The 288358-nt window shown below is 45.9% G+C and overlaps 1 protein-coding gene across 1 annotated transcript; it reads right to left on the minus strand.

Annotated features, from left to right (window-relative positions):
- Nucleotides 1–17312: 17312 nt before the first annotated feature.
- Nucleotides 17313–240984, minus strand: LOC8039230 (metabotropic glutamate receptor 6). Its single transcript, XM_029972728.3, has 8 exons — nucleotides 240555–240984; nucleotides 149064–149221; nucleotides 64352–64522; nucleotides 48026–48170; nucleotides 37388–37661; nucleotides 26972–27237; nucleotides 18932–20179; nucleotides 17313–17838 (listed from the first exon to the last, which is right to left on the minus strand). The coding sequence occupies exons 1-8, from the start codon at nucleotides 240943–240945 to the stop codon at nucleotides 17711–17713; spliced, it is 2781 nt and encodes a 926-aa protein (XP_029828588.2). The 5' UTR covers nucleotides 240946–240984; the 3' UTR covers nucleotides 17313–17710.
- Nucleotides 240985–288358: the final 47374 nt, after the last annotated feature.

Here is a 288358-nt window from a genome sequence, read left to right on the forward strand (position 1 = left end):
CGGGATCCACCTGCATTTCCTGCCCGAGAAGTGGAGCACGGGACAACGCATCTGCAACGTGGTTAGCCACTCCACGCTTGTACTCGATTGTGTATTTGTAGCGCTGGAGCGAAAGGGCCCATCGAGCGAGTCGTCCTGCAGGGTTTTGAAGCCATTTGAGCCACGAGAGAGCCATGTGGTCAGTTTGAATGCTAAACGAAGCGCCGTCAAGGTACATGTCAAACTTCTTAAGCGCAAAAATAATTGCCAGGCACTCTTTTTCGGTTGTTGAGTAGTTTCGCTCCGCTCCGGTTAACGTATGACTGGCGATAGCTACGGGACGAAGAACGCTGTCATGTTCCTGCAGAAGGACTGCTCCTAATCCGTAATCGCTTGCGTCGGTCTGCAAGACGAACGGACGATTCAAGTCGGGCAGGTTTAAACACGCGTTTTCAGTCACAGCCCTTGAAAGACACGCGAATGCGGTTTGCTGCTCTTGCCCCCAGCACCATTTCGTTTTTTTGCGGAGCAATCGGTTCAGAGGTTCAGTTATCTCAGCGCATTGCGGAATAAAATCTCTATAAAACGCAATCATCCCGAGATATCTCTGTAGGCTTTTGACGTCATAAGGGGGTGGGTACTCCGTTATTGCGCGCAGCTTATCTTCATTCGGCCGCAGCGTTCCGTTATCCACAACAAATCCGAGAAGGTTGATTACAGGCGATGCCAACTGGACTTTATCTGGATGAATCGTAAGGCCGGCTTGACGCATTCGTTCGAGTATGATCTGAAGGTGCACGAGATGCTCCTCGAATGTTCGTGAAAAGACCACTACGTCATCCATGTACGCCATCGCAAACTCGTACTTCGCGTCACCGAGGACAACGTCCATTAGGCGTTGAAAGCTGGCGGGAGAGTTGGACAAACCAAAGGGAAGGCGAGTGAATTCGAACAACCCCCTATGGCAAATGAATGCAGTCTTCTTTACATCAGCCGGATGAACTTCGATTTGAAGAAATCCGCGGCTGCAATCGAGGGTTGTGAAAACAGTCGCGTTTCCAAGGGCATACATTACTGAGGAAATACTAGGAAACGGGTAACTGTCTCTGACTGACACTTCATTTAGGCGCCTGTAATCAACACAAAGCCTTGCTGTGCCGTCCTTCTTTGGAGCAAGGACTACCGGGGAAGCCCACGGGCTTTTTGACTGACGTACTGCGCCTGTGTCGATCATTTCTAATAGCGCCGCATCAAGAAGTTCGCGCTTGTGAGCACTTATGGGTCTCGGATTGCACCTCCGGGGAGGTGCATCCTTGGTTTCGATGCGGTGCTGTAGGAGATCGGTTTTCCCAGGTCTTTCCGTGAACATCGGCGAGAAGGGTTCCAGCAGTTGCTGGAGCTGCTTCTGTTTGTCTTCACCGGAACACTTTTGCACGGCTTTGAGCACGCTGTCTGGAAGTAAAGGCACCTGCCCGGCAAAGTTTAACGGGAACGCTTGGCCGCGAATACAATCCTGCCGTCTGGTAAACGGCGTTAATTTCGTTTCGCCACCCAACCAATATCCCGCTTGGGCAAAGTGGAGCAAAACCCGCTCCGCTGCAATAAAATCTCTACCCAGGATCATAGGCACCGGCAGTTCTGGGAGGTATACGAACCGTTGTCTTCGTTTTCTACCATGAAAGGAAATTCGTAACCTGACTGCGCCGGCAGCAGGCAGTACGGACCCCGATGCTACTTGCAATTTCACGTTTGCTGACCGAAGATGTATCTTTCTCTTGTTACATTCCGCAAATACAGCATCCCCAATAAGCGATATGTTTGCTCCAGTATCTAAAAGAGCGGCTACTGGTATACCTAGTACATCCACAGTCATACGAGGTTCAAGAGACTTGGGTGTAGATTCGATTCTACTCACAGCTGGGATGAGCACTGTCGGTTCCTCGTTTAGTGAGGTTGTTCCTACCCCCGTCGACTGGTGCGAGTCCATTAGCGGCCGGCCATCCAGAGCGACCATCCTTGGTGTTGAGAACTTCAAAGCGGCTCTGACGCTGGGGATCGGGCCGGCCTTTGGCTGAAAGGGAATCGCATTAGGGTCCAACTCAAATGCAGTTGCTTCGGGTAGCGTAGGACCGCGAACGGTGGAAGCTGTTCGCCCGGGGATCAGTGCAAAGGCAGAAGCGCCGGGAGTCTCATGAGCGAGAATGTTGTTTGCTGGCCGCACGGGTGTCACTGCAACAGCAGGCACGCCGGGAGTCTCAAGACCGCGAACGGTGTGAGCTGGGCGCCCGGGTGTCGGTGTGAAAGCCGACACGCCGGGAGTCTCATGACGGGGAGTATTGTGAGCTGGCCGCCCGGGTGTCACTGCAACAGCAGGCACGCCGGGAGTTTCAAGACCGCGAATGGTGCGAGCTGGGCGCCCGGGTGTCGGTGTGAAAGCCGACACGCCGGGAGTCTCACGGCGAAGAGTGTTATGAGCTAGCCGCCCGGGTGTCTGTGCAAAAGGAGACACGCCGGGAGTCTCAAGACCGCGAACGGTGTGAGCTGGGCGCCCGGGTGTCGGTGTGAAAGCCGACACGCCGGGAGTCTCATGACGGGGAGTGTTGTGAGCTGGCCGCCCGGGTGTCACTGCAACAGCAGGCACGCCGGGAGTCTCAAGACCGCGAACGGTGTGAGCTGGGCGCCCGGGTGTCGGTGTAAAAGCCGACACGCTGGGAGTCTCACGGCAAAGAGTGTTATAAGCTAGCCGCCCGGGTGTCACTGCAACAGCAGGCACGCCGGGAGTCTCAAGACCGCGAACGGTGTGAGCTGGGCGCCCGGGTGTCGGTGTAAAAGCCGACACGCTGGGAGTCTCACGGCAAAGAGTGTTATAAGCTAGCCGCCCGGGTGTCACTGCAACAGCAGGCACGCCGGGAGTCTCAAGACCGCGAACGGTGTGAGCTGGGCGCCCGGGTGTCGGTGTGAAAGCCGACACGCCGGGAGTCTCATGACGGAGAGTGTTGTGAGCTGGCCGCCCGGGTGTCACTGCAACAGCAGGCACGCCGGGAGTCTCAAGACCGCGAACGGTGTGAGCTGGGCGCCCGGGTGTCGGTGTGAAAGCCGACACGCCGGGAGTCTCACGGCGAAGAGTGTTATGAGCTAGCCGCCCGGGTGTCACTGCAACAGCAGGCACGCCGGGAGTCTCAAGACCGCGAACGGTGTGAGCTGGGCGCCCGGGTGTCGGTGTGAAAGCCGACACGCCGGGAGTCTCATGACGGAGAGTGTTGTGAGCTGGCCGCCCGGGTGTCACTGCAACAGCAGGCACGCCGGGAGTTTCAAGACCGCGAACGGTGTGAGCTGGGCGCCCGGGTGTCGGTGTAAAAGCCGACACGCCGGGAGTCTCACGGCAAAGAGTGTTATAAGCTAGCCGCCCGGGTGTCACTGCAACAGCAGGCACGCCGGGAGTCTCAAGACCGCGAACGGTGTGAGCTGGGCGCCCGGGTGTAGGTGTGAAAGCCGACACGCCGGGAGTCTCATGACGGGGAGTGTTGTGAGCTGGCCGCCCGGGTGTCACTGCAACAGCAGGCACGCCGGGAGTCTCAAGACCGCGAACGGTGTGAGCTGGGCGCCCGGGTGTCGGTGTGAAAGCCGACACGCCGGGAGTCTCATGACGGGGAGTGTTGTGAGCTGGCCGCCCGGGTGTCACTGCAACAGCAGGCACGCCGGGAGTCTCAAGACCGCGAACGGTGTGAGCTGGGCGCCCGGGTGTCGGTGTAAAAGCCGACACGCCGGGAGTCTCACGGCAAAGAGTGTTATAAGCTAGCCGCCCGGGTGTCACTGCAACAGCAGGCACGCCGGGAGTCTCAAGACCGCGAACGGTGTGAGCTGGGCGCCCGGGTGTCGGTGTGAAAGCCGACACGCCGGGAGTCTCATGACGGGGAGTGTTGTGAGCTGGCCGCCCGGGTGTCACTGCAACAGCAGGCACGCCGGGAGTCTCAAGACCGCGAACGGTGTGAGCTGGGCGCCCGGGTGTCGGTGTGAAAGCCGACACGCCGGGAGTCTCATGACGGGGAGTGTTGTGAGCTGGCCGCCCGGGTGTCACTGCAACAGCAGGCACGCCGGGAGTCTCAAGACCGCGAACGGTGTGAGCTGGGCGCCCGGGTGTCGGTGTGAAAGCCGACACGCCGGGAGTCTCATGACGGGGTGTGTTATGAGCTAGCCGCCCGGGTGTCACTGCAACAGCAGGCACGCCGGGAGTCTCAAGACCGCGAACGGTGTGAGCTGGGCGCCCGGGTGTCGGTGTGAAAGCCGACACGCCGGGAGTCTCATGACGGGGAGTGTTGTGAGCTGGCCGCCCGGGTGTCACTGCAACAGCAGGCACGCCGGGAGTCTCAAGACCGCGAACGGTGTGAGCTGGGCGCCCGGGTGTCGGTGTAAAAGCCGACACGCCGGGAGTCTCACGGCAAAGAGTGTTATAAGCTAGCCGCCCGGGTGTCACTGCAACAGCAGGCACGCCGGGAGTCTCAAGACCGCGAACGGTGTGAGCTGGGCGCCCAGGTGTCGGTGTGAAAGCCGACACGCCGGGAGTCTCATGACGGGGAGTGTTGTGAGCTGGCCGCCCGGGTGTCACTGCAACAGCAGGCACGCCGGGAGTCTCAAGACCGCGAACGGTGTGAGCTGGGCGCCCGGGTGTCGGTGTAAAAGCCGACACGCCGGGAGTCTCACGGCAAAGAGTGTTATAAGCTAGCCGCCCGGGTGTCACTGCAACAGCAGGCACGCCGGGAGTCTCAAGACCGCGAACGGTGTGAGCTGGGCGCCCGGGTGTCGGTGTGAAAGCCGACACGCCGGGAGTCTCATGACGGAGAGTGTTGTGAGCTGGCCGCCCGGGTGTCACTGCAACAGCAGGCACGCCGGGAGTTTCAAGACCGCGAATGGTGTGAGCTGGGCGCCCGGGTGTCGGTGTGAAAGCCGACACGCCGGGAGTCTCACGGCGAAGAGTGTTATGAGCTAGCCGCCCGGGTGTCTGTGCAAAAGGAGACACGCCGGGAGTCTCAAGACCGCGAACGGTGTGAGCTGGGCGCCCGGGTGTCGGTGTGAAAGCCGACACGCCGGGAGTCTCATGACGGGGAGTGTTGTGAGCTGGCCGCCCGGGTGTCACTGCAACAGCAGGCACGCCGGGAGTCTCAAGACCGCGAACGGTGTGAGCTGGGCGCCCGGGTGTCGGTGTAAAAGCCGACACGCCGGGAGTCTCACGGCAAAGAGTGTTATAAGCTAGCCGCCCGGGTGTCACTGCAACAGCAGGCACGCCGGGAGTCTCAAGACCGCGAACGGTGTGAGCTGGGCGCCCGGGTGTCGGTGTGAAAGCCGACACGCCGGGAGTCTCATGACGGAGAGTGTTGTGAGCTGGCCGCCCGGGTGTCACTGCAACAGCAGGCACGCCGGGAGTCTCAAGACCGCGAACGGTGTGAGCTGGGCGCCCGGGTGTCGGTGTGAAAGCCGACACGCCGGGAGTCTCATGACGGAGAGTGTTGTGAGCTGGCACCCCGGGTGTCACTGCAACAGCAGGCACGTCGGGAGTCTCAAGACCGCGAACGGTGTGAGCTGGGCGCCCGGGTGTCGGTGTGAAAGCCGACACGCCGGGAGTCTCACGACGAAGAGTGAAAGTGTTATGAGCTGGCCGCCCGGTTGTCGATGCGAGAGCAGACATGCCGGGAGTCTCAAGACCGCGAACGGTGTGAGCTGAGCGCCCGGTTGTCGACGCGAACGCGGACACGCCAGGAGTCTCATGACGGAAAGTGTTGTGAGCTGGCCGCCCGGTTGTCGATGCACGAGCAGACACGCCGGGAGTCTCAACCCCGCGAACGGGGTGAGCTGGGCGCCCGGGTGTCCATGGAAAATCGGACACGTCGGGAGTCTCACAACGAGGAGTGTTATGAGGAAGAAAAAGTGATGGAGGGCCACCGAGGGTCGATAGAAAAGAGTCTGTCCCCGGAGCCCGTGTGAGCCTCCGGGAGGCCCGGAGGCGGCTGCGGCGACTCGATCTCGTGGATTGTGTTTTTGACGCGGCCGGCGGAGAGTAGAAATTTCTTACCACCGCCGGCCGTAGCCGTTTCCCTGTGTCTGAGGCGGCCGCTGCCGTTCGCTGCAGTCCCGGTGTATGTGTCCTGGCTGGTCGCATCGAAAACAACGGGGTGTGACCCGCTCGTCGGCTTCGTGCGGTGTCCCGCTCTCTTTTGCCTCTCCCAAGCTCCGCGTTACCGGTCCAGAGGACAAGAAGTCATCTTGACCAATGGAGGGGCTGTAGCGTTGTGATTGCGTGCCTTCGTAACCGCTGCACCTCCGTGATTCGTATGCACGAGGATCTAGGGTTCGTGATTCGTATGCACAAGGATCTGGGGTTCGGGGGACGGGCGTCTGATTGGAATCGTCTTGTTCTCTCTCGACTCTATGTGCACTTGCGTTTCCAGACCACGCAAATGATGGTACCAGAGTCATGTTCTGCGGTGGAGGGGGTCGGTATCTTAGTTCCGCGAGGATGTCGGCCTGGATGGTGATCGCGTCCCGTGCCATCTCGTCTAAATTCGTAAAGGTACGTCCCCTGAGATGGGGATGGAAACGCGGGTGGCTTTGGCAGATGGCGCGTTGTACTTTCTCCGCGTCCGGTGCCGCGGCGTCGGCGATATCGTACAGGCCCTGGAGAGCCCTTGCAAACTCAATAAGTGACTCTTCCGGGTGCTGTGTGCGCGCGCGCAGCTCGTCCTTAATCCGCACGCTGTAATCCGGAGGCAGGAACTCCATCCTAAATCGTGCCTCAAAATCTGACATACTTGTGAATTTAGTTTGTCTTTGCCTCCACAGTGCTGCACTGTCTGTCAGTGCAACCGGCAAAAGGCGGGTGAGGATGGTTTCGCCGTCAATTCCCGACGCAGCTTGGTAGTCCCGCAGTTCCGAGACGAACATCGCGACTGACTTTCTATCTGCGTACCCCGAAAAAACCGGAACGCTAAGCGAGAGTCTTAGGAAGTCCCTGGGGGGCGTACTTCCAGCAGGAGTGGGTCTTGAGCGCATCATCTGCTCTCGTTGTATATTAAGAAGCATGGTCATGGCCACTCTTAGTTCTGCTAGACCACACTCTAATGATGCGCCTACCGGGTCTGAGACTGCAGGCTTAGAGTCTGGTTTTATGTCTCTGGCGGCGTTATCCGCGAGTGCACCGAGCGTCAAAAGGTCGTCCTCACTCACGTTCCTGTCGGCGTCCTCTGTAGACGGCATCGTGTTGTAGTGGAGACTTCCGCAGGTAGATGAACTTAGGCTTGCGAAGAAACGCCCCCTCAACTGTGGGCAAACTCGGGAACGCAAAATTGACTATGTAAAACGTAAGAACGAACCCAGTTTGCTGCCATCCTCCCAGACGAGCAGCATATCACGTCTGGGCGCCAGTGTGGGATTTCCCTTGCTGCTACCCGTCTCGGAGAATGACACAGCACACCGGTTCAACAACACGTAAACATTTAATGACAGCTATCGCCTGCTCCGCGATCCCAACCGCCCCCGCGCATCCGCTGCGACGGCCTTTTATCAGCGGCGGAGCGCCGCTCGCGTGGCCAGTTGCCCTTGGCCCCCTCGTGGTCAAGATGACCACTTATGATTGTCGGAGGGGCAGCCTGGGCCAACCGCTTGGAATCGCCAGGTTGCCCACAACGTATAAGGCAGAAGCCGTCCAGAGCCGACAACTTCACAATGTCGTCACATGCCGCGCGCGTTCGGTACCACGGGGCGCCCCCGTCGGGGGAGGAGGCTTCTGCGTTGTCCGCTTAAAACATGACGAACTCATATTTCGTTACTCCCTCCGTGTCCGCTGGGTTGCCCGAACCACAAGACACGTGAAAACCTCTAAAGAAGGTATACATGCTCAGATAGGATCGCAGGGCCCCGTTAAGCCCTGTCCGGTCTGTTGTATTGGGTCGAAAAGTACTAAACTATTTTTGTCCGACCTCAGAGGAGTGTCGGAGTCGAGCAGGCGGCGGCGCAGAGCCAGCGGAGCGCCACGTTAGGACTCGCGCTGTGATTTCTTTTCGGAGCGGAAGCGCAGTGTGTCGTCTGCATCTGTTGGCTCTTGTTTCTCCACGCCACGTCATATGCTACATTTAAGTATTTGCAATTTTATCAGACCATTCGCATTTCCTTATAGCGAGTTCGTTTCACGGCACTCGTGCTCACGCGTGCCCACTCGCAGCGTGGAACGGGTTCGTTTCGGCCGGCGCTCCACGAGTGGTTGCACTCTCCGAGTTCGTTTCAGCGCTGACACCCCACGCGTGCATGCACTCGCTGCACCGAGAAAATCGGGAGTGCGCTAAATGCAATCCCGTCATGCCTCGCTCCGGCGGGGCCGGCGAGGAGCGGGAGCAGACGACGAGAGTTCGTCTGCTACGATGTGTCGCGGAACCGAACGGGAAAAAAAGTAGATTTTTTGATAGAAATCGCGTCCCGCGGGAAACGAAATCAAACGCGAGCTTGAATTGTGAGCGCCTGCTATTTCACGGAGGAAGCAATTGACAACCCGTGATTTATTTGCAGGTTTTAAATCGCTCTGTTGCCGTACAAACGCTGTAATATACCAGTGTGTAAGGAAATGCTCAGAACAAACGCAACAGCGGCCCCCGAGATGTCGATCACCATCCGTGCGCGGGTGAAAAATTTAACATTTATCGATAAAACTCCCCCAGCAGAAACCTCTGACTGCCCAATAAGCATCAGAGAAAACTAAAGATGGTGACTTTACCTGAGGATTGGGCAACATCGTCATGTTTAACATTTACCTACGCAGCTAACTTGCCCCGTCGTATTTTGTTCGAGAAAGCTCTCGTTCTCGACGCCCTCACCAAGGCTAATATCTAATCCACCTATAATGACGATCCAAATCGAAAGTCCCAGTTTCCAACAGGCTAGTTTTAAGCCGTACCCTTTCAGTGGTTCACGCATAATACCATGCTCAAACGGATCAAGCTTTTGCTCGGACAGCATCATCAGTTTTCTTCAATGTAAACGGTTATAATGATTGAAAGATCGCAACCAGCTGCTTTGTAGACAGCTGGTTGCGGAAATTTACGCCGTCTGTAACTATCTCTACGGCAGTCGAGCTGCTTGAAGACATCGCAACTATAAACTACAGGTTGCGGTTGCCAATATTTGTAAATAAACGTTGGTAGCGACTGCATTCTCGCATTCCCACGCATCTCGGAACAGAAAGGCGCTAGTTTCGGTTGGAAGTCGGTACCTTTTCTACAACATAGATGGCGGCAGCATCAGTCTTCTGCACGCGGTGCATTTGGCGAGTTCGTTTGAGTCCAGTTTTCCGTGCAACACTCTGTGAGTGCGATGCATTCTGGGAGAGAACTCGAACGGTGCCAGTGCGTGTGAAACGAACTCGCTATTAGTTTCAAAGTATAGAAACGAAATCTTCTCGGTGAATGTCTCTCTCTTCCAGTGTACTCAAAAGGTTTTCTGCACGAAATCCGTTTGTGTCTAAATTGTTTACGGCCGTCCGCTTCTCATCGTTTCCGTAAGGGTTCGTCCCCTTCACATTCGTTAAGCGGATTTATTCCAAGTCCCTCGAGTTTCGCATTTTGACGATAGCTTCGCGGAATCAGGATGATTTTGCCTTGAGAGTTACTGGCGGCAGCGCGCGGTCGGTAGCGGTCCCTCCGAAGACGAAGGCCTGACGAGGGTATTTTGGACAAAACAGTTATCGGCCATCACTATGGCGTCATTCTAATTCTCAAGTAAGCTCCGCGTGTAACTACCAAGTCAAAGCCGATTCTCGGCGTTCTTCGAGGCCCGTTAGTGGACGTCCCCATTCTAGCAGAGAAAGTGCGTAGTATTTTCAGCTTCGGTGCATGCGAGTGCCAATGCACTAAATCCTAGGCAATGAATCCAGATCACCACCCTGCATCCAAGAGATACTAAAGGCGGGGGCTATCTAGAGTGTGATACTTTTCCTGTGTTTTTTTAAGAAGAAAATAAATTCAGTACCGCGTATCATCAAAATGAAATATTTTACGTGAGCCAATGTTTTAACGCTTACCACAGGGAGCCAAACCTGTGCGAGCAGGCGCGTAAAACTCTTTCAAAGAATCATACTAAAAACAAATCTTAACTTCGGTTAGGATCTCGATTCCGCGTCCACCACAGGTACGTTATTTTCACAAATGACAGGAAATGTAACCTCCGTTTCGGCGTTATTGTTAAACATCGCAGGCAAATGAGCAAGAGTTGCGAGAAATGGCACCGCGAGCAGAGACGGACGAGGAGTGTCGTCTGCTTCTGAACGGACGCTGAACTGACTCCGGAGCCGTTGCAAGATTTTAAGGAACTGGGTCCGAACTCGTTCAGAACTGGTATGAATCGAACGCGCCAGTGCCGCGGCCGTGCAACTTCCGGTTGAATCGATTGCGCCAGTTTCTGCACGGCTGAACGAGTTCAGCCAGTTCAGGCGAATCGAACAGACCTACACTGTAAGAAATGCCTGGGCGCCTATTTACCTGCAAAACACTCAAACAGCCAATCATTGCAATCTAGGAAATCAGTTTAGCGAATAAAGAGGCAGAACATCCGTTTAGACCTAAAAATGAAGTCTGCGCTGTGGCATTACGCAATGCGAAGCGTAAGTCATGCTTGCATTGCGCAATCCCACTGCGCAGTCATATTTTGAAGGTCTAAACGGATGTTCCGCCTCATCGTTCGCTGAGCTGATTTCCTAGGTCACAATGATGGGATCTTTGAGTGTTTAGTAGAGACGCAGGCATTCGTTAGTATGTAACGAGGCTTGGAAGACTGACGTAGCCATTTCAATCATGGCGTCACTACCTCGGCAGCGTGTCCCTGGTGCTTGCGCCGACAACCCAACAAAAAAAAAAAAACGCGGCCAAAAAAAAAAAAACAACAAAAAACGTTTAGCCTTTTTACTTTCGTGAAGAAGGAAGACCAGCGGAGCTGTACTCGATACACTGGGGCAACGCGCACGCGCCCGTTTCCCGCTTCTTCTCGATCGACACGCCGCCGATCGTTGATACGTCTCCGACGACCCAGAGTCGGTCGCACACGGCGCGCGTGACGACAAATGGGTTCTCCACAAACTCCCTCCGGAACATCGCCGTCACGCCCGGGAACTGTTCAACCGGCGTGGAGTGCAGTAGTCGCCGGGCCTCGCGCTTGCGCTTGGCCTCCGTGGCACGATCGTCGTACGTGGCGTTGGCCCGCCGGCGACCTTTACATCGCTGGTTCTGTTCTTGGCGGCGGCTTTCCGGGCGACCGATGTGCTCTTTTTGGACAAGGGAATCTGAAGCGCTCGATGCAGTGGAAGTCGAGGCGACAGCGGCTTTGCGGCGGTTACGGACCCACTCGCGCTGCTACTTATGTCGCCACTCCTTCCGCAGCCAGTCTTCTTTTCCCGAAAGCGCACGCGGCTGACCCATCCTGAGTCAAAACCGAAACTGATAAGAGCGTGGGAAACCGCGCCAAACAGAGGAGAGCGAAGAAACACACGTGACGAGCGCTGCGCTCGTTACGTGTGCTTCTTCTTTGTCGTCGTCTGTTTTTCGCGCCTGTTTCCTACGATTAATTCCAACCAAAGCGCCTCCCAACAATCCATTCTTCTATGATAGCTGGAAAGGTTAGCGCCATCTACAAGCGACGTCGGCGACCATACCGGTTGTGTGCTTGCCGCCGTCGCTTATAGATGGCGGTAGTTGCCAAGAGGCGTTTTCGTCGACAAGTATTTTGTACCGGACGCGATCCTTGGGAACCTAGCCCTTAACAGCTCCGCTGTAAAAAAGCAAAGATAAGGTTAGACGTGTTCGTTTGGTCGTGACGAGTTGAAGGTGTTTGAATGCTTGCCAACTTTATTTCGTTTTGTAGAATGACCGATGGGGGGGGGGGAGCAGTGCTTTCGTGCGAAATAAAGCTTGAAAACAACCCGGTAGAGGCAGACCTTGCAAGTGATGTTTTTACAGTTAGCTGTTAAGGGCTAGGTTCCCGCGGATCGTGTCCGGTACAAAACACTTGTCGACAAAAACGCCTCTGGACAGCTACCGCCATCTATAAGCGACGGCGGGAAGCACACAACCAGTATGGTTGCCGCCGTCGCTGGTAGATGGTGCCAACCTTTTCAGCTATCATAGAAGAATAGATAGTTGGTGGGAATTCATCTTAGGAAACAGCGCGAAAAACAGACGACGACAAAGAAGCACACGTAACGAGCACAGCGCTCGTCACGTGTTTCTTCGTCCTCCTCTGTTTTGCGCACTGTTTCCTACGCTCTTATCAGTTTCGGTTTGGACTCAGGATGGGTCGGCCGCGTGTCCTTTCGGGGAAAGAAGACTAGCTGCGGAAGGAGCAGCGACGTACGCAGCAGCGCGAGTGGGTCCGTAACCGCCGCAAAGCCGCTGTCGCCTCGACTTCCACTGCGTCGAGCGCCTCCGATTCCCTTGCCAAAGAAGAGCACATCGCTCGCCTGGAAAGCCGCCGCCGAGAACAGAACCAGCGACGTAAAGGGCGCCGGCGTGCCAACGCCACGGACGACGATCGTGCCACGGAGGCCAAGAGCAAGCGCGAGGATCGGCGACGACTGCACCCCTTGCCGGCTGAACAGCTCCCGGGCACGACGGCGATGTTCCGGAGGGAGTTCGTGGATTACCCGTTTGGAGTCACGTGCGCCGTGTGCGTCCGACTCTGGGTCGCCGGAGACGTATCCACGACCGGCGACGTGTTGGACGAGAAGAAGCGGGAAACGGGCGCGTGCGCGTTGCGGCAGTATGTCGAGTACAGCTCCGCTGGTCTTCCTTTTTCACGAGAGTGAAAAGGATGGAACTTTTTTTTTCCTTTATCGAGCTTAGCGAGTGATGTCGAACGTCAATGGCCGTGCAGTCACGTTGGCCAAGAGGGCCGGGAAACTCGTTTTCGCGACTGCGTGCCTGCGTCACCGGTGCAGTGCGATGTCTTTGGACCTCGTTGCTGTTTGTGCCACTTAAATTAAAACAATAGAGCTAAGAATTCGAGCAGGGTAGAAAAGAAGCTGAAAAGGAACCAACGTCAGCGGAGACGTTTTCTCGAGGTCAGCTTCTGACTGAACCATTTTCCCAGCGTCTGGCCTTGAATCGAACAGAGCGTTATTCTTTTGTATGTGTTTAAATGGCGCTGAGAACGTTGGCTTATCTTCCCGAAAGTATTTCGCCGCGGAAACGATCTATTGCAATCTAGAATGGAATTTTATACCCCGTGTTAAGTTTTCATTATCAGTATACCATACCGGTAGGGTCACGTGGAAATATTGCATGGAAATGCCGCTTGAGAAGCTTCCGAATTGTTCGAGCTGCCGGCCCCTTTTTATGCGGACCTGAACCAACACCACCTGTTTACAGGATGAGGGTAAGGTCGAAGGTAGTACAGCGAACGCTGGAGGGGAGGCAACCTGCTTTCCAGCGCTCGCTCTGCTCAAGTGGATAGAGGTGGGAAAAGATAGCACTTTAGCCTTAACCTGTCACCGCCAATAGGTGGCGTAGCCCGAGCTGTGTAATTCGTATTTGAGCTCGGGGATCTAGATAACATCTCTCTCAAAGGTTGCCATGTCGATCCTTAACCAGCTCGCCTGCCTACTTGCTTTAACTTCGCCAACAACTACGTAATGGCTGGGAAACTTTCGCCGTTTGAAGCGGGCCCAAGACACTCGAAGAAGGGCCAAGATGTCTTTAAACGAGACGTCGTTTTCTCATCATACGAATTAATAGAAGACCAGCGATTTTGTTTCTAGTGTGAGTCCGGAAAAGGTTATTTTTGTTCCGGATCGCGTGAAAGAGCGTCTCACGGCACATGGTTCTGGCATTAGGGAGTTTTAGAATACGGGGCTCCAAGACTTGGGGTTCCCCCCGGCGGCTTGGGGTGTCGCACAGTGCATAAGGAGTCCTTCTGCGCAAGCGCGGTTCAGCGCCCCAAACTGCTTGGGGGGGGGGGGGGGGGGGCTCCAGGCACGTAGCCAGGGGGGAGGCCCATGGGGCCTGCCCCCCCCCCCCCAAAAAAAAAAAAAATCTTCCGTTTTGCTGGGACCTCCACTCCCCCTCCCCCTCATACAGCATTCTGTCATGGGCGGCCCCCCCACCCCCCCCCCTCCCCCCCACCCCGAAACAAAATTCTGGCTACGTGCCTGGGGGGCTCCTATATTAAAACTCTCTATTGACTGTGCTATGACGGCAGCTTCTTACCTGCTATTCTTGGTATTTTTTTTCATGAACGCGTGCTGTCGGCATTGGGTACTAGAAATAATGGTATCACCCTAAAAAGAAGGACATTGAGACGCCCTAACCCAAGCGACCCTGTGTGAGGTCGTCATTGGCGTCTCTAGTGACATAAATGCAGTGTTGTAGGCGTTATCGAAAAAAAAGTAAAGAATTACATTACTCGTTACTTGCCAATTAAAAGAACGCTTTACTGACCTACGTTAACTAAGAAGAAAAGGAGTACGCGTTACCGATACCGATCAAAAGTAACGCACGTTACTTTCGCCTTACTTTTCTAAATTATGAGTTAACACGTTTTACTATTTTCGGCGTTACAGGTATGCAGAAGCGCCATATTCCAAGAAACATTAAGTTCAAGCTGAAACCGAACATAATTACTTTATCTTCCTTACAATTTCACCTAAATACTCACGAGAAAAAAACTCAAAAAGAAACGGAAAGAACTCGAAAATTCATAATTCATAAAACACGAAAAAAACTTCTGTGCAATATCTTTAAGTCTTGGGAAGAAAAAGTAAGGAGCAACGTAACTGCGTTACCCGTTACTTCAAATAAGTAAGTTAAGTTCGTCACGCGTTACTGTTTATAAAAAAAACAAGTACGTTACTACGTTTCCAAGAAAACCAACGCGTTACCGGTAATGCCGTTACTTATAACGCTTTACAGCCAACACTGCATGAATGACTAGGCGTAGAAGACTCTACGAGCTAATGAGACCAATCAAACAGCGTCAAAAGGGGAAAGCACTGGGCCTTTACTGTTTATGATTGGTTAAGCAATTCTAAAACACGCACAGAAACATGAGCAAATGCATGATAGTGCGCTCTTGATGCTGTCTGATTGGTCACATCAGCTCGTAGCGTCGGCTGCATCTGGAGTTAGGGTGAAACGAAGTATAACTAAAAGCACCATCCTAATGAACTGGCAGTTGCTGGTCTAGGCTTCTTCGGCTGCTCACATAAACAAGTAATTCTTCTTCTCACTTTTCTTTTTCTTGAACAAAACGTATTTCGCTTAGAAATTACAGAAAAGATGCAAGCGAGCTGATGAACTTTCAACACTGTAAAACCCGAGACGTAGGACAAAAGGAGAAGAAAAAAGGGGGAAACACAGACACAGGTCTCAACCTGTGTCTGTGTCGTCCCCTGTTGTGTTGTCCCCTTTTTTATTCTCCTTTTGTCCTACGTCTCCGGTTTTACAATGTTGTATTTAGCTTTGTCACTATGCAACAATGACACGAAATCTCGAAAGAAGAAAATTACATATGCTCAAAAACACTATGGTTATTGTGGTAAGATATGTAGCAGAGCACTGCATGGCCCGGCCGGCCCAGCCCGAAGGCCCGAACCCGGCCCGGCCCGCGGGCTGGGCTCGGGCCGGGTAACACGCATTTTCTGAGGCTCGCGCCGGGCTCGGGCTTAAACAAAATATTTTTAGGGCCGTGTCGGCCCGCGCCGGCCCGGGCCATGGTTGGGCAGTCGTGCGCCGCAAATTCTAGATAGTTGATAATAAAAAGTGTACTCAGTGATAGTTTAGGTTCAATGAAAACAAACAAGCAAAATGAAAAATCACCACGATGTCGTTAAGAAAAAAAATCAAATAAGTCCTTTTGCACTTGGAAAGCCTTCACGTGAATAAAAGGGAACGTACGGTTAGTGGTCGTACTGCACTCGCTAAATTTTTCATCTACGGCTAAGAGACCGATCACCGGTTGAGGCTTACTACCATCAAGGCTGTATAGACATACAATGCAAGGCATTTTTTTTCCACCAGCATAGTGGGAATGTACGGTCAGGAAAACGAGGGCACTCCAGTCGCAGGGTACTGCATGAATGTCTTTTTCTTCTGCTTTTCAAACTTAAACAAAAAAAAAACAAAAAAAACGTGAGCTTGATTTTTCACTTTGTGGAGGGGGCCTTACTATGCCACCAAAGATAAGCTAACTACCATAGATAATTTTATGCTTATACAGCCTTTTGAAGATGCACTAGCGGGATTGTGATTGTTTTTTTCACAAAACACGTAGAGGAAAGTTCTCTGTAAAACGAATTGAACAACGAAAAGTCCAATATCTCTTCAAGAAATGCATACAGTAAATAAAATATTGCCCACTTCTTTTTTCTGAGAAGTAATTATGACGTGCATATTTCACCCATATTCTCAAAAATGCATCGTCAAAATAAAAATACTTACTGTGTAAAAAAATAGATTGAACTTTAAAATAAATTTAAAGCAAATATACTCGCTTTATGCTTACAAAGTTTATAGGTTATCGTCTGTGAACTTCGGGCTTATGTGTAATATCTGTCGGGCTGAGGCGGAGCTCAGGCTTATATTTAAAAAAAAAGCCGTTTAAACTCTGTAACGCCGAATTAGAGCGCAGCTCTTGAGGAGGAGGATGGAAGGGTACTGAGGGGAGGGTATACGCCTCCTTCCTTCTCCTCACCTCGTCATCCTGCCTGTTACTCCTCCCCTCCTCCTCCTCCTCTCCCCCCCCCCCGTGAGGTCACGTGAACCCCGTGAGGTCACGTGGCCCCCGCGGCGTCACGAAAGTCACGTGACCTGACGGTTACGCCGACGCCGGCGGCGCCCAAGCCGGAAACGAAGCTGCGCTCTAAAACAACTTGCCAGGCTCGGGCCGGGCTCAAGCTTCGGTCTAAAATTCTGCCAGGCCCGGGGCGGGCCCGGGCAGTGTCTCTTCTGGGACGGGTCCGGGCCAGGCCTACAAAAATAAATATTCTATCCGGCTCGGGCCGGGCCCAGGCCGTGCCCCTATCGGGGCGGTCAGGCTAGGCCTAGAAATTCTGACCCGTGCAGTGCTCTAACATGTAGTACTATTCCGATTTTCTCCTGTTGAGCCAGACCACTTGGGCGCATTAATATATCGTCAGATTAACAACCGCAGTATATCCATCCAGGAGGCACAAGTTCTTGAAAGGTAGGCTCGAAATAGCGAAGACGGAGTAAACACAGTCACGCGCACCACGCCGTTTCTGAACGACAAATAGCGAGCGAGCAAATGGCACGCGCCATCTGCGCACGTGTACACTCACGGGCCGCGTGTGGCAAAAAAAGAGAGCTCTCCTTTATTCACAAGGTTTCGGTGTATAAGCGCACCAACGATCCAAGAGACGATATGACGGCGCAGTGTGAGTACGGCAGACGCTTGTATACGCTCGTGTGTATATAGATTGATGTAGAAATAGAGAAAAGAATATCTGCGCGGCAGTGATCACAGAGCGTGCCGGGAGTCCCACGTCGGGGGCGCTCGGCGTCGGCGTTCTCGTCCGTTTGTTTGGGCAAAGGGCGGCCAACACACTTGGTCCGCTGGGGTTGGGACCCCGGAACGGGGTTCCGGGACCCTTTGGGTCTTGGCTCAATGGTCCACTCGAAGCAGGAAGAGGCGCCCGCTAGTCGTCGCCGATGCTGCTGTCTCTCGTGCGTGTCGATGCTGACCCCCCCGGTCAGAGCTGAACGTCCTTGTCCCACAGGGCGGAGTCCTGGTCGTCGGTTTGCGTGGCACAGCTGGCTCGGCTGTTTGTGGACACTAACGAACAGGCGGACCGCTGCTTGTCACTCATCTCGTAGTCCACTGCGAAGACAAAAGAACGGAAGAAGCCACTTGTCAATCCACCCTCCTGCTCCAGCGCTGTTCGCGTGCGGCCCGATCGGGGTGAAGATGGCTGGTTCATGCTACGAATATTTCGCGACTTAAATTACTTTATTTTTACGCGGTGATGGTCTTGACGCAAACAACGTAGCATTAAATGGTGTATGTTCAAATGTGAGGGCACACCTTGAGGTGTCTTTCAACGTTCCGATCCACCCTCTTTCGAAAGTGAGTTGCTTTCTTCTAAAACGATTAGTAATTCGATTACCTTTCAAACCATTGTTAAAGCAATTAGCTTTTGAAACGACTATTAAAGTGACTATTAAAAAGATTAGCTTTCAAAATGTTTATTGAAGCCAATAGTTTTTCTATGATCTTTAAGCAACTCTTCCTGGCCGTTCATTTTCCCCGTTAACTTAAGCGGGGAAAATGATGTCACGACTTTATGTCAGGTGACATATAAACAAATTCTGTTTCGCCACTGGATTTAGCGGAAAATTTACGTCACATTACCTCAACACCAATTCAGTTTCCCCGCTATATTTAGCGGGGAAATGACGTTATATAACTTCATGTCAAGTGAGGTATACACAAATTTAATTTCCCCGTTAAGTTTAGCGAAAAATTGACATCACTGTGATACGATGTCACGAGACCTATATATAAATTCAAATTCCCCTCAAAACGTCAGCAGAAAAACAATTTTTTTTGACGTTACGTGAAGTTGAGGTTAATCCGATTTCCCAGCTAAACGTAGCGGTGAAAATTGCGTCACATGATGTCACGTTACCTACACACAAATTCAGTTCATCGGCTAAATTTAGCGGGTAAACTTACATGTGACCGGCCGCGGTTCTTTCATTTGTGTTTGCAGCTAATCGCTTATTTAGACAACAACATAGCTTGTTCTGTCCAAAGTCTTTTTTTCTACATCGATTAGCCATTAAAACGTCGTAACGGGTAAAGTCACATGGAGTCATCGTGGTCTTGCTGATACACTTCTATGGTAGGTAAAACTATGCCGGTGTAAACTTTGTACGCGATGCCCGCCAGTAAGACAAGAGGAAGCACGCACCGTCCGACTGCGTGGCGGACTCGACGCGGTGCTGCTGCTGATTCTTGAGCGTGCCGTACTTGGCCATGATGGATTGCCGCACGTTCTTCTCCGGATGAAGGAGAATGATGTACAACTTGGGCACGAAGAGGCAGGCCAGCGTCACGCTGGCGCTCAGGCTCACGGCCACGGCCATGCTGGTCAGGTTGAGGTTCACGTGGCGCCAGGTGGTCAGGTAGATGGGCAGGAAGGCCAGCCAGATGACGCAGGTCGTGTACATCGCGAATCCGATGTACTTAGACTCGTTGAAGGCCTCCGGAATCTTGCGCGTGAGCACGGCGTACACCGTGCACACGGCCACCAGGCAGAGCGGGTAGGCGAGCGCCAGCGCGTAGCCAGCTCGCTGCACGGACGCCAGGCAGACGAGCTGGTTGTCCTCGCGCGTCGGGTGGTGGTGCACAGCGCGGGGCGGCCTCAGCGCCAGCCAGAGCGCGGCCACGAGCCCCTGCACGGACACCAGGGCCCCGCAGAGCGCCAGCTGGGATCGCGGCGAGATGCAGCCTGGTCGCTGGGCGCTGCGGCGCCCCGCCCGGAAGATGCGCGCGATCCTGTCCGTCTTGGCCAGGATGGCCGAGTACACCACGGCGAAGCAGAGGCCCAGCGCGGCCCGCTGCGCACCGCACACAGCGGCGCTGGGCCTCTGAACCAGCAGCAGCGCCGTGCCGTGGCAGAGCAAGATGCCCGCCAGCAGCACGCAGCTTAGTTCGCGGCCTGAGGCCCTGACCACGGGCGTGTCCCTGTAGGCCAGGAACACAGCGAGCACGGCCAGGGCCGCCAGCGCGCCCAGCGACGCCAGGGCGAGGGCGGCGGCGGCCCAGGGAGAGCCAGGGCTCATGTGCGACTCCGGGACCGGCAAGCAGCGCTCGTGGAACGGGTCCGGCAACGTGCCCGGAGCACACTCGGCGCAGCCGCCGGACACCAGGAACTGGTAGTCGGTGCAGCGCAGGCAGTGCCAGCAGCAGGACTCGCCCTCGACAAGTCGCGTCGCCCAGCCGCGGGGGCAGGGCTCGCTGCACACGGAGCGCGGCATGGCGGGGTCGTCTAGACGGAACTGGAGCTGGCTCATGTCCAGTCGCAGGGAGCCGTCTCTGTAGTCGCCCACCGGCACCCACCGGTAGTCGCCCCGCCGCACCTGCTTGAAGTGCAGGATGTTGTAGCGCGCGGGGCCATCGCCGTGCTCCGAGAAGCGGAACGTCTCGCCGCTCAGCCCTGCGTTGGTGGAGTCCACACGTGGACCTCAGGAGGATGCACCTTGCCATATACAGTACACTATCGAATGTCTTGCGTTACTCCACGTATGACTTAAAGGGACGGACGCCCCTGGGTAATGATTTGGTTGAAACATATGAAATTACTAGTCTATAATTCATTATTTCTTTCCCATGTGAACTATTGCCGTCTATTTTGAGAAAATAGAACAAATGCACATCTCACTAAAATGCATGTCCTTCAAAAAAAGAAAAAAAAAGAAATGTTGCGAAAACATTTGTACTGTCTTATTTGACGATCCTAGTGCGTCTTTTTTTAGAGCCTGTGTCACATGCCTGTGTATTGCCTGTATCAATACCAACTTGGTGTAACTTATAAATCACATGCAGAAAAAAAATGCTCATATATTTATGGAACTCGCATCCCTAACATCAAGAGTGACCGCAGATTTCACCCGGAACACGGAATACTGGATGCTCCAAATTTATGTAAAAAAACAAAAGAACTATGGCGAGCAAATGATATAAACTACAGTACCTAAGCTACTCAACTTACTTCGCACCGAAAACATCCACCTCCGTACCTCGTCATTTAAAAACCTTGGAGCATTTTGTTTTAAGTAAGACTGTGTAGCAAATGTACAATATTTACATTTGAAACAATGTTACCGTAAATGTGTTGCCTTACTTCGTTGTATTGAACTGTGTTTTGCCTGTATGTACTATTTTTCTGTGAATATTCGTTTACGCGAATATTTGTCTTTTTGTTCTGTTTTCTGTGCCACCGCTGCCAAATGTAAAGATGGGGGATCGAGAGCTAGTCAAGTTGCATCATGCAGCTTTTTTCCTAGGTTTCCCTCCGCCATACACTTCTTTTTACCATTTTTGACCACCTGAGACTGGGTGGAAGAAATACGACGACGTCTCAAAAGGGAACGAAGATGCACAAGAAAAGGGAACTATTGAGACGTCGTCGTGTTTCTTCCACCCAGTCTCAGGTGGTCAAAAATGGTAAACTTACACCAGTTCGCCTGCGCCCTAATTGTTTTTTTTATACACTTCTTGACAGAAAATAAAACAGATCAATATTCTTATTATTATTGTTACACGACTAACAGAAAATTAGATGAGATACAAAAAAGGCACTAAGAACCGATGCTAAGATTACCAGACGGCTCTTGACGAACAAGCTAAATTAGATTCAATAAGAGTATTCTGTCTTCTGACAGACGTAAACACGAAAGCCATTAAAGTCTGGTTTGTTCAGACCTGCCTACAGAAGAATGTGCCAGCACGCACCTTGTAGTACATGGCCGCGGCCCCGCAGCGTTTCGTCACGCTATGATTTCGAGGCGCTGCATAAAGTTTTCTTGTTGTTGATTTTGTTTCCCAGGGTAAACGCATACCAATCGAAGTCGCGCAATGCGCGGCGGCTTTATCTGGCCCTGACCTGCTCTCCTCGGGGGCCTCACAGCATCGGTGATCGCGTGGCAGGTTCGTCACTAGAGTCGCCGGCTGCCGGCACAGTGGCTATTTATGGGTGATCTGAGAACGCGCCTTTTTTCGACGATGGTACAAGTGCAGTGGGAGCTAAAACAACGCCCTTGCGCTTTCGTGTCTGAGAAACGCGCTCTTTCGATTTATGAGAGCGATGCGCCCTACTACGTGCTACTGCTACTGTAGCCTGCTGGCGCCACGTTACGGTAGGTGTTCCCGAGAAACAGGCATTACCAGCAGGTCGGTGCGCCGTGCGGACCGTGCGCGAGACAGTCTGCAGGTGAACGCAGAAAAGCCTTCACTGACGCCCCCACGGCGACGCGGCGCACATCACCAGCGACAGCGTCTTTCATAGGGAGCCATTCTCTCGGTAGGTCGGGATTACAGCAGGGCGCGGTTCAGACACGCAAAGCGCGCGTAGATTCTCTCACTTTGAAAGAGTTGTTTGCCTACGTATCCAGCTGCGCTGAGGAGAAGCAAAAAATAGCGGTCAGTAGCAAAAGGTATGCCGACTCGCGAATTTCCAGTTCCACTAATGAGAATGTGTTCCAGTTGCCTTAAAAATTCCCATTACGAAGCCCTCTTTCTACTTCAGCGCTCTCGTCTTCGACGTCATTTGTGATAGTGATAAAAGGGTAACTCCGGTCAAAAGTCTAAGCAAGATAAATTACTTTTATCGATTTCTGGAGACTAAATACGCGCCCTGTCAAAGCATTACACTAATGAGACACCGGGAACCACTTTATAACCGTCATTAAAATTGCTACCGTCAGCTTAAAAAGCAGGCATTCATCAGGTTGACTGTTTGTCACGCAACATTGCGTTCGACGTCATTTTCGTACTCAAGGAGAATACTTGCTCGTACGGCCCCTTCTCTCCCCGTGTTTTTCTGCTGCGTTTTCAGCCATCCCAGCGGACGATTTCTGCTTGTTATGTTTTGTTTCAGCGGCAGTATAGTTTGCAAGAGTTCCTAGCCATCGCTTACGAAGAGTTAAAGGAGCGATGCAACAATTTTTGTACTTTGCGCAAATACCGCTTAAAACGGATCCCTAACGTTAATGACCTATGAAACAGGCGTTCGTTTTTCACCCCACGCAATAGAAGTCCCAGAAAAAAATTAAAGAAAAACGAGCAGCGTTCACCCCCTCAACTCGCACCCAGAACAAGCGGCCACGTGATCTGGAGCCGATTATATGCCGCCAGTGTTGATCATAGCCACGCGCTGGGGTTGGCAAAGCGCAGGACACGCGCTGAGTTCCAGACGTTGTTATGGCTCGGCTGTTGTCATCGTTGCAGCGATTGGACACGGCTCACAACCCGAATGCTCCTCGAGCTAGCAATTGTCACGAACCCCAGTCGAGTGCCCACGCAATGCTCGGGTCCAATCTATGAACCGCATTCAAATATCGTCACTTGGGTGTACTGCGATCCCCGAGTTACGTCATCAAATTTTGCAAAGGAGAGATTGAATGAAAATGATCGCTTTTGTCCATGAAATTACACCGCAACAAAGGAGTTTCTTTGACAATGGCGTTGCGTGTGAGTATCCTTGAGTCCCAGGTGTGCCATTAAGCTCGTGTAGAGAGAAAAACATTCCAATTGAATATCGTTGCACAGCTCCTTTAAAGGAGCTGTGCAACGATATTCAATTGGAATGTTTTTCTCTATACACGAGCTTACTGGCACACCTGGGACTCAAGGATACTCACACGCAACGCCACTGGCCAAGAAACGTCTTTGTTGCGGTGTAATTTCAAGGACAAAAGCGATCATTTTCATTCAATCTCTCCTTCGCAAAATTCGATGACGTAACTCGGGGATCGCAGTACACCCAAGTGACGATATTTGAATGCGGCTCATAGATTGGACCCGAGCATTGCGTGGGCACTCGACTTGGGCTCGTGACAATTGCTATCTCGAGGAGCATTCGGGTTGTAACCCGTGTCCAATCGCTGCAGCGACGACAATAGCCGAGCCATAACAATGTCTGGAACTCAGCGCGTGTCCTGCGCTTTGCCAACCCCAGCGCGTGGCTGTGATCAACATTGGCGGCATATAATCGGCTCCAGATCACGTGGCCGCTTGTTCTGGCTGCGAGTTGAGGGGGTGAATGCTGCTCGTTTTTCTTAAATTTTTTTCTGGGACTTCTATTGCGTGAGGTGAAAAACGAACGCGTGTTTCATAGGTCATTAACGTTAGGGATCTGTTTTACGCGGTATTTGTGCAAAGTACAAAAATTGTTGCATTGCTCCTTTAAGGACATTTAGTAGATCGTGCGCTAGAGCTTCGGTTTGCTTGTTGGAGCTCGCGCCGTCAGATCGAAGCATGAATTGAGCACGCGCCCAATGAGCCCGCTTTCCGCAGCGCCAGGTCAGGAAACATAAAGCACACATATTGCGTAAAAACGCAAAGCACATATAAGCGTGCTTGGCCATATTTATAGCATACTTGTTCATAGTCAGTGAGGTTTACCAAGTGGGGCAGCACGGGAATCGAACCCCGGACCGTGCGATCCGCAACCCGACGCCTTTGCTCGGCGTAACTAGAACGATTTTTTTTCTTATTGGGCTCCACTAGGACGAGACAAAACCCTTTACACTAAAAGAGGTGCTCTTTTTTTAACATTCCATATTGTTGGAATTTAGGAGAAGACATTTTGCGCCCACCATCTTGACGTATCGAATTTCGGATCCACTTTGAATTAGGGACGCCAAGAATGCGTCGGCGAGTCATCATATTGAAAGGATTCCCGTTAAAAGCGTCTTTGGCGCTGTAAACGCAATCAACTGCTGAAACTTAGCTGCTACACTATTTTAAAATTATAGTGCCTGGCGCCTTTTTGTTTGAGAAAGAATTGTTTAAAACCAATCAATAAAGCTTACTTCTAGGCCCCTTCCTTTGGAAGACCAAAAAAGGATGACCGGTGCTTTGATACAGTGATCAATTGCAGGCGCATAGATTTTCCTTGTAGATGAAATTGTGTGTATAATATAAGTTCTGACCGCAGATGTGGATTAGCGCAGGCAAAGTGGAGCGGCCCAAAGCAAATATCTCCATCTTGTGGCTTCGCGGAGACCACTCGTTTTAGCGTTCGGCAAGATCCCGCCCCTTGGCTAAACTCTTTCTAAGGGGTTCTGGAAAGAGACAAACGGGAACGCCAGCAGCTAAGCAAAGTATGACTCGACAGAGCCTGAGGCGACTGACGGCGCCAGCAGCTGTCTTCGAAATGACGAAGCATAGCTCTGTCACAGGTTTCCAATAAACTTAATCTTATCTTGATCATTCTGATAAACACAGGGAGCTCATTGATGTTTCCGTGCATGCGTGCAACGGATCTGAAACCACCCGAAGCAATTTATAGCGAACCATATATAATTATAACACAATCACACTACGCATGAGCAAACACGATACATCATGTGCATCACATCAAGAAACCACATCATATAACTTATCAAAATAAAAAAAAAAACATAAAAATTGAGGAAGGGAGAGGGAGGGGGAGAGGGTGTTTTTTACAGATGCGGCAGGGCTAGATTTGCTTTTACGTGTGGCTACGACCGTATCCTACTACGCCCAGGGTGATGTAACACCCGGTTTACGGATTCATTAATGCAGGTACCGAACGCTCAACGGGGAGTCTCACAGTTGATAGCACGTCTCGCGAGTCGATCGATACCGGCGGAATCGTAATGGTCTCGCCAGGCATTTATTGCATAAAGAGGCACCGGCAGACACGGATGCCATCATCATTAGTCTTCGGAAGAAAGTCTGGACCGATGGTCCTGTTCTCGGACACGGCCGTCCCAAGCGCTCTCGTCGAACAAACATTCTTTTTCTTTTTTTTTTTTTTTTTGCGGATGGTTTCGGACATTTGAAAGCGCGCTCGATCAGAATTATTAAACAGCTGCGGTCTCGGAGATGTTCGCATGTTGAGTACGATATCCTGTCCCTGTCCTTGCGTGTTTTGTCCAGGCTCGAAGACATGTTCGCAAGGAGACTTCGCTAAAATTCACCAGGAAAAAAAAAAACGAACGAAAGCAAATTTGAATTTAATTGTTTATACGGCGCGATATACGTACGTCCTCGAGATAGGGTGGCGCTGGTTCGCGGTGTATACGACGAATTTATCAAGCGCCTGAGTATCAGATGAACGAGATGTGATAGTGGACTTGTACTTATTGTATTAAGAAATTTTTTTTTGGTATTTCAGTACCTGGGACTTACATCTGAATTAGAGTATCTTGAACTTATGTTAAAGGATCCTGCAACGTATTGCTAATGATAGTGTTTCAAAGCATGCGTGTCCGATGACCGTGCGACTATGTGAAGTTGCGATAATAACATGAAAAAAATGTAATCTTTTCAATATTATATCAAATAAACTTCACTTTTAAGGACGTTTTGTCGCATTACTTTAACGGACCAAGAAATTGTTAGATACCGGAACCCAAACTAAGCTCAAATGTATGCAAGCTCGCGACTTCTACAGGAGAAATAGTCATATTTCTTGCATAAAACGTTAAAAAAATAAAAAAAAACACCATAAAAATTTTTTTGAAGATGTTGTTCGTTGATCAAGGTTTATAACTCAACAAATGGCAAAAGCAGCCATATAAACTCAAAAGGAATCTGCTATTATGTTTGTTTTATTTCCGACAGACTTAAATTAAAACTGAGCAATAGTTTACTAAAATCAGAAGTTGCAAATTTGTATATACGTAATAATCTCTCTTGTTTGCACTAACATTATTTATCAGACAATAAAAACTATGTGAAAACTAACTTTTTGTACCTAATTCTTTTTTGTAATTTAACAATTTTAGAAAACAACTATGCGCGAAATTCTGAAATAAAAAAGTAACGATTTTCAACCAACTCTAAGTGTTCTTATCAGCTTAATATCTGATACGGGCACTATTTGGGACCAAGATATTAATATATGTGCTTGTCTGGCAAAAGTTTGGATCCATTGCGTTGGCAACCAAAGGCGGTGCATTCGTTCCACAAAAAGATGTTCGTGCATTTTCGCTATTTTTGTTAATTTTAATGCGAGTCTGGTAACAAACGTTTAACATCGATCTTCATGAAATTCACCACACATATTTCAGCTGTATCAATAACTGTTACAACTTGCAGACGTAAACGCTGAGCAGTTCCTATGAAACTTTAACGTTTATTTCCTCATTCCAAGTCTATTTCCCGAAAATTAAAACTCCTGAAACAAAATAAAAACGAAAAAAAAGTGTTAGGCTAAGGGAGAGCAGACGCCCGAGCACCACGCGTCTCCCTGTACCTGTAAATTCGACGTCCTGCAGGAACCCGAGCAGCTCGGTGCCGTCCACGGGGTCCATCCGATCGCAGAGGCCGACGTAGTTGGCGCCGCACAGCGAGCGGTGCATGTCGCGCAGCGCGTAGGCGAACGCCAGCACGGCGTCGCCCACGAACTGCAGCTGTCGCTCGGGCTCGTAGCCCTGGGAGCGGCTCAGCCTCTCGCGGCCCGTGCACCGCCGTGCGTAGTCCTGGTTGTAGGGCGTCACCAGGCTGCCGGGCCACTTGCACCTGCGGAACACGAATGAGCATTAAACAGCGCGCAAGACAGAAAAGGACACGAACAGGTAGATGGTACTAGTGAAGAAAAAGAAAATGAAAAGGAATTAGCCGTTTCTTGTTTAGACAGCGGGAGTTAGGTCCACCAGGGTATGATGATATTGTTACCCACTGTCGATCAGGAATTTAGCTAATGCAGTACGACTGCTAGCCTGCAGTCTTGCACCACGAATTGCAGTAATGCAGGGCCGCGCGCAGGTACGATGCTCATCCAGATCGAAGCGGGAAGGGGTACGGACTGAAACCAGGATCCCTGGTTCATGCTGCACGCGCTTTTCACTCCACGCACTCCGAGCTATAGTGAGCTAACACACTAGGCCGCCGATCCCCCGACTGGACTAGTGACACTCCTATCCACAGTTGGGAGCACGACGGTGCTCACGCCTGTCGGGCTCCACCTGGAAGAAAAGAAAGAAGTGATAGTCTTTATAATGAAAAGACGGTCTTTGGCCCCTCCCCTTCTTGGATATGCGCCAGTGACTCGAGAACAACAGCACAAACAACAAAAGACGAAAAACACGAAAGAAAAAGACTAAATAAAAGGAATGGGATAGACCAAAGACAACGCAGTATTAAACAATAGTATTAATAAAATTACAGGAAGAAATAAAAAGAAAACACATTTGCCTATCCTTCGGGCTGTTCTTTGTTCATGTAATGATTGTCTAAGCAGCCTATATCAATATCTTAATGCGAATTAGTTAATTCGCATAGCCTATTCCATTAGTCACCGTTTGCGCGTTGCCATCATTGTCTAATGGGCTGTGGAGCGCGTTCTGGGCATGCGGGTTTAATAATACGTGACATTAACGGTTCTATGTTTGTGAAAACAAGGACTTATAAGGTCTACACCAAAAACAAAGTTAAAATTAATAGATTACGTTATACGTAATTTATTTATGCAAACTCGGTACGTTATACGTGCCGAGTTTGCATAAAGGTCAAAATGACGCGTCGATAATTATCGACGCGCATACCGAAAGGAAAAAAATCGGGCCATACCCACTAAGAATCGGAAAGTAACGTCAAGGTTCCATAGGCACTAGAAAAAAAAAATACTATGCAAAATGCTTTAATGCTGCATTCGCACTGGCGTTCGAATTGCAACCGGAAAGCGGATCTGCTCTTTTACCTCTTCAAACGCGCAGTGAAGCTGCACTTATTCACACTGGTGGTTGAACCGCAACCGCTTTGCGATTGCGGTTCAACCGCAAGTGTGAATGAGGCGTAATCACTGGCGGATTCAGAGGGTAGGTCCGGATGTCCTGACACCTTTTCCCCTCCTTTTTAATTACCCCTGTTTGAAATGTTAGGACGAGGGGAAAAAACGGGGGGTGGGGGGGGGGGGGGTTTCTCAACATCTGATACGCTGACCCTTTCCCCCCTCTCTGGTAACACCTGCGTCCGCCCCTGGGTTTAACGGAATGTGCTGTGCAGCCGCGGTATTGAGTGATGGCATCAGATATGTCAGCTCTTCGTGTCTTCTCTTCGTTGACAGCCACGATCTGCCCCGTGACATGTCAACGTAACCATCACCGAGGGGTGGTAGGACTCGCCGCAGAAGTAGCATCTGGCTCCTTTTTGCGTGTGTGTGGTCTGTATTGCAATCGATTGCGGCAGTCGCACTGAGTTGCCGTTGGTGAACGCGGCAAACGGAAGGTGCGTCATGCGCTACTGAGGTAGTCGCCGGTTTCTAACATTATCACGTGACCTTGATCTATATATACGGTGTCGTCAACAAAGTAACAGATATCAATTCTTCTCATACGTTGGAAAACGATCCGCATCAGAACTGCGCTCTAATTAGTACCCAGTTCAGAATAAGGAGACAGATTACAAAAATGGCTCGCGGGCGCATAATTCACCCATTTTTACGATCGTAGTGTCGTGACTGAGTTTTATATATTTTTAAGCACATTTTAGAGGATTGAAGGGATCATCTGTAGCACATGCACATGCTTCACCTTCACTCGTCCTGCTGATAATATCTGTCAAAATCATGATTTGCCACCCTAGTATCAACGGCACAACAGACCTACATGGTATCGAATGTACCTTTCAGCCGCATCGTTTTCACACAGTGTCCTTTTGACCTTTCTTGTGTCTCGTGACTTTCCCGAGCTTCAATAAATATTATTATCATTCAATGTTTTTGTTAAGCTTCCCGAGTTGGCCCGTGGAACTACACGAAAATGCCTGTTTTATTTGCATTGTTGACCATGCAGTGCGCGAGTTGTATAATTGCACTTTAAAAAAAAAAAAAACTTTTCCTGGAACTTGTATGTTAAAACTTGAGTTTAAATGCCCCCCAAAATGGCAACAAAGATGACGTCATAATCTAAATCCTAAGACACAGAAAAAGGTTTCATTTTTTCATTGTGCCTCACGCGGTTTAGATTATGATGTTCCCTAACCAGCTTGACTGCACACTTTCACTTCTTGCAACAAAAAAGGTATTTTGAAATTTTAGCGGCTCTAGCTTGTTGTTAAGTATAATTACATAAATATGGCACTTCATTTTGTGTAGAGACAACGATAGTGGCGTTCATTTACAATGAGTATTTGATTTGAAGCACATTCTGACTGAGGAAGGACAGCACAGATGCTTCTATAAAAGGCATTTTTAGGCATTTACATAAGAAAAGGACTACCATTTAACTGGCATGTTAGAGCAAAGTTTCAGAATTAAAGCACAATATGTGTATGATACACAGGTTAAAAATAAAGTAAATTTAATGTAAGTTAGAAACTAAGCTTTTCTAATTTTTGGGGGGCACTTCACAGTTTTGTGTTTAAACATATCTAAATGGTGATACAAATAGAGAACCTCTGTTTTTATACACCGTTATAACTTACAATTACAACGGAAAGGTTATTGCAAGCCTAAAAAAACGTATCACCATATTTGTCAGCTTTATATGCATTTTTATAATAACATTTCTTTATTTGAGGACTCAGCTCTTAGTCAAATCTTCACAGGAGGAGGGAGAAATAAAAGTGTGGCACCCAAATTTAAGATCTAGTGGCATAACAGCGTCAGCAGCGCAAACAGGACAAACACAAAAAAGGAGGAGACAGAGAAGGACAGCAACTGGCCCAAGCTTTCATTTAACTCTCAGCATAGCTGAGGCGTATGTAGCCAACGGCACATAGAACGCTCTTCTCTATGTCGAAACGCGAGTTCCTAGGACCCAGGTGTCGCACTCCTTGACAAGCGACGTTAACCCGGATACTGCAGCGCATCATATCTATGTGAACAGACGTGAACTGCTTCGCATCTGAATGCACGTTACAGTTGCCACATAAACAAAACATCGGTGCTCTTTTGTGTGTGTGTGTTCACACGCAACGCACACACCAACAGCACCTCGCTGAACGAGTCGCTTCTCCTACGTGATCCACTCTACTGCGGGAAAGCTCTAGAGTGAACAACCGCCTTCAGAAAAAGGCATACCACGTAGCGGTGCGAGACTTATGATAGTACTATTGATACTATCGATAGTCGAATTCAAATTTAACTACTGATAGTGAAAAAAAAAAGCAAGTATCCATTGTACTATCGAAAGTCGACTATTGGAAAATTATCGATATAAGCATCAATTGTATACTACCGATAATATACTATCCATAGTGGACTATCGCAAAATTATCGAGGATATACAATTGATACCGACTATCGTGAAACTTGATAGCTTACTAATGATAGTCGACTATCGTGAAATGGTTTATAGTCGAATATCGAACAACTATCGATAGCCAACTAGCGTAAAGCTATCCATAGTGTTTTACTGTGTGATGCAGAACGTCATCTGTTCATTTAGGAAATGTCGTGTAGCTCGGATAAAAATGCAACTGCAACTAGGGACTTCTGTAAAATTATCGAGGGTCAATGTAAAAGCTATTGCAAAAAAATAAGAAACTAGAAATCATCCTTAAACACTATTGACAATAAATTATTATAATGATATCCATTGTAGAGTATTGAAAAACTATAAATAAAATTTATCAACTTGACAGGTTGTCATAGTTATTTTGCTGGTTTGGGCTGATTTCAGGTGTGTGCCCTAAACTTCTTATATGATGAGCCCAATAAAAAAAAATGAAAAACTCTCGCCCTGACAAGTAAACGATGTGTTGCATAAATACGGCAACATTTTGAATATGATGATAGCGACGGTGATCGAATTGGCAATATGAGAACATGACTTTACAGGATGAAAATATAAGCGTGGCCTTTTTTCTAACTAAGCAGGTTGCGAGTTTGGAAGGAAACACTATTGCCTTTCGGATTCGCAAGCTTTTTTCAATGAAATAATGCCTCATTGCCAACAATATTGTTATTTGGATCACGGAAACTTTTAATTTATATCTTTCATTTTTCTATATAGTTAACGTTATGTTCCCTACTTACTGCATTTGAAGAATTGAAAAAAAAAAAAACATCAGTAACTAACCATGTTGGTTTGGTAAAAGCCTTTTATCTGATAATGTTCAATTTGAGGTGTCAGCAAGAAAACATATGCTACATTTATTGATTCGAAAATATTCGTTTATAAATCATGTGACGGGATCCGTATTTGGAAGTTGTATTTTATATAGTAGGTGAATCTATTCTCAGCCACCGTTATTTTGCTCTGCCAAATTAGAACCAAACAATAAGTGGCAACATATTGCGGCATATAACCCTAACTTCTTTTGACAACAGCTGATACCCGATTTTTAGGGGAATTCGCTATGAGTGGTTTTCAACAGGAAAAATAAAATTGTGATCCCCAGCAGAGTGCTCATTTTCACTTATTTGTGTTCCAAACTATAACAAAGTACTATGTGACAATTGAATAATAAAGGAAACAAAAGCGTGAAACAAAACTTGTGAAAATAATGATGTTAAACGTCATCAGCAAACGTTTTCCTTAACTTCGTCTAGACAAAACAAAAAAGTACTTTATAGCTTCACATATGCGGGCATATAAAAGTGTAAAGCCTGATATTGAAACACCATGAATATATAAAATATCTGCGCAAGATAATTAGAAAAACACCATTTGAGTTCTACCTACAAATTCATTGCACGAGAATGCAACTTTATGTTTTGTTTCTTTGCAATTTCATGCTTTAACCACAACTGCACTTTGCCTGCCTGTAGATATCCGTCGTCAGTTTCTTCTTGGCTAGTGATTTTATTTTCCTAATACTCGATAGCCTTCTGAATGCTGATTTTCGATAGTATCGATAGTCGACGAAATGCCAACTATCGATAGTACTATCAATAGTACTATCGATAGTCAGCTGTCGATAATAAGCTATCAACGATACTATCGATGACCAACTATAGATATTCCACTATCGATAGTTTTCGACACTATCGATAGTTTTGGGGAAAAAAAACTATCCATAGTGTCGATAGTCAATTTTTTAATGGTTTCGCAAAACTAATGTTGCGTCGTATCAGCTTATCAATACTGATAATGTGGTTCCAGCAATAGTACACTCTACATTATTCAGACGGTTCCGTTCCCTTTTCAGCGCGATATAACTTGTTCTGGGTTGTATTTTGACATTAAGAAGTTCTTACTTTGTATTTTTTTAGTCGTGACTCGGTGCTCTCGGATAGGCAAGTATACGTCGTATTTTCATGTTCGACGGATAGTGTTATCTAAATGTGTTAGGTTTCGTAGCGTAGCCCGGAATGCCCAAATCTTGATTTCCGCAGAGACGTCCACTCCGCGTATTGTTCCTTCTGCGCAGTGCACTCGTGCCACACTCTAAAAAAAGACCGTGCGTCTACTTTTCCGCACAACTCTCGGAGAGCCAATCACCGCAACTTGCAGAGGCGGCTTAGCGAAGGACGATGCTGAAACATATGTTTCAGCATCGTCTTTCCCAAACAGACTAGGAGCAGTAAGAAACGTTAAGCCATTTCCGAGTGCCTGCACTCGCTGCAAGGGTTCAATGGAAATTATATGTATTTTTACAGCGGAGCTGTAAAGGGCTAGTTTCCCCAGGATTGTGTCCCCCGCAAAGAAATGAAGACACCGCACTCTGGACACCTACCGCCATCTATGAGAGACGGCGGCAAGCCACGTATCTGGTTGCCGCCGTCGCTCATAGATGGCAGCAGCCTTTCTACTCTGGCTTGCCGACTTGCGGCCGGCCATTACTTTCATTGTACAGCTCCGTTGGTCGTCCTTCTTCACCAAAGGGGAAAGGCTGAAAGTTTTTTTTTAATTTTAATATGCTGCACATTGTAGAGTAAAACAACAAAAAATATTAAAGCTGCCCCCCCCCCTAAAAAAAAAAAAAAAAAAAAAACAACGTTCTCTTTTTTGATAAGAACGCGTATACGCATCGTGTCAGGCCTTACATAATATTGCGACCTAAAGTGTTTCGTATAAAATATTCCGTCAAAAGCAGCTCAAATTTCCTACCGCGTGAACGAAGTATCACGCAACAGACTAAAAGATAAGCTTAATGGAGCCAGCTTCGGTAAGGTGGGGTTCCACCCAAACATACTTGTGTAATAACATTACACATAAAAGCCACCGGTTAACTCTTGAAATTTAAGGGGCAAAGTACAATATAATAAAAAAAAAAACATTCTAGTTTTTTTGTTTTTTTTTCTGGTTGTTATCCTAAAGTTTTCAATAACCTTACACGTCTGTCAAGTGAACCCTGCTACGTAGTGCTGCCTGAGTAACCGTACTCGGTGTCTGTTATCCTAAAGTTTTCAATAACCTTACACGTCTGTCAAGTGAACCCTGCTACGTAGTGCTGCCTGAGTAACCATACTCGGCAGTGTTGTACACGTTCCTCAAAAAAAGGAACGAAAGCTCGTTCCTCGTTCCTTCTGATTTTTGGAACGCGTTCCCGTTACAAGTTCCATTTGTGAAAAAGGAACTCGTTACCGTTACAGTTAAAAAAATGGAACGTATCGTTACATATACGTTACATTTGTATTTTTTGCTAATTACCATATTTAGTTAAATCAAGCAGAGTTTTTTTTCCTATCTATCCCATTAATAGTCCACATACGAGTTTTTATGTCGTGATGGAAGGGCACCAGGAGTAGAAAACACGCGGAAGTAGGATTTCATTTGTTGATATATTCATGTTATAAATCTCAGCTATTAACCATGTCCATGTTTGTAGTGGACAATTCAGACGAGCCAAATGTACTTTTACCCAAGATTGCACGAGCGTTTTTCAATAACCTCGCACGCTTCAATTTAACGGAGTCCTGTGTAAGAACTTAACAGTTGCTTCTCGATGTTGCTGTCCGCAAAACGAGCAAGTGAAGGATAGGGTAGGGCTTTTGGAAAGTCAGTTTTGAAAGCTACAAATACTTCGTTGTGAAGGTTGGATTTGCTGTTCAGTTTGAAGGTAGGGGACAAGAGAAGAAATAAAGGTGTTTTTTTTTTTGTGTGTGTATCTTTTAAGTGAATAATGTTCGGGATACAAGGATGAGTCCGATATCTGGCGATTTGTGATCTTGTTGTAATTGTAGGTCTCGTTATTGAAGTTCGAAAATGGCTGTAGTCGGGAATAAGATTTCTAGGTGTATGAGGATTTGTGGAACCAAAGAAAGGTAGATGAGTTTGAAACAACCGTCTTTCTTTGTCTTTTCCTACGACTAAAAGTTTTGCTTTTCGTACCGCAGTTCCGGGCACTCAAAAAAGTATCATTGCCCACCAGCTCTCCTGCACCCGAAACTGTTAGCAAGCGAGGACCACACAAAATAATCCATAATATTAGTAGCCAAAAAGTTAAAGAGATCCTGCACGTCATAAAGATATTGTTTTTGTACTTTGTGGGAGCGAGGTCCGGCCACCACCACCAGAGGCCGCTACTGACCACCCTGAGTGAAAAACATCTGGGCCGCGCAAACGTCCGGCCGCGCAAGTGTATAAAAGAGGGGGACACGCCCACAGGGAAGGAAGACGGACCGTGGCCACGGAGGCGTGCAGTTCGAACGCTCCGGCAATGTTTTACGTTGATACTAACAATCCATTCCTGTTACTTTAATGAATGTAGTTTCTCGTTTAAGAAACCCCGGCTTCGTGTTGTTCCTCCCGGATGGGCATGCAGCAAGGCAACCCTACCACAACTTTCATACTTTCCCTGTGAGAAATAAAATAAAAATTACCCCACTGGACGAAAAAAGGAACGCCGTTACTTCTTCCGTTCCAGTAAAAATGTAACGCGTTCCCGTTCCAGTTTCAGCGATGCAAAATGGAACGGCGGCGTTCCTTCGTTCCTCCTAAAAGGAACGCGTTCCAGGAACGCCGTTCTTTGGAACGCCGTTCCGTACAACACTGGTACTCGGTGTCAACTCCTGTGCTGCACTGTCAAGGCTAGCGTGCGTTTCCCATTGTGTCTAGGAAAAGAAATACCTGTCTCTGTCAAAGCCCCTTCACACGAAAGCGTGTTCGAATGATACACGCCACTGTGAATCCAAATCATTTATTATTATTATTATTTATTATTGCTCTCGATGCGGGGCTATAGTGCGCTGTGAACGCTAAGCTAGTCTTGACAACGTCGGACAAAAATAAAAATGTTGACGCCGAGTACTTTTCTTAAACTCATATATATTTTTGGGTACCAAACGAGGTCGCTCATTACCAAAATTGTTTTCACAATGGCAGATGGGAAAGAAGTGGGTGCCGTTTAAGCTGCGGTCAAATTGCTAATATTCGTATAATACAAAAAGACAGACTGGGGACACTGTCTGGGGCGTATCTCTTGTTCCTATTAGTCCTATTGGTCACGAAAAAACTGTCTTGCAGACAAGTTCAAAGCATACATACGTATAAAGCGAACATGCTTCAAAATATACTTGAGGCGCGGCGCCCCTGCAGATAACGTTGACATCATGTCCGCAGCGGACACACTATTTTTTGTATGCTGTGTGAGCAGAGTGACGGCAGGTGTAGAGAGCTAAAGGGCCACTGATAACCCCAGCATTGGCACATTTTATCTTGCGACCGATTAGAAATTATTTTCATGGGTTGTCTTAAAACTTTTAATCGTGTGAACGGCATATTTGGATAAAAAGCGATATTTAAAAAAAAATGCATATACATATTTGGAATTTCCAGTCGAAGCTAAGACGTGAATGGCAAAATGGTGCGCTCCTCACATTTCTAGATGACTTCGAACCAAAAATGTCGTTTAAAGTTTACGAAAATGATCCCTGGAGAAGGGAAACAAGGGGGACAGAAGAGAAACACGTATATCTCCAAGCACAACTAGGTATTTGTTCCTCTGTTCCTATTGTTGCCCTTCTCCACAGATTATTTTCGACATTCTTGTCCACCATGCTTGCATCTTTGCATAAATTGCATTTCCAACGTTTAAGTCTATCTTTCTACCTCTCATCGATCACGGCAATCACAAAAAGTGCTCGAGTATTACAAGCGATCAGTCGAGGGCCTGTTTTGATGTGCGCTTGCCGTGTCCTTCCTTCGCGTGCATAAGACGCGTCATTTTTATCATAATGTAACACCTGAAACTGTGGTGTGGCTCGCCGGCACACTCGCCTGCACGCTCACAGTTAGTTCACATTTATGCGAGTTTTTTTTTTCTTAGCTGTTTCTTTATTTGGTGGGTCCTTCTCAAACGCATTTTAAGTATGTGTAGAGGAAAATTACCGCATACCACACATATCCCAAACTCCTGATCTCCAGGCTGTCACTCTCTCTAAGTCGAAGAACTTATCCGGCATTAAAACTCATCCGAGCCTTCACCGACTTCACCATCGGTTTAGTCCCTCTCAGTGCCCAAGTGTTAATTTTATCACCGGGTGCTTAGAAACATATTTCATTAATGTCTTAAGTAGTTCTTACTGACACGCCACTTCCTACATATATATGATTTTCTGAAATAGGCCTTCGGCTACTACGTCGTTGAAAAGAGAAGCGAGGACACTTCTCAGCCAAACGGGGCGTTTGGCTGAGAAGAACCGGACTTTCAAGAGGCTCTTTCGTACGCTAAAAACACTTTTCTCGATGAAATTATTTTTATGTCACGTGTAATTAAAGCTATTAAAACAAGAACAAAAGTAATTGACGCGACAAAAAAAAAGAAAGAGAGCGTAATTTACTTGAAGAAATGTTCCCAGAACTCGGTGAACCAGGGATTCCGTCGGTTGTTGTCGACCGTGAGGCTGAGGAAGTAGTCGTCGAAGCCCTCTACCTTCCTCGCCTGCGGCTGGACGGACAGCGTGCCCTCCACTTGCGCCTCGTGGTCCTCGAAGACCACAGCGCGGGCGCTCCAGCCGTCGCTGCCAATCCACGAGAAGTGGCCCGTGGCATTGTTGCGCCGCACGGCGCGCATCACGCCGGCCACTTCTTGGTCCGAGCCGAACACGATGACGCCTGCGCGGGGGAATTGCAAGCGCTTATTTTCACAAATACCCTCGGCGAGGAATCCAGTGCATGATCGTTAAAATATTACACGTTTCGTGCATCCTTTCGTCGACGCTGTCAAAGTCCCTGGTGGGAAGCGTGTCACTTGCTCGAGCGTTTAATGATTCGATGCGATTATGGGTGCAAGGAATGTCAAAGAGACCCTTTTTTTAAGAGCATATCGAGGAATTTTGGCGGTCAGCATTTCTTGAATACATGAAGCGTTACTGAATCCGAGCCCACGTCAAATGCTGACGTAAGCACCCGTTTTCAATGTCCGAGCTCAGCCGAATTCGAGCCGAACGCTGACGTAGCTCTTGAGTCTAATACGTGATCAGAGTACTATCGCGGACAATATGAGCTGAAACAGTGCTTTGGCCTGTGCACGTTACTACCTGCGCCGCCTATCGTATCGCTTCGCAAACACTGGGCACCCTGAACTCGAGGTAAATTCTGACTTGAGCTCACTGCGCCGCTGCGCATTTCCGGCCGTCTGCTAGCGAAAATATTCGCCGACGGAACCACCATCATAATGCGTGTGCCGTGCAACCCAATGTTCACGTTTTCAGCTAACATGCATTTCAGTGCATTTCAAAAAAGCACCGAAGTGTAAAGTGCGTTGTCACGTTCCACTTCGGAACGTAACAACGCACTTTCCACTTCGGAAAGTGCGTTGTCACGAGCGCTGCCTGACGGAGCTGCCGTGGCCCCCAAAAGGGACCGGTCTGAATATCATCGAACACGTTTAGAGGCGCATCAAGGTAGCCATGTCACGGCGTCCCCTCTACCACGTCACTGACGACGAATTGTGCGAAGCGGTGAGACGTGAATGGGAGAGGCTTCGAGCCGAGGCAGACTCCGTCGCCGCGCTCCATGATTCCTTTTCAAAGAGGATGAGAGCCGTAGTCGCGGGTTAGGGGAGAAGGGCGCGGTATTAACTTCTTTCGTAAGTTTTACTGCACCTTAGAACCCCCTGAACCGGACTTCTGCCGATTGGAACAAAGCTTGTAGCCACGGTTGCGACACACTGGTCGACACCGTTAACCAGCGCATACTTTTTGTGTGGTGCAGCCATGATCCTAATCTTCTTGTATAGTGCAGTTGAACTTCCACGCCGACTATTAATCTTTTGTGTCTGATGTTGTCCTTTGCGGATATTCTGTCGATGACGTTTTAAGCTCCTTCTCCTGACAAATATATGACTGTTTGTCGCACTCTATTAAGACAAGGAATTCGTAGATAAAACGCCGGTGTCTTTTCAGCAACTTGTTTTGTTTGAAACCAGCACGGTGGGCACAGTAATAAAGAAATAATATTTTTGAACTTTTTATACCCCTCAAGGTTACAAAACCTTCGCAGTAACATGTAGGGTTACTGTTTTTTTAAGCAACTGTGCTCAATGAAAAAAAAAAAGAGAGTAAATACCTGCGAGCCGGCCTAAATCTGTTATATAGATTTTAGCCCACATTTTACAATGTTCTACTTGGTGCATGCACTTAATCAAAACTTAATCAAACAAAAACGATCTGCAACGTCATTTGGTGTGACTTTCAAAAACGATAGTCGCAGCTACAATTTAAGATACCTCAACATTTTGTCTTCACCAGTAAGCGTTTTTTCTACGTGATTCTACATGGTAGAATGAAGTGAAACAATTGCAAAATAGGGACGACAACTGTATTATTCTGCCCCCCCCCCCCTCCCCCTCCCCGCCCCTCCTTGCTGTCTCGCCAGCAGATGGCCGGAAGAGCGCAGTGGCGCAGCGAGCGCAAGTGTTAATTTATCTCATCCTCAAGGTGCGCCGTGTGTGCGGGGGAAGGCGACAGGCGGCGCAGGTAGTACTGTGCGCCGGCCGGAGCGCTGTTTCAGTTCATATTGTCCGCGATAGTACGTGCTCAAAGAATGTTCGACTCGGTTATTTTGGCGCAGCAGCTACTAGGCGGCGCGCACTTTTGAAAAAGGCTTATTCACTTGGCAAGAAAGGCTAAAGCGAGTTCTAATTCAATGGGCAGTGCAACAAGTTTGTCACTTTGCGCAAATACCGCTGAGAACGAATTCCTGGCGTTTATAACCCATGAGACGCGAGTTCGTTTTTCACCCCATGCAAAAGGAGTTATCGAAAACAAAATTGAAAAAAGAGCAGAGTTCATGTTCTCTCTCTCTCTCTCCCCCCTTTCCCCACAAAACTCGCAGCGAGAACAACGTTCTTCCATTTTAGCTGCAGCCGATTATATGCCGCCAATGTTGATCATAGCCAAGCGCTGGGTTCGGCAAAGCACAGGACACGCGCTGAGTTCTAGACATTATTAGGAGATTGTTATGGTTTGTTTATTGTCGTCATTGCAGCGATTGGGTACGAGCACAATCTGAATGTTTGCCGAGCTATTGATTATCACGAGCCCATATGGAGTGCTCACGCAACGACTGGGTCGAATCTATGAGCCGAATTCAAATATCGTGTCACTGGGGGACTGCGCCGACATTGCGGCCTCCAAGCTAGGTCATCAAGTTTTCCGGAGGAGAGATAGGAAGAAAAAGCTCGCCTTTACTCTGGAAAGAGTACACCGAAAAAAAAGAAGAAAAGAAAAAAGCCGTTCTTGGTTAGTGGCGTTGTGAGCGAGTATAGTTGGGTCCAACTAGTGCCGCAAAGCTCGTGTAAAGTAAAAAAAAAAAAAAAAGCATTTTATGTGAATATTTTTGCACTGCCCTTGAATGCACCAACATATGTTCACCGGCCCCTTCACCCCTTACCCAGCCTACTCCTCCCCTCTAGGTTCTTGTACTCTAAACTGCTTATTTGAGGCATTAGAGATTGGTGCAAGTGGGATGATATTTTAATTGGGCAGCCAAAATATTCATTAATGTTTTATTAGAATGGACAATCAGGGTCGGAAGGAATTAGCGAGGGGGAAAGAAAACAGAATGTCAAAATAGTGGGGTAAGCTTAAGGAAATCAACTATGACACAAGTAAGGCCTTGAATCACTGCAAATATTGTTAGTGACCGAATTCCTAACGAGTTAAAACCAGTGATGGTAGAAATCAAAGCGGTTCCACTTATCAACACAGCAAACAAACAGATTTTTCGCGTTACTTCTATGAGTAAAATTATCAGTAATTTTTAACAGCAGAGCCTGTTGCGCCAAAAAAGCGATTACGTATGTGTAATTTTTGAGGTCGGATGTACGGAGCAAGGATGTAAGAGAACTACAGAAAACAGCTGCTCACAAACCTCTGTGGTGAGGAGAGGTGCACCTCAAAGGGTGCTAAACCTTTTATGAGGTAGGGGCGGGGAAATAATTTAGGGCCTCTTTGCCGGCCGATTGATGGATCCCACGGGCATCATTAGACTTGCTGGCTACCACATTTACCCCTCCCCCCACCCCCAGTCAATGCTACATAGAAGAGAAAAGCGCTCCCTTCCGCTAGGTTTAATAGCGTTGAGTACCAGGAAATAATATATATATATATATTTACACCGAAAGAAACTGAGGGAGAGAAGATGAAAGAGCGAGGGCACGTCAGTGCACCGGGATCCGATTGATGGATTAGTGGGTAGTCGAAAAGGCTACCTATTTTTATGTGTACCCACTCTTTCCCTTCAATAAAAGTGATCAAGCGCCCTTAGTCTGCTTAAACATGAAATCCCCAGACTAGGCATACCTTAGTAATTCCTACACATAACACAGCAAGAGCACCAGTTTCAAGATGGCGGTTACCTCGACTGGCGCAGCAAGGGCGGCGCGGTGTTCGCGAAGTTCAGTGTTACGTGAACTTGCGTGGTGTTCAACTTGGCAATTATTTCTGGTACCTACACAACGGTCGAGTCAGGTCTCCTTGCAGCTGAAGGAGTGCTCAGTGAAAATGTTCATTGCTCGCCATGTGCGTGAACGCTGCGATCTGCTCAACGCTAAGCCTTTTCGCGCAGGTGATCGTAGACGAACGAACGACTCTTAAAAAAATCGTTTTCGCTGTGCACTGGATCTCACTAGGTCATACATTTCTTCCCGCGATAGCGTTGATAGAGGGTGCCCTTTCCACGGGACGGCTGACAGAAGCTCCATGGTCGAATTTGGCTACTCACTCGTGCTCGTATCCTCCGTACCTTCCAGAAAAGTGCGTTTAAACAGGCAGCCGTGGCTGGCTTTAACTTAAAATAAAACGACTGGAAACATTTTAATTTTTTTAATATTTCTTTTGAGGAGTATGCTGGCGCCATAGGTACGTGGAATTCGACGGCTCTGGCATATTGAATCGACAATAGCATGGGCGATATTCACTCAGTAACGTAGCACACAATTAAAATTGATACGAGCTGGTCGTTTTTAGCGTAGGCTATACTACTGCTTATAGCGTACATAAGAGCCAGCAACGCTCTACTCAAGGTGTAGAGTGACCTATGAAAGATGAGTTCATTTTGTACCATAAACAAAAAAAGACGCAGAAAAAAAATACGAGCAGCATTTAGCTCTTCATCTCGCAGGCAGAACAAGCGGGAAAGTGATCTGGAGCCGTTTACAAACCACCAATGTTTATCATAGTTTGTGTTGGCGCTGGGGTTGGCGAAGCTTTGGACACGTGCTGAGTTTCGATATTGTTATGGTTCGGCTATTGTCGTCATTGCAGCAGTTGGAGGTGAGCTACTACACGAATGTTCGTCGAGCTATTGATTACGAGCACAAATCAAGCGCTCAGGCAATGCTGGCGTTCAATCTTTGAGCCCTCTTTAGATATGGTGACTGGGGTGTTCTGCAGCCCCTCAGCTATGTCACCAAGTTTTACGAAGGAGAGATTGAATGAAAACGCTCGCTTTTGTCCTTGAAATTACACCGCAACAAAGTTGGTAAGTGCCGTTTTGTGCGATTATACTTGGGTCCCACTAGTACCAGTAAGCTCATGTAAAGTGCAATATATACTGACTGAATATCGTTGCACGGCCCCTTTAAGCTGAGACTATAGCCAATGCTTCAACTGACACGCTCTCCTGGCAATAAAACGTGTTTTCTAGCGCGCCGCTGATTCTGCGGGAAAACGTCGCGACTTCGTGCTCCCGCACTTGTCGCATCGGCTGCAACGTGTAGCACGAACGTAAAGGCATATTTGGCAGGCTTGCAATCGCTCGTGCTTTTTAACCGTTTTTACCCGTTTGTCTCTTCGTATGCACAGACAGCATAAGAAACGTGGGGCGTGGCTTGTCCCGAGCATCTTATTATCACTCCTCAGCCAATGAGATGGCCGAATTTCCCGATAAGAGCGCCGACGAGCAAATCACAAAGCAGGAAGATGCTAAGCCTCGCCCTGAATTTCTTACGATGCGGGTGACTACGGTGAGATTCGGGTGTCTAGCGAAAGCCTCAAGTCTAACAAAGCAGACAAAGTCCAAGCGCGTACAAAACGGTACTTTCCCCGATACATCTCCAACGGCCGACGCAGAGGCCCGTCTTCTTTTCGATCCACCGGCCGTCGCTGTTCCCTTAGGACAATGCAGAAGAGAAGAAGCACCCGTGGCCCATCCATCAGCCACGTTCGATGGAGTAGACCCGCGTGTTCGATGGAAAGCGAGGTGTCCAACTCCGCCAAAATATGGTTCTGTTGCTGTGTATGTAGTACGGTACACGGAGAGGAGAGCGACCTGCGACGCGCGTCGCTCATTCAGCAGGCTGCCGCCGCGTCCCATCGATCTGGCCGGGGCCTCGACGCGGTAACGCGGACCGACCCGGCCGGAAGGGCCGTCAGCATCAAACGCGTTCCTCGGGGGTAAAGACCTTCCGCCATAAGCGAAGCGTCAGCGAACCCTTAAATTGACGATCGCAAAGACATCTACTCGGCGAGCGCCGGAAGAGAATTTGGGAACTTCTCCAAAGTGGTAATCTTTCTCGCAGACGTGAAACGGGTGGAAATGTGGAAAGCTAAAATTGTGTTTTTTTTTTTCTTGTATAAATTGGGGTGAAGTTGTTCAATTGAAATTCGCAGTATCGACGCGGTCAATACGTGACTTGCACGGGACGCAATGGCACCGTACCAACGGTCATTTTTTCTTGCCCAGGTAAACAACTTCGGTAGTATGAAGTATGTGCTGAAGAAGGTGCGCCCGCAGCAGTGGCCGCTGGTGTCGCATCGACGCAAGTAATTTATTTCAGACACTGAGAGCCTCAATCATCTCGTCATCGATGGACATCCAATGAAAAAATCGTAGCATCGGCGTTTAAAAGGGCGACGAAACGATATTGGGCGCGAATTTTAACCGACTGGATGTCCCGTGGTGCGATAAAAAAGAACTCGCGAGGGCAAGGCCCTAGGGACGTTAATTTTGCTGGAAAACTGCGGAAGTAATGATAAGATTCTCTCTCACGTTTTTGTACCGCTAACCTTGCAACTGTTGCACTAGTGGTAACTCTGAAGGCTCACTCACACTGCCACATTTTCTTACGTTAAGTTACGTTACAAAATATTAAGTTGAAGTCACCGGGACCTCTGTGCTTCATATTAAGCGAGGCTACCAGTTCAAGGAGAAAGCATTATACGCAACATTTGAGACACGGATTTTTCGGTGACTTATACGTAACGTAACTTAACGTAAAAAGAAGGGGCAGTGTGAATGAGCCTCAACCCAACCCTGCGCTTCCCACGGGCTTCAAGTCCTCATGAAATGCTTTGATATTCTGGTTTTCGATAAGGCTCAGCATGTTTCTAACTGGAACCCAATGTTTACTTCCAATACTAAAAGTTAATGAACTAACTCCAGTTAATTATCCGCTTGTTATCGTGATGATTATATTTCCATATTATGCCGCCTTGACCGTATAGCTCACGTGCACAAATCACGTTAGTGTACTTTGCACGGCCTTTTTTTTCAAATTAATATGGTTCAAGTCACCAGGCTCAATCTAAAATGGACCGTAAAAATCGACGCCTGCACGTAACAATCTACACTTTTCGTCAAAGGTGGAATTCACAGGTCGGTTCCTTCTTGTAAAATTATTAGGTGTAGCTCTCTTTCTGTAAAAAATAAGGCGCAGAACATTGCCAGGGTCTACGGCGGGCAGCAACGCAGATGACAGGGGACCAGTAGCGGGGTGTGTTTGGCGTTCGAATTGATAGATGGCGCTACCTCCTTATCGCGACGGCTCGCGACCACCGTGGTTTAAAAAAATGAATACAATCGTTTTGAAATGTACCCTCGGTTAAAAAATAAATGCGAACAATAAAAGTAAAACTTAAAGTAAAAAAAAATCGTCTGCATAACGGCGGCGCTTTTGCTACCAACGATTTCGTCTGCGTGTCGTCTGCTATCTTTCGCTGTTCGGCTGCGCCTTCAGACGCTGCTCCCGACGCCATCTTTCATTACGAACGCCAAACACACCCCGCTACTGGACCCTGTCGTCTAAGTCGCCTCCCGCCGTAGACCCTGGCAAGTTTCTTGGCCGTATTTTCGACTGAAAGAGATCTACGCTTTGTAATTTTACAAGAAAAAAACGACCTGTGAAATACACCTTTGACGAAAAGTTTAGATGGCTACGTGCAGGCGTCGATTTTTACAGTCCATTTTAGATCAAGCCTGGTGACTTGGACCACCCTATAGAACACGCATTATTCTTTTCTACATGTGTGTGTGTGTGGGGGGGGGGGGGGGGAGGGTTGTTACAAGTAAATAAATATTAAACAGCAGCATAAATTAAAAGTACTTATTTTTCAAATAGGAAAGCATCATCTAGCAATTCCTTTAACTTATCGACCGCTGAATCCAATCCCTTGATGCACTTCCCCAAAAATCTACATTGTTACAAGTCGAAAGAGGTACATATTTAAACCCTTGTCTTGTTCATTTTTTTTTTGTGCACTTGATGTCATAAGCATTATCTCTAATCGATTCAAACTTCTTTTGTTTGTTTTTTACTTACGCTGTTTGTGGTGCGAGACGCCAACATGCGTTCACGTACGTTTTGCCACTCATTCAGAGGAGTGATTGGACGTGAAGGCCACGTGCGCCTGGATTAGCAATGCTCACAGCGCCTACCGAGTTCCGGACATTGTTATGGTTCAGCGATATCTGTCACCGCACTGACTGAGCGACTCTATACGCCTCGCAAGTGGGCTCATTTTCGTGTTCTGCGCATGAGAAAGGAAGTAGCGGTGACGTCAGAACGCCGATCCCTGATTGGCTGATCGCGACCCCCTATCTGAGCGTCGTCTGCTCCTTTGCAACGTCGTCTGCGTCTGTCTTACCTTTCCTGCGACTTTCGGAAGTGCAGGTCTTTACGAGCGAGCTCGACTTCGCCTTTCAGAGAGGGCAGACGAAATAACTCGAGCGGTACGTTGTTTTTGTCTAACAACTAGCAGACGTGCATCAAGGAGAGAAGTCAAGGGACTCACTGGCAAGCTGTCCCGAGGCGCCGAGGTTTGTTTGCTAAGAACTGAGAGTGAGGGTGGTGAGAGTCCGCAAGTTCCCTCCCAAATACTTTTTCCCTCCTTTCGTGTGCGGCGAGACTCCTCACTCTTTAACGGCGTCGGCGGGTTGGCGCAGTTGACGTCGTCTGCTTTACGTCTGCTTGTCGAAGCGATGGCTGCTTTACCTTTTCTGCGTTTGTTGGAGATTCACCGCTTTTTTACCGCCGAGAGTCACCGTTGCCTCGGGAAACAAGGAGATGACAATAGGAAGAGATTGACCTCTTAATCTAAAATTGAGGTCAGCGATCAAAGTATAAGACGGGAAGGGTTGACAAGGGTCGCGCTGGCATATTCCATTCAGCACGCCAGTCGGTCGTGGGCAGACGGTCGCCGAGTCGGAGTGCCTGCTAGGCCTATCTGCCGTGCTCGCTTGGTCGTTGTCGGTGGAATCGTGGCCGTTGGAGCTTTTCCCGGGTGTTTGTGCATCCAGCGTTCTTGTTCGTCGTGGTCTGTTTCAAGTACTTTTTACTTTTTTCTTGCTGCTTGAAGTCGGGACGCGTGAGAAGCGCACGTAGAAAAATAAACGTCCGTTGGTCGTCGCGACCGCGACGCTGTCGGCCATGCTGTTTTGATCGTAAGAAGTGCGTAAGACAGCTTCGGAGCTGTCGTAGGATTTCGTCGTAACCTGCGCAAAACTTACGAAAATTTCGTTTCGTGAATACAAATTTGTTCTCAAGTTTTGTCTCACGCATATTTTTGGCGTAAGATCGTTTCGTGAACCCTCTGAACTTTCGAAAGTCGCAGGAAAGGTAAGACAGACGCAGACGACGTTGCGAGCAGACGCTGTTGCAAAAGAGCAGACGACGCTCAGATAGGGGGTCGCAATCAGCCAATCAGGGCTCGGCGTTCTGACGTCACCGCTACCCCCTGCGCAAGGAGCAGACGAACTTGCCCTCCGCATACCTGAGTGCAAACCCGGCGATACAAGCTGGAAGTTCGCTCGGTGCGTTTTGGCTTTGCAGTTGAACTCCCCGAAGCAGTGTGCGCTACTGGCCGTCATCATTTGGCACAGCGGAGTTGTCGCGATCATGTTGCCAGGTGTTTCGGCATAGAGAAAAGAAAAATAAGTTCCTATCTGTTTACAATTACACGACACAAACCGCGCGCTCTGCCTGATCACCTTTTTGTAGTTTGACCGTGCTGTCGCACACTATAACCTTGCGACGCTAGACGGGAAAGAGAAACCCTTATCATCTATACATGACACAAAGCCCTCTGCTGGCCGTGATTTAATTTATCATCCTCTCTGCTTGCCTCCTCTCCAGAGCTCGCTCTGCTGAATTTCCAACAGTGCAAGGCTTTCTGGGAGGAGCCCGTCCGGCCATTTTATTTATATAAAACCAACTATTCTCAATATCATTTTTTTTAATGCGACCCAGGGTCATTGCAGGGGTCGTTCCCAGATTTAAAAAAAAGAAACATTTCATTTGCGATTTGTCTAATAAACGTATCAAAACTTACATAAATTGGCACTTTAGAGTATAAAAATTACGTTGCTTGTTACTTTATACGGCGGGAAGTTGGTCAGCTCCAATGGGCGTCTGGTGTCTCAGTTGTAGATGGACAATTAAATTTAACCAGTGCAGTACACCCGCTAGCCCAGGGTCTTTAACGTGAATCACGCAGTAGTGATGCACGACCGCGCGTCCGTTCGAAGCTCATTGAGATCGAAACGGGCAGGGGTGGGGATTGAACCCAGGAGCCCTGGGTACTGCAGCACCAGCTTTCGCTCCACGGGCTCCCAGCTGCGGAGTGTTTGTGCAATGAACCACCGATACCCGAGCTCGTATGCGTAAGTGATTATATCATCTTATATGTTCTGATTTGTTTAGTCGACCCACTCATATAACTTTTGTCACTAGCTTAAAAGTCGTGGTTGAAACGTACCTCGTGCCCTCTGTTTCGAAAGCAGATTTCGGATGATGTTGTCGTACGAGTCTTCGGCCGCGACACCAGAGTCTTTGGTGAGCTTCTGCTTGATCGCAATGCAGATGTTCTCACTCTTGAGCTGCTCCTCCAGCTCGTTGAATGCCTGCGTAGACACGTGCATTCAATCATCAGCTGACACCTCTTTAAAAAATATAATGGACGGAAGCAGTACGCTGAAATTCAAACGCTTTTCAATATAGAGAGTTTAGTGAATCGTACGCTGTGGAAAGCAGGCCCAGCGGGCGTGTGCTCAATTCACGCTTCGATATGACGGCACGATCTCCCTCTAGCAAAGCGGACCTCTAGAGCACGATCTACTAAAGTGTCCTATAGTGCCACTGAATAAGCTACGCTTCAGAGTAACGACACTTTCCTATATTGTGGCGTAAATTCATGATTGCTAGTTATCTGAAGCTTTATCTCCAATCACAGGTAACGCTTTTCCGCCCCCCTAAAAAAATGTTTAAGCAGTTCACGACAGAGAAAAGCAATATTACATGAGCTTTCTAACCCCGGTATCTAATGCTGAGGAAGTCGTACTTTTGAATCATGAGGATCGGCAGTTGCGTCTGGTCTGGAGAAGCACCAAAATGGCGGCGCCCATAACAATGTCGGGGAACAAAGTGGCGATACTCTAAGTGCAGCTCATTTAGTGCCTTTAGGGTCCTTAATAGAGAGTGTTTGTAGTTCGTATTCTAGAGCTACGCTTGGCTAGCGGGAGTTCATGCCGCCATGAAGCATTTTTTCAGCACGCGCCGGTGGGGCCCGCTTCCGTAGAATATCCTCATTTATTCTTAAAAGCCTGTCCATAGACCGATCTCACTATTTGTTCGGCGTATGCGTGAAGCTGCCATAAATTTACATCACAAAAGGCAGACGGCAGTGCCCGAGACGGCTAGTGCCGTCTTGGGCTCTGCACGCGCAGATCTCCAGCATGGTTGTCTCACATGCAAAAAGACTAGTTCCCTCGATGCATTGCGGCAGAGGTGGCCTAAACAAATTCGCTGGTGAGGTTGGCCTATTCTCCGACGGACTTATGGAGTGCCCGGCCACCGGAAAAAGGCGAGAAGCAGCAGCGAATGGTTACCGATATAGTTACGCAGAGCCGCCTATAGGGTGTCCCCTCATCCAGCGCCACGTGGCGGCCCGCAGCTTCTCCGCGAAACACATGTGCGTTCAGATGTTTTCATTTCCCTCTGAATCATGTGCGCGAATGGCGGCGGAGCACCCGCTGGTGGCACGTGTCTTGCGCGTTTCCACAGCAATTGTTGGCGGCCCTTGCAAAAACTCCTTCATCGAGGGACTTACGGCACCCTTCTGGGACACCCCTGCCTAGGCGGTGTTGCCACTGCGCGCTTTCTCTTCTGCGTTCCTCCTTTACTCTTTACAACGGTCAGATTTTTTCGCGATTTGACTGGCTGTGAAGAATGAAGGAACCTATGATAAAATCTACTAATACCCTCTTCTAAATCTGATGTTATTGTGCTAATCATACCATTGAAATAAACAAACCGAATTCACATTACCAATAATACTTCAACTACATTTATTGCGATCGTTACTATAATTCGTACTATTATGATTAATAATATTACCGCATGATCCGCAGGGGCAAATCTTGGCTGAACATGAAGCGTGTTGGTTTATATATTTCTCACCTGGTGCTCAGTCCGCACCAATTGCCTAGTCTGAGCGCAAAAAAAAAAAAAAAAAAAAAAAAAAAAAAATTTCATGCATAGCACATTTTCACAGACCGAAATCCTGGTCAGTCGAATCGGCTCGGCCCAATACTTGAGAGCACCGTTAGGATTCGGGTCGGATTCGGGTCGGATACGGGCCGATTTATCCCGAACTGCTTCGGGCTGGGATCGGGCCTAGTTTCACTCTAAAAAAGAGCCCGTGCGTCTACTTTCCCGCACAACACTCGGAGAGCCAATCACCGCAACTGACGGAGGCAGCTCAGCGAATGACGATGCCTAAACATATGTTTAGACCAAAAAACGTAGTCTGAGTTGTGACATTAAGCAATGCAAGCGTGACATTTTGCATTGCTTAATGTCGCAACTCAGCCTCCGTTTTTTTTTAAATCTAAACATGTTTCGGCATTGTCATTCGCTGAGCTGCTCCCGTAAGTTGCGCTGATTGGCTCTCCAAGTGTTGTGCGGGAAAGTAAACGCACGGGCATTTCTTTTTTTTTTTTTGTTTTTTTTTATAGTTTGTCATTGGGACTTGACGACTGGGGCTTGCCAGATATTTCTGAATAGGGGAAAATATTTGTTTGTTTTAACACAAAAAGCGCCAATCTGGATATTGGGCCGGGGGTCATAAGGTTCTATACAAAGCCCGCTAGACTATGACCTAGATCTGTGGTTTTCAAATTGGTGGCAGCGGCCCCTTCAAAGGCCTTTCTAGGATCCGGGAAGCCTTGCTCATAAGTGAACCTGGCATTACACTTAATATTTTTTAGAGCCCAGCCCTTGAGGCCTGTTCACACATGCAGCGGAGCGCTACAAGCATAGCGCTGACTTTGCGCTAAGCGCGTGTTAACGGGAGCACTCACCAGCTTTCTATCGCACCGTCATAATTCCTGTTGCCCATGGTTGACGATAAGTAGATGACGGCACGTGAGCAGCGCTACATCAGCGCTTCGCTGCATGTGAGAACCGGCTTTTAGGCGCACGTTTCCGGCTTGAGCGGCGCGACGGCGGCGTCGGCGTCGCCATTGGCGTAAGAGCGCGCGTTGCAATATGGGAATAATGCAACCGGGCGTGACCGCGCGTTGCATTACGGAAAAATTTACCTGCAAAATTTAGCGGGAAATTTAGCGAGAATTTTTCGCTAAATGGGAGGGGAGCAGAAGGGGAGGAGGGGGGCAAAACCTCCCCTCCATACCCTCCCATCCTCCTCCTCAAGAGCGGCGCTCTAATTCGGCATTACAGATAATTGTATACGTCTTTAATTATTTTCGTATAGAGAACAGCTCTTGGGTGATTTTTGTTCGTATACGTCAATAAGAGAAGTGCAGTTTATACAAGCACTTAGCTGTATAATATTTTTTTTCCTTCATAAACTTAATTACTACAAATCTTTCCCTTTCCCCACCATCGCGGATTCACCACTTCTCCCGATCCAGAAGCGGTCCCTGAAACCTCAATGATTTAGGACCACTGCTGTAGACACAGTTTATAAAATAAATGACACCACTCCGCCAGACATCGCGAGTGTGTTGAGAAAACCCGGTGGGCACATGTCCTGCAAAGCACGCAGGAGTCAAGGTTTGCGAACTGCGAAAGGGCCATAACGAAGGGCGAAGCTCAGGATGGAGTTAAACCTGAAAATGGAACGTGCTCATTGCGCTGATAAAATGAGCATAACGTTTATTGATATTTTCTTTTATGAACATGTCGTATACTTCAAGCATAATCATATTCTCCGCTCCATCCTACCCCATCTTTCTTCGATGGGGGCTAAGTTCGACATTGGCGAGTTGATCCAAGAAGTGTTGGGTGGTCGCAGCGGGTTTGCCGCCCGCCGCGATTTTTCAGCAGAGCGCCTGACGTATTCGCGAATGCTCGGGAAACTCGCAAATAGATCGGTCGCATCATGAGGTAGATCGTCATAATTTTGATAGCATCTGCAATCGCATGAGGCGTGGCGCTGACCGATTGCAGCAGGAGCAAACTCGCCTGCCAACAAGCCGTCGTGGAACTTGGACCCCGTAGACGCGTTTCGCTGGAAAGTGCGTACAATTTTGTTTCCGTGTGTTATTTATTAAATTATTCATGCGCCGTTCCAACGTGTCTAGGGCTCAACGAGAACTAAAAAAATTAACCTGGTTATTCACTAAAGATTAACCGAATACTTAATAAATTAATCGATTGCTTTGACCTTTAGTCATAATATTCGATACTGTAAAAGGGCCGAAACATCACATTTTCTGCCTATTTCTTATTTCGCATCAATGGCGAAACAAAACAAAATCATTTGAAACACTCATCATCGCTCTAGAAACAGCCTGAGCAAATAAAATGTCTGTACAGACCTTTGAAAAAAATATGTTTAACTTCCGAGATTGGAAATTGTAGTTCAATAGAAACGGTATCACGTAAAACAAACGTAGAGCTAAGTGAAAACTCAGTCGGGCTCAGGCCGGGTTCGGGTTGGATTTACACTGAAAACAGCAGTCGGGTTCGGGCCGGGCTCGGGCCAAATTTGGTTTTGATCGGGTCGGGCTCGGGCTTACGTTTAGAAAGCCCGCTCAAGCTCGGGCCGGGTTCGGGCCCAGGCTTTATCGGGCAGGGTCGGGTCAGGCACGAATTCCACACCAATTGTTTTCTACTTCACACTACCAAAATTGTAGGACTTCTTCTAAGATAGCCGGGGATACGCTCTTAGAATGCGTTTTGATGAAACATATGAGCAGATTTCACGTATCGTGATCCCAGCTTCCTTTGACACACAACAATGCATCAATATTTAAACTCTGATCGCCCAGTAGTAACGATGGAAAAATATAGGTAGTAATTTGCACAACAAACATAGATACGCTGTTGGTTTTCTACACACACACACACACAAAAAGGCTTAGAACGAATCTACATAGCAGGAGAAAGGAGCAGCAGAATTTTGTTTCCGGATCATGGCTTATACCAATAAAGTTTGCATATCAAAGATAGTCTCTTGACAAACATCGACTGTAGAAGACGACAATGAGTTAGGTAGATCGACGACGAAAAATAAGGGATGATGGCGGGTACGGCGCTCCTTCAGCAAACGGAACTATCATGTAAATAATCTATATCAAACCTTTTCTTGATCAAACTACCTCGCAACAATTGTTCCCCTAATGTAACGCATATACATGGTGCCGAAACCCCGGAATAACTGAGCCATGGACAAACAAGAAGACTTCAAACATCCATCGTGAGGCCTGACGATTGTCCAAGGTACTTACAGCAACAAAAATGGATCCCCTAACGCCAGCAGCCCTCGATCAACTCAAAAGAAAAGCTGTGGTTTGGTCATCGGCTACCAGAATCATAATTGAAACCGTCGCTCCTCTAGCCATAGAACCAAACCCCATCGGTGAATTGAAAGGAAAACTTAATATCTTAACAATAAAAGAAGCTGCACTGAAGGAAATTAACGACCGGGTTGAGAGAGCCATCACTGATAACACGCTCGATCAGGAGATGGAAACCGCTGAAAGCTAGATCGAAAGAATTAGCGCAACGAAAAAAAACGTCCTTCAGAGACTCGGAGAGCAAGAACGAACGAACAGCAGAACGTTGGAGACCTCAGCACAAGTTGATAGATCAGGACAACAGCTCCATGCAAGTCAGACACACGCAACAGTGAAGCTTCCGAAATTGGAAATTGCCAAATATTCCTGTGATATTCGGTCATAGTAGGGAATCTGAAACCAGTTTGACGCTACGATCCACAAAAATGTATCTTTCTCGGCAGTCCACAAGTTCAAATACTTGAAGAACTAACTTACAATCAAAGCTACTGCGGCAATGTACGGTTTTCAACGAACATCTAAGTTGCACTGGACAGTTGCACTGGACATTAACGCAGTTGCACTGGAAATTAAGAAAACAAGATTTGGGAAAAAAGAACTCATCATAGACGAGTACCCGGCACGGATGCTGGCAGTAAGAACAATAAGGAACTATCCGAACATCGAGAAGCTCAGGTTATTATACGACGACGTTGAGTCTGGAGTCCGAAGTCTTGAGGCACTTGGTGAATGTTCAACCACATATCCTTCTAACGGTTCTGCGTAAAGCCGTGCTATCAGATCTTGAACTGGAATATCATCGGAAAACAACAGAAGCAGTAACAAAAAAAGGCAACGAGCTAGAACAATCCTTGGACTTCCTGAAAATTGAAATTGAAAGCCGAGAGCGGACTCAGCATGGAAACCAAAGAAAACCAACTGCCAATTTGGATAGAGTTACTCTTGGGAGAAAAGACCGACAGACACAATACCCGCCTTCGACAACTATGTTTGCAACAGGAACTCAAAAGAGAAGAAAAACAGTGCCTGTTCCGTGGATCCCATGACTACCTCGCTGCCAACTGTTCTATACCAATCCCCATGGAAGAAAAAAACAAATGCTTAAAAAGAGCAATCGATGCTTTCGATAAACGAAGCAAAAGCACCGTGCAAAGGATTGCAGACGCGCAAGGTGGCTAAAGTGTGCACAATAATTTAAAAGGCATGCCATGGCAATGTGCGACGCAAGTTACATTGCTGTAGGAAACAAAAGTCCGCACAAAAAATCCAGTACAAATAAGGAGGAAGCCCCTAACGAAACAGGGCTGCAGTTCTTTCCAAAAGGCAACGAATAGCAAGAACAAAGGGCCGTGCCAAGTCCTTCTACAAACGACAAAAGAATCAGCAGAAGGCGAACAAAACCGTGTGCTTGTCCGGCTCCTCATTGATGGGGGAAGCCAACGCACCGTGAGACGAGGCATCTCAGAGAAACTTCACCTGGACGTTTTTGGACGAGAGGACTTAACGATCTTCACCTTGAGAGAAGGCACTGAAAAAGCCTCAACGAAGTGTCGAAGAGTGGAGCAATAGCTGCGCAACCTATAAAACCGAAAAGACGTAAGAATTGAAGCCCTAAAAGTCCCACAGATTTGTGCTAACATCATTCACACACCACCAGACGTTACGCGAGACATACCAGAAGACATGCTGATCGCTGATTGCTCAACGACAACAAATGTCAAAACGGAATCAGCCTGCTAATCGAAGGCGACCACTACTAGGACGTAATATGTGGAAGCGTGAGACGTCTAAAAACAAGATTGATGGCCGTCGACACCATCCTCGGTTGGACTCTACAAGGGCCCATGTCCTCAAGATTATCTACTGCTGTCTACTCATCGATTGCTGGAGTGATGAAGGTTACAACAGCTGATGCATCTGATATATCACCACAACTGCGATCGTTTTGGGAACTGGAGCACATCGCAATCCAGGAACAACAAGCGTCTACCAACGAAATTGCTCCATTTGAAGACTTTAAAATGAGAGTAAAATATGAAGACGGACGATGCGAAATTTTCCTACCATGGAATGATAAAGTAGAGATGCTCAAGGACGACAAAGAGAACGCAGAACGAAGAGTCCAATCACTGAATGGACGCCTCATAAAAAACAAAGCGCTCATAAGAGACTACGACTGAGATATACGGACACAGATATACGGGTACACAGATATACATTACGTCTTACTTCACCAGTGTTCAAGCAGAATGAGTTCATACAAAAATACAGTTCACTAGAAAGTTTTACTATATGCCACGCATTCTTAGTTGCAAAAGCGCGCGTGGGCAACCAGGATCATCTGTTAAATCCGCAAATGAAAACCAGTGAACCCATGAACAGCGTTGCAGCATGGGAAAGTTCGAAAGTTTCGACATGTGTGAACCAACCAGAGCGACGAAGCGAAGCACGCAGCAGATCTCCACATGAGAAGCTCTCTTTGCATGTGCGACTGGCTCACTTTGCGTCCTTTATCAAATTATAAGCTTGCTGCGTTTAAAATGGTCATTAAACGATTTGTCTACTTCGCCTAAACACTGCTTAGAATCACTTCCTAACGTTAATATCTAAATAAACTTGCCTTAGTGTTTCTTGCTAGGCAATGGCAGTCGCCGAAAAAAATCAATAAATATGAGCATCGTTCATCCCTTCAACTCAGAAACAGAACAAGCGGCCGCGTGGCGTGGTGCCTATCCTGTGCGTCCAACGTTAATCATACCCACGAGCTGGGCTTGGTAAAATAGAAAACGCGTGCTGAGCTCCAGACATTGCTAGAGTTCGGCTAAGCTCATCACCACAGCGGTTAGAGACGAGCCACCACCCAAGTGTCCGCCGAGGCATTGATTGTTACGCGTCGAAGTCGAGTGCTCACGCACTCCTCGTGTCCGATCCCTGATCCGCGTTCGACTGCCGTCAGGCGGGTGGTTTTTATCCCACAATTATGCCATCAAGCTTTGCGAACGCAAGACTGAACGAAGTAGTCCCCTTTTATCCTCGCGATTTCACCGCAACCAAACAGCTTCTAAATAGTGGCGGTCTGTGCAAGTGTACTTAGCCCAGACTAGGATCAGTACGCCTCTGCAAAGTCATGAGCATTCCAACCCGATATTGTTTCATGACCCCTTTAGGCATAAATTGACAAAGGGTGACAGCTACTGCGCGGTGACACGCGGAGGACTTCGCATCGAAGTCGCCGAACAGGATGCCGCCCATAAACTCCTGAAAATGAAAACGCTGTGCGGCTTTCAAGTGTCCATGCCTACCGTTTACCGTCAGAATTACGGTCTCATCAAGGGCGTTCATCGGTCGTACTCTGACATTCAATTCTCGGATTACCTTGCACCAGAGTGAGCCATCGCGGTCCGACGTCTCAACCAGAGACGTGATCAACCAGGAGCCCCAGCTACACCGTCAGGTAAGGTTTGTCTAACCTTTCGTCTGAGCAACGGGAGACCAGCCCAAATAAATCTGGGTTTTACAAGACACAACGTAACTGAAGACGTGATAACACTATCAGGCTTCTTCAAGTGCCAAGTCATAGGCCAGGTTGCGAAATACTGCAAAAGGAGAAACCAAGTGTAAGAACTGTGGAGGTCAACACCGCATAACTTGCTCAAAAGAGACCGACGCCAAATAGGCCAACTGCGGGGGTCCACACCCCGCAGACTGTGTAAACTGCAAGGTACAACTCTCAGCACTATTATGTACAAAGACATTCCTTCGATGCCTACAACTAAGGAAGGAAAGCAGCACATTTCACAACAGTTCCAAGTGACTTTCCAGCCCTCATTTCAAATTATGACGCGTCATCTCAGGATTCGCCCCAGGTACCGCCACCTCCAGAGCCCGCGAAACCAAAGGAGATAATGAAAAAGTCGAAGTCTGCGTCTCAGGGCTCTGCTTCCACTATATCAGATGAGACTATTAATGTGAATAACCAACACGCTGGATCATCACAGTCAAATACGACATCCGGAGGCCTGCGGAGCTTCAGCAGCGTCCTGGCGAGTAATCCAGCTCAGGAATCAAAGATGATGAAAGATATTTCAACTCGTCCACCCCTTCCACAAAAAAGTGAAAGCACTGACAGTTCCAGGAACAGAATTGTAAGGATTATCTTTACAACTATTAGACAACTAATGGAAAGTCTGCCAGAAGGACAAGTCAAAACTGCCCTTAAATGCCAATTGTGTTTAAAAGCCCTTCTTGCGCTGCGGTCAAGAAAATGGCTTCTATCAATGTTGATAAACAAAACCACCCGACAGTGTATCAAGGCCCCACAGATTACGTTGTACCCACGATCCTACAATGAAGCTGCAAAGGACTGCAATCAAAAATTTCTGAATTATTTTTATATCTAAAGCGGGTTCCCATTGAAATATTAGTTTTTTCGGAGGCAGGGCTTCCAGATGACCGTTCAGTATCAAGATACAATGACTATTGCAATCCTTCAATCACAATATTTCCATGATAGTGCTGCATTTTATATTCGCCAACAGTTAGGCTCAGTGTCAAATTGCAACTGACTCTTTGAATAGTGCTGATGCTGAATTCGTTGCCGTAAAAATATCATTTAATAAATCTACCAACACATTTATGTCTATCCACGTCAGACCAGGCAGAGACTCCGGCATGATGAGCGCTTTGCAGGATTGATGCACGCACCATAAACCTGCTTTGACAGTATGTGGTGATTTTAACGGACACCATGTGCTTTGGGGAAGCGAATCAATAGACAACTGAGGTCAAAGACAGCAACAATTATTTTGTGGTAAGTAAACTTTCGGTAGCCAACACAGGTGCGCCAACTTTCTACAGGCCACCCTCTATTTTTTCTGGTCTAGATGTGACATCTAATAATTCCACCCTTAAGCTTTCTTAGAAAATTGCCCCGGACACCATCGAAGCTCTTCGACGACTCGTCGAAGAGAGAGCTTAGTGTCGTCTGAGACGTCACCCAGGTTCGTCCAACCGAACGGAATTTAATCGTATCCCCGCTACACTTTGAAGCTATGCCAATCACTTACGGCGGTCAAAGAGGTGGTCCTTCTGTGAAGAATTTAGCACACACACACCTAGAACCAAAAACTTTAAGGTTATCCGACCCCCGGAGATAGGCGTCCCATTCGACCTTTTGAAACTCTCGCACTCGCTCAGGCTAAACCATTTAAAGAACTCGCAGACAAGTTTGCTTATACGTACGAGGGCGAACGTACCGTATTACCGGTAGCACCCACCACAAATACAGCCCGCAATGCCATGGACGATGCTTTCACTAAATAAGAATTGACAACAGCATTGCACCGATGTCGACGACACAGTGCTACAGGACGACAGGGCATATCCTACCAGGCTCTTCAAAATGTAACCATTGTATGCTTGATTAGAGTGTTGCAATTGCTTTGCTTCCTCTCAAAAACGGGAAAGGTCCCCGAAGAGTGGAAACTGTCCATTATCATACAAATCCTGAAGCCTGGGAAGCCATTATATGACCCATGCTCATATAGATCCGTGGCTTTGATCTCATCCGTTGTCAAATTAATGGAACGCATGATCGAAAAAAAAGGTTGATATGGTTTCTGGATAAACATAACTTGCGACCAAACAAGATGAGAGTTTTACAGCGCAGCTGTTAAGGGCTAGGTTCCCGAGGATCGTGTCCGGTACAAAACACTTGTCGACAAAAACGCCCTTGGACAGCTACCGCCATCTTTAAGCGACGGCGGCAAGCACACAACCAGTATGGTTGCCGCCGTCGCTGGTAGACGGCGCCAACCTTTCCAAATATCATAAAAGAATGGATAGTTGGGCGGTGCGTTGGTGGGAATTCATCGTAGGAAACTGCGCGAAAAACAGACAACGACAAAGAAGAAGCACACGTAACGAGCGCAGCGCTCGTCAAGTGTGTTTCTTCGTCCTCGTCTGTTTTGCGCGCTGTTTCCTACGCTCTTATCAGTTTCGGTTTGGACTCAGGATGGATCAGCCGCGTGCCCTTTCGGGGAAAGAAGACTGGCTGCGGAAGGAGCGGCGACGTACGCAGCAGCGCGAATGGGTCTGTAACCGCCGCAAAGCGCTGTCGCCTCGACTTCCACTGCATCGAGCGCTTCAGATTCCCTTGCCAAAGAAGAGCACATCGCTCGCCTGGAAAGCCGCCTCCAAGAACAGAACCAGCGATGTAAAGGGCGCCGGCGGACCAACGCCACAGACGACAATCGTCTAAGCGCAAGCGGGAGGACCGGCGACGACTGCACTCCACGCCGGCTGAACAGTCCCCGGGCGCGACGGCGATGTTTCGGAGGGAGTTCGTAGATTTCCCGTTTGGCGTCACGTGAGCTGTGTGCGACCTGACTCTGGGTCGCCGGAGACGTATCCACGATCGGCGGCGTGTCGGACGAGAAGAAGCGGGAAACGGGCGCGTGCGCGTTGCGGCAGTGTACCGAGTACAGCTCCGCTGGTCTTCGTTCTTCACGAGGGTGGAAAGGCTGAACGTTTTTTTGTTAGGCTCTCTCTGCGACAGACAATTTTCTTGACCTAGTCAGCAGCGTAGGAGATACTAGAGTTCAGCGGCAAACTACACTTGCGGTATTTTTCGACGTCAAGAAAGCTCTCGTCACTAAATAATGCAGGTATACTTCAGCGGCTTAGTACTATAGGAATCACGGGCTGCATTTAGACCTTTCTGGCCAATTAAACAATACGCCCTGTACTATTCACGCCATGGCTTAACTGCCAAAAGCAATAACACGTGGACCGCTAGCAATCAACGTTTCCATCTACGCGGATGATGTCTTCCTATACGCCGGCCAGTTGAGACGCGATGTGCTTCATCCATCATTGCAACCAGCCATGACGTCTGTTCAACTGTATCTGGCTACAGTCGGATTTCAAGTTTCGGTAAGAAAGACAGCCTACGTGTTTTTTGCACGTGTTCGAAAGCGATCATACCCGGATATTGATATATATTTAAATACTACAAATATTCGTCGGGTCAGGACATATCGTTTTCTGGGAGCAACTCTCGACGCGAGGCTTCAAGGAAAACCACAAGAAGATGCCATTGCCACAATGTTAAGTAAATTTACAAGCGCAGTCTGTCACATCGGCGGTCATCCATGGGAGAATTTCACCATCTTCAATTCTACGTTTACATGAAACTGTTGTGATGGGACGTACGCGGTACTCGATTTCATACACTCGACTTTCGAATACCCAAATGTTACGTCTTGAACGCATTTAACGATAAGACATCAGTAAGGCACTGGGCGTCCCTCGAGCAGCATAAAAAGTAAAAGTGTACGCCGAGCAGAGGTGACCAAATTACTCATTTATTGTAATTAAATTACATTACTAATTACTTTTTCTCGAAATGACTGAAATGTAATTAAATTACTTTACAAGTTACCACTACATGAAAGTAACGAATTACAACTACAAATTACCGCATAAAAGCAATGAAATTACTTTCAAATTACCGTTTCATGTATTTTAAAGAAGGAATTAAACAAAAAGAAAGAACGCACTCTGCTCTGCATTTGCGAAGTCACAACCATCGAATCCCAAAGAAAAGATCACCGGAGAAAAGCGTGGATGCGAAGCTTATCTCCGTATCAGCCGGTTTTGCGCAGAGCTTTTCTGCGGTGAGCTTTTCTCCGGTGAGCTTTTCTGCGCCGCCCCAACTGTGAACCCTACACCAAGCCAAGGTGCAAAACCAGACAGGTAAGGCGAACCAACACGCCTTCCCAAACCGAACCGACTGACCTTGCGTCTGTCTGTGTTGTGGGTTCACGTTTTTCTGAAATACCTACTGCGCACTTTGTCGATTCCCGGATGCGTCTGAGTTAGGATTACCTTCTTATTGATTATTCTTGTGGGTTGTGTCTTCTTTGTGCGAACTTTGGGGCAAGATAATCTTCAGCGGGGAAAAAAGCCATGTTTGGGAAAGCCTATTCTTGGTCACAGCAACAAAAAACCCAAGAAGATTTAGGTGGCACGACCCTCTAGTCAGTGCTGGGGAGCACTTTAAATACATTGTACTTGGAGTACTACTTCAAACAGACTTCAAGTAGATTTGGGAAACTTGTACTTTACTTGAAGTACATTCTCTGGGTATGTACTTGTACTTTACTTAAAGTATTCTTTTCCGGTACTTTCCGAGGAAGGTACAATTCCCGACTTCAAAGTACATTCTTCAAATTTGGTGTTGTTAAATTTGTATCATGAAATGATGCTTTGTCAACTCCGAACAAATACCTGGAGGGATATTCTACTCTATCCAGAAACGTGAGCAGACGAAGCATCGCTCCGTTTGTTCTGGGGGCGGCTTTCCCGTAGCTTTTTGAGCTCTCGCTACTTTTTGGACGGTCAGTGCGAGCAAGGAGGTCTAAAATATTAGGAGAGTAATTTTAATTAAAATGTATAACCTGAGACTGTGGTGCGGAAAAATTAAACTTTCAAGTCGAAGAAAAAGACAGCAGAGGGGAACATACATCGCAATGTTTTGAGACATTCTCTTTTGTCTTTTCGTTCGACTTGAAAGTTTCTTAATTTTTTCGCACCCCAATCTCAGGAGTCACGTTATGATTAATTATCACCAGGTCGCTTGCACACTCACTGTTTTTTTTTGTTTTTTTTTTGAGGAGCGGACATTCTTTTATGAGAAAATTGTTTACTGAAGCTACGAGGCTGACGTCATGCTCTCTGCTAGTAAATTTAACCCCTTTGGGTGCAACAACCCAGTGCAAGCGCGCCAAGTTCAGAAGAGGGACTTCTGAATTTGGCTACATTCCTGAAAATAACTATTTTGTGGCCACTTAACTTTATTGAATATTCGGTTCTTTTTTTGAAAATGGGTAATGCACCCCTAATTACCTCTGGGAACGTATACCATTTAAAAATCACTGTATAGGAGAATGAATGAGCATCATGAAAGATTGTGTTAAAATGCTTGTACTTTACTTTGAAAGTACATTGTATTTATCGTACTTTACTTCAAGTACATTGCACCCAGTGTACTTACTACATTACTTGAAGTACATCACATATCATTTACTTTGTACTTTACTTGAAGTACTTTTTAGATGTACTTTACCCAACACTGCCTCTAGTCCGACCGAGAGTGCCTTCAAGCAACGCCCACATAAAGGCACCCAGTCCGACCGTCACACGAGTCAGCGGCCACAAACGAAAACCACATTTGTCGTCTCTTTTGCGTAATTTTTTTTAGAGACGCTTTTTTTTTTTTGGCAAATGCAAGAACTGATTTGTTTTTGTTCATTACCGGGCAAATCAAATAAACATGACTGAAATATCCAAGAAGTAATTACGATTTTAATTACAATTACCGCCACTAAGAAAATTGAGTACATTACTAAATTACCTGCATCAAAAGGTCATGAGATACATTACATATTACTCTAAAAAGTAATTTAATTACTGTAATTCAATTACAGTAATTTCATTACTTCCATCTCCGACGCCGAGGGCAATACTTTGCCTCTACTTCTCCGTATTACAAAAACCCTTATGCAACAGTTCATACGACGGCATAAGTAAAAAAACAGGAACTGCCCTTTTACCTCGCTCAGAAGCGAGAATTGAGTTTAGATACAACCACCTTTTACGAACATTATTGGCGACGTCCGCGATCGAAAGCGTCGCTGTGGTCGGCTTTCCACGATCGGCCGAATTTTGACTATGATGTCAGCAAAGGATTTCTTATCGGCGGAAATAAGAAGAATACGAGAACTTTAATTTTGACGGTGTTGGCAGTGCCGCTTTGAGAGCGCAATGATTTCAAGCTTCCACCATGCAAGTTACAAACACCATCGAGCTTGTTCTTTGCAAGGTAATGACGTCACGAAAGGGAACCATAGGAGGGCGCCACAAACATCTCGCCGCTATTACTTTAGGCTCATCTCTTCGTAGCACGAAACTACCAGAATACATGAAAAATTCCCCCTGGCGCCAGTACCCGTTTGAGTATCAGGAAGATTTATCTACCAGGCATTCGAAAAAAAAAAGGACACCACAAACATCGTTTTTCGAAGAATCGCTGAACAATCTCTCGATCTGCGGTGCACAAGAGCTCTTCGACTTTACACCGACGCCTCACTGCACCAAGCCCAACAAAGCGCAACAGCCGGTTTTGTCATCCTAGCCATGAAAATTGAATTGAGTGGTCGATCTGATAAATTGGTGTCGTCAACATCCGCTGAAATAGAGGCCATCAAGAGTGTTCTGTCTATACTTCCTGAAACCAACGCAGACTGGAATAAATAACTAGCTGTTGTTAGAACCGATTCCAGCACATCCCTCAGAAGGCTTGCGTCACCAGGATTACGTGACTAACAAGTTAGAAAATTTTTAAATCTACTAAAACCCCACTCAGGAAAAAACCTCCGAGTGCGGTTTCAATAAGTACCTTCACATGTTGGAGTTCCAGGGAACACCGAAGCTGACCAACTAGTGGGAGATGCACATAATCAAGTCACATCAATACAAAGTCCTGTTAATTTTAAGGACTCGCTTTGCCTGGTGAAGGCACACATCGAAGACCTCGCTCCTACTAGCCGAACGGCAAACCAGCCCTGCATCACCAAGGGATTTCCTCGTGCAAACACCCTTCTAATGCGTTTACGCACCAATAGTGCATTTACTAAATATTTTCTACATAAAATTGGTGTGGCGGACAGCCCATTGTGTACAACGTGCAATGAAGAAGAAACGATTCAGCATCTGCTGCTTCATTGTGAAGATTGTGAGGATATCACAGCGCCGTAAACAGCAGATAATATATTTCCTACTGGATGTGTACGCCGACGCCGTAAATTTGACCGACTACTCCACTTCCTGACCTCTACCGGCCTATCCGACAGACTGTAACGGTCCTTCCCGGTTATGTGTCCTGCTATGAGCAGAAGACCCTGCCGCATTCGAGTCAAGCAGGCGCATCTGTGTGTGTGTATCTGTGCTCGTGTTCTATACATTGGTCACAATCATCCTAACTGCCATTTCTTTTACACTTTTCGTCCTCCTGTTTCTTCTTTTTACTCTCTTGTAATTTCTTTATTCCCTTTTTAGTAGAAACAGTTTGCAACCCCTGCAAGAACAACACCTCCCTCACCTCCACGACATACCCCCCCCCCCCCTCCCCCAGGGGATGAAAGGAATAGAGCTCTCCAGTTCTGCGTGTTTCGAGAGTGGCATATGGTGCAGGTCCTCACCTTGAGGCCATAATTGGACTCCTCGTACAAGATGGACACGTAGGTCCACTTGAGCAGCTTGACGATTTCCACCATGGCGTGCGCTTGGTTCGTGTCCGACGGTACAGTGCGCAGGAAGTACTCGAAGCGCTGCTTGTTGCTCAGCTCGGGACTCGTTGAGAAGAAGCTCACCTGCGCAAGAAATTTTTGTTTTAACCTCGCCGACTAATGTTAGTTTTCATCTCTACGTCACCAGGTACGCTTATCCATAAGAAACAGTCGATGCGAAGCTTGTCCAAGAATATTAAAGGCAAGAATTTATGACACAAAAAAGAAAGGAAAAGACATAAATATCTTATTTGCTTACTTCTCACGTACACTGCGCAACAGAGTTAGTGCAAACACGACATATGCGCCTTTTCGCTGTTTGTACAAGTGGAGTTGCCCCTAATTGCGAGCACCAAATTTAATCGCCTAAGGTCTTTTGCCAAAATAATAAAATTGCACAACACGGACAGTGTACGTTGATGACAATCTTACAGTTGCAAAAGAAAAAAAAACCTGACAATTGCTTGCTTTTTCTAGCCCTGTCACGTTCTGTAGCTATACCTACAATCATACGGACTGCATTTATTATGTTAAGGTTATATGTCTCACTCATTGAGACTCTGGGCCGTTGGTCATATGCCTTAGTGACTCGGCAAATTAACGTAAAGCGCCAATGTTTCTATTCGATGTAATTAAACTGAATATAATGTTTCATACATTTCTTCGACTGATTTGGTTTATGTGTATATATATTTCATCGGTAGACTCTCTTTTACATAAATATTGCTAAGGGCGTGCAGTCAAATTAATCTGACAATAGGAGATTTGAAGCTCTGCGTGGTCCCAGTTCGGTATTACTGGGCATCGTTCAAACTAGCTTCAGCGCCTGATGTGAAGGTCCTTTATATTTCAGCGTAACATGTAGAAATAATTTTTTTTTTTTTTTTTCGTTTAGAGTGCACCTTTTAGGCGGTCGTTTCCTTCTTGAGCGGCGTCGCCATCGGCGTCGGCATAACCGCGCGCGTAGCGTCATGGGAATAATGCAAGCGGGCGTAACCGCATGTTGGATTATGGGAACATTTACCCGCTAGATTTGGCGGGAAACTTTTCCCGGTAGGTCTAGCGGAAAACTTTTTCCGCTCAATTTAGCGGGGAACTGTTACCGATAAAGTTTGCCGGAAAGTTTTCTACTAAATTTAACAAAAAACCTTTGTCTCTAAGTTTAGCGAAGATTTCCCGCTAAATGGGAGGGCAGCGAGCAAGGAGGAGTGGAGGTTGCGGAAGGGGAGAAGGAGCATACCCTCCCCTCCGTACTTTCTCCTCCTTCTACTCAAGAGCTGCGCCCTGATTCGGCATTACAGAGAGTTGTAAACGTCTGTCATTTTTTGCTTCAACGACATTGTCGAGTTTTCATACACTTATAAATTGATTAACACCATCTTCATCTAAATGTTTATCAAATGGCTTCCACACTGTTACGGAGTATTACAGGAACAATTTCCGGGACCTTCAAGAACACCGTTGGAGAATAACAAAATAAGTGGTGCGTTTAACGTCAACCTCGACCGAAAACATGTTGCAGTTGTTTTTTTATGTTAATACGTCTTAAGACTTGGCTGAAACCCAAGTTTAGTCGCCTCCCCTTAAGATTTCTTGCTCTTAAGCAGGTAACGAAAATGACAGGAAGATTTATTGGTGGATTCTTAGAGAATGAGTTTGCTTGACCCTTGGAAACGCCACTAACGTCCCCCTTCGGGAAACGCTAACTCTCACCCCTTAACTTTTCCCGTTAAAATTTCTCTCTAGCTTTTACTTTTTTTTTTTGCTTCCTCTATTTTTGCTGTCTTTTTTGGTCTCGTTACGGGGTCGGTGTAAGCGTTTTCAAAGGGGGACATGTGCGGCGCTTCCCAAGGGTTATGCAAACGGATTCCTTAAAATCCACCAATGAATCTTCCTGTAACTTTTTTTAACCCTTTTTTTTTTGTACTCTGCCTGTCAGATTACGTCAAAACCCTTGAATGCGGTCCTCCATATTCCTCGTAGAAAGAACCACATCTATACCACTCGTGGAGGTAACCGCATCCATATCACTCGTGGAGGGAACCGCATCCATCGTTTTAAGTGTACACACACATCATACCCCACGCACCGCTACTACGGGGACCCAGAGCGAAGAACAATCGGCGACGGCAGAGGGACAACTGAGCACGCCCGCATTCCACCGCGCCGTGGCGCAACACCTACTAGAAAACAAAGCTGCAGTGCTGACTGAGATGGCGTCATCAGCAAAGGCCAACGCTGCGCAAAGATTAGACAAAACGATTGCATCAACGTTTGACTCAAACTTTACTCGAAGCAGAGTGTTGACGCAGCACTCGTTTCCAATCTGTGTTCAGCGTTGGTCTTCTCTGATGACGCTATCTCATTCATCACTACGGCTTTATCATCTAGGAGATGTTCCGCGCCTCCTGCCTGGCTCCGCGCCAGCTGTGTGCGTGACTTGACGAAAGCGAAAGGGCTCGTTTTCACGAAAACCCGGCGGTGTCTATAAGTTTGTCAGCGCCGGAAAAAAAGGGAGAGGTTGACGCGTGCCTACGTCAGCGCTTTGGACCAATGGGAGCGTCGCACGCATTACCCTCTGCCCTTCCTTCTTCCCCTCTTCCTGGCGCTGGCAAACGAGACACATTGCCGGGTTTTCGTCAAAACGAGCCTTCTAACGTTAATGCATTACAACATTTTACTAAGCCACGATGTGTTCGCAAGCAGGCTAGCTGGCAGAAGTTTCCCAAAGAGAGGATGAATTTCGCTCATGGAAAATCTAGAAGTCAATATTTGTGTTTCTTTGAGATTGAGGCGACGCGTAATGGTGGCACTTAAAATATGTCGCATACATGCACCTGATACTGCACGTCCCAAGACAGCACGTGGAAAATCAATCGTACAAAGTTAGACCTAGCATATTGACCACTCGCACGGATAGTTTTGCATTCATAGCCCATTGCTCAATTGATCTTGCCTTTCGTTTCCTAATATGACGGTGACGCTTCCAGCCTGACTTCGCGCTGCCTGATAAAGGCTTCGAGAATATACAGGCCTTGTCTTTTTTTAACTTGAAACTTTTTTTTTCATGTGAAAGGTACACTAACGCGGTTTCGTGACCACTGGCCGTAACGATCGGTGGGCTAATTAAATAGAATATGTTAATCAACGTTTTCATTTTTGAAAATTAACATACGGTTATAATTAGAAACTTGATGAACGTCATCAAAATCACTAAATCAACCAATATTAGAAAGACATGGAGCACGTTGGAAGCACGTTGGAGATCTAAAATTACCCTTCGTGCATCGGGAGCAAGGCTACCGGTACGATAACGCGCCCGCGCGTTTTTTCCGTCTTTTATCATCCGCGTTTTCTAACCCCAGCCTTGCGCCCGTGGCGCGAGTGGCAACTTTAGCGCACAACTGCACTTCCCACATGCTCAGTTCTTCTAAATATCACTGATCAAGTTGTTTTCGAATACGGCAAGTTCCTCATTTAAACGAGATGTAAATTAACATATTTACGTAATTATTCGATTAGCTCCCTAGGCTATGTCCCCACTACACTTAGCGCATTAGTATATCTTTCACTCTATTTTTTTAAACCGATTTGTAATGTATGAGAATAAACACCCTGTATAATCTTGTCTGTTTACCATATCTGAACGGTAATTAGGAATACCGGAGTTCGAATCCCGACGCCACCTTAGATATTGCCCTTCGGCGGCTTCGCAGCAGTTGTTTCGTTCGATCAGTACGGTTCATTCATCTGCCTATTTCGGATTAATCCAGTGTTTGATACGCCGTGTTCGACAACCGAAACGCGGTTTACTATCCCGCATAAGTAAACTAGGCATTGCAGTAAGCTGAATCTCAGCCAGAATATGACGATGGTTAAGTGAAGAAGATACGAAATTTTGATAAAATGATGTTATCTATACCAAAAGATAAAAAGGAATGACGAATTGTCTGAATAAGCTGACGTCCACCTACGTTTAGTCAGAAGAAGAAATACCACAGTGGACGGATGTGGCATTTATTTCAGTAAAACAAACTTGTAAGCAAGATAGGCAATATTGTTTCCTTTCTCGCTGACAAGTTTGTTTCACTGAGGTTGTGGAAGTGGGGAGGGGGGAAGATGGGGGGGATCTGTCTTATTCTATCACTGCCAAGGACAAAGGAGTAGCTGCATGGATAAAGGGCGACCCGGGACTAATCATATGATATTCTCAACTCCGGTAAGAGAGCGCTTGTATAAAATGGACGACTTATTTGAAGTGCGTCTTTGCAGTTCAATATGCCGCCGTCCTTGAATTGGTAAAATGATCGACAGTACATTTGCAGTCATGACAACTCTATTCTTTTTGTAATGATCGAATCATTACTCGGCAATGAACGAAGCTACGCTTTCAAAAAAACAAAACAAAACAAAAAAAAAAACACGATCTAACCATCATATAACCATTGTGTAGAACTTCTTTGCTTAAGGCATCCTTCTTCCCTAACGCAATAACCGAATGGAACAAACCAGCTAAAAGTGTTATCAGTTCAGTAGCACTAACCCTTTTTAACGACGAGCTACCTAAGCATTTCGCAGTCGAGTAGTTGCCTGCATTGCACTGTTAAGATCTGTTTCGTCTATTTTCTGTTGTATGTACCTCGTGCCTTGGCGTTTAGGTATATAAAATACTGGAACTATAAACAAATCAAGAAATATGTAAATAACTGATTTTCTTTGAATTAGACTAAACTTGTCGGGGTCGGCGTGACGTCCTTTGATTTTTTAGAAATATGTATATGTGGTAGTTCAAATCCTAAAATGAACGAAACTGCGCTTTAGAAAAATTACAAGTCGAACGTTTTATGTGAAACACTTCCAAAGTGTCACCTGTTGGAAAAGGCAAAAAATATTTTCTTTCTCATAATTTCGGTTGTTGTTTAAAAATTGTTCACTTTTTTTAAATTCCTAGTTTTTGTTCAACTTCAAGATACAATTATAAAATAATTTTATTAGAAAATATTATTTTGGCTTGACTTATTTATGTTTTACAAAAATCGCAAACTTGATACTCCAAGACATTTCGTCTCAATTTCAGATTGTCGTCAAAACTGAACCGGTGCGAATTAACAATGACATAAAACAATCACCCACCTCTTGCTTCAAACACCAGCTATTTCAAGATGAAATGTTTCGAGTAGTTGAGTATAATGTAATTAATTATGTCTTGCTCTAAACTCGGTGAAATTATAATATTTTTTTAAATATATTTAGACCAATTACTGTTTTAAAAGAGTAATTTTTATTTTATACTAATTTTTGTCTCGGTGGTCCACGATGTTAAAATTTACCGTTCATATCAATTGGTTGACGTTTTATGGTTGAATATGAAGACAGCCATTTAAATAAGATTTTTTTTCTTGCTCTTAACTTGTACAGAGACTAAATATTTGAGTTATTTTAGATCGATGTTTTCAGAACGTTCAATAACTATTTTCTTCTAGCTTTCTTGTGGATTCTCCATAAGATACAGAATCATTGCACATAAATACTGATTTACCGCGTATTTTGCTCTCGGGACAAACAGGTAAATAAGTCGCTTTTTGACTTGACTCGCCATCGTCGCTCGGGAACGCTGGTTTCAGCGCAACGTTCTCGAGAATAACAAACGTATATGAAAAAAAAAAAAGACTACGTCACCATAACAAATTATTTATTATATTTTTCTCGCAATATCACGTGTCACCTTAAAACAGCATCCCTAGCTTGAATAAAGCACCTCGTCCACTTAGATCACCCGAAATCACATACCGTGGCGAGTCAGTGTTCATTCTGGTAGAGGATTGTATTATTTATTATAATGATCACCGAAATATTATGCGAAGACGAGAATTGCACGAAACAAACAAGAAAAAACTCTAACGAAACACCCATGTAGCAAGTAACCAGGCGCATCATTGTGGTGCGGCATTAACGTGATGTATATGCTAACACGTGTCTGAGATATAAATGACATCATATCTAAATATAATTAGGCACGGCGTTATAAAAAAAACAAAAAAACAAGTGTCCTTTTTTGCGTACGTCAAACTCGCTTGCATCCCAGGTCAAGACTGCATTAAATTTGACTGGTACGTAAGCTATCGGATAAGCCTTATGACGTGAAACACACGCTAACCGTATACCGATGCGCATGAATAATAATGGCCATCGTGAGCGTAGTTAAACAGGGTCAATTAAGTTAAGTACTGCTTAGAATCTAAAAAATACATATAGCTTAAAAATACATTTTCTTATCTATTTTTCATGAATAAAAATATATCATTAACCTTTTCCTATTTACTGCCACCGTCGTCGTTAACAAAGAGGCATAAATATTTTTTTTTTACTTTTTTGTAGTATTCGTTTTAACAGACATTTAAATAGCTCTACAGTGTCGTATGTGAGGCTCAGGCTCCAGCTTAATAGCTTCAAGGCAGGGTTAAAAACGATCTAAAAAAAAGTTAACCCCAAAGGCACAAAAAGCTAGTTTTAGTACATCGTGTCGTTTCCATTAGATTGACTTTTTATATTGGTTCGAAGGAGTTCGGCCAGTGATGAAAGTGCTTTGATGCGCCATTAGCGCCAAATTGCGTCATTAACGAAGGTCTGTAGCAGACGTTCGTTAAGCGCAAGATATAGCATCTTAGCCAAAGCGCCATTTTTTTTTTCTTTAAGTATTGCGCCCCACTAGCGCCGAGGTGAGCTTGAACAAACCAAAAAATAAGAATATTTCATTATTGGTCGATCCTATAATTCAGAGTACTAGCAAAGGAAAATTATACAAATATTTATTCCACAGAGTTTCTACCCGCTGTAGAGTTCATTTCATCTAAAGTCAGAGCACAGTCGAAGGCTTTAACACATGCTGTAAACGACTTATTTTTCGCGGGCTCAATATTTCGCGATCTATGCCAAAGGTGAAGTTTTGGAAAAATTCGCGGGTTTTAATCTTCGCGACGCGGTGGGATCTCACTATAGATTCCAATGTGTTTGCATTTTCCCAGAATTCTTCGCGGGACCTGTTTTACGCGAATGGTAGGCGATCCGCGAAATTCGCAAAAACTAGGTCCTCGCAAAAATTAAGTCGTTTACAGTAGTCATACAAACTGAAAGCGCAGGTCTAGGTAGGGGAATTCGCAAAGCTTGACTGGTGTAGCCAATGAAGGAGCACGTACTGATAGATGACGAATGTCGTCATGTCGCACTTTGGAGGCTGCTTAATTGGTCCGATCGACTCGTAGCATCACCTGTGTTTATACGTTAGATAAAACTAAGTGTAGATATTGTTCTTCAACCCCGCTGGCCCCGTTATTGTTTGAATTTCCAGACGATGTCGGCAATGTCGGCAGCTAAAAGTCGCCAGAGAAATTCGCGAAATAGAGGGATGGCGGCTATTACAATAAGACAGACCCTGGGTCTCTTACTCCTGATGATATCACTTTATCATCGTGTCTGTCACATGCTTGCATAACGTGGCTATTGTGTACTGTGGCGCTTGCGCCGCTCCCGTCAACCTTCCCGGCTTCACACCAGCGCGCGCGAGACTAACTTCACCGCTTTGTACCGGAGTGCTGGGAAAAGCGACTGACATGGGAGAGCGCAGGGGTTAGCGCGATTGACTCGGAATTTGTACCCAGTCCCAGGCAGCACGCCGACACTGGGCCAGCGTCAGGGGAATATTGCTCACAACATTGACCCAGTTTCATCTTTTGCACCACGGCCCAGTATTGGGCCCATATCGGTTAACACTTTCTTTAAAAATGGGCCAGAATCGGCAATATCACTCCTGTTCTGGGCAGAGATGGGCGAATATCGTTTAACACGGCCGCGGCCGCTGCGGTGTCAGCGGACTTGAGCCAAGCCAACGTTACTAGAACCGACCAATCAGTTGGGAAACTGCCGAAGAGCCTGCTCTGAAAAAGTGGCACCGATCCGTACTCGAGAACCGAGCTAATAGCGATCGCAACTCCGCCATTTCCCCCCAATGGCCACTCGAGGAACTGGACGCGACTTCTATTTTGGCTTTAATCGGCCATTTTGGCCGCGAAAGAGATACGGTGGAATGGCTCAAAGGGTGCCACTCCCGACTCCCAAGCGGACGCGCCGCGAATGAATGCCGAAGTTAGGATGTGCCTAGGTCGGGACGCGCTACCTGAAATCACCGCTGACACATGGTCGTATAAAAACAATATTATTTGTGTCGCAAACCTTGTAAACTAAAGCTTTTAGAAAACATCACGCGCCCTCGTTTTGTACTAATCTCCAATAAAGGTTACTACAAAAAGCTCCTTTTTCCGTTTGTGCGTACTGAAAAGCCCAATTCCAGCCGCTGATTGCCCGACGCGCACTCGGCGCGGCCCGTGGCAACAGCGGTGGCCGCCGCGATTGGCCGGCGCGATTGACCGATTCAGTATCGTTTTAGAAACGGTCAAGAATTCCTAATACCAGCCGATACAGCCGGTTTAGACCCGACAAATAATCGAAAAACGGCGCTTGATACTCTATATCAGCGTGGCGTTGGCCGACCCCTGTTATATTCCGCCGATATCGGCCACATCACTGTAATACTGGTCCGAACTTTACGATCCAGCGCCAATATTGGCAGTATCAGAATGCTATTGGCCCGATTTCTCCGATCCGACGTCAATATTGGCGCAATACTGTGTGCTGCCTGGGGTAGTGGTACAGATTTACTTTTTCTGGCCTTGACTGTAGGTTGACTGTAGGCCTCTAATTCGAAAAACAAAAGTCTGCGTCGAGAAAGGGTGAAAAATTAACGGAAGATACGGTGGCGGATTCTTAGGAAATGTGTTGGCATGATCCGTGAAAACGTCACACACGTACCCCTTTGGGAAAGGGAAACGCTGACCCCTTCCCTTTCATTTTTAGAGCGCAGCTCTTCGGCGCCCGTTTCCGGCTTGAGCGGCGTCGGCGTCGGCGTAACCGCGCGGTGCATTATGGGAAATGTCCCATAATGCACCGCGCGAGCCCCCCCCCCCCCACTGAGGTCACGTGACTCCCCCCCGAGGTCACGTGACTCCCCTGAGGTCACGTGACCCCCAAGGTCACGTGACCCTCCCCCCGATGACGTCATCATCACTGATGACGTCACCGGCATCCGCATCGTCATCATCACTGATGACGTCATCAGTGACGTCACTGATGACGTCACCGGCATCCGCGTCGTCATCATCACTGATGACGTCATCAGTGACGTCACTGATGACGTCACCGACATCCGCATCATCATCATCATCACTGGTGGCGTCATAAGTGACGTCACTGATGTCGTCACTGGCATCCGCATCGTCATCGTCACCATCACTGATAACGTAATCAGTGACGTCACTGATGACGTCACCGACATCCGCATCGTCATCGTCATCATCACTGGTGACGTCATCAGTGACGTCACTAATGACGTCATCGGTATCGGCATTGTCGTCACTGATGACGTCACCAGTGACGTCACTGATGACATCATCGGCATTGTCATCGTCACGTGACCCCAGGTCACGTGAACCCCAAGGTCACGTGACCCCCCGGTCAGTTGACCCCCCCAATACCCCTCCCTCCTCCTCCTCAAGAGCTGCGCTCTAATTCGGCGTTACAGGGAGTTGTAAACGGCTTTCACTTTTTTGGCTTTCTCTTTTGCCTCCTCTTTTTCTTGCTGCCTCTTTTTGGCCTCATTACGTGAACATCGTTAGCGTTTCCCAAAGGGGGACGTGTGTTGCGTTTCCCAAGGGTCATGTTAACGGATCCCCTAAAGAATCCACCAATGGTATTTCCTGTAATTTTTTCACCCCTTTTCAGTTATCTGTCTGTCAGAGTACGTCGACGTCCTTGGGTACGGCGATCCATATCATTCGTGGAATGAACCACAATCATACCACTCGTGGAGGAAACCACACCCATATCACTCGTGGAGGGATACGCATCTATCGTTTTAACTACGCATACATATCACAGCCCACACAGCGCTAGTACGGAAACCAACAGAGAAGCACAACCGGCGACGGCAGAGCGGCCAGTCAGCACGCCCGCATTCCACCACAAAGCTCCGCAAAACGGCGCCGCCTTCACACTAGCTCAAAATCAGCTCTGCGCGTGACTGAAGTAAACAAAAGGGCTCGTTTTGACGAAAACCTCGTGGTGTCCATCAGTTTGTCAGCGCCTGGGAGCAAGGGGAAGGTTGACGCGTGCTGACGTCACTGCTTCGGATCAATGGGAGCGTCGCACGCGTCACCCTTTCCGTCTCCTTCTCTCTCTCTCCCTGACGCTGACAAACGAAAGACGCCGTCGGGATTTCGTCAAAACGATCGTTCCAAAGACTTGTTCACGAAGTCGCGTTCGAGTACGACTGCAACCACTTGCGCCTCGCTATGACTGCTTGCGTCAAGCTGGCGACACTTACGCCGAGCCAATGGGGAGGCGCTTTGCTGCACGACGCAACGCAGCGCAACTCGGTCTACGCAAATGTGTGAACCAGCCTTAATGCTGAGGCATTAAAACGCGGGTGTCTATTTGAATAAATATGGTACTCAATCTAGTTCCCGTGCAGCAGCCAACCGAAAGGGCACGGCACTTCGTCTGAGCTCTGATTCAAACGATTCAAAGCACACATGAAGGTTGTTGTAATAATTGTGTGCGGTGGTTTTTTGAGATATATGATATTAGAATCTTGAGTTCGGAGTACATAAAACTTGGGGGAACGCATTTTTGTTTTATAGATGTTTTGGCGGATATGCAGATTTTTTTTCCAGCATTTTACATGAATTATAATTGCAGGCTAAAATACCTATTGACTGTAAAATGGGGAACAAAAGAGTGGCTTTAGCTCAACTGAAGTGTTGAGCTATGCTTCTTATTCAACTAGTCTTGATACCCTTGTAAATGGAACCTATACTGACCTCAGCCATAATTCTAAAAAAAAAAAAACTGTGTATTCCCTTTTGCGTCTTACCTATTATTACTCCAAAATATTATGGGTAATACGGTTCAGCATCAAAGAAGAACCCTCAATCTATTTCAGATATTATATAATTTAGCGATGCAATCACATTTTCGTTGATGCCATGGTAACAGATTTTGTCATATTTCGTAAAAGCGCCCAGTGGCTGCTCCAAAACAATATTTCCTCTGCTTCAAAAGCTCCCCCAAAGGGTACAGGGCCACTTCCATCACTGAGTTCCGCAAAAACTCTTTCTGCGTGCGGTTTACGCAAAGCCTGGTAGACCTCGTAAGGAAAACAATCTGTTCTCCTGTGTACCCACCCTCCGTCTTTCAATCCTCATACGGTCCTAAAGAACGAGTTTCAGCTAAAGCTCCACCAGTTGTTTTATCCTTTATGTGTAATATCCTTTATGACAGAATTGTTGAAACATATATATTCCAGTATAAAGAAAACTCTAAGGAAACTCATCCCGAGGATCCTTCAGCACACTAAAAAATAACACAGGGCCTCCTAGTCCGAGCAGACATGGCCCGTGAGAAAATATTGTTTTTGGTAAGAACTTTGCGTGAAGCGCGCACAGGAAATGGTAGGAAGGTACTCCTCCGCACTGATTTTATAAATCACACTAATTTTAAAATCACGATGCTTCAATTGGTTCTTTTTTATTTTTTTATTGTTTGCAACGTTGCGGTGAAGGTATTATGCTGAAGCTTAAGGCACAAGGATGATACAGTAAGAGCTGTATATATTAAAGCAAAATACAACAAAAAGAAAAAACAATACTTATAGCCCGAGGTTTATAACAAAGAGGCCAAAGTAGGTACGTTTTCACGGCGGTCAACACAAACATTTGGCAAGATCTCTCGAGGTGCACATAAGCACTTCTTATGAGTTGTAATCGCGAAAGCATGCACGCCGCTCTTCCGCTCCCCTCTGTCGTCTGCTTCGTACTTGAGTCGACGTCCGAGCGCGCGCGCTGACCTTGCGCGTGGAGCCGCTGCCTCGCGGACACGCAGCGCCATAAGGTGGCGGTCATTGAAAACGGAGCGCAGCGGCCAATCGGAGCCTCGTCGACGGCCAATCGGAGCCTCTACTCCGCTCCTTTGGGATCGGGAAACTAGGTGCCGTTGTTTAGGCTTTTCGCGTGGTTCCATATCTAGGAGCTCGCTTCACAGCTTCACATGGAGAAAGGATTTAAGGTGCCGTTTGGCGCGACTCATACTGATGACGTCGGCTCGCTCCAGGGGACAGTTAATGCTTTCGCATTTAAAACATAAATACGGTGACAAAAGCATCCTCCGAAGTCGACTATTCTGGACCCAAAGCGGATCCACACTCAACAACCTGATCTCAGTCGTTTCCTACTGACCGCGCTCTGGTTTTGAGTGATATTGTCTATAATCCAGGCAGTATGTTGTCCATCATGTTCGTGCTTCTTGCTTCGTGATTGGTGTCTCAGTGTTCGTATCGACTAACCTTATAGACTCCACACAAAAAAGAAAAAGGTTTGCGCATTATTTATGCGCTGCGCGAAATAGTGCTGAAAAGGGTTTGGTTGTCGAAGAAAGAAACGAAGCGTTTGGCTTTTGAAACGTGTGCGTCTTGATAAAATAAGATAAGGCTAATCTAAGATGCACCTACATATATCTCAATTACACACAGGAAGGGAGAAATTAATAACTTTGCGCGAGGGGCCGGACCTCTTTTACTACGTCTTTTTCTTTAAGTGAGTACCAGTATAATGCCGCAATCTCGCTGGCTGGAAACCGATATTAAGTTGGTCGGGACCCGTCACAGCCAGCATTTCTTCAGCTTTAGTGAATGAAACATTCAGCAAGAAACAAGTCCATTCCAATCGAGTCTATAGAAACGTATCTGCAGCCCACGTGGTTGTGAAAGGAGGCTTCGTTCCCAACATTTTTTGTGTGCGAAAAGTAATCAGTGTCGCGAATAGCATGAGATGACATATTTAACGTCCCGGTACTAACGGGAGCAAAGAAAAACCAAGCATTGGTTTCGCTCAAATTAGTCAACGGGCGTACATACTGCAGAAATGAATGCCTCCGTCCAAAGTTCCAAACAGTCATATCGTCCGCACAAAAAGGAGACTTCTTTCTTTTGTTGTATTTTTGTTATAGCGCTAATAAACGGAGCGAACACGCGAATCAAAGTAAAGTAAGCTGGCGGCGCAGCTTATTAACGTTGGCGGCATTGTCGTAATTTGTGGACCGTGTACAGAGGGCGCTCCAATCCCCTCCTCCACCCCCGCCCCCTTCCCCGCAACGTGAGCAGCAAGTTGGCTTTACCTCGTGATTAGCCTTCTTTTATTTCTTCATTGAACTACATTATATAAGTCTTCATGCTCTTTTTCTCTCACTATATTTCTTTGTGTGTGTGAGTGTGTGTGCCAACAACCAGGTAGGCGGGAACTTAAAATAAGGAGTAACCATACACCGGAAGAAAAGCAAAGCTTCTGCAAACTTGGACGACATTTAAGCGTCCAAGCGAATCTCGCTCATAATTGGATCTCCCCCAAAAGAATGATTATCATTAAAAAAAAAAAAATGACCCACAAGTTCAGCGTTCAAGCAACCTGACCCCGTCTGATGAAGCATGAAAGAAGAAAATTACATCGAGGGTTAGCTCGCTGTTTCTAACAAGATTAGCCGATTTTAATAACCCTTCCCGGATGCGGCCATTATGCGTAATACAAAGCGAGGCACTCCACTTATTCTAACTCTGTGGAACATACGACGGCATGCCTGCGCGCGCGCCGAGGTTATAGTGGGGGAGACGAGAATAGGTTGAATGGAGGATGGAATTTTGTGCGAGTAGCTCATTATGAGGCGCTGGAATGATGGCTTGATGCAAGATTCTGAACCTTGCTATATCTGGGAACGATGGCGTCGGGCACCAGAGCCGTGTTTTCTTTTTAAGCTAAACAAAATAAAAATACTTTCGACGCAGAATGCGTTAATAAGGAGCCTCATATAGCTTAAAGGGACTATGAAATTAATGTTGGGCTGGAATAAATTGGAATCTTACTAATCGCCTATCCTTTAGTGCGCCAGAAGACGACTAGCACACGGGGGCGGAAAGCCAGAAGTCTGTTTCTCGGTACTAAAATATAAAAGCAAAGCAGACTATCTCTTACCTCCTCTCCTTCCGAAGCTCTCCGCTTTTTCCCTGTGATATACGACTGCGACGCCCAAGCCCTTCAGCCGAACCCAGCTGAGGCATTGGCGCGAGCATCGCTTCGCTCGGACGCATGATCCCGTCAATAATCAATTCGCCAATGAATAATTAAATTCGCGTTCGTGGCCAATGTGTGCCGTGACGGTACTTGTCATCCCTTGAGAATGGCAAGTTTTATGGTGTGCTTCAAAAGCACGGACTCATTGCCTCTCGTGCTCAAACAGGTTACAGCCCCGTGATTTCTCATTTCGTTTTTGAGTTGAGGATTAAGGACAAGGAGGAAGGAGTTGAAAAATCATTTCATGGTCTCTTTAGGTTTCTAGATTACGGTATGCGCAAGGGTGCCGGACTATCGCCTCTGAAATCTCAAGAGATGAAAGACGTGACTCATAGAGTTCACACGTCTTGCCTTATGATGAGTTCTTCGGCGTTGTGATCGGCTAATGCCGCAAGATAAAGGGCCGCGGGACAACAAGAGTTTACTGATTTCTCACGTCCGGCGTTTCTCAAAGGGATACTGACAGGGTATTTATGCTCGCCGAAGTTTTTTATTTGAACATAAGTCATGAGTGCCCAACTACCCAGAACCAAATAGGTAGCCAAAATAATTTTTCATTCCGCCCGAAAACCTCCGGTGGCAAATTGACCGGACTGAGGCGCGCTCACTCTTTTCTCTATGCTCATGCGCCGTTCAAAGTGGCGTACCGAATATATTGAAAGTCGCGGTTCATCTTACGCACACATTCGCTATTAAACACAGAAAAAAAAAAGTATGAAACCCACATTTTTTTTTTATGGTTTCCAAAAAAACTTCAAATACGTTGATTGGAAACAAAAATGTTGCAGAAGTGACAGGAAGTACATGTGCTGCATCATTCTCAATACGACGACGTACCGCGGGCTAAACGACGGAATGGCGGCGCACGACAAACCAACGTTGCGACGGACTCGGAACGGCTACTTTGGAACTGTCGTACACGGTACCGTCCTATTGATACTCAAGCGCAGAACAGCGAGCGGAACAGATATAAGTACGAAACAATCGCACGACAGACGGAGCACGCAATGTCGTCGTCGTCGACATCGCTTCTTCAAAAAAGAGTTGCATTGAAAATAAATTAAAAAAAAATAAAAAATCTGGGTAGGAAGCGATGGACACATGACTTCCGGCGACTCGCTTAATCGCGAATCCAGCTGTCTATAGGTGGCGCCACTCGTTTTCCAAAATGACGGTTATAGGGAGGGTCGGAGGTGCGTGCTGGTATACCAGCTGCTGTGCGTGTCTAGTGTGCTGGCTTCACTGAGTGACACAAATTATCCCCGCTTATACGAGGAAACTAAAGTGTTAGGCCCGCAGGTCACTTCTTTTCCATAAAAACAAAAACGGTGTTTAGCGTAATACTTACGCCAGGAGGCTCGTTTTAATTCAGGAACAAAACCGAAACCTACTTATATTTTGGATTGACTTTCTCGATGTAGGTTTAAATTTTGGTTTTTCCTCTAACGCACGATGTGTCTCACAGTGTAATTATTAAGCTAAAGAAATGATTCGTGGAAACTTTGTGACATACGTGTCCGATCCAGGCACTTCAAAATATTTTGCAGAGTTCAGTTTAGTTTTTAAGAGGGTCTTCATACACCTTAGAGGCATCAGAATATTGTATTTGTTGAAAAAACAAGCCCTGACTCATTTCTGCGTTCTCGCTGCTTTTTCTCACTCAGGTAATTTTATGTAAAATAATGAACTGCGGACCCTTTAATGGTATTTTTGGGGCATTTAGATGATTAACTGCTTTAGTTTTTATTCTAAGCACAAGTATAACAGAACCAATCCAAATTTTACAAAATATCGCCACGAATAATGAGTTTTAAATATGTTCACATAACGTATTAATTAAGAAAGGCTGTTCTCACTAAAAACACCCCAAAAAAACGGAATCCGAGTTTGACAACAAAAGGGTGTGTGTGTTTTTAAGACAAGTGACGCAAAACGCTATATAATTCCAGTGTTTATGTCTATCTTGATAACGATGTCAGAGTTTTTCATATGCCAAAAATAAAACAGTGAGACCTTTCTGTAAAAATTATTATGGTTAAATGGCGTATTATTGTGATTGTCGTGTGGCCTACATTACCGCAATTTGTATTAATTGTAATGCAATTAAAATATTTCAAACGCGCAATCAACTATGGCAATCCAAATTTGTAAAAGTATATCACTGGAGCCAATTGCAGCATTTTAATCAACAAGCTATAAAATGAAAAAAAAAATCTCAAATAAATGAAAGCATTCTAGCCAGTCTCAGAAATCCGTTTAAAATGACAATAATCGTGAGTAAAGAATATGGGTTTATCAAAGTCGCGACTTTTGACAATCGGCACAACTTCCAAATTCGCCCCCAATCCTTCCGGACCAAATGCTCAGAAACACAAAGGAGTGATTCCGTTTGCTTTTTTAATTACAAAGCTTCTCAGAACATTTATTTTCACTAATTTTTACACACTGTCGTTTTGCCAATTTCAGCCTTTTCAATTCAAAGGAACATCTAACCGCTTTCACGTCTGCTCACTGCAGCACGTTTCGTTGGCGCTGGAAGGCCGGTGAAACAGTAGTGAGTCTTATTGCTGCGTCTATGAGCGAACGTCAGCACTGTGCGTTTACGTCAGACATGTACAAGTTACTCAAAAAAAGTAGTTAAGTTAAGTTACTGAGTACTGACGTAAAAAGGAATTTGAGTAGAGTAGAAATTACTCAGATAGAAAGTAATTGAGAAAATTACTAATTACCGTAGAAAAGTAGCGAATTACATTTGAAGTTATTTGATATGTTTTATGGTAAAAAGAAAGTACAGAGGTTTTGATTCGTAAACGAAATTGTGCCAGCCAAATATGAATCGGCTTATTTTTTTTGTTTTTTTGTTTTCACAGAAATGCTTTAATAGCTGGTTCTGCTTCTCGTGCCTAATTGTTTTGTACTTTCTTGTTTGTTTGGTCAATGATGTACTGCGAATGTGTCATTTTTACTTTGAGGTTTAGCACTGTCTGAGCTTGATTTTTAGACAGTGTTTGCTTGCTTACAGTGTTACGTAAAGTACATCTGAAATGTACTTGAAGTAAAGTAGAAAGTAAATGAGAGGTTTTGTACTTCAAGTAAAGTAGTAAGTGCTACACCGGGTGTAATGTACTTGAAGTAACGTATATAAATGCAATATATTTCAAGGTAAAGTACCATCACTTTTAACAGAATCTTTCATGATGCCCTTTCATTTCCTATACGGTGTTTATTTTAACTAGTATGCATTGTTCCATGGGTAATCGGAGGTGCATCAGGTTTTTCGGAAACGGCAGAAAATATTGTATAAGTTGAAGTCTCCAAGGAGTAGTTGTTTTACTGTCGCTGACGAGCTATTTGACACAATCAACTTATAAGGCACTTACTTGTGTCGTTCTTATAGCCGCCATTACTTCACTCTGAGAAATGACCAGAAGACGTATCGAAAGAGCGCGTCTTCACAAGACGATACCGCCATTTTATTACTTACTTTATTACTTACTTTATTACTTACAAGACGATACCGCCATTACTTCACTCTGAGAAATGACCAGACGACGTATCGAAAGAGCGCGTCTTCACAAGACGATACCGCCATTTTATGTTTTCAAATTCGGGGAATGTTCATTGAAGTCGCGAGTTTTACTTTTCTTTAGAAAATACAGATACATGTTCAGAGAATTTACTTCAATTAAAGAACAATTTTCCTAAACAGTAGTACATTAAGTGCCATGTACATAGAGTAGTTCCCAACACTGTTTGTTTATTATTTTTTATATCAAAACGTCGGGGGAATTACTACAAGTTTCTCGAACGATCTCTGAATCTTTGAAGATTTGCATATTCTGAGTTTTGGGAGGAAAGGCAACGTAAAAAGGTAACCTTTGAGTTGCCCTTTAGCACGCGATTCTTCGAGTACAGCACAAACTACGGCAGCACCAGATGAGCTTAGAGCAGATGCTGCATTTTGTTGCCTCCTTTGAGTTAAGATGCAGTGTGTGCACCTCCTGTAGTGGGTGAGAGTTTCCACGTTGGGGAGAAGCGGGGACCAGCCCTTTATTCAAATGGGTCATGTCAGATCTCCTTGAGCTTCGGGACACAGAGAAACGCCAGTCTTCGGCGCCAATCCCGCAATCACTCGGCCTCTCTTGCGTCGTGTCTGTCCGCTCCCCGCGCCTCGTAGCAGTGTTGTTGCAGTGAGGGGGGGGGGGGGGGGGGGGGGGGCTCGTAAGAATTTTGGGGGGTTTCGGACTCTCCAAACCATCTTCTCCCCCCCCCCCCCAAACCTTCCTACGCCACATGCTTCCCCTCTTTGCAAATATCAGCTGATCTTCCAGCATATTATTTCCTTTGTGCAGGAATGTTTGTTGATAGGCCAACCAACAAACTAAAATTCGAAAGTAATTTGTAACTTGAGTAGAAGTTACTCAAAAAAGTAATTAAAGTAAACTACTCATTACCGAAATAAAAATGCAATTGAAAGTTACTAAAGTACTCAGAAAAGTAGTTAAACTACAGCAACTTGAGTAGAGTGGTTGAACTACGTACAAGACTGGTTTACGTTAACGTTGCGTGCTTCACACTGCCCGTGCGCGGAGCCCAAAATTGCGGTCTTTGAGTGGCGCAAGGCGACGGCGCGCATGCGCAGCGGGGAGCACTCAACTCTAACGCAAACGCATGGCCCTTGCGCTTGCTTTTAAATGCAATACTAAAACTCTCTAGGTAGTAAGGCACGATCCCATACCGGCTACAGCACTACATTGGGCATTGGAGGGTGTTGTTTGCATTCAGAAATGTTATTTTGCGAGCCATGATTGCGAGCAGTTCCGCCGTGCCCGCTAAGCAGGAGAATGGGGGATCTTCACTAAAGCGGTTCCCGTTTCCGCCGTGAGAGGGCAAGCAACGAGCTGGTGACGCAAATAGCGAGTTCGTTTCATTGCACTCGTGTCCATGCGTGCCCGCTCGGAGCGGGTTCATTCCACACGGGCATGCTCTCACTTCACCGAGGCTATGTTCCAAGTCTTACCCGAGTAACCTGTCTTCTACGTCAGCGGGTAATACCACGTGGCATCGCGAGTAAACGATCCGCGACTCGATTATGGAATGGCCGGGATAATCACCTGGCTACTACGCAGATTAGTTTCGTCTTGGGCTACGGCAAAAAGACAACATAGCAGAGAGGGCGGAAAATGGCGAACCATCTTTTTTGATCACGGAGAAAGCACTCAAAGGAACGATAATGTCAACAGCTTTGGTCTTTTTTTTTTTTTTTTTTTTTTTTTTGTGAGTGTGACGAAGCTGCCACTGACGACGCGGTGTTTTCTGAGGTTTCTCCATTAGCTCGTTTTGCTCACCTTTCTATCGGGCTGTACATTGAGATCAAAAATACTTACTCGTTTCAGTTAGACATCCAAAATTTGTTTTTATTAACCAGCGCGATCGCTGTAAAGTCTAGTCCAGGTGCCCTAAACCCATATGTTCCACGCATAGTAATTTGCACCGATTACATTTTGCAAAAACTGCTCTCACACGGTGTATAGCGGTAAAGCGCATGGAGCTTTTTCAACAGTGACATGTAACCTATGTTTGATTTGACGTGACTATGATTACAAAATCACTAAGAGAACTTCGAAACCGCTATAGGCAATTTCGTGGGGAGGGAGATGTGTTGGGGTTGTTGACTGATCATGCACATGAAATCTTCGATGCCTTTACTGCTTTACAAGCGTTATCCTTGAAAAAAAAAACACCTTTAGATCATCTACATCGTTCGAACATTTTCATCCTTTAACGTATGAATGCGAAGTTCCCTCCTACACCGAGAACAAGGATGCGGAGAAGTACCTGTTTACGCTCGCACTCTGACAAAAAAACAACAGCAAAAAAACAATTATACCTTCCTGGGGAATGTGCACGGTCGGATGCGGTGCAATCAACTCCTGCAATGAAAACAGCAAATCGCAATAACCACGCCTAAAAGACTGCACCTTATTCTTTGTTATTTCGAACGCCTGCCGCCCTCGTCAACGGAGCAAACGAGCTTTGATGGCTGTCGGCACAGAAAACAGACGACGAACAGATTACGTGACGTATATACTGGATTTGATCCGGCGTTACCCCTCGATCGAGAAGGATAGCGGGAGTAATTACTCCGGAGTAGACCACTCGCTTCTGGAACGCAAGTTCTGACGTCATCGAGTAAACGCGAGCAAGTTTTGAAACGCCAAGGTACCAAACCTTAATTTACTCCGGAGTCGGATCGAGTAAATTTTGGAACGCAGCCCGAGAGAATTGAATGTGTGCCAGAATGCAATCCCATCATGAGTCGCTCAGTCCAGGTGCGAGACCTGGCGAATGCAGACGACGGGGTTCTGCTTCTGGTCTGCTACGAGATGCCATTCACATAAAGCGGAACCGAAAAAAAAAAAGTGGATTTTTTGCTAAATATCGCATTTCGCGATTTCTAGCAGTTGCTGAAATCTACCGACGAGTAAAGAAAGGCTCGGGACAAACGCATATGGGTATACGGATGAGAAGTCATTGCCAATATATGGCCAACTGTCAACTCACGAATGGACGAAATTTTTCGATACCATTCGCGCAACAGAACCTAGATGCGCAGCCAAGAAAGCTAAACGAGGTCATTTTAACCGAGACTCGCATGGGTAAAATCACCATGTTTAACATTTAGCTACACCAGTTAAGGCAGGACTCCATGGGACGAATATGCTGCGAAAAATCAACGAATTTCGCCCAGCGGTTTTTGCTCTGCGCGTGGCATCAGCAAAGTGAGTGCCACGTCGCGCGCTAAGCGAGCGTGCGATCGGGCGGCGTTCGTCAGTTATTCGTTGCATAATTCGCTCCACGGAGTCCAGCCTTTATTTGGCACGCTCGTTTTTTGTTTGAGAACGCTCGTGATCTCACCGAATTGGGAATAAAAGCTAACCCAGTTGTATGCGACCAAGGATCGAAATCGAAGATGCCGCAAAACTTATTGCTAGTGGTTCCAACGGACTAGTTTGAAACCGTATCCCTTCAGTGGTTTAGGCTTCAAGCTGATCAAGCTTCCGGCCGAATAGTAACAACTGTGTTTTCTGCAGTGTGAAAGCTTTGATAAGACTCAAAATATTGCCGGTATTCTGTTATTTCTTATAAGTTGTTTTGTCGTCAGCTTATCGAGGAAAACGTAAGTAAGTCATCTGTAAGTATCTCTACGACAATCGAGCTGTTAAAGTCAACATAAATACAAACATTCCAACTACCGCACTGTCTCGCATTCCCGCCTGTCATGTCGAATAGGAGGACACTAGTTTCGTTTTGAGGTCAGTACTCTTGCTACAACATAGACAGTATCAGATTGCACTCTGCAAGTTCGTTCGGGTCCGGTTCTGCGTGCGAAACTCCGCGAGTATGATGCACGATGCATTCTAGGAGAGAACTTGCATGGTGCCGGTGCGTGTGAAACGAACTCACTATTTTTCTCCACATTTCTCCCTCCTTTACGGGACGCTAGTCGGCCATGAATCTCCGTGCTCATGCTTCGGCTTTGGAGCAGTTGAGCTGTTTGGCTTTATTAAAAAGATAATTTACTCTGCAGAAAAAAATATGGATTAGGTAATGCCGTGAAACGCGTTCGACGAGTGCAGTGCAGGCAAATGCAGCTAACTTTAGGTGTACCCACTAATCAGTCCAATCACAGCTCGGCGTTCTGACGCCCGCGCACGCTCTCGTCTCCTCCTCTCCGTTCGCCCACACCATGTCTGGTCGCTGTGCTTGCGCAGAAACATGATATGCGAGAAGTGAAGGCTCTGCGAATTAGCCGTGACGAAAGCAACGCCACTATAGTGGTGTGACGTCGGCGCCGTGTGTTGGCGTGCGACTCTAAATAGAATGATTGACTTTGACATTTCCTTAGTTCTCCCCGTAGATCGCAGTGACGGGCTCACCGATCTCTCCGTGCCGAAATAGACAGATGGGAATTTCTTCGAGTTTATCGTATCGTAGTGTAGAGTTATTAGAGAGTTTTAGTGTGATCGTTCCGATTACTCCGATAAAAATAGTCGATACTCCGTCGCCGCCTTCGCGCATGCATCGAATCGGTATCAGCTATCGCAATTGGAAGTACCGGAAGGACTTGCTAAAACTTTCTATTGTCACTGACATCTTGAAAAATGCAGCGCCTGGCTTAGTGTCCTTTCGCTCCTCGCTTTATGGTTCGTTATTTGAGATTTTTGTCAGTACTATAAACGTCTGAATCGCTTATCGCCCAGGGCGAAAAATTTCAAATCACTGAGCTGTGGGCGCACGCGCAGCGTCCAATATACCGCACAGCAGATCAACCGCGCATGCTCAGAAGGCGTTCCAGAGCCTAGCAGACAAAGATGGCAGCGCGCGGAAGGCGATTTTCGCAAAGGCCTATACTATAGACTCATTTTGATATACTTCCCTGTGTTGGCGGTTTTGGAATCCCTGCATAATGGTGGACTGAACCGCAACATCACGGCACACTTTATGCGTTGGGTTGGATTATAAGGGAAAACACACCCACAGAAAAAGGTGATGAGCGCTGTGATGTTGTACTTTCGACGCTGTTTGATTGGCTCGTCGGCTCCTAGTGCTGACCGCGCTACGACGTTCGCTATATTATGACAGGGCTGGCACTTTCCTTGATGCAGTTCCGGTATTGCGCAGTGGTTTCGACCTTCCAATACTTGGCACGTAACTTTCGAAAGGAGTCTATACTCGTTGGATGACACTGAACACCAAACAACGACATTTCTCCTGTAAATAACTTCTAGCAAACCCTTTGTCGTAAACCGGATACCGGTCAGGGATTGCAGTTTGAATCATATGCTTTGAAATGGCGGCACGAACTTCCGATGCCAGTATAATGTTATTGCATACAAAAACAAGACAAATCTACAACTCCCCACTGTTAAAAGCAGCTTAATTTCCGACACACGTCAGTTCTATTTAAGAGGCCAATAATTTCTTCTTCAATTGTAAAAAAAAAAAAAAAATGCCCTGAAAAATAAGCAAATCAGGAAAGAAAATAGCTAATCTGTGCGGAGACCTCGAGAGCCAGAGGGTGTGATTAATCGGAAGCCGGGGGTCGTTAACTACCTCTAGACACGAAGCTCATCAACGGCCTCCAAACTACGTTTTGAGTTATTTTTTTCTTGTCATTATTTTTGTCCCCGAAATTGGACCGTAGGTCGCTAGAACCGAACGAGGTTTCAGCGACACGTGTACTGATAATGGAGGGGCTGCCTGCACCAGGACCCGTGAACATGTGCTTAATGTATCGAGGTGGAGAAATGTCATTTTGGGGGGGGCCGACATTTCAGCCTAATTCTCGTGTCAAGTAAAGTGATTGCCCTTTCGCTGGCTTAAATCGATTACCCCTCTTTATCTTTATTTTGTGACGCGTTTCGGTACGAGGAGTTCAACAATTATTCCCTAACACAAATTAAGCGTTTACCCGGACTTTTTTTTAAATAAATTAGTACGGGAGACATTAGAGCTCCCTAAAAAGAGTCATGTCCCGCAAACCCGCCCGCCCACCCATTACAAAATGACAGCGCGCTTTTCAGGATGTCGTACCATCACCACCGAGCACCGATCGCGCTCAAGTGTCGCATCATCATTCGCTTGACACTGACGCGTTATTGGGAATTGAAGCAAATACCGATTGCTATTTCGTTGCGGTAAAGAGGAGCGTGCTGGGGACCTTACCTTATCCCTGTTACATCAGAACTGCACGAGAGGCACCGCGCCGAAACGCGGATAATCAGATCATTCGCGTTCCATTTGGGGTTTTAACCGCCAGCACTGCGCCTGGGGCACGAACGGTAAAGTTAGCGTACCCTGCGCTTCCCATGCACTCCAAATATTTCTATCCTTTACAGATTCAGTGGTTTTCGATGACGCTAAGCAAATGTTAATTGGATCCAGATCATCACCATCCTTTGTTTTTCCTTGGGCACCCAAAATGGGTATTAAACGAGGGATTGGTTGTACAGGATAAAAACAGTCAACCCAAGTAAACAGAATACTAAAACACTGGAATTTAATTAGAGGGGTTAGAGTGGAAGAGTCTAGTGGCTGCTGCAAATATATTTTATTGTTATTTATAAAAACAATGTACTCTGCTAATTCATTAATCTTTTAATGCTCATGGCAATGTAGACTTTTGATAAGAGACCATTGGCGATGAAATTTCACGTACTTAGAAAAATGGTTAATGATTATCTTTATTTTATTTGTATGCTTATTTTGACCAATAAAGATATAATTAACAAGCTTTAGGCAATTATCCGACTAATCGTGAGCATTAGCCCCCCATATGTCCCCCTGGCCGCATTGCTCACCAGCACAAACCGCATTAGTGTAACTTTGATGGTATTTTTTTTTTATACTTTTCAATGCCTAAAAAAGAACACTGCGTGTATGTGGCTAAAAGGTAATAAAGTTTATAAAAAAAAAATATCGGTATTTCTCGAGTATAAGTCGCAGCGTACTGCTTTTAAGCGTTCATTACTCGAGGCCAAGGGCGTACCTTTTTGGTTGGCGCACGTCCGCGTGTAAGTCGTAGAAGGTGGCAATACGGAACCCAGTCATCCGAATGTTTGGCTGCTGCAGCATGTGGAATGCCTACAATCGTTTACGTGTTAAGAATTCAGGAGGTGCTCCGCACCCAGCGCGGGCTTCCTGCCTTTGATAGCACTTCGTAGCACGCGCAGACAGAATTCGGTGCCAGGCAACGGTCGCTCGCTGGGGGTGAGGCGTCCACTGAATTCTTAACCTTTCAACTTTCCACTTCATTGCTTCCCTCCAGTGGAGATGAGGAGGAAGGAAAAAAAAAAGGAGCCTGATGTCGCTTGACTAGGTTTTTCCTCCTCACCCGCAGCAGAGACGAAAAAAAGATATACAGAGTGCTAGAACTCAAAAGAACACTCACACAGAGATTGGAAGCGCACTGGCTAACATGACATGAAAACCCCGGCACAGAGCACTCGCCACGGTAGCGGTCTGGCGAACGTAATATTAAAAAAAATCGACACAGGGTACACAAAATGTCACTTGCACGGTGGATCATCTCAAGCAAAGTTAACCTAGGCTAAAACTAGAAAAAGAGAAACTTAATTTTTTTTTTCTGGGCGTACTCATAACATATATATGTCATACATTTTTATGCTCGGCGAGTGTTGAATTTTGCGAGGGAAACACCCGCTTCTAAGGCGAAAGCATGAACTGTCTCAAGGAGCAAGCTGACGTCATCAGTTTGAAGTGCGAAAACGGCTCCCAGTTTTTGTGATCCCAATAGGAGCGATTCGCCTTCGGCTCTATTGGCTGGCGCGCGTCGACGGGGCACTCATTGGCCGCTGCGCCATGGCCTCCAAGATCCCGAGGCGCGCGCGCGCAAGTACGCAACAGACGACGACGGAAGCGGACGAGCGGCTTGCATGCTTTCGCATTCACAACTCATAAAAAATGCTTAGGTGTGCCTCGAGCTTTTTCTGCACGGGACCCCTCCCTCTCCGACGAAGACCAGCTTGTGTCCATTGTAGTCGATCTCTCTCTCGATTAGGTGACGCCGTCGCTCCGGATCCTCCCTCTGAACTCCGCTGGGTGCGGCATCCGTCGACAATATAGGGTCAGGCTAGTTGATCTCATGCGTCGATTGAGGCCCGCCACGGGCCATACGTAAAAGTAGGGGGACACCTTCGGTTTCACATCAGCAATGAATAAAACAACGAGTTGATTTTTTTTGACAGACGCTTGGTATGTAAGGAATTTATGAGCGGAAGCGGCGTGCTGCGAGAATGCTGATTTATTTAATGATGCGTCGTGCCCCCCGCTATAGTGCCCGAGATGCGCTGGGGGTTTCTCTCGAATAAATAATAAAGTCATTGCGCTAATTCCCGTCGACGAAAGAAAAAGAAAAATCCAGAAAAAGACACCACTGTGAGCGTTTTCCCGATCGCGAATAGCGACCACAGCGACGATTTTGGTTGCATTCATCGATAGAGTTATGCTCACAAGGCGTCCGTGCGCTTCATTTTAGGAAGCGGTAACGCGACTCAACGCGCAGGCTTTACGACGAAGGCAATTTCGTGTGTTTCCGATCAGAGAAAATCTCGCAACTCCAGTCTTACGTTGACGTTGCTGTGGTATGTTTGTGTTGCCACGGGGCAAAAGTCACGCGAATCTTTTTTGTCCGGTTGGTAAAACGAATTGAGAAAAACTATCTTTATATTTATTTATTTATTTCAGATACCCTCAGGGCCAAAGGCATTAGAGAGGGGAGTGGGTACAATGTATAAGTATAAAGTTAAAAAATGCAGTGGTTATTAGTACAGTAAATTGACTCTTATTTATACAATGTTAGCTATGGCGTTCTTGAACTGCTGGGGATCTTTGATTGTTGCTGTCGGGGCGGGAAGGCCATTCCACTCCACTGATGTGCGAGGAAAGAATGACTGAAAAAAAGCATTAGTTCAACACGATGGAATCCCGACTTTATGAACATGATCTAATCTAGATGAGATGTATTGGGGGGGTAAAATATGTTCGGCGCGCAAGGAGGGATGAAGAAACAGTTTGTGAAAGAGACAAAGACGAGAGATTTTGCGGCGGGATGTTAGGGATGGCAGATCAAGGTTAGATTTCATTGTACTGATGCTTGCAGTTCTATTATAGTTAGACAATATGAAACAAACAGAATTATTTTGAACCATTTCAAGTGAGTGTATCAAGTTTTCAAGTGAGTGTATCAAGATAAACATCTTTAGAAGTCGCTTTCCTTTCAAACAGACTCTTCCGGAAATATGTGGCGTCCCTTCCACCGTTTTCTTGGTGGGTTATGACGATCAGATGTACGCAGTGTTGCCGGTAACACTTTACAAGTAACGGTGTAGCCGATAATGCGATACTTCTTTCCGTAACGTAGTAGCGTGCTCGTTACTTATCGAAAATAGTAACGATTAACTTAGTTGCGTTGCTCCTTTCACCTCCTTCCCAAGACCTGAAAAAAGTACACTTAACTTTTTTCGTGCTCCCATACTTCGTTTTACCTTAAAGGGATGCTGAAGCGGTACTGTACTTGAGTAAAAACACTTCAACCGTCTTTATGTGGCCTCCAGGATCACAATTATTGGGATTATTTTACAATTCGGTTTACGGACGCTGCAGAAAATCATTTTCAAGGTACCCCCGAGATCCCTCCTTCATGGAGCGTTAAGCGCCGGCCACACACTTACAACCAAGTAGGAGCCGGAGAGACAAGACCGGTATTTAAGACACTTGCCACGGCGTAGGACCGGATGTGCTGCTTCGGAGCAGGTCCTACGCCGTCGCAAGACGCTTAAAAACCGATCTTGTCACTATCGGCCCTACTCGGTTGCCAGTGTGCGAACGGCGCTTTAAGTCAGAAAAGGAGTTTTCTAAATCTCCGCTCTCGCGAACCTTAGCAGCGCCTGTCAAATCTATGCACGCGCTCTCCGGCTATTTTCAAAGTTCAAAAAAAAGACGCCACGGCTGGTGTCAGTAGGGTGGAATACTCTAGGCAAGCTTGCAATCGCTCGCGCTGCCCACAAGAGCAACACGCGCTTGGCCGCCGAAATATTTTTTCCTGAAGTCGCGACTGAAGTTTCCTGAAGTAGCGAACCTACGACTTAGCGTCAAAAGGGCACCATCACGACGTTCGTTATGCGCTCTACCATAGCTGCGCCAATGATAAACAGAAAGGGCCCAGTGACTTCCGCTTTTCACGCTGCTTGCAAGGATATCGGGTAGAATATTCATGACTTTGCAGAGGCGTACTTGTCCTAGCCTGGCCCAAGATTACTTGCACAGACCACCACTGATTCAAAAGCTTCTTGGTCGCGGCGAAACTGCAAAGATAGAAGGGGACTATTTCTTTCAGTCTTTCCTTCGCAAAGCTGGACGACGTAATTCTGTAATAATAATAATAGAGGTTGTGTGGATATTTAGACAGCGTGTAATTGGTCCGCCATTTCAAAGTTGCGAGGAGTCGCTCGCTGTAGATGAGAATTTTAGCCATTGCAGTACAACCGCTAGCCTGGGGTCTTTAACGTGCACCACGCAGTAGTGGTACACGCACGCCGGTACGATGCTTATCCAGATTGAAACGGGCGGGGAAGGGGATTAAACCCAGGATCTCTGGGTTCTGCAGCGCGAGCTTTCGCTCCACGTTCTCTGAGCTGGTGTGCACTGGCCCACTCGGCCACCGATCCCCCTAACAGACCATCTGCTATATTACCCAAGCATCAAGGAGAATGGAGGGATTGGTGTTCCACGCGTCAGACGCCCAAGCCTTCCCTGCACAAAATATTCGAAGAAAATAACCAAAATAAGGCGTTGACGAACGCGCGTGCAATACGCCATTTGTTTTAGATATTTGCTTTAGAAAATTTACTACTGCTGAGGCCAGCACGTGCGGCGCGTGGAACACCAATCTTTGCATTCCCCTTGGTGCTTGGGTATTATAGCAAAAGGCCTATTGCGGGATTTAAACCATCTGCCTGACGACAGTCGAGCGCGGCTCATGGATTGGACGCGAGAACTGCGCTTGAGCACTCGACTTCGGCTCGTAACAATCAGTGCCTCGGTGCACACTCGGATAGTGGCTCGCGTCCAATTACTGCGGTCATGAGAATAGCCTAACTCTAACAATGCCTGGAGCTCAGCACGTGTTTTCTATTTTTCCGACCCCAGCGCGTGGCTATGATTAAAGGCTGGTTCACACAGACCCGTTTTTTTAGGTTACGTTCACGGTGTAAGATAATAGTCTTCAGGTAAGGACAGCGCGCTCCTCGCGCAGTGCCGATAAAGTTCGCTTTTCACTCTCTCTCTTCATCTCTCTCACTATGGCTTCAAGCGGCGCAGGCAGATGACTCGTCGACCCGTGGGCACGGCGAAGACTGCTCGTGCCGCCTCATGCTCTGCGCGCGCAGAGCTCAGCGAGGTTGTCGCTCGTGAAGAAAGACCACGTTGTACCGGGGTCTCACGGCAACGAGATAATTTTTTTGGCTCTCACACAGCTTCGCTGTTTGGCCGCTGGTGACACTGTCAGCCGCGGGCACGGTGGCCGCGGAATAATGCCGCCTTTCGGATGCCCGTCGAACGAACACTATCTGATTCCTCGCGCCGCGCGTTCAGCCCCGCCGTGTCCTCACCTAAAGAGTGTATCTTACACCGAGGTTACGTTACGAAAAGTCACCGGAAAATCTGTGCTTCGTATTAAGCGTGGCTACCAATTCAAGGAGATAGCTTGGCACACGACATTCGAACTTTGCCTGCAGATCCGGAGATCTGCACGCAAAGCTAGCGGCGCACATGCGCAGTAGCGGCATTTTCGTTACGGAGAGCGCAGCTGATTGGAAAAATACGGTCTACGGAAACTCCCCAATAGGGAGTGTTCGTAGGTCGTTTACGCCGTCCGCAACGCTCTCCGTAACCCGCTACCAGATTTGGGTTTCCTCAGTCAAGGCTAGCGGCGCGCAGACGCAGTAGCGGTCTCTTCGATGCGGATAGCCTAGCGGAGGGAGGGAAGCGGTTTACAAAAACTCCCTAACAGGGAATTTTCGTACGCTGCAACGGAGACACCGCTACTGCGCCTGCGCGCCGCTAGCCTTGAATGAAGAAACTCGGATGTCGTGGCGGGTTGCAGAGAGCGTTGCAGGATGACAGAAACGGTCTACGAAAACTTCCTGATGACGCTTCTGTCGGTACGTGCTTCGACGGCGACGGTTTCGAAGGCAACACAGAATACTTCCCAGCAGATGACACGCTCTGTCTCACATCAACTTGGAAAACGGCGAAGGCAAGCGCCCCAGTGAGCCAATCAGCGTGCCGACGAGAGACACGCGACTATACTTTATTTTACTAATGGCGCGCCATGGGGGGGGGGGGGGGGGGGGGGGGGGCTGTCGAAGCAACGGACGGGAAAGAGAGGAAAGGCACTGTTTTCACGAATTTTGAGTGGCGGATTTATCATCTGGGAGGAAAAACGCGACGTCTGGGAGTCACAAAAAAAGGTCTTTCTAAGAGTAGTATAGCTCCCTCCTCTCTTGTCCGACTACATGGGCTACTGATCGCCAATCTACACCCTTTTACTGAACGAGGGTGAGAGAGAAGAGGAGAAAGGGCTACCGGCCCTTTCTCCCTTGTTGGTGCGTTGGAAAGAGGGAAAGTCCGGGATGAGAGGCTTTGTCAGTTTTGGGTGTATGAACTGCCCGAACTTCGTTCGCGCTTTCTTCTGTTTTAAACACCCAAACTTAGAGCAACGGGCTTCGATGGCGACAGTCCTCTGGTCATCGGGATACCATTGCATGGTTATCGGGTGCAGGAATAGCGAAAGAAAGCGTCGAATACTCTCCGAGGACCTACCTATAGCTTGCATATAATCCGGCAAGGCGAGTGCGGCTGCAATGTCTTTTTTAGCTTGATCGCTTTCCGCATTACCCCGATCTCCGACGGCAGTGGGTTGCGTCCATAAACCGAAGATTTTCCCCAACGCCATCCTCTCGACGGTGTTCGGGACGTTTAGTGAATGGAGCGCGCACCGAACGTTGTAGCGCCGATGAATGCATGGGGCACGCTCGCTAGGAGCGTGCAAGGTTTCACCTGATAATTGCTGTTTCAACTTGTAACTTTTTGTAACTGAATTTCTCTTAATATTGATATATTGAAGTGGTTACACTTACTTGATTCTATATCATCTACAACACTTAGTCGAAGGCTCATTTCCGCCGCCGGGTGTTGCAGGAAATTGTCGACAGGTTAGTTCTATCGATCTTCCTCAATCTCGATCTCCTGGGCGATACCAGAGAGCCGTGAACATATGTTGACCTTCACAGCGCGACTACATTCTTCTTTTTCGAAATTAGTACAGAATTTTGCTGGAAAGAAACCTTCAATTTCTGTTGCTGAAATTTGATTCACGCTCATGCATCGATTTCAAATCATTGAATCATTTCATTTTCATTTCTTTTTATTTATTTATTTGAGGACCCATGTCCGGGTATTACACAAGGGAGGGTAAGAAGAGACTCGTTTAAATACAAAAAGTAAAAATAAAAGAAATAAAAAACATGGTACAAATGTTAATGGCATAACAAGTTAACAAATCACTATACAAAATGTATAGCTCATTCCTTTGATCCAAGAAAACACGGACAGGTTCACTAAACGTAGATGTGTTAATTTCTAGTACAGTGTCGTTGGGTAATGAATTCCAATCATCAATAGCAAGAGGTAGCATGGAATTTGCGAAAAACAAAGATAAAGTGTGGATCTGATTTTACACACATTGTCAACCCTGGCGGAAATTCGATCTGGGACGCAGAAAAGGACCATTTGCATCTGCGGATTGTGATAATATATTTTATGAAGAAGGCAAGTCCGGAGAGCCTTCGAAGAAAAGAAAGTGTTGGGAGATCTGCCCAATTACGAAGTGAAGTGATACTGATATGGCAGCCGGATTGGATGAGCAGCCGGAGTGAATGTACCTTAGCGCTCTGTTTGGAATTTTTTTCTAGTTCGCTAGAGAGAGAATTTTAAAATGGTGACCAAATCGATGATGCGTTTTCTAGCTGTGAACGAACAAGGGTTGTGTAGGCTATCCTTTTGATTTCGGACGAACAGAGTCTGAGGTTACGTTTTAAGTATCCAAGTTTGCGGTTAGCTTTTAGGGCAACTTCTTTAATGGTTGTTCCTTGAGAAATCACTGGTGAGGTGAAGTACTTGTACGATGTGAAGTGGCAAATGTTATTGATGCTTAGTTGGTAAGATAAAATTAGACGAGGTGGTTCAAAGCGTGAATGTTAGTAACTTGCACTTTTCCATGTTTAGGCTCATCTGCCAATCGTTTCACCACTGTTCAATTATATTGAGGTCATTTTAAAGTATTCTATAATGATGTGGTGTTTTGATGACTCTTTAAAGGGCACAGTCGTCTGCGAAGAGACGCACGGAGGATGATAGAAGCTTTGTTAAGTCATTGAAGTACGTTAAGAATAATAATGGGCTTAGTTCGGTTTTCTGTGGGACGCCTGAGGTGACAGAGGACCTGCTTGACATTTTGTTATTGATGACTGTATAATCCGTGCGATTTATGAGGAATTCTCTGATCCAGTCAATTATGTTTGGAGAAAGTTTAAGGGAATATAGATTTTTAATGAGGTGTTGATGATGTACCCTATCAAATGCTTTTGAGAAATTGATGAATATAGTGGCAGTCTGGAGTTTGTTATCTAGGTTAGAAACAAGGTCATGTGTAAAGTGTAACAGCTGGATTTCACAGGAAAAAGTTTTGCGGAACCCACGCTGGTTCGAACATAGCAAGTTATTAGGTTCCAAATAGTTAATTATGTTCGAATATATGATGTGCTCGATGCAAGGAACACTGGTGGTCGATATGGGGCGATAGTTGGCAATTTAGTGCCGGTCCTCCGTTTTGTGAATGGGCAGTATTTTTTCTACATTCCAGTCGTCCGGTAGTCTCCCCGAATTGAATGATTGACTAAATATTTTGAGCAAGTAAAGAGCCACTGTTTGCTTGGTAATTTTTTTTTTTTAATATTTGAGTTCATCAAATCCTCACCAGCGCTAGAAGAAATGTTTAGATTTTCAATTGCTTTAACAATTGATCGGCTCGCTCCGGTTATAGGCCCGTCTCGACTTTGCTGTTTTCAGTTCTCGTCAAAATACACACTCGACAACACAGGATCTCAAATAAAACGTTTGTAAATACCTTCAAGCCGGCGTCAGCTGCCTTCGCCATCTAGCGAGCGTCAGGTTCCGCTGCCACGCTAAGTGGTTCGAAACGTCAGCGAAAGTGCTCTTCTTGGCGCCGCTGCCGCGTTGGGTGTGGTTGTTGGGGGCTCCAAAGTGCTAAGTATCTCACTCAGTGCGCGTCTTGTGTTCTTGTGTGCCGCGGATGGCGTTTTTCAACTAATTGAGAACGTTTGTTGCCCCGCATTATGGCATCCGCCAGTGCGGCGACACCAGAAGTGCGGCACTGAACGCGCCAGCGATGAAGTCGGAGGCGAGTACTCAAAATATTGTATTATTAGACAGCGATTAAATTTCCCTTCAGGTTTTTTGTAATTTTTGATGCAGTACACCGATAATGTTTTTTGGCGTCTCGTGTTATCCACAACAATGAAATATATAAACAAGGACGCACAAAATAAGAATATTTCAGGGAACGATCGAAGGCAGCTCACTCCGTCTTGAAGGTGTTTATAAACGTTTTATTTGAGGATCCCGTGCCGACGAGTGTGTCTTTTGTCGAGAACTGAAAGCAGCAAAGTCGAGGTGGGCCTATGGCCGGAGCGAGTAGATCAATGATTCAACGATTCGAAATTCCGTTACAAAAAGTTACAAGTTGAAACAGCAATTATCACGAGAAAACTCGGAAGCATCTTGCGAGCGTACCCCATATTCATCGCCGGTACAGCATTTGGTGCGCGTTCCATTCTCAAAATTTTTCCACCACAGTCGAGAGGATGGCGTTGGGAAAAGTTTTTTTCGGTTTACGGACGCAACTCACTGCCGCCAGAGATCGAGGTCACGTGGAAAGCGATGGAGCTCAAAAACACTGCAGCCGCACTCGCCTTGCCGGATTCCGTGCAAGCTACATAGGTCCGCGGACAGTAATCGACGCATTCTGTCGTTGTTCGTGCACCAGGCTACAACCGATAATGGTTTCCCGATGACGGGGGGACAGTCGCCATCCTTGCCCTTGGTTGTAATTAAGTTTGGTAGTTTAAAACAGTGAAGAAAGCGCGAACGAAGTTCGGATAATGCATACACCCAACACCGGCGAAGACCCTCCAATCCGAAACTTTCACTATTTCTAACGCACCAGCAAGGGGAAAGAGCCGGTAGCCCTTTCCCCTCTTCTCTCTCGCCCTCAAAATGGCGCTACCCACGATAAAACGGTCTATACCTTTGGCAAGTGCTGTCGCGTGCTTTGCCTTTGTCGTTCTGATTGGCTAGAAGGGGACGCAGCGTTCGCTCTTTTCCAAATTACATATGGGAAAACTAAGTATATAAGATTTCTGTTTCCTGTCGTTCTTAGTCACGTAAGTTCCGTATCTGGTATGCGGAACAAAAACCAAAACATTTTAACCTTGAATACGCGAGAAAATATAGCTGAGCCTAAATAAGAATGTGTGACAATCACGTCTTTTTTGTAAACACCTTCCAGCGGCGTGGAGAAATCAAAACGACGTTTTACCGCATACCAGAAGTGACGACATTCAATATGGCTGCATCCTTGTGGAAAAGGTGTATAGTAACGGCGACGAGAAGAAGCGAGACGCGCAGACGACGTTCTCCGAGCCGCGACCGAGCTCGCGAGTGGGCGCGGAATGCGCTCGGTCGACGACTCGCGGCCCACGCCCGGTGCCCCGGGCCCATGGAACCCAGGGCGACGGCGGCGGCGGCAGCACGAGTGCGCCGATCCGCACTGCGGCTGTCCCCGCGGCGAGGAAGCGGCATCCCCGCCGTCGACGGGCCTCGGGCGCAGCCCGATAATGGGATTAGTCTCGACCATCGCGTCCAGTCGGCTTCCGAGTGGTCCGGGATATTGAGTGACTCGGCTGCTCTGGACAAGTGGGGCTCGAGTGAGCGCGCGCCTCCAGCGAGGATTACCGGACGCGTGTCAATATTGGCGGCTCATATCTCGGGCTCCGCGGCGGGCCCGGCGCTGGGACCGAGCAGACCGTGCCTCCGTGGGACCGCCGCCCAAGCAGTGCCATTAGCAGCGAAAAGCTGGCAAAGAGGCGCGCGACAACGCGCCGGGCTCCTCGTCGTGGTACGTCGGCGTCGTCCCTGGGGCACGCTCGGCAGGGTCTCGTCGAGCCCTCCTCCATGCTCCGACGGGCTTGTCGTATGCCGGTACGCGTATTCGGAAAAGCTTGTCGAGAAATTATTAGACCCCTCGCGAAAGTGTGAAATGATGCATAGATCATGCGCAGCCGCCATTATTTGGTCTCATCGCCTTCGGCGTGAAGCCCGTGATTGGTTCCGAGTTCGCGCCGATCACTGACGCAGCACTCGTGTGGACTGCGTTTAGATCTGAGTACAGTCCGAATGCTGACGAAGCGCTCGTATTCAATACGTGCTCACAGTCCATGACCAACTAATGGCGGCCCCACATAATCTATTCATCATTTCAAAATTTCGAAAAGGGTGTTTTCAATATTCTGATTGGAGCGGTGGAGAACACGCAGGGCCGGCTTTTGGTGTGGGCGAGCTGTGCAGCCGCACAGGGCGCCATTCATAGGGGGGCGCCGAAAGGGCCGCCGACTGAAAATAATATTATGGGTGTGAGCGACCAGCGAAGCCTCCGGACTCGCAATGCCGATCAGTGTTGCCAACTCAAAATTCAGAAACCCGCCGGAAGAATCCCGAAAACCGCCAAATGTATAGTGTTGCGCAAGAATTACTTTATGAAGCATTTTATTCTTTTAAATATTTTAGAACAAGTATAAATATAAAAAATGATTGTTAAAAATACTCTTTTTTTACTCTACTTCTTTTACTTGTTTGACTTAAAACTGGCGACAACAGGTGGTATTAAAAACAAAAAAGATGTCAGCGGGAAAACTGCACGAAAATTGCTAAATTGGCCACACTGATTCCGATCTATTTCATTGATGTTTTCTGTTGGTGAGAGACTGGCCGTCTCATTGATCACGGTAAGACATTGCATAATTGATTTCGAGTTATTTGCACGGATATCTTGAAGTGCATTTGTTCCATTTCTAGTGAACTGATCACTGCGTAACCCCTATGACTGTGCGTACACACCTGAGTAGCTGAAACTCAATTGTCGTGACCAGAACATATGATTACGTAACGACTGCTAGCTTCTAGAGTCTAATTGTTAATGCTCAGTGTGCACGTGTTGCTGGATGTAAAATGGGTGAACTTTCATCGGTTCGGCCACTGTTATTTGCGTTGACTTTGACCTTGGGGGTCCGTATCACGTAATCTGGTGCTATGCCTATACGGTACTGCATACACAGGTGCCACGAGCTGCTCAAAAAATATTGTGGGATCTACCGAAGTCACATAAAGAGCGCCTTCGGCTTCTTTTAGACTGTAATTTTTGTGTTGATGAGTCTCGGTTTTTTAATACTATAAATCACGACCATCTAGCTTGTTTTTTTTTTAAAGTATTGTTACAATACGCATTAGGGGTAAAGTATTGTTACAATACGCACTGGTATAAAATTTATATTTAGTCTGTTGGTTAAAATTTCAGTGCTATGCCACTTCCTCGAAAGAAACCATCAGGAGCGCAGTACAGAAAACGAAAATTTGAACAAGATTGCGGGTCCTGGAAGAGCGCAGACGCCCTGAAAAAGTATGTGAAAGTACGGTGCCTGGAACGCGTCTCCGACTGGTGTGTTTACCGCCTCCAAAAAAGTGGTCCCTCGATTTCCGCCTGATGACGTCATGGAAGCGTCATGCTGTCGCCGGTCCCGATCCTGGCGGCGTCGCAGCGGTGCTGTAAGTGGCAGATGCCTGATCTGCTCCAAGTCGCTCTCAAGTGTGTTGGTCCAGGGAACTTTCGGCAGCCAGAAGTTGGGACGCCATGACGACAGCGACACTCGTGTTCGGTAGTGCTACTCGCAGCCTTCTCGTTGGCATTTCTACAACCAACGGCCAGGATCGCGACATGCAACAGCATGACACTTCGGCTTCTTTGACGTCATTTGTTGCCACTTTGGGACCACTTTTGAAGCATGGGCGGGATAGGACGCTAAACACGCTAGTCGGAGACGCGCTCCAGGCGCCATAGTGAAAGTACACGAGGGCCCCTCAAGTTCAGGTGAACCAGCAGAGGGAGAAACATAGCAGGAAAAAAGCTCGACAAGCGAAGATTATTCCCAAACAAAGGAAATTGAGACATCGCAGCAATATACCGACGACGCCGAGGGCTCCACTGCAGTCTGTGACACTAAACGAGATAGTGATGACACATCGAATGAGATAAAGGCCGCCAGCGACGAACTGTCAAATCCTGCATTATGACCTAAGCTGACACCACAAATCCGGGACGCCATAGTCAGCCAAGGGCCTGCGAATATAGAGAGCAGCGCCGTTTCTTTTTAGGAAGGGGTTCTCGATTGACAACGACAAAATCGCGACTATTCGCGCTGGGTCACTCTGGCATGTTTACTACCAACGTGACGCTGGGTGCGAAAATAGGGGGGCGGGGGGGGGCGCCACGACCGCAGTTTGCCCAGGGCGCTTGCTGCTCTAAGGCCGGCCCTGAGAACACGCCTCAAAGCGTATTCAAACAGCTCATCGTGCAGAAAAGACGGCGTCGATGTCGGCGTCGAGCATGCTCATCCCGTGGGTCGGGACAGCCAATCACACGCTCTGTTTGCTGTCGGTCAATCACTCAAGGACTCCGCTGCTGTTCAAATCTCAAAAAAAAAAAATGAAAGACAGGAGGGCGAGGAGACAAAGGCACTTCGCGCAAGCCGCAGCAGAACAGATAGACAGACAACAGGCACACCATTGGCAGGTGGCCTGTGACATCGAGTCTGACGAGCACCAAGGCCACCGAAGAGCGGAAGGGGTCAGGAGTAGTGTCGTGATGTTTGCCAAATGGTGTAAAAACAGAAATCGGACTGCCCTACTTCAGCTTCCACGGCTTTCGAAGGAGTTGTGCCGCTCCACGACTTCTGAAGTGTCTTGTTTGGACAACCATTCAGTGATTCACGAGCTACCCTTAAGGGGGCGACTCTGCCAGGGTATTTATGCTCGCCACAGTTTTTTTTTTTTTTTTTTTACATGAGATATGAGAGCCCAACTACCTAGGACAGAATTTGCGGCTCGAAATTTGTTTTCTTTCCGCACGAAAGCTGCCGTTTGAGAACCGGCCGGTTTGAGTCGCGCTCACTCTCTTCTCCGTGGTCACGTGCCCTTTTATATGGTTTAGACAGAATCACCAAATATATCGAAGACGTGGGTCATCGAAGGCGCACACTAAATATTAAAATATGAAAAAAAAAAAGATATGCTACAAATTTTTGGTGGCTACTAAAAAACTGCAAATACGTTGACTGAGAAAAAGAAAAAGCTGCCCAGCCACGTGATTTTCGGCAACTTTCCTCTCATCTATATTTTTTCCTCCGCAGTTCAGTTTCGGTTTCCAGCGGTCGCGTTTTCTGACTTTATTAAAAATACGCACGACGCTGTAGCAAACTATTGACAGCGTAGTCTTCTCGCAACATAAAAAGTCGCCTAACAAAAAATAGTTTCTTTGAGTATTACTGTTGTTTTCCTTTTTTTTTTTTTTTATTTAACCAGGGACTTAAACCGTAACCGTTTAGCAACAAAATATTTTTCAGTAACCGTAACCGGAAGGAAACCTTTATTTGAAATTGATGAAAACCGGAACCGTAACTTTAACCCTACATTATTTACTGGTAACCGATATCAACATAAAAATATAAAAAAAAATAAAGGTTTTTCTTAAGAATGACCTGGAGAAGGGATCTCGAAATGTTGTGGCCACTGATTTCTATGACAATTTGATGGATCGCGCATCCCGCTCGGTCGCTGCAGTTGCAAGTGCGGCCACTGGACGGCAATGTTGCATTTCGAAAAATCGCCTTTTTGGAGCGTCGTGGACTCTGGAGGCAGCGAGCTGAAGACACGGTTTCTATTCGCTCGTCGACATTCGCCGAAGAAGTTTCTTGTTAAAACCTTGTGTAAACGGTGAGACTTTCCTTTGAGAACATGTGAAAGTTTTTAGGAAAGTGCAGTGGCAGGAAAAAGTCACAACCCGTTAAAAGCAAGTTTCGCCGGTCTCGCAGCGTGATCAAGGCTTCCCTGGCACGCCGAAGTGCTGCGTCTCCGTGCCTTCGCATGCTTGGATACCGATCAGGAATCAACAACGTGTGTATGTGTCTTGCGAGTGCAATGCGCTGAAGACGTATGGGCCTCGAGAACAGCGTTTTACATTACTGCGACGAATATATATGTAACTTGCGGCACTCGCGGTCCAGAAACGAGCTTGATCCAGTGGCGACGGAAGAGGGGGATGGGAATACGGCGGCGGTAATCGCGACAAATGCGCACGATCATATGGGTCGCGTTTCAAGAAATTTTCTATCTCGCCGTTTCATACTTTTGTGTTCGAAACCTTACCTTGATCCGCATCGGTGCTCTATTTGTGCTGCCATGTGATCCATTTCAGTGGATTTGGAACATAGCCATGGTTAATAGTGCATAAAAGCAAACCACAGATTTTTTTCCCTTTATTGGTAGCAACTCGCCAGAACGGCTGGACTATCCAGGATATAATTCGTGGCCGATATGTGATGCAAAGACATCTGCGCGTGACACACCTTAAAAACTTTGCCGCGGCGTCTATTCTTGATCGGTACCCAAATGTGCAAAGGCACAGAGACGCACAACTTCGGTGTGCCAATGAAGATTTAATCACGCCGCGAGACCGGCGAAACTTTCTTTCGACGAGTTTGGCCATTCTACTGCCGCGCTGCGCATTTGTAAAATTTTCAACGTGTCCTCAAAGGCAAGTCTCACGGTTTAGACAAGGTTTCAAATAAAAGCTTCTTCGGCGAGTGAGAACGAACGAGCAGAAACCGTGTCTTCAGCTCGATGATGCCAGCCTCTGGAAGGCTCCAAAAAGACGATTTTCCGACATGCAAGATGGCCGTCCGGTGGCCGCACTCGCGGACTGGGGTTGACAGAGTTAGCGTCAGCGAGTGGTGCATCTGATAGTACATTTTCGTTCAATCTAAATTTAGGATTAAGAACTCTTAGTAGGAATAACTGTTCGAGCTTAAAATGAGAAGTTTATATTTGTAAATCTGCTACACTCCTACAATCGCAACAAACTATACATGGTATTCCAAGGTAAATATACACAAGTAATGGCGGAACTTCCTGTGGCCGAGATAACTTCCGGTTGACCAGCTTCTTGCGTATGTTTTAATGAGCAAGAATGAGAACGTGTGTCTGTTAAGTTTTTCTCGGCAGAAAATCAAAGAACGTGCGTCGAAAACCGGACGTAAGATAGAGTGATCTTTGCTTCTGCACCATACGCGCCAAGAAAAAGCACCGCACCTCGTTTTATTTCACAACTCTGGCGAAAGTTACTTGACCCTACCTGAAGTCCCGGTGGAAGCTTGAGTACATGTCTGAGATTCTACGAAGTTAGACGCCCACAAATCAGCCGACACGGGTAACTGGTTCGCGTTTTTCGTGCATGGGAGAGCATGTGCTAGCACACATTGCTTCGTCAAATGCGCGTCGTCGCCGTTAGTGTTCGAGCTGGCTAAAGCGAAACTCCGCTACGCCTGTATCCCAAGGAATCCCAAGTAAGGGGTTAGGTCACCTGCAACCAACCCTTCCTTGGGATTGCGGGGGTATTGACGGCTAGATGTTTCGGCGGCGTACTTGTGACTACTCGTGACAACATGACTAGGATTATCGAATGCGAAAAAGCTCGATGGTATGTGTGACTACCACGGCGCAAACTTCAAGCCATTGCCTTCCTAAAACCACAACCGTCAACACTGACAGTATGACGTTACTTTATGTTTTTTTCCGTCACTGAAGGGAACATAATACGACCAAAGGACTTGGGTTCTACTAAAACATTATTGACGACGAGATGTTTCGGTGGCGCCCTTTAACCTTTCCCCTCCCTGACTTTACTACCAGGATTATTAATAGCGAACGACAAGTTTAATAGTCCGTAAAAAGCTGGAATGAAGCCTAGTCATCACGTTTCTAAACCGACACCGTTACAGTTGAGAGTCCGTAATTGCTCTTATTACCGTCGATGAGAGCAGAAACAATCCTACTCAAGACGTCATATTCAACATTTGGCCAATCGCGGTGGCCAATCGACGCCCGCAACGCTTTTGCTTTATAATTCCAGGGTTGCTCCTGTCTGGAAAAAGAAAGGGGGTCACGCACCCCCCCCCCCTCTCCCCCTCAAAAAAAAGGAAAGTAGTCCTGCGCACGGCCATGCCCATAGAGCTATGAGAGTTCATTAGTGTGATCTTAGTGGGGAGTCGGATTTTCATCCTCCAGAGCCAGGTTGATCCAAACCATTAATTCCAGTCAATGCTAATACGCTATGGAGAAGGCTCGAATGATCACCTTCCGTAGATCTGAGGCGCACATATGCTGTTCGCTGTGCAGCAGAACAGTCCTGCCTCTTGGCCAAAACTACCGTTCTTTGATATGACGTGACATAGAAAGTATAGAGCCACAGATTGCAACTTTGGAATTGTAATGCACGAAAAAAAAAACGTGGATTTCGCCATTCGCGTCTTTGCGGAGCCAACCTTATGCCTGTTTCACGAGCTGTAACTTTGGCGTACCGCTTTTCGGCTCTCTAAACAAAAAAATTATTAAGTGATTTAGTTGATATAGATGACACACTCAACGAGTTTCTAAATGGGACCAGGCGTATATTTCTTTAATTAGAAAATAAGTTAACAAATTTTGTTTAATTATCCGACCTATCGCGAAGATTAGCTTCCTATATTACGTCCCACTGGCCGTATAACTGACCCGTACAGACTCCAAAGAGTACACATCCAGGGTTTTTTTCTTCAGTAGAACTATCGTAATTAAAATTAAGCACCCTGTGTATGGCTAGCACTGGCGTCAGATTAGTGGCAATTGCGGTGACCTTGGTGGTGAGCACGCCCTTTCTGCATGCGTACACCCGCAGGCGATATGAAGGTAAACGGCGGACCTTTGACCGGTGCGTGCTATCAACGCCATGACGCCGCTGCCGTGGCGGCTGGCTTCGCCGAAATTAAGCGCTTAGATTGAGCGCTCTTCTCAGCTCTGATGCTCCTCCCCGCAGAAAGCGTGGAAGTGGGTTTCGATTTCGGCATCGCTTTATGTGGGCGCTGTGCCCCCGTCATGGCCGGCAAATGATTTGCACATTGCACGTGAACTACAGCGGACGTTCTTCGGCAGGGTTTATCAGTGACTCAACCGCTTTTTTCATTCATGAGTGAACGTTATACTTCGTTTCAGCTTAGGTCCAAGCGCGGCCTTTTTTATGAGCCGAAGGGCCAATCATACAGCGCAAAAAGCGCAGCGTCATGGCGTGCTCTCTGCGCATTATAGAACCAGCCGGCAGAGGAGCACGCACAGAGAAACGGCGAATACCGGCTGGTCCTATCAACTGCAGAAAGCACGCCATGACGTTGTGCCTCTTTCGCTGTTTGATTGGCCCTTCAGCTCATAATATCGGCCGCGCTCGGGCCTAAGCTGCAACGAAGTATAATAATTGCGAATGCTAATAACTGTTTTCTTTTTAAGAAACGGAAAGGATAAGTTACTATTTTATTTGTTCCGCAGTTTTTCCGTTTAGCACATATCACAACAACAAAAAAAATTACTAAATCACATTGTCTACCGATAGCATCTGAAAGGCTATCGGTAGACAATCATCCCGCTTTCTGCGGGGAGTAGCAGCAGAGCTGAGAACAGCGCTGGATCCAAGCGCCTAATATCGGCGAAGAGCACCACCGCCACGGCAGCCGCGTCATGGCGCCGATAGCACCGACCGGTCGATGGTCCGGCGTTCACCTTCATATCGCCTGCGGGTGTACATTTTTCACCACAGAATGTATTTTTTCTGGACACAAACGAGCAAGAAAGACTATAACAGCATGACCAAAACACACGGAAGCCATGTGTAGTGACGGCTCCGTTGCGGGCACTATATTCACCAGAAATAACTTCTGAATCGACGTCTTTCAACTGGATACGCATATGTTCGGCGCCGAAAAACACACACACACACACAAAAAAAAAAAGAATTTCATTTACCGTGGCAACTGAGAATTGGAGCTTATCGGTAACTCTCAAATAAAAGATTACATATATTTTTCTTCAGGCGCGGCCCCCGCGGTTTCGTGGTGCCGTAATTTAAAAAGTGGTTTCTCCATTTCGGTCTGATTATCATAGAATTGAGACAAGTTTCTCGCAGGCCGCGATCCTGGCGATATCAAAGCAGCGGTGGCAGATGTGGCAGGCACATGTTCTGCTGCGGGTTGCTCTTCAGTTTCTTCAGCACTCAAGTGACGAGACGACACCAAGACAACGAGACGACAGCGGCACTAACGTTTGCTGGTTCTTTCTGGACATACTTCTACTTCCAACAGCCCGGATCGCTGCACACGACAAAATAACACGACGGCTTTTGTGACGTCATCTGTTGTCGCTTTGAAAACACTTCTGGTGTATGGGCAGGATAGAATGCTCGACACACCAGTCCAACACCAGACACCGTAATATAAGCTAATTTTTGAGTTATGCACATCTACCGCACATAAAAATGCCGTAGATAGCACTGAACGCAGGGGTGCTCGCAGATAAAGTAATGTCCTGCCTGCGTACCTGTCACTCGCTTGGAGTTATTTCCATTAATATGAGCTTGATTCGTCATAGCGGCAGCCGACAAGTACCGGCTGCTCACAGCAGAAATAACTGATGGAGCCTGCGGTGCGTGCGGAAGCTGCTTCGACGGAATCATTCGATTTGCCCAAACATATATCGCTCGGGCCGAGCTCCGCGCGTAAGTCGATGCGCATGCCTTATTTACAAGAGGAGCCGCGGCCGTACGTTGCCTGCTTTATCGACTGAATAACATATCGATAGGGTCAGTGCTGAAAACTACTGAGGTAATATAGTTCAGATCGTTACTCTAGTGGGGTCCGATAGCCGCCGAGAGCCTAAGAAATAGAGGGTGTGGCGAGTCTCGCACATCTCATTGTCTGTCGGCAGCCAATGAGAGTGCACCATTAGCCCATAAAAACGCCGAAGAACGAGTAATGTACTCCGTTTCTTAATTTGTCAGCGACTATCTGTAGTTGAGTATTCCTTCAACCAATTTATTACACTCCTCGCTATAAATATATTCACGTAAATTTCCTCGCACTCTTGTGCTTAAGCGAGCTGATTTCCCTTACAAAAACAGGTCTCAACATTCTTTTTTTTTTTATTTTTTTAGACTTCTGATTGATTTTCCGGGATCCTACTGAATTCCTTTATCAACGCACTTTGTATTGATTATTGTCAAAAAACTTTCAAAGGAAAAAAATACTGCATTTTTTTTGTAGACTTATTTATAAAAAAAATTGAAAAGAAGATGTAACAACGTTTTTTGTGAGTTATTTTCTAAAATAAATAAAAAAAAGCTTATTGACATTATTTCTTTATATTATTTTATAAAAATATATGTTTTTATTATTATTTTATATGGCCTGCGGTCGTGTGCGGGGACCGGCATGACGGCGATGGGTATGGTTCTACAAACCCCTATAAAGATTTTTTTTTTTTTTACTTTCTATTGAAAATGTGTTGACTTGTTGTTCACCCTGATTACTTTTTGTTGACTTTGACTTCCTGTTGACATGGTCAACAGAAACTTTGTTGATTTTGCGTTTAAACTTTTCTGATGATTTTCTTCTTCCTGAGTCAAAGGAAAAGCTGTTGACTTTCTATTAACTCTACGTTTATCTTTTTCTGCTAACTTCCTGTTTAAGGTGACATCAGAAATACTGCAGACGTTCTGTTTACTTCGTGTTTAAGATATTCAGTTGACTTTCTGTAGCCAACGTCAATAGAAACGCTACAGACTTCCTGTTCACTTTTTATTGAACATGGTACATCTGGACTAAATGTCAAAAGTCACTAAGTTTCTCAATAGTCCCTGACAAGTTGAGAACCGTAGGGAGGAGCTTCAGTTCTTCTGCCTCCAGCGCGAGCCTTCTATCCTTGACAACGCTTCCACGTCTCGCGCCCCTCGAGCGCGCAGTCAAAGCACGACGGCCGGCATGGGGCCCGTGCTGGAGGCCAGGCGTTCGAAAAACACGCCCTGCTGGTCTCACTTTTTAAGTGACTATCGTGACATTATTGACCCCATTCAACTAATTAACTAGTAAAGAAAAGGAAAATAACTATTTTAAGGTGAAGTTACCACCTTGACTGGTTTCGTCCTGAGCGGTGCTATGCAGAAAAACGATAACATTTGTACTATGAGCCGTTTTTGCGGATGTTGTTTTAGCGACTACGCGGAATTATTATTAGTTGCATCAATGCTTTTTAGTAAGAGAAAGAGTCCGTGAACTTCGAAACACTGTCTTCCCTTTGACAGACTTTCGAGAAGGCGATCGGACACCTGGAACCTTAGTAAGTGCTGAAGTGGTCACCGGCCAAATGATTACCTTCAATATGTAGGCTATATAAGGCTATGGAGCAGTTAACGGGACTGTGATTCTGGTGTTGATTGCTTCATGGTGTTTGTGCGTGTTTCCAGTGCTTATTTATGGGATGTGTTGTACCAAAGGGACACAATTTCCTAACATTGAGACGTTGCCTCCTCTTTTACTACCTTTTGTTGTGTTCTCTTCCTGCCCCAGTCTCAGGTTTACAATCATGTTCTAAATATATATTTTAAAAAATTGAGTGTTTTTTAAACGTTAATCTGCGGTTCCGTCAAATGGCATTCAACAAAATTTATATAAGAAGGAATTCTAAAAGAAATGTATGTAAGAATGAATTCTAAAAAATTAAGTGGCCAATTTTAACTAAGAGTTAAAAAAGTTCTCAGAATAAAGTCTAAAAAAACACCAAAAAAGTTTAAAAAGAAATTCAATGCGATTCCAGAAAATTTTCAACAGAAATTAAAAAAGATTCTTGTAAGGGTTACCTCGGATGTGTACCACTATCTACAGCCTAGCCAAGACGCAAATAGCCAGCGCCATTTCTGGGCCTGGTATCTACACACACAATGGGTCGCCTCCAGAACCTCTCTATTCTGGCGAAGTGTCCGTTATTCCCTTACGGTGCATACACCGACCTCACGGGACAGCGCGACGCTTGACAACCCGTAGGGAACGCCACTCCATAACTATTCGTTTTCTCCAACTATTTACTACTTTTGTTTATTGATGATACTGTCAGCCATTACCTTACCACTATACAAGGGTGGAAAGCTGTTTACACAAACAAGAGGTATATGTCTTGCCCAGTGTACAACCTTTCTTTGAGCTCGCCTGCTAGAAAGAGAAAAGTCGCATCATCGTAATCATCTTCATCATTTAGCTCGTTACTTGCCCTCAACCGACGGAAACGGAAAGTGTTCTATAGTATGTTGGAGGTTTAGAATAGCTTGGCATGTCCCTCCCACAAAGCTCTCAGCTTGCCATGATTGGTAGTTTCCGCCTCTCTACTTGCCTCCACTCTAGCGTTTTCTCTGCTGAAGTGTAGAAAGCGGAGGGCTTTGTGGGAGGAGCTTGTCCTGCTATTCTTAACCTGGAACAGACTATGCACGAACTCATGTTTTTAAACAAACCGGAACGCCCCTAGTGGCACGCCACCGGCACAGCGAATGTGCGATGGAGTGTGGGCAAGAAGCTCGCCGTCGCCCATAAACAAACCATTGAAATGCGATGTTCTCGATGTCGGTGTGAGTCCCTGTGCTCTTTTTCATGTTGGAATTGTTGATTCTGTTTTCCCATAGCAGTGTCTGACTACTTTAAGTGATTTCAGCAAAATTAACATGATTTGCGACAATGCAGAGCTTCCTGTGAAAACTTTGATATGTGGTGATCCATTCCGCATGGACGCTGCAGAACGGACGCTAAACCATGTTCACATCATGAGATTCTGCAGCTATTTTCAAACGCGACGTTGTTCGGGGTACAAATAGGCATGGACGGTAACTGCGGTGCTCGACGCCGATACCGAAAATCGCAAGCATAATCGGACCATGTGAATAAGGCATAACATGTCAGTGATCGCCACCGGTAACAATGACCAACATACTATTGTATCCACTGTTTACACAGAGCCTATTTATCCCAAACAACCTTCAAATTTAGAAATCTTTCAAAGTCTGCAGTTAAATCTACACCAGTTACCACGTCAATGTGTGATCTACAGGCCGCTTTCACTTGAACGCGTAGAAGACAGTTTGAGAAAACAGGTCAAAGTTTGCAAAATTAGACGGTGACAGTTTAAACGATAACACGGCTGTTTGAACGTGAAGACGCACCGAGCATATGTCCGCGGGTCGTCCAGGCAACTTCACGACTTTCTCCGCGTTCATGTTGGAGCAAAACAAACAAATCTCATGACCACAAGTCACCGTGAATTCAACCTAGATTGCAACGGACACAAGCAATCGTTGTCCGACGACGCCTGGCATTTTTCCTTTTCACTGCACCTATCCACGTTCTCAAATAAACGGGGCAGGCAGAAAAGAAGAAAAAAAAAAAAAGAAACGTTAAAACTATTTTGACAGTTTTCCCGGTTCTTTTGTTGTGCCCCTGTCACGAAGTTTTGATGATAAGGCACCTTTTTGTCCGGTTTCTTCCAAAACAGCAACGCCCGGCCCGCATGGCGACTTGCACTGATACCAAATATCGGAACTGGGCCTGAAGCGCCAGCACCGTAGCGGGGCGTTTAATTCCGTCCCCCTGTTCGGTATGGGTGAGGAAAGATAATAAAACATTTCAACCTGCAAATAGTAAAAATATAAAAGGGAGACAAAACGAGAACGGGTGAGAGCTACAACAAGGGACATCGAATATTCGTTTACTCTCCTCCCCAGCCACCTAATGGACGTATCCGGTATGGGCGAAAAAAAAAATAAAACATTTCAAATTCTATATAGTAAAAATATTAGAGTGGAAGCAAAACAAGAATGCGTGACGGTTACGCTTATATCCTAAATGTATTCTATTGAAGTGGCGGCGGCAAAACAATGCTTTCGCTGATCCTGGAAGTGACGAAATTCAAGATGGCGACGCCCTTGCGAAAAAGGTCTATGCGGAGAGCAAGTCGTCTGCTTCTTGCGCAGCAGTTGCAGGGATGCCATAACAAGGCCGAGCTCTGATTGGCTTTGGTTGAAAGGATAGTGGGTAGACCTCAATGCTCCATGCCTTGAGGTCTACCCACTATTTTTTTTTTTTCAACGAGCCAATAAGAGATCGCCGTTCTGACATCATCGCAACCCCTGTGCAAGAAGCAGACGAACTTGCGCTTCGTATACCGAATGTCCCACCATTTACCTGCTCAGCGGCCATGGTAGAAGTGTTCGTGATCCTGGCTCGCGGACATTAATTTCTTAATCTGAAGAGAATATGTGGAGAGTTTTATAATTTCTCGAGGAGGAGGACGGACGTTCCCGCGCAGAAAACAAATACATGTGGTAATTTGTAGTAAAAATAAGAAACTACACACCTCCCGACGCTCGATCTCCGCTTAAAGCGCCACTGGCAGTCCGGACTAGATGTCAAAGTTCCAGGACAAATCGTTATCTGATTCAAGAGTAACAAGCGATTTTCGGAAATTTTCAATGGAAAAATGGTAGCCGAATGAGGCCACGAGTACAAAGTGTTCCCGAGAAAAGAGTACCGTGTTTTTGGGCCCAAGAAAATCATTTCTACATCGCATAAAGCTCAAACTTTCTGAGAATGTAACGCTAGCAGTTGAGATGGAACGCGAAAGTCTGAAAACATGACGTTACCTGGATCAAAATATAATTGAGGAAAAACGAAATTTTATCTATGACCTGACGTCCCCGTAAGCTAAATATCGTCAAAACAAGACATGACGTTGTTGGCGCCTGTAATGTCTATTTCAGTGTTAAAACAATCTTGTCAGCAAGATGGAAAACAATACCCTTTTTCTGGCTAACAGGTGTTTCTAACTCATATAAATCCCACAAGCGTTCAGACAATATTACGTTCAGATGGTCATTGGGTTATAGAAAAAGTTTGTTTTTCTTCACTTAAATTATTCAGTCAAGTGACATCATGTTCTCAAACTTTCATTTTCTACCCCAACCGCTAGCGTCAAAAATTCAAAAAATAAAAGCTTGCTGCAATGCATTTTTTTTTTTTTTTTTGCCTGAAAAACACGTTTTTTTCGACTCGGGAACTCCCCGCAGACATAGGGCTGAATGGCACAAACCACTAGGAACGGGCCCTATTTTCCTATTTAAGGTTTCAATATATAAAAATTGTGAATTGATGAAAACTTTTAATTGACATAATCGTTTGTCCTGAAAACTCTGCCATGCGGTCCGAACCGCTAGCACTTCATTTGGCGGAGTGTGAGCGTTCAGCAACGCGTATAATTTAGCGTTTGCAATACAGAAGAATTAAAAAAAGACACCTAAGCACTTCTTACGAATCGTAAATGCGAAAGAATGAATGTCGTTCTTTCGCCCCCTTAGTTCGTCTGCGTTGGCGTGGACGGCCAGGTTTGGCTCCTGCCGAGGTTGCAGCCGGCGGACGAGCGCCCGCTCTGGTGAAGCACCCCCCCCCCCCCCCCTTTCCCCAACTCACACACACACACCCTCTGGCAAAGCTTGACACCAGAGGGGCGGCCGCCAATGGCTATCCGGGAGCTGTTTTGCTCAGCCAATGGGAAAAAAAGAATTTCTTTCGCGTTTTTTTTTGTTTTTTTTGTTTTTTTGCGGTTACAAGCGCCGCCCGCTCCGCTCTATGGGATACTTAATGATCTAAAAAAAAAAGCTGCTAAAACGTGGAAGCTTAGTTACCTAAACTTGATTCCTTACTTAGTGGAAATAAATATCTGGTTTCAATTATAGACTTAAGCGTCAATGAAAACCCTTAAATCCCTCAATGTTAGGACTACCTCACGCACCTGTGGAGCGTGGGGGTGCGCTTAAACCACTTGTGCATCTCTCGCGCTTCCCAGGGGCTTCGGGTAGTCCTAAAATTGAGTGATGTAAGGGTTTTTTGGTGACGCTTAGAAAGTTTCTAATTCAAACCAGATGTTCATCTGGTTTCAATTACAAACCAGATTAATATCTGGTTTCTAATTGTAAAGAAGTAAAGAGTAAAATTTAGGTAACTCTTTTGCTAATTAGTATGGCAGTTTACAATCAGTGACGTCGGCAATCCCTATGTGGGGAGCGGTGTCACTTTCTGTCCCTCTCTGGAACTATCAGGAAAAAGGGGGGGGGGGGGGGGGGGGGAGGCAGGGGCGTAGTCGGAGTCTATGGGAACAATACTATTTAGTGTACTAATTCACTACTGTATAGAGCACACCGGTTTCTTAAACGCCAGCGAAACACTTCTTAGTGGATCACCCTGTGCTTAGGGTTATGACCTACAGGACAATCTGTGCAACAGTTGAATGGACCTTTTCCGAGAAGCGTTCTGCGCACGCGCGAGCGCCCGATGCCAAGCGGTGGAAGTCGGCACGAAAAATCGAGGAAATTCGGAATGAGGCTGTGGATGAGCGAGTAGAACACGTAATTGCAGCATATATATAATTGTGTTACACAAAAAAAGAAAGCGGTCGGAAGGAAAATAACGACGTTTGGGTGTACGCCACGGATTCCCCTCTTTAAAGTCGCGTTGGGCACGCGACGCAGCTCAGAGCGTGAAGAAACTGATAGCGTAGCTGCCATTATCGATTGGAAGTGCAGGTAGGTCACTTCCTCGATTTTTAGTTCGTGCAGTCACCGCCTAGTGCCGTCGGTATTTGGAAAAGGTCCATTACGTATGTTTTGGACGAATTTTGTGATTACTTAATAGCAACTTAGACATCTATCGATTTTTTGTTTCTGAAATAGTTTTTAAGGTATTTCGTCGAAAAAGGCCGGGAGGCGGGGGCGGGCTGGGGGGGGGGGGGGGTGTACACGTGTATTTGACGCAGTTTGGCCAAACGACAAGGGTGCGAATTTTGGAGCTTCCCCAGATGAAAACATTATCCTCAAGTAATATCATTTTGTCGTGGCTTTCAATGCTATCTACACTTGGTTCCACTGTAGTACCCCATTCACAGGGCCAGCATAAAGGTACCTTTAACACTGGTCCCTTTCAGACTTGTGCTCCTTACTTGAAAAATGCAATGAATTACAATTACAAATTAGCAAGCCTCAAATGTAATAGATTACGGTTACAAATTACGTTCGCTGAAAAGTAATGGATTAATTTACTCGTTACGTTACAAATTACTTTCATGGTACTTTTTCCGTACACTTATCCAGAAAACAATAGAAACAATTCTGATATTTTTCAGACATGTTCTGCAAGACTACTTTATATTTCTCAAACGCCCGCATTATGATAGTCCTTGTAAAAATAAAATATTGTATTTAAGAGAAAGTGTGTAGGTGTACTCCGTTCACCTGTAACCTGACAAGCCATCAAACGCGGCAACCACACCGGCCATCCCGCTAGCTTACGGCCTCTGGAAATGATCCCTGGAATTGTGCGGACAAAGCTAGCGATGCGCATGCTCAGTAGCAGCGTCTAGCTCCGCTACGAAATTCGGAGCTAAAGAAGCGATCTACGAAAGCTTCCTTTTGACTCGAATGTTTCGCTTGTTATTCGCAAGAAAGGGAAAACTTGATTCTAACGTTACAATGTACAGCCCAATGCAGAATGCAGGTGTCCCAGCTTACCTTGATGTGTTTCCATAGATTAGAGTTTGTTGTTCTTGCTGGTGACATTCTGTGTTTTTTTGGCAAACAAAGTGTGCACTGAAACTCTAGGTTTCCGTAACCGAAAACTCCATAACCGAAAACTCGACCAGTCAGAGAAAAAGTGGCAGTTACGAGTTATCGATCGTTCATCGGTTCTCACTTTTATACCAATATTCGTGGATGTCCAGGGAGGGTAGGGTGTAGAGAGCGAGAGGAGCGGTAGCCATCGGTCTCACAAAACAATAGAGGATCAGACCACTTTAACGCGTTCTCTCTTTCTCCCTGTGAGCACTCCTTAAAAGGCCTAACCGCCCCCCTCCCCCCCCCCCCCCCCCAATCCCCTTTTATGTTGACAGTTGACTGTAAAGTGAGGAGTGGACTCAACCACCATGTCCGGACAGGTAAACCAAAAGATTCCGTGCCCTCGAAGACGATGCTCTTAGCCTCGCGCCGGGCGCTTTCAAGCCGTGCCACAAGAGCGTGCTAGAATACAGTAGCGCATATCAAAGGCAAAGAGAATTCGACCCCCTCGCGCGAGGCTACATCGTCTGCTACGCGAGTTGTGAACCCGCGAATTAAGGGGTTACGAACCCGTGTTTGATGTCTGCGCACGTGGCGGGAGACGTTGAAAAAGTTGGAAAGGGTGAAATGGTGTAAAAGAAAACAAATAAACACGAACAGCTTTCTTCAGCCCGGGAGAAGAAGGAAAAATGAAAGCTGTTAACAATTCCCTGTAACGCTGATTAGAGCGCAGCTCTTGAGGAGGAGGATGGAGGCGTACCGAGGATAGGTGAATCCTTGAGGTCACCTGACCTTAGGGGGGTCGTGTGACGTCAGGGGGTCACGTGATCTCGGGAGAAGGGGTCACGTGACTGCAGAAGGCTCCCGTGACCTCGGGGGGGTCACGTGACCTCATGGGGGTCACGTGGCCTCAGGCGGTCAGTTGACTTCAGGGGGGCCACGTGACCTTAGGGAAGTCACGTGGCCCCAGGGGGGTCACGTGACCTCGGGGGGTCACGTGACCTGGGGGCCACATGACCTGGGGGCCACGTGACCTCGGGGGTTCACATGACCTCGGGGGGTCCGTGACCGCGCGGTTACGCCGACGCCGACGCCGCTCAGGCCGGAAACGGGCCCCTAAGAGCTGCGCTCTTAAACACGATGAAAGGCGACGGAGAGCCTACTCGGGTTTGTCTTACTTGATCTTCGTTTTTCGTATATTTGTACATGCCTTGCCCGCTTTTCTAGTGGTTCTAGTGACTGGTCATACAAAAAATTGTGTTTTCTTTTCGGCTATTCTCTTCTTCCTGATGATTTCTATCTTGTTGAACTTGCTCTCCTTAGGCTGCTGATTTTTCTGCTCGTATTGCTCCAGTTACTGTATTATGCTCATATTTTTAAAAAGTAACGAGTAATTAAAGGGGCACTGACACCCCAAAGGTCGTATTTATTTTTATTGTCTAAAACGATGCAAGTTGCAGTCATAGACACGCAAAAAAAAAACGCATCGCGAAAAAAAATTTTCCCGCGCGCGCGCGCGCCTTTTTATTTTTGGCGTTTGATTTTCCCGCCTCTCGCCCCCTCGCTTCTTTTGATCGGTGACGTCAAGAATCATGAAATTTAGAAGCTTTGTAGGCGACATCTCTATGACATTTAATTACGGCAATCCTAAAACATGTTTTTTAACGCAATTGCGAACGCACTACGGCCCTACTTTTTGAAATACCAAAAATCGGGAGTTCGTTGTGGTGCCGCCTCCTGGATTTGTATCCTCCAACGGAAAACAGGCGACACCGCTCAAAACCGGTCCGCCGCAACGCCGGCGCTCGCTCCTTTCCTCCTCGCTTTGGGTCGCCATGGCAACAGCAGGGAGTGGTGAAAGGAAGTCGACTCTCAGGAATCCGCAATATTTGACGTCAAGGCACCGGTGCCGATCGCGCGGGAACTTCGAATTCGGCATTTGGAAATTGTTTTTTTACTTCACGAATACTGAATTCCCACATTTCAAATTTTGAGGGTAATGTCCCGGCATCGTTTTCAATCGTTTCGGACAATAAAAAAAATATGACTTTGATGTGTCAGTGCCCCTTTAAAGTAATCCATTACCAATATTTTGTAACGAAATTACATTACAAATTACTTCCGAAAAAGATAACGTGGCAATAAAAAATTACTTGAAAAAGTAACGGATTACAAGTAATCCGTTACTTGTAAAGGATTACTTCCTAAGTCTGGTCCCTTTGCAACCGGTGAATCAGCCAGCGCTCTTGGATCGCGAGCATATGCCACGCGCGGAGGATCGCAAACTGATTCGCCACTGACCATCAAGGTTCCTTAGCTAAAGGGACCTTTATGATCGTGTGAATGGGGTATAAGTACGACTGCGGTGGAAGGCGCCACTAAAGCATGTGCTGGATAGGCTGTATGAAGCGGGCCGCCAGGGCGGCTCGCATTGCATTTGATGCGCGATTAAACACTAATTCGGCATGGCCACAAACGACACCAAATATGGGGTAAAGATCAGTTAGAACGGGAGCCACTTCGCGCTGCCATACCGCCAAACCTGCTCGCCGAAGCAGCCAAAGGCCTTCGGAACGCTCGGAACCGGTCTGATCCTCGACCGCAACGGCGCCGCGTACACCCGGGACGTTTTTACGCTCGCCACACGTCGGTGCCTGATTTCACTACACCTTTCTAATATGCGCCGTCTTTATGTCGACGGGTCATTTCTTGTTTCCGTACTTTATAAACTGCATTCGTTTCCTTTCTGATCTAAAATACTGAACAAAAACTACTTTAAAAAAAGATTGAAACGGTTCGCGCCACTTATATTTTGTATTTCGACTAAAAAAAAAAGCTTTTAGCGGTTCTGACCACTAAGGCTGGGACCAAAAACGTCACATATCGCGTGCTTTCGGCACCGCGGGTCGCCCCCGTACGTGGAGGAGGTTTCCGCGTCGTCCGGTTAAAATATGACGCACTGATATTTAGCTACTCTCTATGTGCCCGCTGGCTTGCCCGAACCCCAAGAGACGTGGAAACCGCAAAAATGGTAGACGCTTAAATAGGATTGCAGGGCCCCTTTAAGGACATGGAAACACCGACAGACATACTAAAAGCGCAAGTCAAGAGTTGATTCGTTATGCAGATGATAGAACGGGTAGAGAAAGGTAATGAACGAAATGACGTTGCGCCTTAGACGTGGTTTGATTGGTACCATCGGCTCAAAGGTCGGCTATTATGGAACATAGAAACGAACTATAGCGCGCTTTTATTTATTTTATGGCCTGTGTATTTGATAACATGTTAATAAGAAATGCCGGCACACTTAGCAGTAGTGGCAATACTTTCCCAACTTTTGACTATCATAGATGTTCCCGTGTTGAAAAATAAAAGCCCCAAAACAGCAGACCGTTCAAAATCCTGAATACAAAACATATTAAAAAAATAACCAAATTTTATTACTTCGGTAAAATATCGGTAGTAGTATAAAACCGAACACTAAAGATATGCGTAGAAAAACTCAATATCTATTAAAAGGTGTTCCTATTTAATACAGGAGAATGGAGATCTCTTAGGTGGTTCTACAAAGCTACCCATAAAAATTAGATGTGATATAATATTTTAGGCGTAACACCCTTAACTTCAAAGTATTTTATGCCTATTCCTGGTCGAGTTTACGAAGAATTAAAAACAAATAGTGCAGTATAAAATTGACCTCTGTTCAATTTTATTAACAGCGTGCTTACACCGTCGGAGCACGCTTTAATAATTAATATATTCTAAACTTCGCATCCGTTACAATTGTTTTCGGAGATCTCTTTTTATATTTTTTTTTTGCCTGTTTTGTAGTTGCGTTTAAAATATTGCATAAGTGATGCATTAACTTTAAACGCTAAAAAGACCCATTAAGGACACAGAAGACTTTATTTTTCATAAAAATTCGCTTAGTGAGATTAGGCAATTAAACGAACGATGGAACAAAGAAGCAATCATTTCAACGTCGATTTGCTCAAATGTACCGTATTTTAGATTGCGTTTTTTAAAGCATGAATTTTTTGTAAGGAACTTGAAGCGATTTTTTTTTTTTTTTACTTTCGCGAAATACTAGTTTTAAGCACTCCCTAACGTTAATGACCAAATAAACTGCATCAGACTTTTTTTTTTCGAGTCTATGGCAGTTTTTTCTTTCCTCCTTCTGGCTAAGTTATCCGCATCGAAGAGACCGCTACTGCGCCTGAGCGCCGCTAGCCTTGATTAAAGAAACCCCGAACTCATAGCGGGTTGGGGAGAGCGTTGCGGGACGGTGGAAAAGATCTACGAACACTCCCTATTGGGGAGTTTCCGTAGAGCGTGTTTTTCCGATCAGCTGCGCTCTTCGTAACGAAGACGCCGCTACTGCGCATGTGCGACGCTAACCTTGCCTGTAGATCTCTGAATCTCGTAGCTGGTTGCGGAGCGCACTGCGGGACGCCGGAAACAACCTACGAAAAACTCCCCCTTTAGTATTTGCCCACCACGCAGGTTTATTGACACATGAGTGTTTGCTTTTTTAATACAGGAGTGATTCTAAATTCTAAAACAGTTCTAAAATCTAAAGTCTAAAACTAAATTCTATAAATTAGTACAGGAGTGATTCTATATTCTAAAACGAAGTGATTCTAAATGTCGGATCTCTCCCGAAACTAGTCGTCAGAGAATGCGAGCTTGACCCACTTCGGTTTTTGTGCTGAGCTGGGCACGTTGCATGCTGCAGTTTTGCTACGTTATGTCACGAGCCAGCGTGCCAAGTATGTCGCGTGCAAACCGACTCCTCGAATGTTGCAACACTTCAAACGGATCACGAATGCCCCGATGACTCTCGGTGTGGGCAAACGTAAGCTCTCGTGTCATCAAGCAACGCAAGAAAATGGTACAGTACGAGTGAGCCTTCAGACTTGGTATCAACTATTTTTTGCTGGTCACATTAATGTAAGGGGTTTTGCCGTTCACGCATGGGTTCGAAAGTACTTCGACTGCGTGGACACAACACACGTGCGGGCGAGGCATTATTTCCCTTCAAATGTTCTCTCGCAACCTACACGATGTTGCGAATTTACACCTAAGGCCATAATGGCCCAACGTCTTTCGTGGCAAACGATACCCCCAGCCAATATTCCATATTCAAAATTGTTCGAACGTCTGGCAGCACTCTGTACGTTGCAACTTTTGTTACGTCGAGATTCCTCTGCTGCTTGTCAATTTCGTAGCGTTGTCGGTATTGGAGGAGATTGGACCGGTGATAGTTCGATCTCCTCGGCAATAGTGCTCAAAGTCATCAATCCTCACCAGCACCAGCGAGCTAAGGTTTAGTGTTGTTTTACGCTTTTCTTGACCATATCTACTATCGGGTTAAAATGAAATACAAACAGCAGAGCGCGTCGCCGTCGACACATGCTGCGCCTTCTAAAGGGCTCTTGGAACTAATAAAACTCCGGGGTGAAGGGTAGGGCGCTGCGAGGATGTGGGACCTACTCCGATGTGTTTGACCCTCGAACAGCACAGCCCAAGCTTCGACACCGTACTGGTGGAGCGCTGTGTGTTCCATCACAACCACATTTGTTGGCACGAGCCACGCGAGGAAACTCGCCCCTCGTAGCAGGAGCAACTTTCTTTCGCGCGCGTCTGTGTAGCATGACCGCAGCGTCATGCTCCTTCCTAACTTGCGCAGTTTCTTCTTTTTAGTTGGAGGGGGGGGGGGGGGGGGGGCTGTGACGAAACTTCCTGCAAATCACCGGGGCAGCGTCGAAGCTTGGGTTGTGCTGGGCGAGGGTCAAAAACATCGAAGTAGGACGCACACCCTCACCATGCAATACTCTGCAACCCGCAGTTTTAGCATTTTCCAGACGCCTCCAGGAGGCGCAGCATTTGTCGATGGCCCCGCCAACCCGCGGTCACAGTCCTAGTTTCGCAGCGTTGACATTAGCGTCGCCACCATCGGCGGAAGTCTGAGTTTCGTGGCGTTGACCTTAGCGTCGCCACCATCGGCGGCGCTGTGAATAGCGTCGCCACCGGCAGCAGCCCTTCGGTGGTGGGGGTCTTTTATTAATATAAAAACCAAAAAATATGGAACTATGTTTGCTAACAATAATTTTAACAAAACGTCTTCACCCCACAATGAAAATAAAATGTAATGTACTTTATATATCCATTTCTGTGTCTTTATTTTTCGGTCTGAAACCAAAACTCTAAACCGACCGGGCTCAGGTTCCGTGAGCAGTCACCGACGACGACGCCATGCGCAGGCCTTGTCTTCTAGGTGGTATTTCCACGGCTCGTGCTCATGACCACAGACAAGGGACGTCGGCAGGAGACCTGACGGTTATCGCACATCGCCCTGCGACGCGAAAGGTATTGTGAGCCTGCTCGGTGTGTTGCGCTCGGGTCGACTCGAATGATTAGCGTATCCTGAAAGCGGCACGCGTTCCGTTCTCGATTATCATTGGGAGCTCGGGACGCGACAAAAATATAACGAAAAAAAAAAAAGAAATAAATTATCACGTCCCCTGTTTTGCTTTCCATCGGCAGTCTTTGCGCTCGGAAATCGCGAAAGGTAATCTTTCACCTGTCGTACATATTACTGAAAAAAAGTAACGAAATACGTTACTCCTTAGTTGCAAAATAAAGGAATGTGTTACCGAATTATGTTACCTCAATATAAAAGAAACGCGTTACCACCACCGATAAAAAGTAACGCACGTTACTTTGGCGTTTATTTTGGATTTATAAAGTCTCGGTAACAGCTTTTCTTTTCTTTTTTTTTTGTTTTTGTTTTCGCAACAGCGGTTTTTTTTTGTGACACGGGGACAAGGGACGTGGGCGTTGATTCTTTTATAAAGTTGGACTTTCTGCGCGGGAAAATGACAGGCAACACTTTGAAGGTATGTGGAATGAGTGCAATAATTAATGACTTGGCGCCTATGTCTTGTTTCAGCTTAAAATATACATAAAACGATTTTCCTACTTTCGCTAAAAACAACTTAGATTCACTCCTTAACGTTAATGACCAAAAAACTTGCCTTCGATTTTTTTTTCTAAGCAATGGAAGTCGGCAAATAAATTCGAGAAATAAAAGCATCGCCCATCCCCTCAACAACTTTAAAAAAGTAATTAAATTACACTACTAATTACGTTTCTTGAAAACTGCAAAAATGTAATCAAATTACAATACAAATTACCGCAGAATAAATGTAATGACATTACACTACAATAACTTTCCAAAAGTAATGAAATTACTTTGAAATTACTTTCACATTACTTCGGAATACCTTGAGGCAGTAATTCATGCTTATTTATTTGCCGTATACAGCAACACAATGTTTACAAAATAAGCCCACTTTTACCCACACAGCGCGTGTGCAGCAACCAGATCCGGGAGAAGCGAGGCGCTGTGCATGCGCAGTGCCGACAGCAGCGCCACCGCAGTGCTGTGACGTCAAACAGCTGAGTGGGTCTATATGTACCAATACTCAGATCTTTCTGTTTGCACCGCAACAACCTTTTGTGCCTCAAAAGGAACCATACTGAACAGTGTTTTATCTAGCGCACACAACCTAAGTGTTAAACATGATGAATAGCTTCTTTAGATGTGACTCAGAAATACAGTGGATTCACCGGTTTCGCTGTTCATTCAACGGTGAAGGTTATTACTAAAAGGGTGATTCCGTCTTGCCGATTTAGAAGTTGTAGTTCGTGCTAGCTCGTTCTTTTCAAGGAGTCGTCAAGTGAAGCGTTTCCCTTGCGCCTGAGACGACCTGTTCTCGGTCATTCCTTTCAAGGAGCATTTTTCCCAAACACCCGAAGATTCCAAGTTTTTGCGCATTGTCACACAAAGGGCCTGGATAATTGCTAAGCAGGAGCGTCGCCAGTTGAGGAATGGCGCGAGCTTCATAAAATGTGTACTTTCCCAACAGACGGGGGGCGATATCTGCTTGTAGGCTTATTCCCGAATGCACTTCCCAAGGGAAGGCAGCAAGGCATACCGCGAGCGGCACCTGGTTTGCTTGAGGACACACGAAACGTTCTGGGGCTTTGACAAGGCATTTTGAATTAACCATTTATTCTGGTCGTTTGTCGTTCGCAATGGTCGAAGCTTACTTACGATTCGACCTTGCTTGACGAAAGTACAAAGCTGGGGATTTGTTTGTCCTGTCCTCTCGGTTCGACGCGCGCCCCCAATGGCCTTCCTTTACGACGTCATGGGAAGAGCGCTACGCCTTTATTTCTAGGAACTGTTGCACTAATTCAGCCTCCCCGCTAAGTTTGGTAGGGAAATTGATGGCATGTGAACTGACGTCATGGGAACAATACACCAATTTAGTTTTTCCACGAAATTTAGCGGGAAATTGACGTCACGTGATCTATAAACCAATTCAGTTTTTCCGCTAAATATGGTGGGAAAAGGGATGTCACATGACCTGACGTCACATGACCTACACACAAATTCAGTTTCCCCGCTAAATTTGGCGGACAAATTGATGTCACGTGACCCGACGTCACCTGACCTAAACTTTTACAAATATATCTTGCTACGGTGCTACTCAGAGGAGGACCACAGAAACTCACGCCTGCGAAGGCCCGCCGACTCGACCGAGCTTGCGCCGTTGCGCGCCCCGGTCACTGGCGAGGCGCGCTCTCCGTCTTCTTCGCAGTAACATTACCGCCCCCCCCCCCCTCTCCCCTCTCATTTTTTCTTCTTTTTTTTTAGGTGGGAAGATGGGAAGTTTGTGGATGTATACGGTTTCATACGGGTGACGTGGACGATGTCGGAGGTGACTCGGCGTTGGTCAGTGGTCTGCTGCTCTAACTTCACGCGATACATGAGGTCAGACAATTTATGCGCAATTCGGAAGGGACCGACGTAGCGGCGCTGGAGCTTAGGAGCTTCGCCTTGATGGCGGTGAGGGGTCCAAAGCCGAACAAGACGTTCCAGTTGGTGTGCGACAGAACGAAGTGCCGTGTCATAACGCCGACGTCGGCGTTGCTGGGACGTCCGCGTGCGGAGGGAGACGGGCAAGTTGACGCGCTCTTCGTCGCCTTGACACTAACAATATATTGATGCCACGTGGCCTATACTGGAGTGCATATAGTTTTGTGACCAGATTAAAACGATCACTTCTTAAATAATGCATCTCATGCTTTAAGGGGCTTTGAAGGCAGACGTCGCTGACAATTTTTTATATGAAACGTCTAGTTCGTATGTTTAACAACGTCGCAAGAATTACGTGGAGTATATAGACCTCACTTAGGTCCGCGCAATAGCTGTAGGACGTTGCGCAAACGTCCTCTCGTCGCCGTGTTTAGGCTGCGGGCAGAGCGCTGCTATGGCTTGAAAGTGCTGCCACACAGTACTGCTCTGTCTTGTTGTGCACCGCATGTGTACAAGGTACTAAAAGGTGTACCCAAGTTAGTGAGTACCGGCGTCAGAGATAATGTGAGTAAAGTGGAAATCATAGATTTGCAAAGTAATTTAGTAAACTACTAACTATACCGTTAAAACAAATAGCCAGTTACATTAGAACATTTTTCTTTTCTGGTAGCAAGAAAGGGCGCCAGTTTTGTTCCGTTGAAATATTTGGTTTCGGTTTTTTTTTTGTTTTTTTTTTCTGCTGGTCCACCTGCTGAATGTGGAGGACAGGGGGCTGTCAAACTCCATTATTGGATTGCAATCTTTTCCCCTCTCTTCATGCCCCATTTTGTACTTCGGTTGGAAAATAAAGATTGAAATTGAATCGAAATTGAAATCTTTCGGCCTGATAAAAAGACAGCCAATATAGAGACGGCATTAAAAGTTGCATTCGTTATACATTGAACTGATTCCCTGGCTCTAGGGTCACCGTGAACATGTATACAGCCTACATTTTCAACGCAACCTGCAAATGTATACCGAGACAGAGCTAACTACACCATCGCGTTCGTTCATCAGCTTGATGATCGATACATGTCTGCCGGGATGATGCCGCGACCTCATCAGCCGGCCACCGATGCGTGACAATCGTCGCGTGACGATAGCGGACGACGCGGCTTCGCGCTTGACGATGGCCGACGACGTGGACGACGAGGCGTCAACTGGAACGCTCTAAAATGTCATTTGCCCACTCCCGAACCTTTTCCCCCAATTCTGGTCAAACGAAACGCCACGACGGACCGCAGACACGGTACGAACCAACGAAGCCATTTGCAACACAGCGTGATTGTCACGTGACCTTCGAGAGAAGCGCAGTGACGTGCGGAATTCGCAGTCACGTGATACGTTTTCGCAGCACCGGATTGGCTGAAATGGCTCGTAGCGTCCATTGCAGTACATGATGAAGTGGGGAAAAAAGAAAGGACAATGAGAAGGCAGTCGCGCGGGTGTCCCTAACGATCGGGCAGATTGACCGGCGTTGTCCCCTCGCCGCCCCTCCGGGACAAAGCTTTCTCCCCCCGAACCGAGTCCTCGCAATCAGTCACAAGCCGTGATTGAGCAACGCACGGCCGCGCACTCCGTGCCTCCGTCCGTATACGCGTACATGAGCATACAACGATGAGTCGATACTGTGAGAACCGCGCACGCTACCACGCTGCCTGGACAGCCGGCGCTCGCTCAGTTAGAAATTGTTGTTTTGGGGGGCTTTACGGGCCAAACCTGTCACTATGTGCAGACTGACAGACTGGCGCTTATCAGCTCGTGGCCACTCGATAAGCGCTCGGGGCGCGGGGTTCGTGGGAAAAGGAACGTCGGGCTCCGATTTGATGAAACTGATTTTACCAGTGGTTTCCTGTTCACAGAAGCGTTGTAACAAAACTGGCGAATGGCATCTGGTACGTCCTAGCGGAGGACTAAGGATGCGTTTCGAAAACCTGGGGATTTTTTTTACGTCGAAACGAAAGCTCGGTTACAACTTACACGGCGCCTTCTCGGATATTCTCCTGCATTCTAACTCGGCACCTGTGGACGCGTAGGCCAGCGCTTTGCCCTGGAGCCACCTTTAAAGTGACCTAGGCGACTCGGCGCTTGCTCCAAATCTCCGAGTCCAGTTCGACGTTACAAAGAGATGATGTCGTCGGCACGTTTTCACGCACCTTTTTTTTTGCGTTTCTTACCGGAATGTTTCGCTATAAACCGACACACACGGCCCTGACGTCAAACCGCAGCGGCGGCGCTTCTACATTGGTAGGGCGCATGTGCAGACGATTCACGCGAATCTGGGTCCTGCGCACGCGCAGTGCGCACTCATCGTGTGTGCTTGTTTTTACAAGAAGATATACTGCGCAGTGCGTGAAGCCCTTCCTCAAGGATCACGCACGACCAAAAGTGTTGCATTAAAGTAATTCAAGAACAGTGTCAATGGACCCTTTAAGAAATTTAGTGCCGTCTATTGTGGCTCAAATGTTACTCTAAACTGGCGTATGCTCGGTAAGAATCAGCGCCTGTTCGTCAACGGCAGACATAGAAAGGTTACGGCGTTCTTCGCTGTACTGTTAAGGCCTGTTCACACACGCAGCGGAGCGCTACAAGCATAGCGCTGACCTCGCGCTAAGCGCGTTCTGATGGAAGCGTTCACCAGCAATGTATCGCACTGCCAAAACGGTTGTTCATGGCAAACGATAAGTAGCTGACTGCACGTGAGAAGCGCTACATTAGCGCTTCGCTGCATGTGTGAACCGGCCTTTACTTTTAAGGGGGATCGGTGGCCGAGTGGGCTAGCGCACACCAGCTTGGAGCACGTGGAGCGAAAGCTCGCGCTGCAGAACCCAGGGATTTTGGGTTCAATCCCCACCCCTGCCCCTTTCGATCTGGATGAGCATCGTACAGGCGTGCGGTCGTGTATCACTACTGCGTGGTGCACGTTAAAGACCCCAGGCTACCGGTTGTACTGCACTGGCTAAATTGCTCATCTACACCGAGTGACTCGTCGCAACTTTAAATGACTGACCTACTACACGCTGTATAAATATCCCCACAACCCAATTTTACTTTTATATTTGTTTCAGTTTCGATGGCGTCAAGGAACTACCACTTTCTGCGAGGCGCTTAGTTGAGTAAAACTCACGATAAAATTTACCATATTTTATTGCGATGCGCTGTCTGGGGCGTGCCAAAGACCAGCAGTCTAAGGTTTACACGACACGCTCAAATGCGTATAGTTCATAGATATTTATAGGCATCGTCACGGTGACATCGGACAAAAATACAGTGAACTAGCGTCTAGAATGCCCAGACACAGCATTCGTTGCAGTCTTCAAATTCTTCCCTTATCAGCCATAAAAAGACCGCCATTAGCATGTACAAATTATATACACTTAGGCGATGATAGTTATTGTAGTGACCAGACTAAATTTCTGAGAGGATATATTCCCGTTTATCTAGCAGTTTCAAAATAGACTTCTTTCAAAAGGGGGCGATATCGGCGGCCGAGTGGGCTAGCACCTCGCCCTGGTGGTGGAGAGGAGCTCCGCCATTAGGCACGTGGAGCGAAAACTCGCGCTGCAGAACCCAGGGATCCTGGGTTCAATGAACACCCCTGCCCGTTTCGGTCTAAAGACATCACGTTTAGCGGTTGTACCCATCCCGCATCGCATTCTTTTTTTTTTTTTTTTTTGTAAGCTGTGCTGACAGCCTTTTTTTTTTTTTGTTTCCCAAATACATCGCTTTAATTTTAAGGCTCATTACGACAGATTAGAGCCAACCGCGCTGCTTATCCACCGTGGTTTCGTAACTATGGCCAGCATTAAATATAATAAAAGCGCACGTCAGTTGTACCCGCTTAAAGGCCGACGTACCACCTCGGTTTTCTGCAGGGAAGATAATCCTCTTGTCGCTCCCCTCTCCTAGGCTGCGAGAGGAGCCGAGTTGGGGCAAGGTAAAAGGTGGAGAGGATACAGAAAAGGAGAAAGGCGGGCAAAATTGGAAAGCGCGAAGTGTACGTCGGCCCTTAATGAATAGTTGACGGCGTGAGGCCCGCGTGAAGCATGCATACTTGTTTCGGTAGAATGGATCGATTGAAAGTGTTTTTATCTTACGGGTTTTCTATCCATAGTTGTATCCAGTGTTGTATACGGAACGGCGTTCCCGGAACGCGTTTCTTTTAAAAGGAACGAATGAACACTGCAGTTATATTTTGCATCGGTGGAACTGGAACGAGAACTCGTTGCATTTTGACTGGAAGGGAAGAAGGAACGGCGTTTCTTTTTTTTTTTTTTTTTTTGCCATGCTGAGTGATTTTTATTTTATTTCTAAGAGGGAAATTCTAAAAGTATAAAAACAAGAACTTTACGGAGATCAGCATCTCGTTAATTTTTTGGTTACTTATCTTAGGGTTTATTTTGTGTAGTGCGGGAGTGCTAGTGGGACATTGATTTTTTTTTCTTTTCAAAACCCGAGACTGTGGTACAAAATGCAAAACTTTTAGTCGAAGGAAAAGACACAAAAATGAGGGACGTTCCAAACTCAGCTACTTCCTTTGCTTCCACGAATCTTCATACAGCAAGAAAGCTAAGGCCGACTACAGCCATCACTGAACTTCCGCAAAGAGACCTACAGTTACAACAAAATAACAGGTGAACAGATATTGAACGCACCCTTATATCCGGAACATTGGTCACTTAAAAGATACACAAAAATTAACCTTTATTCCTTCTCCCCTTGCCTGCACCCCCCCCCCCCCCCCCCCCCCCCCATTTTTTTTAAGTGAACAACGAATCCAACCTTAACGAAGCAGGACTTGTAGTTCTGAAGACTGACCTTCCAAAAGTCACACCCTCTCTTTCACTTGCTCGTCTTGCGGACAGCAACATCAAGAAGAGACTGTTCCCAAGTTTGAACAAGGCACTTTGTGAGATTGAAACGTGTGAGGGTGTTTGAAAACGCTCATGCAATATGGGGTAGCAGCACATTTGGCTCGTCTGAATTGTCCACCACAAACATGAATAAGGTTATAAGCTGAGATTTGTAAACTTGAATATATCAAAAAATGAAAACCTGCTTCCGCTTGTTCTCTGTTCCCTGCGGCCTTCCATTACGGCAATTATTATAGTATATTCGCATTTGATGGTATAGATAAAAAACGAAGAAGAAAACTTTGCTCGATCCAACTAGATATGCTCATTAGCAAAATACAAAAGTAACGTATATGTAACTACACGTTCCACATTTTTAACTCTAACGGGAACGAGTTCCTTTCTCACAGGTGGAACTTGTAACGGAAACGCATTCCAAAAGTCAGAAGCAACGAGGAACGAGCTTTCGTTCCTCTCTTTGAGGAACGTGTACAACACTGGGTGTATCCTTCTGCGGCACAATCAATAAACCCCTTTCAAAACCACGTCAAAAAAAACTTTGGTGGTTTCTATTTTGTGGTTACCAAGCGTGTAACTGGATCCGAGACCTTATCCGGGTCCTTGTCGAACGCTGTCAAATAGATGTTTAAAGTATCATAACCCTAAGCAATGGCGGACTCCAATGATTGGCACAACAGCTACGAGATAGCTTACCCTTTTGGAAAATTTTAGTATTTTGTAATGTTGCGTTCACACATTCAGAAGTTATTCGGCCCTAATGGGCGTCGGGTGTCTCGGCTGAATAAAAGAGGAATTTAGCCAGTGCAGTGCAACCAACGTTACTGGATCGGATGGTTAATGGACCTATTATATTTAATTCTGGTCACAGTTATGAAACTACGGTGGATAAGCAGCGCGGTTGGCTTTAATCTGTCGTAATGAGCCTTAAAATCAAAGCGATGTATTTGGGAAACAATAAAAAAAAGGTTGTCAGCACAGTTTACAAAAAAAAAGTATACGATGCGGGAGGCGTCATCTTGACCTCCCTTTATCCCGAAACTCTAAGTTGAAGGTTTAGTGTGAGGTGTTATCACAATGTCCAGAAAATAATTTTGTATGAAAAAAAAAAAAAAAAAAAAAAAAAAAAAGATGGGGCAGTTTACGGTTTGGCGCGCGCTGTATAGTCCAAAGCAAGGGCCTTTGTATGTCATTATGCAAAAGGGCATCGCGCTCTGTGAGTATTAAGAGCTGCGCTACACGTATTTTTGAGACCACGTGCTGGAATACAATGGCAATTTAGGGTGGACTACAAACCAGAATGACAGCGAACACCTATATACTGCGTCGAACTCGGCCAATTTGGAAGAGAATTTTGACATGATTCGGCGCACTTATGGCGAAAAAGCAGCGAGTCGTGCGAGGTGTTTTTGTTTTCTTAAAGTGCACTCGCCTTTTCGAGTATAGTAGAACATCACTGGAAAATGAAGAGAGGCATGACGACTTTTCCCGACCTCTCTTCGTCTTGCACTGTTGTTCGGCAATTCTAGAGACGCGAGTGACTCTCAAAACACCTCGCACGACCCACTTCTTTTTCGCCATAAAGGCCTGTTCACACATGCAGCGGAGCACTACAAGCATAGCGTTGACCTCACGCTAAGCGCGTGCTGACAGGCGCGTTCATCAGCTTTGTATCGCACCGTCAAACCTGTTGCTCATGGCAGACGATAAGTAGTTGACGACGCGTGAGCAGCGCAACATCGGAGGACGACGAAGCGATTGATCTGCAAGACCTGTTTCTCTGACTTCTGAGCTATTCACAGCGCCGAAATTAAGGGGCCCTCGCGCCCTAAAGGGCCTCATGAACGAAGGGGGATCTCCCGTCACCCTCCGACCGCCAATGTTTGATCAGAAAGAGACGAATTCAGTGATTTTCGCACCGCACTAAGCCTATCAGCTGAAGTGGGTGGCCCAAACACTCAAGCTGCCAATACAGGGACCGTCGCGGCCACAGCGGGCCCAATAACGGAAGGCGTCCAGAGCATGCTGAACCAAGAAACCCTCGGCAAAATGGGCCATATAGAAGTTGACAACGAAGAAGGCACAGGTCAGCTGCAGAGTCCCGGCCCTTCCACCTCCAGACCCACCAAAGATTACCACCGCCGGAGGTGAGACAATTTTTTACAGTACTGGCAGGCGTGATTGAACGCCAACAGGCGATCCTGGAAGCTCTGAAAAATTTTTTGCGCAATTTGTGCCGCTACAACAAGAATCCCTGAATGACCCGCCTCAGCATAAACAGAGACACCCAAGACAATACCCCCGGTCTAGACGCAATAACGATAGGTTCCGGTCGCCCAGGGGCTCAACCACTGGGGACCACGAAGCAGAGTCTTATCAAGAAGTTCAACAAACGGAAGATGATATCCGCTTTACATCGGCACACCCCAAGCCACAAGATGACGGCCGGGCTTCTCAAGCTGGGGCGCCGACGTACAGCACATCCCAAGGACCCACGCCGGGTCAGTTCGTACCACCTGCACCGCTAACCGCGACGTCGGTCTCCCAGACAGACAACGATCAAGAATGGCCGCTCCCAGGCGCTTCCTCGCGGAAAATAAGACGGAGCCCACAAGCAACGGAGAAATACCACGAATCTACGCCGGGGTCACTCCCGGTACAAACTGTGGTGCTTCGCTTCGTGGGAAAGAAAGAAGTTGGTGCATTCACTGGGAAAGAAATCCACGATGCTGTCGAACATGCCGGCATCCACGCTCAATCAGACCACACCGCCCACCGGAATGAGAAAACGAATACCCTATCCATCACCACCAGGGAACCTACCATCACAGAAAAGTTCATGATAATCACGGAAATCCGCAAGGGGGACGAAGACATTCCCACCATACAAGGCCCTCGCTGGAAACGAGTGCCACGGAGTTGCGTACCTACGCGATCAGGGTAATGAGGTGTCTTCTGCACAACCCCTGCAGGATATCGTGTGCAGAACTCAGAAGGTGTTAGCAGCGACCCCTTGGTGAAGAAGGGCGACGTGATACTCGTGACATTTCAGGGCAAGACTCGCCCTAAACGGGTGGCGTACATGCACGAGGTCTTTGCCGTTCGTGAGTACAGCCCGAGACAACTAGTCTGCTTTCAATGCCATGCGATTGGTCACAAAATGGACGTGTGCCGAAGGAAAAATCCGCGCTGTGGAACGTGCCGCTCCGAGCACGATGGCATGGAGGAGTGCACGAAAGATCCAAAGTGCGCAAGCTGTGATGAGGCCCACGTGACTACAAGCAATGATTGTCCAAAGCGCGCAATCTCACAGCGGCGCACCACGAAGTAAAAAACGAGAACGGCGGAGAGAAACAAGCTGCGTTCGTCAACATACGTGTGTCGCCGCTTCTGTAGAATCACCTCGGGCCTTTTACCCACCACAGGAACCTCGGGGATTCTCCCAGCGCAAGCGCAGATAGTGCACTTTGAGCCAAGATGAGCGGCGGGTTTCCAAGCGGCGATCCTTTTGCGGCAGCGGCAGCACCCTGCGAGCATCGCTAACCACGTTCCTCGCCTATTACAGGTCGGTAAAAACTATATATCATTACATTGGCCTAATTCGATCGCGCTGCTGCTGAAGCTGTTGCCACTCTTACTGTGCTAGTGTCTAAACTTGTGTTTTTGTAAACTATCAAGAAGTGGCTAACACATATCCCTCGTGTCAGTTCCTAGCTTTCGAAGGGGGTGCGTTCGTAGAAGGCTCCGAGTGTGATTGCGAGTACCATTTCGGTAAATGTGGTGGAGTAACCAAGGAATCTTTCGCTGGAAAAAACCGAGGCCGCTAAAAAAGGTTGGTGGCGCCCACCTTGCAGGAGCGGTGGGTTGCAAGCAAGTGGTAGTGAGGAACATCCGCCTGAACTCGATATGAGAAATCTTCTCGCATTTATCAACCACAAGTTGGAAAGACACCCCCCCCCCCCCCCCCTTTTCTAAAACAGAAGGTACACAGCATGGAGGTGTCCGTTCAGTTTATGTCTAAACGCTTTGGTGAATTTAAACAGAAGTTCAAATCTCAAAAGCCCGAAATCAAAGAACTTAGAAAGAGAGTAACCGAAGTGGGAGAGAAGGATGACCCGCACAGGATCAGCTCCTGCAGGAGGTCAATGAACACGAATTTCAGAGCAGGCGTCTAAACCTAGATGTTCATGGGATCCCTGCGCCGCAGGACGAGAATCTGATTGTTTCGTTGAAGTTGCAAACAAACTAGGAGTGCCTCACCTCACCGTGTCTGACATTGTATCGGTTCCTAGGCCACCCGCTACACAAGGAAATGTGCCTGGAGTGATTATTGATTTAGCGAGGCACCAGACTAGGGATGCGTGGCTTAATAAAAAAAAAAGTAGGCTAAAGAACAGTGCCCCGCGACTGTTCATTCAAGAGAGCCTGACTCAGCGTGATCGGGAACTTCTTCGGGCATCTAAATAAAGCGCTAATGCGAAGAGCAATGCTTATGTATGGCATACAAACGGAAAGATTCTTGTCCGAAAAACTGAAGCAGCACGCGTTGTTCGCATCAAGTGACCTTGACAACTTGTAGATAACTCAGCGGCCAGCCAAATTTTGACAAAAATGATTGTGTCACCCTCAGTAGATTGTAGATATTACGACGATTCATTTTTCAATCAAACGTATCGATAGTATAGCTCACGCTTTTCCTGGATGCATTTTAGTTCCAGGAGCATAAACAATAAACAAGACAATCTTAATTTGTTTTTTGAATCAGTATCCATAAATTTTGATGCTTTGCTTTGTACGGAAACGTGGATCCCTGAAAAATCTGAGCTCCCTCATTTCAGTGTCTATAAATGCGACATTCTGGCCAGGACAAATAAAAGCAGAGGCGGCGTGGCGATTTATTTAAGAGAAGACACCTCATGCTATGTATTAGATGAGTTTTCCGCTATGTTTATGGACGTCGAGTTTCTTGTTGTGGACGCCGGAAGTGTTGTTATTGGTGTCGTTTATAGCCCATTGACTGGAGACAAATCTGTGTTTATATCTTTCCGTGAGGACTTGCTTGGGTTTCTTGGCTCAACAGCAAAGCCATTCTTTATATTGGGTGATAAAATATTGATTTACATAAAGAAGAAAAGCACGTGTTTGAATTACAGAATGTCTTGTGTACTTATAGATGTATTAATACAGTGACACTGCCCACTAGGGTGACCTCAGTTACCGCTACCTGTCTCGACGTATGTATAACTACTTAAAAGACTCACAAGGTTTCTTCTGTCATTTTAACACACACGACATAATTGACCAATTACCTATTTTCTGTTTTGCGCCATTCCTTAAAAAAAGCTAACTCAACGTAGCGGTTACAGCTACAAAAAAATAGACGAAGATTCTTTGAAAACGTTTCGTTACCTAATCACTGCCATCGATTGGAAGAGTAAATTTGTTGAACACGACCCAAATATCGCGTACGCTAGCTTTTCTAAAAAGACTTCCAATATGTTATAACACTGCCTTCCCACTTAAACTTATAAACAAACAAAAAAAAACTAGATTGCGCAAAACTTGGATGACCGATGAGTTATACACACAGGCTAAAGAAAAAACAAAAAAATGATGATTTTTTTAAAAGCAGAGATCAAGACATTTTATCAGCCTACAAAAAGTTCTCAAATAAGCTAACACCTGATTTGAAAAATACAAAACATGATTTTTATCAACGCCTATTTTTTCGGGTTCATAATGAGCCCAGAAAAATATGGGAGGCGGTAAGTACCTCACAAACAATAACAATCGCGCCACAGAAATACAAACTGTGGTTGTCGATTTCCAAGCGTGTGAGCGGGTTGAACTTATCTAACGCAATGAACGAGCATTTTGTAAAAGTTGGCGGGTGTACTGCAGATACACAAGCATATTGCGTCACACCTAGCACGACTTCCTTAACGAACTCGATAATGTTATCAACAGTCACCTTACAGAAAATAGAACTACTACTAACAAAAATAAAAACTAATGTAGCCGCTGGCATTGACGATCCTTAAACCATGTCCTATTAGATACGTTTTCCGAGATATTAGCAACGTCCTATCACACATCATAAACTGCATGCTAGAAATGGGTATATTTTCTGAGCAACTTAAAATTGCCAAGGTTACACCTGTCTACAAAGGGGGCGGAGAATACTTACAATATTTTAGACCAATTTCGGTCACCTATATTCTCTAAATCGTTTGAGGGCGTTCTACGAAGCAGAATACACCAATTTATATCCAAGTATATTATGTGATTAACAAATCACGATATGGATTCCAGAAAAGTAAATCCACGGAGCATGCACTCGTAAAGGCAAAAGGCAAAATAATATATTGAGAATAAACTATATACACTAGGATTTAAATTTTTTAGACCTAAGTAAAGCATTTGCCACTATATAACGCGCGATACTGTTTAGAAAATTACATACATATAGAATAAGTGAAATAGCTTTGGGTCTCATAAAAACAATTATCTTCAAAATCGATTTCAAGCTGTTAAAATGAATAACATTGTCTCAAGTACATTGGAAACAAAATGCGGTGTCCCGCAAGGTTCGTTTTAAGTTCCCTTCTGTTTTTCTATATAAGTTATATTACAGCAATCTCGGGATCTCCTGAGCTTATTATGTATGCGAATGACACCAGCGTATTCTTCGCAGCCTCATCCAAAGCCCAGTGTGAACTCACGGCAAATAGCTATCTTGCCAACCTAGCTGCATGGCTTCAAGCAAACAAGCTAAAATTAAATACACACAAAAAAACGAAGCATATACTATTTGCCCCTAAAGACAAACGCGACAGTACCAACATAGTTATACATTTTACAGATGAAATTATAGAACAAGTCCACGAACAGACATTTTCGTGAGTTTGGTTCAATCAAGAGCTAAATTGAAACATACATGTGAATACAAATATGTTCCCAGCTTTCACGGTCGGTTGGATGTCTATAAAAAATAGGGCACCTTATACCAAAATGGTTAAAGAAAAACTTGTTCATACTCTTTTACTCGAGGCTCTGTTATTGTCGTCTAGGGCGGAGCACGACATCGACCACAAACTACAACTCGCTGCTCACACTGCAGAAAAAAGTGTTGTGCCTACTTAAAAGTTATGAAGGTAAATTACAAAACCTGCACACTGCTACACTTAAGAAGAAAAATATATGGAATACTCAAGGGCAATCAGATTTATAATTTTAAGTTATTACAACTGATTCAGAGCAAAAGCTTTATGTGACGGATATATGTGACGTAACGCATGCACAACCTCTTCAACACGCGCATAAGCGGCCCCCTCAGACCCGCGCAAATTATGGAGCACAAACACTGGAATATCAAGTGAGTAAAGCTCTTAATACCATTAAAGACCTCATATATTTTACGAACACTTTTAGAAAATTTAAAAGAGAGCTCAGGACACTCATGTTGGGCAAAGGTATTCCCTTATTCTCTGAATATGTATGTAATAACTAGATGTTTTTCTGGTATATTCTAAAAAAAAAAAAAATGAATATTTTGTTTATCTCTAAGCGTTAACTTTGCATACTGTGTGCTGCTGGAAAGCGTTGCACTGGGGACAGAGACCTTGTCAGGCTTCACGCCTTTAGTCCCTGTGTCCATTTCGGTTGATTCCGGAAATAAAATAAACATTCATACAATCATTCCTACACATGATAAATCAGGCGAAAACTTTTTTTTTGGATACGCTCGTGTCGCATTGCCGAGGGCACTATATAGAAATGTAATCATTATCTCTGAAAACGTTTCCCTTTCGTATATTCCACCGCGCGCGTCCTGCCAACTTCGAAGGGTGACGAAACTGTATATAACGTCGTTCCCCATAACGAGCCGAATCACGGTAACGGTTTTTTGTCGTACGTATTTGGCAAGGCGTAACGGTCCGAATCGACGCGGTACTCGAATGGTCGATTTCGTGCGGGACGGTGGCAGCTCTTACCCTCTATTAGCCCCTGGGCGGAGGGGGGAGGGGGTGCAGATTGACCTCCCTCCTCTTTCCCCTTGGAATTGGGACGCTCCACTCTAATGAGGGACATTCGAAACTCTCCCCATAGGAGGGAAAGTCCTCCCATCCAAACGAGCGGATCCATCCTGCGAGATTCGTTAGGGCACGTCTGCTACGAGCGTCGCATCCCCCGGATTAAATGAGAACGCCGGAGTTCCAAGCGGGAGGGGATTCAGAGTACGTGCACGACGTGCCATTAGACGAACAAAAATAAAAGTTTGAAAGGTTGACGAGCGAAGTCCATCACATTTTATGAAGGGAGTTACTGCGAGGGTGAAAGGAATTGTAATTCTAAAAAAGTATATTATCGGTTTTTAGATTTTGGTAACTCTTCACAATCTCCAACGAGATCGCGACTGTGTTGATATTCAAATCGTTGTTTGTGAGGGCGCGACTGCCTAATAGTAGCGTTGATGGCATTCAGGAAACTGTACACGTACAAATAATTGTGGGGTGTGTATGTTTAGACAGCGGGGAAGTATAGTCATCCGCAATGGGCGTCTGGTGTCCGCGCTGTAGATGCGAAATCTATATAGCGCAGTACGCCTGCTAGTCTAGGGTCTTTAATGTGCATCACGCACGCACTAATAATACGTGACCGCCCGCCGGTACGACGCTTATCCAAATCGAACCGGGCAGGGCCATGGGGTTTGAGCGCAAGGTCTCCGGGTTGTTTGCACATGCCGCGCTAATCTATTCAAATATGTGAACGTGAGTTCGTACGAAACCTTTTAGAATCGAAAAGATGTGTTGAGTGTACAAGGAATTTCGGTACGGCGAGGGCTGTCAAAAATCAGAACAAATACAGCAATAACGAGTCAAGTACACACGGCTTATGCGTAAAATTGTACCGGGTGTGTGCTAGAAAAAAGGACCGTGCTCTTCTCACCGCAAACGCATACTGCTATTTCCGCTTAATCTCGGTTCAAATGTATCGCCACAGCTGTTCACACTAGATGCAGGAGCAGCGGCGTAGACTTTCCACTTTCCCAAGGGGGGGGGGGGGGGGGGGGGGTGCTGCGCTTTACCTTTTCGACAGAACTGGGGACTGAAGCTAACGAAAACACGCTTGTATTCCATTTCCCATGTATTTTGTCACTAAAGGCAAAGTGGGCTTTTTTTGTTTACATGCGGCTACTAGAAGCTCGTTACATGGCACGTAAACAGCGTCTCGGTAAAGATCATGGCCCGGGACCGTTCTGCCCCCCCCCCCCCCCCCCCCCCCCCCCATGGATTTCACCAGCGGGGCACGAGCCCCGATGTCCGCCATAGTCTACGCCAGACTTGTACGTAATCCGTTACAAGTAACGAAATTACTTGTAATTCCTTACATTTATCAGTAATTAAGTAACGGAATAATTACACATTTAATAGAGTAATTTTAATATAATTCCCTTACATCTTTTACGTAACGGATTCCTAGTAATCGGTTACATTTTTTTTATATTATTTTACCCTGTTTTAAAAGCTGCTTACTTTTGTGTAGTTCAACTTCTAGGGTTGGCCCACTTTATTTGTGAATTCCAGCCAGGATATCTGCATCTCAGTCACCCTTTTTGTGAGTCAGCTTTTTGCCAGCATTTTGAAAATGGTAATAGTCTTCCTTTCTTCTTCCTGTTTTGCCCCAGCAGGACGCATCTTATCTCAAGCAGATATTTCTACAAATAAAACATAATGGTGGCTGATGTAGACTTGATATTCTGGGCTAGGAGGGGAGAGTGAAATTTGTGAGTCGGGCCATAGCGCGGCTTTCTTAGTACTCTGCCCTTCGCTGCCCGTGGCATCAGCGGGCGTCTATCTCAAGAACACCGGAGTAAACTGCAATCGGTTCGTGCTCCGTGCGTTTTTGAACGGCACCAAGAAAGGTACACACGGCAAACCTGCTTTACAGTTCCTGGTTTCAACAGACGTTCTAATTAATTGTTGTTATGAGTGTCCTTTTTTATTGCTTATATTTATAAACTGGAAACTTTTTTTTTGCACCAAAGTTTCAACCGAGGCTCGACCTGTTCAGAACCAAAGAAGAATATGGAGCCAAACCTTATTTATTATTTAATTATCACCTTACTGCTACAATGTTTTGCAATTGTCTGGCAATATATGTCGTTTCTTATTTTAGTTTTGGTTAGATGTACGATTACTTCCTCAGGTTCGCGATTTAGACAATGGAGAATTTTTGTAGTTCGGTCCGATGACTCCGATAACGATATTCCGCCGCCGCCTTTGCGCATTTATCATATCGTTATCGGGGGCATCGGAACGATCTACTACTAAACTCTCGAATATTAGGCAGCGACTGCAACGACGAAGCTTTTTTCTATCTTCGAGATAAATAGTACTTCCATTGCTTCGCTGAAGAAGCTCAATGCAGAGCATGAAGCATTCGTGAGGAACAATATGGCACTTCCATCCAGTGCCTCAGCTCAAATAGTGTTCAGCGTAGCAGTCGACATATTGTGTAAGAAATAACGCAAAGTGTCTGACGAGACTTTTGAGAGCCAGCTGTTGCTCGAAATACTCAAGGTCATTAAATGTAAGAGGTTGCAACAATAAGAACTTGAATAACCCCCTTCCCTTTGGTTCTTAATTGAGAATAATGTTAAAAGTAACGCCACGAAAGTAACGGATTACTTTTTGGGGTAACGGTCAGTTACTTTTATAGGAGGGTAATTGTAATTGTAATAAATTACAATTTAGCCTTGAGTAATCGTAAATGTAAATCCTTACTATATTTCAGTAACGTGTACAAGTCTGGTCTACGCCTATGTGCAGGAGTTTTTGAACTTGCGGTAACATAATTTAAATTTTATAAGGGACTTGCGGAAATTTCCAGTGAGTACCCGCGTTTCCGCTACACACAGAAAAAAAAGGTATTACTAGCCTTTCGCTGAGGGAGGAACGATCTTGTAACCTAGCATGCTCTTTCAGACATTGAGAAACTTTCGTCCCTAAGCGCAGGCGAGCAAAGTTCCTCCCCTTCCCGCATCTCATTATGGCAAACCTGAATTCAGCGAATCCAGCTCAATAAGGCTTAGCGAGGACGCTACACCTATTGTCGCTCCTTATACGAAACGTTGCCGCGATTTAACCGAAACTAGTTGACATAGTTTTCGAACAAGGAGATACCTGGGGCTACTGGCAGTCCTCCAATACCTTAAAGCAGCTATCGCAAGAGAAGCAGTAAGCTGCAGCTCCTCACCCATTTAAAGAAGTAACTGATTCCGGGGCGAGAGGAGTAGCAAATAAGAACGTAACACGATTATAATGCAATTAAATGCAAAGGTGCAAGCGAGCTGGACAATAATTATGAAAATAATCCCTGGAGAAGGGGAACAAGAGGGACAAAGGACAAACACAAATCTCCAAACACAGCTAAGGTGACTGGTGCGCGACCGAAAAATCCGCCTGGTCCGGGTATCGAACCCGGGACCTCTCCATTACAGGTGGAGCGCTCTACCAATTGAGCTAACCAGAGGTTAGACATCAGTAGAGCAAACGGGTTTTATCAGCCGCCACCAGTCTAACACCAACAGGGGTGAAGCTTGCAATTTAAGGTAATGATTATAATGCAATTAAATGCAAAGGTGCAAGCGAGCTGGACAATAATTATGAAAATAATCCCTGGAGAAGGGGAACAAGAGGGACAAAGGACAAACACAAATCTCCAAACACAGCTAAGGTGACTTGTGCGCGACCGAAAAAATCCGCCTGGTCCGGGTATCGAACCCGGGACCTCTCCATTACAGGTGGAGCGCTCTAACCAATTGAGCTAACCAGGGGTTAGACATCAGTAGAGCAAACGGGTTTTATCAGCCGCCACCAGTCTACCCGGACCAGGCGGATTTTTTCGGTCGCGCACCAGTCACCTTAGCTGTGTTTGGAGATTTGTGTTTGTCCTTTGTCCCTCTTGTTCCCCTTCTCCAGGGATTATTTTCATAATTATTGTCCAGCTCGCTTGCACCTTTGCATTTAATTGCATTATAATCATTACCTTAAATTGCAAGCTTCACCCCTGTTGGTGTTAGACTGGTGGCGGCTGATAAAACCCGTTTGCTCTACTGATGTCTAACCCCTGGTTAGCTCAATTGGTAGAGCGCTCCACCTGTAATGGAGAGGTCCCGGGTTCGATACCCGGACCAGGCGGATTTTTTCGGTCGCGCACCAGTCACCTTAGCTGTGTTTGGAGATTTGTGTTTGTCCTTTGTCCCTCTTGTTCCCCTTCTCCAGGGATTATTTTCATAACGTAACACGAGCTTTTCACGAACTGCGCAGGTAAGGAAACCTGCGTTTCTAACGCAGTCCCTCGGTCCTATCGTTGATAAAGCTGCGATTTTAAACGAAGAAAACTGAATTCCGGCCACTTTGTGTTTGTACTTCACGTCTTACTTTTGCCATTCCTCGACCCACAATTTTTGTAGTGTGAGCTACACTGGCCGAAATTGAGCAGTTTCGCGCAGCTCCTGGAGAGCTGTGCTGCGCATGCGCGAGTAAACAATACAGAGAGACACCTTGCATGGCTCACGTACTTTATTTTTTTTACGTTTTAAATATTTTTATCCGCTCATAAAATGCACAACGGCGTCATTTTTATTCAGTGATAGGACTGGAATATTAGCAATGTATAAGAGTAACCGGAATGCTGGCGAACCTTGAACACACTCTATAGAGTGACCCAAGTCACCAGGCTCGATGTAAAACGGACCGTAAAAATCCACGCCTGCACGTAGCAATCTAAACTTTTCGTCAAAGGTGTATTTACAGGTCGGTTTTTTTTCTTGTAAAATTACGAAGCGTAGCTGTCTTTCTGCAATAAATAGGGCCAAGAAACTTGCCAGGGTCTACGGCGGGCTGCGACGCAGACGACGAAGTCGAGGAGCGGGGTGTGTTTGGCGTTCATAATAGATGGCGCTACCTCCTTATCACGACGGCTTGCGACCACTGTGGTCTATTAAAATGAACATAATTTTTCTGGAATGTACCTTTGGTTAAAAAATGAATGCGGAAAATAAAATTTAAAAAAAAAAGTGTCTGCAAAACGACGGCGCTTTGGTGCCAACGGATTTCGTCTGCGTGTCGTCTGCTTTCCTTCGCTTGACGGCTACACGTTCGGACGCTGCTCCCAACGTCATTTATCAATACGAACGCCAAACACACCCCGCTAATCGACTTGGTCGTCTGCGTCGCCGTCCGCCGTTGATTTTCGCAAGTTTTTTGGCCCTATTTTTTAGAGAAACGGAGCTACGCTTTGTAATTTTACGAGAAAAAACCGACCTGTTAAATACACCTTTGACGAAAAGTTTTTATTGCTACGTGCAGGCGTCGATTTTTACGGTCCATTTTAGATCGAGCCTGGTGACTTGGGCCATCCTATATATTCCTTTTGATCGTTATTTTGCATTGAATCGTCGCTCGTTTTTACACACCTGCTGCGGAACATATGTTTGGGACTGAAATGTAGCGAAGTTAAACATCGTTCACTGATGAATAGAAATGCGCTAACTAAAACAATTACACTTTTACAATGTTAATCAACGCACATACTATTCGGTACGACCGAAGTAACCAAAGTGTTCCTTGTTATTTTGTGGCGAAGAGACAAAATGCACGCGGGTTTTCCCATAGGAATGCACACGAGCACCGCAAAAGTAGACTGGTTGCTGTCTGCTTCAATTTGTGTCACGGAAGTCGCATAGACAATAGCGCCAGTTGAGCCTGTAACGTACGTACATTATAATAACTCTATGGTGAACACATCGGAGTAGGCCACGCACCCACGCCCCTAGGTTCACTTCCAGGTGGCGCAGCCTGTACCGCGAGCCACGCGCTCCTCTGTTCACATTTCATTTTTCCCCGATAGTACCTGTACCCTATCGAACGGGCAGTAGTTGGCGCCACCATACTATTTGGTGTGGCTAGAGATGATATAACTCTACCAAAAAGATGGCCGATCGTGGCCGCATTCGCGGAGCGGTGGAAGTGCAGTGATTCGAACACTGCACTTCCACCTTTTATACTCGTCGTTTTGAAGGTACAGATTTCCTCGATGATTATTTAAGCACTACATAATGCTCCCAGTATGTTGATTTCTTCTCAGTAGTGTCATTCCTCATAAGGTATTTGCAAAGACCCAAGGAATCAGTCTCTTAGAAAAAAGTAAATGTTCGTGCCGTAATTGTTTGCGACTGCCAATAAAACAATTCATTGAACCGCTGTTCCTAGCAGCCATGTTTTCGCCTCCAAGCAAAGCACGTCGTAGAACAGTACGAGGGATGCAAGCTTTTCTATCATAGCATTTGTTTTTAGTTTTTGAGCCGTTCGTGTGCGGCTGTAATAGTCTTTTACAGTTAATTTCTGCAAAGGAGGTATTCGCTCAGTTGGAAGCGGTGTTTCATAGCAGAGAATTCGCCTTTCTGCCAACATGAATACGGATAAAGCTGTGCTTTTCGGCAGATATTGTGTACGGCTAGCAACGCCGTAATGAGTTCGAAAATGAGCTTCTCGGCCACAGGGTATACTGTCGACTGAAAATTATCCGGCTATAAGACAAACAAAAAATATTACTATACCAGATCCGTCCTTCAGTGTGACCTCGTTTAATGTTGATATACGAAACTGTAGATATACGTACTTTTCGTCATATTTCAAGTTTGTTGAGCCCTTTTCCGAGTGCGCTACGCTTTTGAGGAGGGAACAACATGACACTGCGGGTGACAGTTACATTGGCGTGTACGAAAGGGGCTACGGTTCACAAGTGTTCCAACATCACCCGCATGTCGATCGATTGCACGTAATGGCTCGAGCGATCTCTAAAAAAGAAAAAAAAATTAATGTAAAGCAGGATGCCAACCTGCGATATCATGCGTCATATCGTCTTGCTGTTGCATCACAGGTACGCGAAAGACATGGTGTCATTGACGAGCGGACGGTTCCAGTCTTCGGTTACAGCGCAAAGCAGTGTCGATGTTGGCGACACGTGCAAGTACAAAACCACGGCGATCGTCGGTGGCACCTGTTGGAATTCGGGTTGCAGAGTTGAGAGATGGCCATGTTATCGGAAATGTATAGTGAACCAATGTTTTAATAATATGAAGCGAGCATCGACAGCCGGGCCAGCCAGCTCCGTGCCGCGGATCGACGCGGCGACACGGGAGAGATTAGGGGCGTGCACACAAAGTTCTCTCCGGTGCGAGCTTTGTCTGCTAGGCTATGCCATTACGGAGTTTTAGCGAGTCGTTTTTCAAGCACACGGTTCCGAAATCACGAACGGTACAGCTGGTCCGTTCCGTGAAACCGTACGTCAAATTCGACATACTTTAGCGAATCGTGAAAGTGGCGCGACCGTGTAAACGATGATGCTGATCATGCTTAACGGTGGCGCCACCTTCTAGCAAGCGTGTGAAACATTCTGCAACGTGTAAATCCGTGGCGGCTCGTGTTTCCGGCGTACGACTGATGTAAACAAGACGACCGGCGTAACATTTGCCGGTCGGAATTTCAAGAACTGCGAAGCTAGATAGACTAAAAAGTGTCTGAACGACCGTAAAGGTATGTGGTGTGTCTCCGTCATCTTGAACTTGAACGATCGTTCACGTTGTGTGCCGTCGAACTAAATAATTTCGTCTGCTCGCGGTCGCCACGGCAGCTAGTCTGCCCGGCAGATCGCAAAACTTTACTAGCATGGGCCGTTTACAGCATTCACGATCGCTTACCATTGTGAGCAGTCCTCGAAATGAATTGATTCAACCTCTCAAATGAAGCAGACTTAAACAGGACGGCAAATCGCCTCCCGCTGTCCTAAGCCTAACGCTCGGCTGGGTCAGCGAAGGCGGTCGCCGAACCGACCGCCATCTTTTTTTTACCCGAGTCGTGAACGGTGCTGGCTGCGTTGCGGTGACGACTCCAGCGGCCGGAATGGGAGAAACGAACGAGAAGACCCTCCCGACTCCCCGAACGACTCGCGCGCGCATGCGCAGTGGCGTCGCGGATGCGTTCGAGGGCGAACCGTTCGTGTGGAAACGACCTGCTAAAACTCCCATTGACAGCACACAGCCCCTGTCCCGCGTAGCAAAAGAGCGCGGGGCTTTGATTGACAATATTTTGTATTCAACGCCCACTTCTCTTTCTCTCTCTCTCTCTGCTTTTCTTATCTGTTGGTAGAGCAAATGTCTGAAGAGCGCGCGTTGGCGTGACACTCGTTTTGCGCGCCATAAACAGTGCTGGTGCAATGACGCGCGGTTTATGCTACGCATGAGGAGTATCACGCAAGCAAGCGCTATTGAGATCTTTGCTCAAAGGCGGTTAGCTCTGCCAGCAGATAAGAAGCAGGGGTTGTGTGCGGTGAACGGAATAGCCTAGCACACGACGGTCGCACCGGAAAGAGCTTTGTGCGCACGCCCCTAATCTCTCCCATGTCGCCGCACCCCTCCACGGGACGACGCTGGCCGGGCCAGCGGTCGCCGCTGGCTTGGTAATATTAAAAAATTGGACCACTGTACATAGCACTGCTGGCACTGCTCCGAACTCTAATAAAAAAAAGGGTGTAGCCATTACACTCCTTGTCACATATACGGCACCCCAAAACTTGAGTTCGACGTACAGCGTACCGACGTCGAACTGACGGCCCCAACTTTTATGAGAGGCTTGATGCCGGTGGGATATAACCTATTAAAAAGATAAAGCACGTATCAAAGACTACAGAAAAAAAAGAACACTGAGGTTTTGCAGTAAAATAAACAAAAAAAAAAAAAAACTCCCGTTAACTTCTTTTTTTTTTTTTGCATTTAGTTGCACGTACATTAGCTACGGTATTTTTATAAGTTGTACAACTCGGCTATCAAGACGCTCGTGAAAGTTGGTAGCGTCGGTTCAACTTCAGTGCGCTGTGCGTCCAGCGGAAGTTTTGGGGTGTCTTAGATGTGACATAGGGTGTAAGAATATACACTTTTTTTTCTGCGGAGCTCCACCGTTTCTAACTGCTGCTTAGTTTGCTCGTTTGACAAAAGTAGCTGTCAAAAGGTCAGCGACACTTTTGGTCGCGCACTTCGCTAATACATGCCGACCGACACTGAGCGTTCGGTGATGCGCAGTTCATTTTTGCGATGAAAAAAACACGATTATTTTTTCTTCCAAACACCTCGCCATCAATAGCATATGCTTCAGGGGCAGCCACACTATGGACGCATGCAAAGTTTTTTCGGTTAATTGAGAAAAAAAACAGCTTCACAGGCATCACTGTTTTTTTTCTAGTGGTCAATGTAGAGCGACGTTTGACACAAGGTAGCCAAGTAAATATTTATAAATCTGATCACATTAATTACACTCCTAGAGAAACTTACTTCGAACGTGTTCAGTATGGTTTGCACTCAGCTTAGATCGTCTTCTAATAGGACGGTTTTGTTATCGCCGACCCTCTTCTCGCGTAGCACGTACACATCTTCAAGCTGCATGGATCCGCAATAATCTGCAGCAATTACGGCACAAGCAAGATACAAAACTGTTATAAAGAAACAAGTGCGACATGCTTGCACATAACAATGAATTACTTTTTAAAAACCCGCGACACATCGCATATTAAGAGTCAACGAGAATACATAACTAAAATCGTTATCCGACAAAGATTGGGGCCAGTTTTAGAGCGGAAAACGTGAGCCTTGCCATCCACCCAGCATCGATATCTTTGGTATTCCCACGAACGACAATTTTCCTAAAATACGTATAATCTTGAGAACGGCGTATTTACAGAAGAAAAAAAAAAAACGAAAAAAAAAACATTATCGCTTCAATCAATGACGTAGATGTCCAAATGGACATTTGGACATTTTTTTGGATGTCTTGAAACCGGAAGTGTCGTTTAACTTTTTCTCTTTCCCTTTAATCGATGGCGGCAATGAAGGGCGCACGTGCCTGCCAACTGGGCCAATCGCACGCTAGTTTCGCCCTCACTTGCACCCCTCCTTTCTCCGCGTGCAGATGACGCGTCACTTTTCAGCTTGAGATTTTTTCCAGTTGCAGCCGACCTTTTACTGTCAGAGAACTAACTTTTCTTGGGTCTTAAAAAACTAAAAACTCTTAAGCAAACAGCGGTGACGGGACAGCTTCAACTCACGTATACATCTAGCTTGAAATCTCGCCGGACTCCATTATTAACTTTCGTCCTATGTCTTTCTTAACGATGAAATCTTTTTTTTTTTTTTACCTCACTAAGGTTATTTTGTCGTTGATTGCGCCAGTTAGACTATAGTCGCTTACATAAATGAGTGTCGCCCGGTACCGTAATTTTTGTGCATTCCGGTCTTTATACGGGACCATGACGAGACGGCGAAACAAAAGCGGACCCATCGGTAGTCAAAATGTAGATATCTCTGGGTGACTCGAAACAAAAAACTAAGTAAACATAGGTTTCTGTGGCCCAAAACCCTCCCGAGTAGTAATGTTCGAGTTCTGTCATCAAGGGAGTCACTCACCGAGCTTTCCCGTTTTAGAAACTCCCAAAACGATGCCAATGACTGGTTGACTTTAAGCAAACCAATGGGGAATGTAGCATGTGCTGTTCAACAACATGGCGGAACGCGGCATGCCCAAAATGAAAAGGCGTTTCGTGAAACCGTCCTGTAGGCCAGGCTGGAGAACGAAACGTCGTCTGCCCCTTCCACTGTGCCAGACGGTCTCTTTCAGAGGAACGACAAGTAGTTCAGCGAGCTAATCGAACACTTCGAGAGCACTATCGAGAAACCTAGTAAAACGTTTCGTTATGAACTACAGAAATGGATATCTATCTGGATTATATCTGGATTTCAAGTTTTCGGAAGTTATTCCTTTGTTTGCAATCTGGATCCCGGGTTTACAGAAACAGATTTTGAGCTCCACTGTAATCCAGACAGTGAAAGTTATACCGGTTTTTTTTCGGTAGGGTTATGTGACTGCATTCTGCGTGTATATCGCTCCGCGCGGTGTACAGGCGGCACGTAAATCACGTGACAAAGAGCTAGGCCCACCTGCGGGATCTTGAAGAGCCTGAGAAGGTTGGCCACCTGGATAGAGGTGACGGACGAGGCAGCGCCCAGGACCCCCGAGATCATTTTCTGCTTCACCTGCTCGGGCGTCGAGCCGTCCGAGCAGCGGTACGTGCCGTCGTCGATGTTGCCCATGGAACCTGCACGCAAGCAACACGAAGAATAAGTTCAACACACTCTTAAGACTTTTTTTTTGTTTTTACCGACAGATTAAGATATGCAGGGTATGGCTTATTATATTAAAGCATTTATATGTTTCACTGAGGGCTTTAACAATGCAGGGCGTGGTTTATTGTCTTCATCCACCTTGGCCCGTCATTCGTCGGTACGGCGTTGATAACAATGATAATATATGATATGATAATAATATGCTCAGGACTGGCCACGCCTTACGTTTCTTAAGTTGTGAATGAGTATTTAATGGAAGGGCGTATGCACCGCGGGCACCCGGAAAGCTCATTAATGCGATCTAATAAACTCTAACAAAATAAAGACAAAAAAGCAACGTTTTCAGGCTTTACTTTACGGCCACACGCGCTAATGTTTTCTCGCGTGCACAACTTTTTTTTTTTTTTTTTACGGTACAGTTTTGTGTTTATTAGTCGCATTCCGACCAGTTTTAAACGATTATAAAGCTTCCGTAATGTGACTAAAATGAGGCGGTTTTCGTGATAAACCACATCCAAGGGCAGGCATAAATGTTTCACAAGTTCAGTACAAAAAGAAGAAAAAATGTTTGGAAACGATCCGGTACAGCCGAAAAACGCCGTGCTTTCCGCCTGCCAAAAGAACAAAACAAAAGAACAAACGTACCCATAAAAAAAAAATAACTATGGCAATTTTAAAAATAGTAACCCTGGAGCGAGGGGTCAAAAAAGGGACGGAGAGCCACGAAACTCCGAATTATGTTTGTGAAGGTTGTTCTTTAGTCTCTGATGTGCCAGTACCTTTTGTTCAATTGACCGCGCCATGTCTTGTCTACCGCAGACGCAGGGCTTACTTCGATGCGGTACTTTGGTCACATAATTTGCTAAACTTCCTTCGTATGTCGCTCGCAATTATTGACTGCGCCTTTGTTCTGCAAGGAACGTAGAGGAAAGTTTATGTTTAAAGTACGAGCCCCGCCTGAGATATGACAAAACAGACCCAATTCGGTGTTTATTTGATGAAGTCAATAATTCGTTCCGACATTCTGGTACAGGCTACTTCAAAATGATGGAATGGATAGAATGCTCGATGGGCTCAAACTACAAATATGAAATCTGTGAATAATAAATAAGCCATTCAAATGTACGCAAGCTCATAGCAATAATAAGAACCCACACAATGAGAGATTACTCACAAGGTCACATGGTGCAGTAAATTACAATCATAGAGGAAAAACAGTCACTCGGTGCCGTGAGTAATCGGCGTGACGTTGAAAGGACGATGCGTGAAATTTATAATTTTAATTTTATTGCTCAAAGCGCACACTGTGGGGGATCCCAGGGGAGGCCGCTGAAGTTCTCAATCGAAAATATGATTATTTCTTCTCACAAATCAAACATACAGCAGCGACACGCACGAAAGCAAAACAGAAGGGATGGGATGGCGGAAGAGTGCCATCCGCGCTCCCTGGTTCTCAAGGGAGGTTTCCGTTTCCATTTCATTTGTTTCTCGGAGTTTTCCGGCATGGTGTTCGGCGAAGAAATTTTCTTTTCTTTGGAATAAAGTGTTTGAAAAATCTCCTCGACGTTGCCTTAGACAGGAAAGTTTTTCTCAACTTCCTCTATTTGATATCCGTTTTGGGACGGGCACCGCGTTGTATAATTTACACCCGAGATGTGCTTTGATTTTGAGATGTAATAGGAATTCAAAACTTTTGAGATCTGTGTGTGACTAAGAGGAATTCGTCTCTGCAAGAAGACGGAGAAATGGTGTTGCGACGAAGAGAAGAGGCGGTCCCGGAGAAAGCTCTAAAACGACGTTTTTCGCACGGATGCCTTCGGAACATTTGTCGAGCATCTATCTGTGTTTGCACAATATAAGCGGATTTCTGTTTAGGTCCGCATTAGACACCTCTAAGATTGGAAGTTTCTGGTGTTGTTAGGGAACAGAACGTTTAAACATTGGAAGTTTCTGGACTTCACAACGCCAGCAACTTTCAGCGTTAAAAACAATGAACTTCTTCTGAATGAAGTTCCAGACTCAAGGATAAGGGCTGTGATTCGAAGTCGAGACGAGCCGGCGCTTGAGTAATCGGTTGCCCGAAAACTTCGGATGCTTCGACGAAAAATAAGAGCGGAATGCGCGAGAGTTTACGCCGCCCGAATGTTTATCCCGAATCGCCGGGCTTTCTGAGATTCGCCGTCCGCGCAACCACCAGCCACGGTTTTTCGGGCTTATCGAACCGAGGTTTACCAGCGAGGCCGCACAGGACATTCTAAATGCTTAAGGCATGTTTCTGAAGCCCGCCATTAATTGGCCCTCATTACCGTACAGGCAATATTACGACGAACGGCCGAACTAACTTTTAGCGCTTCACTGAACCCACTCGGGCCTTTCCCACGCCATCAGGAAACTCAAACACTTTCCAAGCCACAAGTTTACACGCAGTTTGTTGCTACTTTGGTAACAGTGAAAATTTTTTCGAAATTTCATACTTGTAATAGAGACGGGTGACAGAAATTGAGCGGATACGCTTATTATGTTGACATGTAAAACAAATGATAGCTGATTCCGAAACCGAAGAAGTGGGAGCGGCACGTTCCATCGTTAAATAAGAACACTTTCTAGCGGCCAAAGAAAGCCAATTAATATTGCGTATCGTTCGCGTGCTAAAACAATACAAACAAAAACAAAAACAAAAAATGGCGACGAACTCGGGAAAACGCTCCATACTCCGTACAAGTTGATCTGAACGCGTCCTATCGCGCACGGGTAGAGGAAGCAGACAAAATAGTTGAGGCGGAACGCTGCAGACATGACGCATGTCCTAAACATGTTTACATTATGAAATGTGTGACAGACAGCTTCAAACACAGCGTCTGCAGACTGTATGGTGTATCGCCAGTGCGACCGCGGGTTTCGTTCACCAAAGAGCCTATACGGGGAGCAAGTCGTCTGCTTCTTGCACAGGGGCTGCGATGATGTCAGAATGCCAAACTCTTACTGGATGATGCAAAAGAAATATAGTGGGTAGACGCGAAGGCATCTAGCATTGAGGTCTGCCCACTATCTTTCCGATCAAAGCCAATCAGAAGTCGGCGTCATTCAGACGTCACCGCAACCCCTGCTCAAGAAGCAGACGAACTTGAACTCCGCATACTTATTGCATACATATATACTCGCGGATGACGCCGGAGCTCGGCTGCACGATGCCCTGAGGCTATACGGCACATTTGTCTATACCCACCATCTCCGCCAATAGGAGCTCGCCGCCATGACGTAACCGTATCAACACCTGTACGCTACTCATTACAAGTAATGAAATTACTTGTAGTCGATACTTATTTGAGTAATTTTGTATTCATTTGAATACATTTTTTTTATAAAGTAATCAGAAGAGTAATATGATAATATGTGGAAGTACTGAAATTAATCGTAAACGTTACTATTTTTTTTTCCTTCCCGTTTTAGTGGAACCCTTTGTTTCTATAAACGTTTTCTGCCAAGTAATCTTCAAAACAAGTCTCTGAGGGAATGATGGTACACCGAAATCGGTGAATTAAGACGATTAGTAGTTTATGGTTTGGTGATCCTAATCCAAGATTGGGATGTACGAAAGACCCATTTTTAAACGGACTGAAAAATCTGTCGATCTGAAAATATGATGTTATAGGAAAGGTAACGGTTAGTTTTCAAGTAACGGCCAATTACTTTCCCTCTCAAGTAGTCAAGTAATTCAATACTTATTTCTTTAAACAATGAGAATGGCAATTTTAATCGATTACTTTTTTCGAGTAACGCGTCCAAGAATGCCAAGTATCCTCGGCCTCTGCGCAGGGAGTAGGAGAACTTGCTCGCCTCGTTGACTTTTGCAAAACTTTCTGCAGCCAATATGTGTTTTGGTCGTCAAGGGCACAGAATGCATTACAAGGTCAGAAACGAACGGGCAGACTTAGCTTGACACGCACAGGTTTTGGTCACGAGACGTTGCCACATTTATTCGTGCTAAGCAACTAAGATCTGAGCGTCGCCCCGAACAGACGAGCTGTACCGGACATTCGCGTTGTACGATGAAAAGACACGAAGCTGGGGAAAAACGTTACATAGGCCCATACACGCGGTCGCCTTTGATTGGGTTCGGCTGCGTTGCATCGAGAAACACCGCGTCATCCGCGTGATTTGTATGAAGCGCGGCAAACGATCGCCGATTTGCGAGCTGCGACGGGCTGCCCATCGTACAGTGCCGAAAGCTTCATAATTTCGGGTTTGAGGCTAGAAAAGGGGGGCAGAGCGACGCTTAGGGATGCATGCCTTAGAAAATTGTGACAAGATGTACAGTCGCGAGCGATATGAAAATGTGCTGGCGAGTGCGTGTCTCCAAAAACCTCCAAGCTATCGAACGCGAAAAAAAAAAAAAAAAAAGCTGAGTTACCAACGAGGCTATTGTGTGAACAAGCGGCAATTCAGCATCTGCTCGACTTTTATCGCTACTCCGCACTTGGTCGGAAAACGATTGCGGAGTCAACACCGATAGTAGTAGCTCTATGAAATAAAATATAAGCCGCTTACCGTCATTTATCTCACGAACTTATTATCAAACGCCCGAAAAATGATCACTCAACACGCCGGCTGGGTGGATTCAATTGTTTGATTGTGCCTTTTGTCGTTGAGCGCCTCTATATTCGGCAAAAGCACGATTCGCTGAGCGAAAGCCGGTCAAACGGGGTGTAAACATACAAATATTAACAGCCGCTGAAGCCTTGATACTGGTTGAGCTTTCTGATGAGAGATAGCGCGGCACGCCTTGTAAGCCACGCGCTTTGCTGTTTTTTTTTATTTACTTATATGTATATATATATATGTGATCTGCGTCAGTACACTGCGGGTCCGGCAGCGCTCATTCGCGTGCCATGGCTTCTCTTCACGGCGGCTATCGAAGTTTCTTCGCAGAACAGACCTTGACCAACCGAATCTAAAAAAAACGAAGAATTATTTCTTACAGCTTTGGTGACACAGTTCGCTAGCATCTCGATAAACAATGTGACCCACGATGTAGTTCTTGCTTTCACAGCAGCCTATACTTTGTTTCACTTTAAGCCCACACGTAGCCGACGCTACGAGTCGATGGGATCAATCAAACAGCGTGAAAGCTGCGGTCGATGGGATCAATCAAATAGCGCGAAAAGTGCCAGTCACGTGGGACTTCCCTGTACTGTAGCCCCCTATATCTGACTAAGCGTGGCAGATCGCCATGAGAAACGGCCGCCGAAGTGGAAAAAGTGGAGCGGCAGACAAGGGATGGGAGGAGAGCCACGTGACTGGCGCCCCGCTGCGGCGAGACGCCGAAACACACTTCTCCTGAGCGAACAAGTGTGTTTGAGGTCCTCCCCGCTGCGAAAACTGTGCGCTAACGTCCAGGTTCCCCTAGAGTTCCTCGATATGCTTCCCCGAAGGGAGAGCAGAGTTGCGCATTTGTTTTCCCCGCGCCGCCACGCTGCTATTCGCCGAGATCCATCACGTGAGGAGCAAAGCATCCGGCGCCGTGCAACAAAGCCACCTTTACGGTCGCTCCGCCGACGTTGCTCGCGCCCAGGCGTATGTTCCCCTGCTTTCGCCTCCTTCTCTTTTTCTGGTTTCCATGCGCGGCGGCGTGCGCGGCGCCGCTATTCGCCGAATTCAGTCACGTGACAAGCCAAGCATCCAGGGAGTGCAAGAAAGCCGGCGCTACGGCCACCCGCCGAGGCTACTACCGTAGGCAGCTATATACAGGGTGATTTCAGATAAGATCGACCAAAGGGTGGCTGGTCGACATTTTTAAATCAACTGATGTTTTTATATGACATTGTCTAGTGTCTGGTATAAACGAATCCACACTTAGTTTTGACCAGAAAAAAAATTTGGAGACAAGAAAAATCGTAAGGCAGGGAGAGGTGGACAGTTGCAATAACGCGCACTGATGGAGGGGGCAAGTTTGAAAGTGAATAATTAAAACAATAAAATTAGGAGAATTTTAAAACTTTTTACAAACAAACTATGGGTACAACTTGCTTGTAACAGAAAGTAATAATATTTATTAAAAATTTATTTAGTTTTCTAAAAATTGCCAAGCATGCCTGCTCGAACGACAAATGGCAAACTTTGGAAATCTGTATCTCATGAAATAATTTAATCATTATTACATAACTTGCAGACATTATTTTACTAATATATGGCTATTATTGAAAAAATAAATAAGGTATCTGAGTGACACAATAGTTACAATATATTTAGGCAAACATGGGAAAAAAATCAAACAAAGAAAAATTCCAATGCGAATAAAAAAAAAATACCACCTTCGATTTTTTTAAAATTTGGGTACCCTGTTATACTCTATTTCGGCATTCATTTCTATTAAAAACATGTTGCATCATTGCACTGTGAAAGAAGAAACAACTCCCCAAAGTAGGGTCCTTTTTCAAAGCCTACACTTAGCAGTGTCCTATACAAGAAGTGACTCTGAGTTCCAGTTTCATGAAACTTGCACAAATCTTTTATATACATTTATTCAGATGAGGTCATTGATAAAAAGAGCGATCGGTCACACAGTAAAAGGGAGGAGAAACTATATACAGCATTTTACATAAGCGTACAAAGTGGTATCATATTAGAGACTAATGATTTGAGAAAAGATGATGCAGTGTGAAGTTGTACCTTCCGGTATATTTTACATCTAGAGTAAAATAAATAACTTTACTTCCACACACAAAAACAAAGATATAATAGTAAGATATTTAGGTTGGCTGTGTATTTACGATTACAAACAATTTCAGGTGACGGATGCCATAGTGCCTAACTGGAGCAGCTTCGATGCTCTCGGTGTATGAATGAATCGTGGCAAGCCGATATATTTTATCCTGCTCGAGGATAACATTTTGGGATTTTTTTTTATAGTGATCAGATAAAAATTATTAGTAACCACCAACAAAAACAGTAGGTTAAACACCCCGTGAAAAATGTGATAAATAAGATGTCCCTGCATTCAAAATGAGCAGTCCTTGGGAAATCAAATTCGGCACTTTACGCTAAGGTTTTCCTCGCTGTACCCATTTAATAAAGTTGCTTCCAAGCAGATCCGACTGTCCGTGCTACATATACGTCACAGGTCCCTTCTGTTGATGACTTGCTGAGCCGCCACGCGTGCCAAGACTGAATGCCAGGGAAGGCGCGCACCGTCAGCCACTCTTCTTTTTTTTGTTCACGATACCGAACAACCTCATTTTCGTCCAGATATACAAGATGCACGCCTTTCAGTTTCTTTGATAGAACGCTCACCATTGTCCTGGCCGTCTGAATTGCGCTTACTGAACGTTCTCTCAGGTTGTTCAGCGTGGCCTGGTGCTTCACGAGTCCGCCAACTCCGTCACATGCATTTTTCCCATGTCCAGATGCAGAAAATAACCACTGGGCTTGTGGGCAATCGTCCTTTGCAAATTGGTGAAGCTGGTAGCGATTCTTGAAATGACTGGCGGCGCCGTCACTTACGTACGTCACGTACGAGTATACCGCAACGTTGTCTTCAACCCACTCCTTCACTTTTTCTAGAGCCAAGCAAGCGTGAGCGGCGTCGTGACACAGGTCCTCACTGATGATGGCAAAGCTGTTTGTAGATTTTCTTGTCGTCACTACACATGTAAATATCGAAACTTTTTTTTTCCAGTGATATGCTTGCACTTCGTCAGGAAGCACGATGGTCCAGTTTTCAGCAAAGTCAAAATGAAAGACAATGCTCCCGCGTTGCATGCACTGTTTTTCATCGTAGATCGCTTTACCTTGCGTTTGCTGGATATGGTTGTGAAGTACCCAACTTCCAACCGTCACTTGGATGACTTTTAGGAAAGTCTCAGGTTCCAAAGTTTTTTTCACAAGGTCGCCGGACTCCCATGTTGCAAGCACAATCTCTTCATCCTCCGGGATGTCAAGTTCCTGGAGTGTAAGAAACTGGCCTTTTGGGCAGTGATCACAGTCTCCTTGAAGGCACAGTTCTGTTGCTAGGTCGCACAGAAATGCCGAGTTCATTTCACCAGTGTTGAATGTTGAGCCTGTAACGTTCTCTAGAGCGGCAATACAAAGATAATAATTGGCGCAGCGCACACAAACGCACACTTCCTGGTGTGGAATACATTGGACCCATCAAGGGCGCAACGAATAAAATTTCGTTAGCCCAACGCCGGAATCGGGATGCTTGTCTTTGTATATACGGAAGGCCTCTCGTATTGAGCGTGTCATGAAGCGCTTTGGCACGAACGTTTTCTCTCCGTTGAGCATGACAGAGATGACGTCCTTCTGGTTGGGACTTTGGCGCGAACATAGTAGCTCGTCTTTCGTGAAGTACTCTAGGGCAGCAGACAGGTTCTCAGGGCTCACCTTGCACCTCGTGTAAGGATCCGGCTCATACCACACGCCATGCTTTTCCTTGAGTTTTCGGGATTTACTGATGAGGTACATTGAGGCCTGTGGAATCATCTTTTGAACCTCATTCTTCGTCAGTGTTGACGGCAGGAGTGTAAGCAGTTGACAACGTTCCCGGAGAGAGGTGGCGGTTTCAAAGGCCTGCCGAAAGTTGTCCACCCACTCAGTGCATGTGGAGCATGTTGGTTCGGACGACCCCGATGGTGCGTCCCTGTCGTACGCAATACGTAGCCTTGAGCGTATATTATTGACAGCAACCTGCTCCAGTTCTGTCTGCTTTCTCTTGACATAGGCAGGCCTGTCCCGACTTCTTACGACGCTTGGTTGTCTCAGCGGCGACACATCTGTAGGAAGTATGCTGCGATTTAGATCTTCAATTGCTTCTTCAGCTGGCACAAATATGTCAGGGCACTGCTCTGAGCTTCGCATCGAGATCTCCTTAGTGATGTGCATGAAGCAATGGTAGCACAGGTAGTCCGTCGCACTCACTTTGGTGGAACAGTCAGGCGGAAGAATTTGCTTCAACGAGTTTAGGTCCAACTTGCCAACACTTCGAAAATTCCGCTGCTTTGGTATAGTCTTTTTGTGTTTGCAAAAGTAATCTGCACAAAACACTCGTTCGGAGCTCCAGGACGTCTTCATAATGTATACATAAATAATAGAAATCAAACCCCAACTGATGGCATATAATTGCCAAGTGAAAGAACTACTGGGTGCACAAGTGACAAGTCCGAGGCTGAGGAGCTCACTCATTGCAAACGTACATTTGAAAAGAGAGGTCACAACTGAGGCTGTCGGCAAAGCTTGATCCACGTCAAAGGAAGAAAGAGGGAAAGTCTCCAGACAAAAAATTGTGGTCAGCGGCCTTCGAAAAAGACTTTCCGGAATCGCAATGTCGTCCCTCCACGCGCTGATATGAAAGCACCCGAGCTTCTACCACGTGGTTCATGACGCAGCCTGAGCCATGTCGGCGACCGGTTCGCGAGGGGTTGGCGGTGGGGTTACGTTGATGGTCACTCGGATTAGCCCTTGCTGTACTGAGCTACCGCCTGCAGTGCCTTATCGCCGGCTGGTGTCAACAACGAGAACACACACACCCTGTCTACACCAAAACTACAAGCGTTCACCGCACACGCGTCGCCGCCGCTTTTAAGCTTTTGTGAAATTGCTTTCTTTTGCCGCGGAGAACCGCCTTATCTTAACTACGCGCCTGAAATCCTTACAGGCGGGCGTACACAATATCAAGCGTTTCGAGAAATGCCCGTGGAGTAGAACTATGGGAAAATTCGGAGCCCGCGATGTCGATATCGTCGCCGTTGTGTTAGTACGCCGTCGCGTACTGCAGTCCCCCGTTGGGGGAGGGGGGGGGGGCGGTCTTACTACGATAACATGGCGACAGCGTTTACACTCTATGTATTTACGCGAGGCTCGAGTTTTTGGGGATAATGCTGCCGGTTGGTGTGCCCCTTTGTGTCTGATATTATCGCCCTTGACGCCAGCGAGTGAGATGGCGACAGGCATGACTGCTCAGTAAACAGGCGTCGGCGGCCATGTTTTGCTGGTTGAAGCGAACCCCCTTGTCCTTGACAGCGAGCGGGGAAATGCGAAAAAAAGATTGTATCGGCCGTTTGGCCAGAACTAGCGACGAGTGTCGTCTGCGGTTTCCGGCAACTATTTTGCCATAATCGTGAGCTTAGCGAGGAAATGATTTTTGCTAGCCACAGAACACTACCACGCAGAAAGGGAATGCTTGAACATGTTTTTGTTCTGGATATATATCAGGGATATATATGAGAGAGAGAGAGAGAGAGATGAAGGTAGAGCGGAAGAGGGAATACCATATAGTGTCGCAGGAGAATAAAGTAAACAAAGTTCCTAGTGGCCGATGGCTGCATGATCTTTTCTCGAATCACTAGTCCGTAATATGATACCTCTTTGTACACAGTAGTTTCTCCTTAATTTAAGTGTGTGAACGATTTCTTTAGTTATCATTGGCCTCATCTGAATAAAAATATATAAAAATGTGTGTTGGTTTCATGAAACTGGAACTCAGAGTCAGTTCTTGTATAAAACACTGCTAAGTGTAGGCTTTGAAAAAGGACCCTACTTTGGGGAGTTGTATCTTCTTTCTCAATAAAATGATGCAACATGTTTTTAATTAAAATGAATGCCGAAATAGAGTATAACAGGTTACCTAAATTTAAAAAAAATCGAGGGTGGTGTTTTTTTTTTATTCGCATCGGAATTTTTCTTTGTTTGATTTTTGTTCCATGTTTGACTAAATATATCCTAACTATTGTATCACACAGATACCTTAGTTATTTTTTAAATATTAGCTATATATTAGTAGAATAATATCTGCAAATTATATCATAATGATTAAATTATTTCATGAGATACAGACCTCCAAAGTTTGCCATTTGTCGTTCGAGCAGGCATGTTTGTCAATTTTTAGAAAAATAAATAAATTTTAAATAAATATGATTACTTTATATTACAAGCAAGCTATACCCATAGTTTGCGCCTAAAACGTATTAGAGTTCTCCTAATGTTATCGCTTTAGTTATTCACTCTCAAACGGACCCGCTCCATCAGTGCGCGTTAATGCAACTGTCCACCACCTCATGCATTACGATTTTTCCTGTCCCCAAGTATTTTTTCTAGTCAAAACTAAGTTTGGATTCGTTCATACCAGACACTAGACAATAACATATAAAAACATCAGTTGATTTGAAAATGTCGACTAGCCATCCTTTGTTCGATCTTATCTGAAATCACCCTACAGGAACTCTAGGTTCCCCGATAAATTGGCTCTTTGGTGCTCTGTGCTACCAGAACCTCGCGCTCCAAATCTGCAACCGGGCACTCTATTGCTCGGTCGTCGTACTGCCAGGCTTTTTGAGTGTAGAGGAGGCCATGCCTGCACATGTTTGGTTCAGCGATGACCGGACACGTAGAGACACCTGACAATCACCATGACGTTGCGCTTTCGACGATTTTTGATTGGTCCCATCGGCTCGTGGCATCGGCTGCGTCTAGATTTAAGGTGAAACAAGTAAAGTACAATGTAAGCTTAAGAACGGTGACACAACCATTTGCTTTGACCCAGAAAGTGGTTGTTTATTTCTGTGCACACGGCTGCTTTTCTGGGAAAGCTCAGTTAAAGGAGTAGGCATTGGCACGCGGGGCATACGAGGCAGGGATGTCATGCATGGTTACTCGCAATCGCAACGCCGTCAAACGCACCGAGACGCTCTAAAATGCAACCGTGTGTAGGGGTATTTACCTTTACTGGAATAGCCAACAGTCTGTGACTATGACTCTATTTGGCACTGCAGAAAACGATAAGACTGCGCTCGTGCCCACGCTCTGCAGGCACAAGGGCGCCCGGCCATTGCTACGAGTGCACTGAAAGACATAACTGTTTCCTGGGTGAATTATATAAAAAAGCGCACATGGCGCATGGCCCATAAATTTTATGTCCTTACGTTAATTCTATTTTTTTTACAACCATCCTTTCCGCGTCACTATCGTTTATTGCGATAATAAATTCTTAATTCCAGTACAAAAAACAATGCAAAACGAAGCGCATATATTTTCCGTCGGAAGCGAACCGCTCCGGAACCCCCTGTTTCGAACCGCACAAAGAGAACGATTCCTTTTGTGTCTGCGTGTGTTTATAGGTATTATTTATCCCGAATTGTTCCTCGCCTATAAAAAAACCGGCTTTATGATTTTTTTTCTTAACTGCTCAGTTTCTTATTAGCTTTATGGGGAGAATATCTCTCATTCGTGTGATTTTTTCATGTATTTTTGATATCGCCTAAATACATATCTTTTTACGTTTTCTTTTTCTTTTTTTTCTTTTACCTGTTGGGACGTTTCGTTCTGGGGCATCCCCGTTATTTTTCAATGGTTTCTACTTTACCAAAAGTTTGAATCCAAAAAAGGTGCTCCGCAGATTAAAAAAGCATCCCTGTTTAGTCTCCAAGAGCTCTCCATGAAATGGAATCCATATTTAAAATCAATAAAACGCGGAAATACTCCGGAATATTTGGCGATGGTACAACAGTCTTACTGGGACGCAGGTAGAAATAAGAAACTTCAGACGATCGATATTTTAATACTAATCCGAAAAACAAAAAAAAAAAACACGAGCAATGATATTTTAACTAAACAAATAAATAGTACACCGTCGCAAGCAGACGGGGAAGTTGACAAACGGAAGCCGCGGATCCGCGTTAAAGATACAATTAGGCCGTAGATTTTTTCTTAATAAAAAAACACCCATAAACATTCGATGGTGTAAAAAAACAAATTCGGTAAAATCCGAAAAAAAAACCCTATTTTTTCAAATTCGTTGGTGTCAAAAAATACCAAACCGGATTAAACCGGAAGACACCGATTTCTGCAAATTTTAGCTCCAGCTGACTGTTTTTGTCGAAACTCTTGCCTCCACTTCTAAACAATTATTTTTTCTTGAAATTATTTTTTATTTCACTAGTAATATTGTTTTAGCGTCCGTCCGAAGGATATAACCGAAATACACGGAGATTTGAAGACAAAAAAAAAAGACACTGAAAACCTTATCCAAACATCGAATGACTGGAGCTGCATGGTATTTTGCCCCCACTGCTAACATCACCGATATTGTGTCGTTTCAAAATGTTCTTACTAATATCTGTACTTTCTAAATTCTTTTTTAGTTCATCTTTTTAAGTTACTGCCTTGACTGTATTCGAAATAAATATATAAAGACAGAAATGCCTACAGCGTAGATAGAACGCAAAATTAACGCATTTTGAGCACATCAACAAAAGCAAACATGCTTAAAAGAGTACTCCAGAGGTTTTTTGAGCTACCTCAACTAACCATATTTTCCGGCTCCCTGGCCTTTACCCTCTCCGGTATGCTCTTTAGTATCACGAAATTTATAATAGTTATTGTGAAATCGGCAAATGAAAATGATGCAAAAACCAACATTGAAATATACCCGTACTTTTCAGCGCCATGACATCAGTGGCAGGCAAACTTGCCAGTCGAGCAAGCAGTTTAAAAAGCAGAATATGCCAATCATTTGTTCCGTGCTGGAGCGCGGGTACTGGAGCGAGCTTTCAAAGCATTTATTTGACACCATGCAACTGCTTCGAATTTGTTGGAAAAAAATTCTACAGTCCAAAGAGTGAACCCTTGCCTTCCACTGACGTCAGTTTTTCGTTGTTGCCAGTAGAGACTTTCAGTTTGAAAAACATGGTGCGAACCAAAACTAAAAATTCAATGACCTCGCGAAAAAAGCATTTTGACGTAGTATTTGGGAAACAAATTTAGCGATGTTTGTTGGTAAGTTTGGCAAAATTTCAAAAATTCTACAGTCCAAAGAGTGAACCTTTGCCTTCCACTGACGTCAGTTTTTCGTTGTTGCCAGTAGAGACTTTCAGTTTGAAAAACATGGTGCGAACCAAAACTAAAAATTCAATGACCTCGCGAAAAAAGTATTTTGACGTAGTATTTGGGAAACAAATTTAGCGATGTTTGTTGGTAAGTTTAGCAAAATTTCAAGCAAATCGGAGGCAACGAAAAAAGCTGTGGAGTAGCCCTTTAACTAACACTGTTTTTTTTCCTATAGTAACATCCGGGTTAGTCAGTCCCCGCAAAATATCCATGATAGTGCGCATTTTATAGAAGTCAACAGTTATCGCTAGAAAAAACAGAGAGCAAAACAACAGTTATTATAAAACCACCAGACTAGACGAAATTATTTTGAGAAAACTGAAGCTGCGAGACGCGACTGTGCATCGTGTTGTGTAGACAATTTACAGTAAACTAAAATCTCCGAGCCCAAGTGTGGATCGAAACGATGGTAACGCTCGACAGATCACTAACCAGCAAACAGCCGTGCTTTAAAAAATATATAGTTTAGTTATTTTGAGTGGAAAACGCTTCTGTTATGGCGCAGGTCTGGCAACCGTAGGCGCTCCTTTGCAAGGCTTGATTCAATTTAATTGCTCAATTTAGAAGGGAGAGTTAAAAAAAGAAAATAAGCTGTTTCTCTTTATGTTCACCATCTGAAAATATGACAGGTTTAATAGAATTTAAAATGAAAACGGAGTGCCGTAATTGGCTAACATTTTCGTTAGTTTTTAAAGCCAATTAAAAAAAACAAAAAAAAAAACAGGGAAGGGGCTGGACCTTGGCATTTGAACGAACTTGGAGAAATCTTGCAATAATTTATGACTATTTGTGAGTTTTTTTTGTTTTATTTTTCTTTGGTATTGAGTTATTAATTGATGTTCCGCTTGGTCTTGCCTCTTGTCTTTCCTTTTCTTGACGAGGAAGTTTCTTGTTCTTGTTTAGAATTTCCGTACTGGATATATAAGAAATTGAATTCGAGACAACTTAAAAATCTTATTCTTTTAATGTGTTTTTTTAACTATCAATGTAGATCTGTGCATCTTTGTACTCTCATGTATGTTTTCATTTCAGTCATTAATTATCTTTCTTCCTGTTTTTTTTCCCTTTTTTTTGGCGGAAAGGGGGCCGGGGGGGGGGGGGGGAGCAGAAATTATTTTATTTCTTTGTTGTTTAAAAAAAAAGATTAATGATTATTTTCTTCACGAGGAGAGTTTTCTTTAGCTATACATACTCTGGTATTTACATATTTAAATATTTACATATTTACATATTTACATATTTACATATTTACATTTTCCCACGAAGGGGAAGGGGAAGCTTCCTGTTTTCGTATTTATTTTGGACTGTTCAAGTGTTTTTATAAATCTTTTTTTTTTTTTTTTTTTTTTGGTGGGGGGAAGGGAAGGGGGGGATTGAAAGGTATGAGGTTGTGTCTTGAAGCCGACACTAAATATTTAGTCTTTTATATGGGCATTACTTTTCTTTTCGTACGTTGTAGGTTGTTGTTGATTGGTCTTGATGTGCTGTTAAAAGATATAAATTTATTTTCTTTATTTTTTTTTTCACTGTCTCTTGCTCTTGTTCATTCCTGTACATTGTAGATCAGAGAGTAGACGATGTTTTGTTCCAGTTTTGTTAATGATACTTTCATTATATTTGGTGAGAAGCCCAGAACCTTGAACTAGTCTTAGGTGCTCCTAACCTGTTTCTTGGTGTCTTCTCAGTTGGTGGCTGTTTCTCGTGGTTGGTTGAAGGAAGCCCGGGGAATGAAACTGGCTCACTCCCCCTTACCTTGCTGTGGGTCTTCCTGACAGTCAAGCAAGGCTTGACTGTCAGAAGGGACTCAAGACGGGAACAGAACGCGGCAAATCCTGAGCGCTGACATTGGTGGTTTGGACAGAAGAAGAATAAAGAGATAGACAAAAAAGCAGGGTAGAAAAACTGACGATACCTTAGGCGTGTTCGGTTTACCGCGATGAGTGGAAGTTGTAGTCAAGTTCATTTACTTTTATACAACGCGCGACGTCGGTGTTTTCGTGGAAAACTAGAAAAATCTCTAAGTGCAGGCATTGCAAGTATTTTCTTTGTCTGCATCTTGGTGTATATAAAAGTGTCGCGAGCAAAATGGTACAACCGACGTCTGCGCCTATGCACCGCCGTTCCGAAGCGGCCGAAATGCGTGGGACTTTCCCTCTGTATTCTCCTCAAGAAACGTAGTTATTAGAAAAGTCCGGTTTCTGGCGGAGCATTACTGAATATACTTCTTTATGCGGTGAATAAAGACATTTGTGAGTAAATTTTATATTAGCTCACTGGTATTTTATCAAAACGTACACGTTTCAAGCGTCTAAAGCATAGTTTTTTCCTCCGAGAACCAAACCTCGTAAGACCTTCCTGTGGCGCATGAATAATGCGCAAAACTTTCTATTGTCTTGATGTGATAACGAAGATTAATATATGCACCTTATGCTACAAGACGGTTTAGAGTTGCCAGCATCAAGATGGCGGTGTCCAAAGGCCGTAGTTGAGGGCGGGTTCGCGGTAGCTTCATCGCTCAGCCCCCGTGTCGCAAGGGGGGGGGGATTTATTTACCTTTATTTTGGACTGCGACGCAGACAAGTAACATAATAAAAGGATGTTATTTTTCTGATGATTCGTTGTTTACACCAAAAAAGCGCTGTCAATATATATATATATATATATTTTTTTTTTTTCGATGCAGGGTACTGCATTGCGGGTAAGAGGTAGAGCCAGGGATTATAGGCGCAAATCCGCACTGCACTGATCCTGAACTTGGGCTATCTGTGACGACGAACAGCGCAAAAAAAAAAGATAAAAGGAGGCAACAAGTGGTTATCTTTGTACGAGTATTGTTCACCTTTTGTCGTCGTTTCACAGTATGTTTCCTCACCTAAGAACAATCTAGAGTTTTTTTTTTGTTTTTTTTTTATAATCAGTTTTTTTGTTTTTGTTTTTAGAAGGCATAGTGTTTCTCACGCTGTAAAACGAACCTGAGACATCGGTGGCTGCGCATAGGAAGCTCGAACTTTCACCGACTGCGTATTTAGCAGGAAGTCGAACTGGTGATTATTTTGGTTCTATTCGGGTTCGGCTTCAGTAGATTTGCATTCTGTTCCGGTTCGGTTCTGGTTTAATGATGCATTTTAAATAACGGTTCGGTTACCGGTTTCACCACGCCCGAACCGGTTAAGATCGGTTCCTAAAGAGAAAGAAATGTCCACAGCTCGCAGTCATTAAAATGAAAAAGTGTGATCAACAAGGTGTCATCTGCATAAAATAAACGCACACACACTCATAGCACCATACTACTACAATTCTACTTTTATTACTACTACAATTCTACTACTACTGCAATACTACTACTGCAATACTACTACAACATAGTACCATACTACTAGAATTCGGAGCAATCCAGCGGCATCACTGTCGACCAAAGCGCGCATTGACGTTTCGGTTGCGCGAGGGGGATATTTGAGGCTGTGCATCAAGACTTCGAAGAAAGTGAGCAACGTATGAAAGCCACAATGTATGAAGAATACGCCACGGAACTCAGGCAGGCTTTTGCCAAGCGTTCGGTGGCAAGGAGCACGCAAAGAAAAATAGGCTTGTCCCGGGGTGGGACGCGGAAATAGGGAGAGCGATTCGGTAAAGATAAGACGCGAACCGAGAACACCGCCAAACATTAAAGTCGTCTGGAAAAGTTCCAGAGACCTTTCAACTGTGGGAAGAGTACAAGCTATTGCTGAAAAAAAGCTAGAATGAACATGACTGCAAGGAGATGGAAGACATAAAAAAGGGCGTAAAGAAAGCCGGAGAGAAGTATTGGCGCCATATTGGTAGTCTTGATGGGAAAGACAGCTCTCCCCAACTGGTGGATCCGGGCAATAAAAGTGAGATAAAGAACACAAAAAAGAAAAAAATCTTTTGTGTGAATAGCTCTACATTCCCTTGGGGACGGAACAGATGAACTGCAGTCAAGAAGGCATGAGGGACGAAATCCCGCATTTAGAACACATACACATGTATATATATATATATATATATATATATATATATATATATATATATATATATATATACCACAGAGTACTACAACCAACCAAAATGCCACAGTCGTTGGGCATGTTCACCTAGAACGCGCACTGGCGCGGCTAAACGGCAGCACAGCACATGGGCTGCATGAAATCTCCGTCAAGATGCTCAAAAGTCTAGGACCCGACGCACGGGAGCACCTGTTTAGTCGAATCTGCTTCGGCGATGACCCGATTCCCAGCGATTGGAGACGTGGCCAAGTTACCTTCATCCCAGAGACAGGCGGCAACAAGCAGTGGTTATACAACTACTGACCACTCAGAGTCCCGGCGGGTGAATACAGAGTGTTCGCAACCATAATCAATGGGCGTATAACACAGTGGGCCAGGGAGGCCGGCATACTGACGGAGTTGCAGACCGATTTTAGACGTGAGCGACGCTTGGAATATAATTGTTTTACGTTAACGCAATCCATCGAGATTGCACGGACGGAAAAGTAACCAATGATTACCTGTTTCCTCGACGTAGCGAAATCATATGATTTCATTCTTCATACCATGCTTCTAAATATATTACAGCAGCTTAACATGACTGAAGCCTTGGTGACGTTAATCCAGCGGCTCTACGGTAACAATGTTGTGACGGCATCTTTTAACGGTGTGAAATAGGACGAGGTTACAGCTGGAAAAGGATTATGAAAAGAGTTGCCCATTGTCGCGGACACTGTATATGTTGTATGCATATAGCATGAAAAGAGCGCTGTAGAAAACAGCCAACGGATATTCTTTGACGCATAACCAACACAGAGACAAGGCGGCTACCTGGACTTGAATACGCTAATGACATTGTCTTGATGGTCGGCAGTGTGCGAAAGATGAGCAAACTGCTGGCCACATGTGAGACCGAGGCGCATCAACCCCAATCACTCTTCAATGCTCACAAGTCAGCGAGAGTTTTTTTCCCCGTAAAGAGGAGAGCATTGGGCCATTCATCCTACTGGGTGCCGCGATCCCTGTTTTTGCACCACGTCCAGGTACCTTGGCGTGACACTATCAGCTACAGAAAACTACCTCACTGAGTATGACCAAACCTCAGGACGTCCTCAGTGCGGAAGCGAAACATACTGCGACAATGTGCCTCTGGAACTGCAACCAACACCTCGTTACCAAAAAACTTTGCAAGGCTGTCGCGGTACCTGGACTGACTTTTGAAGACTGTCATTGGCATACCCAGCGAGCTTCGTGAATATCTTGAACGACGCCAAAGAGATGTCGGACGTCAAGCGCTGGGATGCCATGAACAAGTGTACCAACGAGCTTGTTCAAGGTGTCGTCGGCTGGTTATCTTTCGAGCCACGAGAGGCCAGCACCAAGCTGGAGTTCTAAGCACGACTACGGCAGATGGACGAAGACCATTGAGCACAGCCACGTTTCATCTACATTCATTTCCCATTACAAAAATAGGTATGCACGTCCTATGTCTATACTTTTGCCGTTCTATTACCCCTTTGTCCATTTTATGGATTCCTGTAGACAGATCTTTGACCATTTTTGTACCGCTGGTTTGCCATAGAATGGTCAAAACAACACTATAGGGATCTCTGCGAAACAAGAAGTTTTTTATACCTTCCTATTTCCATGTTATGGCCCTGGTGAGTCCATGGATGTCCTATTGTCTGTCTATACAGTGAGTTATAGATTGGTACATTAACAAAGTGATGCCGGGTGGATGTTCGCTTTAGGCGAAGGGAGGTGTCCGAGTTAAATAGTTGTTAATTAAGCGCCGGGCATTAATATGTTACATTGATGTCTGGAGGCACGTCCAACCTCAGGGGATATTCATTCTGGAGATGGAAGTGTTCAGTATGTACCGGAATAATTCCTTTACTTTTCAGTGGGAGGTAAGTGTATGTGGGTCTCTGGGGACCCCGTAGACATTCTCCCTGCAGACCGATTGGCTTCTCTACGAACCTCGTAGGGACTTCGTGCAGACCCTGTATGGCTACCTTGTGAATCCCATAAGGACCTTGTGTAGGCCCTGTATGGCCTCTCTGCGGACCACGTAGGCACTGCTTCTAGATCTTGGGCGGCTTCTTTGCAGACCTCTTAGGACCCTACGAAGCAGTAGTTACAAAGAAATTACCGCTTCGTTTTGTATAGCGAAATGAAAATGTAATTTCAAAGTAATTTCATTCCTTTTTGAAGTAATATGTAGGTGTAATTAATTACTTTTCCGCCATGGTAGTTTGTAATGCAATTTAATTACATTTTAACCGTTTCGGGCGAAGTAATTAGTGATCTAATTTAATTACAAATTGGAAGTTATTTGACTAGCTCTGACACGCACACGCACACACAGAGAATAGCTCTTTAGCCTCTTGGCATTTTCAGATATACTCCGTTCCGCCTCACGATATACCGCGATGGGTGCTATTACCCGAGCCAATTCATTGCTCGTAGCTTGTTAGGCGACTTCGCGATAGGTGACATAAATAATTGGCTTCTTCTCATGCACGCACACACTCACGAACAAATACCAGGCATCACAAAGTTATCACTCCTCTGCTTTAAAGTTGTCGAAACTTTATTTTTTAGTATATTTTAACGTTTATAGCCATGCTCGTACCGTCCGCAATTTATACTGAACAGCAAAACAATGCTCATTTAATGTATGCTTTTAGGGCAACGTAACCAGTTTGACGACGGATAAAGGCAACAGACAACAACAAGCTCTTGTGTTTCCTCCCACTTCCCTCCTTGCTCCGTCACCGCACCGTTTCTTTTTATATATATAGACATATCAAATTTAATATGATGTGGTGCGTTTAATCCTCCACCTGCACTGTCGACGAGGTGACGTGCGATATGTTTATTTTTCGTTTCGGCGTAGGGATAATTAATAATTTTGCCGTATATTCAAAAATTTTGCGCAATGGGCTTGTTACTTATTCTAATAAATTGCGTCTCCGTATTTCCTTTTAGTTTCTCGCTTTTTATGTCAAACAAATAAAAACGAATAAACACATATACTTGTTTTAATTCTTTGTTGTTGTTGTTTCCCGAGCCCTCCCACCACTAAGTGCACATACACGCAAAATATATTTATTTGCTTTATGATTAATTTTGAGCTTTCGCCCTGTCGCTGCCGTTTGTTTAGTCAAAACTGCACCGCTGACGCCGCCGTCGCGAATATTTGATTGAATTCGCGCCGGTACCCGCAGAAAAACACGGCACACATTTTACTACGCTTAAGAACCGGAATAACAGCCGCTTGACATTACAGTTTCGTTCCGGTAGGGGCTCAATATGAAAGGTTTGATTTCGGTTGAGATTTTGTTCCGGCTCGGTCAGAAATAACGGTTTCGCTCCGGAATTCGGTTCGGGTTCGGGTTCAGATTCGGTTGGACAACCTGAATTTTAGGTGGCGGATTTTACCTTTTGGAACCTCAAGGTGTAGTTTTTTTTTTTTTCCTATAATAAAAGAGATTGTGGAACTCCTTCAGTGGCTATGGCCACAAGACCAACAAACTTCCCAAAACCGATGGTGAACGTGTTCACAAACGATCAAGTTAGCGATGGTTGTAACTTGTGGCAACGTCCCTCCATAGGGGCAGATGGCAGACAACAGAGTGCCAGGTCTGATCGCGGCATTTATCGGGAGATAGTCTTTTAGCCATTGGCTGTGATCAGTCTTTATGTTGAAACGAAGTACTGCCTGCCTGAAAAAATGTTTTCCCCCATTTCTGGATGCATTCGTCGTTTCGCGTAACGAGCGGAGTGTGAGTTACGTTGTTCAAATGCACTAGCTGCATAATCCTGGTTTTATTTGTTTTGTTTGTTGCAATACCAGAAGTCTCATATCACCCTTATATTCCAGCCATAAAATCACACAGTTCCTACAACACCTTCCAATAGCTTCCAAAACTAAAAATGAACGCATAAATGCATTTCGCGCTTGTACAAAAACACTAAACACCCCCCCCCCCCTCTCTCCCCCCCTCCCCCCCCTCTCAAAAAAAGTTGTCTAGTGCGTGTTGATGATAATGCAATTAAATGCAAAGGTGCAAGCGAGCTGGACAATAGTGGCGAAAATAATCCCCGGAGAAGGGGAACAAAGGACAAACATAAATCTCTAAACACAGCTAGGTGACTGGTGCGCGACCGATAAAATCTTCCTGGCCCTGGTATCGAACAAGGGACCTCTCCATTTCCAGTGGAGCGCAATACCAACTGAGCCAACCAGGAGATAGACATCAATAGAGAAAATGGGTTTTATCAGCTGCCACCAATCCTACACCAACAATGGTGAACGGCTTCCATTTTTTGAGGTTTTGATGATAATGCCATTAAATGCAAAGGTGCAAGCGAGCTGGACAATAGTGGCGAAAATAATCCCCGGAGAAGGGGAACAAAGGACAAACATAAATCTCTAAACACAGCTAGGTGACTGGTGCGCGACCGATAAAATCTTCCTGGCCCTGGTATCGAACAAGGGACCTCTCCATTTCCAGTGGAGCGCAATACCAACTGAGCCAACCAGGAGATAGACATCAATAGAGAAAATGGGTTTTATCAGCTGCCACCAATCCTACACCAACAATAGTGAACGGCTTCCATTTTTTGAGGTTTTGATGATAACGCAATTAAATGCAAAGGTGCAAGCGAGCTGGACAATAGTGGCGAAAATAATCCCCGGAGAAGGGGAACAAAGGACAAACATAAATCTCTAAACACAGCTAGGTGACTGGTGCGCGACCGATAAAATCTTCCTGGCCCTGGTATCGAACAAGGGACCTCTCCATTTCCAGTGGAGCGCAATACCAACTGAGCCAACCAGGAGATAGACATCAATAGAGAAAATGGGTTTTATCAGCTGCCACCAATCCTACACCAACAATGGTGAACGGCTTCCATTTTTTGAGGTTTTGATGATAATGCCATTAAATGCAAAGGTGCAAGCGAGCTGGACAATAGTGGCGAAAATAATCCCCGGAGAAGGGGAACAAAGGACAAACATAAATCTCTAAACACAGCTAGGTGACTGGTGCGCGACCGATAAAATCTTCCTGGCCCTGGTATCGAACAAGGGACCTCTCCATTTCCAGTGGAGCGCAATACCAACTGAGCCAACCAGGAGATAGACATCAATAGAGAAAATGGGTTTTATCAGCTGCCACCAATCCTACACCAACAATGGTGAACGGCTTCCATTTTTTGAGGTTTTGATGATAATGCCATTAAATGCAAAGGTGCAAGCGAGCTGGACAATAGTGGCGAAAATAATCCCCGCAGAAGGGGAACAAAGGACAAACATAAATCTCTAAACACAGCTAGGTGACTGGTGCGCGACCGATAAAATCTTCCTGGCCCTGGTATCGAACAAGGGACCTCTCCATTTCCAGTGGAGCGCAATACCAACTGAGCCAACCAGGAGATAGACATCAATAGAGAAAATGGGTTTTATCAGCTGCCACCAATCCTACACCAACAATGGTGAACGGCTTCCATTTTTTGAGGTTTTGATGATAATGCCATTAAATGCAAAGGTGCAAGCGAGCTGGACAATAGTGGCGAAAATAATCCCCGGAGAAGGGGAACAAAGGACAAACATAAATCTCTAAACACAGCTAGGTGACTGGTGCGCGACCGATAAAATCTTCCTGGCCCTGGTATCGAACAAGGGACCTCTCCATTTCCAGTGGAGCGCAATACCAACTGAGCCAACCAGGAGATAGACATCAATAGAGAAAATGGGTTTTATCAGCTGCCACCAATCCTACACCAACAATGGTGAACGGCTTCCATTTTTTGAGGTTTTGATGATAATGCCATTAAATGCAAAGGTGCAAGCGAGCTGGACAATAGTGGCGAAAATAATCCCCGGAGAAGGGGAACAAAGGACAAACATAAATCTCTAAACACAGCTAGGTGACTGGTGCGCGACCGATAAAATCTTCCTGGCCCTGGTATCGAACAAGGGACCTCTCCATTTCCAGTGGAGCGCAATACCAACTGAGCCAACCAGGAGATAGACATCAATAGGGAAAATGGGTTTTATCAGCTGCCACCAATCCTACACCAACAATAGTGAACGGCTTCCATTTTTTGAGGTTTTGATGATAATGCCATTAAATGCAAAGGTGCAAGCGAGCTGGACAATAGTGGCGAAAATAATCCCCGGAGAAGGGGAAGAAAGGACAAACATAAATCTCTAAACACAGCTAGGCGACTGGTGCGCGACCGATAAAATCTTCCTGGCCCTGGTATCGAACAAGGGACCTCTCCATTTCCAGTGGAGCGCAATACCAACTGAGCCAACCAGGAGATAGACATCAATAGAGAAAATGGGTTTTATCAGCTGCCACCAATCCTACACCAACAATAGTGAACGGCTTCCATTTTTTGAGGTTTTGATGATAATGCCATTAAATGCAAAGGTGCAAGCGAGCTGGACAATAGTGGCGAAAATAATCCCCGGAGAAGGGGAACAAAGGACAAACATAAATCTCTAAACACAGCTAGGCGACTGGTGCGCGACCGATAAAATCTTCCTGGCCCTGGTATCGAACAAGGGACCTCTCCATTTCCAGTGGAGCGCAATACCAACTGAGCCAACCAGGAGATAGACATCAATAGGGAAAATGGGTTTTATCAGCTGCCACCAATCCTACACCAACAATAGTGAACGGCTTCCATTTTTTGAGGTTTTGATGATAATGCCATTAAATGCAAAGGTGCAAGCGAGCTGGACAATAGTGGCGAAAATAATCCCCGGAGAAGGGGAACAAAGGACAAACATAAATCTCTAAACACAGCTAGGCGACTGGTGCGCGACCGATAAAATCTTCCTGGCCCTGGTATCGAACAAGGGACCTCTCCATTTCCAGTGGAGCGCAATACCAACTGAGCCAACCAGGAGATAGACATCAATAGAGAAAATGGGTTTTATCAGCTGCCACGAATCCTACACCAACAATAGTGAACGGCTTCCATTTTTTGAGGTTTTGATGATAATGCCATTAAATGCAAAGGTGCAAGCGAGCTGGACAATAGTGGCGAAAATAATCCCCGGAGAAGGGGAAGAAAGGACAAACATAAATCTCTAAACACAGCTAGGTGACTGGTGCGCGACCGATAAAATCTTCCTGGCCCTGGTATCGAACAAGGGACCTCTCCATTTCCAGTGGAGCGCAATACCAACTGAGCCAACCAGGAGATAGACATCAATAGAGAAAATGGGTTTTATCAGCTGCCACCAATCCTACACCAACAATGGTGAACGGCTTCCATTTTTTGAGGTTTTGATGATAATGCCATTAAATGCAAAGGTGCAAGCGAGCTGGACAATAGTGGCGAAAATAATCCCCGGAGAAGAGGAACAAAGGACAAACATAAATCTCTAAACACAGCTAGGTGACTGGTGCGCGACCGATAAAATCTTCCTGGCCCTGGTATCGAACAAGGGACCTCTCCATTTCCAGTGGAGCGCAATACCAACTGAGCCAACCAGGAGATAGACATCAATAGAGAAAATGGGTTTTATCAGCTGCCACCAATCCTACACCAACAATAGTGAACGGCTTCCATTTTTTGAGGTTTTGATGATAATGCCATTAAATGCAAAGGTGCAAGCGAGCTGGACAATAGTGGCGAAAATAATCCCCGGAGAAGGGGAACAAAGGACAAACATAAATCTCTAAACACAGCTAGGTGACTGGTGCGCGACCGATAAAATCTTCCTGGCCCTGGTATCGAACAAGGGACCTCTCCATTTCCAGTGGAGCGCAATACCAACTGAGCCAACCAGGAGATAGACATCAATAAAGAAAATGGGTTTTATCAGCTGCCACCAATCCTACACCAACAATAGTGAACGGCTTCCATTTTTTGAGGTTTTGATGATAATGCCATTAAATGCAAAGGTGCAAGCGAGCTGGACAATAGTGGCGAAAATAATCCCCGGAGAAGGGGAACAAAGGACAAACATAAATCTCTAAACACAGCTAGGTGACTGGTGCGCGACCGATAAAATCTTCCTGGCCCTGGTATCGAACAAGGGACCTCTCCATTTCCAGTGGAGCGCAATACCAACTGAGCCAACCAGGAGATAGACATCAATAGAGAAAATGGGTTTTATCAGCTGCCACCAATCCTACACCAACAATGGTGAACGGCTTCCATTTTTTGAGGTTTTGATGATAATGCCATTAAATGCAAAGGTGCAAGCGAGCTGGACAATAGTGGCGAAAATAATCCCCGGAGAAGGGGAACAAAGGACAAACATAAATCTCTAAACACAGCTAGGTGACTGGTGCGCGACCGATAAAATCTTCCTGGCCCTGGTATCGAACAAGGGACCTCTCCATTTCCAGTGGAGCGCAATACCAACTGAGCCAACCAGGAGATAGACATCAATAGAGAAAATGGGTTTTATCAGCTGCCACCAATCCTACACCAACAATAGTGAACGGCTTCCATTTTTTGAGGTTTTGATGATAATGCAATAAATGCAAAGGTGCAAGCGAGCTGGACAATAGTGGCGAAAATAATCCCCGCAGAAGGGGAACAAAGGACAAACATAAATCTCTAAACACAGCTAGGTGACTGGTGCGCGACCGATAAAATCTTCCTGGCCCTGGTATCGAACAAGGGACCTCTCCATTTCCAGTGGAGCGCAATACCAACTGAGCCAACCAGGAGATAGACATCAATAGAGAAAATGGGTTTTATCAGCTGCCACCAATCCTACACCAACAATGGTGAACGGCTTCCATTTTTTGAGGTTTTGATGATAATGCCATTAAATGCAAAGGTGCAAGCGAGCTGGACAATAGTGGCGAAAATAATCCCCGGAGAAGGGGAACAAAGGACAAACATAAATCTCTAAACACAGCTAGGTGACTGGTGCGCGACCGATAAAATCTTCCTGGCCCTGGTATCGAACAAGGGACCTCTCCATTTCCAGTGGAGCGCAATACCAACTGAGCCAACCAGGAGATAGACATCAATAGAGAAAATGGGTTTTATCAGCTGCCACCAATCCTACACCAACAATGGTGAACGGCTTCCATTTTTTGAGGTTTTGATGATAATGCCATTAAATGCAAAGGTGCAAGCGAGCTGGACAATAGTGGCGAAAATAATCCCCGGAGAAGGGGAACAAAGGACAAACATAAATCTCTAAACACAGCTAGGTGACTGGTGCGCGACCGATAAAATCTTCCTGGCCCTGGTATCGAACAAGGGACCTCTCCATTTCCAGTGGAGCGCAATACCAACTGAGCCAACCAGGAGATAGACATCAATAGAGAAAATGGGTTTTATCAGCTGCCACCAATCCTACACCAACAATGGTGAACGGCTTCCATTTTTTGAGGTTTTGATGATAATGCCATTAAATGCAAAGGTGCAAGCGAGCTGGACAATAGTGGCGAAAATAATCCCCGGAGAAGGGGAACAAAGGACAAACATAAATCTCTAAACACAGCTAGGTGACTGGTGCGCGACCGATAAAATCTTCCTGGCCCTGGTATCGAACAAGGGACCTCTCCATTTCCAGTGGAGCGCAATACCAACTGAGCCAACCAGGAGATAGACATCAATAGAGAAAATGGGTTTTATCAGCTGCCACCAATCCTACACCAACAATGGTGAACGGCTTCCATTTTTTGAGGTTTTGATGATAATGCCATTAAATGCAATGTTACAAGAGAGCTGGACAAGAATGACGAAAATAATTCCTGGAGAAGGGGAACAAGGGGGGCGAAGGACAAGCACGAATCTCCAAACGCAGCTAGGTGACTGGTGCGTAACCGAAAAAATCTGCCTGGTTCAATACCAGGACCAGGCTGATTTTTTTCCGAACGCTGGTTTCGAACGCTTGCGGTCGGAACAAGTTGCCACAGTTTCAAAACCAACTGTTATTTTATTCAAAAGTTATGAGCTTTTTTAAACTTTCAATAAGAATATGGGGCCTACTGCCTGTAGTTCACGCCATTCATCCCACGTATTCGTGGGGGCCATTATTTTCCCATGAAAATTTTCTCAAAATTGCTTATGCCTTTTGAGTAAACCCGGGGTAAGAGCTCTCGCACAGCTCATACTCCTAGCGCTACGATCGCTCTGGTCCCGACCAGACTGCTAGCGGTACATTCGGGCACAGATTGAGCGTTCAGTGATGCGTATAGTGTATTGTTCTAATTAAAATACTTTTTTTTTTATGGGAGGGGGAATTATTTGTGTAAACAAAGAACTTGAGTAATCCTGGTGGGTGTTGCATGTATTAAATGCAGTGTTGAATGTTTGTCAAGCGCAGGCCTTGCGGGTGGCGCGTCCCTCAGTGCGTGTTTTTTTTTTTTTTTTACTTCATTTTTATGCGAATGAAATATTGAAATCAGCTTGTGAAACTGGTGCTACGCCTTCTCCGCGCCATTCGGTGATTGCTCTGTGCCCATACACGCCACATAGCAATCAGTGTAATTCTCTATGACAGCTTTTATTTCTCACAAAAAACACTCATGCAATATCTTTTTGTATGGTATGTGTTCCTTTTCTTGCTTTCTATGGCTTCGACTTTGAACGAAATGTATGTATATATATATATATATACTTTTTTTTTTCTTCGTTATGGGTGAATACACTTCTGCCGTACTTTGAATTTCGGATCTTACTCTCCCCCTCCCTCTCCCTTCCCCCCTTAAACATTTACTCTTCAAAAAATCCAATTGTCAGTCTCGCATGCTCTTCCCCTCTTTTGTCATTTTTTTGTCTTGCCGTTTTAGTTCCATTAAAACAAAGCGTTCCCTTGAAACCTCGTCTCCCGTCTCGAACTCGCATTCTTTTTTCCTCTCTCTTGCTTTTTTTTTTTTGGTGTGTTTTAAGCACACGTGATTCTTGCTCTTTTGTTTATCCGCTTGAATGTTGCAATCGTGTCGGCACTACCACCACCCCTTCCTTTGAACACCATTCCGCTACCGGCGCGGCCTGATTAAACCCTTTTTTTTTTCCAATCGTTGACGTGCGACAGCGAACGAAGCGTCTCGGTAATCGTGCGCGTCGCGTCGCACCCCGCAATTTCGCAGTCACATTGCTCGTATACATTGTACAAAAAACACGGCGTCCACTGTAGACACGATGACAGAATTATGTGCGGACAGGCGTTACGCATATCGCAATCACGTTTGCTTCGCACGTATGTATATATGTGCTTCCAACATGTCTTCAGAGAGATTTTTGGACGACCAATCTGACCATTATACACGAGAGAAACACGCCTCAGTGTCTGCACACTTGTCTTTTGTATGCATTCTTTTGGGCTCCGATCTGCGGTAACGGCGCGCAGCAGCTCGGACAGCACGTGGAGCGAAAGCTCGCTCCGCAGAACCCTGCAGGGATCGATCCTGGGATCAGTTCCCACCCATGCCCCATTTCGATTTGGAGGAGCATCGCGTACACCGGTATGCGATCGTTTGTCGCTACTGCGTGATGCACGTTAAAGGCTCCCTTGGTATAGCAGTTGATACTGTACTTTCTAAGTTTCTCATTTACAGCGTAAATCAGTGTCTACCGTGGCTCAAGGGCAGACCGACCTAGTGCCAGGTAAACGTGAACGCAGTTCTTTTTTTTTTTTTTTTTTGCATAGTCCCTTAGTGACGATATTTGACTGCGGTTCGTATAGAATGAATCCGAGCATTGCGTGAGCACTGGATTTGGGGCGCGATAATCGATAGCTCGATAAGCACTCGGGTACTGGCGCTTGTGTCCGATCGCTGCAAGGACGGCAAATAATCGAACCCTAACAACGTCTGGAAATGAGCACGTGTCCTGTGCATTGCCGACCCCAGCGCGTGGCTATGAATAACATTGGCGGCATAATCGGCTCTTAATCACGTTGCCCCGTGTTCTATCTGCGAGTTGAGGAGAAAAAACTGCTCGTTTTTTTTTTAGTTTTTTTTTTTTTTTTGGAGGGGGGGGGGGGTGGGGGGCTCGTGACTTTTTACACGAGGAGAAAAACCAACGCGTGTTTTGTTGGTTACAGGCTTCAGGGATTTCTTCTAAGTTGTATTTACGCAGAGTACAAAAATCGTTGCACCTCCCTTTTAACAAGTTCGAAGTACAGCGTTGTATTTGGGTTCATTACGATGACTTCCATAGAGTCAGATCAATCTCCAGACATCCTCACTGCTCTCTACTCCGCGGACAGGTCATGTCCGAACTATGTTTTGCGCACAGTTGTGCTAATAGAAAGTTTTAGTATGCGGTTTTCGTTCAGTCGTTCCGTTGTCCGGCCCGCTCTGAGTTGAGCGTATAGTTACTGTACTGAACGTTTTCTTTGCTTCGCCGGTCGCAGAGCGGACTGTCGTTTGCGTCCTCAGCGTGATCGCGGAATTGCCCAAGATGGCTGCGCTATTTCGACCCGTGTCTATACATTTCTACAATTCTCCCCGCTACGAAAAACCGTAAAAAGATTTATGTACCACACAACGAAAAGGTTATCCAAGCGGCCTATATTTGAGTTCTGTGTAAAAAAGTACAACATAACCAATCGACGAGAGCGATCATCACGTTTTGACGAGCTGCTACGTCCGATATCGTTCAAACTACAGCTTGCTTGAACAAAACACACATACCTCGGACACATCGGTCGTCTTCAACACAACGACGAGGGGACGGGGTACAAGCTCATCCCCAAAATGAGGGCAGCTATTCACGCGAAAAAGGATGAAATAAGGGGGGTCCTCTAGATCTCTATCTGCAGAGAAGGCAAACTCGAGGGAAGTTTTGCTTTAGTGCGTTTGAAGAGCACGCAAACAACGTAAAGCCAATGCCCTTGCTCATGATGGGTCATTGAAATCGGGGCGTAATATCTGGACGTTCAATTGTGTTCTGCCAGTTCCTGTATTGGGTTGTCTCAGCCTATCGAGGACGGCATCTACCAAAAACTCCTTAATGCTATAAAACCCCACAAGCATACACACGTGCACATTAATAAATTGTATGTCTGATACATTTCAGGGTGACTACACAACGCCCGGGGTATAGGTAACAAAAAAGGCATCTCGCGAGTCGCAGCGTACGCCGGTGGCGCTGTCCAATTTTAGCCTTCCCAGTGTCGCCTCATTCTGCCACTGTTTCGCTAATGATGAATCGACGGTGCTAAAAGAAAAGGTTAGATGAATGTTAGAAAAACAAAACTGGCTAGGTGGCGCAAATCGCCGCGCGATTCAAAGTTTTAAGCCTCATCCATCTATCCATCCATCCTGTGGAGCGCTCTGGAACCCACCCCAGCGGGTATGAGGAGGCCGCCAAGCGCGTGCTGTCATTGGCTGAGGTCGGGGGCGATCAAAAACGAGTGGGTGCATTCGGTGGGGAAAACAAAAAAGCACTTGCACGCCGTCGATTATTGCATTACGTGCTTAATCGGCCGGTAGGTTGATGGAAAAAGTTCATAACCCCAGTTAGTGGTGTTGCGAATCTAATAGTCGTAAGACATAAATGAGAATAAATCCCCTAACCATAATGTAAAAAAAGATAAAAAAAGAAACCGACGAACAGGCACTGAGCACATTTCATCACTACGCAACTATACAAATGCCACGTTTTTTGTGTTTTTTTTTTCTTTTTTTGTAGCTAGTGTATGATGGATGGTGTACGTGGAAAACAAATTCTGATCTTCAATGGCACGTAAAAGTGGGGAAACCTAAACCTGCTGGTACCAAAGAATGCAGACAAAAGTTTCCAGATCCCGATCAAGGCGCTTGGAAACGCAAGACGGGTTTTCGAAAACGTGGGCTGCGTAAATAAAAAAAAACAAAAAACGCTGGCAAAAGCTAGAGAAAACACACACAAAAAAACAATATGGGATATATATATATATATATATATATATATATATATATATATATATATATATATATTGTTTATCTTTACTAGTTCCAAACCCAGACCTCAGCTCCAGGAAACATTAAAAAAGCACACGACATAAAAAAAAAAAACATGGAGATAAAAATTAGTCGTATTTTCCCAAGGTAATGACTCCCGCGATACACTTTCCCAAGCGGCAACAATGTTGCCCAGGGACGAAAGAAAGATGAAACTCGTTCTCGCAGCACCATCTGCCGGCTCTTATCGTAAACCCCATCCTCTGGGACGTGAGGCGGGTCTCTCAGAAGGGATCAAAGAAATAAAAATCAACAAACTTCATTATTTGTACGCAAAAAAAAAAAAAAAGAAAAGACGAATATCGCTGCATTTGCATCATAATGGGCAGAGATAGTCTTTCCTCGCACAACTGGGCGGCACTTTAGTGATCCCCCGCGCAAAGTCGCCTACGTCGTATCTGGCACTTAATATAGACGTCACGTGACGAAAAAAATGCAACCCCCCCATTCTCCCCCCGCTTTCCCGACGAATTTGGAAAGCGGCCTCCACCATTACAGTCGAGATTGCGCGAACAAGAAGGGCAAGAAAAGGCTTCGAAATTTTACTACGCTTCCTTATTTCCTTTCATTTTCTCTCTCTCTCTTTCTCTCTCTTTATCTCTTTCTTCGAACCTTATTTCCGTTAAATGGAAAAAGTATTGTGATGTCGCGTAATTTGAATTCATAAACCTTAAAGTGGGAAAACGGTCCCTGTTATATTGTCCGGCACTCGGAGTTTTTCGACAAACAACCGATGGCAATGGGGATTTTTTGTGAATCTAAGTGGCATGTCTCGCCTTCCGGGTCTGCGTACGTGTGTGTCTGACTATAGTGGGCGTGCTGTCGCAAGGGGTAGCTCACTCGCTTTTGTGAACGGGGCGCAGCTCGGGAATGGAATTACGAATGGGGCGAACAATTGGGCTGCATCGGAAATTCGGTGAAATGAAAATTCAATGTGACTGTACACCTGAGTCACGTTCTTTGTTCGATTGTTTGATATGTTTGCTTTTCGTGTTTTTTCCCTTGTTTTTCTTGTTACGTTTGTTTCAAGATTAACGCGTGTAAGGGAGGCATCCTAACTGATCCCGGATTCACATTTTGTCTGTGTGACAAAAGGAAAACAAACTCTTAAATCTTGCGCACAGCATTGTTGCGAAGTTTGATATTGCAGAGAAACAAATGCGTCACGAGTTTCATGTGAGCTAGTAAAAAGAAAAAGAAGACCGAGGTTCAGATTATATCTACGGGCAGAACGATGATTCGTAATCACACTATACCGAGGTAAACGTTTGGGTATGTGGTGTAAATGAGACGTCTTTAAAACGTAGTTAGTAAAAACAATGCATACAATTTGCGACTACAGCACGGTACTTGAATTAATCACACTAGGGGGAGCCAACTATAAGGGAGTGACAACACCCAACGAAAGAACCTACGTTCACGATATTTTTATGTTTGTTTAGCCGGAACGAATTGCACGTAACCTTTAACAAAAAATGTCCCTTCACTTGCTCATCTCCTCAACTTCATTAACTCCTTCACTGCTGATGACGTGATCCCGCGTCATGACACTTTCTGGCGGATAAAAATCCATTGAGCAAAGTGTGTTTTTGGGAAAAGGTAAATTTACTCAATCGTCGGTACTCCCAGCATTTCCTGAAGGTTTTCTAGTCGGTGATTATAATGCAATTAAACGCGAAGGTCCAAACCAGCGGGACAAGAATGACGCAAATAATCCCTGGAGAAGGAGAACAAGAGGGACAAAGGACAAACAGAGCTAGGTGACTGGTGCGCGACCGAAAAACTCCGCCTGGTCCGGGTATTGAACACGGGACCTCTCTATTTCCAGTGGAGCGCTCTACCAACTGAGCTAACCCGGGGTCAGACGTCAGTAGAGCTAACAGTTTTTATTAGCTTCCACCAGTCTAACACCAACGAGGGTCAAGAGCTTGCTTTTAAGGTTATGATTATAATGCAATTAAATGCGAAGGTGCAAACGAGCTGGACAAGAATGACGTAAATAATTCCTGGAGAAGGGGAACAAGAGTTCCCCTTCTCCAGGGATTAGTTGTCCCTCTTGTTCCTGTTCTAAAGGGATTATTTACGTCATTCTTGTCTAGGTTGCTTACACGGTTGCATTTAATTGCATTATAATCATAACCTTAAAATTCGAGTCTTTCACACTCGTTTGTGTTAGACTGGTGGCAGCTGATAAAACCTGCTTTCCCCACAGACGTCTAACCCCTGGTTAGCTCAGTTGGTAAAGCGCTCCACTGGAAATGCAGAGGTCCCGGTTTCAATACCCGAAAGAGGCGGATTTTTTCGGTCGCGCACCAGTCACCTAGCAGTGTTTCGAGATCTGTGTTTGTCGTTTGCTCCTCTTGTTCCCCTTCTCGAAGGATTATTTAGGTCTTCTCTAGTCTGTTTGGGTTTCAATTCACTAAACGTAGTGTGATTTGAGCAGTCGGAGAGAAACGCTGTGTTTTAAAATGGCTACCTTCCCACGATCAGCCAAGTATGTGTTTGAAAAGGCAGAACAGCTTGTCTCCATTTGATTCTCAACCAAGTGACCAATGATTGGCTCCTCTCAAGAGAGGGTGAGGATGACCTCGACTCGGCCGAGTGCTCCATTGATGAAAGGGCAAACGATGCAACCGATGCTGCGAAGCAAACTAAAAACTCTGAACCAATCATGGACACTCTGGCCATGCAGTATATTGAAATTGAAGTTTTCTGTATATTGTTTGGGTATGTGATTAGTGTAGCGCAAATAAAATTCAAGCAAAATGCTTCTTTAATTCAATTTAAGGAGATCGTACTGCAGGTTTCAGCACTCGATTTGAATAAATAACATGCCTTGAATCGATACGGGCTCTAAAACATTTCGCAGTTTCGGAGCATTTTCGGTGAAATTAACCAGCAGTTAGAGGGGGAACCTACAGTCAAAAGCGAAACCTTAATAAATGGCTGGTATTGCTTTAATGGTACGAAAGATGACCATAGCCAAAATATTACGTCGAAGTGAAGCCGCGTACTCCACGAAAACCAATTTTAAAGATGCCACCACCCAATCTTTAGCGGGTGGAAAGCGGGTTAACTATTAGTCAAGGAGCCCTGGGCGATGCGTACGGTAGCACCCCGTGACGTCACGTCGAGGTGGAGCTGCGATTGATTTCGCACGCTGTACCTGTTGTACCGCGTATCGCAGCACCAGGGTGACGTAGCATCGCGGCCGTACAGCTTATGATTAGTATTGCCATCCCTCTAGCATATAGCTGCGGTTTTGCCGTAGACGCCCGAAACCAAACTTTGAGGCGTGATATTTAAAAAAAAATACACGCAATATCAAGAAAAAAAAATATATACCTTGTATATCAGGGCCACTGACAGCCCAAAACAATCGTAATTCAAATTTTCAAAATATTGACTGTAGTGTAAGGGACTAAAGCCGGGGTCGTACTCCTCACACATCATACAAAAGACAGTATGCAAACACTAGTAACCGCGATATCTGCGATTTGAATGTCCGGTGCCAATTTTCTGCTCGAACTCGTTGCCATGCGGCATTTGAAGCACAGATCTCATGGTGACTTGCGTTTGAATCTGTTTGCATACTGTCTTTCGTGTGATGCGGAAGCAATGTGACCCCCGCTTAAAGAAGCCATGAAACGATTTTTCTACTTTCGGTAAATACTACTTAAAACCACTCTCTAACGTTAATACTTAACAACTGAATAACCACACATTTCAGTTATCTTAAAATGTCAATGTTAACGGAGTCCCATTGTACGTTTTCAAGAGCCCTCCAATAGGTGCAGTGATATACATAGAGAAGCTACTTAATAGGATGGAGTGCCATTAGCTCGCTGCATTCTTTCAACGCATAATATTTACACTAGAGCTGGGCGTAAATTAAAAGTTTTATCCCCAATAATCACTACTCTTCAGTCAAATAATTAATCGATTTATCGGGTGTGCCAACCTCCAGGCACAATGCCTAAAAATGGTCAAGGCTACATTTATTTTTTTACCCTGTTATTAATGGCACAATGAACAGACTCATTTCAAACTACGCTTCACGATAAAGAGGAACGAGGAAGCATTTCTTAAAAATGAATGTCTTTGTCGTACTTTTAACTTAACGATCGCTCAGGATGATAATGAAATGAAATGTGAAAGTTCCTTACGTGAAAGACAACACTGCTGCCGCCAAAAATAGAAATATTAGCGCCAGTAATAATTTATGAGGCAGGGCCCTATTTATCTCCGCAATTAATTTTGAGCTCCGAACGCTACCGATTAACCGGATGATAAAATCTATCGCCATTAAAACATTAAACAATTAAACGGAAGGTTAATCGATCAATTGCCCAGCCCTACTTTAGACCATTTGAATCAGCAGTTCGTCCTAATGAATCATAATTTGCTCAGAAAAAAAAATTAATTTTATTTGGTTGATATCAAATATATATGCATGATTTAAATCACTTCAGCATGCTAAAAAAGGATGTGCTTTGTCATCAGATGTTTCTAAAAAATCTGCCTGATAATATTGTTTCCTCCTGAATTTTTTTCTCTAGATAAAATATAAACGTCTATGGAAAGCATAAAATGATAATGGTTAAAAAGCGCAACAGGATAACGAACAGAAAAGAAGACACAGACACAGCGCTGTGTCTTCCTTCCTGTCCGTTGTCTTGTTGCGGTTTTTAACCATTATTAATCACCAAATCGCCCGACACTCCACCCTCGTCATAAAATGATAGACCAACGATAAATTGAAAATATTTTTCCCGTTATTTTTTCGGGAACAGTGATCGATCTTAATTATCAGAGTAAAATCGGTGCGATTGGAATCGAAATTTTAGTTATTTTTATATTTATCATCCACTTTGCTTGCGATAGAATAAAGCGGGTCCTGCCAATCTTCATTTCTAGCTCTCTTTGTTCTGTTCCAGAGAAGGACTAGAAAGAGAAGCCACGATACAATAATATCGAAGGAAAACTGGTATTTTTTTTTTTCGGTTTTTGGTCTTAACAAATCCCGCATTAAAAAAAGGAAAGGCACACACATACATACTATCGCGGTAATTATAAGAACCAATAGATTATTGTTTTCTTTTCTTTAACAGTTTCAGAAAGCTTTCACCCACGCTTGGGCTGCAATGCGAATAGTACACCTAAAGTTCGGACTCTTCAAAAAATTAAAATTTAACTGTCTGAGGACCGCAGGCCTAGCAAGATTCCAAACTGAATGTTCCAACTTGTGCTGGAGGTACACGTTGCGTCAATGCAAGGTGGCAGAAGAGGTGAGTTTATTTATAATAGAAAATTATGATAGCATTTTTTTTTATTAACACATCGCTGTCATATTGAACGTTAAGATGAAACCTGCAATACGTTTATAATCCAAGTAGAATATATTTGGTATACCCAATTATCTATCGAAATCCAACGCCTAGGACTCGAAATAGAAGTGTGCTTCTCCCTACGCGCGGTAGCACAGCGGGGAAGCTGCAGAGCGAGGGGCCCCCTATGCGGGCAGAAATTGGGGGAGAGGAGGAAATGGAGAAAGCGCGGAGTCGACAGAACGTCGAGATCCCAGTGGAATGATTATTCGGTAAACCTAAACCTAGACGCCTTCGTCTCCATCGCCCTCGTCGAACGCGTCCGCACGCAAAACTCCAAACGATGAACGCCGGCGTTGCGCATTCTAATGCCTTCGACGAGTGGAGTGGAGACAAAGGCAGCCTTCCATTCAGAGCTCGGCGTTCTGACGTCCACGCGCCACCCTCTCGTTTCCTTCTCTCTCTCTCAGTTTTTGCCCGTATGACACTTGCGGATGATTATTTTGTTTTGAAACAAGGTTCCAAAAAGGGTTATTGCAAAAGGTTAACGAGGCTTGCCAGGTGCTCACTGATCGCAGTCTAAATAAACAATAGCAAAATATTCGACTGAAACCTATGAAAACAAACAAAGTGATCACTATTGAATAAATCAATAAATATTCCCAATGATGTAGAAATAGCAACAGTGCAACAAGCGGCAGCGCTGCAAGGCCCGAGCAACGCAGAAGCATTGATCGTGATCGCTATTCCACACGCCTCTAGCAATGAGCTCAGGGAATTCAGCAGGATCGCTTTTTCTATGCATCTCCTGGTGAAGGGGCCATGGCTGTGGTCACATCTTTACGCGCTGTTGGCTTCGATAGTTACCTATAGTGTGTGTGTCTGGGGGGGGGGGGGGGGGGGGCGGGTGGAAAATTCAGTTGAGGAGGTCCTTACTGTGTCAAGAATGTATCGCTCACTATCATAAACGCAACATTCGAGGTGCCCTGGGAACTTTTGGATTCCTGGTGAGCTAAAACCCCCGGCGCTTCCGCGACACCTGCGGGATAGACGCAAACAATAGCGAGTTTTAGAAAAGCGTACGCAAAAGAAACAGCGTCCTCGCCCTACGTCAATCGAAAACGCAGTTTGGGCTCGGCGCGTGCGAAGTGGCGACGACGCTATTCTGAAACTCGCTTTTGTTCTCGCATTTTCACCCACGACGCGTGAAAAGACGAAGTTATCCGGCAAGGGAACTTTTTAAGATTTTTCGTGAAGTCGTGTTGAGCACATTTTTCTATTTTGATCCCCGAACTTGAACCGTCGAGCTTATTTTGTTTTCATCCCCAACTAGAGCAGGGAAGTCTTCCGATTTGAAGAGAGTGCATAGGCTCTTGTACATAATGAAAATCTGGAAAGAACCTGATTAGACAGGACACGTTTTTGCGCACTTTTTTTTTAACTCTGGCTGAAGAAAGAGTTCAGCTAGGCTGTAAAAAAAAAGCTCCGGAAAAAAATTTAAACGGGCTCGTGGGCGACCCGTTGAATTTCTGCTTGCGCTATGCGCCGCGTTAAGCCGGGTCCATAGACTCTGGGGTCACTCCTGCTCATACAGTCTGCGAACACGTGACACCGGAATATCCGTGGTTCGAAAGCCGCGTGTCAAGCTTTCCTTTGAACTCATTGCACTGCGGCATTCAAAACGCGGGTCTCGCGGTGATTCGCGTTCGAATCTGAATGCAGACTGTCTTTTGTGTGATGTATGCGCAGTGTGACGCCGGCTTTGTATGTCATGCCAAAAAGTAACTTTGTTCAATGACTACGAGACCGTCAGTGGAAGAGCCATGCGCGGCATCTAGTTGAAGTCTGAACTGTCTTTCCTGTTTTTGTCATAAACTATTTTGAAGCACAAGTAAAGTTTTGGCGCTGTGTTTGTAATAGAACACGAAATTTCAGAGACGTTTCTCGTTGTCACCGAACACTACACAATGTCTCACCGTCAGTTGGCAAACGGCGAAGACTATTCCCCGTGAGCCAGTCAGCACGTCCAAGAGAGTTACATGACTATATACTTCATGTCACCAGTTGCGAGCAGTACTGTCGAAGCCAAGAGCGGGAGCGAGAGGACAACAGCTCTTGTAAAAATTTTCAATGACGGGTTAATTTTCCAGGGGGACAAAAGCGACGTCTGCTCCTGTGCCTTTGGTAAGGGCTGTCGCGTGCTTCGTCTGCGTCGCTCCAATCGACTTGAGGGGGCCATATGCCATTCACCCTTTGCCTGGTTACGATGAAACAAAGTATAGCCCTCTAGCGGCCGGCATCTTTAACGACCATTCCGTCCTTGACGAGTCCTAAAAACGTACCCATGAATTCAAGAAACACAGCCGGAAGGACACTTGGCCCTGAAGGAAAACAAATTGTCCAATCATTCATAAGGGGTCCCTAAGTTAATCGCATGGCATCGCAGTTGGCAGCACTCATCTAAGAGAAAAAAGAACACAAAACACGAACTAATGAACGCGATGTCGAGTCTCCATCGTACTATCCAATAACACGGTCTCCCATTACGAGGACACGCGTCGCATCGCGCAAGGTTAGACACCAGTCATTCGTTTATTGACTATCGTCAACCTGACCACCAGGTCTGAGAAAAGGTAAACACGAAAGCCAGACGGCAGATCGATCGTTCGGTCGATCGAGCGGCATAAACTAGCTCGAGTTCTCTTCGACGTCTCGGTCGTTAAGTTCCAGAGATCGAAACGAAGGGCCGGAGCCGACTGACAACGCAGTACGTTGAGAGCCACGCGGTGCTGTAAATTGATTGAAAACACGTTTATTGACCTTTTAATGCGTGGAGCTCGCTGCAGAGGTCAGTTAGAAGGAGGATAAGGGATTAGGGAGCGGGGACCAAAGAAGAGGAGAGGAGGCGGAGGGCAGCACTTCATGGCTTCAGGGCCTTTGTCGACGAGGGAGGGGGAGGTCGTATCCTCTTGGCTGTTGCCGGAAGGAGCCGGTTCCCCACTGGAGGCGCAGTTGGGTCTCTTATGAAAGTGAGTAGTGCCTCCCAGAGCTCCAGAGCATGCTTGGGGGATATGGTGGTGCCTGAGCATGCCCAGGCGTTCAGGGATGCGGGTACTTGGGCGTTTGTGATGAGGTCCAAAGCCCGTTGTCGTGGAATATCATATAAAAGGCAAGACCACATGAGATGGACCAGGTCTGCCTCAGAGTTGGAGTTCTTGTAGATGCCAGAGGTTGTGGAAAATCTCGCCCCGTCGTTCCCGCGAAACCGCTGTAAGAGATGCGGTGTCAGTAGGGTCCCTGTCTGAATTTGCCGAATCATGACGGCTCCCCTACGGGAGAAATGTTGGGAGGGAATCTTAGGGATGAATTGCGGGTTAGCGGCCATGGAGAGGTAGACGGTTCGCTGGGCTTTGGTAGAGCGCAAGTCGTGCCAAGCGTTGGCAATTTCCTGGGAGATGTTGCCTAGAGATGAGGAAGAGGAGGGTCCCTTGGCCAGCGCGGAGAGGAGGTGTGCGCGCGCTAGTCTGCGGGCTTTCTCATTACCGGGTATGCCACAGTGGGCAGGGACCCATCGTATGATGAATTGATGGCCGGACGCTTTCAGAGATGAGACGGCCACCTTGAACTCGTGTAAGGTAGGTCCGGTATATTTGGTGTCCGAGCATATGTGGTGTGCCGCTTGCGGGTCCGTATAAATGATGAGCGTGACTGGTGCGTCTTCCTTTGCCGTGAGAAGTCCGTCTCGCGCATAGTCCGTGATGGCTTGAAGCTCCGCTTGGGTGCTGAGCGGGGGCGTAGTCGTTGTGTGCAGGTGTCGTGCCTGTGCTTCTGTGTTACAGTTGTACCACGCCGTGGCGTAGACAGCGCATGAGTGATCAGCTGGCAGGGATGCATCGACGTAGATCACGTGGGTGCAGTCGTCAAGCAAGCGAATGTACTTTAAGTGCCGTATTTTGAGTGAAAGGCGCCTGCCGGTGCTCTGTATCCGCTGGGGTAGAGGAGTTCCGTCGGTGAGGACAACGTGTTTCCACGGCGGGATCTGTTGTGGGAGTTCGGGCAGATCGTGCACGGTGTAGCCTAGTTTGGCAAGGATAGACCGGCAGGCCGGTGTTGTGCGAAGCCGTGCCTCCTGGATGTTGTAGTGCATGAATACGAATTCGCTGATATCATTGATGCCCCGCAAATCTTGAGCGCGTCCAGGTGTGTGTACCTGGGAAGGCTTGTAATGAACCTTCGGGCCTTGTTGATGAGACTGTCTAGAGCTAGCATCTGAGTCTGATTGACTGGATGATAGGGAAGACCATAGAGGAGCCGTGAGACGACAAATGCCTGCACGAATTGCCTCATCTCACGTTCGCGGACACCGCGGGTGCGTGTTGAGATTCGTCGAAGGACGTGTAGGACCGTTTTTAATGATCCAGTCATTTTTTGGAACCATGTGTTGGCTGTGAAATTTTCGTTCGGGTACATGCCCAGGATGCGAATGGTAGATTTCCTGGTGATGGGTTGGTCTCCGATAGAGAGGCTGTACATGTTCTTCTCGGCTTTCTTGGAGGGAGTACTGCGGCCGCCGTTTATGACTAAGTATTCACCCTAGCAGCACGGACTTTGGCCAGGCATTGGCCAATGCGTGGCTACGGCCTCTTGGCCAATGGCCAAACAGTGGCTATTCATCGGCCAATGCTTGGCTGATTGCTGATGGCCAGTGGCCAGTGACCAATGGCCAGAGAAAGGCCAGTCATCGGCCAATGGCTGGCTATTGTCTGGCCTCTGGCTGAAGGACCATTTCCAGCCATTGGCCAATGATTGGCCAAATCTGTGCTGCTTGGGCAGTCTTCTTAGGGGATGTGCTGAGGCCAACTTGGGTTGCGAAACTGTAGATAATGTTTAGTTCTTGGGACAAGATTGTGTGGTGCGGGACCCCGTCAAATGCCTTGTTGATATCTTCCCCAACGTCAGCTCTCGGTTGTGTAGAGTGCGCGTAGAGGACTGCTTCCTTAAGTTGAAGGAGCGCGTCCTGTATGGACAACCCCGCTCTGAACCCTATTTGCGTTGGGGCGAAAATGCCATTATTTTCCAAGTACCATGTGAGGCGCGTGTTGACCAGCCTCTCCATCGTTTTAGATAGGCAGGATGTCAGTGATATAGGTCGTAGGTTGGCCAGGTTATGTGGTGGTTTCCTCGGCTTGGGAATCGGCTTCACCAGAAAAAAACGCCATGTGGGTGGAAGCTTGCCTTCTTCCCAGATCCTGTTGGTTTGCTCCAACAGAGCTTGTATGTAGGTATCTGGGAGGTTTCTCAGTTGTGTCGTGGTGATTTGATCTGCCCCAGGTGCACTGTGGGCGATGGCAGTGTTAAGAGCGTGATTCAACTCAAAAAGGGTGAATGATTGATTGCAGGATTCAAAGTCCTCCACGGGGTCGTCCCTTTCATAGGTGGTAGCGATGGGTTAAGAAGTGTGGGGAAAGACTTCAGAAGCGGCGCGTTCGGCTAGCTCCTGTGGGGTTATTGCGTCTTTAAGGGCAGCCCATCTGACCCCATTGTAAGTCTTGGTTTGTCCGAGAAGGGACCGCAGTATACTCCAAACTCTGGGTGTAGACGTATTCCCGTTAAAGCCTTCACAGAGGGTCATCCATCTCTCAGAGACAAGGGCGGTGGTGTAGTCCTCTATTGTCTGTTGCGTGATCCTCAACTTGAGTTTGATAGAGCGTCTGCGCCCAGATTTGCGGTACTTGGCCAACAGGCGCAACCTGAGATTCCAGAGCGTTAGACGACACTTTTCTGGGTCCGGATGATCACAGGGGACTTGTATTCGACGCGTGGCTTGTTGCTTGGCGTTTAATATTTGTCCAGTTAGATGTGCGATATTGCCGCTGGGAGATGTATCCTCCAGCAGCTTTCGGTATTTGTCCCAGTGCGTCAAAAACGCTGATCTCGCGGCTGTGCGTGCACCTACCGCGTATCCCAGAGTGCGGCGGATTTTTATCTTGGTCAGTATAGAAAAATGATCGCTTCCCATCAGGTCTTCGTGAAGGTGCCAGGTGACACTGCGCGGGTGTGATGCCCAAGTCAGATCAGGGGTCGTGTCCTCCTGGCGAATAGATTGGCCCATCCGTGTGGGGTAATCGGGGGTGTTGATCAAACTGAGGTGGTAGTTTTGGGTATCAGCCATTACTTTGCGCCCCCTGGGACTGCATTTGTCGTAACCCCTTGCTGTGTGCCTTGCGTTGAAGTCTCCACATAGACTTCAACGCACTTGATCGCGAGGATAGAGCCTCTGGAAGTGTTGTGTAAAACCGAGGTCAATAAGAGGCTTTTGCCCTTTATTGCGGTTGTACTACGGGCGTGCGTATAAGGAAAAAATTAAAACGATCTGGTCAGTCGTCAATTTGACCCTACACCCTACCGTAGTGGTGGTGCTGGTATTCCAGGGTCGAGCATTTTTAAGACGTATAGAGCCACGGATGTGGTCTGCCCGGGATCGCTATGAGATGGGTATCCCTCGTAACCCGGGAGCTTGAGCACTGGGCCATTTACTTCTTGAAGCGCGAGTATGGATGGTCCTTGTGTGGTGCCGTCACAATGAAATTGTGCTACTAGGTCGGCCTTTTTTCTTCGAAATGTTTGACAGTTTCATTGCACAACTGCAGCCCAGGGTGGATGCCCGGGAGTGAGTGCGCTGTTGAAGCGCTGGGCCATGAGGTTACCATAGAGGCGGCCGGAGCCGGTTGTGTGATGGACGCAACGAATGGGCTCGTACTAGAAAGCAGGAGTCGTTCCGTAAGAGTGCGGACACATGTCTCAATGGCCCGGTCTATAGTCTTTTGCACGTTGTTCAAGTTGAGCAATGCGGCGCTCGAGCTGTGCCTCGAGGGTGATTTGTGTGCTGGGTGTTGTAGATGCTGAAATGCGCGCAGCTGTTTCTGTCTGCGTCTCCTCACTGACTTGTGCCACCACTGAGCAAGTTTAGACCCTCTCCTTTGTATCGTATTTATAGTTTGGGTTGCAGTGTCGGCGTTGGCCATCCGTACAGCGTGCGCAAACGTGAGTTTACGCTCGGCAGCTGTTGCAGTAGTTTCCTGAGCAGAGGTGTGGGGCCCTGTGTAGAAACTTGTTGAGGTCGGAGTGGCGATGAGCCGTAAACATCGTGGGTCTCTCGCGCTTCAAGGCACTAGAGTTGCGATCGTATTGGTGTTGTTGCTTGACGCTTCAGTACGTTTTCCCGCGTGTAGAGGCTGCCCTTGGATGTCAACGGTAGTTTCAATGCGTCGCGGGGCCTTGGGACGTCGGCGACGTGCTATCTTTTTGTTCAGCTGGGTTCTCTTGAAGCAGCCCTTGTCTGCGGCTAGGTGAAGACCCCCGCAATTACGGCACTTAGGCGTGGCGTTCGGGCTAGACGCGTCTCCGTCGTGTTTTTTCAGTCCGCAAATAGAACAGCGGGCGTTGTCGGTGTTGGGACAGCGCTCCTTAAAGGGACACTGACACCCCCCAAAATTTTCTTTCCCTTTCTGCCAGGCGATTCATTATGCTGTCGGAATACTACCCAATTAATATTTTGCTACAGCGTCACGCATTTTTTTAATAAAGCCAAAAAACGCAACTGCTTAGAACCGAAACCGAAACTCCCGCACCACACGGAGAAGTGGAGAGGATAGAGTGGCGAGGCGGCAGTCACGTGGCTACTCCCGACCGTGCGGTTTTCTTTTTCTTTTTTTTTTTTTTTTTGTGTGTGTCTCTCCGCTTGAGCAGACGAAATGCGTGGCGGGATTCGTTCGCCGTGCGATTCCTTTGCACTTATGTTTGTTCCGCTTGCTGTTCTGCACTTCAAGATGAGTTGTTTTGTACATTTAAGTGTTGACAATTAGTTCTGAGTGCCCGTGGTGCATTCCCGTGATCGGCTCCGAAAAGAATACTCCCAAGATGTTGCGTGAAGAGCTGCGTCACATGTCCTGCATCTGAAAGTGGCATTGTGCGGCAGAGTGCACAAGTTTCCGAAAGATCAACAGGTCGGGATCAATGGCTGGCTCCAATTCCTGTAGAACAGTTACGCGAAGCTCGGAAAGTGGACGCTACCCGACTCATATGTTCCTTACTTTATGTGGAAAGTGCCCAGATTGAGTTCGCAGGTGTGAAAAATAGAATCCCATACCATTTAGTTCAGCGGCGTATCGTGCATAACACTTGTTTTTTTGTTTCTTTTTTTTTTTGGTGATAATTGTTAAAAAAAGAAGTGTAAGCATCGCAAAATGCCTGGCAAAAAAAAAATGGTACACCCACACCAGGGATCAAACCCGTGCCCGCTGCGTGTAAAGTGGACGTCTTGCGACTGAGCTACTGAAAGTACTCTTTCATCTGTAGCAGGAATGGGCAGTATTTCAAATACTTTGTGTATTTTGCATTTGTATTTAATTACAAATTGGGCCATCTATTTTACGTGTGTATTTAAATACTAACACGTGGGTATTTCAAATACAATTGTAGTTAAATACAATTTTGTGGGCGAAAATACATCCCTCAAATTTATTGTCACTGTCCAGAGCAGAAAGAAAACTACGTTCTGCACCGAATGCAGTGTTTCTCAATCAAGCACAAGCGTTTAGTGACTTTGTGATTACGCTGCTAGTCCAGGGCAAGAATAGTGACGAAATCGACGTTTACAGGCAGACTGGCTAAATAAGTGCCTGTGACAACTTGTGTTGCTTACCAGCCTGATTTCCATCCATACTTTTGCATGGAACATTCTTAACGCGCGGGTCGTCCACATTTTCGTAACTAGTGCGAGTTGCAACAATAAAAAATTCTCTAGCTAGTGCTGCGCGTCTTGGTCGTCTCGGTTCTTTGTTGGTCTATACCAAAATGTAATCGACAAAAAAAATAAAAAGCTTTTTGAAGCTCTGTACTTTTTTTCACCTATTACGTCCAAGCTGATTACTTTTTTTTTTGTGATTATATTTCTATTACGTTACTAGAGCTTCGCACACTAACTCCCGAGTGTGCGATGCCAAATTAGAATGAGATACCCAGAAACCCGATGCAGGTGCCCTGAAGTCGCTGACGCAAATTTTGAGGAATGTATTTGGAAAAGTATTTGGAGGAGACCAAATACATTTGGTTGTATTTGTATCTTGTATTTAAATGCTTTTTTGGAAATGTAATAAGATTTGTAATTAAATACATTTTTGACGAAGTATTTTGTATTTGTATTTCGATACATATTTGAATCTATTTTGCCCATCCCTGATCCGTAGTAATGGAGCCGGTACAGTGTATGTCCAAAGTCTGCTGCCGATTTCCGTTCAATACATAAGCTCCCGGCTTGAAGTCGGGCAGCACCACGCATGGGTCACATTGGCACCTCGTAAAGAAACCGTACGCGTGCGTATTCAACTCGAAGTACGCACTTCGTACTTGACGTTTGAGCGAGAGATGTCTTCAGCCACAAGAGGGGACGACTGTTCGGCAACGTATTCGTGCAATCGGCTTGCTGTTTGGGCGTGTCGTTGGGATGAATGTCAGTTGTTTTGATCGGTCGAATATTTCTTTTTTAAAGGAAGACAGAATTCGCCGTATTCATGAACGCCCGTCGACCGCTGCCATCCGCTAGTCCCACGATACGCGAAACGACGCCATGTTGAGAATTATGCAGTGAATGCACAGAATGCTTCCGGTTGTCTGTGCTACCTTTTTTTCAATCAACGTATTTTCAGCTTTTTGGAAGCCACTAAAATGAGTTTCATTTTTTTTCTATTTTAATATTGACTGTGTGCCTTCAATGACCCACGACTTTGATTAAATTTGATGGTCGCGTTGAAACCTTAGAAAACGGCCCGTGACCACGGAAAAGAGAGTTTTAAGCGCGACTCAAACCGGCCAGCTCTCGATCGGAGGTTTTCGGGCGGAAAGAAACCGAATTTCGAGCCGCAAATTCTGTTCTGGGTAGTTGGGCTCTCATATGTCACGTACAACAAAAAACCTCGGCCAGCATAAATACCCTGTCAGTGTCTCTTTAACGTGGCCCATCCGATGGCAGGTCGTGCAGACAGCTACTTTGGGTTTGTAGGGTAATACCCTCACTGTAAAAGAGCGGAGGCCGATGCGGTACGGCAGGCGTGTGCTCTCGAAGGTAACCAAAGCAGTTCCGTTTCCAACCAGTGGGCGAGCATTAAGTATTCTGCATTTGCGGCAGTGGAAGCTGGCCATGAGTTGTTCTTGGGTAAGGCCACCAGCATTTTGTATTATGCCACGTATCTGGCCCTCTCCGGTTGGTTCATAGGCCTGAAAAGGAGCCTCCTTACCACAGATAGGAAGCGATTTGATCTTGAGGAAAGCATCCCTCACCGCGGGATCGTATACATCGAGTGCAAGTTGATTACTATGTGTTAGGAATCGTGTCGTGAAATCGGGGGTCCTGGTGCCTTGTACGAGGGCCAGGGAGGTACGTAAATGTGATGAAAGAGCTTCGTCGAGCTTGATGTAGGGCTCCTCCGAGATTCTACACGGTTGACATGGTCTGAGGATTACCGTCAGGCACGAGAGCCGCGGTGCGCGTGGCTGAGTCGGTGTTGGTGGCGTCGCGGCCATCAAGGGGTAGCGTTTTTTGCGGCTATAGGTGACCAGAGTATACCCATCTTCAGCGTGGGAGAAGTCTTTGCCGTACATCCCCCAGAGGATGTGGTCTGAACCGAGTGAGCGGACGTCCTTGCTTGGGTGGACCGCTTTGAGGCTGTAGAGGCCCGAACTGTGGTGCACGCCCGTTTTTGCCCCACGGGTGCAGTAGAAACAATTCAGGACGCAGTGAGAAGGTCGTCTGACTTGACTTCGGATTGTTGAGCGTTCTCAAGAGTCGCCAGTGCGGCAAGCGGGTTGGAGTGTGACAGGAGGAGTAGGGGCGGCGGGAGGGCAAAGCCCGTATTCCCCGCTAGGCCGAGCTCTGCCGGGCTGTCCTCAGTAACTTAGAGAGGCGGGAAATCGTTGACCTCGGGCGGCGGTGCGATGACGGGTAAATCGGGAGGTCTTGGGGAGTCCATGTAGTCGTGCAGGCCCCAGGCTGGAGGCTGGAGGCCCAGAAAATTGCTAATAAAGGTTCAAAATGAGCGGAGCGGTGCGAATGTCCCACTGTGCAAGCGCTCGTCCGCGGTGCTGTAATGATGCGCTCTAACAATCAACATTTGTTCTTTGGCCAGACACGCTTTGATGCGTTGAGAGTTCTTCAAGTGGTCAACAAAGATGGTCGCGATGAAGACATAGCTTTCATTGCCGTCACATCCTCATTTCATTTGGTGCCCAGTCCAGAGCGAACTCAATAGACCTTTCCGGAAAACCCCAAGAGACCTTGCAACGAGGGGAATAGACCCTTTCCGGAATTCAGTGCCATCTGGTGACTCAAATGGCAGTTTAACTTTTACCGCACTAATGGCGGCGATGAACCTATGGTCTGCAGTAATGTATGGGGCACCGTCACTTTCGCAAGTCAACGGTACATGAGAATGCGGGCGTCACTGACCAGTTCTTTTTATATCTCTTTCAGTGTCGATGGCGAAAAAGATGCAACCAGTCAGAACAAAGCGCCAGCCCACATAGACGCCTTGATAAAATTCTATACATCAAGGGGCTTTGAAGCCGATACTAACGGATTGGCTGGGCCCGAGTTAGAAATGAACGCTTACGCAGCTCTTGCATCCGATACCTGCTCCATGTCGCGCTAACATCTAGAATGTATATGCATCGAATCATCTGCTTAGGAGCATCTTCAACTCCTTCTTTCATCTTTAAACAGAAGGCCGCCATTGGTATAGCACCTATGCCATTTTCAAGATGATGATAGTGATCAAAGTTGCCAGTCTGAATTCCGGATTGTTTTATATTGTTTTTCTAATCTACTCCGCTACCCAGTCACTTGGGAGACTTTCACGATGCAAATTGCTTTAGCAGGGACTTTTTTTTTTACATTTGCTGATAATATTTGAGGTCACATATTTTTTCAACGTAAACATAAATTTTGATAAATTTTCCTTTCATAGGTGCATACATATTCTCTTCAGGAGCGCCTCTTGGAGAATGTGACATCCTGTAGTGAATTGAAATTTTTATTTACAAGTTACGCAGTGAACATTTCGGCAGACGTCTGCCTGGTTGGGTTAAACGTTATAAATAAATGGCAAACGCCAACCAATCCCTTAAAGAAGGTAGGGTCCCAAAGTTTCGGTGCCAGCTCGGCACCTTCTTTAGGGGGGCGATTTAAAAGAGAAGCAGCTTCTTTCTTTTCTTCTGCGGTGAATGTAAGGCAATATCTTAGTTTTTTTTACGGCCGTTAGTTTTCAAACCAGGTGCGGTGCCTTCGCTTTCTTCAAAGTTGGTTATTTACAAACGAGGATCAGTATCTTCGTTTTCCTCTATGGTAAGGCTTGTTTATTTGGTGTATCTTCTAAGTGTCGTAGATCGGTGGCCGAGTGGGTTAGCACACAAGCTCGGAGTACATGGAGCGAAAGCTCGCACTGCAGAACCCAGATATTGTGAGTTCAATACCCCCAGCCCTGCCCGTTTCGAACTGGACGAGCATCGTACCGGCGTGCGGTCGTGTACTGCACGGTGCACGCTAAAGATCCCAGGCTAGCAGTCGTACTGCGCTGGCTAAATTGCTTATCTACAGTGGGTAACAATGTCACTATGTTCTGGCAGACTAAACTCCTGCTGTATAAACAACTAACGACTAATTTGTTTGTTTGTTTTGTTGTAGTATATTGACGTATGTCGAAGGCAAGGCGCCGGTGGATCGGTTAATATTTCCTGGTGTGGTCTATATGCGCCACGACTCAATAAAGAGCCGTTGGCGCCAGTTAGTTTCTACATCCAGGATTCGGGTATTTTTAAAGTCAATGCGGTGGTCATTGTCGTCGCAGCGTTCCGCAACAGCGCTACGCCCTCCGTCAAATTTGCGTACGTCATTCTTATATGTGCGGACTAATTCTTTGAGGTTTTCTTGTTTCGCCGACGTATGAAGCGGAACACTCAGCACAGGGAATTTGGTACGCAATGCCTTGTGCTCTTTCTCTTGGTGCATGGTCTTTTGAACGATGCATTAGGCGCGCAAGTGTCGAAACAGATTTCTGAGCTGCCTGAACACCTTTTTTGGCCAGCGTACGGGCCAGAGTTTCACTAGTTTCCTTTATATGAGGTACGCAGACGCAGATGCTAAGGCGGGGCTGTGTACCATTCTGTGGTTGCTCAAGACTGCGACCAAAACGACGGGCAACACGACTGATGAAGCTGCTGGTGTAGCCATTCTTTTCGAGGTCGGCCGATGACAGCCTGTTCTTCACTTTCTTTATCTTTCTCTGATGAGCAGATGTTCCGAGCTCTAGACAGCAGGGTCGCAACCAACCACCGACGTCTTGTGACCCGTGGGGTGGTATGAGTCAAACCGAAGGTAACGTCTAGTGTGGGTCAGCTTCCTGTATAAAGTAAGCTTCATGTCATCACCTACTCGCTTGACAACCACGTCCGGAAACGGCAAGGTGCCGTCTTTTTCACGTTCTAATGTAAACTGGATGGCCGGATCGATGGAGTTTAGGTGTGCTAGAAAGTTTTCCACCTCTGACGTTTTCAGGATACAAAAGTAATCATCGACACAGCGTAGCAACGCTTTGGGGATAGACGGGACTGACTGCAGCGCCCTTTGTTCGATTTCTTCCATCGTCATGTTTGCCGCAGTAACTAAAATAGAAGCACCCATTGCGGTTCTGTTGGCCTGGCTGAAGAACTCTCCTTGAAAACTGAAGTAGGTGCTGTGAAGGCAGATATCAAGGAGGAAGCATATTTTATTCACGCTAAGGCAGGTTCTTTCGTTCATGTCTTTCTCCTTTCCGACAGCGTTTCTGGTTGTGGCTACTGCCAGGGGCAATGAAACGCTTGTGAACAGTGAAATTACGTCGAATGACGCTAGACTGTCCTCGGTGGTGAACTTGAGTTCCCAAACGAGCTCCACAAAATGACCGGCGTTTCGTACGTTATTTGGCGTTCTTCCGACGAGAGGGGAAAGGGTGCGGTGGAGGTAGTTGAATAGCGCCCGAAGCGGTGGCGTTGTAAAGCCCACGATAGGCCGGAGGGGACCATTTGGCTTATGTACCTTCGGGAGTCCATAGAAACCAGGAGCAGAGCCATTTCGGCATCTGAGCCGTAGGTAAACATTCTTTGATTCTGGTTGATTTTTGAACATTTCAGCCAGGAGTTTCTTCCGATTTTTCTGAACTTGTGTCGTGGTTTTTTTTTTTTTTTGAGTTTTGGTAAGCCGATCTGTCGAGAAGATCCCTCATCTTTCGTTCGTAGTCTTCCCGATCTAGGACGACCGTCAAATTACCCCTGTTTGCAGGTAAAAGCACAATCTTTGTTTCATCTTGTAGCTGTGCTGTCGACTCTTCTTTTGATATGTTGTATTGTTGACGTAATGGCATTTTCGACAGAATGCTGACCGTTTTTTCTCGGACGAGTTCCTGAGCGCTTGGGTTCAAATGCGTGATGCCGTTTTCTATTGTGGCGACAATCTTTGGTACGGGCGGTTTTGTCGTGGTCACGTTGAAGCCGTGGCCTTTTGCCAAAACAGCAGTCTCAACCGCAGAGAGTTCCATTGAGGAGCGGTTTGTGACGAACCTGGTAGTGTCGGCTCTGTATCTTGCATCAAGTTTCTTTTTCAGCTTCAAGAGCTTCTCCTCCTGAGAATCCCGTCGTTTTTGTGCAGAAGTAGAAACGGCGTTTTCGGTGGAAGACTGAAGGGATGGAAAGATATCTGGGATACGGTGTTCAAGCTGCCGCCCGTCGTTTTTGTGCAGAAGTAGAAACGACGTTTTCGGTGAAAGACTGAATTGATGAAAAGATATCTGGGATACGGTGTTCAAGCTGCCGACGAATGAAGAACAAGTCTAGTTCTTTCCTCTTGAGGGTAGCGTGACACTCGTGAATACGGGCTTTAACCAGACGATGCTCTGCCTGGTCGAGGATATTGTGTTCTTCACGTGTATGGACGAGGCGCTTGAGAAGACGGGCTTTCGACAGGCTTTCGTAAAATCGAAGTGAGTCCTGAACGTAGAGATCGTTGCCTGCAGTATCGCAAAACGCAAAAAATACGTACTTTTCTGCTCTTTTGTTTCTTTCGGTTACTTTTGCAGCGTCCGAGAGCAACGCCGGGAAGCCTAATAACGCGCTTTGAAACGCGACCTCGAAGTACTGTATGTCGCTCGCCAGGGGCCCCTGCTCAAAACTTGATAGCTACAGGCCTATAGCAGTCGCGGAAAAAATTCGAGAAATTTAGCAGCTAATAGAATAGAATAGAATAAAATAGAATAGTTTATTTCAGACATACATGTGGCATGCATGTGTCGGGGGGGCTGCAGCAAAAGAAAGCTAAAGGCCCCTCGACGTGGCCGCCAGCCCCTCTCCCAGGATACAATAATTAAGCAATAACATTAAAGTAAACCTAGACATCTGAACCATTCCGGTCATTATCATTCATATAAGCGTATGAACATAAGCAATGCGTCACAAGAAATAGAAACAAACAAAACAAAATCATAAAACAATAAAAAACAAAAAATAGCATTCTTTGACATTAACATCGTCATTATCAACAACATGATTCAACGCGCGTCTGACATTAACATATCACAACACTTTAAAACACCATGAAAGGAAAACATACTGAAGGCACTATAATTGCAAAAGCAGACATAAAAGTAAAATTTTTTTACAATAATCTAAGGTAGGCGATCAGCTTCTAGTAAATATGTTTGACTTTTTTTCTGAACGTGTGGATTGGTTTACACTGCTGTGCTATTTGTACAATGCTTGGGTGTTTATTTAGTAGGTTAAGAACTTGGTAATCTAGTTTTTGAGTTCCATAGCTAGTTCTAACTTTCGGTTTTGTATAATTGGTACACCTGAGATTGTATTTCGCAGGTTTATGAAGATGAGTATCAAAGAAATATGTCTCATCATGCTTGATCTGATCAAAAATTAAGATCGACAATTTATGTGAAAGGACATGTTTTACTGGTAATAACTTGTATGTTTGGAATGAGGGTGCGGTATGTTCGATGTAGCTTAAATTGTCAATACTTCTTGCAACCTTCTTTTGTAAAAACAAATAGTTTTCAGTGTTTGTTGCCAATACTTCTTGCAACCTCCTTTCGTAAAAACAAATAGTTTTCAGTGTTTGGTTTTGTTGTTGTGCCCCACACTAAAAGTCAATATTGTAACCGAGAATATACAAAAGGGTACAGTCGTAGTTTCAGCCAGTTTGGAAGTAATTCCCTTAGTTTGCGCAGCATTCCAATGGAACGCGAGATGTTAAACCTTAGGTTATTTACACGATTTGTCCAACTTAAAAATTCCTCAAACTACCTCCTCAACTGGCTGACTCAAGGGCAGCCACGTGACCTGGAGCCGATTATATGCCGCCATTGTTTATTTTAGCCACGCGGTGTGTTTTCCAAAGAACAGGGCATGCGATCTCCACGTTGGCCGTGGACATCGCAAAACTTGATGAGGAAATTCTTGGGATCGCATTGTGGACAACGCCAACAATGCGATCCTCACAACTTCGTCATCAAGTTTTGCGAAGGAGACCGAAAGAGAACGTCCGCTTTATCTTTGAAATTGCGCGGCGACAAAGAATTGCTTATGGGTCAGTGGCGTTGCATACAAGTATACTTGGGTCGCACTGGTACTAGTAAGCGTGTATCAAATGAGAAACATTTCTGTCCAATATTGTTGCAACAAAATGTTCAGTTGGGGTAGTTGGTTTATGACTGAATAGAAGCGACGAAGGACAGGAACAAAAAAAAAGAGGACGATAACAAAGAGCGCAGGTATTTCAAGAATCGCAACGGCGTGGGCGTACGGCCCCCTCAAGTGAGGCTGCAGCGGTTATTCTTAACAAAGCCCGGATATTGCATTTAAATATGAAAAAGCCAACGACCCGCAGACTGAAGGGTACTTCGCGCGAACGTGTGAGCGATGATGGCCCCCTCAAGGGCCTCAGGAGAAGTCAAGTGCACCTTAAGGCCTGCCTCCGCATATAATATGTAGTCAATATGCCACGCTCTTTGACAGCGAAGACAGCGTAGCGTCACTAAACACTCGCGCCTGACAATATGGACTTTTCGTAGAAAGTGAGCTAGAGCTTTGCGTTGCTAGCTGGAGTTTGCGCCTTCACTTAGAGTACGTACTGACAAGAATTATGCTAGGCCGGTCACCCTGTTCTATCGGCTCCTCAGTTTCCTGGACTTCTTAAACTGCAAACTATCCGCGAGCCGTGGGGTTAAGCCATTGTCATACCACATTTTGTATCGGTAGCCAGGCCGTAATGGCGTGATTACACTTATGGATATGCGCGCGAATTCGCTCAGGCAGAAAGTGCATTTTGGAGCCGGATGGTAAAATCGATTCGTCGCTGGCGGAAAATCTGAATCAGTCTGAGACCGATATCCAATTTTAGGCCAGCGAACAGTCAATTTCACCACCGGCTCCAAATCCACTTTCCGCGTGCACAAATTCGCCCGCGAATCCGCAAGTGTAAACACGCCATAAAAGGGGTTTGTTACGCTCCATATCCTTTACGGAGAGGCACTTGAGGGCCGTAGGGAGCGGGACCTTCTGCGTGTCCAACACACGGTGAAGCTTCCTGACACCAACCTGGAGGGCTTGCCCATCAGCCACTTCACCGGGTTCACACACCTTCGCAAAGCAGTTTAAACAGCACTGGGTCGTCATCAACCGCAACATCATCTCCTCACCATCATTTATGAAGAGGAAAAACAGCGCCAAAAGTACAAAGGACAAAGAACGAGGAACACACAGACCGAGCGCTGATTGACAGCTGGTTTATTTCTGGTTTATTGCTGCTTCCCTCTTCATAACTATGCATAACCAAGTCGCCCAAATTTCGAGGGCCCTTACCATCACCCACGATCTCCATTTCAAGCATCGTCAGCACCTCTCTGCACCTGTACACCATGTCATTTCATCATCAATAGACACGGCGCCGCAGGCGTTTGTGGTATGGGATACCTATTGCCACGACTCTCTACATGCCCACACTGCCCGCAATCTGCAGTGCGTGATATACGAAAATACACCACTTCATTGCTGATCGGTAATTCATTCGAGAAGGCCCCCAGTTTTTCCCTTTTAACCCAACGTGTTTAATTCTCTTTTTCTTTTTACTTTTTACAACAGAAGAGACTAAAAGCCCATAAAAGATGAAGCCGGTATTCTGCTTCTTCTTCTGCTTTTTAATAGAAAAAAAAAACGATGAAGTGGTTTAGGTGGTTTGGCGTCTGAGTGTGACTATGTACAGCAGATCGGGGGCATATGGAGGGAAAGCTCGCGTCGGCAAAATCCTGGAATCCTGGGCTCCATCTATTTTCTTCTTCTTCCACCCCTGCGCGTTTCAAAATCTGGATAAAAATTCTACCGGCGTGAGGTCGAGTATCACTACTGTATTGTGCGCGTTAAAAACCTCTGTCTAGCAGTAATACTGCATGGCTAATTTACTTATTTACAGCGCGATCCAGTTTTGCGATCAGATTGGCAGCTGTTCCATTCTAATTTCTATATAAAAAATTAATACCTATACTCCGTTTCACCTTATGCTGCACCGCAGCGAAGGCTAGAAGCGCGAGCTCATAGCGTTGGCAGCTGCCTTTAATGCACGAGTGCTTGTGCCGCCGAGATGCGCCCTGGAGTAAGGAGCCCGCGTTTGTAGCCTTTTCTGCGGTACATGATAAGGTGAAACAGAGCATAATTACGTAAATCTCAGTGTCCCCCTGCCGCTGTGCACGCTTTGGCAACCCACGGTTCAGTTACAGCCTGTTCCAGCGTCAAGTGACGCTGGAACAGGTTCTCGGTTTCGTTGGCCAACCGTAAGATGTGTGATACAGGGGGCGCGGCAGGTGCGGCAGCAGGGGGAACGGTGCGAACGTGATTGAGACGACAAAGCGGCGACTGGAGAACTGTAGAACGAAATCCTGCGGGGGAGCGGGAGTTCTTCATTCCTAAGGACAATTAATGGCTGGAACACATACGGAGATAATCCGTACTGTAGTTTCCACCCGTTAAGAAGGGAATAGCCAACAGATCCAGATATACCACACATATTATCACGCATTCTCATTCGCACATACCATTACACATGGATTACACATTACACATACATTACACACGTTACCGCTCGTACCGGCCGCACGGTAAGCACCTTTTTGGGTTCGACGGCGTCGCCAACGTTCTTGGCTATCGACACCCACCTTTGCGGGCGCTCGAAAGGGTTTGTCGCGTTAATTTCTTTGAGGAGGTTGTGGGTCGCCTGTCAAGACCGCCCTATCACGCCGAGTTCCACTCGCTCCTAGGAAGTCACACGGGGAAGCGCTACCATGCGAAAAAGGTTTAATCTGTACTTAAGTTCAGAGTCCGATGAAGAGGAGGGCCAAGGCTGTCTAGTGGTCCGGGTCTTCTGTTGGAGGCCTTGCTCGGCACCGGCTCTTTCGTCTGTCTCCAGATCCGAACTCCGCGTTTCCTGGCCCACCACGAGCCTCACCCTTTTTCACTTCTTCTTTCTCTTTCTCCCACAAGGTTGCGGTCATCTTCAATAGTGAAGCGAACCCGTACAACGCGCGTAGCACTTTCATTGGATTGCCTCACCGCCGTCATTTTTCAAACTGGAGTAGTCTCACGCTATCCCGTGCGCGACGAGAGCAACGAGAATGGCACGCAGGGAACCGCTACGTACGCTTGCACAAATCGATAGCGAGCGTACGTACGCATAACTTGCTACAGTCCGTACGTATGGCTCATGGATAGTAGGAGGACGCAACGTTAACGCTAACGTAGTTGGCTTGCGTTCGCTGTTATAAGCATTGCTAGAACTCTCTATTAATACTTACTAGTTTTTTCCGGTAGTGGTGCTTCGTGTGTTTGTGAATGTCCAAGTGTTTCGTTAATTAATTTCCTGCGAGAGCCACGTATATATGCGGGTAGAAATTGCGAAATACTAGGAGTCGAGAGCGCGCGGGTACGTCGGAACACCGAGCTCTGGTTGTAGTGATGATATATGGGTAGACGCAAAGCTTGCTGCCTGTTCCCTACTGAATCTTCGAACGCCTTTGAACGCCGAACGCTGGCGTCCGGCGCTTAGCGTTCGCATTTGAACGCGTTCAAACAGCGAGTAGAGACGAAAGCAGCTAGTTTTGCGTCTAGCCCATACTCATTCCAACTAAAGTTCCGACATCCCTCGCGCGCGCTGACCTCCTACTCTCCCTCAATTTCTGCCCGTATAGGATGGCCAGAGTAGATCTTATGCCGTAAAACGAGCCGAGAAAATTGGTGCCTGCACGTAGAAAGCTCAAAATTTTACCGTATGAACATTGAGGCGGTCAGTTTTACCTTGTGAAATTACAAGGCGTAGTTCTCTCTCCGTGAAAAAATTCCACAAGCGAACTTGCCAGAGTCAATGGCGGAAATGGTCGCAGACGATCGAGTCGACTATAAATGTAAATTGCGGGGCCATCTCCCGATAGGCGCAACTAGAAAACAGAGTCGTCGTCTGCTCGCTTCGCCGATCGGGAGATGGCGCCATAAGTTACATGCACCACTAACTCGGTCATCTGCAAACTCGTCCGCCGTTGACTTTGAGAAGTTTGTTGGCCTCGTTTCTTTTTTTTCTGGAAGTTTGCTAGAGTGAAATTTCACCAAGTATTAAATCCACCCTTGCAATAGACGCTTGGTACAAAATTTTGGGTTTTAATGTGCAGGTGTCGATTCTTTTCGTACCGGTTTACAGCGTAAGGTCTACTCTGGCATGCCAATATAGTCGACCTCTCTCTTGCAAAATCATCCATTGGGCAACAAGAGATGCAAAGAATAACAAAAATGAGAAAATGTCTAATATTGGAGCATTACGGGGTCTGTGTGCTTGTACGACATTTGAGCCCATCATATTAAAAAAAAAAAAGAAGGACCTACCAGGAAGCGGATGTTCTTCCGAGAAACCTAACAGTAAGTGCAATGACATTTTGTGGCATCTGTGCATGGGCGCTGCCATTACCGAACTTCAGTTTTAGTTTCCTCCTATTCCGTTGATTTATCTTCATCACATCAACATCAACCCCTCACCCTCACCCACAAGCTCTACTTCAACCATCATCCCCATTTCTCTTTCACCTGTACATCACCATTGGACAATCATTAGACGAGGCACCCCGGCTCTTATGGTATGGGCGCGCGATATGCCTTTCTGTTGTGCCGCGGCTCTCCTGAGCTAAAATCAGTAAAAATATTACTACAACAATACAATTTATTGCCCTTGTACATTATACTCTGTCATTTTTCCCAAGATAGGCCTTTCTAAATGCTTGTCATTGCCCACTTCAGTGGCTTGGCAGCTCGGTAAGATAAAAGAAGGTTAGTAATGGCGGCTGAATTCTGGCGCGTGTATAAACCTGGTGCCTGGAACGCGTCTCCAAATGGTGTCTCTACCGCGTCCTAAACATGTATGGCAAATTCAAGGCAATTGTGTCGCATACGTGGAACATTCTGTTATCACAAACGTTTAGCAAATGAGTTTTTAGACGTCAGACGCCAACGTTCGCGGCGCCCTTCATTAGATAGTTTAACGCGTAGCGTGTGTACACTTGACAGTTTTTCCTAGAATGAAGCGATTCAACCGCTAATCGGGCTCATAGACCTGGCGATCTTCCAGAGCCTTAGTTCCATACTCTCGAGCTGCTCTCGCTGAGTGCGAACAGGTTGTCTAGCTCCTCCTCGCCTACCTCACTGATCCCATGACATTCCCGTTAGCCAATCAGCATCGAGCACCTCACTCCTCCTCTCCCACGCGTCAACCAATAAGTGTCGAGCCTCGCGGGCACGCTTTTATCCAGGCTTCACTTTTGAGCTCCACGAAATGCCGAACACCTAGGCAAAGAATGTTTCACCTTAAAAGTGGTTCTTCTATTTCCGCCTGATGACGTCATAGAAGTGGCATGGTGTCGCCGGCCACGATCCTGACGGTGTCGCAACAGTGGAGATAAATGTGGCAGACGCCTGTTCTGCTATAGGTCGCTCTCCAGCTCTCCAGCTTACGGAAGCTTCGGAAGCCAGGGGTTCGGCACCGCGACGACACTGACAGTTGCGTTCTCTCGTGCTTTTCACCGGGACTTCTGCGCCTAGCCGTCGCGATAGCGACCTCCGACAGCATGATATTTCTGCTTTAATGACGTCATTTGTTGCCACTTCGGAACCAGTTTCGATTCATGGATGGAATAGGACGTTAAACACACCAGTCCAAGACCCGGTCAAGTCAGCCGAAGCGTCAATATCTTTGTCTAACCACGAGTGGTTAGGCTTTTTCGTTGCTCGTTTCTTTACCGCCCGTCCTAAAATTAGATAGCGACACTTATAACAGGGAAACGGCACTTACATTTTCTGTCGAGAACGGTGCCAGTCTCCGCAAACTTTGGAGACGATAAGCGCCAACAGCTCGTCGTTCTGAGCGGCGCTCACTTCCGCCTCTCGTTCTGTACGTCTGTTAGTACTAAGACCCTCCAGAGGCTCAATTAGTCCGCACAGCATTAAATCCTAAAGATATAGACCGCGCTAATCCTTCGGGACACGTCCTCGGTCTTAATTCCCCGAGCGATGCGGAGGTAACAACCCGGCCCCAATTAGCGAGGTTGTGGGGTCCTCATCAAATGATCTTGCTTGAACAGCTCGTGAGACTGCTAAGACGTTCATCGGAAAAGGCCACGTCTTCTCGACTCACAAAGCACGGACACAATTTTCGATCGAAACCAAGTGCGGCTGAGATAGTTTGTTTCAAAAATTAAGAGATTTTCCTGTTTAACCAATTTCATTTTGACAGTTTCGTGACCAGACAAGTTCTGAAAAAGTTGAATCTTTCAGTGCCGTGGCAACGTAAAGGTTATAATCAGGCGGTGTCGTGGCAACGCAAGTCATGGGAGCTTGCAGAATTCAAAGGATGTCAGATTTGCTGTACTTAGTTAAGCTTCAAGAGCACAACGTATTTTGACCTTACGGGTGTAGCGTGACTCAATGTGATTTGCCCGTAATTCCAATGCAGCATAAGCTTTTGCCCCTTGCCCCACGTTTTCCGGTTTGCGGTGTGGGGCATGCCATTTCCTCATAAGTAGCTTAAAATTAGGGAGCATTAAAATAGGAGGCCCCAACACTTTGGGTCCCCCAGGAGCTAGGGGCGTCACACTGCTCATGCACAAAACTGTTGCGTCTGCGCAGTTCCACGCACCAAGCTCCCTGAGGAACCCAAATCATTGGGGATCCCTATTCTAAAACTCTTTGTCGTCAAACTTGCGTGGACAATATACGAACACCACTGGACTTTCGCCCAGTGGTGTTCGCTCTGAGTGTCACATCAAAGAAGTCGCCCTGGAGCCTCATACAACGTGAGAGTGCTGCCAGAATAAAGTTCGTCAATTGTTCGCCGGACGTTCTCTTCATGGAGTCCAGGTCGTCAACGTGCTTTATTTGCTTGAAAACTCTAAATTCTTATTCGAGACCTTCAAGTAGGTGATCCCCAGGGTTTACCTGAGCGCACCTCTGAACAACTACCGTGACAGCGGAGAACTTTGGAATGACCGAAACTGAGAAGATGAGTGCCAAAGCCACGAAGTGGGCAGGTCAGGAGTTTTCTATTTTTGCAAGGACCACAATGTGTAATATTTTTATAGAAAATATTTCGTACCTGTTGCAAGTTCTGCACAGTTCTCGTAGTCATTTGCAGCGCATGCATCGAGTGTTTGCTATATTCATATGATACTCTACATGGGAAAAGACTAGAGTCTATAATCTTTTTTGTCCAGTGAAGTCCGGCGGTCTTAGTCTGTCCCGCTTGTTTATCAGGCAGCTGGTCTCGCAATTTCTTTTTTCACGAGACCAGGCTGATCCTTTGCTACGAACTGTGATTCAGTTACTAGTGTGTAGATTGTCCTTTCATAAAAATATTTAAGAGTTCGTTTCTCGATTGAGTACATGTGTTCGGTCGCACGAAAGCGTTTGACGCGCGATTTTGTTGATACTTTATTCCCTGTCACACATTACCGTGCTTTGTACCACGACGACTGGGATCGAGATGTACTCAGTCGAGTCAAAAGAATGTACATCCGCGGGTCGACGAAAGCCTTTTTTAAGCTGCATTCTGATACCCTGGCAGTTAAATCATGGTAGGCTCACAGGGGCGTATTTGTTACATGGGGTGAAAACTATCTTTTCTGTAAAAAGCCAGAAACCGTGGAGCATGTGTTCCTAGATTGCTGGGATGCCATTCTGTTTTGGGACGTGCTCCAGCACACGCTCAAAAAAGACCTGCCGCTCACGGCTCATGGAATCCGGTATCTATCAGTGGAGGATGGTTTTTTCTCGTATGACCCTGCCCTGCTATTACGTCTGCATGCCATCTGGAGTAGTAGGATGGTAATACGTAACGCGCACTTAGACATTCGCTCAGTGCACTGTTACTTCGATGAAAATGTACATCTTCTAACAGCTCTCTGCCGGAAACCCCACCCTGAAGCGGAATGGCTGACGGCTTTTGAGAAGCTGCCAGGAATGAGAAAATTTTAATAATCAGCCAAAAATTAGTAGAAAGTAATATAAGACCTTATAACAAAATTCTACTGAGACAATTAATTATACACTCTTGTGATTGAGTGCAGTTTACTGTGTTTGTAAAACATCGTCAATAAAAAAAGTGAAAACGTGCCTGCGTGGTGTATACTCCGTTTCACCTCATGTTGTACCGCAGCGAAGACTAGAAGCGCGAGCTCACAGCGTAGGCAGCTGCCCTTATTGCACGAGAGCTTGTGCCGCCGAGATGTGCCCTAGAGCAGGGAGCTCGCGCTTGTAGCCTGTCCTCCGGTACAACACAAGGTGAAACAGAGTATAGTGGGTAGCGTGTCTCGCTCGCAACGAAGGGTGATGGGTTTGATCCCGCTCCGCCTAAAATTCTTCGTTTTTTTTTTTGTTTTTTTTTTGAAGACAAGCGAATTGTTTTACGACTAATTAGAATTTCTTGTACCACCAACGCCAACACCGCCGCAGAACCGACGCCGGTTTTTTTGCACAACGAGCTCTATAAAGCTCTCGCTTTAAGAGAAACTCAGAACGATGCCAAGTAGTCTAGAGACAAAAACAGAGCGATGGTGTTTTGTGCCGGAGTGCAACGTGGGTTGCAACATATGCAAAGAGAAACATTCCTTGAATTGCATTGAATATATTTCCGCCACATTGTGCCGAGGACCTCGCTTCGGGACGCCAAGCGGCGCCTTTCTGCTTGCGAAATTGAAACGTATGATTCCTAGAAAAAAAAATCTTCTGCCTCACGCGATGGCATATTTTTCTGAAGGAAGAAAAAAACAAAAATCTTGCGCAGAGACGAAAACGGAAGTATAAGAAGAATCTGTGACTTGTTGACTTGTGTGTGATGTCGGAAAAAAAGGAATTTCTCTAGATTGCTCTTCAATAACGACAGCAGTTGAAGTTGCTTCATTTATCTTCTCAGTCTTGGTGTTTATTTTCATACAATGCATGCTCATTACATGAAATCAATTCAGATATTTTCCTGGTCTATAAGATCTGCGTGAGAATCCGAAAGACTCGAAAAGCTGTTTTTCGTTAATTCAGGTACACAAACGGCTGCAAGAAAAAATAATTAAAACGGCCCCGGCGCTAAAGTGAAAAGAAAAGCATCGCATATAATTTCATACTCAAAATCCGCTTTCTCAAAGCTGGCTTTTCAAGTTGGGATAGACAATTATTCCTCGATAACAGCAAAAGCGCGAGACTACGTAAGTGACAGATCGCTCCGAAACGGCATTTTTGCTTTAAATATAAGCTTCTGCCGCTCCCGCAAATCACGCTTTTTCACTGGGCTCTGCGATAGGATGAGGCTTATTCTTTCGCACAACCGAGCAGACAGAAACAAATTTAAAAAAAACGCATCTCCACGTGGTGAATGATGTTGATTGGGGCGAAGTCTGGTGGTGCTTGTCTGCGTAGACACTGAGCCGCAGCATGCCGAGCCTTTCGTTCGCTTTCATCCATGTCACGCCGCGGTCAAATGCTCAAATGCGTATATAACCACGTTCCATACCACACATTCTCTTTCTGACATGGATGAAAACGAACGAAAGGCTCGGCATGCTGCGGCTCGCCGTCTACGCAGACAAGCACCACCAGAGCTTCGCCCTAATCAACATCATTCACCAAGTGGAGATGCGGTTGTTGTTGTTGTTGTTGTTGTTGTTTTTTTGCCCTGCACGAGCACGAAAGCACGTGCTCACGTGCTCGTGAGCACGTGAGCGCGTGATCTCACGAGAAGGAGCACGTGCACCCGACGGCGGACGGACATACGGACATGGGGTATTCACACGAGGGAGAAATCCCGGGGATTTCTCCACGGCACGCGCATCCTGCGACTAAAATGTCAGGCTTTGCGATGAGCAAAAGCCTCGCGTTGTCGTCTCGTGATGCGCGCGCGCCGGGGAGAAATCCCCGGGATTTCTCCCGCGTGTGAATACCCCTTAAAGCTTCGCCCCTAAAATACGACCATTTTCACGCCGAAAAAAGCATTTCTGCTGCGACCACCAGGCCTCTGTCAGCCGGGGGACGGCCGCGGCTCTATAGTGCCTTCATATACACGCGCGCTTTTGCTTGAGTAGTGTCATCTTAGCCATTTTTCCAACCAATCGTGTTTTTATGCATTCTGAAGTGCGCGCAATCCGGTGTCACTCACCTTGAGCGCTTAGCTTTGGCTAATGCATAGACGCCATTTTACCACCCAAGTCCCGCACCGAGTGCGCGGAAGAGTCACCCGCTGACACATTCAGGGCAACAATGGATGTCTTCACCCTGAGACAGATAGACATGTAGGCACCCTACGCGGCTCTGGCCCACAGCGCCCTCAACGGCGTGCTCGCACATCGCGACACACTCACGGCCGCCGGAAGACGCACCTCCCCATTCTAGTACACCCTATCAATGCTAGGGCTGCGTGCTGAACAACGTGGCCATTTTCACCCTCTGAACGAAGCGAGTGACTGTCGCACCTCCCCTTCTAGCCCACCATACAGGAGGCTTTGAAGCATGTTTTTTTAACAGCGCGCCTGGCTGATACCAACGACCGCGGGGCGCGCGCTTAGAAGCATGCTTCAAAGGCTCCGGTAGTGCGGTACGCGGAACACGGGAACGGTTTGCTTAAAGGGATCATAAAATGCATTTTTGGTTGGGATTTTAATGTTCGCATATCGTTTAGGGCGCCGAACTAAAGCTAGTGCACGAGCGAAAACCTAAAACCTGCTTTTCGGTACGAAATTTTTAAAATATAGGGGACTATATCGTACTTCCTTTCCTTCGAAAGCTCCCCGCCTTTTCACTGGGATGCGTCCGCGGTGCCTGAAGCATGTCAGCCGAACCCAGCTCACGCATTGGACACGAGCACTGTTCAACTCGGACGTATGCGCTCGTCAAAAATCCGTCTGTCGACGAATATTTGAACTTACGTTCGTCGACAATGAATGCTGTGACGGCCCTTATCATCAGTGGAGAGTGACAAGTTCCATGGTGTGCTTAAAAAGCACGGTGGAGCTTGGATTCATTGCCTCCGGTAACCAAGCACGTCACGACCATGTGATGTCTCGTAGTGCTTTTGAATTGAAGAATATAACTAAGGAGGAGGAAGGAGGTTGAAAATCATTTCATGGTGCCTTTAAAGTTTCCAACAGTTGATTACTGAAGCTTTGTGCGTACTTCTATTCCACTACGTCAGGCCATTTGGTGGCAAGCTGTGATAGGTGCAGGTGCTTCCACACATTTCCTGACTCAAGTACACAATTAGCCTGGGAAGATTCAGGAACCAAGAAGGAAAAGAAATTTCGGAAGCCTTTAAAATAAAATTCCTGGGGAAAGTTCCATAAGTCATCCTTTCCTTGCATGAGCAAATGCTAGCTGATCTACGTTTTTGTTTTCTTTTTTTTTAGCCTTTTACGCTGCCGTATATATTAAGTTAGAATTCACGAAGAGGCGTTTTCTCGGTAGTGTTGAATTTTGAAGCCGAGATGAATTTTTCCGCGCATTTGCAAAAGGACAAAGGAATGGGGGAGAGAACCTTTTTCTTTTTAAAAGCGCTTGTTTGTGGTGTTTCTTCTCTGCTTTGTCCGCGTCGTTTGCGCGCTTTTTTTTTTTTTACCAGAATCAATACTTTCCAACCAGCCCACTTTTCCACCGTTCTAAAGGAACCTAGCGTGCTAGACAAATCGCTGCCCTAAGTCTGTCTTCGCTTTGATGATTCAAGTTCGATTTTGCGCGCAGCAAGAAGATGAATAGGCTCAGCTACAAATATTAATCACATTCATGCGCTGTGTAAAGTTTCTTTCTTTGTTTGCATGGGATGATTTTTTTTCGAGTGAGGTTGAAAGAAAACGACAGGCTAGGCTTATGTTTGCTGAGTGGAATCGGCTGGAAATCTACTTGTCGTCACATCAAGATAAAAAGGAAGTTTTTCGCATTCATGCGCTACGCGAAGAAGTTTCCAAAAGGATTGGTTATTGGCGTCCGAAAAAAGGATGTTTTTGGACTTTGAAACGTGTACGTCTTCATTAAATAACATAAAGCTAATTTAAGATCTATCAACATATATCTTAATTCGACACATAAAGGGGGAAATTAGTAATGCTCCGTGAGTAGCCAAACTTTTTTCATTAAACACCTTTTCCAGAAGGAGAGGTGTCGCGAGCCTTTGCTCGAGGTTTGACTGGTTTCGGCGGACCTTCAACCTATTAGCTAAGTTCGACTAAGTTCGACATATGGACAGCGTTGCCCGACTTCAAGACAAAAAGTTTCAAGTTTTGAGAAACAATTAATTTTTTAATGTTTACGTTATGCGTTATAAAATTATGACCAATTTAGAGAATATAAAAGCAATTTAATTTTTTCGTTAGTTTATTAATGTGAAACAATGAAGCATTATACCAAACAGATATCGCAATTTTCCTCCCTTAGATAACGTGAGCTCGCTTTTTCTTTTTTTAAATTTGTGCGCACGCGTTTAAAAGGTGAACGTCAGTTGAACTTCTGTCGAACTTTGCATTAGAACTTCCAAAACGTCGAAACTGGCCGACCGGCGGTTTCGCGACGTCCCTCCACCTGGTGCGCCCGGTGACAAAACATCAATTAAAAAAAAGTAAAAAAAAAAAAATGCTCATGAAGCGGCAGTAGCCGGAAAAATTAGCGGATGTTTCAGCCCCCCCGAAGGCTTTCAAAAATCTGTAAAAAAAAAAGGTTCGCTGAAAAAAGAAACGCTTTCCGGGAACGAATTGCCAGACACGCCTGACGCCGAGGATTGTAAAAAAATACATACTTATTACTTAGATAATTAACTAAAATTTACTAACTTTACAATTAGTGATAAACATATGCTTCCAATATATGAACTTTTTGTAGAAAGATACAAGGCAAAAACAGCATTTTACAACGTTACAAAAAAAAAAAAAAAAACGCTGAATTTGAATGCGTTTCTAGGTTTAGGCTTGTATCGGAGAGAATCTTTGCGCCAACGGTCCTGCTCCACGTTGACCGACGTGCAAAGCTACCAACCACTCTGCCTCCCCGTAAAATGGAGAAAAGTGCGGCGCCTGTGTGTTGCGCGCCTCGGGCACTGTGGAGCAGGACCTCTGGCACCACGCTGCGCTCCAATAAGAAACCGGAACCTAGAAACGCGTCCAAATTAAGTTTTTTTTTTTTCTTTTTTTTTTATACTACAAAATGTTGCTTTTTCGTATATATTTCTAAACTGAGCTGATTTAGTGGTTTTCAATTATGCTTAGCAAGTTTCTCATTGGAACCAGGAGTTTATTTTCACGAATTAAAAATATAATCAGCAAAGTTTAGTTAATAATTCAGGTGAGTAATATCTTCTTTTTTTTTTATTGCTGGCGTCCAGCCGACGGTTTGTTACCCAAGAGAGTTGATTTTTTTTCAACCACCCTATTTTTAAGGATTTGTTTTTTAACTTTCGCTGGAACACCCTGTACAGAGCCGTATATTGGGAGAGTTTGGCCAATGGGCGGAGCGAAGGCCATTGCCAGCGCCGAATATTCAGCCCCCGGTTAGAGCATAAGCTAAAAGTGAGACAAAGCGTCGACTAATCAGCAGACCGCGACGTCACAATATCGCAAACGACATTTAAAGCTTGAAATAGAAGCGTTCAATCCCGTCGTCTCGATGTCAATGGCGTCAATAGCTAATCAGCAGCAATGATCTAAACTACGCAGTTGGCTTTGGTTTAAAGCGCACGTTCGTTTATTCTACCGTTGAATATGTACGCGACGCGACGAAAACCTCACATGCGCCAGGTTTTCACTCACCAAGAGTTATACCTTCTTGCTCCAGCGACGCTAAAACGGCTTAAATTAGTCGAGTCCCGTCTTCAGAGCCACGACCACCGCTAGGGACTGTTTCGCGACCTGTAGTTGACCACGTGATGCTCGCCTATTCAAACCAATGAATGGTCAAACTCTCCCAATACACTGCTCTGACCCTGTAGAGATACCTTTTCGTGTTACGGTTGCCATGCTGAAATATAATGTAGTTTGGTCGGGCGACAAAAAAAAATTAAGGAAATGATTTAAGCATAACTACAATAAGAAAGTATCGCAAAGAAAAAAAAAGGACTATTGTCACGAACTCCTTGGATTCTAACGCCTTCTAATCGGCAAATGAAGTTATTTTCTCTTTTGCCCCAACTTTGCTCAGTTAATTTTCAACGTAAACACCCTCACAAAAAAAAAAAAAGAAAGAAAAAATAAGAACGGTTAATAGAATTAGTGTAATGAAAGCTATGAATTCTAGCGCCGTCTTCCGACTGGCAAATAAACACATCCGCCAATTTGCCTGTTCCCGACTACACATTAGAAATAAGCGTAGCGAGAGGTCAGGCCGAAACCGGTTCATACGTTTACAGCTTCGCGTTGTCCGTCCCGGATTTACCCCCCGCTCCTGGGCTATAGACCTTTTCAGCCTCCGTCGCATGGGCGCTGCCATCTTGGAATCACGTGACGCGGCCGCCATAAGGTGGCTTCAACTCGTCGCTCCACTCCCCCCTCCGCGCCTTGGCGAAGGCATTGCAATCACGTTTTGCGTCGCTGTTCACCGTGTTTCTCGCCTTATTGTAAATCACTGCCGATCCTCACATTTACAAGTTAATTGCATGCCATCAATACCTGCACAACGGCATCTGCAGTTAATTTTGTAACATATGCTGACTATTTTTACAGTCGGCGTACCGGATACCTGCGAGAAGGGATGAGATACAGGAATCAGCGTCAGCCCTGGCCGCATATTGAGCTCAATTATTTACGACAACTGAAGTTTGCTCGATGATTGTGGCGGAATATTCGAAATAAATATAGTGCAATATGTATGTATAATCGTGCATTTCGGATCTTAAAGGGGTACGGAAACCAAATTCTGGAGCTCATTTCTTTGTTTCAACACGACGCAGGTAGCAGCACAACCGCAGAAACATAAATATTGCGCTAGAAAACGCAAGAAAACATATTTTAAAGTGAATTAAACGATAATCAAAAACCACCTGGTAGTTGGTTATGAAGCTTCAATGGAATGTCGTGACGACAACATGCCTCTGAAAGCAGCGCCGCAGCGGTATGTCCGCTCACTGGTATAGATTGCCTAGGCCTGAACGCAATACCGAGGCGTCTTGGTGGAAAGAGCCAAAACGAAGTGAGCCACCTTGGTTTCAGCTCTCGCGCGACGTGCAAACGCGTGCTTCGGTTGTTCTCAGGTTTGGTGCGCGTGCTGGCCCCGCGATATCTACAGCCCTTGGGTACTTCGACAAAGCGAGATTGTAACGCGTTGACGCCTCCAAGTGGCAAAACTCGTCACTACGGTACGCTTGGTCGTCCGAGGCATGATGACGTCAAGACGTCTGCCGGATCTCCGGAGATGCATCGCGCTCCTCCATGGCTGATTTTGAAGCGCTCGCCAAAATCGCGGCATTTAGAGCATAAAATATAGCCATCTGCTCAAAATACGACCTTGCGATTATTCATTACAGGCTTAGCTGATCATATTGAACTCATTTCTTGATGTTTTCTCTATATTTCAAGCTTCGATTCCGTATCCCTTTAAGGGATGTAACCGAAATACTCAGCACACAAAGCTATGTGTGTTTCACGAAAGGATCCTGCCTTGCCTCCTTAACAAATTTAAAATAGTTTTTTTGATTATCTAGGATATATAAGATATATATGTAACGAACATTTAACTCACATTTTACCTGATGCTCGCGATAACGGTAACGTTCACATCAGGCGATTTGTTTGTTCACGACATTACACCTAAATCTGTTAGACCTTCTTAATCGTATTGGAAATAAAACGTTTGCTTGATTTGTTTATTTATGAATTTAGAGAAACTGTTCACCATGCTCGGTCCCACATCTGCAGTCATTAAAAGGTGTTGACTTTTTTTTTATACAAAATTTAATTCTTTCTATTTTTATTATTTCAACAGAAAGACCGATGTGAAAAAAAATTGTCAAAGGCAGCTTGAGAGTGCCTAGGGCTGGCATTATGTGATGCCGAAAAGAAGCCATCTATATGGAAATCACCCGAGTTCAGCGTTGTTGATTCTAGATCGAATCAGCTTCAATGGAGATCTGTCCACACAGGTTCATGAAGTCGTGCTTAGCATTCGACTTTAGCCAAACATAGGGGAGCTCACTTCTCTCGGGCCCTTTAATTTTATTTGTCTAAGTTTATACAAAGGCAAAATTTCAGACTTCAACTGATGGGCCTGTCACTTGTCTCATGTGCCAAAAACGCCATAATCAAATGTCAGTAAAACAAATAGCTCATTCTCAAACTCGAACGTTGTGAAATGCTGTTAATAAGTACCTTAGCAGGGTCAATAGCTAAAGGAATTTCCGACCCGACCTAGGACGGACTATCGAAATAGTTCTCGAGTACTTAATTTTTTTTTTTAAGAAAAGTAACCCGAGACAATATCACTTATTTTTTAGAATATCAGCACTATTATAATAGAAGATATTTTGAGTCTCTAGAATTTAGAAAAAGTTGCCATCCGCGGAAATCAGACAGCGAGCAGTGAACTAGCGACTTTGTGTGTTTTTCGCAATTCAGGAGGCTTTTAATCAGGTTGTGGACCGGCATTTTTACTATACATCTACACATTAGTATCTTCATTAGTTTATTTTTCTGGAAACTAGGGTCAGTGGGTACGGTCGTAGACGTTGGAAGTCCCCCTTGTGCATCAAAGTCGTTTCGCCACCGAGCCTGACCAAAATGAACGACGAACATGACCAGATGCTTCGTAAAGTGTTCGTAAGGAAGTCCGCGAGTATGACTCTAAACCACCTCGTGGTTCTCAAAACGGCTCAGTACCACAATTTTATTAGTTGTGTGCTATAATGGGCACATTCGTATTATGAAATTAAGCGAAACTGACATAACAAACAAACACAGCCGCGAGCGTACGGAAACCGAAACCAACCAAATTGAACCCACCCAATGGCGGCGAGTGCGTCAGCGCCCCCAATTAGGCGTTCGGGTAACTACTGAGATGAAAAGGTGTATACCATGTCACTGCTTACACACGGCCGTTCTTGTGCGAGTTTTTTGCGGGAAAAGTTAATGAGCCTTGTCGGGTTAACAAAGAATTTTGCAAATCAAACTGTGACCATCTCTTCCCCCCACTTTTTTTTAATTTTCTCCCTGTAGACCAGTGTCTCCTTTGTTCCGTTGGCGCCGCCATGTTTGTTTATGCTGACACCATGACACAGAAGGGGGCTGCTCAATTTGCAAAGACTCGGTTTTTTTTTTAGAAACCATCGCACGTGTTGTAGTCCGATAACGTCAGAAATGCATAGTCACGAAGCTCCAAGATAACCACCGATGCCAAGAATGCCGTAAAAAAAGCAAAAATTTTGTTTCATGCGAAGCCCCTCTCTTCGCAAGAGCATGCGTCTGAAAATATTATTTCCCATTTTTATCGTTGCTACCTATAGACACCAAGAGCTTAAAAAGAGCAGGGCGTGGTGCGCGTCGCATACAGCCTATTATCGATCCTCGGCCAATGAAATTGCGGTATTGGCTGATAAGAAGGCCAAAGAACCAATCAGAAGCTAGAAGCTTAAACATAATATGCCACACTCTGCTTTTTTCGGGCGGTCGGTGACTATTAGCGCCGTGATGCTTCAATGGCGCCCTCTTATGGCTTGCGTAAGTGACATATCACGACCAGAATTTGCACTGCCGTGATTGGTGGGATTTGCCTAGCCATGAACCGGCGATATTGGGCAGGCGTTATCGGTGTACGGGATGCTACGATCTGGCCTATCGCGAATGCCGACCACAGCGCGTTTGGTCGCCCACGTCGCTATAATAGCTACGCCATGCATGACTATCGACAAGCGGTGGCCATTGAATGCTGCTTCGAGAATCCATAAACACTGCGCGACAGTGTGAGCGCCAACGCGACTTCGAAGCTCTGTCAAATTTTACTTTTGAGATGCGGGGGATTGGTGGCCGAAGTTTGTTAACGGACCGCAGCTCGGAGCGCCGTGGAGCGAAAGCTCGCGCTTCAGAACCCAGGGATCCAGGGCCGGCTTGCTCGAAGCAGAGTCTCAGCTGAGACTGTTCAAACGAAGCGCTGTCAAGGCTAGCACTCGAGCTTAAGCCGAGTCTCAGACGCTCGCGCGCCCGAGCCTTGGCAGCGCTTTCTTTGAGCAGTCTCAACTGAGACACTTCTTCTAGCAAACCGGCCCTGGTTTCGATCCCCACCCCTGCCCGTTTCGATCTGGATGAGCATCGTACGGGCATGCGGTCGTGTATCATACTGCCTGGTGCACGTTAAAAAGCCCCGAACTACTACCGGTTGTGCCGCACTGGCTAAATGTCTTTTCTACAGCATAGACACCAGATGCTCATTCAGGCGAACTACCTTTCAGATGTTTAATCATACACACAATTTCACCTTCTTTTTTTTTTAAGGGTACTCGTGGTCTTTAATATTTACCACGTAGGTTCGTACGCCTGCCCAGCACTTTTCATTGCTATAGCAGTTTTGATGACGGTCATTCATTACTTAGAAAACAAAAAGAAACAAAAAAAAACAACATACAGTGATAGAGTTTTTTGCACTATCAGTCTCTCGTGGTATACATATACGCAAGTAGCATATACTCTTGTGGAACGAGAACGTGCAGTATAAATAAGTGGGACAGCCAAGAGGGGAACTCAGCCCAGCCCACTAAGAAACAGGCCCGAGTGGGGAATCAGACCCAATTATGCCGGAGTTAAGGATATTCATATTTTCCATTTTTTACATTTCAAGGACGTGAAGAGCGAAGCAAGTAATCCCACGGGCAGGCTCCCACGAGCTCGCATTGCTCGCTGCTCCCGTGTGGCGGTGGCCGAGGTAAGCACACGCGTCGACTTCCCGGCGATCCTTCACCGCGCGAGGGAGCCGACACGTACACTCTGGCGAGAAAATGCGACCATGTTCCTCTGTCGAAAAGCGGTCGCCATAGCAACGGACGCGCCTGCTCGATAAAGCGCCGACAGGGCGAGCTCGGATGGAAGGAGTGCGCAGAGTTCTCCAGCTGCGGGAGGTTCGCCTTCTCGTTTTCGGGGATGGATGGAAGGGCGCGAGACGAGACCGAGAAATGACCTCGCTCGGCGCGAAATTGCGTTAACTACGCCGATGGGCCTTGCACCGTTTGGCCCTCGAGCGTCCCGGCTAGCATTTAGGAGGCCGGAGCTGTGGGCCTAGCTGTAGCTCTCAAGTTTGGAGCAGTAACCCGGCGAGCAAAATCGGTTAGTGTTAGGTTGCGTTGCGGTCATGCGTCAACAAGCTCCCCCACGTTGATATAAATATTTGAAATAAAACAGCAAGAACAAAGGAGCTGGAGAGAAATTATTACAGTTTTTTGACAGCTTGGGCGTTGAAGGCGAGAGATCTTAAATGATCACTGACAATTTCACAGTCGATTTTTCTTTTTACCGTCTCAGACGTTTCGTAAGCAAGTGGCAAAGCACCAACAGAAAAGTAAGCGCAAAAAAAGTATTTTTGGCACGCCAAAGAGCCGTCAAAGTTCGCGTCCACTTCCCCCAATTTGAGCTCCTATTCGCTTTTCTTTTTTTTCTTTTCTTTGTGAGGTAATTTGCGAAGGCATTTCTGAAAGTGTTAAAAGGTGTCAAGTTGCACGTCTGTAATAATTACTATTGTCCTTCCTAAATTATTTATACACTTAATATGGCGTTATGCAGGAAAGTTCCCGGAACGCCGGAACGTTTCAGATGATATCGGAGTCCAACTCGCGACGATTCGAACACATTGAGGTTTTTCTCGCAGTCCTCTTCAACAAAGTGTCGAGAACAGATCGGGGTTTATAAGACCGGACCCTTCAGCTGTTCTTCGGATATTGCAGCCAACCAAGCATTTTGTTATACTTTATCGTTTGGAAAACTCCTGTGGCACGGCACTTTTAGATTTCGTAGTACTGAGGCAGTACTTCACGCAGCACATTTGCGACATCATCCCCCACCTCGCTCACCAAGGTCTGCTACACGTCGTTTACTTACTTACCGTTTTAAAAATAGTTTTAAACCAAATGACATTGCTAAAATAAAAAAAAGTGCTGAAAAGTGACGCGTTGTCTGCACACGAAGGGTCTCGCGAAATACTCTCGCGGTTGGCCGGGTGGCACGTGCGCGTGCCCATGAACGCTGAGAGGGAGAGAAAGAAATTAAACAACACTTCCTGTTTGAAGACATCCAGAAAAGCAAGGAGTGCACCATTTCGCTAACTATAGGAAGTATTCACTGGCGGCCATAGCTGTGTGCGCGACTGCTGAGCGCGTGCTGATGGCGAGCTTTCACACTTCTTTTGTAACGTGCATTCCGCACCCTCAAGATTGCCGGCCTTAGCAGCCTATTAATGTGGGCTCGTTCTGAGCATGCGCTCTAAACAGCACCCACAAATATGGCGCCCAGTGAATACTCCTTATACGTACTAGATTCAGGCGGGCGTTTTGAATAGTACTGTTGCGTTGCCCAGGCGGCGCTACGAAAAAAAGACTCATTTTGGGTAGTACCATAGCCTCCTCCATACTCACAAAGCCTGGCAGGGCAGTTCGACGATGGAGCCATAGGGTGCCCTGTCGCAGATGTGGAGCGCGAGGGCCTGGTAGCAAAGAGCATTTCTCGGGGGACCTGGACGTCAGCGCGCAGCTTTTGAAGCGGCGAGGACCCGAAACATGGTTTTCGAACCCGACGAGAAAAGAAGCAGTAGAGCGAGGAACGCGAGGAGCACGAGCGGACATTCCATCGCTCGGGAGAAGTGTGTTCCGGCGTCTCGCCGCAGCGGGGCGCCCGTCACGTGGCTCTCCTCACATCCGTTGTCTGCCGCTCTACCTTTTCAATTTCGGCGGCCGCTTCTCGTGGCGATCTGCCAGGCTTTGTCAGTATAGAGGAGGCTATGGTAGTACAAACGTAGGCGTCTCAAAGTGTCACACGACTAAAAGCGTGCCTGCTTTGGTGGGGAAAGCAATCACATGGAAAATACCAAGAAACAGCAAAGTTGGAACGTTGCCGTATCACAGGTCAAAGATAAGACCCATGACCGTAATTCACGGAGAGCGTGAGTCAAAGGACGCCGTATCACGCGTGGCAAAAAAAAAAAGAAGGAAGAGAAAACAAAAGAAAGAGAAGCGTCGCGACGCCAGATATTATGACGTCACCACCAAAAAGATAAAAGACGAGTACCCTAGCGCTGGTGGCATGAATCTCGAACTTTCAATTGTTCTAGGTCGTAGGACCTAGCCAATTTTAGATGTCGAAAGGTATTTTTTCTGTTCTTCAGCACTACAAAAAAAAAAAACGCTCAGTAAGTGCGTCACAAGTATTGCGAGGCGCAATCAGGTGGTCTTGTACTACCGAACGAGAGGGAGCCACAGTTTGGTTCAAAGCTTCAGCGCAAAAAAGCATATCAAGATTTCTGAAAATATTTTTTTGTTCCTCTTCAAAAGCGCAGTTCTCAAGCTGACGAAAATAATCCCTGCTGGAAGGGAACAAGGGGGACAAAGGACAAACACAAAACTCCAAACACAGCCAGGTGACTGGTGCGCGACCGAAAAAATCCCCCTGGTACTAGTATCGAACCAAGGACCTCTCCATTTCCAGTGAAGCTGGATATGGAGAGGTCCCTGGTTCGATCCAGGTGGATTTTTCGGTCGCGCACCAGTCACCTATACTGTGTAAGGAGATTTGAGTTTGTCTTGTGTCCCCCTTGTTCCCCTTCTCCGGAGATTATTTTCGTCATTCTTGTCCAGCTCGCTTGTACGTTTGCGAGTATTTGCCTTATAATCGTTCTCATGCTGTTTGTTTTGTTTTTGTGTTCTTTAAATGTGTGATTTGCTCTGATTCAGTGTTACGCTTTTTTGCCCCCCCCCCCCCCCTCTAAATAACCTTTGCTCCCTTCGACCTGAAAACTACAGCCTTTGTTTTATCACTGTTAATAACTAAAGAATTTAAAGCTGTCTACACATTAAGTTTTTCAAGAAATAAATTACCTGTTTCCAGCATTTCAGAAACGTCGGATACTGGAAAAGATATGGAGGTGTCATCTGCATAAATAGTCATGTTTGCTTTACTATCAATGTTTGTTATGTCATTTATAGATATACTAAAAAGAAGGGGTCCTAAAATACTGCCTTGTGGACGCCTGCATTTTTTTTTTTTTTGAGTCAGAGCGGTATTTGTTTATACTGACACTTTGATGACGGAATTTCATGTCGCTCTCAGATAGTTTTAGGGCAATACCCTTTATGTCATAAAGCTGTAATTTTTGTAGCAAGGTCTGGTAATTTGAACGATCAAAAGCCTTTGAAAAATCTATGAAGAGTTTTATGTAAGGAGCTTATTTTCAATATTGTGGAGAATTATCACTTTTTCAGCGAGCAGGCCTAACTCGCTCGAACATCCTTTGCGAAACCCATATTGGTGAAAATTAAAAATAGAGTGTTTTTCGCAAAAAAAAAATGTATAGTCGTTTATGAATAGCTTTTTCCAGTCTTTTTGAAAGAATTGGCAATGCTGAGACGGACCTGTAATTACCAAGATCATTTCTATCACCCGCTTTAAAAATTACTGAAACCTTGGCCTCCTACATTTACTTAGAAAAACGTCAGTTTGAAGTGAGAGGTTAAATATACAAGCCAAAATATAAGCAACAGACTCAATGACATATTCAACTGGCTTTATTTGTATGTGAACGCTTTTACTGTTTTTCAAACACTTATAAATTGAAATGACTTCCTCCTCATCAGTTAGGAACCAAAATCGGCTGTCTGGAATACTATTAATATATTTTGAAGCTTCAACTGAGTGAACAATATTTATTAAATCAACAAAATTATCATTAAACGCGTTTTCAATGGCTTTGCCTTTCTTAATTTCACCATCAACTGTAAGTTCAGCGATTTTTTCTGCCTTAGGGCCTTCATCCAGTACCGAGTTCAATTTTCGTCACAAAATGTCCGTTCTGGTCGGATTTTCAAGCATCGAGTTTATAGTACATGCTTTTTGCTCGTCGTAGCTCACTTGTTATCTTATTTCTTTGTTATTAAAACTTGACAAAACAGCTAGATCTTTAGTGCGCATAAATCTCCTATCAAGAACATCTCTTTTTTTTTTTCGTCATCATTTTAATATATCTGATGCTACCTATGGTTTTCTACACGTTTTGGGAGCTATATCCCTTTTGTAGTTAAAAATCTCAATATTAGTATCAAAAAAATTTGGAGAAAGCCTCATGGCGGGGTGTCGAGAGAGATAACAGTGCTCTCCCGCCAAACTCGGCCACTCTCGTGTGGACTGCGAGGCACCGCTCATTCACAATTGGCCCTCACCTTCCCCCTCATCTACTTTTACAACGCCTGCGCACACACACTGCCAGGCACCGATGTACGGGCGTCGTTCTATTTCCCGGAGGCAAACGTGCGCTTCGCCAGTACCCCTGAAGGCAGACGTTGCTATTTCGAGTGCGCTAGTATTGTGCACGGTCGCCGATTCTGAAGCCAATATAAAATGATAGCCGGCTTGGAACTGTCGCGTTTCACCTGTATACTTGTTTGTACAAATTGTAACCTGTATCTCTATAAAAACAGCAAAAACAAACACGCATGCACTTTTTTATGCTCGGTTACACCCGAAGCCAGACTTGTTTTCAATTTGGTTTAAAGGTTGCTGCATTTACTTGGTAGGATATAAAGGTTGATTCGATTGTGGATCGTGATAGGAACACCAGACGATAAGTTTCTATATTACATTCAAAAATATATGCAAAGGTTGTTTTTTTTTTTTTTACTTTCGCCTAATTTTGGCGATAACAAATCGACGTTCCATCCTGCTATCCGACACCCTGTTAGTCGCTCAAGAGGGGTCCATTGAGCATAGCCGGAATACTGGCTGCGCCCGAAAACGTTTCGCGTGCCGGAGAAAGGGTCTCCTTAGTAGTTCCAAAAGTATTAACATATTAGTTATGATTGCTATAAATTGTTATTTGTCGACCGGTATGGCTTTCACCGGTGCACATCCCAGTCTTTTACGAGGAGCGCTATTTGTCTTTCTAGCAACGATGTATATTTATACGAGTAAATAACAGGGGGTAGGGGGTGACCATACCTAAGCCATTAAATATATCTCTAGTGCTTGCACGGAGGCAACATTCCTAACCCAAAAAAGATTAAGCGCCCCAATTTTTTTTTTGTATCAAACAAAACACATATTAAAGTTTAGTAGGGTACGTTGTTGGGCTAGTTGGTTCATCTTAGTTAAACATATAAAATAGCGCGAAGTCGATTCGACCCTCGAATCGACTTCGCGAACACGCGTGTGCTTGACGTGGAGCCACATATCCGAATGAGGCTTTTTCTTCAATCATCGCACATTCAACATACATTAAGGAAAACAAACAGGTGCGTGGGTGCCTTGCCAACCGTGTACGCCAGGGGCCTACGTCACCTGACAATGAAATCTACCAAATGAACACATCCGGAAAAGGAAGAAAAAGGCATCTTGATGGGCAAAGAGGTCAAGAAGAAAAAAAGCTTCTGCGTCCCTGTATTATTTAGTGACCCCTATTGAAGAAACGGAATGCGTTTTAAAACGTTGAGGACCTTGGCTGGAGCTCGTTTCTTTTAAGTGTATAACTTTACCCAACCACACAAATCTTTGTCAAATATGTTTACGTTCCAGACTATTTAATTCATTTGCATACCGCGCCCTTCCCCTCCTCAAATATAGCGTGGATAGCCGAATAAGGTTATTGATAGTTAAAGTGAATTAATTTAAATAACGAAGGGGAAAGAACGATCACCCACGCCAGTAGACCGTTATTCAATCAAATCGGTGAAGACATTAAAATTAAGATTGATCAAGAATTAATAAGGAATTTTAATAGAAAACACAACAGTATACATGTAGTTTGTAAATATTCGTATTCAACATATCGACAAATTTTAAAACAAACACACATTTTCCAAGCAACAAGAATACCTACGTCGACTGACACCGATCACTATGTTATGTCATAAAGTAACATTTTACGAGTCAGCAGATAATACAGTTGCAGTTTTAGTTGGTATGTGCGGTGCAACAAAAAGCGAGAAACGCGATAAAAACTAATATACAATAAAAGGGTAGACACAAATTTCGTCAATGGTTTCTCCAGAAAAAGAAAAAAAGAAAGATATCCTCCAGGCAGCTATTGCGGGTGAAATGATTTGTGTGGACGACGATAAATATAAAGGCAGACCGTTCCGAAATAGTTCTACACGTCAACGGATATCCGAGCAAACCGTCCTTCCATTACGGAGAAGTACGCAATATTCTAGGCAAAAACAAAATACCCACCCACGGCGGTGCGTGTTGGAATAATAATAATTCCTACCTGGATAAACAGCGACGCAGACGCTCACTTCATACTTGCACAAAGTTGTTGCGAATTCTTGAAACAAACAAGTACTCACAATACTCGCGATGATGCGCCGTTGTATCCCAACAAAGCGCGCCTTCCTCAATCCCTCCGCCGCCTCGCCGAAAGAGTCGAAGACAAACAAACAAAAAGACAAGGTATCTCTTCATTCGGCAATGTGACGGCTGGCGCCGGAGCGGCGGAAGGCCGCAGCGACCATGGCGGAGTTGTTAAAGCCACGCTATTCGCGCTCAACACGAGCGCCAGATCCGGGACTACGGTGAGGGCGAGAACTACTTCTCAGTGAGTGAGTGCGAAAGTGAATGAGTTCATGAGTTCGATGAGGGGCGTGAGTTCGTGAGTTTATGAGTTCGGTGAGTTTGTGAGTTCGGTGAGTTCATGAGTCGTGAGTTTATGAGTTCGGTGAGTTCATGAGTTCGGTGAGTTCATGAGTTCGGTCAGATCATGAGTTCATGAGCTCGTGAGTGAGAACTTGAAGTGCGGCCGTGAGGGTGAGTGAGTTTTTAACCTTTGATTTTGAGCTAGCTGTGAGGGAGTTTAACCAAAAATGTTGCCTTCCGCGAGTCCATCAAAGATGGTTGAAAGTGCAACGTCACTGCACTCATCACCTTTTTCTGCGGGTGTGTTTCTTCCCTCCAACCGAACGCATAAAGCGTGCCGTGACGTTGCGGTTTAAGTCCGCCACTGTGCTGGGATTCCACAGCTGGCAACAGAGAGCAGTCTTTTGAAACGAATCTATTGATTGCCTCAAAGAACGTCTGAGGTAGTTTGCGTGAAGACGTTTCATTAGAGCTTAAGTTTCATTGTGATGCCTCAGCGCACCACCAGATTTCGATGGGTGGAAACACGATGACAGCTATATTATACTATACTATACTATACTTTACAATACTATACCATATTATACAATACTATACTATACCATGGTATACACTATACTATACTTGAATTCACCTCAATAACCATAGTGAAACAAGCCCGGCTCCCTATGGAACGTTATTGCTTTTTCCCCTTCATGATAGGAATTATGGCAAGGGTCACCAAACCCCTGCCCGCCGGCTAGATCCGAAGATCCGGCCCGCGGAAATCTTCCGACCTGGCCACGGTTCTTCCAACGAAGCCCGGTTCGCTGCCCGCTTTCAGCAGAACAGCTGCCACCGGCGCAGAGAGACGTGCTTCTAACAAAGCAACGCAGCGAAGCGCTCCAAGTGGGCAAAAGACGATATCAGAAAGAACGAGAAAAACTGCATCGTAACGGAGTTCTCTCTCCACGACTGAACAGTGTCCACCAGCATCACCATTGTAGTCCCTTTTTTATATATGTTCTTCATGTATGTTAAGATTCATTCGTGTTTTTATGTACAGTGTGTCAGCATTCGTTTTATTAGACTCATTAGTATTTTGCACTGCGCGAATGTTCCTAAGTATCCATGCGCTTTAATCTATGCCTGGAGAGATCTTGTGGTCGCACTTGTTGTGTAACGTCATAAGTATCTAACTATTACATTTCACATTTAAGTATGTTTTCGTACAACTTCGGGTTATTCTAGTGCTTACTCTACCTTCACTTTCTGCGTTTAAATACTTGCCTATAGTTTTATTAATTTAGTCTTTGCAGGTTTATAATTTCTCGTTCTCTTTCCGGCCCTCGAGAATGCGACAGGTGCCTAATCCGACCCCATAGCCAATAAGTTTGGAAACCCGGGAATTCAGATTTAAGCATGCGTATCTAGATTACCTTTATGAAGTGTATCGAGGCGTACACGCCTCAAATATCAAAAGCTTCGTTTCAACTACTTTGACAACCAAATTTCGTTAAGTGCTACTTCGTGCAGCGCACGAATAATGCGCAAAATTTCCTCTGTTTCTCTTTATGACAATGAGTACGTTTGGAAGTTTTGGAACACCGAGCGCACCACTAAAACGCTAAATGTGTGTGTGTATGTGAGTGTGTGTTTGTGTGTGTGTGTATGTGTGTCTGTGTGTTTGGAAAGTGTTTGCATTGTATTTTGTCGGGTATCCACACCCGCTTAGAGAAGTTTAGAGAAGAGGTGTGATTCTGCTCTCCTGTACTCCGTTTCATCTTACAACGAACAACGGTGGACCCTACGAGTCCGATTCCATCCAATCGCTGTGAACGTAACAAGTGACTACGCGTCCCGCACGTCGCTGCGCCCCACTCGAAGGTAACGTGACACTCAGAAGGCACTGGATTGGCTCGTAGCGTCCACTGCAGTCCATCGTAATGTGAAACGTAGTGTAGTAGTGATCGCTCAGGAACCAAAAGATATTGATTTGGGAAAAGGGGACAGCGATGGAGGATATAACGTCTTGGACAAGAAGTAGCGAGCTTGAGGGGAATTCGGAGCCCGTGAACTTCATGCCATCTGTAATGCTGGGCAACTTGCTGATGTAGTTTTGAATTTCATTGGCAGCTTCCCCTTTGCTCAGGGACTCGTCAAATGCAAAATTGGGGCCAAAGTTTACGGAGTGCGCCGCCCAGAGCGTCGCGACGATGACGCCGCCGCGCTTTTGTCGCAACATGTTCAATCGGTGGGCACCGCAAACTTTCGATCCCAACTCTGTGGTTGACAAGTATATCGCTCCCGGTTTCATTTTGTGAATCGCAATGATCAGGTGCCGCGCTCTGCTTGAGAAAACAGACGCGTTGATTTTCTTCTCCAATACCTGCTGTGTATTTAGTGTGTCCCAAGTCACCAGGCTCGATCTAAAATGCACCGTAAAAATCGACGCCTCCACGTAGCAAGCTCAACTTTTCGTCAAAGGTGTATTTCACAGGTCGGTTTTTTTTTCTTGTAAAATTATAAAGCGTAGCTCTTTTTTTGTGAAAAATAGGGCCGAGAGACTTGCCAGGGTCAACGGCGGGCGGCGACGCAGGTGACCAAGTCGAGTTGCGGGGCGCCTTTGGCGCTCGCATTGATAGAGAGCGCTACCTCCTTATCGAGACTGCTCGTGACCACCGGTTCATTAAAATTAACATAATCTTTCTGTAGTGTAGCTTTGGTTAATAAATAATAGCAAACATCAAACGCAAAACATAGCAAAAAAGAAGCGCGTTTGCATAATGACGGCGCTTTCGCTGCCAACGGAATTCGTCTGCGTGTCATCTGCTTTCTTTCACTGGTCGGCTGCTGCACCTTCAGACGCTGCTCCCGACGCCATCTATCCATACGAGCAACAAACTCGCCCCGCAACTCAACCTTGTCGTCTGTGTCGCTGCCCGCCGCTGACCCTATAGGAAGTTTCTTGGTGCTATTTTTTACAGGGAGGGAGCTACGTTTTGTAATTTTACAAGAAAAACCCGACTTGTGAAAAAGCCCTTTGACGAAACGTTTACAGTGCTACGCGCAGGCGTCGATTTTTAGGTCCATTTTAGGTCAAGCTTCTTGGGACACAGTACAGATCAAGTAAAACGGTACAGCGCAAGTAAAACTCGTAAAACATACGCTCCAAATCACAGTATATATATATATATATTGGATATCACAATTTTTCAGCAAATATTTAAAGGTTATAGGGCGTCCTGACTGAAAAGGGAGTTTCAAATTTCACTCACGTTTCGAAGAAAAATATAATTATGTTTACCTCCGCTCATCTCTTGTGGCTGGCCCGTTAATGGATTTCCATTTAACTTATAAATGGGATTCGACATTTTTGGAGGATGCGTAGTACTCAAGTGAGGGTTTTGCAGCCGGGTATATTTGATGTTTTGAATATGTTATTCTCAATTAACGATTTTTTAATATTTTTGTTTATATTTGCAATATTTGTTGTATTCTAGAGCCTTCGCTTGTTTTGTACCAAACTTCTGAAGTTCACTTTCTTTTTTTTTTAGTTTTCAATTGAGTAAAGTGTTGAATTCTGGTTTGGCCGGGAATTCTGCTTTGTGTTCAGACATAATATTTTTTAGATGACTGAATAAGGGACAACAAATTTCTGCGAGACCTTAGTCAGAATGTAATAAAAATAGTTCGCCCGAGAAACGAATATATACAGGAAACCTTTCCGACAGGTATGCCGATAATTATAAAACTCATGCAACCTTTCCGAACGAGTTTTATGTATCGCCAAAGTCCTTTATTTGCTGTCAATAAAGGGGTTTGTTGTTTTGAAATGGACCCTTCTCAAAATGTAGTGCCATCTGGTAGCACAAAAAGCAGTTTCCAGGTGTTCTTGAAACTTCCGGTCACCAAAAAGCGCTTATTATGCCCCAGCTGCTCTGGAAATATTAGAACAATTTTATTCACCCATATCCAACACATAGGGGTAAACTCAGCTCTTTTCAAAACAGTCACCACTCACCTCGAGGCGCTTTTTCATTCAGTCAGTCCAACGGTCGAAACAATGCTGGAAATCATCCGGCTTTAGGAGAAAAAGTAGCTCCTCAACTGCTGAAATGAGGTCTTCTGTCTCAAACACATTTCGACGGAGGGGTTCTTTTAATGTGGAAAATAACAAAAGGTCATAGGGTGCCTGATAAGGGGAACTGCCGGATGGAGTAAAGGCCTGTTCCCACATACAGCGGAGCGCTAAGTTAGCGCTACGTGAGCGCTCCAAAGAGCGCTCATGTGGCGCTTCTTATTGCGTGACTTAGTTCTTATAAACGCGCGATTGGCGCTTCAGTAGTGCCTTCTTGGCGCTCCTTGTACGGCGGTTCTTCAATTATTGCTGCGGATTAGCGCGGATATGCGCGTGCACTGCGGTTCCGGTTCCTGTGATTGGGTTTGCACTAACATTACCATGGCGGACATGTTGGACGCTGAAATAGAAATGCAACGGATGTCCTTACATACGCAATTTGTGCATATGTGTGTTAACGACTTAACGCCCAGAAGAGCCTTCTGAGTGCGCGAAATCTTTTGCCACCGAGATGCCGACGGGTATCCGGCGAACCTTGCTCCCAGGATGAGGGACCGAGTCACAAAGCTCTTTCGCTGGTCGTTATTTTGTAACTGCGTGTCTTTGAAACCAGGGTCACGCATATCGAATAGAAAGCCATGAGGTCGTACCCAATCAATTAGTCGCTCAGAGTCCATGACTCTGGGTCGTCTGCCTGACCCTTTGCTTGGAGAGCGGGTTTTTTACTTCCTCTTCTTTCAATGCCAAAGGACAAACAACAACGGAATCGCCGTGCACGCGCTGTTCCGCAGCAGCAAGCACGGCACAGGGAGCGTGAGAGCGCTAACACTGCGCTGCTAAAGAGCTAACCGAGCGCCTACGGAAGCGCTTCCGAAGCGCTAACTGAGCGCCTATACTGGAGCGCTTCCGAAGCGCTAACGGAGCGCTACGTCACGCGCCAGTCGCTGCCACATGAGCGCTGCTTCCAGCGCTCATGAAGCGCTAACTGAGCGCTCCGCTGTATGTGCGAACCGGCCTTAAACAGATCAATTTCAAAATCAGCGATGAACGTTCTACCAGATGTGTGACGACGTAGATCCCTCTTGAGTCGACCTCCGAGTAGTCTTCTATTTGTTTAACTACAGGCATGTACGCTTCCGTGTACAATTCAAAATTCACAATCGCCTCTCCTCAAGGAGGGCGGAAGCCACAAGTCTCTTGAATTCGAAAAAAAAAAATGGTAAACATTGTTCGGCCGGCTGATGTGGTGCAGCGAAAGTTCTTCAATGGTGGCGCTCTTTTTTTCCACCACACCATGAATTTAAACTTTGTTTCAGGGTCAGTGTTGTAAAACCAGATCTCACCAGTAGTCACAATTTGCTTCCGAGCAGAAGACTTTCCTTCGTTGAGTCTTTGGAGGTACTTGCGGCAAAATATCACAAGGGATGCCTTGCGTTCAGGTGTCAGGTGACGAGGGGTTCATTTGGCAGATTTTATGGTGTAACCAGGGTTTTCTGTCGAAATTTTTTACATTGACGTGGCATCTATACCAACTAGTTCCTTCAACTTCTCCAGTGTAACCAGACCATCTTCCTCAACCGTCGCCTTCACAGCCGACACATTTTTATCGTGGGTTACAGTTTTTGGGAGCTCTTCACGCGAGGCGTCCTCCACAGAAAAGTATCCAATTAGAAAAAAATTTCACCGCCTGACAATCATTGAGAGGGTTAGGGAACCATCATCTATAAGAGTGTTTAACTTCTCAAAATTCTCTGCAGGATTTACAGAAGACAGAAATTCGTAAAGAGTGAACGACCCCACGAGCTTTCCGTGAATCCCGGTTTCTCCATCCCGCCGCAAGTACTACTCAACTTTTCATTTCTGGTCTCTATATCTACTTGTGATAGAATTAGTCCAAAAAAGATTGAGGAAGACAAGATATGTGTTTCTAAGTACGCTCGTACCTCATCGGGCACCACGTCACTTTCGCTTGCGAATGTGACGCCGTGCCCGAAATTTACCTGATGTTTTTTTTCTTATTTGTTTCAGTCTTGATGGTGTGAACATAAGAGCTGACAGTAACGGATTGGCGACCCGCCTCAAGCCCCTTGAAAACATTTCCGCCATAAATTTCCCTTGGTAAAGTTTGCGCCATGAAAAGGCTTTAGATCCAAACTTCTGCCGAAAGACGGGTTGGACCACACTCTCCAGTAAAAGCTTACGAAGCCGTTTTATCTAATTCGGGCGTCTTGTTGAACTAACGTCTCGAAAGTACAGGCCTCATATATTCTCCACTGACAAGTATTTTCAACTTCTTCCTTTATCAGCCTCGAGATGGCCGCCAGTAGTGTGGCACAGCAACCATACACTGAGATGATGACAGTGATCTAGGTTGCTAGACTGAATTTCGATAATCATCTATACTAGAAAGAACGAACTACTGGCGTGTTCCCTCTTCTCAGATGTAACTAATCATTGTCTTCAAAAAGAATCCTTAAAATGGTCCCCATCCTATGTTAGGTGATTGCGGAACCAGTCAGAATGAACTTTCACATTTACAGGATAACGCACACCAGAAAAAAATTCAGAGATAAAAAGGAATCCAAAGGCCGACCGATAATTCACAAGAAAAAGATGTCTATAGGTAAGACTTGGAGCTCGAATTTCGAAACAACCGAGGATCATCGGATGAGTCCTCCTTTCGAAAGCAAAATACCATCGAGTGTCTATCAATATTATGGCAGATTATTTCGACAACCCAGAACCCTACTTATATATAAGGCATATCATGACCGACTGCACGGTAAAAGATGACGTAGTCGGCCTCATGCCCAGCAACACTTCCTTTGATTTGCCGTCTTCAATACTCTGGGTCAGTCACAGCGCGTTAGCAAAACCTCACGCAAAGAGTCGCTGAAGTCGTTCGGTTTCTTACTGGCCCAGTGCATGCGTGATGTCGCGGGTTGGACACTTTTAGCTTTTATCAGTCCAAATAACCATTCACGGAGCCAAGTTCCATTGTGTCCAGTCCTCTTATTCTCTTCGTCCTAACATATCCAAGCGCCTTGCACATTGATGCAGCGCTCTCTGGTGTTTTCATTCTCACCGTTGCTGAATTCAATCCTATACCTCCTCTCACATAAAAGGTGAGCTACAACCAAAGATTTCGGCCGCAAGGCCAAATCCTGAGCCTGCTAGAAACCACGTTTGCTTCGGTGTGCGTATCAGCGCGCGGCTTTGATGCTCACGCCAGAATAACTATTCCGACGTTTTTCTAATTACTGATTGGAACTGGCTTTGCTTAGCTTTGGCTGTTGTCAATGGCAGAATTAGACGAAGTTTAGATCCGGCAATACAATCGGCCGATTGCCCGACCCACTATTCTTCATAAGGCTAGTTCACACATCTGTGTAGGTTGCGTTCGCAGCAACCGAAACGACAGCACCGACACGGTCGCCGGAACAAGTGTTCGCCGTGCACAACGTTGCAAGCGATACAAGAGGTACACCTTCACGAAGCAATCATCGGTCACGGCTATTCCGGTCTTTGTCGTTTCTGTCGTGCTGGTTGTTGTGAACGCAACCGTTCCAAATGTGTGAACCAACCTACGAGCTCTCATAGCTCTAGAAACATTTTAAATATTTTACGATTCACGTGAGCTGAGGCTCTGTCCAAGAAGGCAACCTGCGATGAAATTCGATTGTGGTATTGGTGTGTGTGTGCGTGAGCGCGCGCGCGTGTGGGATGTATGCGTGAGTAAATGTGGGTGTGTGTGCGCACGTGCGCGTGTATGCGTGGGTGTCTCTGCGCGCGTGTGCGTGGGAGTGTTCCTGTGTGAGTATGTGCGTGTGGGTGTATATCTGTGCGCGTGTGTGCGCGCACGCATGGTGGCCACGTTGCGTGCGTGGGAATGTGCGTGTGTGCGCGCGCGGGTATACTTGGGTATGTCTGTGTGCGTGGGAGTATGTTTAGGCGGGTCTGTGTGCGAGCGTGTAGTCTGTGCGTATGTGCGCGCGAGAGTGTGCGTGCGTGTGTGTGCCTGTGTGTGCGCCCATGCGTGTACGTGCGCCCGTGTGTTTGTGCGCGTGGGAGTGTGTGTGTGCGTGGATTTTGTGTGCGCCAGCGTGTACACCCGCCGGCAATATGAAGGTGAACATCTTACCTGGTTTCTTGCCTGTTTTACGGCGCCCTAAAGCTATATTAACTCTCAACATCTCAAATGGTACGTGACTTGGTGGTCTTAGCTTTGCGTTCTAGCCCTCTTCTGGAACGGAGCTTGTTCCAAAACTTAAAGGAGCGTCAAGGTTTCTTGCCTGTTTTACGGCTCCCTAAAGCTATGTTAACTCTCAACGTCTCAAATGGTACGTGGCTTGGGGGTAAATACTTTGCGTTCTAGCCCGCTTCTGGAACAGAGCTTGTTCCAAAACTTAAAGGAGCGACAAGGTTTCTTGCCTGTTTTACGGCTCCCTAAAGCTATGTTAACTCTCAACGTCTCAAATGGTACGTGGCTTGGGGGTAAATATTTTGCGTTCTAGCTCTCTCCTGGAACAGAGCTTGTTCCAAAACTTGCAGGAGCGTCAAAAACAAGAAGAGGGCTGTTCACCTTCATATCGCTCATGGGTGTACGTGGGTGTGTGTGTGCGCGTGGGAGTGTGCGCCTGTATGTGTGTGTGCGTGGCTTTGTGTGCGCGTGTGTACGTTCGTATACATATATGCGCGTGAGAATGTGCATGTGTGTGTGCGCGCGCGCGTGAAAGTGTGCTTTATGTGTCTGTGCGTGGGTGCATGTGCGCGCGTGCACGTGTTTATATGTGCGCGTGAGAATGCGCGTGCGTGTGTGTGTGTGTGCGCGTGGGAGTGTGCATGTGTGTGTGCGCTCGCGTGCGTGTCTGCGTGTCAGAGATGGAAAACTTAATTTTAATAAGTAATTGCATTACTTTACTATAATTACGTTTCTGAAAACTGCAACAACGAAATTAAATTACATTGCAAATTGCCGCAGTAGTGACATTACATTACAATTATTTTCCAAAAGAAATAAAATTACTTCTACATTACTCTTCAATACCTCGATGTAGTAATTCGTGCTCATTTTATATAGTGTATATGTACCAAAACTCAGATCTTTCTGTTTACACCGTAACAGCCTTATGCGTCTCAAAGTGAACCATATTGAAAAGTCGTCTCGCTGGCACACACGACGTAAGTGTTAAACATGATGAATAGCTTCTTCTTTAGATGTGACTCAAAGATAGTCGACCCACCGGTTTCGCTGTTCATTCAACGGTGAACGTCCTCAGTTAAAGGGTTAATGAAACGATTTTCCTACTTCTTCCTCCTTAGCTTTAATCCTCAACTCAAATGCCAATTGTGAAATCACGTGGTCGTGACATTCCTTCGGAACCGGTGCGATGACTCCTAGGTTCCACCGTGCTTGTTATGCACACCATAGAACTTGTGATTCCCCAGTGACAATGAGTTCCGTCAGGGCACTCATTGGCCACGAACGCCAATCCAAATATTCGTCGACGGATTGATTGTTGACGAGCGCATAGGTCCGAGTGACGCAGTTCTCGTGTCCAATGCGTGAGCTGGGCTCTGCTGACGTCAGTTTGGCGCCGGTGACGCGCTTTTGGAACCGCGGATGTATCATAGTGAAAAGCTGGAGAGCTTTCGAAGGCAAGAAGGTACAAAACAGTGCGCTATATTTTCAAATGTTCGTACCGAAAAGCTGGCTTTTGACTTTCCAGCCTCTTTCTTTTGGCCAACTAAACGATATGCGATTAGTAACGTCCCAATTTAAAATCATTCATCCTAACTCAAAATTCGTTTCATGGCCCCTTTAAAGAGGGATATGTTTCTGTTTTCCTCATCTAAAAGAAGTTATAACCCGTGTCAGTATGTTAAATCGGGCCATGGGAACTTGTTCTTTCAAGAAGTCTTTACGTCAAACTTTTTTTTCCCTCTGATTTCACGACATTTCACGATGCAAAATAATTTTTATATTTTTGAAAACTCGCAATTGAACTTCCTAATTCGGGGCAAACAAACTTCAAAAGTAATGAGTAATTGTTTCTAAATCACCCGCTGAAAGCAATTCATTACATTACTAAATTACCAGCCTAAAACACTAATTCATTACATTACTCATTACTACAAAAACTAATTTAATTGGTGCAATTTAATGACAGTAATGCCATTACTGCCATCTTTGCTGCGTGGTAGTGTGTGGGTGTATGTGTGAGCGCGCGTGTACGTGGGTGTGTGTGTGTGCTTGATAGTGTCTATTGGTTTGCGTGACGGGGGGGAGGGGGGGGAGTGGTGTCTGTGCGTATGTGTACCTTTGCTTCTATGTGTCCGTGTGTGTGCGTACGTCTGCGTGTATGTTTTAGAGGAGGCAAATATTGAACTGGAGAAGTGGATCATCTCCACCACGTGTTATGAACACAGACTGCCTATTTTGGTCACACAGGGTGGATATTCTTAGTTTAGGTACAGTGGCTGCTTTCAATACTTGTTTTTAGGCTGCATGCAAACAGAACGCTTACTAAGTTCCACTTCAAAGACATGTCGCGCTAGAGAGCAGTCACTTTTACACGATAACGACGCGGAAGAACTCCAATCGACAGCCTGAACGAGATTGTGTGCGATGATATCGGAAACGTTTAACCCTAACACCACCGCAATCCGTCGGCGGCTTCGAAGCGTTACCGGCGAACGTGACTCGAAGACGACTCCGGCGATTGGTCTTGCCACTATCGACCGTCCGTCAGGACCCCAAAAGATACGCCTTCCGGAACGAAGCAAGAAGAGCAAGCACTCGCCCGCTTCTTCGGCCCCCGGGCCATCGAGCTCACCCCGCGCTCGCTGCCAAAACGAATAAAGCTAGAGATATTGCACAAGATGCGCTTAGACAAGTAACTCTCCATTCCCTGATCTTCCTATGGGCGCCGCCATTTTGGTCCTTAGTGCAGAGCGGGCGCGAAATCGGCGATTGTTACGACTCCAAAGTGCGACTTTCTGATGATGCAGCGATGTGGAAGCTCGTGCGATATTCTTTTGCTGAGCTGCGAACCGTTTCAACAACTTCGGAGGAGAGGAAAACCCTTTGGTTGCAATTTCAGATAAGGCTTAGAACACTGGCTGAATTTTGAGCACCAACATGGCCGAAGTGTGGTTACTCCGAAGCGTAGGTTATTCAGTGGCTCCAGGGCCAGCAGGGCGGCGGTCCTTGGCCCTCCGCGCAGCGCCGCCGCCGCTGTTCGGAACTCCGGGAGCCTCCGGCAGCGGCGACACGAGGGATGCTGCGGATCGATGGGGGGCGGGCGGACGGCTCGCCGCGGCCGCCGTGAAGCGTGTCCGCGGGGGCGTTGAGAGCGCAGGGGCCGAGCCGGCACTCCGCTGGACTACCTGTGCCTTCGTGTGGGGGTCCGGCTCACGAAGGCAAACTTAGCCCAAGGGAGTCCCGCCCCACAGGTGGTCTCGAAGGCGAGATCCCTCTGAACGGCGGCCATGGCGACGCGAGGCCCGGTGCTCGCGCGCTCCAGAAGCCGGGCGCGGTGATGAAGCCGGCCGGCCGCGACTCGGACCGTCATCGATCGAAAGGAGCAACAGGGTCGCCACGCGCCAGCCCCTTACCTCCGAACCGCGCACGTCGCACACGCCGGCGGCACTCACCCTTGATGAAGTCGACGGCCTGCTCGAGGCCGTACGTGTCCTTGTCGCAGTCGTCGAGGACGTAGGCGCCCAGGTTGAAGCCCGGCAGGATATCCGGCTGCTGATTCACCCAGTCCAGGGTGAAGAGCATGCACTCGAGCGCCTGTATGCCACCCTGCGGCATGATGCGACCGCAGGTGAGCCTGTCCTCGCGCTCGTGCACCATCATCAGGGCGCCCAGCACAACGTCGCCGTCCACGACGACGGCGCGCTTCACGGGCCACGTGAAGTTGAGGGAGGCCGTGGACCCCGGGCCGGGCCCGGCTAGAACCGCGAGCACCAGGAGGAAAAGCCCGGCCTGCTGCCAGGGAAGCGGCCGCCAAGGCGCGGGCCGCGTGAGCGCCCGCTCCATGCGCCTAGCCCCCGGACCGCATCCCGGACCCCACCGTGGACGTCTGGCGGCTGCGCGCCATCTTACGGGCGCGCGCTCCGCGACGGCAGCGACACCGCCGCCGCGCCCTCGGCGCACGCGCGGGACCACCGGCCGCCCACAGCGTCCCCGACCGGGGGTCCGGGACCCAGGATCAAGGACGGGCCGCGGTGCGCTGTGTTGCGACGTGCGCCGCCAACGTCTCCGCGCGATACCCTGTTTCAACTTAACGATGGACCGCGAAGGACACGGCGAACGGCCCGTAGAACTTACGGCGTTCGTTTGAAAGGAAAATCGGCAGATGTCGTTCCGTGTTTATTATTATTTCTCCGTTTTAAATACCGGTGTATTTCGGTGGTCTGTATCGGACCGACGCAAGAAACGACGATGAACGGTGAAAAAAAAACTCACGGAAAAACTGAGAGTTCAATTCAAAAGAGGCGGTAGCACTGCCCATAAATCATACAAAGGTCAGTCTGGAGACTTGTATGACGGATCAAACTGGTCATAAACCCCCGCCTGAAAACAGAATTATCTGCGAATCTGCAGATAATTTTGTTGTCGTGTCTGCACGCCGCGTCTTTTGTACGAGTTATGAGCAATGAGGCTGCGGCTTGAGAGGGCAGTGTTTCGACAAGGAGAGTCCTATCGGGAGCAGAAACTTGGCAAAATCGTTAGCTCGAAGCAATTTTGTATGCTTGACACCAACCGTCGTTATTTATTCGTGTTCTGCGGTTAGTAACCGATGTTTTGTTTTTGACACCGACGGACGTTTATCGGTGTTTTTCGGCTAATACTGGAAGGTCTACGGACGAATTACGAGACATCTAAGCCAATCGAGTGCCGGGTGAGTGTCACGTGACCTAGGAGAAGGGCGCAACGAGGCGTGGTAGGTGTTGGCGGTTACGAGTTTACAAGTAACGCTGTTATCGGTAAAGCGTTACTTCATTCAAAAGTACTCGTTACATTTGTTTTGTCAAGACAGAAACGTATAACGTACCTACGTTACATATTTCGAGTAACGTGTAAAGTAATAACGCAACTCATAAGTCTTCTTCCCAACTCACACGCACAAAAAAAAAAAAGATTTCCATTTTTTTTTTTTTGCGTGTGTTTCTATACTTCGTGTCACTAGTTGTGTGCAGTGCATGCGAAGGCAACGCCAGGAGAAGAGAGAAAGGACGAGCACTAGGAAGGCGGGGCGGGAGAGGAGGGCGATGGAGGACGAGGGGAGAAAGTCAGAGCTCTAGGAACGTTAGAGAGGACAGGAGGTTGCTCTCCTCCTCTTTAGCTTTCCAAGTGCTCGCCTTTTCTCCCCTCGCCCGGCGTTGCCTTCGCCTGTACTGCACGCAGCTAGTGACACGGAGTATAGGTACTAAATTATATAAATGCCTTGTTTTTCTTGTTTTTCTTCGCGTTTTTTTTTTTTCTCGCAAGTATTCGGGAGGAGCCGTAAAAAAGACAAGGCAGTATGTTCAGTATTCGGCTGTATATATAATGTTTCTTCAAAAAATGGTCCGTATGCATACCAGTAGCGTCAAACCGGTAAAACGCTTTAATTCGTAAACATAATGTAGCGTGCGTTACTTTTTATCGGCATCGCGATAACGGCGTTATTATTCCTAGTGAGTTTTAGGAGACCGTTGGATGACTCAAGTCAAGTCAAGTCCAGTCAAAATGTGTTTTTATTTGTACACAAGATGTTAGATAATTACACTTATTCAGACGGGGGTCCCAAAGTTTTCAAAAGAAAACATTTGAAGGGACCCCTTCGTAATGAAGGGTTAGTCAGCGATCGAGTTAACACCATTATATATAAAATTTAAAAAAAAAAATAAAACAACTCCCATAAAGATACCCGATACTCCGCCGCTGCCGTTGCGGCTACATCGTGTCGTTATCGGGTGTGTGGGAGGTATCGGAACGATTTAATAAAACTCTCTATATTGAAGTTTTGTAAAGCGTTTCTTTCATTCGTAAATAGCGAATAACGTATTTCTTTCCGTTCTTTTATCATTTTTGGCAATGCCTAGGTACACATTGCGCGTGGTCACGTGACACGTTCGCAGCCGTGGACTGGCTGGCATGGCTCCTATAGCGTCCACAGTGGTCCATCGCATGGGGAAACGGAGTGTCCACGCTCGAAACCGGCACTGCTCCCACGCATCGGCGAACAAAGGGGCTCTTCGGGAGCAGAGGGAGGGAGCCCCGGGCCTATATGGCTTCGTTTTAGGCCAGCCGCGAGAAAGACCACTCCAGCGGTCGTGTGCCACCGTGTATTTCTTTCTCTTTTTTCTATCTTTCCCTCTATTTCTTTTTTTTTTATTATTGTCTTCGCACCCAATGTAGTGCGGCACACAAAGGCTCCAGTTTTTCTTCGACAAAATACCGTTCTGACTGTTTCTTCTATACCGTTTCAGCGCGGGGCATCGATCCATCGATTCATGTCCATAAGATAAAAGGGGGACGCGTTTTTCGGACGTCGATCCGGGGCAGCGACGTCCGTGACGTCTCTGCCGGAAACGTAAAAACTAGCAGAACTATATATATATATATATATACAACACGGGCACTTCACACCATCGTACGTGGTCTCCGAGGAGGATATAAACGAATATGTGCAGATGAATGAACCGTACTTAATCCAATGAATAAAAAAATCAAGGTTTTCAGGAACCCACCGAAAGCCAAAAAACGGCAGAGCCAGGATTTGAACTCTGGGCCTCCCAATGTCCGGTGGTGTAGAGGTTAGCACACCCGACCGGACATTGGGAGGCCCAGAGATCAAATCCTGGCTCCGCCGTTTTTTGGCTTTCGGCGGGTTCCTGAAAAGTTTGATTCTTTGATTCATTGGATTAAGTACGGTTCATTCATCTGCACATATTCGTTTATATCCTCCTCGGAGACCACGTACGATGGTGTGAAGTGCCCGTGTTGTATATTCAATAACGTGGCTCTTGATTCTCGCAGATGATGATGATACCGTGTCTCTAAAAGCTCATAAAAAAAAAAGAATACTACATGTACACGGGACGAGACAAACAGTGGGAGGATTTCTAGAGCACAAACGAGCACGTACCACGTGACACTAAGCGTCGTACCGCGTTCCACGCGGCGGCGTGTGTTTCCAGAACACCTCCGATTGGATACAGTTCGTTTCTTGTGCATTAATAAGACAGGTAGGAAACGCCAGAAAGCCAAGGTGGAGTGGTGGGTTAGTAAGTAAAGCGGGCTTTTTGCTTGTCCTCAGTCAAAATTAATTCTAGGGACCCGGGTTCGTCCCGGGTACCGAAACACGCGCAACGTGGCTCTTCGTGAGCGAAGCAAGATGAGCTCGAAGGAGAGCAGTTCGACGGCACTTGGTGACCGGGTTTCTCAACGGGCAGCGGAAAGCTCCCAAGAGTATAGGATCATCCTTCCTCGTCTACCTTCAGGCATGCTTGTTACTAATTCTTTATTTCTTCATGCTGATATGACCGGACGACCGTACAAAGCAACAGACTTCAAGGATGTGCTTTTTCCGATCATTGATCGGAAAGACCTAATAGGTTTGGGCCCATACCAAATGAACCACGTTTGGATGGCAGTCTTTGCAAATGGAGCAGCCAAACTCAAGATCAAGGCATGTGAGGAGCTACTCGTGAAACAGAAAAGATGCCTTATAATCGACTCCTGCAAGGAAGAGATAAAGCTGAAGCTTCTATGGCTTCCAATTCCTCTGCCAGACAGCGAAATCAAGAAAGTCCTTGAGCCGTTTGGCACGGTCAAGGACATCAAAAGAGAGAGGTGGCGGTTTTCAGACCTTGAAGAAACCGAAACGCTGACACGTGTGGTGACACTGGTCCTAAAAGAACACCTCACGGTGGACAAGGTACCGCATGCTCTGACCATCTTTGGGGTGAACACGCTGGTGGTCATCCCTGGAAGACCTCCCCTCTGTCTACGATGTAAATCCATCGGTCATATTTGCAGACAGTGTCGCACCCCACAATGCCATAACTGCTGGCGTTATGGGCACGAGAGCGAGGAATGCGTGGTTACGTATGCGTCGAAGCTTTTAGGAAAGTCATCGCCGGAAGCTGACGACAACGAACACATCATGGACGTAGAAGAGATATGCAACAACGATGATTGCTCCACTCAAGACCGTCCTGACACGCACTGGGAGGTTACTATGTCCGATGCTGAGGTTTCAGAACATCTATCTGGAGAACAGACTCCTAACGTCGATAAGGAAGCATGCCCGGTGCAGGGGTTACAAGCAAGCTTCGACGACGAAGTCCCACCTAAGAAGAGTGAGGACGCCAGAAAACAACCGTACAACCACCAAAAACACCAGAGACTGAGACGAAAGATGACCGGGTATGCAAAAAACCCAAACTGACGGCAACTGAACGACATACTCTTGCCGAGTCTGGAACACCCGTTGTTGACTTGTCAGTAACACAAGAGCCACAGACAAGCTTGAACCTACAAGAACAAAGAGGAAAGATCGAGCGAAAACAAGTCTAGCCCGGCCGGAAACTAACCCTAAACACGACTAGACTAATTGGTGGCACCGCCCAGGCAAGCCCATTTAGTATTTAATTCTACCCTCAATGTCCGGGTAATCAACTCAACCAAAAAACAGTACAAACTTTTTCGCCTTCTAGAGACCTATGACTGTGACATAGTAACCCTGCAAGAAACTAAAGTTTCAGAGAAAAATTCCTTGTTTTCGGCTAATAGTGTATGGATGAATTGCTATGATATATTCCACTGTCCAGCAATTGATTATTCGACCGGGTGTGCTATTTTGTTTAAAAAAGACCTCCAGTACAGAATGTGCAGCGTACTTGAAAGCGCACATGCCGGTAGAGCTGTGGTCGCTGACGTGCTTATTTACAACCTTCCTTGGCGCATCATTGTAGTGTATGCCTACAATGATGTGAAGCAGAGAGAATTATTATTTAGTCAAGTGCGAATACATGCTGACACTAGGTTTAACGTAATTCTACTAGGTGATTTTAACTGTGTCTTGAATGTTAGAGACAGAACACCTACTAGGAAAATTGAAGACCACAGTACAGATATCCTAAAAGCTACTATTTGCGATTGTGACATGTTTGATTCATCGACAATAGATAGCTCTCTTAAATACACGCACTTCCAAGGGTCATCCCACGCACGCTTAGATCGAATCCATGTTTCAGGATCAGTAAGCAATTCGCTAAGCAACTACAAAGTGATTCCAGTTTTCTTCTCAGATCACTGCATGGTTATGGTAAACGTAGGCTCCAAAAAGAAACAAGTAAAGCATAAGTCACAGTCATGGTCACTCTGGAAGATGAATGAAAGGTTGCTTGATAATGAGGACTTCAAAGAAAGGGTAAAGAAAATGATAGATGAAATCACACTGACGAAAGATGGGTGGTGCCAGAAATGGGAGTCATTTAAACTTGAAATAAGAAAAATGGCCATCGAAATTTCCTCAGTAACAAGATTTTACGAGAAAGCTGAAGAAAGACGCCTGGATAGCGACATGCTATACCTACTCCAACTTGAGTGTCTCCATCCTGGGCAATACAAAAAAGAGAATAAAAACATAAAAAAAACAACTTCAAGATCATGACACGAGACGTTATGAAGGTGCTGCTGCAAGAACAACAACTCTGCAAGTAATTGAAGCAGAACAACCAACAAAAAAATATTTACACGCGGAAAGGGAGTGCGCAAAAAGAAATTAGTCTCCCTTCTACACGAAAATGAGACGTTCCGGTCTGATGAAAGGGATATCGAAGACGCTTTTGTATCTCACTACGAATACCTTTTTTTCACAAAAGTCCAGTCCTACACACCCAAGACAAGATGAAATAATATCTGCAGTACCCACCCTGCATAGTGATGTGACCATGAGCCTAAATGGGGCCCTGACGGTTGAAGAAATTGAAACTAACATCGTTGAGATGAAAAGTCGAAGACTCCCGGTTCGGATGGTCTGCCGGCAAGTTTCTTTAAGAAATGGAAAAAACAACTTGCACCAGTACTTCTTCGTGTATTCAACGAATCATATGAAAAAGGTGTCTTACCGCCATCGTTCCGAAAGGCACATACAATACTTATTCCGAAGTCGAAAGATCCAGACAAGCTACAGCAGATTGGTGGCTACAGACCAATTAGCCTACTAAATTGTGGCTATACAATATTCGCCCGCCTGCTTGCTGCTCGATTGCAAAGTGTGATATCCTCGGTTGTAGGAGACCACCAAACTTGCTCCATAAAAGGAACAAATATCCAGACAAACCTTCATATTGTACGGTCTATATTAGAAATATGCGAAAGAACTTGTGAAACAGCTGCAATATTGCAAATTGATCTTTCAAAAGCTTTTGACAGGGTGGAACATCCTTTCCTTTTTGCTCTTCTGAAACATATAAAGGTAGGCGAAACAATTGAGAAAGGCGAGGTACTTTGTTACAATGATATTACGACTAAGTTGGTTATGAACAGATCTCTCACGAAGACCATTCAGGTTCAACGCTCAGTGCGTCAAGGTTGCCCCCTCTCACCATTACTCTTCGACCTGTATTTGGAACCACTCTGCACAAACATCATAAACAACAACACGGTTCAAGGTTTTCGTCTCCACGGTTGCGAGGTGAAAATTCTCGCATATGCAGACGATCTGGTGCTGGTGTGTTCCGATAAACCTAGCATAGTAAACGGAATGTCATGTGTTTCAGACTTCTGTGCCACGTCTGGTGCTGCCATTAACAATGACAAAAGTTGTGGCCCCTGGTGTGGGGAGTGGGGGACAATGCCATCTAAATTTGTAGACATTACATGGTCAACAAGCAAACCGCAACTTTTAGGGGTACCTTTAAGTGCTATGGACAACCCAAAGTCTATGTGGGACAACGTCGGAATCAGTGTTAAATCGGCTGCGCGTATGTGGAACATGAGGTACCTTTCGATCCTTGGTCGAGCTGCCGTTTGCAACATCTTTTTCTTGTCGAAACTGACGTACCTCCTCCAGGTCCTACACTGTTCAAGGACGACGGTCAATATGTTCAATGGGATATTTGCCACAATTATTTGGAGGTCTTCCTATGAACCGATGAGAAGATCTAATTTATTTCGTTCTATCGAAGATGGTGGTCTTGGCCTAGGTCATATTTTTGTGAGGCAATTAATTGCCAGGTGGAAGTTCTTCCAGAAACCACAACACCCATTCCTTGAAATTTGTAAGAAATTATATTTGACAAACTACATTGAACCTAAGAACCGATTGCAGGTCTCGCACAATATCGGAAAGTTGCGGGGTTTTTATAAGGAAGTAGCAGACACCTTAGATCTCCTAAAATATAGATTTGATCAGGCCTTTCTAGAGTCATGCTCCAAAATAAGTCTGGTAAAGCAGGTATTAAGAACGTTGTTCCCTGAACCGATATATCGATTAAGCCCGTTTGACCCTCCACAAAACTGTAATATGGACCTAATGAAAAGAATTAAGAGAATGCCGATTCCGCCAAAATGCAAAACATTCTTCCTTCGCTTCCATTCGCGAACTGTGCCGGTGAAGGAGTGGCTTGAGTCCAGAGGCATTGAGGAAGCATGGTCCCTGGATTGCAGACTTTGCAAGACTACCGAGACATTTACACATGCTTTTGTAATTTGTGTAGACTCGTTTTTCTTTTGGGATGTTTTCAAAAGGACATTGAGGAAAGATTTCGAGGTGGAAAAGAAAATTCTTTGCTATTTACATTTTTCAGAGCAACTAGATAGTGTGCTAGACACGCTTGTCGTTCTAGGGCTTTACAGTCTATGTAAAACCAGAAAGGTTGACACGGAAGGAGGGGTTGCAAAGCCTTCATGGGTAAATTTCAAGAACATAGCTAGCCAGTGGGCCAACGGATGGTTAAAGTTTGTGAAGATACGGAATGGAAAGAAGTTGTAAGTAATCTTAGCCGTTCCCCGGACATCATATAAAGCAAGCTCTCTAGCTTGCAGCGCAAGCTATGCAGAAAGGATACCTATGCCAACGGTGTAATCTGGTTGGTGAAAAGTGTACGGAGGACTCAAATGCTATGCGGTCTTCAGTGACAGTATGTAAATAGTTTGTATCATATTCCAGGTGAGTGAACCATTTGTACATAGTATAGTGTTCTGTAGATAACTGTAAATAAATGTCTATTTACAAAAAAAAAGATGGAGTTGTGTAGATGTTAGCACACCCGACCGTACATTGGGAGGCCCAGGGTTCAAATCCTGGCTCCGCCGTTTTTTGGCTTTCGGCGGGTTCCTGAAAACTTTGATTCTTTGATTCATTGGATTAAGTACGGTTCATTCATCTGCACATAGTCGTTTATATACATATATATATATATATATATATATATATATATATATATATATATATGTATATACATATGTTTTTTTTTACGTTTTTCGGAGTTTGTAGCGGGTTGTTGTGTCCAGTGTTGGGGCGGGGGGAGGCGGCGGTTGCGGCGTGTTAAGGCCTGTTCACCAGTGTTGTACACGTTCCTCAAAAAAGGGAACGAAAGCTCGTTCCTCGTTCCTTCGGATTATTGGAACGCGTTCCCGTTACAAGTTCCATATGTGAAAAAGGAACTCGTTCCCGTTACAGTAAAAAAACATGGAACGTATCGTTACACATACGTTACATTTGTATTTTGTTGATTTTTGATTTGTTTTTTAATATATCCCGTCAAATGGCAACATACGAATTTGAATGCCGTGATGAAAGGGCACCAGGAGAAGAAAGCAAGCGGAAGCAAGGTTTTATTTGTTGATATATTCGCCTTTAAAAATCCCAGCTTTCAACCATATTCATGTTGGTGGTGGGCGGATTCAGACGAGCCAAATATACTGTTATCCCACATTGCACGAGCATTTTACAACAACCTCACACGTTTCGATCTAACAAAGTCCTTTGTTCGAAATTAACAACAGTTGCTTCTCGATGTTGCTGTCCGCAAGACGAGCTAATGAAAAAGAGGGTAGGGCTCTTGGCAGGTCAACCTTGAAAACTACCAGTCCTTCTTCGTGAAGGTTGGATTCGTTGTTCAGTTTGAAGGTGGGGGACTAGAGGAAAAGGAATAAAGGTTAATTTTTGTGTACCTTTTAAGTGACCAATGTTCGGGATACAAGGGTGCGTTCAATGTCTGGTAACCTTTTATTTGTAACTGTAGGGCTCTTTGTGAAAGTTCAGTGATATCAGTAGTCGGCCTTAGACTTCTGATTGTATGAGGATTCGTGGAAGTAAAGAAATTAGAAGAGTTTGAAACGTCCCTCTTTCTGTGTCCTTTCCTTTGACTAACAGTTTTGCTTTCTGTACCGCAGTCTCGGGCGCTGAAAAAAGAATCATTGTCCACTAAATTCTTGCCATGTTACGGAGAATTACCAGACAAAAAAGGGGCATGAAAGAACACGAACTGCGTAAAGTTATCGAAGCGCTAATATACTCCAGAGTAATGTACCACTTGCCATACATTAAACTAACTAAAACACAGCACGCCAAACTAGAAACAGCACTCCGAAAGGCCACCCGATTGTCGCTCGGGGTACCCAGATACGCAGCCAACCATAAAGTGGAAGCCACAGGACTCTTTAACTCACTAAATGATAGAATAGATATACACAAACTTGGGCAAGAACAAAGGCTAAAAACCTCAACCAAAGGCAGGAAAATCCTTCAAAGCCTCGGCTACGATGTAACAAACCTTCACTCCATCCCCTTGGAAGCTCCCCCTTGGGACCGACTCCCCAGAATTATAGTTGACCCAATCCCTAAGAATATGCATCAAACAAGAGATATAGAGAGAAGAATAGATAGGGTCAAACGCCTCCAGAACGAGAAAGAACACTCAAATGCAGTATTTTACTATACAGACGCCAGCTACAGCACAGAGCACTGCACTATTGCGATATGGAGCCGGAATAAAACACTGACCCGCAAGTATCAGGGAGGCCCAACGCCCATGCACGCCGAGTTGCTAGCCATAGCAACAGCCATAACTGAACTCATGAAATATGAAAAAGAATCTATAATTAGAACCGATAGCCAAGATGCCTGGAGAGCTATCCTGAATAACGATTTACCTACATACATTCACAACACTCTACAACGACACATGCATAGCTACCCGCTTCTAAACATCAAGATCCAATGGGTTCCAGGACATCAGGGACTGAGAGGGAATAGCCGAGCTCACGAGCTCACCCGCGAACCAAATCCGGGACCCCCTCTACCCTGGCCTGAAGAGTGTGAATATGAACCAAAAGTGGAAAGGAAAACTCTACATAAAGCTAGACAAGAAATCCTTAAGGACAGGCGAAGAATCTCCTCTTTTCTACCCTCACCATCATATGCACATTCAAGAGAAGAGGCAACCCTCATTAGAAAAGCACAAACACACACTTTACTCACCGAGCAGTATATTCATTACTTCGCCAATGCTCCAGGACACCCCAGCTGCTCCCACTGCGGTGGATACCCCTCGAACCAGCATACATTCTGGGACTGCCCAGCTGCCCACCAGAGTCGACATGAATCCCTCTCCCAGTTACCCCACGACCTCACTCCAAGCGGCTGGGAGGAATGGTCCTCCCCCCCTCCAGAACTCTAGAAGTTGTGGTGGCCATCCCTCGTTCATCACATTCAAACTATGATGGGTGACGGAGACCAGCACCGCTACATAGGCCCGGACCTGGGCTAAGATCGAAGAGCTTCCACTCTTCGGTTAAAATAAAGTTTCTCTCTCTCTCTCTCACTAGCTCTCCTTCACCCGACTGTTCCTAGACGAGGACCACACAAAATAAACCCTACGATAACTAACCAAGAATTTAACTAGATTCTGCTCTTCGTAAAGATATTGTATTTATACTTTTAAAATTCCCTCTTAGAGCTTACAAAGGAAAAAAAAAACGTACAAAAAGAAGGAACGCCGTTCCTTTTTTCGTTCCAGTACAAATGTAACGCGTTCCCGTTCCAGTTCCACCGATGCCAAATGGAACGGCGGCGTTCCTCCGTTCCTCCTAAAAGGAACGCTTTCCAGGAACGCCGTTCCTTGGAACGCCGTTCCGTACAACACTGCTGTTCACACATACAGCGGAGCGCTACGTGAGCGCTCCAAGGAGCTCTAATGTGGCGCTTCCTAGCGCGCGACTTAGTTCTAACATAGCGCGCGATTAGCGCTTCTGTAGCGCTTTGTTAGCGCTCCAGTAGCGCTCTGTTAGCGCTCCAGTAGCGCTCTGTTAGCGCTCCAGTAGCTCCTTGTTAGCGCTTCAGTAGCGCTTCTTGTACCGCGGTGCTGCGGATTAGCGCGTGCACTGCCGTACCGGTTCCTGTGGTTGGGTGTGCGTCAGCAGCACCATGGCGGACATGTGGGATGCTGAAATAGAAATGCGACAAATGCTCTTAGATAGTGCATATGTGTGTGGACGGCTTAACGCCCAGAAGAGCCTTCTGGGTGCGCAAAATCTTTCGCCATCGAGACACCGAGGGGTACCCGGCGAACCTTGTTCCCAGGCTGAGGGACCGAGACGCAGAGCTCTTTCGAAGGCGATTATTTTTAACTGTGTGTCTTTGAAACTAGGGTCACGCATATGGAATAGAAAGCGATGAGATCGTACCCAATCAATTAGTCGCCCAGAGTCCATGACTCTGGATCGCCTGCCCGACCCTTTGCTTGGAGAGCGGCTGTTTTACTTCTTCTTTCAATCCAAAAAAAAAGAAAAAAAAAAGGAATCGGCGTGCACGCGCCGTTCCGCAGCAGCAAGCACGGCACAAGGAGCGTGAGAGCGCTAACAAAGCGCTTCTGTGGCGCTAACAGAGCGCTTCTGTAGCGCCAACAGAGCGCTTCTGTAGCGCTAACAGAGCGCTAACAAAGCGCTTCTGAAGCGCTAACAGAGCGACACACCACGCGCTAGAAAGCGCCACATGAGCGCTCCTTGGAGCGCTCACGTAGCGCTAACTTAGCGCTCCGCTGTATGTGTGAACCGGCCTTTATTGTTGCAGTGCCATGCGCTAAACAACCGAGGCCAGATTCACGAAACGATCTTACGCCAAAAATGTAGGTATGACAACAGCTCCCGAGCCGTCTTTCTACGACCAAATCAACATGGCCGACAACGTCGCTCGGTTACTTGGTCGAGACGACCAACGGATATTTATTTTTCTACTTGCTCTTCTGGCGGGTCACGATTTTAAGCAGCAAGAAAAAAGAAGGAAGCACTCGAAACCGGCCACGACGAACACGAACCCTGGATCCACAAACTCCGGGGAAAAGCGACAACGGCAACCATGACACCGACCGAGCGAGCTCGGCAGAATTTAGGCCTAGCAGGAACTCCGACTCGGCCCAGCGTTGCTCCGACGGTCCTTGGCCAAGACCGTGTGCCCACGACCGGCTGGCTTGCTGAATTAAATACCCGCCCGCGCGACCCTTGTGAACCCTTCCCGTATTATAGTTTCATCGCTGACCTCAATTTTAGATTAGGAGCTCAATCTCTTCCCCTTGCCATCACCTTGTTTTCTGAGGCAGCGGTGACGGACGCTGTCGTCGAAAAGGGACTCTCATCGACTCTATCTCCTTGTTTTGTGTTCTATGCAGCTCAAATAAACGACGTATGGATTACCTTCGCAACACGGTATGTTCACCTTGTTATTAGTAAGCCATTTTTATTCTGACACGACTGTACGTCACTGTCGAGCTATAACAGTTCGTGGGAGCTACGCAGTACCGGTCCCACCATTTTTTGCCGAGTGTCACGTCAGTATCGAGTGGTAATCGTAAAAGATCGGTCCCGAAGCACTTCGATCAAACGCGCGCGTCCGCCCCGAGTGTGCACAGGTATTTACGTGGCTCTTGCTGACACTCTCGTAGTTGAGACGCATCTTTTTTAACGTCGGCTCGCTCCTGCATCTCCGAGGCCACGAAAAACGCAGCGGCGATTTGTTTCCATCTACGTCGCTTTGCAAACGACTCGCACGGGCCGTTTTTTACCAACTATGACAGTTGTGTTGACTTCGGAGGAACGAGCTGGGACCATACTCCGGAGGAGTGCGCGAAGTAAAAGGGTGAAGATGTCACGAAAACCGGACATGATGTCACGGACGTCAAACTACTACTATGCCCTCTTGCTCTGTCTCGTATCGACCTCCGAAAAAGGCGTCCCGATAAAAGGTGGACACTTTGAATAGACGAACGAACAAACAAAATAATGAAAGAAATCATTACGTTCAAGCCCTATTAAAAAAAAATTCCTATGCCCCCGTGCGACTTATACAGCATAATATAATATGAATGAACCATATGATATTATATTTTTTTCCCATCGAAGAAAGCATTGGTCAATTTGATGTTTGATCGTAGATGACTAGCCTGCTCTCTCTGCAAGATGACTCATAAATAATCTTGTTTTCTATCACTTGTTTTCAATACTTTTTTAGATTAGCGCTACTATAATTAAACAGACCTGTCTCATGGTACCGAAAATATCTTGCATTTTATGAGTATTATATGCGTATAATATACCCCTCTCAGACGAGCACTGTAAAGGATTTCCGAATAAACTCCTTTAAAGTATCGGCGAATCAGCTCCGGATGTAAGGCTTATCGGCGAGCGCTCATTCGCCGATTTTTTAAATGTTTTTTTCGGCACTCCATTAAATGGATCATGAAATGATTTTTCAACTTCTTCGTCCTTGGCTTTAATCCTATACTCAAAAGCGAAATAAGAAATCACGCGATCGTGACGTGCTGGGGCACCGGATGCGATGACTCAAGCTTCCAGCGTGCTTTTTAAGAACATCATGGAACTTGTCATTCTCCAATGATGATAAGTGCCGTCACGGCATTTATTGGCCACGAACGCGAATTTGAATATTTGTTCGCAGAATGGTTGTTGACGAGCGCATACGTCCGAGTTACGCAGTGCTCGCGTCCAATGCGTGAGCTGGGTTCGGCTGATGTGCTTGCGCACTGCGGATGCATCCCAGTGAAAGGGCGGGGAGCTTTCGAAGGAAAGGAAGTACCGAAATAGTCCCCTATTATTTCTAATTTTCGTACCGAAAATTCTACGTTCGTGTGCTAGTTCTGTTTTGTCGGAATAAGCGATTTGCGATTAGTAAAATCCCAATTTATCCCAGTGGAAAATCTGTTTCGTGGTCCATTTAGAGTGCCCGTCCGATAGGGTTATAAGATACGGGAAATATTTTTGAACCTATTCAAAATGGTTCCGATGACAAATAATTGACTTTCAGACTTCTCCTTTGCATTGACATTATGAATACTTTTTATAAAATACATCGTAAAATCGCAAATGCTTTTTTTTTTTCTTCTAATTTTCAAGGATTTTTGTGCGCTAGCCTCACCGCGCAATCGTTATTCCCTGGACGTCGTGTTTCATGAATTGAATGTAAACAGTAATAAACGCAAAGGCCGTGGTAATCCGCCGCAAAAGCTAGTCCGGGTTATTACTGAAACTAAAGCAATTGTACAGGCGAGCTGGTTCAGTACAGACATGATAATCCAGGAGCGGGAGAAAAGCTGGACTTTGAGCTTTGTGTTGTCTGTCCCGTTCTTGCCCCCCGCTCCTAGGTTACCATTTCCGGGTAATCCCGTGCCTCTGGATTAGAGCTGATGAGCTGATGAGGCAGTGAATTAAGTCGGAGATTAGTGGCAATCCGCCGCGAGCTCCCAGTCGCCAGAGCGAGGGCATCGCTGACCCGGACAAATCTCGCGGTCAATCGCAAAGCGGATTAAAACAAACGCGAACAGGCCAAAACATTGTCTCGGACACTTTGATAAAAATGCAAAGTGCGGCCAGCTCCGACAATGTAATTAAGACCAATAAGATGCACATTTCGTGCACCCAGAAGTATCGTAAATTATAGTATTTTGCGAGCACACCGAATGAAGCGTACCCATATCAAGGTCGGGGACCGCATCTGGCTTGCAACCCGTACTTGCAACATAGGCTGCTCCGGCCCGGGGTCCACCGACTGTTCTATGCTACCTAAAGCCGGGGCCACACTGCTCATACTTCATAACAAAGTGTGTCTGCAAACACAGGTCACCGCAATATCCATGTTTCAAATGCCATGTGCAAAGCTTACTTCTTGAAGTCATTGCCATGCGGCATTCGAAGTACGGATATCGCGGAGACTCGCGTTCGAATCTGTATGCAGACTGTCTTTTGTATTATGTATAAGCAGTGCGACCCCGGCTTAACGCTTCTTAACAAAAAGAAAATCACAAAAATTTAACAATGAACGGGGAAAGATGTGTGCAAATGAAGGAATATATATACTTCGTCTCACCTTAGCACGCACTATACTCCGTTTCACCTTCAGTCCGAGCGCGGCGGACACTAGGAGTAATCCCAGCCAATCCAGCGTCGAGAGAGTGTCATGTGACCTTGAGCTCCCTGTGTCCCTCTGCCCAACCGGCAGGTCACGCGATGTTCTCCCGGCGCTGGATCGGCTGGGATGGCCTGTGGCGTCCAGTGCGCTCAGACTGAAGGTGGAACGGAGTATAGACGCTTTACACACGCGCCAGATTGAGCCGCCATAGCCGCCCTTCTCTTGTCTTACCGAGATGCCGAGCCACTGAAGCAGGCGTTGACGGGTCTTCACAAGGGCCTATGCTGGGCACAAGAACACAGTAGCATCTAAAATGGCAATAACCTGTCCTGCTGTGGTAATGATGAAGTGAAGCGAACGGAGTAAGAGGGAACAAAAACTGAAGGTCAGTTATGGAGGCGCCCATGCACAGCTGCTGTAAAGCGTCTATAACTACGAAGGCTGTGTAGGCGCGAGCAGGTAGCCTTGACTGCCTTAACTGGAGCTTTAGCTGCACGAGCGCTCGCGCAGCCGCCGAGGCTTTATCTAAAGCAACTAACTCGCGCTTTCAGCATGCACGGCTAACAATAGCCCATGCTAAGATGAGACGAAGTATAGGCAGTCACATTTATACTATACGACAACTAACGCAAAGGTTCCTAATGACAAAACACCTAAATCAGCCTTACAACTGCAACGGCAAATTGAGAGCACGTTACCTTTTCTTTTTTTTGTATAATCCAAATCAATGTTACCAAAAGTAGACATCACACACACAAAAACAAAACAAACAGTGGCTTAGCTCGGCTATGCCAGGATATACGTAGCGTAAGCTTAGGTTCAGCTGGTTATTCTTAGCTTTCCTGGTTGTCTAGGATTAGCTTGATTATCATGCTTACTGCTGCTTCGATGACACACACACGGTATACGCATTATGTGACTATTTCGGGATCCGATGAGTTAAGCTTCTCCGCTCTTCGTATTGCGGAGGAGGCGCCGTGTAACCGAGCTTTCGGTTGCACGTCAAAAGATCCCCAGGTGGTCCAAATTAATCCTCAGTCCTCCGCTGGGGCATGCCAGATGCCCGTCGTTGGTTTGGCCAGCTGTGTACCGAGTTGTTATGTATCAAGCAACCAAACTGCCGCCCAGAACAACCGGACGGCGCGAGCCATGATCTCGAGCGGGTGCAAGCGCGCGGCGCGTGTATCGGGGACTGACCTAGGCGCCATACCAGTCCTGCCCGTTCCGTCACTGCTCCTCGCGCATGCGCAGCACGGCTCTCCAGGAGCCACGCGAAACTGCTCAACCTCGGCCAGTGTAGCTCACGCTACAAAAAAGGAAAGAAATACGACTGTCACCGGGCGCCGGATTTGGCGTTAGCAAAATCATGTATTCATTGCGCCGGATTTTTGAGACTAGCTCATACATTTGCGTTCGAGTGTAATCGACTGCTTTGAAATTGCCCGAAACCGCTCACGGCGAGAGAACACAGTGGCACACTAGCGCCATCTGTGATCCAGCCCTGAAACCCTTCCGATCTGCGCATTACTAGACTGAAGCTCTTGAAGCATTTCCGAGACTAACTCTACGCACTGTTTATCAGATATTGTCTTCTAAATGATTGTCAAAATTGTTTCAAGCAAATGGTGAAAGAACTATGTGTAATATATACCTAGGTCGAAAGCGTTCAAGGTCTACCCGATGCGTGGAGCTTGTGCGTTTTCTCTGCGCATGCGTTTACAGGTGGTTCCAACGCAGTCGATCACACTCAACGTGCGGGCCTCGCCTTGCACGTACGCCAATATACACAAGTTGTGTTCGCCGTGTGACCTCTAGAAGCCTGTGAAGCACTAAACTAAATCTATCAAAACAGCTTTTTTTTTTTTTTTTCAGAATTTATTCATTTTTATTTTAGCATCCATAGGCAGCCGTTGCTTGCCCAAAAATGGATGCCGATACTTGTACGAAACGCGAAGTTTGAACATCTTTAAGGTGTTCTTTTCATAGTCAACCATAGTAACACCATGTCCAGAGAGGAATTATCTATAACTTCAGCTTTGAAAGTCTGTTTTGACTCTGCCAGGAATAACGTTCTTAGATTTCTTTCAAAAAACGCACTTCAGACAACTTGGTCGCGAACTGTAACCAACGCAAATTTCTCTTTTTGACGATGTTTTAACCTGGATGTCACAAATTTAGATAAAACGAGTAGAGGCAAACTACGCTGCCAATGATGAACATTATATAACCAGATTTGCATGCGTGACGAGTCACGAGAGATGCTATTACTCGTGACTTGTTACCTTTCTTTACGCTGAAGTAACGGATTTGTTACCTTTAGCTGTCACGCACGGGTTAAACGTAAGTCACTTTCTGCTAGAGAAAGTAGTAGTGGTGCTTAACTGCTCTTTTAGACAAAGTCATCCTGAATTGTCTGCGTCGCGATTCCAATTCACCAGATGTATATTAATAAGTTCGAACAGTTTGGCTGAGTTTAACATCACGAGCAGCAACAAAGATTATACCGAGGATCAGCTTTGCATTGGCCGGCTTTCTCACAACAAAATGGTCGCAAATATCATTTGAGAAAGTATCTGCAATTATAGCAGTAAAGGGCTACGAAACCCAGAATCTATGGGGACTGTAGCGCGAGGTTTTAGGTCGCGCGCATTGACCCGGAATATCAGTGTGTATGACACCCCTTGGCACTCACGTAGAAATAAGCTAATCAGGCGAAAATATATAAAAGCAGGCACCAGCAAGGCATGATTCCGTTAGGTGTGAGGGAAGCTATATGACGTCAGTCAACATCAAACTCGAATCGCACGAGAGATTGAATCCGTCGACGATTTCCCTTTATATGTCCGTGAAGCATGGTGACCACGTCGGCTTCAGTTAAAGACGGATATATGCCTTGCGTTTGTGGGGAAAAATAAACGACGTTTTTCAACCCGGGACACTAGCGGTTAGAATAGAAGGTGAAAGTTGGAGAAAATGACTTTACTTGCATCAAAAGATAATATACCTTTTTTTAGGGTGCGTTTATAGTACACACACACATGCGTTTGCTTGAGTGGTGACATATCATTAATTTTTCCGACCAATCGAATTTGTATGCCTTTTGAAGTGCGCGCAATTCGCTGTGACTCAACTTGAGTGCGTTGCCTTAGCTAATGCTTAGACTTTATTATATAGCACAAGTTACCCACTGAGTGCGTCAGCTCCTCACACCCTGGCCCACTCGGTGAAACAGGATTTCTTCTAAGGGAGAAATTCCTCTGAGCCGACGTCCAACTAAGCCATATATTGTAAAAAAAAAGGAAAGGGATGGTGGGCGCATATGGCATTTATATAATGAAACACCCTTCTCAGGAGATAGTTGTTTTCTTTCTTGCTGACAAGTTTCTTTTTCCACTAGCATAGATGCTACAGGCTCCCACAATGTCATTTCTTACTTAGACAATATTATGCTTAGCTACACGTCGGCTCATGGGAAGATTTCGCGTTTCTTTTTTATGTTTTGTTCTAGGTAACACCATCTCCTCAAAATTTAGCGTTCATTTCCAACTGCTTGCGTCCCATTGTAACGAAGTTTCAGTTTTCTCCGATGCGTAGTTTATTTATGGTGGCCAAAAACACGGTTTTTTGCTCTTGCGAACGCCCAGCCCGTGTTTCTAATTTATTAACCTGTTTAAAAATAAGCTTAGAAATGTTCGATACGACAACGAAAAAGCATCCGGCGATTCGTTACGCGAGTAGACCTCTTCTGAGATTCTAAGACTTAAAGGGGTTCGGAAACGAAATCTCTGCACTTATGTTTGTGCATACATGTTGTTTATGTCGTGCTAGCTGTTCAGAGATAGCAGTCTAGAGTAGTGTTTCTGAGCTGCCGGCAGAAAAGTCAATAAAACTAATTTTAAAACGAATAAACAAATTTCAAGATTGCGCCTGGTGGTGGTCCTAAAGCTCCGTTGGAAATCCGCCTCGTCACGGGCCCATATGAAGCAGCGCCATTTCGTGGCCGTATGGCTTGCTCGTGGAGTTACTTAGTCCTGAACGTGACTCGGCGGAGGACACTATCGAGTTTACTACGCTGTAAATTTTAAGGCTTCCACAGTGCTTTCGCAACGTTCATTCCACACCATCAAGATCGCCGTTCTCTGCAGATGATAGGTATGAGCTTGATCTGAGGATGCGGGGACCTCTGCCAGACTGACCACACCACTAACCCCCGCCGCCCGGATGAGCTTTGAATGACAAGCTCAAGTATATGGCACCCAGTGAATAATACCTTAGATACACATCTTGCAGGTGTCGCTATTGCTGGGCACTGACGGTTCTTTTTACTTACTGGTTCCCTCGAGCTATCCACTTCTGCGGTGAGAAACTAACGCGGCGAGCGGAACGCTTGTGGCACATAAAATACCGACACGGCCGTGAATGAAGTTACATGCAAGCCATGTATAAGCCGTATAGGGAGTACAGTCTTCGGATATTACTACAAGGCGAGACTGTCCCGCGTTGACTCCACCAAGCGGCAACGATCGCATTAAGGAACGTTCACACACCTGTGTTCCGAGCGACCACTATGCTTACGAACGAATGCAACCGCTGCGACTTCAACGACAACTGTGCGCGACATGTACACACACATGCAACAGCATGCATCCACACGAATCAACAGCCAATAAGAAACGAGCTTCAGCTCTTGCTCCTAGCCAATAGTAAGCAACCCAGCTAAGCTTACAAACATGGCGGACGGTTTCGTGCCCGACGAGGGGTCCTCACTGGAGCAGCCCAAGGTTTCGGCTACGGTCTACGGCGTACAGTGAGGAAATCTGATGTGCGCCTACAATAGCTGTGTGCTGGTTTAGACATCTGAAACGAACCCGTTAACCACGACTGCGTCCGCTGTGACTGGAGCGACCGGAACGACCGCTCTGCGCCGCGCGTACACTCCTGCTACCACTGCAACAAGCGCAGAAGGTCGGCAGCACGGCGAACGTCTTTCCATTGCCGTCAGCTGTTTCAGCGGTGCCTCTAAAAAGAAGGGGACGCGCTCCCACTCACTTGCGTAACAGAAAATAGACAGACCGTCTTCTATGACCTCAAGCATTTTTTTTTTCAGGTTACGCTTGCAGCCCTTACAAAAATATGTATGGACACTTTTAGGACGTTCTATAGACCAGAGTCCATAGGGAGGACAAAAGGCATCTATAGGCGGACCACGACCTCTGTTGCCTCCGTGAAGTCGTCCTATGGCTGCCCTATAGAATATTGGCCAACGGACGTTCTATGGACGTCCTATTCTATGGATGATGTGTGGTCATCCTATACCCTCTCTATGGCAAGGCGCCATATAGAGTCCATAGGGACTCTATAGGGTGTCTACACAGGGTCTTTACGGTGTCTATAGGGTGCCTGTAGAAAACCCATACGAAGTCTACAAGGAGTCCCTAGGGAGTCTACAGGGAAGCCATTCAAGGTCTACACAGGGTCCTCATGGGGTCTGCAGAAAAGCCATACAAGCTCTACAGGGAGTCGCTACAGGGTCCGCAGAGAAGCCAATCAGTCTGCAGTGGGTCTGCTATGGGGTCCGCACCGACCAACGTTTCTAGAGCAAGTCAGTTGGGAAACTGCTGAAGAGCTTGCTCTGAAAAAGCGGCACCGATCTGTACTCGAAAACCAAACTAATTGCGATCGCAACGCCACCATTCCACCCGCGGCGGCCACTCGGATAACTGCACGACTGCGTGTGTTGGTTTGGGACTATCGATATTCGACAGCATGTGTCTGTTCCGCTTTGGCTTTAATCGGCCACTTTGGCGCCGAAACATATACGGTAGAAGAGGGGTTTCAGGGATACCAACCCCGTCTCCCAGGCGGACACGCCGCGAATTGCCACCAGTTAGGACGCACCTCAGTCGGGACGCGCTACCTGAAGTCGCCGGTGAGGCATGGCTGTAAAAAAAAAATATTAATTGTGCCGCAAAACCCTGTAAGCTAAAAGTGTATGCAAACATCACGCCCTTGTCAGTTTCTACTGATCTCCAATAAAGGGTTCTACAAAAAGAGCTTTTCCCCATTTGTTTTTACGCAAAAACGTGCTCTGTAAAAGTCATTTTAAAGAGTATAGGGTCCTTAGGGGTCTGCAAAGAAGCCATACAAGGTCTATAGGGATTACGTAAGGCGTCCACAGGGAAGCCATACAGGGTCCACAGGGAAGCCATACAGGGTCTACACGCGCTCCTTATGGAGTCTGCAGAGAAGCCATACACGGTCTGCACGGAGTCCCTACGGGGTCCATAGAGAAGCCACTTTAAGCGATGGTGGTACCGCGGTGTGAGAATCGCACTCACTAGCTCCTGGATGATTGGCATCATAATAAAATGGCTTGCCTACACTTTCCTGACGTGAAAAACAAAAAAACAAAAAAACATAAAGTAAGTCTCTGATACTGCGCGTATATAGCAAAACTACAATTACTTACGCGTCGCGCGCAGACCCAGCCTAGTATAACGCTTTGTAACGACGATCATCCAGATGACCCAAATTTTGAAAGGCATCAGTGCGCCCACTATGGGTTGTGAAGTTTGCGAATATCTACGGGGGCCGCAGCGACCCACATATACCTACCTCCCACTGAGAAAGTAAAAACAATATTCCGGCACATACTAAACACTTCCATCTCCACTATGAGTATACCCTGAGGTTGGATATGCCTCTAGACATTAATGTAACATATTGATACCCGGAACTTAATTAACAACTCTTTAACTCGGACACCTCGCTACACCTCGCTACACCTAAAGAAAACGTCTACCCGGCATCACTTTGTTAATGCCCCATTATATAGCTCACACCATAGAGCGGCAATAGGATGACCATAGACTCACCGGGACCATAGAATGGAAATAGGAAGGAATGAAAAACTTTTTCTTTCGCGAAGATCTCTATAGCGTTTTTGTGTCCATTCTGTGGCAAACCAATGGTACATCGACGGTCTAAGAACTGTCTACAGGAATCCATAGGATGGACAAAGGGGTAATAGAACGGCAAAAGTATGGACATAGGACGTCCATGCATATTTTTGTAGGGGAGGGTACTGCATTAAATAAAGAAAAAGGTGCAGTGCGCCGTCTTGCACGATTACGACTTTAATACACGACTTTGTCAAAATACAAATCTCGCTACACGCCTTTTCTACGATTATAAAAGACGATGTAATCTTAGCGGCGGTATAGCAACGTAGAAATATAATTTGATAGACGTTGCGAGCGTTCAGAATTGCTAACACTTATCAACTTTTTCGGGTGATGAAAACGCGTGAAAATTCTTATCCTCTATACGGTACGGACCAGTAATGCCTTGAACTTGAGCACACGCATTGAATACGCCAAAAAAGAAATCCGGGCGATGTTTGAGGACACAAATGCTAAGAAAGCACCGCTGTAGTCGAAGTAAACAAACACGACCAATGGCGCGGGCGTTTCTGCTGTCTTGAGAGTGTCGCCACGAGATCGCCGCACGAGTAGGTGGATATTCCCTTATAGTACGTGCTGGGTTATCATAACGACAAACGACGAAAATGCACAGTCAAGAATAGCGCTTTTACAAGGAACGATGAGCTTCCACCACGCCGTCCACGTCGACGATCACCACCGACGCCATGTTTGCAGATAGAAGGAGCCCGGCACGACCGGCATGCAACGCGCGCCACCGAGCTCTCTTCGGCCTGTTATTAGTCTGTCGCTCCCGTCGTTTCCGAACGTAACGAAAAAGTTCAGCCCGGCTCAACTCCTTGCGTTGCGAACGAACACGAACGAAACGACCGTTTGGCGCTTCGTTGCTATGGTAACTCGTCGTTCCAACCGGTTCCATTCGTTCGTAAGCGTAGTGGTCGCTCCAAACGCAACAGTGTGAACGGGCCTTTACAGTACCCTTGGCCGTGCAAGGGACCTTTACGTCACGAGCGCGATATGCATTGCGCTTCTCGCTGGCCTATTTTGAAGCGAGAGGTAGAGAGCTCGTGATCACGACATTTAGTTTCAAGTTCCCCTTTAAGCCGCTTGGTAAACATCCTTTGACATTCTCAGGCTTTCTGAAAGGTTTCTGACTTTTCCTAATCGGCTTCAGCAAACTTGGAGTTTTTATCTTACGGAACCACGGGCTCGAATGTTAACTCAGAATACAACTATGAAGGTTCGCAAAAAAAGGAAAATCATATATGTGGTTTTATGATAACTGGAATTTTTTGTTAATATTATAGACCATTCATGTCTAAGTCATTTAGATTACATTGCCCATTGTGATCACATCCTTGCTAACGATATAATGTTAATCCGAAATTAGTTCGCTTAAGGGTATATATATATACTAGCACCTGCAACGCTAAAACAAAGAAACATATAATATTTGTATTTATTTCTAGCGGAGTTTAATTCCCCTTATAAAACACTTGATCTAAATAACATGTCCTGAAAATCATGGCGCAAACGAGTTGGTCAAGATTAGACATAACACAACCAAAAGACACTTTTCGTTTATGTGTCTTAATTTTTGCTTGCCTGCAGTTTCGGGGTTGTGTTATGTCTAACGTGTCCCTTTTGTTTTGCGTCTTCAGGCAAGATATGCAATATACCCATTCTCTTTAGATGCATCAACGTATATCAAGAAGTTTTTACGGTCACTCACTGCTGTCGCCATTTCGCGAAAGTGCACTTTAACACTGCCTACTGACGTAGCGTGAATAGCCCAGACATGTACAAGTTACTCAAAAAAGGTAGTTAAGTTACGTTACTGAGTATCGACGCCAAAAGTAATTGGAGTAGAGTAGAAATTACGCATTTGTAATAGTAATTGAGTAAACTACTAACTACTGTAAAAAGTAGCGAGTTACTTTGAAGTTACTTTCGAAGTTACTTTTTTATATTTTTGTGGTAACAAATTGAACAGCAGTTTTGATCAATGAAAAACCCTGCGAGCCTAAAATAAATGCAGTCTATTTATGGCTTGCGTTTTTGCCAAAATAGTTTATTCGCTCGCAGAAGCGACGCCAAAAGTAATTGGAGTAGAGTAGAAATTACGCATTTGTAATAGTAATTGAGTAAACTACTAACTACTGTAAAAAGTAGCGAGTTACTTTGAAGTTACTTTCGAAGTTACTTTTTTATATTTTTGTGGTAACAAATTGAACAGCAGTTTTGATCAATGAAAAACCCTGCGAGCCTAAAATAAATGCAGTCTATTTATGGCTTGCGTTTTTGCCAAAATAGTTTATTCGCTCGCAGAAGCTATTGACTTGAAAGTTATTGATAGGAAAGTTTTTCCCGTTTCCTTCTAAAGACGTCCCCAGCCAAGCTAAATAGACGTTCCACCGACGGGCTGGATTGAACGGCAGCGTTGAATTTGAGAAACAGTCTGTGCAGGGTCGGGTAAGCGAGTGTTGGCATCTTAGGTATCCATGACGAAACGTGTGAGATTTGCCTCGGGAAGGAGGGTCTTTTATAACAAACTTTCCTTCTTTTTTTTTTTTATTTTCTTCGTCAAGTTCAGATTGTTATGACTGGCCCCTCTTTATTCCGACGTCGCTCTGAGAGTACGCTGAGCGGGTGCACCAGACCGTCAAGGGTTCAAGTCTCGCGCCACGACGATGAGATCATCCGGACGACTGCGGGTCCCGTTGTAGTGCTAGTGCTACGCTACTAAAAAAAAAAATTGTTTTGGTTTAACAAATTATGAACCGAAGTATACTTCGCCGCTGATGCCGGGTCCAACAAAAGGATCTCCCAAGGGTAGCTCGCAATCCTCGCCGGCGACTACAATATTCTGACGCGCCTGACACGCCTGACAAGTAAATCGTTTTTAACAAAAAGGAGGTCTCCCAGGCATGGATGGTCGGAAGGACGCGAAGGATTACGTGAACAAGCATCGTCGCTCGTATACAGTTGCAGCTGGAAGAGGGAACGTGATCCCATGAACGGATTATCCGTGCCAGGGTTTGTGCGCGGGGGAGTCCGGCTTTGCAAAGGCGTATGCGCTGACGACAAGGCGACCATGGGAGCAGGCGCCCGGCTGCGACGTCATTCCAGTCGGAACTCACTAAAGACAGACAGCATGAAAACAACTACAACTCTCAGAGTGTCCCCGTCTTTCACGGTTGCAGCTGGAAACGCGACGCCTGCGGGCATTACCAGATTAGGTCAATACCCGACCAAGCCTTGTTAAGCATCTCTTCCTGCGTTCGTGCGTGCCTGTGTTATGTTTTGGCTGCTCGTCGCCACCTTGGCCCAAGGACGCATTCCCAAACAAGGGGGCCCCTTGTTCGGGAATGCCATTTCATCTGCCGGCGTCTTATTCACTTCTGCGCTCAAACTTTCGTGATGGGCAAAATTAGCACTATATAATTTTGAAAGTAGTTAGTAATTTGAGTAGAAGTTACCTGAAAAAAGTAGTTAAATTAAACTACTAATTACCCAAATCAAGTTGTAATTGAAAGTTACCAAGTTACTCGAAAAAGTAGTTAAACTACAGTAGTTTGAGTAGAGTAGTTGAACTACGTCCAAGTCTGGAATAGCCCTCAAGTGACGCGACACTTTCTTCCGAATTCCACTGCGTCATAAAAGCAACCAACCTAATGTGTCACGGCAATTCGCGCGCTGGCAAGGCAATTCAGCTTTAAAGCTTGAGCATTCGAAGAGCGAAGCCCAAACAATGTATTAAAGCTCCAAAAGAACACACAAGCAGAAGGCAGTGGCAGGCACACACACAGGGAGCATCTATAACTGCTGAGCATTCGTCGCAACTCTAGTGTGCCTCGATTACAGAGTGTTTTCAACTTCTCTACTGCAGTGACTGAGTTTATGGGCCACGTTTGCAATACGAGCTGAGAGGAGGAGTCAAAAGCGTTGATCGCCCGCAAGCGTCTCCGTCTCGCTGCCCGGCTTTCCTCCTCGTCCCGCGACAATGCAACGCATGCGCACTTGCGACCGATCTGCGTGCTCCCACTCTTAAAGGACCCATGAAACGAATTTTGGGCTGGAGTAAATCAATTTATATTGGGATTTTACTCATAGCACATCGTTCAGTGGGTCAAAAGAACAAAGGTAGAAAGTCAGAAGCCTGACTTTCGCTACGAAAATTTGCAAAACATAGCGGACTATTTCGTACCTCCTTCCCTTCGTAAACTCTCCGCCTTTTCACTGTGATACATCCGCGGACCCCGCAGCGCGTCACCGGGCTACTAGCCACCATAACCGGGCCCCCGCAGCGCGTCACCAGGGCCCAAGCGCACGTCACACGACACCGGACCTCATTTGATCCCTTTACCCCTAAGCTGACATTGCGGTGGAAGCTACGCGCTTGCCGGACCAATCAGCCGTCTCCCTTTCATCACCTGACCATATTCTCTGCGGGTCGGTATGCGCGAGAGATGATGATCACTTGGAAAATGTGTGGCTGGCCCAACGAGCACGTAGCTTCCACAGCACTGTCAGCTTCGGGGTGAACGGGGTGGGGAAAGCAACTAGTCGGAATTTTGAGCGACGGGCTAATCTTCTAGGGGGACAATGACTGTGTCCGGCTACACAAGCCAGATTCCGAGCAAGAGGGGACTCCCCCCTTTCCGACTTCTTGAACTGCTTGGTACAATGCGCGATTTATGAGTTGAGGAGGAAAGCTAAACAGAAAAAAGTTGAAAAAGCGTTTCATGACTCCTTTAAATCTAGGCTCTGTAAACAACTCGATAGATGGCAACACCACTCAGCGGAAAATGCGCGAAGGAGAGGCGAAGCTAAGGTGTGCACTGCAAACCGCGTCGGCACCTCCATAGGAGCAGTAGTGTTGACGATTGGGCTAGTTGGTCATTCATATTAGCGGAAAACAAACAGCGCAAGGACAAGGACAGAGTAGACGGTGGTAGACACACACAGCGTCTACCACCTTCTACTCTGTCCTTGTCCTTGCGCTGTTTGTTTTCCGCCATAGGATCAGGCTGTTGTGTGGCCCAATTCTGCCGCAGGGGCCTCGGGTGGCGCTGCCAGTCACAGCGGGACCAGGAGGCCGGTCAGGCAGCGTTTAGCGAGGCTGGCTTGGGGCGTGTTGGTGTGACAATTTCTTGTTGTTTTGCGTCGTGCGTGAACTGATACAAAATATTATGCGGCTGCTAGCTGTGCCGAAGAGACAAAGCACTCAAAACGATGTCGAACACGCCAAAGAAAAAGACGTAGCGGTGGTGTTTTGTGCCAGGATTAACGTCACTGTCGGGGTGTAACGTGGGTTAAAGCATGCGCAAAGAGGAACACTCCTTGTTTTGGACGCCGAGCGACGCCTCTCTTTTCACAGAATCGGCACCTGTGATTCCAAGGTAAAAAAGAGAACTGATGCAGAGAGAGAAAAAAAAAAAAGTCTACGAAGAATGTGTGACCTGTGTAACGTGTCAGGGAAAACAAATTTCTTCAGAGCGGATTTCTTTTCTATAAACACAGCATTTGAAGTTGCTCTATTTATCTTGCCAGTATTGGTGTCTATTTTCATATGATGCGTGGTCGCTAGATAAAATCAATTTAGACATTTCCTGGTCTATATGAATTTGGCTGAGAATGCAGACGTAAAAAAGCTAGCTTTCATTAATCCATGCTACACACAAAAAGAAGCATTAACACCAGAACAAAAAAGAGGTATTTAAAGGTCTGTAAAATGTACAGCTGCCAGAAAAAAAAATATCAAAAGAACTTTGACACTAAAGTGGAGAGGAAAGCATCGCATATAATACCATACTCACACTTCGCTTCTCAATGTTGGAATGTATGGCGAGACACAAGAATATATTTTTCTGTGACACAAAAACGAAAAAAAAAAATTAATTACAAAGACAAGATTGTGTAACTGACCGCTCCCAAACAGCATTTGCGCTTGGAAAATGAGATTCTGCTGCTCGCGCAACTCACGCTATTTTCCATGGGTGTGAGATAGAATGGAGCTTATTCTTTCCCACAACCGAGGAGGCAAACGCAAATGTAGAATACGACCATTTTTACGCCTAATAAAACATTTTTTTTGCGACCTTCAGGCCTCTGTTAGCTGTGGGATGGCCGCGCTCTGCCCAACAGCGCCCTCTCCGGCCGGACGGCACACTTCCCCATTCTTGTACATCCTAGCGAAGAGCTACCGCCATATACAAGCATGCAGCAAAACCTGGCGCGGCCTAACGGCTCAATTGCGAAACGGAGGAAAGGGAAGGAAAAGCACACCGTTGCAAGTTGAGAAATGGAAAGAAAACAAGAAACACCCACGTAGTGTTCGACCGAAGTCCATCGGCCAAAACTGTTGGGTAAAGATAACTCATTGATCGGAATTAAATGTATTAATATAGTCGATGAGTTCAGACTAATTAAGCTTTTTTAATCAGCATCGCATAAATAGGTTCTTAGTTTTAAAGAGAATTAAACCGCGCTTAGTCTAAAAAGAATTAGCTGGAAATCGTCAAAAACAACAAAATAAGCCAAGCATAAAAAAATTCGATGACGCCCTGAGCAAGTTTCCTGTGGGAACCATATGGTTACTTTACTAATTAGAAAGTTAAGTTGGCTAATTTCATTAAGGATCTAATTATCCGGAATGCTACGTGCCTCATTAAGTTGGACCCTCGGCAGTGACTAATACGGCACCAATTGGTGTCCTGTGGAATGCGTATAGTTTTTCCCACGAATAATCTGACCTGTGTTCGGTGAAACATCAGGCTATATCATTTCATTAAGCTCTGCCGAGACAAGCGCTCTGTTCGTCTCTATTCTCTGTGTCACTCTTGTAAAACGCTTTATCCTCATTAATCAAGGATACCAACCATAGTCTCCGACAGTTTAAGAAACACGGGTCGTGGCTGTTTCCGAGAACCTTGCTAGAGGATTTTAGTAGACCGCTCCGACGACTCCGATAACAATACCCGGAAGCCTGCCGCCGCCTTTGCGCATCCATCGTATCGGGAGCATCGGAACGATATACTAAACTTCCAACGCCGAAGAACGAATCACCAAGCAAAAAACGTGAACATAACAAGTCGTACCCAGCGTTTCTTAAATTGTCGGTGACAGTATAGACGCCCGCAAGTAAGGCCTTTGGACGACGTCATCTTTCTGCTGGTATGGGTATAGATCGCCCGATACTCATGCATTGCTGAAGACGGCCTCAGAAAAATGCTTGACTATCAGACGATATATAGCAACAGGAGTAGCAAGATAGCGGTGCACAGAGGCCGCATACTTGCGAACGTCTTATGTCAATAGCGTGGCAAAGGCAAAGCAAAACCAAGAGTGAATTAGACATATTTCGTACGGAATTAGACGATCGGAACGAGTAATCAGCGAGAGATTGTAAAGCTTTCGAACGTGGTGGTGACACTTGGAAAATGCTGTAGGAGGGAGAAAACTATAGCCAGGGCGATGCGCTATGACCTTGGGTATTCAAAGCGCATCGAGCGGTCGTGGTTGCCAACAACGACCACTCGATGCATTTTGTATTACGCATTGCTTCTGCTTAATACAAAAGACGCGGTGTTCGATGTAGGCACGACAAAATTATCAGCGGGCACGCCTCCAGCATCTTCGAAGCACGTTTGATTTATACAAATGTATGCTTCGAAGATGTCTGCAGACTGCTTTTGTAAAACTAATAGGACAGGTTCATCATACCAGCAAGGATAGATGGATGTTAATGGTTATACCCTTTGTAACGGGCGGCAGCTTGCGCCACCTAGCCTACGAAACACGTCTCGGACACTGTCTGCAGTCTGTCTCTTTTGCATGATGTTTTAGAAGTGTGCCCGCGGCTTCGATAATCGGTCCCAGATTACCAGGGATCTGCAGCATTCGGATATCTCATTTGGTGCTCCCAGTTAGCGTGCACCAAAACATCCCCAGTCACCCATCCGACCTATTTGCAGTCTGAATCCTAATACAATCTCGCTTTATTTTTGGCTGTATAACAGAAGTTGAAAAATTGTAGCGTAAATGGCTGCGCATAAACACGCGATAGCATTCTGCACAATATGTTATTCTGCGTGAACCCTCCTTGCCAAACTACCGAAGAAAATGGAGGTCCATTTTCCGTCGACTTATAATAAGCCTTATTTAGAACCAATTCACATAATTTCTGATCACAAAATCTTTTTTCCCTTGCTTAGAGCGACTTGAATTTGTATTGCTTATTTCTATGAATAAACAAAGATTATTATTACTAAAAAGAAATAACTGCCTACCTCCCCCACACGGGACTCAAGCAATCAACCAGCGAATTTCGTTTTAGCGTTACTGCGAGTCAAATGTGTATCTATTACTATATTGATATGAACAGAATGTGTACAGAAAAATCTTGAGGCCCTCGATAACTGCATTTGCCTTTCAGAAGCTAATACATCGTATCACATTCGTTGGGTATATTACACCCCGTATGCATATTTAAGGCAGATGGATATGGCCTGCTTCGTTGGTTGTCTCGCACACCCGTAAATTAGAAGCGTAGAGGGTCCGCCCGGAAATGCTATTGTATTTAATAAAATTGGGAGGGCTTGCATGCCAGACCATCATGACGTATTTGTCACGCCACGGCGCGAGATCGAACCTTCATTAATGCAAACCTCTGTTACAGGCGCTTCCGCGTCGAACTATGGGCCCATTAACCGGAATTAGAACCTTCCATTGTACATTTGTATGCTTAAACTTGGCCTCGTTCGGAACTACCGAGTGCAGAAAAAAAAGAGGAAAAAGAAACGAATCGCTAGAAAGTAAAACTAAACGACTTTGAACTTAATATAGAGTGAATTCGTTCTTTTTTCTTTTTTTTTCCTCTGCTCTCTTCTAATTCGAACTTCCTATTCAAATGTCGTAGCCCGCATTTACATCTCTCTCGTTGAATATGAAAGCAGAATACGGAATCGATAACATATGTAAAGTACGGCGGATAATTGTAGCGCCGTATTTCGATAACTTTTTTTTTTCTTTCCGGAGATCTAAAAAGTAATACTTTTTATTTATTACGGATAAAGGTCACTGTCAATTAAAGCAGAAACCGAGGTAAGCAACATCATCTACCTAACTTAGCGGAATTGTCGAGCTCTAGACATTAGACCCAAAAAATATAAGTGCACCGTTTTTTGTTTTTTTTTTGTTTTTTTTTATTATTGTTGATATTGATCGGGTCCCGGAAACACTGATGCCGGGTTCTGTGCTACATGCGGCTGATATGAATGTCCACATTAACTTATGCAGATAACGCACGCGCCTGCAACCACGCAGGTTTTCACCATTTTAAAGGGACCACGAAATTAATTCAAACTTTAATTCTGCTGTATACTCCGTTTCACTTTAGTGTGGAATGCACTCGGAAAATATGGAACTGTTTTAGAGTGTAATTCTTTGTTCGGGTCTTCTTGGGCGTTCAAGTGCCAGCCCGCATCCGCACTAAAGGCGCGAGCATAAAGCGCAATTGGATCTGCCTAAATCCACAAAGAAATTTCCCTACAGGGCTGGGGGATTGATCGATGAGACTACCGATGAATCACTTACGGCTTTAATCGCGAATACTTTTCTGCAACCGGTTAATTGGTAACAATTTGACGACTTATAAATGAAGTAAAAATTAAACGCCTTCAACACGCAGATCTGGACGAGTAGACCTGTACGAAGGACAATCTTTAGATAAATTCGTAACCTAAAGTAAACTATATGGGCGAGATTTGTAACTCCAGATAAGTGCAGGATGCCACACGTGTCCTGGTCACTTCAATGCCGTGCGAGTGTCCGTTTACTTCAGCAGAGGCTGTTGCGAACAGTCAAAGGAGCTCGCTCTTGCCGGAAAATATCAAGGAACCTCTTTGCCTCATTCGTGCAGCTAAAGTAATAATCCGCCTGTGAATCTTCACTGTTCTCAACTACACGTCGTGGTCAATTCATAATTGAAATAATATATTGCGCCGTTTATCACATATTCAGCAAAGGCAACAAAACAATTATATATAATTTCTAAGAAACGCCAGCGCGTCTACTTATCCGCAAAACACCCGAAGAGCCAATATCTGCGATCTATACGAAATGAGCTCAAGAAATGATGACGCGCAACATATTTTTAGACCTCAAAATTAGGTCTGTGCTGTGGCATCACGCAATGCAAGCACAAAGTGCGTCGTTTCGTCTATTCCTTCTGTTGTCCTTGTTTTCTGGCGCTTTTCGAATCTAAGATGTACCAACTTGCCCAACTTCAGATTCTTCTACAAGCATGACGCTTTGCATTCCGTAATGTCACAGCGCAAATTTCATTTTTAGGTCTAAACGGAGGTTCCGCCTCATCATTCGCTGAGCTGATTTCGTAGATCGCAGAGATTGGCTCTTCGAGTGTTTTGCGGATAAGTAGACGCGCAGGCATTTCTTAGTGTGTGTATGTGTATATACAGGGTGTTTTTTCTTAAGCTTAACGTAATTTTTGTTCAAAACTCATGAAAGCTAGATTAATGCGGTCTGCGCAGGTGAGTTATACGGCCAGGGGAACATATTATAGGAGGCTAATCGTAACGATCAGTCGGCTAATTAGATAAAATTCGGTAATGAACTTTTTAATTAATGAAAATAGACATATAGTTTCAATTAGAAACTTGCTGGGCGTCATCGAAAATCCCTAAATCAGTCATTTTCAGAAACACTTTGAGCGCGTGAGAAGCGTAGTAGTGCACTAAAGTTAGCACTCGTGGAGCACGTACAAAGCTAGCGGTTGCGATAAGGCGCCCCCGCAATTTTTCCGTCTCTTATCTAGCCCCAGTCTTGTACCTGCTCCACAAGCGGTAATTTTAGTGCACAACTACGCTTCTCACGCGTTCAAAGTCTTTCTGAAAATTACTGATTTAGTAGTTTTTGGTGACGCTGAGCAAGTTTATAATTGGAACTATATCTCTATTTTTATTAATTAAAAAGTTAATGAACGAAATTTAACTAATTAGCCGACCGATCATTACGATTAGCCCCCTATGCTATGTCCCCCTGGCTGTATAACTCACCTGCGCAGACCGCATTAATCTAGCTTTCATATTTTCTTTTTAAAAATTCTGATAAGCTTAAAAAAACACCCTGTATATATATATATATATATATATATATATATATATATATATATATATATATATATATATATATATATATATATGTAGATATTGTTAGGAAGGCGAAGACGACGACGGGACAGTGGCGCGCACGATCATCTCGCGCCAGGTCCCACGGGCCGGCTCGGCCTCCATAAATCGCATGTTTGTTCTATCATCGTGTACTGTCCTGACTTTTCTGCTGCCGACAGCATCATCCTAACAATATATAAATATATATATAAAAGAAGAACAGAGCCCTTAGTTCTTTTCTTCTTTTATAGAAGGAAAGAACTAAGGGTTCTTTTCTTCTATAAAAGTTGGCCTCGTTCGGTAGTTCCGAACGAGGCCAACTTCAGTTGGGTTTATTTAGTCATGGCGTAGCGGCCTGGCGGTGCTGTAGAGAGCGTGTTCGCACGCATTCGGTTCTGTCCCGTTTAGGGAATGCCCGGAGGAGTGGGTTTTTATTCTTGCCATGTGCGGCTGAGGTTTTTCGTCTTTATTAAATCTCTGTTTCTTTGTCTTACGTTTACGTGTCGTCGACTTTTTTGCCTGACTCTTCACTAGGCGTGGACCTATCGCCTTGCCACCGCTCGAACCTAACTCTTTTTTTCTATTTTTTTAACGCAATTTTTGTTAAGATGGGGGTTGGATAATTTTATTCTTATTTATTTATTTTTATTCCCTACCCCTCTCCGTGACACTTTCTCCGTGTGTTTCGGATCGTTTCTGTGTCATCACTTTGGTGTTTTACGGAAGTGAAAGGATATTCCCTGGTGATCATTGCGATGTGCGGTGAACAAACCCTAGCGTTTGGTTTCGGAAAGAATTGTATATAATATATCAAAGATGTGGTGACTTTCTATGTCTTGGTAATATGAAAGCAAATAACTAGTCATGCTAGCTTACAGTGAAAGGTTTATAAATCGTAACAGTACAACGTCTGCGCCTCTTGGATATTGAAGGTCTACTAGGCCTGCTGATTTGGTTAGAAATGTTTCTCGTGATTTCTCACTCTTATCAAAACATATATAACTATTCAATACCACTAAATACGTTTATAATTGATTACAAAAGGCAGACAAATATTCAAGAAAACTTTTTCACAATTCATATAAACGCACGGGTCGCTATGTCTGACTCAGGGTTGGGCAGTGTCGCGATACAAATGTATCGCGATAGTATTTCAGAAATACATTTAATATCTGTATTTCTGTAACGCGATACATTTTCGCCGCTAGTATCTGTATTCCTGTATCGAAATACATTTTGAATGTTCCTTTGTATCGCGCTACAATCAGGGTGAAATGTATTTCGTTACATTTCTTGAGAAATACTCCCCCCCCCCCCCCCCCCGGAAAAAAACAAAACAAATCAGAACGCTTTTTTTCTTTTTTTTTTATTATTTCTGAGGGCACCAGGGTCAGGGAGATGCTTGGGCATTGTTACCATGCTGACCAAGGTTCCTTCCGTTTCTCCAAGCTATTTTTCTATGCGTCCTCTTCTCTCTTCTGAGAAGTGTTGCGTAGTACGGCGACTCGAACCAGGTGGCGTGCCAGGAGTGGAGTCAGAGCATCTTGTGCCGCAGGTTTTTAGGTAGGGGTCAAATTTGGGGGTTTTACGTGCCAAACCTACGACGGGCATCTGGCACGCCCCAGCGGAGGACTGAGGATTAATTTGGACCACCTGGGGATCTTTTGACGTGCAACCGAAAGCTCGGTTACACGGCGCCTTTTCCGCAATAAGCCTCCGTCATATTGCGGGCACCTCGGTCGGGATTCGAACCCGGCACCTGGGGATCCCTAGGCCGGCGCTCTCGCCTCAAAGCCACCGAGGCGGCTTCAGGTAGGGGATTCTTGAGTCATTGTTTGCTGGCATCCAAAGCTCGCTGCTAACCGTCTCTCTTGCCTTAGCGTACACAGTACACCCAGCCGGAAAAGCTGAGTCACAGTCCGTTGCAGCACGAGCCTGGCGGTGGTTGGCTTGAAATAGTAGGATGACTTACCCAGTGAAGTTCAACACATATTCGAATGCGTCTGCGGCTGCACCCGTAATATTGCACGGCTCAAGGGTACGTCCTCTGCCGACGTGAAAGTGACCTGCTGTTCTGGTGATCCGAACCCAGGAAGGAGCTCAGACGTGACCTCTCTGTGCTGACCCAGACTTCGTACACCTGCAACTCGTCTCGAGCGCGCCGTTTCTCGGAGAGCTCGCACCTGTGCCGGCAATATCAGGTCGCCATCCATGAGGTTTCTATTCGGAGTATGCAAGACGAAACTTGAGGACTGCAATTCATGCGTTGGTGGTAGAGGGTCGGCAGGAAGGACCTTCACAACAGGGATGCACGGTATCGTTTTTTCAACCGTAACAGAAGATAAGACATGTGTTTCAGAATGCTTCAGGTGGTCTACTATTCACGAAAATTCCAAATGACACTGCCTGCACGATCTTCAACCAGGTAACCTACAACGAAAGTACGCATTGTCCTTTCATACAGCAGCGTGGTAAAGTTTCATGTTCAAGGCCACACGGACAGATAGAAAATACCAGTTCATCCCACCGTGACGTCATGTGGTAAATGTTGACAGTTGCACAATTGGACAGGGCGTGGTGACGCTTTTATGTGATTTAGAATGAAATAAAATTTATTTAGAGGTCAAAGACTTTTCGCATCCCTCGTCAGACAGACAGGATGTCAGCTGAGGGGGCAGTCCTTCATGGACGTTTTTTCGAGCCCATTGAAGACTCCTCGTCGTCCGAATTCACTACCTTTAAGGCAAGAGTCCAAGCCTACGGGAAAGTAGTTTGGGGATCAAAAACTTGCACTTCAAGCTTCATCTCAGTTGGCGTCTCAAACAAATGTGGAAAATATATTGCAGTATCAGTATTTCTGTATTTGTATTTCCGCCCTCCCTAAAATGTATCCCTCTATTTGTATTTCCAAATACTTTTTGACTCTTTTTAAAATGTATTTCCGATACGTATCGCGATACACTTTTTGAGATGTATTGCAGTATCAGTATTTTAGCAACTATTTTAATGTATCCCAGTATTTGTATTTCAAACTACATTTTTGAGTTATTTCTGCCCAACCATGGTCTGACTTAGGTCTTGCAAAACGAAGGCGGCTTTTTCCGATATTGAGGCTTAAATATAGAACATACACACAAAATACACACTTTCTCGACTTGATTTTCAAGTAAACAACTACCATATCTACATTTTAACAAAAAGTAAAAAAAAATATTGTTTTTTTTTTAGAAAATCAATTTTAACATTGGTACTTTTTGGTTTTCGCATAACATTAACATAAACGTCCCGCAAAGGATATTGTATACAGATAAGTCATTTTATAATATATATAAAGAGCGTGTTTTGGGCTCTCCGTAGACTTAAAAAATATTGTTGTAACCCAAGTAGATCGCCAGTATGTAATTGTCAAAGTTCGTCAACAATTGACCGAGGAGGTCGTTTTTGACATTTTTATAGAAAAAAAAAACGCCTAAAACTATTTCATGGTAATACAGCGTTTTAAATATTCTCACAGAGTGCTTGCAAAAAGTTAATATAATGTGGACTGAAAATCCACGGCGGGAGATCGGAGCGAAACATCCAACCCAAAACAGATGTGAAAAACACTGCTCTCCGCCGAGGCCTCTTTTAAAATTCATAAGTCTAGAACAAAAAATCCGTCGAACTTGCGATTTGTGGCTACTGCGGCTTTAGAGACGACGCCATAACATAAATTTGTTTCAGCGAAATTAAAAATTTGACCTTTTTTGCCTGCACGATTTCAGTTGAAATCACCCATATATATATATATATATATATATATATATATATATATATATATATATATATATATAAATGTATATAATTTTAACCTAAAAGGCATAAAAAGAAACAAGACCAATTAATCGATAAATTGATCGATTAAATGCGAGGCTATTAATCGGGCAAAATTGTTTTAATTCGACGCAGAGCCCCAAGTTTAACCGCAGCCGACTCTGACCCGATGGAGCCAGTCAAATAGCTCCAAAAGTACATCGTCACGGATCTTTGTTCGTCTGCAGTCACCTGCTAAGCCAACCCCGCATAGAAAAAAGCGCCGGATCACGGGGCATTCATTGCGCGTTATTGGAATTTATCCGGGGAGGGTACCAAACACATAAAAACGACGAGCCGAGTGACGATGCACTTTTTTGGCACTGCTTGATTGGCTCTATCGGATGGTATTGCGTCCACTGCGGTCGAACTTGGAATAGAATGGAGTACAAATGCAATTTTTTTTTTCATTCTAATTCCTCATACTTTGTTTTTCGCCAAAGTACCCCGTGAAGAATGAGGATGCCGTCGGCGAACAGTGAATAGTCAGCGTAAAAGGAGGCCTGTATATAAAGCCTGCTGCAGACACTTGAACTCTGTCTATTGTATACGATGAATCCCCAGAAGGACGGGCGCAGGAGACAATGTTCAGCGTCGTGTTTCGAGCGTGTCTAGGCTCGCGTGCATCAGACAGTTCTTTTTTTACTCTCGCGCTACAGAAGCATGGCTCAAAGAGCATCATCATCATCATCATCACATTTCTCTTTCTCCCAACCAATCTGGGAGGAGCTACTCATCGATTCTCCTTGGACCCGCGACCTCGCGATGTCTTGCTTTGTAAGCCCATTACGCGCGCACAATGTTAGATGCGCGCTTGCGCAATATCGCATGTTGTGGTTGCGGGTAGCGTATGCCGGAGGCGCGGAGGGTATCCACGAAATTTATTCTATACACCATTTCCCTTTACGTCCGACTGCCGACGGCGCTACGATTCGATTGCGTTCGTTGTCATTGTGGATTCTCTATCATCGGCTAAATCAATCACGCACCGAGAAGGCTCAGAATCGCGGCTCAACAACTCTGAGTGATTGGTTTACAGTTGGTGACAGCAAACGCAGAATGACAATTAGCGCCTTGACGATGTGCTGCTGCATGATTGGTTTCTTTGGATCGTATAGCGCCGTCTGAGATCGGATTGAAAGTGGAACGGTGTTTAGATTGGACTCGCAATGGCTGCCGCGCCATGCTTGTGCAATAGAAGCGAACGAGATGTGAGAGTGTGTATACATTCAAACTGTGTGCCATTCAGAGATTCAAAAAACCGACTGAAAAGAAGAAAAAAAAAGTTCGATGTTGTCCAATTTTGATACATCGGGGCTCGTGCTTCTCGCCTACATCTTCGCCAGAGGCATCTGCAAATTTTAAGATTGCCCGGATTATTAAAACTGAATTGTTACTCGAACTCACTTGACAATCGATGACAAAAAAAAAACAACAGAGCCCATTCTACGACCTGCCCGCTTTTTCTGCAGGTACATAAAACACGCCAAGCGGATCAACACACACACTAAAAAAAATCCGTTCGAAAAAGAACTTTTTGGAGTTCTTCGGCTTGTCCATATTTTGCACCCTAAAAGGTTCTTTTAAGCACCTTATAAAAAAGTTCTTCATGAAGAACCTTTAAGGAGTTCTTTTAAGTTCCCTTTTCAATGAAACAGTTCTTCGTGAGGAACTTGTGAAAAGTTCTTTTCAGCCCTTCTCTCGCTAAAACAGTTCTTGGTGAAGAACCGTTTAACAGTTCTTTTAAGTTCTCTTTTCAATCGAACAGTTCCTCGTGCAGAACGTTTAAAAAGTTCTTTCCAGTTGTTCTGTCGCTGAAACAGTTCTTTTTAGTTCTCTCTAGGATAAAGCAATTTTTCATCAAGTGCCTTTGGAAGGTTCTTATAAGCTCTTTTTTAATTAACCAGTTATGAAGAATCTTTATTGAGTTATTTTAGGGTCTAAGGAAATAAGTTCTAAATTACCTTTCCAGGGAACTTTTATGTTGAGTGTGCGAATACCCCCTCGGTTCGAAAAGAAGAGCGATATTTCTAGGTTCAACACTGCAATGAAAGTCATTGTGTACCGTGGACTTCTTGAATCTAGCAATATCGCTGCGCTACTTGAACCGAGGAGTATTCGCACACCCCAACAGTAAAGTTCCCTTGAAAGTTTATTTAGAACTGTTATTTCCTTAGACCCTAAAAAAACTCAATAAAGGTTTTTCATGATTTACTGGTCAATTGAAAGAGCTTATAAGAAGCTTGCAAAGGTATTTGATGAAAAACCGTTCCATCCGAGAGAGAACTATAAAAAACTACCAAGGATTTTATTTTAACCACTACTTGCTCACCCCTAACTTTTAAGTTACTTTTCACCGAGAGAGCTTTCTATTATGAACCTTTTCAATGAAAGTTTTGTTGCAAAGACCACTTTCGAGTTAACTTGAATAACTTATTCGCAAAAAGCGACTTGGGCAGCAATTTTAGGTGTACAGTAGCTCTTTTGTAAACCGCTCTTTATTGACTGTCTCGAATTATTCAAAGAGGCAATATACATCACCTAGACGTTTTGCAAACGTCAACAGACGTGCAAAACAGGCTTTGAACGACAAGGCTCCTTTTCTGGGGCACTACATCTACTGCAGAACCACTGACTTGGATGGGTATTCAAGTACACATTCATCGTTGATAATCTTGTCAAGACCAAGTATGAGGTATAGGGAATAAAGGTAGGAGAACAAAAGAGATGCTCTGCAATGTCCAACCTGTCAATGGTGAAATGAAGACAAGATACCGCGGTTCACAAAAAAAAAACATACTGACGTTTATTGAACATGACTAGATTGAAACTTAGCACATGAGTAGAATGCTTCTCTGCCTAAAATATAGATCAAATATAACACGGCCTCCTGGAACACTGAAATGAGACACTGAAATTTTGGCCTTGAGAAAATGGAGACAACGTTCTAGATGTCTGATTTCATATATGGCACGTTAGCGAGCTCAGATCTATTATTTGACCACTAACAAAAGCAAACAAAAACTGACTTGGAAAAACTTCAAAACCCTTTCTTGTTGAGGTATACTTTATGGATAAAAATGCTATCTTGGAGACGAGATGGACGAGACAACCACTCAGGTGTGGAAGCAGGAAAAAAGAAATTGCGGCAAAACAAGACTTCTGGCTCCTTCCTTCTCATGATGCCCCTCTCCAACCACACACTGCGAGGGCGCATGGCACAAACAGGTGTTAAACCCAGGCAAAGAGCACAACGGCACTGCAAGTAGGCAGCTGCAAACCAGGCTGTTAGCTGAATTTAGACAGTGTCTAACTCTCTTAGTATACCCTTTTTAGGCTTGAAGTAACTCAAAACCAGACAAAACTGATCCACCATTCAGGCTGTCTATTGGTTTGAAAGTTTAGTGGAAAAGGTGTTAAAATTACCACTTCGGGAATGCAGAGGGCCGGGTACAGCTAAATAACACCAGTGGTGGTCTTGCCAGCGATGTCTACCCTCTTTGCCTGTTACGTCTGTGCCATTATTTGAATTAAGAGCTTCACATCTGTTGCAGCCTTGGAGCATTCAGCAGCCATAATCTCTACGTGGTCTGCACAGTTGTCGGTACCTTCTACGTCATGATGTGGAACCTGAAAAAAAAAGTCAGTGCCATGCACAGAATATGGGATTTGAAGAACAAAGTTGTGTACCAGACGAACTCCAGCAAGCCTTATTTTATGTTATGTAAAAAATTGTAATTTAAACAGTGGGTGCACGGGTCCAAATAGATCAAGTTATATGCACTCTATATTTTAGCTATAATAAGGCAGTTCAATGCAACAAAAAAGATTTAACCGAGAGACAACCAGAGAGTATTTGATATATCTGACAAGCCATGCAGCTGCGACTTTTACAGATTACATTTACAGCAATGTGATTCGTTCAAGTCACTTTGCAGCACGTGTTGCAGTAGTCAGAAGTCCATTTAGGAGTAGCCAAAAGTACGTTTAGGAGCTGCTAAAAGATGTATTGGCATGTAAGCAAAAACTTCGTCTTTATTCTTACCACTGTGAATATTATCATACGGTTAATGTGTTGGCATGCTCAGCTAAAACACTATCTACTTTGCCCTCCCACTCCTGTGCAACCTTTTGTTAACATCAATTGCTTGACAAGTTTGATTCTCTCGAACAAAGCACTATCTGCTTAGTTGCACATAGAAGCACCAGACATGGCAACAACAGTCTGAGTGATGATGGATAGTATAAACTTCTGTGAATAGTGGTTTTAGGTACGGAATCAAAAGTAAAGCAAACAGTACGTACCACTAAAATAAAATGATGTAAAAATAGAAACATTTTAAGTACACAAAGTGATGTTTTGTTACAGTTCTAAAGGTTATAATAAAACAAAGATTTCGTCATTTGATTGTGAATATCAATGTCGTATATTTAAGACTTCATAACAAGAATCTGCATGCGAACAATAAATATGCCTTTTAAAAACAATCAAGCCGAATTCGGTAAGGTCATTCCCAAGCTTCTAACCATTCTTCTGGACGGGCAAATGAAAACTGTAAAAGATTCCTCTCATTTTGGCGAAATGTAACAGGCTGAGCACTTTGAAGCATATGGTACAGCAATTACATAACTACATTTAGCTGAATAACTATTTAAGAACAGTTCCCGCTTCCAGGTTAGTTGTATTTCTCTTAACTGTGTCTGAACCAGATTATAACAAACTTACCATGGTCCTTTTTTTATTTTTGAAGACAGTCACTGCGTTGGCGTTTTTCCTTTCGCTTTCGTCCACCACCTTTGCCATAGTTTTCCTTGTTTTGCTGAACTTCTGGCAGATGCATAAGAAGCAACCTTTCTTTTTTCATTTTGTTAATAAGGCTGTGCCGCAGTGAATCCTACAGTGAGACTGACGAGTAGCAAGCCTGTTACAATGCAGATAATAAACTTCGATACAAGCATTTCAATTGTCAGAATGAAAACAAGTTCTTGTAAATCTTACGCAGCGTCCAGTGGAGTCGGCCAGGAAGGGGTATGCCGCTTGGCGGGCACGCATGACATCATCTAGCTAAGACCGACTTGGCGTTCTGGAAAGAAAAAACAACAAATGTTAGCCTCTATTTTAAGATATATAAGTGAGGACTTCAAATGATGCTGCTTTCGGAGTTTTGCTCAGAATGTCGTCTGCCAACGCAGCGACCAACTTTGTTCGTGCTTCATTTCGCTGTGGTTGAAGGAACAGTTCACTCTTTTCACACAGCCTCTGTAACAGTAGCGAGGGAAATTATGGGAGAATATATATCTGTGGCCATACATCCTTACAACCTCTGTAGACCAAACTGAGGCTGCTGTGTTACTAGCACGAGGCACATTGGAGGGTCCAGGCAAGCTGAAAAATAACAATGTAATTAGTGCATCTCGAATTTCACAAATGGAACGCAAATTTCGAATTGAGTAATGTGCCCCACCTTTCTTTTATGTCTCCTTTTAGCTGTTCAATCAGTTTTAGCAGTTTGACTCGCAGTTTGATAGCAGGGAGCAACTGCTCAATCATCCACACTGACAAGTTTAGTAACGTCTTCCCATCAACCTCTTCTGCATAAAAGGAGATAAAATATTGCACATACAGTTTATATCATACATATATGTTATATATGTTAATGACAGAAGTTATACCACATTTTTCTACCCTTTTATTCCGATGGTGTACACAAATATAGTATAAAGAGAGGGAAGATGGGGGGGGTGGGGGGGGGGGGATGGGAGGGGGACAACCATAAAGCAGTGTAATGCATCACCCCCACACTGCTTCCATTTTCTGGCTCCCCAGATCCTCCCTCGACATCTTTACGTTTCATGTGCTTCCTGAGGCTCTCAAATGCAATAAAATATCGTCCAGACGGAGAGTACTCACCCAACTTGCAAACAGAATTAAAGTCTGGGTCACCATGAGCTATCTGGACATGATTTGTCAGATGGCTCCCTATGTGGTAGCACTGCGAAAACTTTAACACTCGTATCCGCTCATGCTGAAATTGCTCAAACGACGACAAATCTCACCAATCGCCGAAAGACCCGGAAGCAGTTCGTCGCTCACAAAATATGTCCAAATATCCACACTGCACTACAAGTTTCATAAAAAAAAATATTCGCGTGCACGTGGAAGTATGGAAGGATAGCACCATCGAGACGCCGATCAGCCACCGTTCCCGGCGTTACCCTCAACTTGGAAACTGAAAACGCGAGACGAAACCGACGCCGCCAACCAACACAAACAAAGAGGACGGAACATTCTGCTTACCTTCGAATCTCTGGGCGAAGGCTCCAAGGTTCTGCTTTGTCAACCAATCTGACACGTCCTGGAGCTTCCATCTACACACATCTGTATGTTCTCGCACCGTGAACCCATCCATTGAATGCCGCCGACAGAACCAGGTCGAAACAGTAAACAGCGAACCCCGAATTGTTGGCCGCCATTACTTTCGCCTTTACAGAATCTCACGCAGGCAAGCGGCCCGGCGCAGCGGCACCACCGGCACTCCTTCGCGCGCAACCGCTTTTTCGAAAACAAAAAAAGAAAGAAAAAAAACAAAAAAACGGTATGAAGAACCTTTTCCAGGCAAACGTTCTTCATCGCCCGGTCGCCTTTCTGCTGCGCCAGGGGGCGACACTGTTTGAGCGAAAACAGTTCTTCACGAGGAAAAAGAGTTCTTGGGGCGGCGATGAACCTTTCAAGAACGGATTTTTTTTAGAGTGCATGCAAGCGCTCAGTGACTGTCGTACGTGTCCTATTGTTTTGTCCTGGTTTTTGTGCGCTTTTTTTATTTCATCATGAGCAATCCTAGAGCCCAGGGCCGGCTTGCTAGAATCAGTGTCTTAGCTGAGAATGTGTGCAAGAAAGCACTGCAGAAGCCAGCGCTAGAGCGGCGCGGCACGTAAAGTCCATAGCCTCCTTTATACTCATAGCTAGTGCCACTAAATAAGCTACGCTTCAGAGTAACGACACTTGGCCATGTTGTGTCTTAAAATCATGGTAGCCAGTAATCTGAACCTTTATCTGAAATCACAGGAAACGCCTGTCCGCCCTCCATAACTGTTTAAGCAGTTCATGATAAAGCAAAGCAATATTGTGTGACCTTCCTACAACCGAATGTAATGCCGAGGAAGTCGCACTTTTGAATCATGACGATCGGCAGTTGCGTCTGCTCTGCATACCAGTCAAAATGGCGGCGCCCACAACAATGCCGGGGAACGGAGTGCCGATACTCCGAGCACGGCTCATTTAGTGGCTCAACTCATAGCTATGCCAAGCCTCAGACACTCGCGCGCCTCAGGCTTGGCAGGCTTTCTTTCACACAGTCTAAGATAAGACGCTGATTCTAGCAGACCGGTCCAGAGAAAACACCTTTCGTGATGACGACGCCCATTCCGTTTCAAAAGAGGAAATTATTCGAAACTGGGTAGCTAGAATCGCGCAGTAATTTATTTTATTCGTGTTGTTGCACGCTAAGAGGATTATTCTTGCTCTTTCATAAACAAACACCCCCCCCCCCCCAATCCAGAAAGAAAAATAGATATATTAATAACCAGCGTTTTTTTTCGTTTATTGCGAAAATTAACTACTCATTGCCGAACGTTTACTCTTCTATGAATGCAACGCTATAGGCTCGGACCAGATGTCAAAGTTTCAGAACTAATCGTTCTCTGATTCATAATTTATTACCGATTTACGGAAACCTTAAAGGGAATAAACGGCAAAGCTTCCCAAACGCCTGGGAAATAATGGCCTTAATTAACTACCGGTAACGACCCTAGATTTCCGATTGAAAGTTTGAGAAAATCCCGGATAACTTTTGAATACGGTAACGGTTAATTCTGTAACTTCGAGATCTGGTTCGGATCGCTAGTACTGCACTTTTTTTTGGAGACGGAGCATTCAAAGATCTAAATAGTGATTACTTGCATTAAAAAAGCAAAAAATAACGCTTTTTTTAAGGGGGGAGGGGGGGAAGGGTGAGGAGGAAGGAAAGTTTTGCTGTCCTGTTCACTTCGTGCACCTGTCTTTTTTTGCGCTATTTTATGTTCAACCACGTTATACCTGCTCGAGCGTAGAGGGGGGGGGGGGGGGAGAAGAGAGGAGGACAAGTTATGCTCGCGTTTGTCCTGTTTACTTCGTGCACCTGTCTTTTTTGCGCTATTTTATGTTTAACCACGTTATACCTGCTCGAGCGTGAGTAGTGGAAGTTTTAAAATACTTATAAAGGCGCTGTAGAAAAGTGCTGTGATGCAGATTTCTTTTCAAGTTGAATTACGGTATTTTATTTTTATGAATAAGAGAGGCTTGTAATGGGTAGATTAAACTCCTGAACAAAAAAGTGAAAGCCGTTTACAGCTCCCTGTAACACCGAATTAGAGCGCAGCTCTTGAGGAGGAGGAGGGAAGGGTACTGGGGGGGGTGAAGTGACCTGGGGGGTCACGTGACCTTGGGGGGTCACGTGACGATGCCGATGATGTCATCAGTGACGTCACTGATGACGTCATCAGTGACGATGACGATGCGGACTCCGATGACGTCATCAGCGATGATGACGTCATCAGTGACGTCACTGATGACCTCACCGGCATCCGCACCGTCATCGTCATCAGTGATGACGATGACGATGCGGATCCGATGACGTCATCAGTGACGATGACGTCATCGGGGAGGTCACGTGACCCTGGGGGTGGTCACGTGACCTGGGGGTGTCACGTGACTTCGGGGGAGGGTCACGTGAAATCGGGGGGGTCACGTGACTTCAGGGGGTCACGTGACTTGTGTCACGTGACCTTGGGGTGACCTTGGGGGTCACGTGACCTTGGGATGACCTTGGGGGGCACGTGACCTTGGGATGACCTTGGTTACGCCGACGCCGCTCAAGCCGGGAACGGGCCCCTAAGAGCTGCGCTCTAAAATGAAAGCCGTTTACAACTCCCTGTAACGCCGAATTAGAGCAGCGCAGCTCTTGAGGAAGAGGAGGGAAGGGTACTGGGGGGGGGGGGGGGGGGTCATGTGACCTCGGGGGGCGGGAAGCCACGTGACCTTGGGGGTCACGTGACCTTGGGGGAGTCACGTGACCTTGGGGCGTCACGTGACCTGGGGCCACGTGACGATGCCGATGACGTCATCAGTGACGTCACTGATGACGCCATCAGTGATGATGACGATGCGGATGCCGGTGACGTCATCAGTGACGTCACTGATGACGTCATCAGTGATGATGACGATGACAATGCGGATGCCGGTGACGTCATCAGTGACGTCACTGATGACGTCATCAGTGGCTATGACGTCAACGGGGGGTCACGTGACCTCGGGGGTATTCCCAGGTTACGTGACCCCCCCTCCCGGGGTCACGTGACCTGGGTAACCACCGTGACCCTCGTGAGGGTAACCCTAGTAACCCTTGTGAGGGCAACTCTCGTGACCCTCGTGAGGGTAACTCTCGTGACCCTCGTGAGGGTAACTCTCGTGACCCTCGTGAGGGTAACTCTCATAACCCTCGTGACCCTCGTGAGGGTAACCCTAGTGAAGGTAACCCTTTTGAGGGTAACTAACCCTCGTAACCCTCGTGAGGGTTACGAGGGTAAGTAACCATCGTGGAGGGTAACCCTCGTGAAGGTAACCCTTTTGAGGGTAACTAACCTACGAGGGTAAGTAACCCTCGTGAGGGTAACCCTCGTGAAGGTAACCCTTTTGAGGGTAACTAACCCTCGTAACCCTCGTGAGGGTTACGAGGGTAAGTAACCTTCGTGGCCCTCGTGATCCTCGTGAGGGTAACCCTCATGAGATTAACCCTCGTAACCCTCGTAACCCTCACGAGGGTTACGAGAGTTGCGGTTACGCCGACGCCGACGGCGACGCCGACGCCGACGCCGACGCCGCTCAAGCCGGGAACGGGCCCCTAAGAGCTGCGCTCTAAAAGGTACCTGGGGGCAATATGAGCCCTACCAATCCCTCCTTAATGAAAACCAATCTGACATGGAGTGGAATTGCAAATACGAAGAAT

Source organism: Ixodes scapularis, unplaced genomic scaffold (assembly GCF_016920785.2).
Source record: "Ixodes scapularis isolate PalLabHiFi unplaced genomic scaffold, ASM1692078v2 PGA_scaffold1__304_contigs__length_218370807, whole genome shotgun sequence".
NCBI classification, from domain to species: Eukaryota; Metazoa; Arthropoda; class Arachnida; order Ixodida; family Ixodidae; genus Ixodes; species Ixodes scapularis.

Bases quoted from the DNA above. Each gene is read 5' to 3' on its own strand.
- LOC8039230 (XM_029972728.3), bottom strand. From the start codon at position 240,945: ATGGAGCGGGCGCTCACGCGGCCCGCGCCTTGGCGGCCGCTTCCCTGG. The intron at 37,662-48,025 runs GTACGTTTCAAC...TCCCCCGCGCAG, and splicing joins TTCGAAACAGAGGGCACGAG to GCGTCATCGTGTTCGGCTCG. The intron at 17,839-18,931 runs GTGCGTGCTTCC...TTGTCTTCGCAG, and splicing joins GTCCGCCACGCAGTCGGACG to TGGACTACGAGATGAGTGAC.